Genomic DNA, 281,702 nt, shown 5'->3' on the forward strand with positions numbered 1-281,702 from the left:
CAAATGACACTTTTTGATTTTTTTGCTGTTTTTATGATAAAGAGCCTTCAAGGGGACGGTTTTCCGTCCCCTGCATATCACTTCTCTTTTTTCTTTGCTTCAAAACGGCAACGTTTATTTTAATGAAGGGCTGGATCAATCCTAGCCCTTCATCAAATTACAGTACTTGTGCTGTACTTTAAAAGTACAGTACAGAAGCTGGATCCAATAAAAATATTGACAAGTAAACACTGCAAATATGCTTAAGTGAAACAACTGTCTACCTATCAGAGTATATGGCGGAAAAAAATTGGACGACCCAAACTATGGAGTCATGGTTTTTTTTTTTTTTTTTTTTTTTACTTTGGCTAAGGTGCTGTTAAAAAAGCTATGGTATATGTATTTTAGTTTTTCCAACTGTGCGGATTTGATTCTAAGTTTTGTAGGAGAGAGAGTGAAATTAAAATATATAATAATAATAAAAAAAATTCAAAAGTATAGTTTCAAAAAATGATTACCATAGATTATTATTTTTTATCCAATTTATGGGGTGGAGGTGGAGGTGGAGGTGGAGGCGGAGGTGAATAATACATGTCATATTATATGACAATGTTCATCATCAAATGATGTCCAGGGATTGCATTATAAAAATTCAAATATATGCTAGCGGTGGGGATGATTTACTTTAAATTGCAAGTGAGCATTATAAAAGCTTGATAACGAGGAGTTTCAATTAATAGCCACATTAGCTATAATGATTTAGCTACCAGTATTTGGAGGATATCTCATACACCCCGCCTAAATTGTAGAAAGTGCGAAGGAAGCAATGGAACAATGGTAAGTAATCAAGATACTAGGGGCAGAAATGCGGATGGATAATAACTATTTGCATTCGCTATCCGGCATCCGCATCTAATCGCTATTCGCATATGGAAATGCGGTTAGCAAAACCATTATCTTTATACGAGGATACGGATATCGATTTTAGGATATGCGGATCCGGTTGCATTCCCTTTATATATAATATATAACATATATAATATAATTAATTAAATTCACTAAAATGATGTCGTTTTTAATTTGATAAGTTTAAGACTTTTAGGTTATCTTAGGTTTTTTCACTATCATCTTAAAGTCATACCTCACTACATTGACTATTTTTTTTTTTTCCTTATTTTTGTGGGTAATTAAAATCCTGATTACTCTATAAGACAATGACCCATTATGACTGATAACAATGAATTGTATAACAAATGAAATTTTAATTTATTTAAATTTGCATAAAGTAGTAATCGCATTATTTAATATTGCATATAAATTTAGATAATAATCAAAGACGCTCATTATCTCATATGCGAATAACAAATAATAACCACTAGGTTGCCACGCCAGACCCAATAAAAATGTGACATGTGTCACTATTAATAAAAAAATAAATTAACATTTAAAACTTAAAATACTATTTTTATTTTTTTATTTTTTATTTTTAAAAAAAAAAACAAGCAGGTGGCCTGCAAGCCACCCCTAGATGTGGCCGATGCCACCTTTGGGGGTGGCTCAAAGCCCATCCCAGCTCATGGAGGTGATTGCGCGAGCCACTCGGGATGGGGCTAGGGTGGCTGCCACCACCCAAACTTTTTTTTTTTTTTTTTTTTTAAATAATAATAATATTTTAAGTTTTTTAATGTTTAATATATTAATATTTTTTTTAATTAAAAGTGACATATGTCGCATTTTTATTGGGCATGACGTGGCAACCTAACGGTTTATGTCAAGTTACTGAACGAAAATTGATTTTAAAGAGCAATTTGTCAATTTTGCCTATTATAAGGATATATAATATATTAGTTAGTTTTTATACCATAAAGAGTGATTTGTAAATTAGGTTAAAAACGTGGATTAATTTTACAATTTTTGTTAAAAAAAAAAAAGAAAAAAAAAAAAGAGAAAGTAAAGTGAAACGTGCGTGTATGTGATTAAAAATATGTTTAGGTTTTGTTTTCTTCCGCCGACTTATTATAGCTAGCCCTTATGTTCCTGGAACCGACTTTTAAAACACTACAAATAAGACTCCCCACGTCTTTCTGTTTCTTTCTTCTCCATTGTCTCTCGGTATCTCTAAACTCTCCTCCACCCACACTGCAAGAAGGCTAACGCCAAGTAAGCTCTTGACTGCCCTCTCTGCTGCGTAACTCTACGCTATGGTTAAAGCTTTTCGTTTTTTTGATTCTTGAAATCGTTTCTTCCTGTGAATGCCTCCTATGTCTTTAATCTTTATTAACCGTGTGTTTTGCTATGTTTCTATGATTTTTCGCTTCGTGAATTACTTTTCGGATTTGTATTCGTGCTCCGTTTGCCTTTTGAAATTCGTTTTGTGCTGTGTGCGGTTGTTTGAATCGGCGTTCGTTACCACAGTTTCTTGAGTCGTTTGAAGTTGTAAAGATGAGTACACGAATTTCAGACGAAACAGAGAGACAGCGTAATCAAACAAATCAAAAGGTAGACGTAGAAAAGAGGAGGGGAACAACAGTTTCTGGAGGGGGACGTTTGAAGCTGAAAAGACGAGTTCGTGGCCAAGAGAGCATCAAACGGTTGCATAAATGTTGTTACCGAAAGAGACGATGCCTAAGCCCTAAAGTAAAGGCGGCAGTGTGGCCTCACAAGAGGCCTCTAGTAATAATCTGTAAGTTGGCATTACAAAAGGGTTAGAAATCTCTCTCTCCGAAAAAAGGGATGTCGATAAAAATTGCTGAGACCCACACCGGCAAAGCCATTGCATCGTTTTCCATCGAATCAGGTCCGTCATTTTGCTTAGTCATTCTCAAATATTCCTTTGATGATACCACTAATATATCAAAATTCAGAGACAAATAGATAACTTTCCTATTTCCTATTCCCTCAATATATGCGTTTGCTTCTTCTTCTTCTTCTTTTTGTTTTGTTTTTTTTTTTTTTTTTTTTTTTTCGTTTTTGCAATTGCATTTTTTTTTTTTTTAAAAAAAAAATGATTGATTTTCATGGTTGATGCCATAATTTCCCACTTTATGTATTGGTGAATTGGATTTAATTGTTTCATTGCGATTTTGAATTCTTCCTGTTGGTAAAAAGCAACAACACAGAAAAAGAAGTGAGATTTTTTTTTATTAATTTATTTATTATGGTTTGGGTTTCTGAAGAACTGAGAAAAATCCACAGCCTTCTAGACATTTTCTTAGCTACAAACAAAGCGTTGTCACTGTTATAGATGGTGAATTATGTTGTTACAGTACTTATCAAAAAAAAAAATTATGCTGTTATAGTCTGCGACACCAATGAATTTGCTAATAGAAGAAATTATGGGAGCTCTGTGCCTTGGGCTATGAAGGGATGCAATCTTGTCAGTTAAGGTCTTAGGTTGTGGATCCCTACCTAATTTATTTATTTTTTTAAAAAACACGTACAATAAAAGAAACAGATAACAATTTGCAAATTAATTCTTTAGTCTTAATGTTTTTATATCTGGAAAAACTTCAGTGGCCCTTCAGTTAGATGTATAAGTCTCTGCTTTTCAGTTTCAATTGAATGGATGGTTAGTGCTTATTTACAGTTGTTGTGGGAATAATCCGAGTCTTGCAACTAATCCTTCTCCTAAGGTCGGAGTTCAACTGAATTGCTTGGTATCACTTAGCTTATCAAGTTGCGTTGTATGCATCTCTGCTTTGAATAGTTCAAGATAATTTTTTCTGTGTTTTAGTTTGAATTGGATGGATGGTTAATGCTTATTTACAGTTGCTGTGAAAATTATCTGAGTTTTGCAATGAATCCTACTCCTAAGGTTAGAGTTCAACTGAATTATTTGGTATCACTTAGATTATCAATTTGGGTTGTAGGCATCCCTGATTTTCCTTGTATGGATGTTTATGGAAGTGTTATGACCCTTTTTTTTTATTATTTTTTTTTTAGCCTCTGTAATTTGAAGTAATTGACCCTATTAAGACTGAGTTGAGTGTTTTAATATGAATTATTCTCCATTACGGTTGAAAATGGGTAAATGTAGCATAGTGACTGTTGAGTTGCAAACATGAACAACAAAAATCATTGTAAACACTTGCCATTGGTGAACTCCTCTCCAATTCACATGAAAGTGCCATATCTTTGACGTTTTGATGTTGCTTGCATGTTTGAGCTCGGCGATACTTTAGATAATGACTATCCACATACAGGTGTCTTCTTTAGATATTGACTATTATAGGACCTTCCGCTAATTTTTAACCTTTTTACAATTGAGAAATTCCTATATGAGAATGTAAATCTCATTTACTTCTTGAAAGTCTCATTTGTTAATATTGAAGAATTGACTATATTTTTTCCATTTTGTTATAACTACGAAGGGGTGGTTTTTATAATATTATTTGATATCTGCATCCAATCTTCATCTAAAGTGCTTTTTGCTTTTTGTGAATTACCATATTATGTAAATAGCCTCTTGAATTCATGTTTGTAAATATTGAATACATGTAAATTGCCAAGGTCTTGACCTCCAACACTGTAACACCCCGATCCTATATTGGGAATAGATGAATAGCTCACATTGAGTGGTTTATAAAGATACTCATAGGTGTTAAGTCTCACATTGCCTAGTTACTAGGTGAAACTGGGCTTTATAAGAGATTTTAGGAAAGCTCTAAATTAACTAGTCCTTTTGGGGTGATAGCGCAGATGTGGCTAGCACTTTTCCCTGGGTCGTTATAAATGGTATCAGAGCCACCTAGTAACGCAAGGTCATGTGGTACTGGAGCAACGCATGACGTGACCCTGACGAGGACGTCAGGGGTTTAAGTTGGCCTTGCTGCATATTGTTCCATTGTCGACGATCCTTGCACCAGGTCTGTAAATTCTTGTGCCTTAGCCAGTTGAACTGACTGGGGAAAGAAGCGCTCCAGAAATGCATCTTTGAAGTTCTTCCAGGTGATTGGTATGCCTTTGCCTAACTGTTGTTGTAGGTGGTCCTTCTTTGATGTCCACCAACGTTCTGCTTCAGGGGTCAACTTGAAGGTAGCATAGCAGACCATTTGTTCGTCCATACAACACATAACTTCCATCAGCTTCTCGCAGAATTTATTTCGAAAAGAATAATTATGTTCGATACAATAAATGAAAATCCAAAGTAAAACTAAATTTATTGTGCCGGTGTACTTTTAAGGTAAATGAAATGCAATATCCTAACGCTAGCCTAGATCCCATTCTGGCCGCCTAGGCCACTCTGCTCATAACTTGAAAACAAAACAAAATAAGGGTGAACGAGAAATGTTTAGTAAGGTAACCCTCAACCATAAAACGGTTGAGTTAAATTCATTTTTTTCAAAACGATTATTAAAACACACTTGAGATCTAAAATTTCCATAATACAAAATATAAGTTCGGCATATTGCGTAAGTCATAGAATTACTAGTTGATAAATAAAACTTCTCATATTTAGGGCCCATGTACACTATTACGCCCTGTGTACTTAGGGTTGCGCGGTCTTTGCTGTGACCATGGCAGGTAACGGTGGTCGCAGGCCTGCCCCCGTCAGCTAATTAATCAAAGTGCACTTAGCATGACTTAGAAACGGATTACCGCCTTCTCAACGTTCTTCAGTGGGTGCGCTTCCATCTCAAGCAATGGTACCGAGCTTAAACCTCTGTGAATCTCTGTGAATATCTCTGGGGCCAAAATAACAGTCTCCTCCACACTCGTTCCTCATTTATAAAAATCTTTCCCCTTTCCATAACTATTCTTACTCTTTTCTCAATGCTTGGTAACTCTTGAGGCAAAGTGTGAGGGTTTTTAGTCTTCTCTTTTCATTGCTATCAAAAAGTAGTGACTTCCCATCTCGGGAACCAAATAAGCAATTTACTATAATTAAAAAATCGTTTATAACTAAAGCTTTTGATTTCAAGAATATCATTTCTACCAACAACTTTCATCTCAAAACTATTTTAAAACAATCCTTCATGCATCAATGTAAATTTGAAATACATAACGAGAACAATTATTTGTAAATGTGCTAGAATCAATGGATAAAATAATATGACATAAAATAATTTTAGAAGGGGTAGATGATCTCTTACATCTCTAAACGCAGTACGTCGTTGAAATATTTCGACAGCTAGCTAATCACCTAGTACAGGTTTAAATAAATTAATACCTCGTGCAAGTCAAGATTCGTCTTGTTAACCTATTGAGAATGGATTCCTTAAGCACATTTAACAATATTAAGTTGACTACTATAGTCTATCGACTAGACAAGAGAAGAAAGAAACAAAATAAAACAAAGGGCATGTGGTGCCAGTACATGGGGAAAGACAAGGGAGAGAGAAAAAAACAACATGCAACAAGGTAATACCCATCCACTCACGTTTGTATCCAACAAGAAGTAAAAGAAAAGAAAATAAAATGTGTCATGCTTATGTTGCTACAGAGGTTACAGGCAAAAAGGCAAAGAAGAGAAAAACTATTCTTCCATACCTTGTGCACGATTGAGAGAGAGAGAGACGGCTTGAAAATATTTTGAGGTGAAGAATGAGAACTACAGCTATGAGAGATACTTATAGGGGTAGGGTTAAGACAATTAGGGTTTTAAAATATTAATATAACATATTAACCGAAAAGGTGAAATTTAAATCGATATAAAATTTATTAAATAGTATCGGTTATTTAAATAGAACATAAGATATTATATATATAATATCGGTCTCTCTTTTTTCTCATCAGTAGTAAAAGACCATTTTACCCTTGAAAGGAAGTCGGGATTATTACAATCTCTCCTCCTTATAAGAATTTCGTCATCGAAATTTGGTAATCGACTACAACAGTAGCTATGAAGGTACCTGAGGTATAAGAGTCGTACTTGGGTCCGTCTACGACGTTCACTACATTCGATGGTTCGTAAGCAAACATATCTTCTTTTGGATCATAATAGATGAGGGGGTCCTCCTCTGGATAGGATTTTTCCTCCGATACCCATACCAGGCCTTCTTCAAAGCTAAAATTAGAATAACGTGTATTCCCCTCGTTTGTGTCATCATCGCCTAAGATTCTTATTTGTTCCTTCCAACGCGAAGTTTTTGTTTCGTCCTTGCCGATAGGCGAAGTATAAGGAATTACTTCAAAGGTTGGGCGCTTCCTACTTAGCATTTCCTTCAACTCCTTAATAAATCGGGCCCATGCCTGACGTGGTCGGGAACTACGATTGTGTGCTTTGGTTCGTCTGGTATATGCCATGAGGTCGTTATTGCACGTGTTAATCGAATAGTTAAATAATAGGCATACTCAATTCCAATAACTACAAGAAGAAGGGAAAAAAAATAAATTTATGAATCCCAATTCGCGAAATTTACGAATCCCAAAACGGTTCAGAGAAGATTATACTAATTCGGCAAAGACTGACCGAGGCTCAAAACCGGCAAAAGAGCTACGCGGATCACCGACGGAGAGATTTGGAGTTCGCGAATGGAGATAAATTATTTCTTAAAGTTGCACCGATGAAGGGAGTGACCCGTTTTGGGAGGAGAGGTAAGCTAAACCCTCGATACATAGGACTATACAAAATCTTGGATCAAGTTGGCCCTTTAGCATATCGCCTAGCATTGCCGCCACATCTGTCTGGAGTGCACAATGTATTCCATGTGTCGGCATTGCGGAAATATGTCGCAGACCCCTCACACGTGTTGGAAGCCGAAACGATTCCCTTACGGGAAAATTTGTCATACGAGGAGGTACCCATGAGGATCATTGAGAAGAAGGAGAACGAGTTACGCCGGAGACGGATCCCAATGGTCAAAGTGATGTGGAGTAACCACCAATTGCCAGGGGAAGCTTCATGGGAACAAGAAGAGACTATGCGTGACAAATATCCGTATTTATTTGCTTAGTAACCGAGCAAGGAAGTTGAGGTAGATAAAACTTATCTCGGATATAATAAATCCCGCCAATTGGGATTCATATATATATATATATATATATAATTCCCTTCTTCTTGTAGTTATTGGAATTGAGTATGCCTATTATTTACCTATTCGATTAACACGTGCAATAACGACCTCAGGGCATATACCAGACGAACCAAAGCACACGGTCCTAGTTTCCGACCATGTCAGGCATGGGCCCGATTTATTAAGGAGTTGAAGGACATGCTAAGTAGGAAGCACCCGACCTTTGAAGTAATTCCTTATACTCCGCCTATCGGCAAGGGCGAAACAAAAACTTCGCGTTGGGAGGAACAAATAAGAATCTTAGGCGATGATGACATGGACGAGGGGAATACACGTTACTCTAATTTTAGCTTTGAAGAAGGCCTGGTATGGGTATCGGAGGAAGAATCCTATCCAGAGGAGGACCCTCTCATCTATTATGATCCATAAGAAGATATGTTCGCTTACGAACCATCGGATGCAGTGAATGTCGTAGACGGACCCGAGTACGACTTTTATACCTCAGGTACCTTCTATAACTATTGTTGTAGTCGATTACCGAATTTCGAGGACGAAATTCTTATAAGGATGGGAGATTGTAATAACCCCGACTTCCTTTCAAGGGTAAAACGGTCTTTTACTACTGATGAGAATGGATGATTGAGCAATAAAAAAGAAAAAAGAAAAGAAAAAAGAGAGACCGATATTATATATATATATATATATATATATATATATATATATATATATATATATATATATATATATATATATATATATATATATATATATATATATATATATATATATATATACTATTTAATAAATTTTATATCGATTTAAATTTTACCTTTTCGGTTAATATGTTATATTAATATTTTAAAACCCTAATTGTCTTAACCCTACCCCTATAAGTATCTCTCATAGTTGTCGTTCTCATTCTTCACCTCAAAATATTTTCAAGTCGTCTCTCTCTCTCTCAATCGTGCACAAGGTATGGAATAATGGTTTTTCTCTTCTTTGCCTTTAACCTCTGTAGCAACATAAGCATGACATATTTTATTTTATTTTCTTTTACTTGTTGGATACAGATGTGAGTGGATGGGTATTACCTTGTTGCATGTTGTCTTTTTCTCTCTCCCTAGTCTTTCCCCATGTACTGGCGCCACATGCACTTTGTTTTGTTTTGTTTCTTTCTTCTCTTGTCTAGTCGATGGACTATAGTAGTCAACTTAATATATTTTTTTCTCTGCTTCTTTTCCTTTTGTTGACGGAGCGATAGCACCGTACGACTAACCTCTCATCCTTTTCATTTATTTTGACTCTTTTAGACAGCAGCCCCATGCCTGAATTATTCCTTGTTTATTTATTTTCTTTTCTTTATATTGGTCGTACAGTAGCCGGTTCTATCTGGTAGCAAGCATTAAATTTTTCCTCTTCACCTTTCTGAGCAGCGTACAGCAGTGCCATGCGTTAGAGTTATTGCTTTTTTTCTTCTTTCTTGGGTTGTACCAGCCATCTACCATTCCAAGAAAAATACCCTTTGTTTGTCTTGCTTTGTCCTCTCTTCTTTTATTCTCTTTGTGCAAGTTATGAACTGCTTTGTTATCTCTTCTCCTCTGTCCTAATGACCCCATGACAAATCTTTCCCTGGCATAACTGTATTAAATTATAGTTATTTTAATTCTGTCCCACAGAAAAATAAAGACAGTTTTAATTCAAATGTTTCAAAAGTTCTTGTAAACTGCTAAAAGAATCACGGAACCTTTTAATAAATTATTTTGAATAGACGTATATTTTTGTAATATCTGAATTTATCAAATTATATGAATTTGGTAGAAAATATTTCTTTTGACAATTACCATTATTGAGTCGTATTTCTAATATCAATAAAAGAAAATGTGTTATTTCTTATTTAATGATTTAAGTATTATTCGAGTAATTAATATTGTTAAATGTGCTTAAGGAATCCATTCTCAGTAGGCTAACAAGACGAATCTTAGTGATGTCAGTGTGTCGTCTAGTGACTAGCACGAGGTATTAATTTATTTAAACCTATACCAGGTGATTAGCTAGCTGTTGAAATATTTCAACGACGTACTGTGTTCACAGATGTAATGGATCCTCTACCCCTTCTAAAATTATTTTATGTCATATTATTTTATCCATTGATTCTAGCATATTTACGAATAATTGTTCTCGTTATGTATTTCAAATTTACATTGATGCATGAAGAATTGTTTTAAAATAGTTTTGAGATGAAAATTGTTGGTAAAAATTATATTCTTGAAATCAACAGTTTTAAGAAAAGCTTTAGTTATAAAGGATTTTCTAATTATAGTAAATTGCTTATTTGGTTCTCGAGATGGGAAGTCACTACTTTTGATAGCAATGAAAAGAGAAGTGTAAAAACCCTCTCACACGTTGCCTAAAGAGTTACCAAGCATTGAGAAAAGAGTAAGAATAGTTATGAAAATGAGAAAGATTTTTATAAATGAGGAACGAGTGTGGAAGAGACTATTATTTTGGCCTCAGAGATATTCACAAAGGTCTAAGCTCGGTACCGTTGTTTGAGATGGAAGCGCATCGGCTGAAGAATATTGAGAAGGCGATAATTTGTCTCTAGGTCATGCTAAGTGCACTTTGATTAATTAGCTGACGGGGGCAGATCTGCGGCCACAGTTACCTGCCATAGTCATAGCAAAGACCGCGCAACGCTAAGTACACAGGGCGTACTAGTGTACATGGGCCCTAAATATGAGAAATTTTATTTATGAACTAATAATTCTATGCTTTACGCAAAATGCCGAACATATGTTTTGCATTATGGAAATTTTAGATCTCAAGTGTGTTTTAATAACCGTTTTGAAAAAAATGAATTTAATTCAACCGTTTTATGGTTGAGGGTTACCTTACTGAGCATTTATCGCTCACCCTTATTTTGTTTTGTTTTCAGGTTATGAGCAGAGTGACCTAGGCGACAGAAATGGGATCTAGGCTAGCGTTAGGATATTGCATTTCATTTACCTTAACAAGTGCACCGGCACAATAAATCTAGTTTTACTTTGGATTTTCATTTATTGTATCGAACATAATTATTCTTTTCGAAATACTCGTTTCTACATTTATTAAAGCTCTGAGTTTAAAATTATTTTTCTGGTAATTTATTTAATTCAGCATATTAGCTAGGTTATCTGGCAAACCTTATGAATCTTTGTGTAAGAAAATGGACGAACCTAATCCTAGTAGTTTGGGGGCGTTACAATTTTGGTATCAGAGCAAAGGTTATAACGTTCTGTAGACTCGTAGGAGCCAGATCATCATGATAGACTTAGTGGGGTAGTGAGAAATCACATTCCGGCCTAGCAGAGTCCATCCTTTTTGTCTTATGTTTAGTGTTAGGGAAACATTTCCTAATTTTTACTCAACGCTTATAACATCATTTTTACTCCACGAGAAGGAGAATAGCGGAAATGTGGGAAACCCGGCGCTGAACGGAAACCCCGAGACTTTGACCGCATTGGCTGCCCAACTAGTGGACTTACTGAAGATGGGCGCAAACGCAAACTGAGAGGTGAGACAGAATGTAGAAGAGCAACAGGGTTGCACTTTTGAGCAATTCAATAAGCAACACCCCTTATATTTGAAGGACTACCAGATGCGGTGGCTGCAGAGAACTGGGTATTGCAGATGGAGAAGCTGATGGAAGTTAAGTGTTGTATGGACGAACAAATGGTCCGCTATGCTACCTTCAAGTTGACCGCTGAAGTAGAACGTTGGTGGACATCAAAGAATGACCACCTACAACAACAGTTAGGTGAAGGCGTACCAATCACCTGAAAGAACTTCAAAGATGCATTTTTGGAGCGCTTCTTTCCCCAGTCAGTTCGACTGGCTAAGGCACCAGAATTTACAGACTTGGTGCAAGGATCGTCGACAGTGGAACAATATGCAGCAAGGTTCATATAACTATCACGGTTTGCCCCGTACCTAGTGCCCACAGAAGACTTGAAGGCAAGAAAGTTGGAAAGGGGTTTGCAGCCAAGAATCATGAATCAGGTGGTCGGCTTCGAAATTGGAAATATGACGGACCTTGTTAACAAAGCGGCAGTGATTGAACGGACGTTGAAAATCAATGCGGGGCACTTCAACCAAAGGAAGAGAAGTGCTCCACAAGGGAGTCGATATGGGGGACCTTCCCATGACCACAACAAAAGAAGATTCAACCCAACCGCTGGAAGGAACACAACTCCTCAACAGCCCCATCATCAGGGAGGAGGTGGTCAACGCCCTACGTGTCAGACCTGTGGAAAAATGCATTATGGGAGATGCTGGGTCGGACAACCGGTTTGTTATTAGTGCGGTGGACCAGGACACCTCGTGAAGGATTGCAGAGCCCCTACCAACAACCCAACCAATCAGAATCGCCTAGGGGAACAACGGAATGCTGCTCCTGCACGTGTGTATGCCCTGACTCCAGGTGATACGGCAGCGTCAAACGAAGTGGTGACAGGTACACTTTTGATTTCATCCCGCAAGGCTACTGTGCTTTTTGACTGGTGCAACACATTCGTTTGTGTCATACTCTTTTTCCCGAGACTGTAACTTGATGTCTGAATGGTTGGATGTAGATCTAGCAGTAGCTACCCCTGTAACTTGATGTCTGATACCTTTTGTAACGACCCAGGGAAAAACGCTAGCCACATCTGCGCTATCATCCCAAAAGGACTAGTCAATTTGGAGCTTTCCTAGAATCCCTTATAAAGCCCAGTTTTACCTAGTAACGTTAGGCCATGTGGTACTGAAGTACTGCATGGCGTGGCCCTGACGAGGACGTCATGAGTTTAAGGGAGGGGTTTATAACACCCCGGTCTCATATTGGGAAGAGATGAATAGCTCACATATAGTGAGTGGTTTATAAAGATACTCATAGGTGCTAAGTCTCACATTGCTTAGTTAATAGGTGAAACTAGGCTTCATATGGGATTTTAGGAAAGTTCCAAATGACTAGTCATTTTGGGGTGATAACACAGATGTGGCTAGCGCTTTTTCCTGGGTCGTTACAAACACCATCTTGCAGAAGAGCTGCGCTGCCTTTTAGCACCTCTGCCACACCCGCATCGCGAAGTGCCTCATTGGGGATGACACTTCCACCATCATCTTCACCGCCCGCAACGACCAAGGTCCCAAATCCTGATCCTTTTTCTCTCTGTCTCTATTTATATTATGTATGCAATTGTGTGTATGGAAATGATTGGTTATTGTATGAATGTGTTTGGTAATTTGCTCTTAGGACTCAAATTTTTGCATTTTGTTTTTTGGGTATGGCATATATATATATATATATATATATATATTGGTTTTGGTCCTCGGTATTTTCTGATCCTTGGTCTTCAAGAGTGTCTTTCTTTGATTACGAAGTATGTAGGAAATAGAAATAAGAAGGTGGGAGTGATTGGTTGTCAAATTAATTTTTTATTTTTGATTCTGTATTTGGGTAATGAATTATTCAAAAAGGCAATTTTTTTTTGAAAACTTGAAATGCCTTGGTTTAGTTTCGTAGGTTGAAGCCTGAGTTATTCATACATTGCTATATTGTGTAGATTCATATTCTTAGTTCTTTGAAAAGTAAACCGCAATTCAATGAAGAACTTTGTATAGGTTAGATGGAGAAGATTTGGGAAACCAAAGACATAGCTGTAAAATTGGTCTTGGTAATTCGTTTTTATTTTGTTTTATTGTTACAAATTTATTTATTATTAGAAAATTCCAATAAGCAATTTCAAGTTTTTATGTCTTCTGGTCTAGTTTATTGATAGGCTTATTTATGATATTTATGAACTTGATTCCTTGAAATTTTGGATTTTCTTTTTTCTTTTTCTTTTTCTTTTTTTGAGTTTTGCTATTTGGGTTTTTCTGCAATTGTCAATTTTTGGTTCAAACTTTTGTAAAATTCAACGAACATGCTTTTGTTTGTTTCTTTGGACACGTGAGTTTTTGGAAACTTTTGTAAAATCTTTGCATTTTCAACCTATAGACTGTGTTTGGGGGTATGAATGATAATTTATGAGTTCTTTTATCTCTGTGCTTAAATTATGTCATGTAATGCTTGTTTTGCGATTGGACAACCAATGGGGGAGGACGGGAGGTGTTCTAGAATATTATGCTTTTACACAGACAAGAAGAGATTCTCCTTTGATATATGTTGATGTTTGTGTTCTTCTAGGAGGTAGGCTCGCATCAGAGAGAAGAACCCCGGTAGAATACCAGTATGATACTATGATTATTCTTTGTGTGTGTTTGTATAAGTTTTAGTTTTAATTTCTAATTGGGCTAAATGATTGTGTTGTGTAGGTGATTGTAGAAATGCCTGAAAAGAGTGATGTGCCTGACATCGATAAGAAAAGGTCAGTTGTTCTTAGCTATTGTTTTACGACTTTGCAATATGTATGATATCTTGATATGTTGCAGAATCAGAAAATGCTTTCCCCTAGAAAGATTGTGCTGTTCTTTATTGCTATATCTACTTTGTGATTGAAGTGCTTTTTGGACTGTGAGTAATACTTGTGAATCACTTGCCATGTGCTGTTTCTGGATGCTAGAAAACATAAAGTAATGTTTGATGGAACGTGTTGATGAATTATTTTATCAACAAGGTTAAGAAATTTTGACTGACTTGTAACAGCTACTAGGTTTCTGAAAACCAGGTACTATATCCTTTTCGTTGATGCTATTATCTGCTTGCTTCTTAAGTTACATTAGTGATTGGTTGTGTATTTATTCTCTATTCATATTGTGTACTCAGCTATATATTTCTCAGCATTCATCCTTTTAAGATGGTTTGTCAATGATGCATTCGCAAGAGTTATGGAGATTTTTAATGTGTTTTAAGAGTTTCCTAGTGAAGAAAAAGAAATTAAAAGAGTTTCCTAGTGGGGACACAAGTAACAATTGCCTAAATTGATTCTAGTTTTTGTTTAGATCTTGAGTGGATTTAGAACATTGTGTCTGTTGAAACATATTTTTGGACGTTTAGATCGGCGATGAGGCTCCTGCATAAATAAAGAAAAAGCTACTAGGGTGACGCCAGCCGGAGGGGGGCCGGCGGAAAGCCTCCGATGCTCAAGTCAGTAAGGGTCCTTAGAGAAAAAGAGATGAAAAGAATGGGGAAGAGAGAATGTGTGTACTTGGGAAGGTGTGCCCCTTTTTATGGGAGAGGCTCATTGTCCAACATTGTGACATTGGTGTCGACGGTGTGTGATTTTTCTTGTTGGTTGCAATTAATAGCATTTGGTGATTGATAAGGGTGTATGGTTTTCATGCAGAGAATATTTTGAGTGAGTTTTCTTATGAGGATGATTTTGTGATCTGACGGTGAGTTATGGCATGATTATTTTTCATGTAGAGGTTGATTAGGTGGGCCTATAGTGATTATTTAGTGTATCACCAATGTTGATCCATTGTTTGTTTACTTTCCATGCATTTACATTCTTTTTCGTTTATCTAAAATCTGAATCCCCCTTGTTGATGAATCTAGATATCTGGTTCCTGCTGATTTGACTGTAGGCCAGTTCGTATATGTGGTCCGATCAAGTTAAGCCCTGAGAAGGCTATGTTCATTTTCGTCAAGAACATTTACTTATCATGATCAGTTATATATATATATAATTGATATATATATATATATATATATATATATATCAATAACATTCTAGTATTCTACCACCAACCGGTAAGATAAAGTCACTATTTTTTGTCATCAATTTATTGCAAATTCATTATTGATTTTATGATTTTTACTGTGGTCTGCATGTTATTGCAGCGGCTATGATGTCTGCAATTTATGAGGAAAATAAGGACGAAAATGGTTTTCCCTTATATGACCTACTGTGGGGGAGAACACCTTTGGAATGTGTTGAAACGAGTTTGACCTACGTCAATGTGAATAGGACTGCAAAAGAATAAGAAAAAGGATGGAATTTTATATTGAGAAATGATCCTTACACACATTTCTCACAATAGTCCCACAACAAACTGACGTGGCTGGTAATATTTTATTACTTTTTTACAAAAAGAAAAGAAAAGAAAACAAAAAAATAAGAGAAATGATCCCTACACTCATTTCTCACAACAGCCCCACAACAAGCTGACGTGGCTGGTAATATTTTATTATTTTTTTTGTTTTGTTTTGTTTTGTTTTTGTAAAAAAATAATAAAATATTACCAGCCACGTCAGCTTGTTGTGGAACTGTTGTGAAAAATGAGTGTAGGGATCATTTCCCAAAAAATAATAAAATATTACCAGCCACGTCAGCTTGTTGTGGAGCTGTTGTGAGAAATGAGTGTAGGGATCATTTCTCTTTTAGATTAGATATAAATTCTCTACAGTTCATTATCTCAATTTTTTTTTTTTTTTTTTTTTGTAAATACAGTTTCATTAAATAAGAGCAGGGTTACAAGATTAATAAAATGGAGTGAGCTTCCTAACAATGAATCCAAAAATTGATATAGCTGAGCCAAAACAATAACCTAGTAGAGAATGGGAGAATTTTCAATCTCAAAAGAATCAATTTTTATTTGGCCCTATCTACCTTGGATAAAGTCAAGGATTTGTCTGCACGAAGCGGAATAAGAACCAAATTAGTGTTGATTAGGGGCATGGCCCTTTGTAGAGTCTTCAACCCTGTCAAGATTAACAATCACTTCGTAGGAGTTGAGATGTGGGCACCGATCTAGGAAGGGAAAGAACAACTGAACAACCCCCTTCCAAGGGTTGAAGTGGGACTAGCTCGGCTATGAACAGAACAAAATCTCTATAGAGAGAGTCTCCTACAAAGATCAAAACTCAACTGCAGGAAAAAATAAAAAAATAAAAAAATAAAATAAAATACACCATCGTTGGCGGTCGGACCACAACTGGAGATTGGCGAAGACGGAGGAAGCTGGTGCAGAGTAGCACAAGCAGCATTAAGTTGACCCCGCATCGGCACGTGAGGTGCATGCTCTGGCGCGTGTTGATCCAAGATTTAAGAACTTCAAAATATCGGAGGAACCGTGGCTTAGAACAGGAGGAGGAGGAGGAGACAGATCCAACTATAGAGAAGCCGTCGACAGTGGTGCAACATGTGGATAGAACCTCCAAGGGAGGTAAAGCTAGAGAAACCTCCAGCCAGATAATTTCCTCAAAGGAGGAGTGAGCAAAGTGAAGAGAGGCTGATAGAGGAGAAGATGAGAAGAAAAAGGGTGGGGAGTCCTTCCCGGCTGGTGAACCAAGAAAGACCAAGAAAGACCAAGAAAGATAGCAGAGGGTTCGAGAGAGTTCTCACGAGGATTTTTCCAGCAGGAGGATTTGTAGCTATTATCTCAATGTTCTTGGATCAATGACTTTCACTCTATATATATATATATTTTTTTTTAATATTTTAATCTACACAATATTTTCCTACATAATTTGGTGTTATGATTACTGGAAACTCCAAACAATCGAAACATGAACCATTCTCCAATTACAAGGCTTGAGGGGTTCAACTTCGAACCAAAAATTAAAAAAAAAAAAACTTAAATAATCAACCTTCACTTGACTCAGTCTGGTTGTAATTTCGTTACCGGCCCCTCGATGAATTAATGAAATTATTAAATTTCCTTCAAAAAAAAATAAAAAAAATCTTTTCAATGACTTTCTTCTTACTAGTTGAAGACAATCATATAATAATAACATGCCAGTATGCCACTCCAATTGCTTTACAAAAAACATTAAAGAATAAAAAGTTTCAAAAAAAATTTACGTTGATTGAGATGGTTCAAGGATTTTTTTCTTTTTAGGTTTAATTAGAATTTAAACTATTGTCAGTTTATCTTTTATAGGTTAAAAAACATCATACTTACAAACTTGGTAAATTATACGTAGCATTTTGAACAAATAACTCAACCTTTTCTTATGATTATCTATTAGTTTGTATGAAAAATAATTATTGTACAATTTTAACAATTTTTTTTTATGATGAATCATTAAATCTATTTTTCTATACGTGGACCATGATTGATTTTAAAAAAAATTAAACAAAATTTGTATAAAAAACATTACTCTATTTTGTATAAACACGTGATTTTGCATGGATATCCAAAATATAATAGCACGTTAGATGCTAATATGAGCCATTAACCTTTGCAAATATCATAAGGACTCGTAGCAGTATTATTCACAATTTGCACCAGATAAGAATTTAAATTCATGAACCTTAAAATAAAATAAACAATTTCCCACAAGCTTAATAACTATATTTCTCCTATTCATGAGAACGAGGTGCAACATGGTGATGAGCGTTTTGCCCAAGTAGTAAAATTGTGCTTTGAAAGTAGATAGTAGAAAGGAAACTGAAAAAACAAAACAATTGGGAAGAAGCCTCAATTATCATCCTCCCATTCTACAACTCATCATTTGGTTGATCTTCATCTTCAGATTCAGCTGAACTTCCACCACTCTTTTCATAAACTTGCTTTATGATGGGATTACACACTGCTTCCACCTCCTTCAACTTCTCCCCAAACTCTTCCTTCTCTGCGTTTTGGTTATCATCCAACCATTCCAGAGCTTCTTTCAGTGTACTCTCAATCTTCTCCTTGTCGTCCGAATCAATCTTATCCGCAAACTTGTCACCAATGCTGCTCCTCATGTTGTATATGTAAGTCTCCAAATTGTTCCTGGCATCTATTCTCTCCTTCTCCTTCCTATCCTCTTCCGCATACTCCTCAGCCTCCTTCACCATCTTTTCGATTTCTTCCTGGCTCAGCCGCCCCTTATTGTTAGTGATGGTGATGGATTCCGACTTCTTCACCGCTTTGTCCTCTGCTTTCACATGTAAGATACCATTGGCATCAACCTCAAAGGTTACCTCAATCTGGGGCACTCCCCTGCAATAATAATAATCAGATCATTGATAAGAAACCTATGATATAGAAAACCATTTCAGTGCAGTAAAGTTTGAAGGAAGCTGTTTGTGCGCTTTTATAAGTTCCTATGTTGAAATATCCCAAGTTTCCTCCACGTTGGTGATAATGAACTTCTGTTTAAGATTACCTTGGAGCAGGTGGAATGCCCGAAAGATCAAACCTTCCAAGTTCACGACAATCCTTTGTCAAGCTTCTTTCACCTTCAAAGACCTGGAAATTTTCAAGTACAACATGTATAAGCAGCAGTATATTTATCAAGAGTAAGGTTTCTCATGTCTATTTGTGTGTATTCATATGTTATACCTTGATGGACACTGTGGTTTGCTGGTCTTGGTAAGTGCTGAAGATCTGAGACTTCTTAGTTGGGATAACCGTGTTTCTAGGTATCAATTTCGTCATCACACCACCAACGGTTTCGATTCCCAGACTCAAAGGAGCAACATCAAGCAAAAGGATGTCTGCAGATGAGAAAAAGGGAAATCTTATTAAGAATTATCCAAACACCCTAGGTAAGTTGTTAGTCACCAACATGCCAAATCCATGAATATCATTACCTTTGGTTTCATCCCCGCCTTCGCCACTGAGAATTCCACCTTGAACTGCAGCCCCATAGGCAACAGCTTCATCAGGATTAACACCCTTGTTTGGCTCTTTGCCATCAAAGAAGTCTTTCAACAGCTGTTGCACCTTGGGAATACGAGTACTTCCTCCAACAAGTACAATCTCGTGAACATCTGTTTTCTTCAGGCCTGCATCTTCCAGAGCCTTCTTCACTGGCCCCATTGTCTTCTTAAACAAGTCCATGTTCAACTCCTCAAACCTTGCTCGTGTCAGTGGCTCTGAGAAATCAATACCATTGAAAAGAGACTCGATCTCGACGCGTACTTGGTGCTGGCTACTCAAGGCTCTCTTTGCTCTCTCACATTCCCTACGAAGCTTCCCAAGAGCTTTTTTGTCCTTGCTGATATCTTTGTTGTACTTCTTTTTGATCAACTTGATGAAGTAATCCATCACTCTGTGGTCAAAGTCCTCCCCACCCAAGTGGGTGTCTCCACTAGTGGCAAGAACTTCGAACACACCATTATCAATGGTCAAGATGCTAACATCAAATGTTCCACCACCAAGATCAAAAACCAAAATGTTCTTCTCTTCTCCTTTCTTGTCCAGACCATAGGCAATAGCCGCGGCCGTAGGCTCATTGATTATCCGAGCCACATTCAGCCCGGCAATAATGCCTGCATCCTTAGTGGCCTGCCTCTGCGCATCATTGAAATAAGCTACAAGAAGCAACAAATAGAAACCCGTTAGGCCATGAAACGAAAATAATTACAAATCCTTTAATTTAGATAAGCAAATTACTATTCATCAAAGATGATTTCTATCCTTATCAACATGGTTCATGTTCAGTTGTTCATTCGAAAATTCTCATGACATTCAAAACCGTGACCACCCACTTCTTCATGCAAATTCGATGCAATACTATTTCAATATATATATCGCAAACGATATAGAAACAAACTTCTTTAAATAAAAGAAGTTTTTATCATACCTGGAACAGTGATAACGGCATCTTTTATTTTCTTCCCCAAAAACCAGGAATAATATCGATTCATTTTTTCTGCAAAATCAGAGCACCCATATCTCCAAAACCGAAACTTACTCACAAACTTTCTCGTCCCCTGTTTGGTTGCCCAGAAAATGCTCTAAACGAGTAATCGAAAACTAAAATAAAAAAAAAAAAACCCATAAGCTTTCCGTTATGTTGTTTTTTATTCATCAAAAAAAAAAAAAAAACTAACTAAAAAACCTTTAACTTACTTATTCTTTCCCACACTTTCCCTCCATCCAAACAGAGCAAAAACAGAAGTTACACTTTACAAAGCTCCACATGTGAATCTAAATACAAAAAATAAAAGAAAAAGAAAAACAGAGAGTGAGAGCTTTGTCTTTTCCTTTCTTGCCTAAAGCAAAGAGAAGCAAAAATGCCACCGCTTTGTCCATCGACCTCATTGTTATTGTTTTGCGCTGCTCTCTTTTTGACGATGTCGTTTCGTTGGAGTCTGCGACACTGATGAACGTTTCGCTTTAGCTTTCTCAGTGATCCGAAGCTGATTGCTCTTCGTCGTCTTCGATATGTTGAAGTGGAGGGAAACGAGGACGAGGGGTATTTATAGTCTCTCGATTGTGTTGGGGTGCTAGAGTATTCTTGCAAATAGCAGATCGACACGTCAGCGTTTGAATCGCTTTATTGTTCGGGCACTTGCTGTACACGTGTGGTGTTCAATGGGACGCTAACACGTAAGGGGACCCGAAAGTTCTTTTTTTTTTTTTTTTTTGTAAGTCGGGGACCCGAAAGTTCTTGATGCGTGAAGAAACTGGAAAGGAGAAAAAGGCGGGATTATGAGTTCAGGGATAGTTTGGATATTTGCTAATTCTCGGTTTGGGCAGCAGAAGAACGACGTCGTTTATGTTTTATTGCTTAGGAGTTCCCTTCAAAAGTAAAATTTACATGTTTGGTCTCCATTTTTACAAAAAATGGAAATTTGGTGACATTAAAATGAAACGATTCATAAGCTTTGTTTTATTTATTTGTTTAGCCTAAAATGTTATTTGTAGTGTTTTTTTTTCTTTTTTTTTCTTTTTTTGAAGGAAGTAGTGTTTTTTTTTCTCAAACTCGTAGCATAAGTAATATTATTTATCACAATGCGGACTTTACAATCTTAGTCAACTCTTATATATGGTTGATTGAAAAAATGGTTTGAATTGACACCTCAGTATTGTGGGATAAAAATGTAGTTTCTAACATTGTTTCCCGTATCATATCAATCATTATTGGTGTTTTATTAAAGGAAAATGCTTTGAGTACTACAATTTTTTACAAACTTACGTGGCAGGCCATGTGAGCATTGTGTCACATGGATGAAAAAAAAAATTAAACAACAAAATTTGGTAGGTAAATTTAACTATATAGTGTCTGACGTGGTAATTGCCACGTGGATTGTGACGTTAATTTGTAAAATATTTATAGTATAAGTTGTAATGTTGTACATCTTTCTTCACTTTACAACAAAACAGGGTGGCATAACACAAACACCGCCATCATTTTAACATAGCTCAAGCCTTACTTTTTCAAGCAAACATGACAAACTTAACTATTTAGTGTTTGACGTGGTAAGGACCACGTGGATTGTGATGTTAGTTTGTAAAATATTTATAGTAAAAGTTGTAACGCCATACATCTTTATTCACTCTACAACAAAACAGAGTGACATAACACAAACATTGTCACCCTTTTAACATAGCTTGAGCCTTACTTTTTCAAGCAAACATGGCAAAACGTTTTCGGGGGATGCCCTCTTATCCGCCACCTATCTAATTATTAGGACAATAAAAAATAAAAAATAAAAAAATTATCAGGACTCCCACGCCACTTATATCAAGGAAACATCCTAATGAAAAACTATATAGTACCAATCCCTAATATACCCATTTGGGAGTTTATGGTTGCTAATGTTATGCTTCGACTAGCTCGCAAAACCTTTATAAATTTGAGTCATGGGCTACATGACGTATCTTTATCGACTATCCTTATGGTTAAAAGGCTATCGTCTTTATGACTTAATGGGTTGGGAGACAATTGTTTTTGATAGACGATATAATGCAAAATATAAATAGATAGATACAAAAAATTACGTGGTTCGGTCTATAATTTATGTACACAGGATAAAGTCAAAATATTTACAATATAACGTACTCTTATTTATTGGAGAATTAGGACTACGTGATAGACTTTAATTGTAGTTAAGTCACAATCTTCAATTATAGTTAGGTTACAATCTTCAAATTAAGATTGTGAAAATATGCCCTCAAATTAAGAAGCATAAAGGTAATGGTGTGCCAAACTATCTTTTACTCTTACTCATATTGTAGGATATAATCCTTGTCTAGAGAAAATGTTGTAATAAATAAGGTGCTAACTATAATCTTCATTTTTTTTTTTTTGTGCGGACATGTCAAAAAAAAAAAAAAAAATTAATCTAGTGCTGTGAAAATATGGTGGGGATGGGGATTATTAATTTATTACTCAAAGCGGCAGAAATAATCTAATGAAATAAGCATTGTGCAGTACCATACACAAATTGTTTGATTGAAATCTTCTTAAACTTTCTTTTGAAATTTTGAACAAACGTGCTTGAAAAATCACCGTCTTTAAAATGGGTATAAAATAAATGTCTTGCATAAGAATTTATTAATATTTAATGTGTATAAACTAGGATAATGATTGCTACTCATTAGTGGAACTAGAATTTTAGGAGAGACAAAACAATCTTAAAAAAAAAAAAAAAAACTGGGGTTCCATTTCATAAAAATACTTGAATTTAGAAGAAATCTTAAAAATTTTAGGATATTGTTTAAATTTTGGGTGGCCCGGACCCCTCAAGGCTAGGGTTGGTTCCACCTCTGCTGCTACTGTCTACTTTAGTCTTTTCTGTCAGTAAATTATACCAATTTCTAGTTTGGATTTGCTTTTAATATTAACCATTCATATTATAATAATGATTAAATGATTAAATTAAATTAAGTTTTTGGGATAAATGATAATTTAACTTGGTATCAAAACAAAATGTTGAGTTTAAATCTTGTCTTCGCCAATTTACCTTATTTCAATTAAATATTTTACTGGTTAGGCCTCACGTATTAAGAAGAGTTTGAGCTCACACACTAATAATTTCGTATCAACTTAACTTTTGGGATAAGTTGTGAATTTAACAATTTAGGCAAACAATCCAATCTACATGTTTCAAAGCTCTACATGAAACAAAAACAAAGTCAGTATTTGATAGGTGATGGATGGGTTGTATCTCATAAACACAGCAAGCAATTTAAACTACCGGAATGGTGCCAGAGGATTTGGATTGCGTGAGGCTTTCGAACTTCTAAGCTCTTTGCAAACATGGTCTAACATTCCGAGAAAATCTCTAACAATCACAAATATTCGAAGTGGGTTGGCTTCTTCTTTGCTCACGTCTCCATGAAAATACTCAGTAATTTCTTTGACATGTGTGAGGACCCCATCTTCATCTCCCTGCAATTCTTTTAGCTTTTTCTCTGCAGAATTTAGGAAGGATCTCATTGAGTTGACAAAGTTCCCATTGGTTTCATCCACCCACAAGTCCCTGAGTACAAGATGTTTCAGTTTAGCCATTCCATCTGATAGGTTTGAAACAGAGCTTCCAAGAACATCCAAGTCGATTGCTGCTGTCTTTTTCACATTGTAGAGTTCAGTACTTAGACCAGAAACAAGTTCAAGACCCATTCTTCTGTAATCTTCTTCCCTTTCTTCAACAGTATTAGTTTTATTTTTCTTGCTGATCCTTCCCATAATGCTATCTGAAACTCTAATTCCTTCTGAACGGATTATTTCTTGAACGACAAAGTGGAGTAAGGTAGTTTTCCCATCTGTTCCTTTCACATCAGCAAGCTTAAGGAGGGCATCAAGCTTAAATGCTCTAGCACCTCCTCTGATTGTTCCAACATTCATACGGTTGCCTGTTTTCAGCACGGCTTCAAGTAGCTTTAAGAAAAGTCTGCTTGATCTGAGTTCCTTGCAGGCTTCCTGGTAACAAACATAAATCAGAGTAAGAGTGATCATTATATCGGAAAGTATAATACTATTTAGTGGACTGTTATACGACCTCCATAAAACTGAAATAGCGTATCTGTGAATATTAACCTTTGGATCAGCAAGGAGCTTGCAAAAAGAAAAATCAATGCTGATTTTTACTGCAATATCATCCAATCGTATGGCGGTCGTGTAAATAACATATATCTATTAGAAGTGTTGGTTTTAACAAAAACTATTGTGGTTATGGTTTGGTAGTTACCTCTAGCATTGAAAAGGAGTTCCTCAGGTGAACCACCTCATCTTCAAACGTTTCTCTGTAAAGCATGACTTCAACTCGTACAAAGGCAAATGGTATCCTTAGAATTGCTTTGACAAACTTCTCTGCAGACCCCAGTTCGTTAATATCTCCTTTATAGCCAGAGAGCTTTCCCTCTTCTTCCTTGGTTGGAACCATCTTCACCAGTGCCTCCAGTTGTTGTAAATTCAACCCATTCCCTGTTTTACACCATTTGAAAATATTGAAGATAATGATCAAATAGAGATGAAAGAGCCACAGAAAGTTTAAACCTGCCGATAGTTTAGATAAGCTATACCTCTCTTCTACAGATAAATGTTTTCAAGTATTTAGAAATATACAACTCCTCTCACAGTAAGAGATGTGGAGCCATAAGAGACGTGGAGCCATATTATATTCAAAGAGTAATGCTATTTAGTAGGCTGTTATATAACTAGGATGACGTAGCAGTAAAAATTAGCTCTCAGATCAACACTTGTAAAAAAAACAAAATATTAATGACTAATTTTTACTGTCGCATCATCCTAATTGTATGGCAGTTATATAGCAGTCTAATAAATAACATTACTCATTTTCAAATATTTTGTTGTATCTTATGGATAAAAATTATAGGAAAAACTTCACTTGATTACGATTGCTTTTGAATTCAAGTTTAGGACTTATACCTTGTAGTAGTGCTTCACATACTTGCTCAGCAGTCACATTCAAGGCTTTTGAGAGTATAGTTATGTTCTGTAGTCTCTTTGGCTCAAGCACATGCTTGCTTGGAGGAGAGGGAGTTTTGCTCTTTGCTTCATCAGTACTCTTCATTGAAGTTTGTAGATTGTATCCAAAAAGTGATTCAATCATTTCCTCGTCCAACCTTTATCATGATTCATAACATGTTTAATTGTATACAGAAAGAAAGGAAGAAAAAAGTTTAAGTAACCAATAACATAAAGCAACTTACTCAAATGAACTTGATCGAAGCTTATCCCAAACCATAGAACGATCAGGGGCAGCTCTAACCTTGTCCCAGTGGAGTGGCTTCAATTTTGCTAATGGAGCTCCGTCTTTGCCCAGTGGAGTAAATCGAGGCAGTTGAGATGGTGGAGGAGGTGGGCCTTTGGTAGAGTTGTTGTTTCCTTGCAAAAATGGAGGTGGACATGGTGGTGGAGGAATATGAGATGGAGTTTGTGATTGTGATGGTTTAGGGGGGTTTCCAGATGAAGAAGGAGTCTCTCTTTGTGGAGTTCTATTTGATCCTGATGAAGAATATGAATTTCTTGGAGATGATAAATTTGGCAATGTGAAAGAACATGAAGCTTTAGATGTAATTCTAGTTGAAGAAGGAGGAGGAAAACATGTCACACGAGGTGGCGGAGGTGGAGGCTGTGGTGGTGGTGGTGATGGTGATGGGTGTTTCAAACTATTTTGACTGTCTGAAGAACATTCAACTGTTTGTTTTTCCGGTTTTGGATAGCATGAAGATTGTGGAGGCATTTCAATATCTAAAGAATTGAGCAGAGAACGTTTGATCTGTGACTCGTGTGGAGTACTGAAAACATCGGATTTCTCACTAAGACTACCAGCTGAAGCATTGGAAAGCCGGACGTTTTTCCATGAAAGTGATTCACCAAAAGAATGGAAAGATTCATCATCAGATGAATGGCATTCAACGGGAATAGTTTTGCCACCAGATGAAGAGTTACCACCATCTGATTCATATGTGATTGACTCTGCATCCTCATGAACAGAAGTAATTTCCCTTGTAGAAGAGCTACTAGCATTATCAGATTCTACCTTTACAAGTTCTTGATTTTGTTCTTCCATCTCATGCATTGTACATTTATGGGTGCTATCATATGATGATGTGTTTACAGGTTCAGTAATTTGCTTAAGACATGTCTGCTCCTCTAAATCCTTCCCTAATGCATTAAGATAAAAGAGATCAAGGCCAGGATTTCGGCTCACCTTGCTTGCTGAATTTTGGGCACTCACATTCTTTAGTTTACCTCTGGTTCCTCCCTTTTTGCTGTAGACTGATATTATTCTTGTGGGTTTCTCTCTCTGTTTCCTGCGTTTCTTGCAGACCCAGATGAGTCCAAGAGCACAAGCTAAGAAGACAGCTCCCGCAGACAAGATGACTGCAACAAGAATCGTTCTAACTCGGTCTTTATCTCTGTTCTGTTTTTGAGCCTTGTCGTGTAGTGGGATATTTGAACTGTGTGATGGATGATGGGGATTTCCATGGATATGCAGCACTGGAACAGGAACTGGAGCTGGAGATAGAGCTTCAGCTTCAATGGTGGGAGATGGAGAGGGTGATGGTGGCATATTCTCAGGACCTCTATGTGATGGGTTTCTTATGTGGAAGCTTTTCAGTCCGAGCAAAGCTCTGAACTTTTCCACTATCAAAGCTCCCTTTTCTTCGCTCTCATCCTCTCCTGAAACTTTCTGAATGTAGTATCCAATCCTATCTCCATGAACATTGAAGTCTTCTGCAGCATTCAACACCTTACCATCAATCAATGATATGAGAATGAAAATGATGATGATCATCATGTGGAGAATCTCAGAGCCAAAACCCATGTTCTTCCAACTCCAACCAAAATCATGAAAGCATCAATGCAACTTTCTGCTTATAAATCTGCCTCTCCTGTTTTGCTTCATTCTTTTATCTTGGAAGAATTTTATTTTGGGTGGTGTTGGTAATGTGCAATGAAGATCTAGCCAGAAAGTCTTTAATGCTACTCCAAGGAACCCCTGAGCCCTGGCAATTGTAGTTGTACTGGGCCTTCTTTACTTCCCTATTCATGCACTCTTATCTTCTCTTACCTCCATAAATTCTTCTGCAAACCACTGTTAGTATGCATCATCACACCTTTCTTCTGGAAACCTTTTTCTGTCTTAATTTGACTCCATCCCTGTCTTATTTTCCTTCCTTTCAGGAAATTTCCTGCTCTTCCTCAGTTGTCACTGGTGTAGCCTATCATTATCCTTCAGTTTGAATGATTACATTTTAGAGTTCAAAAGCAAACTACAATTGGGGTAATGGATTTTGCTGTTGAACTAACTTTTAGTAGCTAAAAGTCACCAAATCAAAACAATGCAAAAGTGTCTAGGTGGGTCCCATTTTGTTGGACTTGCGCCTAACTATTAATAAGGCGATCATAATCTAAAGTTTTCTCCAACCCACCTTATTAAGGGGAAGAGAGAGAGAGAGGGGGGGGGGGGGGACAAATGGTCCATCACTTTCTCATGTGATGTTGCATAGAGAAGCCGAAAAGCAGCATATCAAAGATAAAAGAACAAGATATTGATTGTTGGATTATGGTAGGCTAAGAGGGTGCTAGACTGCTAGTCTCTTTCCCACACTTTTAATGGAAGTGCTTAATTATTTGTTGTTGTTTTCTGGTTCACAACATGGTATCCATGGTTTGGTGGGCTTAAAGTTGATTTCCTTCCCTTTGTAAGGCTAATGTTGTCCCTCACCTAACCAGTAACCACAGAGAGAGAGAGAGATTCATACCGACAGCATATACTACCAGTATTCATGGGCAATTGGCTTGGCTTAGCAGTAACCTGGAATTGAAAATAACGCTATATAGGGGGTGAGGGACCGCATTGGATGCCGGTTTTCTGCACCAGAAACTGGACCCAATTGTTGGGCCATTGAGGATCACACTACCTCTACTCAGCTACGTGAGAGGCTCATTAGTGAAATATATATCTTCAAAGAGAGAGAGAGATGGTTCAGTCTTATTTTCAAGCTTGTTTGTTTTGGAGACTGATTTAGACAGGAAACTACTCGGCCTAGTAAAACCTGATGAAATAAACTAGAGAATTGAAGTTGAAGTGAACTAAACTAAATGCCTATGGGTAGTTCATAGTTGAATAAGGCAGAGAATTATTGAAAAATATTATGGAATAAAATCAACCTATAGAAGGAGACAAATCAGTCTGGCAAATATCAGAATACATTCTAACAAACACGTCACGTAAGATAAACCAAGGCTACTACATACAGAGTAGTGGATTATTAATTTTGAAAGTAGAAAAAAATGATGATGTGATATAAATTTTAAAAAATTTATATACAAAAGTCAAAAAGTGTAAACGTTTTGATATGGATTGTTATTAGAAAATGTGAAGAAAAAAAAAATAGGAATAGTGCATAGCACTATCGTGTTCTACTCCGAAGCTTGCCAGACAAACACGTCACGAAATAATACAAGCATCATGTAAAATTCGTCTTTGAAAACCGGCTTGTAATGAGAATGTGCTATACACATAGTTAAGACTGCAACACGCTCCACAGCCGACGTCTATGACAACTCATTCTATTGACACTAACTCGATAGTAGCCCTTTCTCTTTTAGCGGTTCTACTCACTTATTAGTAGTCAATGACTTAATACTATATCTATACATAATAGCAAAACATTTTAATCTAACTTATAAATCGTCCCCTCCGTAATTTATGAACTTATATTATATATATACACAGGGTACGTTATTTCTTATGCTTGAGACAAATAGTATGGGTCCTTCATCCTTGAGTGTTTTTTACTCTGTCTGTCCTTGGAAAATGACGTTGGATCAGCAATATCTGCAATTGAAATCACACATTCCATTACGAACATGACTGGGTTCACTCCATCTTACTTCACGTTCTTGAATGATTGCCCTAACAAATAACAAATAACAATGCCTCTCTCTCAAGCCAAACAAGACAGTAGTACTACGTGGTCATGTGTACTGTCTGTTTCACTATTCCACATGGCATATCAGAAAAAAAAAAAAAAATTAAAATTAAAAGGCTGTTAATTAAAGTTGGAAACCTCTACTGTAGTTATGGTGACATTTCGTAACAGAATTTTTTTATCATTTAATGTGTCGTTTATAGATGTATGGAGGCAAAAGAGAATCTTTTTGTATTCAATTGTCGTTATATCCCGTACTCACAATCACCAACAATTAGTGATGATTTGATAGCATCAATTTGCTTGGACGATAACGTTGGTTACCCATTCGGCTTATCAAATTTATCTTTTTTAATTTTATTTATTTATTTTTTAATTTTTTTTTTAAGTACTTAGAACACTCACATCATTTTCTCAATCATTTTTCTTATATTTAAAGAACAAAACTACTTTTTATTTCTCTATAAAAAAAAAACCCCACAATAAATTCTCTAAATTTTCTCTATATCAATTAAATACTATTTTTTACTCTTATTTTATTATCTTTTCTCTTTTCTACTTTTATTTTTTTATTATTTTTTTCTTCTCTCCTCTCGTCATCTCTATCCTCTCTCTCTCAAAACCCACCAGTCCACCGCCCCTTCTTCTCTTCCTCCTCTTCTTTTCTTCTCCCTTTCTTCATCTTTCGAATCCTTCCTTCCTCTCTTCTCTATGACCCAAAACAAGTAGAGTGAGAGAACCCGGGAGAGAGACCGAATTAGGGAGAGAGTGAGAGAGAGAGAGAGAGAGCTTGAGGAAGAGAGATCGAATCGGAGAGAGAACCGGAGATGTAGAGTAGGGGTGTTCAAACGGAGCGGTTATAACCGCTTTAAAACCGCTAACCGCTAACCGCTTTTAAAAGCGGTTATAGGGTTTTAAAAACGGTTATAAATAACCGCTAACCGCTATATATATATATATATATATATATATATTAAAATAAAAAACCAAAATTTTGTAATTTTTTGGTTTTGAATTTGGTTATTTTGGATTTGTAATGTCTTTAAGTATTTGGTTATTTGGATTTGTTTGGTTTTGAATTTGGTTATTTGGATTTGAAAAATTAGATTTGGATTTGGTTATGTTTGTGTTTTGGATTTGTAATTTTGTATTTAGATTTGTTAATTTTGTACCAAAGGACAAAAGGCCCAAAAAGTATTAAATTTTTTTTTTGAAAAAATTAAAATATGTACAAAAACCGACCCAAAACCGGTGTAAACCTGGCCCAAAACTGGTGTAAACATAGCCCAAAACCGGTCTAAACCAGGCCCAAAATCGAAATTCAAAAGCGGTTTTAAACCGCCGGTTATAACCGCTAACCGGCGGTTATAAAAATAACCGCCTCCGCCTAGGCGGTTAGCGGTTGCGGTTGGTAAAATAAAATAACCGCTAGGCGGTTAGCGGTTTTAGCCAATAACCGCCGGTTATAACCGCTTGTTTGTAGAGAGACCCGTGGGTTTGATTTCTGGTGGCCTAAGAAGAGACACAGTGAGAGGAATGTCCGATCTCTGGTGGGTGATGTTGGGTGACTGGGTCGATTCCGTAGAAGTTGAGGGCGCGATTCTGGTGGCTTGAAGTACGAACTTCCGGTGAAACAAGAGGAAATTTCCGGTGGAATTCCGGACATTTCAAACTGTGGAATTCCAGTAGAATTCTGAACTGTGAATTTTTCAGTGATCCTAGGGCTTGGGGCTTTGCTGTGGTTGAAGAAATTTTTGATTTTGATTGAGTTTGAGTTTTGACGGAGTGGAGACGATTGAGGATGAGGAAGGTGGAAGGAGAGAGAGAGAGAGAGAGAGAGAGAGAGATGGTTTTTTTTATTTATTAAAATATTATGTTGGGAATCTACAGTAACCACGTATATTTACATGGTTTTTACTATAGATTCCCAAGGAGATCATGTAAATTTAGGATGTTTGATGGAGGGTGTTTTTTGATGTTTTTGATGAATTTTTTTTTCTAAATATAAGGAAGGGAACCATTTTAGGGAGTCTGATGGAAGTGCTCTTAAAGCATTTACATTGTGTTATGTAAAACCCACTGCAAATCTACAATACATAAAAAATAATAAAATAATAAAAAAAAACTACAAAAATGCTCCTGCATCGACTTCTCTATTCTACTGCCAGTTTAGATTTGTTGAAGATTTGTGAACAGTATAACGCCACATGGGGCAATCGATTTTTTTTATGATTGTTTCTCTCACTTTCGTTCACTTTTTTCGTCTTTCCTATCACTTTCTTTCACTTTCTTCCGCTTGCCGACAGTCTCTCCAGGAAGTACAGGCAAGCTCATCGTCGCTGGCTCGGAGGTTGGAGATCTCGACGGTGATGACTGCCGGATATCCAGGCTGGTACACGTCCTTGTCCATCTGGAGCTTCAGAGTCGGCCGGAGCTGGAGCGATCTGGTGAGCTCATCGTCGCTAGCTTGGGGGTTGGAGATCTCAACAGTGATGACTATCGGATCGCCAAGCTGGTCTTTAGAGTCGGTTGGAGCTGGAGCGATATGGCAAGCTCATCGTCGCTAGCTTGGGGGTTGGAGATCTCAACAGTGATGACTACCGGATCGCCAAGCTGGTCTTTAGAGTCGGCTGGAGCTGGAGCGATATGGCAAGCTCATCGTCGCTTTCTTCGTCCTGATCACGGTTTTAACAAAAGGAATAAAAAAAAATATTAAAAAATGATTATTTTAATAAAATAGATAAAAATTTAGATAATCGGTTGGAGAGTAGTTTTAAGAGTGGTTAGTTAAACTAGTAAAAAGTGGGTTTTGATTATCGAGAATAGATAAAAATTTGCATCAATCAATGTGAATGCAGAACATTCAAATCTCTATTTTTACTTATTAATTTTTATTATTTTATTTAAATATTTATTTTAAAGGATTTTATTTTATATATATATATATATGGTAAGTGAATAGTATTTTTTGTGAACACGGTGGCAGCTTACCAAATGTTTTAGTATTTTGTTAAGCCAAATTAAATCATTTTGATTCCATTCTAATATATTGACTAACCAAAATAAGCTGGATGAGAATACTATGATGTATGAATAAATTATAAGATGTATTCACATTATCGCATTTCTGAGGTGAAAATTTCACAGAGACAGTGAGCTATTCAAATGGGCTTAGATTTATAATTTGATATTTGTCGAGAAAGTCCAGCATGAGAGCTAGGTGGGCCGTAGGTAAGCAGGGGTGCTTTCTTTAACGCCGAAGCCCACAGCAAGATAAAGGTCCATGGCACCGTATGTGAAAGGCCCATTCTCTCTCTCTCTCTCTCTTTTGATTTAGGCGTATAGGTCTTTGATTCAAATCTTATTGCAAAATGAGTAATGATTGATTGCCACTTTTTTATACAACTTTTCATCACTTTACTTGTGTGACAAGGTGGTCATCTACCTTATTTTATTTTTAAAATTAAAAAAATAGTAGGGGACCACCTTGCCACATAGGCAAGATGGTGAAAAATTGTATAAAAATGTGGCAATAAATCATTACCCTTGCAAAAAATGGCATTCAAAGAGTTTTATTATTTTCAGAGGCATTTTTTAAAACTAATAATAGAATTGGACATCATATTAGGTCGCTTTTTACCTTTACTTTTTTTTTTATATATATAATACTTTTAAAATTATTATTGAATTTTGATCAAGTGCCCGTTCTTAAGGCTATAAGTCATAAAGAGTATTGATACGTCGAGTGACCCCAAGTTGAGCACATCCATTGAGATGAGCAATTGGGCCCAAACCAGAATCTCAATGTCGGCCAAGTGAATCAGCTATCTAGTGGTTTAAACAACAAAGGAGGACATTTTGCAATGAATAATTCTTCTGCCACCTCATTCCAATTGTCCCAATATTGTCTTGTTGTCAAACACTTAGCCTTGTCACTACATGTTGAACGCTATTACCCTTATAGGACAATACCTCATCAACAAACGACACCAGGCAAAACGCGAATCTCATTGGAGGATGTTAAAAAAAAAAAAAAAACTCGAGCAGTAATACAATTTCGAGCCGAGTGTCTAATCGATTCGCATAAAGTTGGTCAATCGAACCCGGTCTCAGCTCGGTTACCGACCAGTCTGTTGTGGGGAATAGTAATTTCTCAATATAATATATCACTATAGAATTTTGATCAAATAATAATTTTAAAAGCCACGTCAATTTTAAAAGTACACAATTAATAAGAATTTGTAGCATTACCCTCTTGCCCAGTTCTTAAGGATATATATAGGTCATAAAGAGTATTGACACGTCGACTAACCCCAAGTTGAACACGTCCATTGAGACGAGCAATTGGGCCCAAATCATGAATCTCAATGTAGGCCAAGCGAATAAACTATCTAGTGATTAAAACAACAAATTAAAGGAGGACATTTTGCAATGAATAATTTTTCTGCCATCTCATTCCAATTATTCCGATATTGTCTTTTGCTATCAAACGCTTAACCTAGCTTGTCACTATACGATGTCTGATAATGGTTGAAAGAGACCGTACCTAATCAACAAACAATACAGATCTAGACAAAACACGTATCTCATTGAACGACGTGAAATAAAATGATGTCACGCTTAGCGAGGAGTGTACCTCATCAGTGGGGTGACACCTGGCTAGAGCCGGGGAAAAACAAAAATACTCCTTGGGAGTAACGAAAGGCAACCAGCCGACCACTCCATCTACACACTCAAAATATGCTAATTGGGCTTCAAACGAATCTTCTTTATACCTAATGGAACCGTACAAAATCGCACCATGTCATCATACTATTTGCAACGCGTTTTTGTTATCTGTCCACAACATCAACATAATTAACGATTTAACGTTATAATCATCGACAATCTAGAATTATCTTCGGGTTGGCCAAGAGCAAGTAAAAAAGCGAGACAAGCTATGACCTTAATTTGACAATCGTGTAACATAGGCCATGTTGTTTTTCCACGACAGCATGTCCTTTCCATCGTATTTACCCAACAACTATCAGATTATGCCAACACGCTTTCGCCTTCTTAATTTGACATCTTTAACGAAACACACCAAACATATTGCTAATTAAGGTTTAACAGCTTGAACGTATATCATCGGTCGTCGGGGGAAGATTTTTTTCTCGACTTCAGAGAGCGATCGATCGAGAGTGCCATCAAATTTTGACTGGTTTTTAGTGAAACCAGGACGCAGCTTGGCTAGCTGTCAACTACTTTTCCTTGCTTGCAATGGCCGGGTATCATTCTCGATCTCCATCTTTTCGATTCCTACTTAAGATAAAAGTCAAAAATTTAGGCTAGAAATCCTTCTGTATTAGTAAAAATGCTTCATATACAACAATTCCGTAATTTCACTCACATGGAGTGTGACTCATGTGAGTGAGATCTACCACACGAATCTCATTCCATGTGAGTAAAGTTGTGTAATTATTGTGCAATAATCATATCTCTTGGATTGATGCATAAGTCATCTAGCGATTGATGTTCTTATTTATTGGGGAGAACTTCACTTATAATCTCTTATCTTTTATCACTTTTGTAAAAAGGTATTGAGACTTTAAAAAGTGTTAATTTAGGGTATTCATCTTTTAATTTTTTTCAATTTTAATCCTCCGTTTGAATTTTTCCAAAAAATTCTGTAAACATTTTTAAAATACCCCTCCTTTTTTTAGGGAAAAAAATAAAGAGAAAAAAAATTGTTAGGATTTAAGTGTTGATAAGAATTTAACGGGATTTGTAAAAATACCAGTGCCTGAATCTTTAAAAAAAATTAATTTTTTTTAAAAAAAAATAAACACTGGTATTTTGCAAATTTTGATATGATTAAACTGAAAATTCTAACAGATGATTAAAATTGAAAAAAATTGAAAAATGGATAACCTAAATTAAAACTTTCTAAAGTTTGAATACCTTTTTACAAAAGTGATGAACTATCGGTAGTTATAAGTGAAGTTTTTCCTATTTATTAAAAAAAAGCATAAAAATATATATCAACGATGTAACCTTTCTAAGATGATATTCAAAACTAAATTAAATTTTTTTAAAGTTCTTCCTAAAGCAAGCATAAAAAAATACCCATGTCTGAATCTTTAAAAAAATTTATAATTTTTTATAAAAAAAATAAACACAATGGTATTTTGGGAATTTTAATATGATTAAACTAAAAATTTTAACATATGGTTGAAATTGAAAAAAATTGAAAAATGGATCATCGAAATTAAAATTTTTTAAAGTTTGGGTACCTTTTTGTAAAAATGATGAAAGATCGGTAATTATAAGTAAAGTTTTTCCTATTTTTTAAAAAGCAAGCATAAAAAAAAAAATATATCAATGATGTAACCTTTCTAAGATGATATTCAAAACTAACTTAAATATATAGTTTTTAGGGGAAACTTTACGTAACCTCATGAAATTCCATCGCATTTGTAATTACTCTTTAAACTTAAAAGACTCTTAATTGAATGTATCCATCTTTCAATATTTTTTTTTTCCAATTTCACCCCTAACGGAGGGCATCAAAATTACCAAAATACCCCATTTTTAAGGGGAAAAAAAAGAAAGAGAAAAAAATTGCAAAGATTCGGGCAATTTGTCGGGATTTAACGAAATTTATAAAAATACTCACATCTGAATTTTTAAATTTATATATATTTATATTTAAAAATAGGTATTTTAGAATTTTGACAAGATGTAACAAGAAAATATAACAGAAGGAAGACATTGCACAAAATTGGAAGTTGGATACACTAATATAAATTGAGAACTTTTTTAAGTTTGTGAGGTAATTTCAAAAGACGACTTAAGTGAAGCTTTTCCTAACTTTTACTCTAATTTCCTTATAAACGTTTTTATATGTGACAGCATTTCAATGGTGAAAAACTATTATGCAATAAAATTCGACAGGTTAATTTAATTGTTTAATAGCTAACGTGATCCATGCCACAAAAAATGTCATGGGAATTTGTAAAGCTTGTAATAAACGTTATAATACTGTCAACAACAATCAGTCTCAAGAAAAGAGTTTGTCACGGGCCTTCCTCCTTTATCTTTTTTGGTATGATAAAAGGTAAAAAAACATCTTTTTTTTTTCTTTTACTTTTATTAGAAAGATAAAAGAGGGAGTGCCAGCCACAAACTTTTTTTTTTTAATTAAAAAAAAAAAAAGAAGAAAAGAAAAGAGAGAGAGTTTGTCTCCGGCCCTTCCTCCTTTATCTTTTTTGTTATGGTAAAAGGTAAAAAATGTGGTAGTTCTTTTCCCCTAACCATCACTCGATCTTTTTTATGAGTACTGCTACATATTATCCCCTTATTCTCCTTTTATCCTCCCAAAATTGATATGACTCTTGAAAGAGTAATGCTATACATCATCCTCTTGTCCTCCCAAAATTGATGTGGCTCTTAAAATCACCATTGGATCAAAATCCAAGAGTGATATATCACCATTGAATTTATGATAGATCATTATTGCCACATTAATTTTGGGGGACAAAAGGGTGATATGTAACATTGCTCCTTTTTTATTCCTAATTAAGATAAAAGTCTAAAATTTGGGCCAGAAATCCTTCTGGATTAATGCATAAGTCACCATTGAATTTATGATAGATCATTATTGCCACATCAATTTTGGGGGACAAAAGGGTGATATGTAACATTGCTCCTTTTTTATTCCTAATTAAGATAAAAGTCTAAAATTTGGGCCAGAAATCCTTCTGGATTAATGCATAAGTCATCTAGTTATCGATGTTTTTATTTATTAGAGAGAATTTAATTTATAATTTCTTATCTTTTATCATTTCTATCAAAACGGTACTCAAACTTTGAGAAATGTCAATTTAGGGTATCCATATATATATTTTTTTTCAATTTCAACTCTCTATTTGAATTTTCCTATAAATTCTGTCAAAATTTTGAAAATACCCCTCATATTTTTAGAAAAAAAAAAAAAAATTGTTAGGATTTAGGTGTTGATAAGAATTTAACGGGATTTGCAAAAATACTCGTGCCTGAATTTTTTTTAAAAATTATTTATTTTTTAAAAAATAAACAAAATGGTATTTTGTGAATTTTGATATGATTAAACTAAAAATTTTAACAGAGAGTTGATGTAACGACCCTCTCCCAATAACACAATATTGTCCACTATTGGCTCCTCCAAACTAGACTTTCCAGTAAGTCACTCATCTTGATACTACTATCGCAGAGGCACGCTTAATTGCGGAGTTTTGATAAGTTTATAGTCATTACGGCTTTAAAACGCGTTGTGTCAAAAATGGTAGGTTTATACATATAAGCACATTCTCATTTTCAGGCGATGTGAGACATCACAATCACCCCTTCTTGGGACCCAACTTCCTTGCAGGCGACCATCATGGGCTTGTGCATGCTCTTCTCATCTCAAGTTGGGCAATGGCTCTGATATCATTTGTAACAACATACCTCCAATGACACAATATTGTCCACTTTTGACTTCCCCAAACCAGACTTCTCAAGAGGTCACCCATCCTGGTACTACTCTCACAGAAGCACGTTTAACTGCGGACTTCTGATAGGTTCATGGCCATTACGGATTTAAAATGCGTTGTGTCAAGAAGGGTACGTTTATACATATAAGCATATCCCTATTCCCAGGCGATGTGAGACGTCACAGTTGAAATTAAAAAAAAAATTGAAAGATTGATAACCTAAATTAAAACTTTTTAAAGTTTTTGTACCTTCTTGCAAAAGTGATGAAAGATTATTACTTATAAATTAAGTTTTTCCTATTTATTAAAAAGCAAGCATAAAAAAATATATATATCAATGATGTAACCTTTTTAAGATGATATTCAAAACTAACTTAAATATATAGTTTTTATGGGAAACTTTACGTAATCCCTTGAATTTTCATCACATCTGTAATTACTTTTTAAACTAAAAATCTCTTAATTTAGTGCATCAATTTTTCAATTTTTTTCCCAATTTCACCCCTAGTGGAGGGTATCAAAATTACCAAAATACCCCACTTTTAAGGGGAAAAAAAGGAGAAAAAAATTGCAAATACCCGGGCTTTTGTTAGGATTTAACAAAAATTAAAAAAATACCCACGCCTGAATTTTTAATTTATATTTAAAAATTAGTATTTTAGAATTTTGACAAGATTTAACGGAAAAATCTAACAAAATGATGACATTGCACAAAATTAGAAGTTGGATACACTAATATAAATTGAGAGCTTTTTTAAGTTTGTGAAGTAATTCCAAAAGCAATGACAATTCATGGGAGTTAAGTGAAGTTTTTCCTAACTTTTACTATAATTTCCTTATAAACATCTATATATGTGACAACATTTCAATGGTGAAAAATTATTATGCAACAAAATTCGACAGGTTAATTTAATTGTTTAGTTAATGTGATAAGTACCACATAAAATGTCACGTGAATTTGTAAAAAGCTTGAAATAAACGTTATAATATTGTTAACAACAATCGGTCTCAAGAAAACAATTTGTCACGGGCCTTTCCTCCTTTATCTTTTTTGGTATGATAAAAGGTAAAAATACCTTTTTTTCTTTCTTTTATTTTTATTAGAAAAATAAAGGAGGAAGGGGCCACAAACTATTTTTTTGTTTTTATTAGAAAAAAAAAAAGAAGAAGAAGAAGAAAAAAAAAAAGGAGAGAGAGAGAGAGAGAGAGAGAGAGAGTTTGTCGCCATCCCTTCCTCCTTTATCTTGTTTGGTATGGTAAAAGGTATAAAACGTGGTAGTTCTTTTCCCCTAACCATCACTCGGTCTTTAGATGTAGATGAGATTCGATCTGTCATATCTTTTGTACAATAATATGATATTTTATTCCCTAAAAAAAAAAAAAAAAGATATTTTATCAACTAAACTAAATTAACTAATTGACTTATACGTTTAAAAAAAAAAAAAAATTAAAAAAAGAAGAAGAAGAAGCAGATATTTTATCAACTAAACTAATTGACTACGTACCATTATTCCTTCATACAAGATATCCAGGAAGGCTCTTTAAAGATTCCCGAAACAAATTCATTTTCTAAAGGCAATAATTTAACGATTTGAATTTCCAAATAAATAAGAATTAAAATTGGGTTACTAACTTACTACGATAATTTATCGGTAAAACTCTAGTTGAGTTTCTTCTGGTATAAAAAAAGAAAAAAGAAAAAAATTACTTAACCTCCTTAAACTTTTATCACATTTGCAATTATCCTATAAATTTAAAAAACTTTCAATTTAGTGTATCCATTTTTCAATTTTTTTTAATTTCACCTCTCCTTTAAGATTTAAGAAAAATTCTAAAGAGGTGTGTGAAAATTTCCAAAATACCCCACATTTTCTAAGAAAAAAAATAGAAGAAAATGTAAAGATTCAAGTGTTCGTTAGATTTAACGGAATTTTTAAAAATACCCACATCTGCATCTTTGTTTATTTATTTATTTTTAAAAAATGGTATATTTTGAAAAAAAATCTAACGGATGAGTGACATTGTAAAAAATTGAAAGTTTGATACACTAAATTGAGAGTTTTTTAAGTTTGAAGGGGTAATTGCAAAAGTGACAATAATTCAAGGGAGTTAAATGAAGTATTAAAAAAAGAATAAATAGAAAAAAAAAAAAAGAAAAAAAAAGTAATATTATATTCTACATCTCATTTCCACACTACCACATCAAACCAATAGAATAGGCCGGTGTGAAATGAGGTGTAGTATATATATATATATATATATATATCATTTCTCGGAAAAAAAAACTACCGAAGATAATGGAGCCTTAGTACAAATAAGGTTCATATTTGACCAAACTTTGGTACTTGGTACACAAAAAAAAAAAAAAAATAAATAAATAAAATAAAAAAGGATATATTTTATTGAAGAATTGCCAGCACATGAAAATTAACAAAGGGATAAGTCCAGTGCCACTTGTTGGGTTAATAAATGAATGTTGAATTTTTACCTGAATTTGGCTGATCTCCAACTTTCTTTCTTGACTTTATCTTTGGTGGTTGATGATTAGGCACTAGGCAGTCAAATGTTTATCGATATGGTTGAATGAAGCACTTGCTTGCTTAACATATACTTCATTATAAGAAAGTCGCCTTCCATTGTGATGACAGTGAGGCTCACTAGAGAATATATATTGTTTTCTTTTGCTGTGATTATTCAACATCATGGAGTATGTTAATTATTATGATTACAAATTCTTCGATGAGGGCTGCAGAGGAATTGTCAACGTACCACTTGAGTTCTTTTTTTTCTTGAGGATAAATGCAAATATACAATGATCTTTTACTTTTTTCTTGGATAAAATTCACTTATTCTTTCCCACTTATCAAACTACTTACTATTTGTGACACTTGATTCTTTCTAATTACCATTTAGATGCAAAAATTCCGGTCGTAGTTGAAGGCGTTAAATAAGACAGAAAAAAAAAAATGCACCTAACATGTTCATTTTAATTTTTAATGTGAAATGACAAACATGCCATGAGTTCAGACAATAAATTTACTTAAACACCCTCAAAGTTTTTTTTTTAAATAATAATAATAATAATTTTTTTTAATAAAAAAGGATGGTTAGCCACCGATCCCAACGGTGGCATCCTCTGGCCAAATCAACCTTTAAGTGTAGTCTAACCACCCCTAAGTGATTCACAAGGATGGCTCAAAGAGAGCCACATGGTCATACAATTTAAGTATATAATTTTAATTTTACGTGTTTTCTATCATCAATATGACATAAAATAAAACAAAGGCTTTAAATTAAATTAGGAAAAAGTACACATAACCCTCTCAAACTACCATCTCATTGTCAATGTCCCCCCCAAATTACCAATTGTGTCAATATCCCCCCCTAAACTATCAAAAACTATCAATGTCCCCCTAATGACAAAAATATCCTTCATAAAATTATTAAAATAAAATAAAAACTAAAAAAATATTTTAAAAAATATAAAATAACAAAAATTTATACAAAAAAATTAAAAATTAAAAACTGTTTTTTTTTTTTTTCCTTTTTTTTTTTTTGTTAAAACAAATTATTTTTGTAAGTTTCGGTTATTTTTTCGTTTGGTTATTTTTTTTAAAAAAAAAAAATCATTCTTTTTCGTTTTTTTAATTTAATAAAAAACAGGTTTTTCCTTTTTCTTTTTCGTTTGTTTTTTTTTTTTTAAAAAAAATTGTTTTTATATTTTTCAGTTATTTTTTCGTTTGTTTTTTTTTAAAAAAAAAAAAAACTTTCTTTTTTCGTTTTTTTTTTTTCTTTTTTCGTTTTTATTTAAGTTATTTAATTTGTTTTTAAAAAAATAATTTTTGAGTTTTCGTTTTTTTTTTTTCGAATTTATAAGGACATTTTTGTCTTATTCAAAAAAAATTAGGGTTATTTTTGTCTTTTTATTGGTATTAGGGGGGACATTGACATTTTTTGGTAGTTTGAGGGGGGCAATTGACACAATTGGTAGTTTGGGAGGTACATTGACAATTGAGTGGTAGTTTGAAGGGGATATGTGTACTTTTCCCATTAAATTACAAAAATGGAATAACACAAGGTGGGGCAAAAAAAAAAAGAAAAAGAAAATAATGATGTGTGTATATATATATATATATATATATATATTAAAATCAATATCAATATATTTAAATTAATTTTTTTTATTAAGAATGACACGTGTCGTCTAATTATTAGTGCTGACGTAGCACCTAATGGAATCTGTCAAATATTTTAACGAAATTTAACTCCAGGAACTAAATTGTTTTTTTTTTTTTTGCATACCCCAAAGACGTCTTATGAATTCACTTTTATACTACAATGAGCTATTTGTAAATTATGCCAACCACATGGACTTATTTTCTATTTTTCCCTTATCAGTTTTGATTCAACATGATATCAATTTAGAGTTTATGAGCTTGAACTCTGTTTCAATAATTTATCTCTTATTTTAACTAAATATCCTACGTGTTATATCTTATTTATAAAAAGAAAATGTTAAAATATTGATATTAAATTATTAAACTCGTCATTTCTAACTGTATATATATAATTGATGATTTAACACATATATGGTCACCACAAGTGAAAGCTGCACGCATCAATGTGGCCATAATGTATACAAGCCCTAATTGGACGCTTCGACCATCATGATGGCATTAGATGGTTGGAGTGATATAGGGTAAACGTTTTTATTTATTTATTTGGCATGTCCATACAAGAGAGGAGGGGGGATTCGAATTAATGATCTTTACTTCTTGAGGTGTAGTCTTCAGCCGATTAAGCTATCCCTTGAAAATATATATTCTTTTAAGTAATACTACAAATCACAGTTTTATTTTACAATTATTGGATCTTATTGATGTGCTAGTGCCATTCGGTCAATGAATTTTTTTTTTTTAAGAGCCTGTCCAAAGCTAAATTGCACCACCACATTAGCAGGGCGAGATATTAGTGGACAAAAGTATAATTTCTAGTTTTATTTATACTCTTTCGAACAACACCTAGGGCTGAGCATGAGGCGGGGGGGTGGGGGGGGTGGGGAAGGGGGATGGCCTTTTTTTGACCCCACCCCGCACCTTGCCAAAAACGCCTTGCAACCATGCGGGGCGGTTGGAGGTGGGGAGGGGATGCACGGGGTGGGGTTCCGTGGGTATGCAAAGATCCCCGTGGGTATTTCTTCCTCTGATTTCTAAGAAAGTGAAGAAGACAAGCACAAAAGAGAGACAAGCTAGCAACTATTTCTTCTCCTAATTTCACGCCTCTTTCCCTTGTACATACAAATGCTTTAAAATTTAAATAATGCAAAATCATTAAATGTGAAAGTCATTAACTCATAGGCCTCTAAAGCTTCAAATCTTTTTCCACATTTTCTTTTTTAACTTTTCACAAATATTCCCAGGAACCAAACAATAAATAAGTATGAATAAAAATAAGAAAAAAAAAAAGTGGATAAGAAGAAGAGAAGAGGGAAAGAAGAAAAGAAGAGACAGAGAGAAAGTACCTTTCACGTGGGTGTGGGCGTGGCATGGAGCAGACGTAGCACGCAATATTCGGCAGGAAATCTTGAAGAAGAAGAAGAAGATGCAAAGGGGTGCGGGGTGCAGCGCTAGAGTTTAGGAAGAAAAGAAAGGAAAAAATGTGAAGAGGGGGGAGGGGGGGAGGCGGGCGACACTGCTAGTCTGCTAGGGTTTTTCTCTTTTTTTTTTTTTTTTATTCTTTTTAATTGTGCGTGGCGGGGCGGGTCCCTAGGGTTTTTAAAAACCTCAACTTGCCCCGCTCTGCACGGGTATATCATTTTTGGACCCGTACCCGCAAAAAATAATTAAAACCCGATATTTTAAGGGTGGGGCATGCGGGTTGGGGCGGGTCCACGGGTATTTGATCAGCCCTAGCAACACCTATAGGGACGTGGAGGCTCATGCAAAACTACTTAAATACACTCAAAAGTTTTTTTTTTTTTTTTTTAAAAAAAGGTGGTTAGCCACCAACCTAACGGCGGCATCCGGCCGAATCAACCTTTTAGATGTGGTCTAACCACGTTCAAGTGATTCGAAAGGGTGGCCCAGAGAGAGCCCCATGGTCATACAATTCAAGTATATAATTATAGTTTTATGTGTTTTCTATCATCAATGATTGAATATGACAAAAAATAAAACAAAGGCCTTAAATTAAATTACAAAAATGGAATAACACAAGGTGGGGCAAAAAAAGAAAAGAAAATAATGATGTATATATTAAATCAAAATAAATAAAAACACGTGGTTTTTTTTTAATATTTTCCCCAATTTAACACATTAGTTTTGATGTGGCATTTACGCGTTGTCATTGGAATAATTGACTCACCGATTGCATATATATATATATATATATATATATATATATATATCCTTTAATTGGCATTTAAAATGGGCCCATTGCATACTTAAAAATATGTACCCAAAATCTTTTTGAAAGATTTTTCAGACAAAAGTGTCCATTTTTATTTTTTTTATTTTTTTTTTATTTTTTTTATAGTTGTAATAGATACAAGGAAAGATGACATTTTGTTTTCACATGCATGCTACAGTACTACCATTGAATTTCATGCCATGCTAAACAAACACAAAAATATTTTGACCATGATCAAATCAATTAAGACCTATCCGACAAATGAGTTGGCCGCTTTAGACAATTATTCAAAATATCACGATCATGGCTATGATAAATTCTCTATTTATGCTCCGTTTGTTTCTGCGTAAAATGATTTCCAGAAAATGATTTCGGTATTTTACGGTGTTTGGTAGGGGCGAAAATAACGGTCAACGAAAATCATTTTCGGTTTGACCGTAAAACCTTCTTTAATTTTTGGAAAACGATTTACGGTTTTTAAAACCGTAAATCGTTTTCCAAAATTATATTATTCGGCCACTGATCCGGCCGGATCTGGCCAAAATGGCCGGGATCCGGCCGGATATGACCGGATCCGGACACTGATCCGGCCGGATCTGGCCAGATCCGGCCACTGATCCTGCCGAGATCCGGCCGGATCTGACTGGGCCCGGAGGTTTCCTGCCGGAATCCGGCAATTTTGGCCGGATCCGGCCAAACATGTTCGCCGGATTCCGGCGACGGCGACCGGTCGTTGCCTGATTCCGGCGACAGTTGCATTTTCACTTTTCGTAATTTTTTCGTGCGAACCAAACGCTGAAAAATATTTTCGAGAAAATAATTTCTTTTGAAATTGATTTCGTCGAAAATATTTTACGACGGAAACCATTTTACGTCGAAACAAACGGAGCATTAATTTAATTTAATTTTTTTTTCTATTCAAATAAGGGAAGAGGGGAGGGGGAAAATAATAAATTCTCTATAATTTGTTCTATTATTATCATTGTTATGCTTCCACAGTAGTTTTCGTGAGAAACGTGTGATAAGTTTCAACGTAGTCTTCTTCAATTCATTTCTTTCAGCCTTCCTTCTTCCCCATTCTATTCAAATTAAAAGCATATATATATATATATAAAAAAGAAAAAGAAAAAGAAAAAGAAAAGCATATATAATATTAGGCTAGTTTGTTTTGGCGGAAAATATTTTTTTGTAAAAGTTTTTCATGTTCTTGAATGCGTGTTTGTTGTGACGTAAAATATTGGTTAACTTGAAAATCTTTTTAGTTAGATTAAGAAAAATTAAATTTCTTTCGCTAGGCGTAAAATGGTTTACGCTTTTTATTTGGGTAATTTTTTTTCGCCATTCTCCTACATGACATCTCTACTTGAACAGGTCTCGAACTGTCCAAACATTTGTTTAAGTAGGTGAGCCTCACAAGGTCTCTGTCACAATTACAAGCAATATGGGCAAGCAGTTGTACTAATCTCAATTCCACGTCCAAAGTCCTGTTATAACACTCTCTCATCTTCCATTGTACGTACCTTCACAGTCTTTCGTCCTCCTAACTCTTCATATTATATGAAAATATAATAAATATTTGCTATTTTTTCTTAAGAGCTAGTCAAACAAAGTAAAAATAACAATAATAATAAAAAAAAAAGCCCCTTAATTCCATCCTTTCCACACACATGCAAATGGTTGACCCTCCCACCGATTTTTACTTTTCTATTATCTTCATAAGCTTTTCAAACGTCATATATCTTTGAATTTTGAAACTGGGTTTGTTTGTTATGGTTTGAAGATTGAAACAGTCTGAAACCTGAAACCCCCAACCACTCCACGTCAACCAACACTCACACAATCCAGATGCGCCCACTGGTTTCACTATTTTTGACTTGTCCTTCTCACCCTGTCTCATGAGCCACCCACACCAATATATACCTCTTTCCCATCCTCCTCTGTTTCTCACCCATCTTTCTCAATCTTTCTTTCAAACTTTCTGTCTTATTTTCTGACCAAACACTCATATCCCACACCGCTTCTAAACTTCCAGACATTAATTGATCACCCAGTAATTAAGGCTCAGCCCTTCTTTTGCAAATCCAGTTTTCTCGCTTTTTCTTACAAACCTGTACCAGTTTTCTTCCAAGAGAAAAATACAGAGCAGCAGCAATGGAGATTCAAGGAAACCAACGCGATTCATTTTCCGAGTCAGAAAGCATCGGAAGTAGTACACGAGTCGGCTACAGTGGCCCTTTAAGCGGCCCATTAATCTCCAACAAGAGAAATAGCAGCAAGAAAAGTGCAAGATTCAAAGACGAAGAATGCTTTGTAGAAATCACGCTGGACGTACGCGACGACACCGTTTCGGTTCAGAACATCAGGGGAGGGGACTCGGAGACTCAATATTTGGCAAGCCAGCTCGAGAAAAGGCCTTCTTCGCTTGGCTCCCAGCTCTCGTTTAAACTCCGGCAAGTGTCGCAGGAGCTGAAGCGGATGACTTCCTCGAAGACGTTTAACAAAGTGGATAGGTCAAAGTCCGGGGCCGCTCGTGCCCTACAAGGCCTCAAGTTTATGTCCAAGAATGTCGGAAGTGAAGGTTGGTCGGAGTTTGAAGCTCGCTTTAACGAAATGGCCGTCAACGGGATGCTTCCCAAATCGCGGTTTGCCCAATGTATAGGTACGCAACAATTTGCTTACAGTTTTGGTTCTTAGGGTTTTTTTTTTTTTTTTTTTTTTTTACGTCATAATATGTTTTCTTGACATCATTGTTCGTAGGAAAATCCATTACAGTAGACACATATGACAACTGTAGTAAAGTTTGAAAGTAGAGCATGTTTCAAAACTTTTCAATTCTCTAAATATCATTAATATTATTATTATTATTATTTTTAAGAGAATGAAGGAATGGATTGATGTGATTTTAACGTGAAAAGAGTTTTTAATTTTTTTTTATTTTTTTTTTGAGATAAAAGTAAAAAAATAAAGGAAAAAGGGTTGTTAAAACAAGCTAAAAGACTCTTATCCTTTTGTAGGAGAAAACTTACCGATTTGGATTAATTTACATCTTAGAGTCTTGTATAAGTTCTTTATAAACTGAGGTAGTAGTCAACGTGATATATACTAATTATGTCTGACATTAAACAATTAAATTTGATCATGATAGTATTACGTAAACTGTCACATTATAAATTCACATGACGGTTATCATGTCAGTCACTGAATAATTAAATTTTATTGTGACGGATTGTGGCTTACGTGTAGTTTTTCTATGAGGACTGTAATGCCAGTTTATAAAAAAGAAATTATAATAAAAGCTAAATTGAAACTTTCTAATTTTGGCATGATTTAGTGATATAGCTAGTAACACTTTTAGTTTACGGAGTTAATTTGGTGTGAATGTTATTAGGGATGAACGAGTCGAGTGAGTTCGCTGGAGAACTATTTGATGCATTGGCTCGTCGGAGAGGAATAACATCATCTTCCATAACCAAGGCCGAGTTGCGAGAATTCTGGGATCAGATTACCGATCAAAGCTTCGATGCGAGGCTACAAACCTTCTTTGACATGTAAGATTTTTTTATCATACTCTCTCCTCGTGCATTTTGTGAGCAACGCAACTTCGGTTAAGTGCCCAATTTTTTTAATGCCCAGACGATTTCTTAAACCAATATTAATATGTACATATTGACAATTATGATATATCAAAAAAGAAAAAGATTATGATATATTTTCTCAGCCTTGCAAAAAATCAATACCCCAATAGTACCGCCTCATGCACATGCATGTGCAAACCTAATATGATAATATTATTTTGACAATCAATCTGTCTAAATTAATAGGCTTGATGATTGTGCCAAACCTCCTATATATATATATATATCTATATATGAAGTTTCTCTTATTTTCAACGACATATTTCATTATTTTGGCAATAATTGACACGCTTGGTCACATGAGGATAAGGTCGCGCGAAATCGGACAAAAACATGTGAGAGTAATAGGGGCTTAGTGAATTCTACAGGATAAATTTCTAGTGTATATATATTATTATTATTATTATTATTAATTATACAATTTTAATTTGAGAAGAAATTAAATTGAATTTTTACCGCTACCTATTTCTAACACGCACTCAATGCAGGGTGGACAAAAACGCGGATGGTAGAATTACCGAAGTAGAGGTGGAAGAGGTGAAAATAAAATATATATTTAGAAATGAAATAATATTTAGACTTTCGGTGCAATTAATTATTTGATATAGAAAATTTAGACGATTTTATGTTGATTTACTTAATTTTTTTTTTTTTTTTTTTTTTTTTTTTTTTTTTTTTTCAGATTATTGCCTCAAGTGCTTCTGCAAATAAGTTGTCAAAACTCCAAGAACGTGCCCAAGAATATGCTGCAATGATCATGGAAGAACTGGATCCAAACGGCCTCGGATACATTGAGGTTTACACCTTTTCAGTTTTTTTTGGAAAACGGCTTAGCCTACTCGGATTTCAATCAAATGGGCCGAGTTCATTCTAAGTGGCCCAAGTTGCATTATGGTCCAGAGTTAATGGTCCGTTTAGTTTTGAAAACTAGGATTTAAAAGAGAATAATGCTATTTAGACGAATGTTATACAACTGAAATAATGTGGCAGTAAAAATTAGGCCTTGATTTTTTCTTTTTATCAATTATGATTCAATGGATAATTTTCACTGCCAAATCATCAAGTTATAGGACAGTCATATAACAGTCTACTAAATAATATTACTTTTTAAAAATTACCATTTTTAAAACGCATGTTTTGAAAACTCGATTTTTAAAAATTCAATGGAGCATTTCGTAAAATTGTGGTTTAACGTTGAAAATCATATGTTTTTTAAAACGCCCTTTTGCGATTTGAAAATTCATGCATTTTTTACGTACATTTTCAAAATGCTATTTTTTAAAGTTGCATTTTTTAACGAGACACTTTCTATAATTTTGTTTTAAAAAACGCACTTTTAAACTACGAAATCGCGTAACCAAACAAGCCCTAACAAAGTTTATGCATCTTGGCAGTTGTACAACTTGGAAATGCTACTCCTGCAAGCACCAAGCCAGTCAACCAACGTGGGGAGCGACAGCCGTGTTCTGAGCCAGTTACTAAGCCAAAAGCTAGTCCCAACAAAAGAGTACAACCCCGTAAAGCGCTGCTGCCGGGGGCTCGGCTACTTCGTGCAGGACAATTGGAAGCGGATTTGGGTGGTGGCCCTATGGCTTTCGATCTGCGCAGGGCTTTTCACTTGGAAATTCATTCAGTATAAGCACAGGGCCGTGTTTGATGTCATGGGCTATTGTGTCACTACTGCCAAGGGCGCAGCCGAGACCCTTAAGTTCAACATGGCAATAATTCTTCTGCCAGTCTGCAGAAACACCATAACTTGGCTCAGAAGCAAGACCAAGTTAGGCATCGCGGTACCCTTTGATGATAATATCAACTTCCATAAGGTATACTCTATTGGTCAACTCAATTTGAATCCAAACTCTACATACTTGGAGTCTTTTTTTTTAGATTGGGTTAATGAGTTTAAATAATGATTTTAGTACATAAAAAGTTGTGTTAGGCGTTTGGTAAAAACTTAACTGGTGGCCCAAGTTTTTGGCATCCGTGTCAAGGCTCAATAAACCTGTATCTTCGGAAGCATTGCTTCCGCGTATTTTCATTCTTAGTTATTCTTGTTTTTTTATTTCAGGGTTGCACAGCCCTAATTAATGTAATTTCTTTCCACGGGTCTAATAAAAAAAAAAAAAAAAAGTTTAAAAAGTTCTTTTAGTACATTAAATGATGTATCAAGCAAAAATAGTCGATTTAGTAAAAACTTTTATTAAAAAAAAAAAACACTTTTTTTTTTGACTCTTTTTTCTCTAAAAATGTACACTACGGTTTTCAAGAAGCTTGGAAATGAGAAATTTTTTTCCAAAAATTCTCAAACATTTTTCATAAACAAAAGCTTTATTTTCCAACACAATCTCTAATATGCTCTAAACCACAAATTGTGAGACATTTGAAGCTACAGAAAATTATTGATTTAATCATTTAATTGATCGAGCTAACACAACTTTTTTTTTTTATTATTATTTTTGGATCAAATTCTTTAGGTAATTGCTTGGGGAATTGCAATTGGTGTCGGGCTACATGCTGGTGCACATCTTACGTGCGACTTCCCTAGGCTGTTACATGCGACGGACGGTGAATATGAGCCAATGAAGCACTATTTTGGCGAGAAACGACCCGATGACTACTGGTGGTTCGTGAAAGGAAATGAAGGTTGGACTGGTGTGGTCATGGTGGTGCTCATGGCTATAGCATACACATTAGCCCAACCTTGGTTCCGTCGGAGCAGGCTAAACCTCCCAAAAACTCTAAAGAAGCTTACAGGGTTCAACGCCTTTTGGTACTCCCACCACTTATTCGTTGTTGTCTATGTCCTGTTTATAGTTCATGGATACTACCTCTACCTCTCCAAGAAATGGTACAAGAAGACGGTAAGCATTTTCAATTTTCACAACCCAATTGCACTCTAGTTATAAGTAGGGTTTAGCAACTTTTGAAACGACCCACAAACACTAAATTAGTAGGTTAAAGTCAAGGGGTTTAGCCTATTTAATTAAATGAGTCATGTTATGATTGATTTGAATAATCTTATACTCAAATTAGGACTAGCAGTTTGGGCAAGTGGGTCGATCAACTCGCTTGACCTGCTAACACGTTAAGGGTCAAGCCAAACACGACCCATTTAGTTAAATAAGTTAAACCATTCAACCTAACTTGACCCGCTTGACATGTTTAATAAACAGATTACAAACGGGTCAACCCGGTTGACTTGTTTAGACTAAAAAATGACATGTTTAACCCATTTGACCCATTTCGACCAGTATTTATTATATAAAAAATTTATATTTTCATAAATGAATCAAGCGGTGCGGGTTGACTCGTGATTGACATGCTTATAAAACGCGTCAAGCAGGTCGATCTGTTTATGACTTGAATCCGTTTATGCCAAAATCTAATCCTTTAATGTCGTTTCAGGTCTGCAAGTCGTATAAAAAAATTAACAGTCATAATACTCATGTGTCTCGATACGACTAGAATCAAACATGCAAACACGAATTATCAACTCTAATTGTTCGATCAGTTTCCTAACTTTCTTTGTGCTACAATATTGCCGCAGACATGGATGTATCTGGCCGTGCCTATTTTACTATACGCATCTGAACGGTTACTTCGTGCATTAAGGTCTGGCTATAAAACTGTGCGGATATTAAAGGTATGTTATCCTACTGATCTACAAATTCATCACTGTGCAATAACAGGGAAAAAAACAGACGTTGATTTTCTCTTGAATTTTCAGGTTGCAGTGTACCCCGGAAATGTGTTGGCCCTGCATATGTCTAAACCTCAAGGTTTTAGATACACCAGCGGGCAGTATATTTTTGTGAACTGCTCAGCCGTCTCTCCCTTTCAATGGTAATTTCAATGGCTACGTCTACTATTGCTACTATTGCTACTGTTGTTATTGCTGCAAATAATGTTAGGATAGCGTGTCATGCACGGTTAAATTACCACTTATTTTAAAAGTTTAAATAGATAGAAAGAGATAAATTTAAACACTTAATCAATATTTTAACTTGCACTTCAGGCATCCCTTTTCGATTACTTCAGCTCCAGGGGACGATTATCTGAGCGTCCATATACGCACCGTGGGTGACTGGACATCGCAGCTCAAAGCTATTTTCTCCAAGGTAAATTAATTTTCTTTAAATTTTCTCAATCATTCATAAGAGTTTTTCTTAATTTCTTCTCTTTTAATGAAATATATTGGATTAATTGGCATGTAATTGTAGGTATGCCAGCCTCCTTCTATTGACCAAAGTGGCCTTCTAAGAGCTGACATGGCACAAGGCAATAACATACCAAGGTGATTTTTGATATTTCGTTAATTTCAAGCATGAACACTTGGTCGTTTTAAATGTCACCAAACTTATAATATTGTTTATTAAAATTGTATTATCAGGATGCCAAGACTCTTAATCGACGGACCCTACGGAGCACCGGCACAAGACTACAAAAAGTACGATGTACTCCTCCTCGTTGGCCTTGGCATCGGCGCGACGCCTTTAATTAGTATCGTTAAAGATGTGCTTAATAATATTAAGCAACAACAGGAATTGGAAAAAGGGATAGTAGAGAGTGGTTCAAAGAGAAAACATTTTGCTACAAAACGAGCATACTTTTATTGGGTGACGAGGGAACAAGGCTCGTTTGAATGGTTTAGAGGTGTGATGGATGAGGTGGCGGAGAATGACGGAGACAGGGTGATCGAACTTCACAACTATTGCACAAGTGTTTATGAAGAAGGAGATGCTCGATCGGCTTTAATCACCATGCTTCAATCGCTACAACATGCTAAAAATGGTGTGGATATTGTCTCGGGCACCAGGGTTAAAACACATTTTGCTAGACCAAATTGGCGTAACGTTTACAAGCATGTGGCCCTAAAGCACGCTAATGAACGAGTTGGTAATTACCCTCACTTTAATTTGACTTGATCATGCATGATTGTTTCTATAACAATGGAGTGACGCTACTTTTCACACTTATTTCATGTTGGTTGACGTAGCGTGATTTAAGTGGCTCCTCATGCTAGTCACTTAATTTTTTTTTTTTTTTTTAAAAAAAAACCTACTTTAAACACGTCATGTTAACAGATGTGACGAAGCATTACTCTTCTATCATTATCTTTCTAGTCTTAAATTTTGATTTGAGCTGATTGTGTTTTGTTATTTGTGTATAGGGGTATTTTACTGTGGTGCACATGGACTGGTTGGGGAGCTAAGAAGGCTAGCTCAAGACTTTTCCCGGAAAACCACCACCAAGTTTGATTTCCACAAGGAAAACTTCTAATTTTGCTTTATGTTTTTTGATTTTTGATTTTTTTTTCTTCCCAAAGTGTATTATAGATAGAGAAATGTGACATATTTATAACCGTTTACTTTTAAGTGCTTACTTCCTTTTGTGACAGCGAAAATCACCATTAAATTTTGGACGAATTAATCGCCCTTACTTATCAACGGTGATTTTTACTGTCATATAAGAAAATAAATACTTGAGAATGAGCATTTAGAAGTACAGGTAGCATAGCATTTCTCTCATAGATTATGTACCCTTCTTTTCTATACATGTAATATAATGTTTGATTGTAAGTTGTAATTTACATATAAATCTATAATTAATTAATTCACTAAACAAAAGAGGGGATTAATCCCTTAAATCTCTCAGGCTTTTTCAGCTTTAAGATACTCCCAAGCACATGGTTTCAGCTCAAGTGCTCAACTGAGATTCCATCCAGCCTTTCAAAAACACCATTATCACCCTTAAATTCTCATGGATGTTCCATAAACATAAAATATGAACAGAGCCCAAACACTCAGATTGAACAAATTGGGAACAATTTCATAGTTTTCATCGAAATTACCCCTCTGGTCGAGTGTGGCTAAAATTTTGTGAGAGCAAAAGCTTTGGCCGGAATGCGAATCCAGCTGGGAAGACGGCGGCTGGAGGTGACCAGCCGACCAGGTGCTGGTTTGATGGTTGTGTGGTGAAGTTATGTGTGTATGTCCGTCCCAGCAGGTGGTGGCGGTCTTATTCAATTTTTTGGTGTTTTAATAAAAAAAATAATTGAACTACATTAATATTTTTTGCACAATATTCAATGAAAAAAATTCAGGAATTACACAATATTAAGAAGTGGTTATTTTTTAACAAAACAAAACTTACAAATAATAATCAATGCGGATATCAATATAAGCCTATAAAATAAATTATACAATATGAATGATTTAGATTATTGTGTTTGACTATAAAATACACAATATTTTCTGTATAATCAGTTATATATATATATATATAATAACACGAAGAATCATAAATTAGTTTTTTGTTCACTTTAAGAAATTATATTCACTTTTGAAAAGCAAATCAAAATCATAGGACAAATAAGTTGGACCAACAGTATTATATGATAAAGTTTCAATTTTATGCTTAACACCTTTTGAGGGGAAAGTTCCTCCTCCAGCCTATATATAGGAACCAGATCGATCGAATAAGCAACCAACGTGAAAAAGAAAATTCTATTAATTAATTTATTTATTTATATATACCCTTTCCCAGAGCCATGGTTTAATTATTATTCCATTCAGAATGCTCCTCCCAGATCTGACAATCTACCTGTGAAAATAAAAGTTGCTGAATACGTACGTTTCATCCTCTTTGCTTTCCAGTTTCCACCTTCATCCCAAGAACAAAACTCTGGGGGTGAATCATTTCTATAATTAAAAGTTATGAACACTGATTTTTGCTACATTTTTCAATTGCTTTTGGAGTCTAATTAGCACTCTCTCTCATTGTTATGCCAGCCTAAAAAGACATGCTTATATTATTTTTCAAAACCATTCGTAGTGGGAATTCATCCCCAAGGCTCTCGTTTCCTTAGTGCATAAGGAGTGGTCCAGAGATTGGACTAACTTGGATCCCATAATTATATATATTATTATTTCATTAGATTTGATATGGTTCCGAATGATGAACAGGATATGAACAGTTTCAATAAGATTTCCACTTGTGGATCTAGGCAACAAAAAAGACTCAAAAAAAACAAAAAAAAACAAAAATAATAAGAATATAGATGGGAGATAGAAGTTTATTTTCCAAACCCTCGACTTGAAAGGAGGTTCAGTTTTCATCTAATTAAGAACATACTAAAATTATTCCATTACGAATTTCGTATTAATTAGGTTCGAAACGTAATATCCTTTGGTTCCAGGGAAACACATATAATCTACTTGAACTTTTCAAATGAGGTATGGACTAAATCCATGCATGCATGCTCCCCTGTTTTTCCTACTTTCCTTGACGCCCAAACATAATAATAAAATTAAAAAGAAAAAAAAAAAAAAAAAAAAAAAAAAAGAGAGAGAAAAAAAGGAGTTCCTTCGTCCCTCAGTAAAGTTGCTTAACGTGTGTATTTATATAATTATATAAATGAAAATGCTTGTAATCTCAGCTTGCAAAAAAGCATCGATGCTCATTAAGTTGATAGCTTTCCCTTTATAAATATGATACGTTAACTTTAACAATTTTTTTTAAAAAATAATTATTAAATATTAGGATTCACATATTAGAAAAACAACTCTAATGATTAATTTAAAAAAATATATTAAAATTATATAATTATTATATCAAAAATTGTACAATAAATATTTATCGTCATATTATCATTTTATGTAACTGTTTTATAACAATTTAATTCTTTATTAGAAGTACTGTTGCCACCCCACCAAAGCACCAACCCCTGGCCTATGCCCTACTATATTTTTCCCCTCTCTCTCTCTCTCTCTCTCTCTCTCAAAGCTTTTTTTTTTTTTTTTAATGTCTCTCTCAAAGCTTCTTATTCCCTCTTTTTAAGTAATCCTTCCCACTCAAATCGCACACTCTCTCTCTCTCTCTCTCTCTCTCTGAAGATACCAACTTCCTCTTTCCTCTTCTTCCAATGGCAGCTACAGAAGCCAAGACAGAAGCCAAGACAGAAGCTAAAGAGGCACCTAAAGAAGTAGTTGAAGAAACTTTTGCACCTCTCAAAGGCAAGGTAAAACAACATGGTTTCTATGATTAATGAAGACGCTCTTATTTTTCAACTAATTTTTTAACTCTCGCATGTTCCTAACTCCTAAGCCCTTCTCCTCTTTTCTCAGACATGGGTCTTGAAAGTCTCCATCCACTGTGAAGGCTGCAAAAGAAAAGTAAAAAAGGTTCTAGTTGACATTGAAGGTAACTTCAAAACCTTAATGTTCTTTGAAATAACTCTTCATTTTCATTTCTGATTGAATTTAAAGTTTAATTTTCTTTTGAGTTATGGCTTGTTCCATTTGCTTGCCCAGAAAGCAAAAAGCTTGTTCATTTACTCTAGTTTCATTCTTTCTTTCTTGCAAGTTGTTACTTGCTCTCTCTTTTAATGGCCATTTGTACGTTTTTCAGTTGAAGTCTTATGGTTTACGAGCTTTTCTCATCTGGGTTCTTTCTAGTTTGCTTAACATCAGTATTTCAATGTTTTCTCTGTTTTCCTCTTCCATGTTTTCTTTCTTTTTTTTTTGGGTTGGGGGAGGGGGATAAGCTCGATGTTTGCGTTATTTCAGCTAAAATCTTGCAGCTTCCCAGAAGCTTCTGGGAATCTGGATCTTTTTCTTTCCCTCTTGTTGATTTCATTCTTTCCCCTAACAAATTTGGAAACCTCCTCTTCGATTCTCAGGTGTCTATAAGGTAGATATTGATTTGAGGCAACAAAAAGTCGTCGTAATAGGGAATGTAGAGTCAGCGACTTTGATAAAGAAATTGGTAAAGTCGGGGAAACATGCAGAGCTTTGGCCTGAAAAAGCTGACTCAAAAGAGAAAAAGCGCAGCAAAGGAAAAAACAAAGAGAAACAAAGCGAACAAGAAAGCTCTGAAGAAAGCAACCATGGTGGTAATGACAAGGAAAAAGAGACAGTGAGAGCTCAAGTTCAAATCCAAGACCCCTCTAAAAATGGTGAAGGTGGTAAACCCGGTGGACAAGCGAAGGAGCCAAAGCCTGAGGTGAAGCAAAATGTGACCGTAGCGGCCGGTAGCCAGTCACCGATGGCTGAGCAGAAGGGTGCTGGTGACGGTGAGAATGGGAGTGAGAAAGTTGGCGGCGGCGGCGGCGGCGGTGGCGGGAGTGGCAGTGGAGGTAAGAAGAAGAAAAAGAAGGGCAAAAAAGCGACCATCAATGTTGATGAGGCTGAACATTCTGGTGATGCACCGCTAAGCAGTGAATCACCAAATCATGGGCATGGGCATGGGCATGATCAAGATCAAGGTCCAAAGATGACTCCAATTCCAGCTGCAGAACATCAGAGCCATCCAACTCAGCATGTGTACCATCAATACTCGCCACATCACTATGCACATCCAGTGTACGCAACGAGCTACAGTAGGGCACACCCTGTCAGTAGCCACGTCACATCACACTACTTCTCGCCACCACCATATGCGCACACGTACGTGCAGCACCCGGTTCACGACAACGAGACCGAGCCTCCACCGTCCGATTACGACACGTACTCATCGCATCAATCAGATTCGTTCGAGTTATTCAGCGATGAGAATCCAAATGGGTGCTCAGTCATGTGAGTGAAAATGGCGGACGTTGGAGATTTTGGGTATAGGCAGCTTATACTGCTGGTATAAGTATGAGCCAATGGCCGATAATTTTTGTGATGTATGTAGATATATGAAATGACATAATGGGGCTTGTTCTAATGGGGTTTTGGGTGGGTATTTGTGGTTATTTAGCTAATATTTAGCACTGTTTACCGTTGAGTTTGGTTTTTGAAAAGTTGCTGTGTGCTTAGGTGGTGTTTGTAGCCGTAGGCCCCCCCACTCTCTGTTTCTCATCTGTCTGTCTGAAAGTAGATTTGCGTGGTGGCTAGCTAGTGACATAAATCAGGGCAATAAGTGCTTTAGGTAGGTCCACGAAAACCTTAGGTTTAGGTATGTAGCATTAATATCAGTGGATGAGAATTGGAAAATAAAATAATAATTGACCATTCAACCATTGAAAGTAATAAACTAACTGAATTAGGGATAACTATCCGACCCTAATTTTTTATTTGCTAAAACAATTTGGATAGGTTTCATATGAGATTTTTATGTTTAAATAAGCGAGAAATGATTCCTATACTCATTTTTCACAACAGTTTTATAACAATTTCAATTTTCCCTACAACTGGTTTTTAACCAAAACAAAAATAAAATAAAAAAAATAATAAAATATTATCAGTCACGTCAGCTTGTTGTGGGACTGTTGTGAGAAATGAGTGTAGGGATTATTTCTCTAAATAAGCATTGGTTGCTTGGCCACTTAATTGAGTAAGCAATTTTCTTTAAATGTTACGAATTAAACTATTTTTTGCTTTTCTATTCAAATAAATTTCATAATAAATTTTTATATGTTTTTTTTATATCATTTAGGTTTTTTTTTTTTTTTTTTTTTTTGAAAGGATTAGCATGAGCTAACCATTGATACTAAAAAGCCCGAAGGCATACAAGATGAGAAATGAGGGACATACTCCTCGTACTCTAAGCCAGAAGGATCTGGCTTAAAAATAACTGTCTAAGCAGAATCTCAAATCTCACTAGAATTACAATTAAGCTCCTTTACAATAAAATTTCAATAAAATTTGAGCCACACATAGGCAAACTGTATATAGAAACATGAGAATACACAACACAAATGCAGAAAACCCTAAAAAAGTCGCCGGCTATGGAGTAAGGAGGCGGCTTCACCGGAGTGACGGCGCGTGTAGGAAAATGAGTGTAGGTATTTATTTAAACTAAATGTTAAGAGAGAAAAAAAAAAAACTATTGAAATATTGTTGTAAATAAATGTAAGAAGAAAGAAAATAAAGATAAGCTTTTTATATTAAAATAATTTTAATAAAATCATATAGGGTAATTTCTTTCTTTTTTTGGTTTAGGGTATTTTTTTTTTGTTTTTTTGGGTTATTTTTAAATTTATGGAACAACAAAAAAATCTATTTGATATGGTTTTTTAAAAGCTTATCTTACATTTAGAGAAGATAATTAATTTGAGGAAAGCTAGAGCTCCTATTGTTTTTCTATGTTCATTTAAAATGACATAAATGTAATAAAAAAATTATAGACATTGATGTCATTTCAGATGTACATTAAAAAAAAAAATACTAAAAAAAATTATAACATTTTTTAATTAATTTTAAAAAAGTTATTGCTAGTTCTTTAATTGACCTGTTTCCAAGATCAGTGGCCGAGAAAACCAGGAGATGATTAAAAAAATCAGGAACCATTGTAGACGTGTCACGGCCAAGTAAGCTTGAGACGATTGTGACTTTTTGTTTCACTTCCAATTAAGCTTTGTTTTGTAGTTAATAATGCCTTGGTTGCAAAGGCTTTGTAGGACCCCTTAAAATCTCTAAAATCCCTCTAATTTTTCCAATGTGTAAAGTAAAGGGGGGTGTTTTGACTGTGAAGTGGGACATCAAATAACAAAGCTCTTTGTTTAAAGCAGACCTAGGAAAAGATTAAGGTCCTGGTTTTTTGTGTCCCTTTTGAAAGAAAAAACGTTTCTTGCTTTTAATGCGTCTTTTACAAAAATTGGCCCACAAAAAATGTTTTATTTCCCTCCCTTTCTACTTTCTCTTACTTTGAGAAATCAGTCTCTCATTAAAATTACCTTTGGAGTGTGTGATGGATTGTCTCTTCTCTTTAAGTAGAGTTACAGGCCTTGTTTGATAGAATAGTAGAATACATAACAGTATTGTTTTATTTGTTTATGCGTTTTTTTTTTTAATTGTTTTATATTTTTCACCATCAATCAACATTAAAACATTTCTATTTTTTTCACTTTTTATATCACATCAATAATTTTTTATTACTATTTAAATAAAAAAAATCACTACAATACAAAATTTTTTCACTTTTTTATACAAATTCTTTTTATTTTATATCACATCATCACTTTTTACTAATTTTAAAACTAACAACTCACTATTCTATTATGTTCTGTACGTGTATTTATCAACAAGGCCACAATTTTTGCTCACTTTTTTGCTGTCACTTCATTCTTTAATGTGAAATGCTTTGATGCTTTGTTGGTTAATGTGTTAATCTCACAAACTTATACAAATTCAACACAAAAAGAAATGTGATACACTTTTATTCCTATTTTTTCAAGTGATATTTACTGATGTAGTAGTTAAAAATGACTGTTGAGATTCACTGCGGTGATTTTTAGCGACACATAAAAAGTTTTTAGCATTTTTATTACAAAATTAATGAGTTAAAAGTGAAAAAGTTTGACTCCGATCCTTGTTTACCAACCACACATTATCTAACCAAATCCAATTCTCTCTCGATATGTTCCTCAAAAAATCCGATTCGTGCGGATTCTTCCCCCAACTAAAGAAGAGATCTTGGCGGAATTGCCACATATGAAATTGAGCACAATTTTGCAAAGAAATAGCCCACTTGTTTCTCGAGAAGAGATGGGAAACATGCTCACTATCATTTGATTGAATAGTTGACCTAGCTACTTGTTGTTTGAAGAAACCCTCCACTTCAATTGGTATTTTGTTTAATTTAATGGGTAAAGATAAGGCTAATGTATATAGTTTTATACTCATGTCTCTACACAATTCAAACCGAATGTATAACATTTAGGGCTGATTTTAGAAAAAAAAAAAAAAAAAAAAAAAAAAAGAAGAAAAAGAAAAAGAAAAAGAAGAGACTAAAACATTATGGAAGTAAAAAACAAGAAGAAATTCCTTTTCCAAAGTAGGAAGGAAAAGAACCGGGGAAAGAAAAATAATTGGGAAAGCAGCTAGAGTTGAATTTAGTTACAGCCCAATTTGCCACATGATGAGCATAGAAATTTGCACTTCGATTAACATGACTAGCAGACCAGTTAGCTGTTGATAGGATGGTGGAGATAATCTGCGAGATAATAGAGGAGATTCTCCAGTCTTGTGTAATTGTAAGGTTATTGATAGTCAAAGTTACAATAAGAGAATCTCCTTCCAAAATGAAAAATTGAAGCTTAACGGCATTCTTTGGATTCAATACAATGTTCCAAGTTGAATAATGTTCCTTTGCAATTCTGTTGATAGTAAAAAAAAAAATAAAAAAATCCATCGCATTAGGAACCAAATCCTCGTGATAAGCTTTATTTCTGGCAAACCAAATTTGATCACGAGCTATTGCTGAAAAGATATAAAATAAATGTGAATATGCTAGGGGAATCCCAATTTGCTTTGAAATAAGGGATGGAAATTTTGACACAACCCACGAATTTAACACGAAATTAGTAGGTTAGGGCTAAGGGTCTAACTCGCTTAATTAAATAGATCGGGTTATGATTAACGTATATAATTTTATACTTATGTCTCAATAGAATCCGAACTTGACACACAAACACAAATTGCCACCCAAAGTTTTGAGTGTGCTTTGTGTTTTTGTTTGAAAAGTGTTTTGACGTGAAACTTTAAGTATTTTTTATACAACTTAATACACGTTACGTCAACAAGTAATAAATGGAATTAAAAAATAACATTACTTCAAAACAAATAGTTTATCAAATAGAGCCTCTCTCATTTTCTATCTCAGTTGGATAGGAACAAACAAAGAAAGATACCATCCTCATGAAATAGAAGCAAAATGCTTCTTACTTGCTTCCACTTGAATTAGACTGTATGCGACCAACATTATCATTAGGATTTTTTGTATCTGATTTTAAAATAATTAAAAATAATTTTAATTTTTTGAAGAGACACTTCTTCTTCATAATCTTCATAAAACCAAAAGACAACTTTTAGCCCAAAATCTTTCTATAACATAAAGCGCAAGAGTCTAATAAAAATATACTTAATTTTTATTGATGATTTACAACATTTTTAATGGGTAACATTTTCCAAACCGTTTGATGCATGGATTCACGTAATTTTAAAATCTACAGTTTCTTTGAAATTATATGGAATCGTTATCCTCCTGAGCCACTACCGGTTAAACCACCGATGACGTGTCGAGAAATATAAATAGTTTTTTAAAAAAAAGGTGGGATGACATTTGGCCTAACTTCTTTTCTAATCACATTACCAAAGTGTCTCCTTACTTTTGTTATGTAAGGGTTATTTTTCGACTTCTAATTTCCAAAGTGAGTTTATTCAGGGTCACTTTGGTAATATGAAGAAGAAAAAAACAAGCATTTGATGGGTCCTACATATCAGCAGCCCTTCTCTTTTATAGGGTCTTAAATCTTTGAAGGGAATTAATGGAGTCATGATTTAAGTTTGGTGACAATTTGAACAAGAAACTCCAATACAACCAAGGCCTCCCTTTGGTATCTTTTTCAATCTGTGGAAAAGCTCTTTTTTGGGTTTTTATTCTCTTGCCCACTTGAGTGTCCTTTGACATTCCAAGCTTTGATATCATGGAGAACCTTTTATTTATTTTTTGTTCTTATTCTTCATTGAGGTGCCCATATATACGTACAACATACAGCTTTTTCAAAAGCAATTTTTACTACAAAAATGAATAAATAAAATTATATGATTATACCAAAGGTGAACTCATCCAATATGTTGGAAGAGGGATAAATATGCAGTGATGCTTGTTAGATTGTCTCAATATGGGTAAAAATTTAGGATGGCCACCTTTATTGCCCACAAACTTGAACCTAGTTGTACAGAAAGCAATTATTAAATTGGAACAAATGTAATTAGTCATCATGGGTTATTTGATTTACAATTAATATGCCAAAAAAATAATTCACTTTTTGCAGTCAAATTCCGTCCACTTAATTAACATATTCCGTTTAAGCAGTTCTAACATTATGTGTTTTAGAAGTATTATGTGTTTTATTATCTAAGTGTTTTGTGAATAAAAAAGTTTTATTTTTTTAAAAAAACCCATTTAAATAATTGATATTAGAGAAGACTTGTAAAATTTCTCACCTTCTTACGACATTTTTTTTTGGTAGGAAATAAGAAAGAAGGGAAGAAAATTTGGTAAAAGAAGCATAAAAAGGTAGAGACAGGATAAAAAGTGTTTGGATCATTGGTATGGATGAAAATAGTTCAGCAGAGAATCTTTAATCAAGAAACATAAATACATTTGATGCAGTCTTCAGTCAATCAATTGCAACTTCTCTGTCACCATTTGCGTATTCCTGTTGATCATTTTTCTGGGCAATATTCTTTTTTATCAGGAACTTGATTCCCCTGCCCTCCATTCATTCAATCCATCTTCCTTGTCAAGCCTCTCTGATTTCTGAAAGCTTTTCACTCGCTTTCTCGATACACCAATCCAATTGGTGAAAAAATGACAAGACCCTGATTTCCAAACCCACTGGGTAAATAAATTGGAAGGCCACAGGAATGGTGGGGTCTGACTTCTCAATAATTCGCAGAGCATCTCCTGCAGACATAGCAAAACGATAAATGATCTATTTATTTATTTTTATCTGTTCTTATTCTTTTAGTTTTGAAAATTATCATAGGATATATAAGATTCATGTGGGTCCATCACATAGACTTAAGGTTAATAATTTTTGACATGACTCTCGAATCTAATACGAAATTATACGGTTTGAGTTTAAACTAAGCGGGTTGACCTGTTTATGACATATTTATAAAATGGTCAAACGGGTCAACCCTCGATTTGACCTGCTAACCTGTTTATGACCTGTCAACCCATTTATGACTCAATTACCTAGATAGGTTGACCTGCCAATCCATTTAGCTAATCGTGTCGGGTTTGGGTTGGTCGTCCCGAACCCGACACGACAACTTGAATTGCCAACCTTACATGAACCCCACAAATTTAATAGTGATTTTCAACAATGAGAGGATGGGCGAAAGGCCATAAGAAGATATATAGCACATCTCTCCTTAATCAAGTCTATGCATGGTTTAACAGAGCTTTTATTCTTTTCTCTACATTATTTTTTTAATATTACTTTGCATTATTTATTTATTTATTTTCTTCTTTTCTCTTACTCTCACTCACCCACGATTTCTTTTTCCTGAAATTTTCCTCCTCTCAAACTCACTCTCCCACTTAGACTATTTCTCTCTCTAAACCCACTTTCTCACTCTAAAATTTTCATCCACAAAATCACCACCAAATTACCCAACCATACTAATCACAACCAACCTTCCTCATAATAATAATAATAAAAATTCCTCATATACAAAATCAAAACCCAAACAAAATTTGGAAGAAAACAAAGAGGTGGGTCTTTTACTGTATATATGGCTGTGTTTGGTTGTTTTGTAGTGACTGGTGAGAGAGGAAGAATAGGTGACAAGAGAGGGGGAGACACAAACTAGCATTTAAAAGCTATAAATGTCTTATAAGCTATTAAAAAAATAGGTAAGAAACACATTTTATTTTATAGGCTATTTTATAACAAATTTACTACAGATTAATTTATAGGAAATTTCTGTTTAGAGGGCCGTGCTGGGAGAGGAATGGTGAGAAACAATAAAATAATGATTTAATGTGCTATATATAGTCAACAGTAAGAAGTTGCTATAAACTTTATGCATTTTACTTAATCTCTAGCTACTCTAATTAATACGAGAGTTTTACTTAGTTTGTTTAGATGCACTCATGTGCTGTGCACCAAATATTTGTTCACACTTTACTTTTTTTATAAACGTGCCCAACTATATCTTGGGAATTAGCAGAGAGAGTATTTAAGTGGAGTTATTTCAGTTATTTCAAATGGGACAAAATTTTAGTTGTCTATTAAAAACAACCAAAGTTTAAGGAACTAGTAGTTAGAAATTTCATGAATGTCCTTAATGGCACATTAGTAATTATGATATGACTTATTTCATTAACCATCTGATTATGGGAGACCATGGAATCTATTTCCTGATAGTGTGTTGATTTTTCTTCTCCCATCACTCTTCAATTTTATCAAATTCGTTTGAGCAAAGCATGTCGGGAGGTATTTATATAATCAAATAATTCCACTGCTTATTTACATTATTAAATTCTGAAATAGCCTATAAATAAACATCATGTATACACTATCAGTAAGATATTCAGTAGGTATAGATCAAAAGAACCTCTCTAAAATTTTTTTTCAGAATCTTTGATTTTTGCTAACAAAGCTTCATCAAATTTGTTTGAACAAAGCATGACCGGAGATATTTATATAATCAAATCATTTCGCTACTTATTTACATTATTAAATTAGCATTTGATTTATGTTATGCTTTAACAATGGTCTCATTGAAATAGAGCTGGTTAAGGTAGTAATATGAGTTTTTTTTTTTTTTTTTTTGGGGTATTGGGTCTTCTCATTGTTCTCAACAAATTCTTTATTTAAACCTTGAGAACTAGGTTCCTTTGCAAGGGGGAATGTTAGACAACAAGATCTTCAGTAGCAGACATTAGCAGAAGCAGGTTTGGAGTAGGATTTGTGTAAAAGAATCTTCGTAGGAAGAGGTGGTGCTAATCATGATGATAATGACAGTACTCATGGCAATACGATGATAGCAACCACCTCTAACATGCTAAGTAATCAGGGATTTACCATTGGCTTAAGAGCTACCAAAACTTTTTATTATTATTATTCTAAAATATTAAGATTCCTACTTAATAAAAAGAAATATTTGGCTCAAGTCCAAGCATTCAAAATTGACCTCTTATTAATAGGAAACATGCCCCCACAAAAGTCGCATACAACTAGTTTTAAGAACAAAATTTTCCTTGTAATTTGGGTTGGTTACGTGTCTAAAATACATTTTAATTATATGTTAATTTAATAGGTCGAATTAAATAGAGTTATTATTACTTAATATTAAAAATACAAAAAACTTTGTATATTTAAGAAAATGGGTTGATGTGATGATATTGGTGCTGCTCACTGTCAGAAAAGGTGTTCTAACTCAAATCTTTAATCTCAACAATGTTGGAAACATCATTAAAAGTTTAACCCATTACAGCTTTTTAAAAGGATAAGGCGTGAAATGGGGTACTCGATTCAAAATTCATAAGAAATTAATTAAGATGAAAATCATTCAGACTGAAATAAAGTGGGACTTGGATTCTGCAGCATGTTGCAAAGAACCTCCGTACGACAAACTTCCTTTAGTTGACTGACGAGAAAACAGAGGAAAAGATTCTGAGTTGTCTGAAAATCTATTCTTCACAAAGATTCAAGAGGGTAAAGTCAATTGCCCATCAAAAAATTGATACTCTTCACTGCAGTTTTCATTGGCATGAGTATCAATGATGGCATTTGGAAAACAATGGCAAAAAAAATTATCTAAATGTTGTGATATAAATGTGTTTAGTTTTACAAGGAAAATTAATAACCGCAATGATTATAGAGACCGCGATTGTGCCTATCTCATTCTTTAATAACAGTATTACTTTGTGTTCGTGTGTTCAGTTTGGATCGTATTAATGTATGAATATAAGACTATAAAGATCAACTTTAATCTAACCCATCAATTTTAACCCGTTATTTTTGTGTTAGGCTCGGATCGTGTCAATTCATGAATATAAAACTACGTAAATCAATCTTATAACGATCTAATTAATTAAACGGTTCAAACCCATTAATCATAATTTGTTAATTTCATATGAAACGAACAAATCGGGCCGCTGGCCAGCTAAGGTAGTTGGGAAAGTTACCCAGTAGCCTTAACTTTTGCTACCTTTTTCAATGGTTTAATATATGGCTTTTGTTAAATAATGAGTCCTGATCCATTGATTAAAATAAAGCATGGGGTTCCACGAGTGGATTTGGATATGTTCAACTGTATGTTAGTGCTGTCAATTATCAGACCTAATCTGATGATTAAGAGCCATCATTTTTAGGCAACAAAGCATTATTTTGAAAAGAAAAAAAAGTATTAAATTGGTTTTTGTGGTTTAGGTCACCATCAAGTCAATCGTTATGGTCACAATTTTGTCCTATTGATCCTTTTGCAATGCACTATGTATTTTGTTCACACACAGATAAGTCTTGCCAGAATAATAAATTAAATGATTAAATTTATCTATTTTTATTAACTAAGCTTTTAAAGTAAATGATAACTTAACATGATATATGAGCTTGATCTCAGTCATTCACCTCTCATCATACTCCCAATCCACTGGGTTGATTGACCTCATCAGCCCCTGGACAAGGCTTTATTAAAAAAAGAAGAAAAAAAATCTAAAAGCTTTATGGATACTATTATATCAGTCCAGTATGATGAAAGTTGAGTATTTAGAATTACTCTTCAATTAAATATTTCATGTGTTGAGCCTCCATTATTAAGCTGGAGTTTAAGCCTACACATGTGGGAAATGTAAGAATATAAATTAAGAGACTTGTTATTTAGTATTCTTTCATCATTCTCCCATCTCTCCTTTTTGAAAATCAAACATTGGATCTATAGGAACCACACCTTCACCCATGTGAAACCTACATATTCAATGATCGATTTTCAAGAATGTATGATGGACAAGAATTAGAAAATACTAAATAGCATTTCTTATAAATTAATAAATTTTTGGGATAAGTGATGATTTAACACATCCTACACTATATTTTAGCTATCTACTTTGACGTTTTATTTAAATATTATTTTTAAGATTTTTATTTTTTGGACTTAAACTTTTGAGATACGCGATGATTCATCACAAGCTACTTTCTATTTTAATTATTCACTTTCACTATTCTATTTCAATAATTTTTTTCTTTATTAAGAAAAGAGATAATTATATAACAAAAATATTTTTTTAACATTAGAAGTAGGCCTACCACCTACACGCTCACAAAATTTGTTGAGCTAGTACCTCACCATAATTATTATTATTATTTTTAAAAATAATAATAATAATTAGCCCGACATGAGTGATTTTTCATTCAAATTTGCATTTTGGCTAACCAAAATAACCTTTTGACTATATGTCCGAGTAGGAAGAGATCTTCAATTGGCTTAAGATCTATACCTAAGGCATCACCTGTAGTAATAATAGTCAAACTAGTTATTAAAAAAAAAATACATATTTCTACTTTAGAGCACCTGCAGCAATAATAGCCAAAGTAGTTATTGAAAAAGTATAACTCTCTACGTTAGTACTATTTTTTCTATCATCTCTTCAATATATTCTCTATTCTACTATTTTTTTTTTTAAATATTATTTTGTGTGGAAGAGAGAAAGAGTGTGGCAGAAGAAAATGAAGAGGGAGAAAACAATAAAAAAAAATATTTGTAGTAGGAATAATGAATAAGCTCTTTTACCTATTTATTATTAATATTAGAAGAAAAAAATTCTATTATGCCTATTTTGTTTGGAAAATATTATGAGCTATTTAGATGCTCTAACGTTATTAATCTTAGGAAACATTCGTACCTATGAAAGAAATGTTTCGCTAAAGGCCAAGCATAAAAAAATGGACATGTCTGACTAAATGGGGAAACATGCCCCATAAAAAAATTGCATTGACATGGTTTTGAGCAACATTAAGGTAAAAGGGGCAGTTAAGAAAAGGTGTGCCACAATGAGCACCTTACCGTTAATTCTTTTGTCGATGTTCTAAACAAAGTGTTTAATCTTAACCATGTTGGAACCATCACTCAAAGCTTAACCCCCTTCTCAAAAAGGCCAAGCCATGAAAAGGAGTGCTTCATTCAAAACCTAACAAAGTAATTTAAAACGCATAAACAAACAGAACCAATCGATTCTGAGTTAGCTATAGGATCATATTTCCTAATTTGAGAGGATCGTAAGTGGAATAATATTTTCTTCACAAATGAAACGTTTCATTTTAAACTAAATCGTAAAAAATGAAACGTTTGAAAACTGTGTTTTTAAAAAATTTCGATTTGAAAACGCAAAAAATTGCTTATTTAAATCGCAGACAATGATGTGCTTTTTTAAAAACGCAGTATTTTAAAAGGTTAACATGCGTTTTTGCCAAACGCTTAGCTGCATTTTTAAAAATTGTTTTTTTAAATCACTATTTTTAATCGTACTTTTTGAAATCGTAAACCCAAACAAACCCTTAAATTAGCTAGTTGGCGGCGGTATTTCAAATTTCCAATAACAATGGCAAAATTATTTGGGATCAAGATTATGAAAAACCATTTTATGGTTTACATTACATTTTATAGATCTAATTGTGTATATGTTGTTATACCATTAAAAAAATTTAAATGACGTGACATTACATAAACCTTTATATGTAAAAAAAATAAACTTTGGACCATGAAATAGAAAGGATTTTCCATTCCAATTAGTGGGTTTTTTTTTTTTTTTAAGATTTTAGACAATTTGTTATGGGTCTAATAAAAGTTATTTTATGATTCAAACAACATACAGATAATAAGTTATCATTAGTGATAAGATTAGAATTAAGATTAGAATTTAAATATTAAAGACAATATATTATAATTAAAAGTGGTTTATTTTAATTAGTTTTTTTATTTCTACTATGCTTTGTAAGTGTCTATTTAAAGACACCATCAACTTAATGAAGAATGACATAAGTTTGTTGTCAAACTTTTCCATTTGTTATTTAGATATTTTCTCGAATTATCCTACCAAAATTTATTGTTACAATGGAATCAGAAATATATATATAATAAGGATTTGAAATCAATCAAACATGAGAGACCAATAAAGGGATGACCATTATGCCTAGGGGTGAAATGCGGGCGGATAATAACCGACTGCATTTGCTATCCGCATATGCAAATGCGGATAGCGATTTTAAGGTATACGGATGCGGTTAATAACCGAATCTGCATTCATTTTATATATAATATATATTTAATTAAATTCACTAAAACAAAGTTGTTTGAATTTTGTAAGTTTAAGACCTTCAGGTTATGTTATAATTTTTTTTTCACTATCATCTCAAAATAATACCTCATTATGTTTACCTTCCTTTTTTTTTCTTTCTTTTATTTGGGCAACCTCATTATATTTGAGACAATGATCCTATATGGTTGATAATCGTGAATTGTGTAACAAATGAAATCTTAATTTATTTAAGCTTACATATAATAATAACCTCATTATTTAATATTACATATAGATTTAGATAGTAATCCAAAATGCTCATTACCTTACATGCGGAGTTCGCCGACCAGAGATAGCTCTAATATTTAAATAAAAAAACAAATCAAAAATAATAATAGTAGTAATTCCCCCTTTACCTAATGTTTGTTGTATTTTATAGTGGAATTTCCTTATAACCATCTGCTACGTGCCCCATTTTCATTTCATTTGTGACCTTCTCTTCAACAAATAGTCAATGTCCCACGGCTTCCCTCATGTCTATTGCTTCATGCCAAAGATCATGGACACATGGGCGGAGTTACTTTGGGGCTGCACGGCTACTCCTACTAGATTGGGTGCACGCATAGACAACCCTTTTTTATTTTATTGAGCGTGGTCACACAACCACTCTAATTTTTATTTTTATTAAAAAAAAATAATAATAAGTTAGATCATACCCCACACTAATGCTCCGTTTGTTTCGGTGTAAAATGGTTTCCGTCGTAAAATAGTTTCAGGGAAGTCATTTTTCAGAAAAATATTTTCCGTCGAAATCATTTTTCAGTGTTTGGCGCGTACGGAAAATTACAAATATTTTTTATATTTTAATTTAAAAAAATTAAATTTATTCACAAAATAAAAAATATTAAGATAAAATAATATAAAAATATTTTTTAATATTTGGAAGATAAAAATTATGGCAAAGTTGCCGGAATCTGGCCATTTTTGCCGGATTCCGGCGATCTTTGCCGGAATCCGGCACAAAACAGAGTCGGAATCTTGCTTGTTGAAATCCGGCAATAGTCAACTGCTTGAACGTAAAGGTCAACTGCGTCGTTTAAAAAAGAGTCAACTGCATCTACCATCTACGGAAAATGATACGCTTTTAAAAGGCATCAATCATTTTCTGAAATTTATTAAGCATTTTTTATCAAACGGAAATCACTTTCCGGTTGACCATTATTTTCACCCCTACCAAACACCGAAAAATACCGAAATTATTTTCCAGAAATCATTTTACGCCGAAACAAACGGAGCATAAGATACCAATTTTTTTTAAAAAAAGGTGTTTTAAGATCAGTGTATAAGAACAACATATTATCATACAATTCTGTAAATTGATATGACAGTGTTCAATTGTTTTATCGCACCATCGGGCCGTCTAGTTAAATCTGGACCATCCATGACCTCCAGGACCCACCAACTGGTGGGCCGCCTTTTTACGTTCTCGGCCCTGATTCAACAGGACTGGGACTATTACAAAATCGCTTGCCCTTCCCGCCAACCCATTGGAAGTTAGTGCTCTCTTTCGCTTCACAGTTCACACACACTGACACACACAGACAGAGGCGAAAATGGAGTTGAGTCTGGGCGGGAACGCGCTCAAGACCTTCGCTAGGTGCATCACATGCCTCGCACGTGTCGGTAACGAGCTCGTCATTCAAGCTTCTCCTTCTCAGGTAAATTGCCTCCCTAGCTTTCCTCCATTTTCTCGCGTTTTTCCCTCAGATTCCACCATCGCAAACACTTCATATCTCACTCACGCTTCCACAATTTCATGCTAATTTGGGCTGCTGAATATCATGAATTTGTGTTTATCCAGACGAACCAATTGATTTATTATTATTTTTACATTATCGAAGGGTTTATATTTTTTAAATGATGCATAGAATCTAATCTTGGGCTCATTATAGTTTACCTTGTGATCACTGATCAGGTCGACTTGTTATGTCAGAAATTATATGGTACTTCTGGTATTTGCGCTTCGAAAGCTATCCAGTGGTAACTCATAATTAGGGCTCAGCGTAGTTTACTTAGGGTTTTAGAAGAGCATAAGGGGGCTTTCGTATAAAATTATTATTTTTTATTTTGGAATCTAGTATGAGGAATTAATACCGAATTATGCTTGGTTGGATTATATGAATCCCACTGGATAAGTGAGAAATCAGTGAGTGAAGCTTTGTTTGGTTGGCAAGAAAATGAAGGAAAACAAAACAAAACAAAAATAAATAAGCTCTGAAACCTCGAATTTTTGCTGCTTTGGTTTCTGAAAATTCAAAGGATTTCCTCAAACGGGCTATGTAGTTGTATTTTTCCATTACTGAAAGGAGGCTTGACGTTGTTGTTTTATCTAGTCTAAGTTAGGAAAACTGTTGAGGTTTAAATTTTAAATTTATTTTATTTTCCTTTTGAAATATTCTTAGGTTGTGTTAGGATTTTATTTTATTTTCAAAAAGAAAAACCCAAGAAAGGGAAAAAGAGGATGAAGAAAAAAGGGAACAAATGAGTTAGTCATTTATTAGTACCATAATAAATGTTGATGTACTAAGTTAAATTTGTTTAGTTACTATTTATTGCCTGCAGCTTGCTTTTCACACTCTCAATTCGTCGCGGTCTACCTATCAGTCTACTACATTTAAGCCCGGTTTCTTTGACAACTATACAGTTTCTGGTAACCAAGTTAAATGCAGTGTGCTTTTGAAGGTAAGATATTTTCTTTCAATATTTCATATATCTTAATGGAATTTTGCAACTTAGATTCTTGCTGATTAGCATCTTCAGGCCGTTTGTTCTGTTCTTAGGACACCCATTGCAAGTATTGATAATTTGAGCATAAAGTTACCTGATCCAGACGCATCAAAAGTGCAGTGGATGCTGGAATGCTATAGTGGTAAAGTACTTGCCTACATATCTTGTGTTGATTATCCTATTCACTTATTAGTACTGGATAGGGAGATCCAGGCCCAATATACGGGGTTAGAAAGATGGGATTGATGGGTGCTTATACATGTATGATAGTGGTCAATGTTGTAATTACTGGGTTATTTTTACAACTGATAAGGGAACATTGATTTCTACCGTGGTGGAATGCAATCATGGGAATTAAATTTTATTGGGAGATAAGTATTTGACACTTTCACCAGAACAACTGTTATACAACTGAAATAGTGTTGATCAAGGTACCATCTAAAATCTTACTCAAAGGTCTCGTAAGCATTGGGTCTCGTTTAGTTGATGCAAAAAGTATGCTAGCTCATACTAAATCTTTCTTGAAATTATGGGGGAAAAAAAAGTTGTTCTTCCATGGGGGAAAAGAAAAGGTAGAGAAATCCCCTTCTGTATTTCCTAATGTACTTCATAAAAAGAGTATATGTTAGTAGGCAAAATGGTAACTTGCAGAAAACCTGAAATTATTGCTATGGCCATGTTGATCATTTAGGCCGGACAAACTGATATATGGGTGTTGTCCCTATGTACAGAATATACCATAGTGGTGTTTGGCCTGAATTGCCAATGACTTCCTCCATTAAACCTTCATCCAGGACTGGTCACGCTCATGATTAGCTCGTGAATGAGTGATGGTCAAAATATAACATCATACTTAGATGAAAACCCCTTCTGTGTTTCTTAATGTACTGCACCAAAAAAAGAGAGAGTATATGTTAGTCGGCAAACTAGTAATTTGCAGACAACCTGAAATTTTTTTTTTTTGATAAGTAGACAACCTGAAATTATTGATATGGCCATCCTGATCATTTAGGCTAGACAAGATACATAGGTGTTGTAGTTATGTGCAGAATACTCCATAGTGGCGTTTGGCTTGAATCTCCAATGGCTTCCTCCATTAAGCCCTCATCCTGGACTAGTCACTTTAATGGGTAGCTCCTGAATGACGCCAGTTTTATCAAACAAAAGAAATAAGTTATCGCCGAAGTTGTGACTGCAAACTTTACCATTGTAAGTTATATAATACTTGCCAGTTGAGCCATCATTCAAAATCAGGATCAGGCTAAAATAAATCTGAATTTGGATTTTGGGCTCCCTTATTGAATGCTCTAGATTTATGATGTTATGCGCTATGCATATGTTACTAGATAACTGTACCTTGCAACTTTTCTCATCACAGTCTTCTTTTGTATGTTATTCGAGTCCAAAATTGGTTTTAAACAATTTAATCCTGTGCATTTTGCAGGCATGAGAAAAACCTATTGGATTACTTGCAATGTTGAACCCGACATACAACATTTATCCCTTGATAGGAGAAAATTCCCGAGCAGCTTTGTAGTGAGGCCTCGTGATTTCAATAGATTGCTTGCTAATTTTCAATCATCTCTTCAAGAGATTACTATCATTGCAACAGAGCGGACATCCGTACCTTCTGACACTGCAAGTGAGATTGAAGGAAAAGCAGTTGAACTTAGAAGTTATATAGATCCAACCAAAGGTAATAAGCATATTAGTCTTTCTTCCCTCACTTCATTGCAAACAAGATATCAATGCTTCAATTTTTGAATTGTAGAGAATGACTCCTCGCTGCATACTCAACTGTGGATAGATCCTACAGAAGAGTTTTTGCAGTATACTCTCATTGGAGACCCTGTAGATGTGACATTTGGTGTAAAAGAACTGAAGGTATATTAATCCAACCCTTGGAACCTAATTTTTTTGAGATTCAATTGCATTTGAATCGTAATTCACGTGAAAAAGCCTTACCCAACTGGTGAAACATCAACTAGAGATAACATTCACCTAATCTCTGTCATTATCATCATTATTAGTTTTATTATATGATGCTTTCTGGTATAAACCTCAAGTTTTTTGGTCAACTAGTTTACTTATATGACTGTTGAACTTTGTAATAACTCCTTTTGGGTATGTTGAGCATTTGACCACAATCTTCTTTGTTTATCATCAAATTGCAGGCCTTTCTTACTTTTTGCGAAGGCTGTGAAGTTGACATTCACTTGTACTTTGAAAAAGCTGGCGAGTAAGATATATCAAGTCCATTAGTTTCCCTTGCTCACATTGATTTTCCGTTCCTCCTCCACATGGAGTTTCTTGTCTAATGAACTTCATGAGAAACACTAGCTTCAGCCTGTATGCTTGCTGTTATATGCAATCATTGTTGATTCGAATTGGTTTTGATGACAAATCACAACATTAGTAGATCAAACATGAAATTTACGAGAAAGAATGAAAACCAAATTGTAACAATGAGTCGACTTCCCATTTGTCATCTCCAACTCACCAACAAATCTCACCCTTCTAGGCATAACCTAATCAACAACAAACAAATGAAAAGGCAAACTTCATAATTCTCTTGCTGTTTCACAATGAAGAAGAAGGTGATCAATAGATTTTCACTCTTCTTGCACATACAACATCAATCCACCACTATGACGTTCATTTTCTTCAAATTATCCAAAATCAAGATTTTTTCCTTGTGTCACTGTGCATACAAAAAACGCCACTCTCGAAGGAGCCTTGACTCTCCAAATATTCTTCTAAATATTCTTCTAAGGAAAATGGGAACTTACAGGAATAGGTAACACATGATGTAGGACTTCACTTCAAAGTTTCTCCTTTTGGAAGGGATCCAACCAATTCTATCCTCACTTCCTTGCCTTACTCTGTGAGAATACAACAACTTAAAGAAAGAAGAGACCATTTCCACCTCCCAATCATGCACTAGTCTGGTAATGAATAGATACCATTGTAGATTTTCATTTCGGAACTACATATGATCCACCACCCATGCATTATTACAACTTGCAATACTAAATAAGTCCGGATAAGAAATCTTCAAGGGATGTTCCCCCATTAGAAATCATGCCAAAACCTCACCTTGGACCCACCTCCCACCTCATATATAACAAATCTAGTGAAAACTTCCCACCCTATGCTAAGAATTCAAACCAAAGTTGTATCATTTGAGCATTACTGACTCTATGCATTTGTATCACATCATAAATCCATATTGGTGGCCATCAATGCATCACATTTTTGTCCATACTTATGATTATTGGTTGTGATCATCTGGCTGCCCATCTCTTGATATTGGATTAATTTCAACACATAACATCCATTGGTCATCCTCAATTTGAGGTTCATTGATATGCAAATGATTGGCCACTAGGAAGCTATACAAATAATCTTTGGATCAATTAATTAGTCGTCTATCTGATGGAGACAAGGTAGTGAGGATTGTATTTAGTGGATTCCTTCAAAGAGGAAGAAATTTGAGGTGAGGTCGTTTTTTCATGAGTTATCTACCTCGGGGGGTTCTTTTCATTTAAGGAGTGTTTGGAAAGTTAAAGTGCCTGTGAGAATGAGATTTTTTTTTATTTTTTATTTTTTTTGTGGACAGCAACTCATGAGAAGATTTTGACATTGAATAATCTGAGAAAGAGAGGAGTATTAGTGGTGGAATAGTGTTGCATGTGTAAGAGGGGCGAGAAATCTATTGGTCATCTTTTACTCCATTGTGGAGTGGCAAGAGAATTATGGAGTGTGATCTTTACCCTATTCGAATTCCATTGGGTGATGCTTGCCAGGGTGATATAGGTGTTAGATTGTTGGCAAGATCCGGTGGGTAGACATTTAGTTCTAGATGTGTGGAGGATAGCACTGCTATGCTTAATGTGGAGTATATGGAGAGAGTTAGATGTTTGAAGATTGTGAGAAGACAAGGGAAGAGTTCAAGAATAACTTGGTCAAATCACTTTTTATTTGGGCGTATAATATCTGTCAATTTTCTAACTTTTTTGAGTTTGTGGATTTTTGTTTTTCTTTTAGCATGTAAGGGAAACTTTCTTCGTATACATCCTGTGTACTAGAGTTGCGCCCCTTCTGCGTATACAACTATTTATCAACAAAAAAATAGTTGTCTTGATCATTTGCTGGACAATCCATAGAAAAACTTACTACTATCAAATGTTATAGACTTTGTCTGTCTTGGCATAGCATTTTGGATGCAAGTGTTTATTAACTAAAAATTGGCTTCATCTCAAAAAAACATGTATCTGGGAGATAGGCCTATTCTCATGGCACCAAAATTCGGCTTAGATGATGGGTCCAGCTCAAACTTTGATGCTACACTTGTACTTGCAACCATGCTTATATCGCAGCTCCATGAAGGAAATCCCTTGGAGCCTCCTCAGGTAGCTACATGCACAAGACATCTCCAGAATGAGCATGGAACAGGGTCTGAAGCTCAACGTGAAGGGTGTAGACCAAATATTTCTGAGTTTCCATCTGATCACACTAGAATTTGGTCTGAAATTTCAGGTAACTGATAATATAATGTTTCAAAGGTGACAAGAGAAATATGTTTTACAGTCAAAATCTTGATGACTCCGATGTGCAGGAAGCGCAGCAAAAAATGGCAGTGGAAGTGGTACTGAAGAAAGGCAGGTTCAAGGGGAAAGAAATTTGAACACCAGTGAACAGAGGGAAATTCAGAGGATTAGCACAATGCAAATCTCACAAGCTGCATCCGCTAGAGGAAATGAGTGCGCAGATCCCAATATGTATCCTAATTTTTACTGTTTCCTTCAGTATGCCATCAATTCATGTATCAAAGCTTCAGACTTACCATTGCTTTCAGTTGCTGCAATTCTCTCTCTCTCTCTCTCTCTAAGTGTGCGGAAGTTTGCTTTTGTGTGTGCTTCTTCCTACATTCTGTGAATTGTGCCTTGTCAAAGCTTTACGAATTATCTCCAACTGTATTTTTCCTGCTAAATAAGATAATTATTTTATAGATAATGAGAAAGGACTGCATTTGTGACCCTCTGATTGCCTTACGTATTGTCTATGGATAGGGTATCAAACATCATGGAGTTTCACTTTATATGCATTTAAGTTTCAGTCGTGATCTTCTTGGGGCAAGTGCCTATGAAGTTGAGCTTTGAGGGTCTTTCCCTAGAGTGATATGTAAAACATTGGAGAGAAGTCCATGTCCATTTATGCCTTGGTCGTTTGATCACAACAGGGATAGTATGTTTCTGAGGAAGCCACTTTAAGATCAAGATTTAGTTTCCACTAACAAAATATTTAGTCATCTTTGTGATAAGTTTATGGCTGGGTTTATGTGTGGAGAGCAAGCAGTTAAAGGATCTGTCAGTTGGCTTTGTCTCTCTAGGTATGAGGCTCTGTTTGGTGTTTGAGAAAAGTAGATTATAAAAATGGCATCAGAAAATTTTAGCAATATAGGATTATAGCTCTTTCCAACCAAAGCAAATGCTGATCAATCCTAGATTCTAAATTTTTGCTAAGGAATTAAAACCAATGTCTTGCATGCATGCTGATACATAAATTGATCATAATTGCATTGTCTTGACTGGTCATGTTAGCTGCCATCCTGCAGAAAAGGATCATGCAGAACAATCCAGAGGTTAGTAAGAGAGTGAATTGGATTATTCTTGCATATGTATTTGCTCCCCACATGGCTAATATTCTTACTATTTGTCGGTTTTTCAGATAGGCCAGATACTAATGCTCATGGATTTTCACAACGTCATCCTAGTAACTGGGTAGATGCAGATGAGGATGATGATGATAATGGGGATGATAACGAACTGTGCATTCAGTCAACACCACCATACTATGAGGAACAGTAGCCACGATAATTATTTATCTTAAAGGCAGGCTGCTTGTTTTATGTCTGTTGTAAGTACATATCTTATAATGACATGCTTTGTAGCGTTTTCAATACAGAATAATATAATCTTGTACCTCAATTGAAACCAGTTAAAAGGTGTTAGGATGTTGTACATAATATGCATTTAGTAAGTTTCCATGAAGTGTTAACAAGCCAGTAAACATATAGGTGTGATACTACTTCATTTTTGCAAGGGTTGCAGCACTCTAAATTGTCAGTCCTGGTGAAATAAAATCTGGAAATTTTCTGAGTACTGGATATACTCTGCCAAATTGCAACCTTCTTGAGTTAGGTCATGAGACTGGTTGGTGGCTCAATAACTCTCGGGAGGTGATCCGTCACAATCATGCTGCAGTTATAAGGCCTTGTTGTTGTTTGTTATAATTGTAAACCGAATCTTAAGTGTTGATACCTACTGCATGTTTTCTTGTCATTTGATTTAATTTTCCCATCGATGGACAGGGCACCTATGTTCAATGTAATAGGTGGCTTTTCAGTTGCTATTGATCAAAGATATAGGATGGTGATGATTTTAACATGCATAAAGATTAAAGAGGTTTGACAGGTGATTTTAAGTCTTTGAACAGATGGTCCCAAATATCATACATGACAATGACACACTCAGGAATTGGTTTATTTTGAGCTAGTATAAGCCTTAAGGTGGAGTATATTAAGGGTGGCCTTGGCAAGTAAAATGCTTAGGATATTACAATTTGAGTAAGGCTAGAAATCACATATTTTAACTCATAATATTGAAGTGACGGTTTCAACCAACCATTAAATCAAATCAGTATTTGTTAAAATAAAAAATAAATAAAATAAATAAAAAGAATTAATTAGAACTGTCATGTCAGCATTGTTGAACAAAAATTTAGTATATAACATTACTTTTACAGTTTTATTATGATCTTATAAACCAATGTAACTATCCATAATTGGTTAAAAAAGTAATACAAGAAACTACATTTTATTTCACAATACTGATGTGGCAGTTCTTACAAATTATTGAATTAGTTCTTGTTATATATATATATATATATATATATAAGGGTCAGTTGAGATTGTGTCGTTAGCATTGTGGGATAAAAATGTGATATATAGCATTACTCTTGTGTAAATTTTATATGCTCAAAAGACACATAACACTTTTAAAGGCTGGGCTATAAGAAATTTATATACGTAAATTAATAAGTCCATTTTTATTTAATTGTTTTACTAATTATGGATTATCATATTAATTTATAATACTCTATCCTCTTCCGACGATGATCTTAACGAGGTAGATCAACAAATTTTGTTGATTCTGAAGTGGAGAATCTCTCTCTCTCTCTCTTTCTCTCTCTCTCTCTCCTAGGAATTAGCATCGTGTTCTTTTACATACAACTTAGCAGGATCCCTCATCCCCTTTCCCTTCCCAGTACATAAAAATAAAAATGAAATAAAATAAAATTATTAGCAGGATCCCTCAACATTGGCTACGTTCCCTTTCCAAAAAAAAAAAATAATAAATAAATAAATTGGCTACGTGCCAGGATGTCCGGGACCCTGTATCATTCATACCCAAATACATATATCCAATCTGACGGATTCTTATAGTAGGTGTGTAATGGTTCAATGCTCCCACCCTACTCCCACCCTACACCCACCCCACTCTTCCCCCTTCTTTCTTTTTATTTATTTTTTATTTTTTTTAATTTTTGTTTTTGGGTGGGAAAAGTCACTCAGGCCAACAATGGAGCACCATTTTTGTATTCGTGACAACCAAAAATTTCGCAACTAAATGATGTAGAAGTTTCAATAAATCCAAAACATATTAAGAATAATGTGTTGCCCATACCTTCATTTGCTAATAGTAAAATTCTTGGAATACTATAATCGCTTAACAAATTGAAAGTTGATGTGACATTTCATAATTAATTAAATAATTAAAAATGTATTGTTTTTTTTTTTTAGAAAATAAAATGTATTGTTGTTGGTAAGTGAGTTATTAACTAATTAAATTGATAAATTAAATTTTTTTTAATTATTTCACCGATTATAAAATTGTAAGTTGTTGGTCAATCATTTGTTTTTATGCCATGATATTTGTTGCATCTACATGCTTTGAAATCACCGAGGTCAAAATATCAAGTTCAGGAGTTAGTTATAAAATGGAGGGTATTTATGTCAATTAGGCAAAGAATGTTTTTCCCTTTTAATTGCAATCTCGCGATTAAGAATTTAAGATGTGAAAATAATGAAAGAAGAGTCGATAGGAAAGAGAAATTCTTTTTGCCGGATTAAAAATCTTCAACTTTTTAAATTTAAAAAACTAAATATAGATTGAAATAAGAAAAAGATTTCAACAGACAGCTGGCTTGAGGAGGGTAGGTTTTGGGACGCGCAAACACCGCCTTAGCGATCTGTGATGGGACCCACACCTAAAATAAATAAATAAAAAAAGAAAAAAAAAATAGAATAGAAAGAAGGAAGGAAGGCGGCATCTAGGGTTTTGCACCTATTCCCAACTCCCACGTCCGTCCAAGAATCTCTTAACCGAAACGCGTTTTCTCTATCCCACCTGGCCTATGAGCCTATCCTCTAATCTCTACGTCCGCTCCCGTTACCGTTAATTAATGTGCCATTTGCTTTTGCTTTCACCTCACTCTAGTTTATGTTTTTTTAGATGAGAAAACAAATACAAATTGAAAGCCTAAAAAAAAAGGGGAGAGCCTTAAAAAAATATTTTTATATTAAATTTGTTCAAAAAAAGAGAGAAAAGGACTACACAAAAATAAAATGATAATTTGTTATTTGACATGTTACGAGGGCTTAAAAAAAAGTAGTAGCATGTTTAAAAGATTTTAAACTAAACCATGATCCACTTTTTTTTTTTGTATTTTTTTCTCTAATTTCTTTCATCACTTTTAATGTTTTGATATATTTTTTTTTTGTTTGATCATTTGATTTTTTTTTTTTATTATAAGACACCATTAATTTTAGTTGGTCGTTGTTATGAAATTCGATAGCTTATCAATATCTTGCTATTAATTTTAGTACACAATTAATTAAGTCCTAATTACAATCAACTATCTTACAATAAAGACAACATTGAATCAACATATTAGTCTGATAAGACATGAGCATCTCTAGTAGGAATAGTCAAAATATCTACTGAAAAAGTTTAAATTTTTATTTTAGCTACTTATTTTTCTATACGCACTCTCAACATATTCTTTATTCCACCCTCTATTTTTTAAAAATATTACTTTATGTGGGAAAGAATGAAAGAAAAAGTGAGAGTGAAAAAATGAAAGGCAAAAAAAAAAAAAAAACTATTTATAGTGTAAAAAGTAAATAGGCAGAAACTTTAACTTTGCAAATTTGATTAATAATTTTACATCTCAAAAAAAAAAAAAAAAAAAAAATTGAGTCTTAACTCTTAAGACAATTCTTTTATTTTTGAGATTTAAGATTTCTTTTTGCCTTCCACCCTCCACCCGCCGTGGGCATGGCAACAGCAATTCAAACGGCCAACGGCTAGACGACCTTTTTTTGGATTAACTCAAAAAATTCGGCGAAAACGGGATCGCTTTAAGCGGCGTCAACGTAACGTGCACAAGCTAAAAAAATAAAAAAATAAAAAAATCTCACTTGTTCTCTTCATATCATACCCATATAATCCGTGAGAAAGAGACAGCCAGTCAACTCTGGAATATGCATATCACTTTCGTTTTATCTACGAAGTTGCCATTGATCTCATGGATGGAATTAGGGGAGGTGTAAGATGAGTTCAGCTTCTAATGAACTCAATTCAACTTGGTTCGCTCTAATTTAATTTAGTCTCGGTTTAAAAAATAAATGTATTGCTTGTGAACATAATAATCTACTCGTATATTAAATGAGACATACTCGCATAAATTTGGTTTAGTTCGAACATAGCTCGTAAGCTTAGCTTGTATAATTCGACTTGAATCGTTAGCTCGCTCGTGTGTGTATATATATATAGTATTCATATTTATTAATATAAATGTATAAAAATAAGTTTTATAAATATAAGAATTTATAATTATATAGTGTATAAATATTAACATAGTAAACATAATATATATAATACTACAAACGTTTTATTTAGAATGTAAAATATAAATCAAAGTTAAAATTGTACTGACTTTAAATATATATATATATTTATTATTTTTGAAATAAAAATTATTATAAAACTTCAATCAAGCTCGAGCCGCTCGAGCTCGATTTGAGGCTCAGCTTGTTAAGCTAGCCGAGTTTGAGCTTAACAAGCTGGATTTAAACAACTCTTCAAAACTCAACTATTTTAGGGGTTCAAGCCGAATCCAACAGCCCCAAACTTTGCTCGGTTCGAATACATCCCTGGATGGAATGGAACAATTGGATTAAATTGTGAAGCCATTTTATCCCAAACCTTTGAAAACTATTCGTGACTCTCAACTACTTTAGACCTAAAAACAAATTGAATGAGTGATGATTGATGGTTTTTATATACTCTTTTTTTTATTATTTATTTTTTATTAAGCACCTTAGAAATAACAAGAAAAAACTTCACTCACCTATAATGTTTTTGCAATCATACCATTAAGTTTAAAAAATTGCAATATTGAGTTTCTATGTTTAAAATTTTTTGTAATATCACAATTCTGTTAATATTTTATTTTAAATCCAAGTAGAGGACGGAAAACCCAAAATACTCTTGTTTTTTAAACAAGGAAAAAATTGATGCGGCTGACCCATGGCTAGACCCTAGGTTGTGAAATTAACTTTTTAATTAAGAATAAATTTGTATTTTTATAAATTTTACAGAAGTATACGAGACATTTCATTTGTTTATCATTAATGGCACAGATGACATGCAAACTTCTAAAACACGAGAACTTGACGTTGCAACTTTTTAAATTTTGAGAGTATAATTACAAAAGTGTAAAAAATATCATAATAGCTTCTCTTCTGGATGATAACTTTTTTTTCCAAGTAATCCAAAACACAAGACATTCTTCAAAATACAAAAATTGTTTTCATCTTTAAATCGCATCAGAACACTTTTAAATCAAAAATCAAAAGTACACCCAAAATACATTATCAAACATACGCTAGAGTCGGAATGATCCTGAATCCAATCTTCCCTTTTATCTTCTTTTGTGCAACAATTCCTTAAAAAAAAAAAAAAATGGTTAATCTTTTTAATTTTTATCTTGAAGCCAGTTTGGGAAGCCTTTAACCTATTGGTAATTAAACTATAGTATTTATTTATTTTTTTTATTTGTGTTCACAACAAATGTTAGCTAATCTTTCAACATCTTTGTTGAAATTGGTATCCTTAGGAGTTCATATTTTCTACCTAAACAGAATAATTAGTTAAGACAATCATACTTCATACCCACTAATCCACATTTCACCAACTCCATAAAGTCAAATTCTAGAAAGGGAGGACCAAGAAGCCGGCCATCATATTTATGTATCGAAAAAATTATAATTTATTATAATTCTGTTTAACATCTATCTAATAAGACTGACGTGACATTTAAAACTAAGTATTTGATTAATTTTTATTAAATAAAAAAAAAAAAGAGAAATAATATTTAAAATCTTCTCAGCATACTCAGTAACTCAGTTGACGTGGCATGCTCAATCTACCTCTGATTTTTTTTAATTAAAATTAATTTAATTATAAATTGAACATGATACGTTAGCTGAGTATGCGAGAAAATGACGAGATAATACAAAATAACATTTATCATTAAAAAAATCAATAATTAATTTAAAGTCTTGTGTCAATATTGTTAAATAATTATAAAATAAAAATATAGCATAAAAAAATAGTCTTATTTAAAATATTCCACCACTTTGGGTTATTTCAACTCTAGCTGTAGTAGACCCTAAAATGGCATTACCGTAAATAAAAACTAGACCAAGCCCACTTATTCACTATGTGCCAGTTATAAAGTCCTCACAATCCCAGAATTCTATATCTCCTGCCTGGTTGTCCTTGAGCCCAGTTGAGAAGAAAAAACAAGGGAAATAGCACAAAAAATACACAGAGAAATAAGCACAAGAAAGAGAGAAAACAAAGAAGGAAAGAAAGCAAAGCAACCCAGAAAGCCAAGAAAGAGAGAGAGAGAGAGATTGTTACCAAAACAATGGCCAGCTTCTTCTACTCTTCAGCCGTGCTTGGGATCTGTGCATTGGTCTTGGTTCTTCTCGGCTCATCATCCATCGTCCATGCAAGTGGATCCCAACACCAGCTGGGATGGATACCCACCAGATCACCCTGCAAGGGCACCATAGCGGAGTGCCTGGCCGGGGGCGAGTTTGAGCTGGACACTGAGATCAGCCGGCGCATTCTAGCCACCAGCAACTACATCAGCTACGGTGCGCTGCGGAGGAACTCTGTGCCCTGCTCTCGGCGTGGGGCTTCTTACTACAACTGCCAGCCTGGCGCTCAGGCCAATCCCTATAGCCGTGGCTGCAGTGCCATTACAAGGTGCCGTTGATTTCTTTTTCTTTATTTTTAATGTTCTTTATTTTTTTTTCGAAATGGGTTTGATTGTTATACATGAAGAAAGCGAAAGAGACAGAGAGAGAGAGAGATTTGTTGGCGATGGGCCATTGTTGTTGTTATAATTATATTTGGATGTCTCTGTACAAGATTATGTTTATTTTTAGTATTCTTTCCAAGCTTGTGTTATGGTTAATGGGTTTTATTTATTTATTTTTACTAATTTGGTTATTTAGAACGAAAGATCTCTACTTGTTTTAGGATTTTGGGCTTTCTGAATCTCTGATTATTGTGTATCTTCTGTAATTTTTTTTGTTTCTTTTTTCTTCCATTAATTGTTTAAACTTTTGTTTAATTTGTTTGTTATTATTTTTATATTTTATTTGTTCTGCTGCGTGATTTATGTATAATGGTTGGAATTTAATGGGGGCTTGTGTAGTTGTGTTCGTTTCTTTCAAATTTGAAATGCTCTTCTTTTTGCCTGCCAGAAAGGAAAAAAATAAATGCTCTTCTTCCTTTTACTTTTTCCCTCCCTTTGTGAGGAAAAAGGCGAGCAGGGAGAAATCAAATAAAAGTAACAAGAAAAGGAGAAATCTTGAGCTGCAATGATTAATACAGAGCAATTATTTTTTTCTAAAGTACTTGTTACCAAACCAGTTCGTAAAAAATAAATATTACTCTCTGTTTGGTGCTCGAGAAAATCTGAAATCCATCCTTTTGTCATAATGGAAGCCTTCTTTGAATGAAAAATCATGGCATCAAGATTCTCTGAAGTCGGACGAATATACAGGTAAAACGTAGGGGGAAGGAGGGAAATCTGAGTGTCGGCAAAAATGATCTGACATAAATGGGTCCGCATATTTAGTGCTTATCATAAGCTTTTTCTTTTTTGAAATGTCTTGTCATATGCTTTTGGGAAAACTTAATACTATGTGTCACGCAGCTTATCGTTAATCAGAAATGAAAGAGAAAAAGAAATGCTTGAATACCATGCAAAGAGCATATATACCAAGTTGATCAAATATATGTTTTGCCTCTGATTTATTGGGAAATAGATCTGATCTTCTTGATGTTGTGTGTTGAATAATCTGATCCTCATAAGGTCTTGAAATGGGTATTTGAGTGGCTTGTTCAATGGTGGATTAAACCCCAAACGATTATATGATTATTACCAATGACCTATTTTTCGGGATTATAATTTTTTGAAATTTTTTGATGGGTTTTGAGGCATTCGGGCAAGTGAGCCTTGCACTCGGGATAAAGAATTTTAAAGAAATTTTAGTCTATTTTTTAGAGCGCAAAGCTCTTGATGGAAGCAAAGCACATGTTTAGAATTAGAAATGTGAAAATATAATGGTTACAGTGAATTGAACGTTATTGCAATTGTGCAATATGATGGGATTTGGGTGGGATATTTTGTCATGATTGGGTTAGATCTTTCCAACATGAATTGTGGAGTGGATAGAGATTAGAGACCACCTTTTGATTTTGATTGATGAACACATGATAAAAGGGGATTCACTCTGTCTATTGTATTGTCTGATGTGAAGCACAAAATCGGAAAATAAAAAATAAAAAAAAATCAAATACATGTAATTCTCACATATATTATAAAAAAATACTTGCCAATTTTATTTATTTTTTTTTTTAAAAATCCTAACTCGTTTTACAAACCCAAGGCCAAGAGCAAGGAGGCAATTCTCTCTCTCTCTCAAAAAAAAGAAAAAAGAAAAGCAAGAAAATAAAAGAAAGAGTTGGACTCCACTTTGTAGGCCAGCCAGGGTCTACAGGTACGACCCACCCACCTCAACATTCATATTATAATCCAACGGTCAGGACTGCGACTTTTGCGACACATTTGAAACTTGTGGCCTATTTAAGTATTCCACGCGAAGTGTATGATTGAATTTGATTCCAAGTTGCCAATGTCCCATGAGTTGTCAAAAACATGACGTTTCGAAGTTAATGGAATCACTTCATAAAGATAAATGTGGTTTAGACATTTTTCATAAAGGGTTCGTACGTTTTTTTTAAAAAAATTTTTATAGGGGTTCGTACGGTTTTATTATTAGCTTTTTTTAGTTTTTCCCATTTATTTTCCGTTGAAAAACTTTAATGGCCCGTCACACTAAGCTGATCAGCAGGGGTCATGTGTAACGTGTTATATATGTCACATCAATAATATTTAAATAAACAAAAAATAATAATAATAAAAAGTTTTTTTTAAAAAAATAAAAAATAAATAAAACTTCACTTATAACTTAGGATCTTTCACCACTTTAAAAAAAAAGTACAAAATTTTAAAAAGTATCAATTTAGAATATTTATCTTTCAATTTCAATTATCCGTTAAAATTTTATGTTAAATCGTATCAAAATTTTCAAAATATCCTTGTATTTTTTTTTAAAAAAAAATTATAAATTTTCAATAATTTAAGCACGAGTATTTTTACAAATTCTATTAAATTCTTACCTAACACTTTAAATCCTATCAATTTTTTTTCTCTTTTTTTTTTCTTAAAAAAAAAAGGGTATTTTGATAATTTTGACAGGATTTAACGGAAAATTCTAACAGATGGTTGAAATTGAAATGAATTAAAAAATAGATATCCTAAATTGACACTTTTTGAAATTTGAGTACATTTTTTCAAAAGTGAAAAAAGATCAGAGGTGATAAGTGAAGTTCTTCTTTTTCTTTTTTTGGATCCACCCCGCCCTTGGATGGGGGGAGTCTTCTCACCCACCCTGTCGGTGGGTGGCGAGGTGGATCTAACCGCAGTGTGTAATGCCATTAATAATTATACCTATTGCAAATTATATTTGAGCACACTACTCTTCCTCTTTGACCTTAAGAATATCTCTCTAACATAATGTAGCGGAAACATATAAACTATAAGTCCATAGCGGTGAGTAAATTTTAAACATTTTTTTTTATTGTAACCATACAAATTCACCGTAACTCTATTAACAATAAACTAATGTGAGCGTTACACAATTTGTTACATCAATATACCTTACATGACAATTATTGTGCCGGATGAATCTCCCTCCCACCATTTTTTTTAAAAAAAAAATTATCTTCAATAATCCTGATGTGATATATAGGACGTGTGACAGATGCAAATAGGCTTAACAGGCGACTGTTAAGTTTTTTGACGAAAAACGAATATAGAGGCTAAAATGGCTAATAAAGTAATTGATAGTTTTTGAAACCAAGATAAATATTTGATAAAAGTTATAGGAGATTTAACCCTAAAAATATTTTTAATGTGGATGTTGGGTTGTTAATGCATTCCTTCACAACCTATCTCCTATCACATACCAAATTAGAAACCCAATCGGGCATCAAGTATGAAGTTCATTGCTCCTTCTTCTTCTTTTTTCTCTCAAAAAGAAAAAGAAAAAGAAAAAAAATTCAGGGTCGATTTGAGAAAGACAGTTTATGCAAGCTAGGGTGATTCTGTAAGATCGTCCTTTTTGACTGTTGAGCTATCTCTTTCTTCTTTTGTGAAAGCTTTGAAAGATCCTGAGGTAATCTTTACACACTTTTTCAACCTGTAGCAGTTAACAATGACAAAATGGGTTTTTTTTTCTCAGTGAGAAAGTGAAGTTATAAATGGTAAGAATAAAGGTTTCTCAAATGTGAACCAAAAAGGAAATATATTTGTCATGTTAGGATGATGATAGTGCAGGAGATTTGCACCGACTTTTAAATTGGATAGAAATTTTCTGTAAATTTGTTGGCAGAAATTTGGGCTGCAACAGTCTGAGTGTGAGAGTAAGACCATACCATATATTCAGTGGCAGATGTAGAATTTTGTTTTCGGGGATCAAGAATTTTGTTGAAGTTGAATAAAAAATAATTAAAAATATTAAAACATTTAAATATAGTCTCCATCAATTGGATGGTAATAAAAAATAATTAATTTAAAAATTCAACCTAAATATAAAAACTTAATCAAGGTAAAAATTTGTTTACATACGGTAGCTGTCAGGCTTTTTAAAAAAATCGCTAAAGCTTAAAGTAAAAAGGAAATATTGTAAAAAGATATTTCAAATCGTTGAATGTTCAACGGCTAGATAGGACATAATGGCAAAAATTAGCCTAGAGAGAGAGAGAGAGAGCTCCCGTTTTCTAGTGAGAGAGAGAGAGCCGGCAGTTTGTCTTTGTTTTGAGGGAGGCACGCACGCCTCCTCCCTGGGTTTTTTGTCGTTGGTCATCTTAGTCTAGTTGCTAAGATGATTATTTTGTTGTAGTTGAGTCTTCCGACCATTAGGGTTATGGAAGTTTAGTCGCCCCGGTGTGAATCCGGTGGGTGTTTTAGTTTTCTGTTTTTAGTTTGTAAAGGCAGAAGAGTTCTATGGTGAAGGTGTCGGTGGGGACTAGTCACCCATGGCGTGTCGATGGCGGAGATTGTGGTTGTGTTGTTCACTGTCAGATTTTTTGAGGCCAGATCTACAAGTTTTCGTCGTCTTTTGGTGGACACGCGCCCGTTAGCTGTGTTCGTCGTCAATCTCTGGTGCTCCAGCCGCTCTCCACGGTTGTGCGGTCTCTCGGTGATCGGTGCGTGGCCTTCACGCGCCTGGGTGGATTTTGGTTTGGAACGCGCGTGAGGGCTGCAAACCGGGTTTTTTCGCCGTGAATGGTGGTTCTGGTGATGATCGGAGGTTGTTGGCGTTTCAGGGTTGATGGGCATGTTTCTGGTGCCGGCGTGTGTGGTGCACGCGCCGCCACAGGCGGTGGCTTTCCTGGCAGACAATTTCCTCCGTTGAGCTTTTCTTGTTTTGTTATAGTTTTATGTTTCTTTGGAAAGTTTGCTTTGTACGTATATTAATCTAGTCATTGGCAGTCGCCCAGAATGTGTGACCGACTCCCTGTTCATGTAAAGGTGTATGTCAACGCAGATGCATCATTCTGTTAACTGGGTTTATTTAGTAGCAATTTGTATTGTATTGAGATGTTTGTACACCTTTAGGGTGGCTGATTATGCTTCACCTTTGTGGTGTCTGTTGTTGTAATGCTATTTGATCTCAATGAAAGGTTTTCTTTCCCTAAAAAAAAAAGAAAAAAGAAAAAGAGAGATAGGACATAATGGCAATGGGCAAATCACAAATAGCAATCCCCAATGTGTTAAAAGTCGGCAGGTTGTTCATAATTAAAATAAATATATAAAAGCTAGTGATCCGTTGTTTAATTGTTTCAAGTTGAAACTGTTGCTCAGAATTGAAAAAAAAATAAAAAATAAAAATGTCGGCAACCCTTTAAACAAAGTAAACCCTCGTAAGTTGCAGCCTGGTCAATCGGCGTCTCACAAACGGTGTCTCATTGAGCATAAACAAGTGTGAAGTGTTCAGGAAAATAAGTGAAACGATGTGTTTTGAATTATTTAAACAATCGGTTTGTAAACTCTTCCACAAAGCCTAAAATGTGTGTTTTGCCAAAAAAATAAAAAATAAAAATAAAAATTAGTACACTTCGTCTCCAACCTTCGTATGAACTCGGACCTATTTTACCGTTACGTCTGAGACAGGGACAGAATGTTGGCTTGAGTCGTGAATTTTGGTCTTCTTAACAAAATTTGCTCCTGATGATCAGTTGATGGTGGGCAACCAAGGGATCTAAGAAGCTTCTATCATAGGTGAGGAGAATTTTTGGCATTTTGACTCCTCTCGTTCCCCTGCTTTGCCCCTGCATATATTAAATACTTAATTTAAAAATTTAAATGAATATAAAATAATAAATTTAATTTTTTAATTAATATTATAACATTACAAACGTGTGGGTTTAAACTTTTCATTAACAAATGAAACTAAACATGTAAAATATTTAAATAAAATAAATGTTAAATTATAGAATTAATATTCAAACTCAAAACATTTACTCTGATACCATATAATATCACTACTCATCATAAACCTAAGAAATTATAAGATTACAATAATTTTTTTTACACACATAATGTATATTGTCATAACACAACGATGAAGTGTCATGTCTCATTTTTAATAAATTCATTTTTGACTGAAATTGGACCAAGTTGTGAAATTTTAGGCAATAAACTCATGCACTACCTTCTCAACGGAGAAGTATCTTCACAATTTTATTTGAAATAAAAACTTATCAAAAAAAAATTTATTTAAAATAAGAATAAGTTATTTTATAATTAATATTTAATATTATTATATTTAACAATATAAATAATATCGTATTATTATTATTTTTTTTAAATAGCATGTCAACATATTTATCATATAACATGATTTACACAGCCAATCACAACAATCATATTCTTTAAAGGGCAAAAATACTGCAATATTAAAACCTAAGGTCTTAACTTAAGGCTTAAGCAAAGGCCCAAGTGGGTTTAGGCTCGAACCAAAGCCCAGTCATCCTCTTCGTTCCAGAACAATCCGCTCCTGAACTCTCCGTAACTTAATCTCGAAGTAGTCAGCGCCTCTGCATCGATGCTATTCCTGACCAAGCAATAAAGACAGAGAGATGCGTGGCGTCACCGCCCTCCCATCCAGCCGTTGGTTCGATCGTACGTTCCCACCGAGTTTGGTGGTGTCAGTTCCTGATTTTCTGTCACCTATAAAATCCTTATCCCACCCCTTATTCCCAAATAAATTCATTATTCAATTACTCAGAAAAAGAAAATTCATCCTTCAATTTCTCGAGTTGGTATTTGTGTTTCTTGTTGATTGCTCAGTGTGATTATGGCTGAAGGAGATTTGAGATCGCAGAATGAGATTGTATTTGTACGGACCTCTAATTCAAACTCTTGTTCTTGTCTTTCGTTGAGAATTGTGAAATCAGGGGCTTTTAATTTTAATTGTATTTTCATGGTTTGATAAAGGCTGACCTTGATGTCTTTTTGGGTGGTGGAAGGCTAACGAGGAGGAGCAAGCGCTGAAGTACCTGGAGTTCGTGCAGGTGGCGACGATTCACGCTCTGATGTGCCTGTCGAACGTCTACGATTACGCTAAGGACAAGTCCGGTCCTCTGAAGCCCGGCGTTGAGACCGTGGAGGGCACGGTTAGGAGCGTCGTCGGACCTGTCTACGACAAGTTCCACGACGTCCCTATCGAGGTCCTCAAGTTCGTGGACCGCAAGGTGACGATAGTGCTAGTCCTTTAATTTCATTGAATCGTTTTTGTTCATCTTCTTGTCGTCATGGATTAGAATTTTCTCATTTGATATTTGATATATCTCGTAGTTTTGAGTACTGCGGTAACTCTTTGGGATGAATTAGGTCTGTTTGGGTTTGCTATTTAAAAAAAATGTGATTTAAAATAATAATTTTTAAAAACAAAGGTAAGGGTTTGGAAAAAACTTTAAAATCTTGTATTTTCAAACAGCTTAATATTGCCTTTTATTTGAAAAAAGTAATTTTCTACCTTTTGCCCTCGCGAAGAGGCGGTGGGAGTGGCTCCAAGCCTCCAACCCACCCACTTCACATTGAGATTCACCCCCACAAAAGGGTTCAACCCTCGCACCCCTGTGTTGGATTGGAGAACCACCCTCGTGAGGGGTTGATGGGGGATGGCTCCCCTGCCCACCTCTGCTGGGTGAAGAACCACCCCTCACATGGGGCGGTGGGTTGGCTTCATCCCCGGCCACCTTTGTAGTCCTCCGAAGGGGGGCAACAGAGGTGGCTTCACTCTCGCACGCCTATGCGGGGATGTAGATCCACCCCCACCCCTTTGTGCAGTTTAAGTCTCAGCAGGCATGGATAGTGACGGCCCATTCTCAAATTAAATAAAGAAGCCTGTCATTTGTCAATTTTGAGCTTTTATCTTTCCTCCTAACAATTAAGAGCTTGTTGGTATGTCAAGAAATATTTATCATAATTGATCTTATTGGATGGACACTACAGGGGACTTTCATTGGCAACTCCCTCCATGAGGATTCCTAATTTCTTATATACATTTGGTTGCTTGTACATAGGCATTTGGCATCTTCTTAGATAAGAATTTATGAACTTTGTTTATTGCTCACTTCATTGCAGGTGGATGAGTCTGTGACCGGGTTGGATCGCCGTGTGCCCCCAACCATCAAGCAAGCTTCTTCCCAGGCCTTCTCAGCTGCTCAAAGAGCCCCGGTGGTAGCTCGGGCCGTTGCGTCCGAAGTTAAGCGTGCTGGGGTGGTGGACACCGCTTCAGGAATTGCCAAATCTGTGTACACCAAGTGTGAGCCTACTGCTAAGGATCTCTACTCCAAATATGAACCGAAGGCCGAGCAGTGCGCTGTGTCAGCTTGGCGCAAGCTCAATAAGCTCCCTCTCTTCCCTCAGGTGGCTCAAGTAGTTCTACCAACGGCGGCTTATTGCACCGAGAAGTACAACGAAACAGTGCTGAGCACTGTAGAGAAGGGGTACAAGGTTTCGTCATACCTGCCCTTGGTCCCTACAGAAAGGATTGCCAAGGTTTTCAGCGGTGATGGAGCTGAATCAGAGCCGTTGGTTCCAAGTGGTAGTGAAGCTGCTGTGGCAGCCCATTGATGGTTGGCCAATAATGTTGGTTTGTTTTAGGTTGTGATGATGTGTGTATAGAAAGAAATGTTGGACTTCGATCGTCCAATAGCCATCGTTGTCGGATGGTGTTTATGTGGTTTTTAGTACTTTTTTGTTCTCTGTTTTTATTTCACTTAATGTCAAAAATATTATTTAAACCTACTTCTGAATCATTATCTCAGTCCATTTCGAATTGGGATTTGATTCCTGCACTACACCATCATAACAAGTGCACAACACCCCTTCACATGAGAGTGGATCTTACACACTTGACTTCACCCTCACGTGAGGGGGTATTGTGCACTTATTATGTTGGTGTTGTAAATCTAATATTTTCTTCGTATTTACTACAATCTCATCGATGCTTTTTTTTTTTTTTTTTTATTTTATTATATCTTATATTTATTTTATGAGCAATAAAGGTGTGCCGTGAAAGGGAAGGAGATCAGGCGGGTCTTTTTCACTTTTGATTATTACATGGGAAAGAAAAGGAAGAGAGGTGGTAATGTTTCCAAAATAATGATAAGCGGTCCATTTGGCAACTAAATGTGCTGAAAGATTAACACTCCTCGAAACTTTGGTTGCAGACCAAAAAGTAAAAACAAAAAACAGAGAAATAGTAGCTTGTGACACCATAAAAACTGCAATTGACATTATACATAGCCCCGAATAATTAAAGCAGTTAGTTTCTATGCAGAAAAAATGAAAATAAGTTAAAGTGGTCATCATCTAAAAGTTAACGGTCATGATCTGATCGTTCCGATGCATTGTGCCAAGTGTGCAGCTAGAACCCTACGATCCACTGTCATATGCATCATATTAGAGTAATGTTAGGTAGGGCTGAGCATGGGGCGGGGGGGGCGGGGATGGGGTTTTTCTTCCCCCGCACCCCGCAGATTACCCTATGCACCCGCATGGGGCGGGGGGGGGATGGGGCGGGGATCCCTGCGGGTATGCGGGGATCCCCACGGGTTATGATTCATAAAAAAAAATTGGGAAAAAAAAACATAGAACCAAATTTTCAGAACTTAATCACCAATTCTCATAACCGGCTAAAACCCAGTAACAATTCCACAATTAGTATAATAAGGCTAAAATCAATTTACAGGAAATTACACCACAACACTCAACACACACACATACACCGGCGGGCTGAAACAGGGGAGGCACCAAATACGGTTCAGCCGTGAATCAACAACAACAAAATACCCATCACCGAAACTTCACCCAAATCAGCCAATAATCATCAACAACCCAACCATAATCACTACATCAAATAAATCAACAATAATCCAAATTAATTAAGCCAAATCACAAGAAATTACCTAGGGATTTTCTGTTGAAACACAGAGAAATCCACCATGTAAGACCTACTGAAATCGCCAAAAAAACATACTCGGGTCGCCGGAAAATCGCCACTGGAAGTCGCCGGATTTCCCGCCAAAAATCGCTAGAAGTCGACGGATTTCCGGCCTTCCCCTTCCTCTTCTGCGGCCTGCCGGTGTGTGAGTCTGTGATGTGTGTTCGTGTGACCATGCGTCCGGCGAGGTGACGACTAGCGAGTTACAGAGGGCATGACTTGTGAGCCGTGAGGGCCGGTGACTGGTGAGGGGCCGAGGGCCGTGAGGCGAGTGACCGGTGACTGCTGTCGTGCGTGGGGCGCGCGCCGCGCTTAGGGACTCAGGGAGACAGGGAGGGCATTCTTTTGAATCTTTTTGTAGAGAAGAGAAATGTTAGGGTTAGGTTAGAGAAGAAATTGGCCTTTTGCCCTTTTCTGCCTTCTTCTTTTTTTTTCTTTTTTTTCTTTTTTTTTTTTTTTTCAAAATATGCGGTGCGGGGCGGGGCGGGGACCCGCGAAATTTAAGGGTCCCCCCGCAACCCGTCCCGCCCCGCTTCGGGGGCCCAAAAATCGCCCCTAAACCCGCACCATGAGTGCGGGTTTTAGGCTTCACGGGGGGGGCGGGGCGGTGCGGGTTCTGCGGGTATTTGCTCACTCCTAATGTTAGGAACCATATTTTATTCTTTCAAGGTTAATGTGACTTTTAAAATCGTCATTCAATTAAAATTTAATAATAATCCATTTCAAATCTAATAGTAAATTTTAAAACCATTCAAACAAGTTGCTCTTTTAATATAAATGGTTGTGACGTTCATGAAAATGTGAAATCTAGTAAAACAAGTGAGAAGCTGAATGTTGGAGTTGGAACATGAGAGTAGAGGATTTTGTGTTCTTCTTTCCAACATATGGGCTTGTTTGGCAAGGGAATTAAAATTTACACTTTCCCTCTTCACTTATCCCAAAACACAATCAATTTCAAAATATTATAACTTTATATTATATCAATAATTTTTTATTATTATTTAAATAAAAAAATTCACTACAAAACAAAACTTTTTTACTTTTCTATATAAATTTTTTTTACTTTATATCACATTTATCACTTCCAACTTCCAACTCCAACTCCAACTCCCACTACCAATTCCTCTTCCCTTACCAAACAAGGCAATATAAATGCTTGGGCCGGTGAATGGCAAGAAGTAAGACTGGCTAGAGAGCTGATGAGACAAAAAAGGATTGTAAAAACTCTTGGCATATTGCAGTTGAACAGAAATGCTGAGCTCATAATTATATCATAATTCATTTTGTAATATGTCAAATTTATGTTGGATAATTTTTGTTGAAATGCTTATAGAATTGTATCATTAATTGTACACTGTATATTTTCTTAAGAAAGGATCAAATTTTATCAATAATCCGTAATCTAATTAATGGCTTCATATAGTTACTAATTTGGATTCACATAGTATTGAAATTAGTTTTTTTTTTTTTTTTTTTTTTTTTTTGGTGTTTAGGACGAGTAATACTACATGTTCTCATTGTGTCACTTAAAACTGATTCAATTTTAAAATCACAATTGAAACAAAATTCAATAATTATCAGAATCACGGATGCAATGCAATGCAAGATATATACTTAACTTTTCTTCCTTTCCAATGCAACGTTTCACACTCTAAAGTCTGCAATAAACTCTTACTCTTCCTCCTTTCCCATGATTATATATTATATAAATATCACATTAGTGATCCTCACAAACTTGCCCCCCTCACGCCTCAACTCCTTATTATTTCCCTTCAAATAATAATAATGTTTGTGGTCGTGAATGTGATGGCTTCACCTACCATTGTGAGCAATGCGAGTTTAATGCAGATGTTCAATGTAGTTTGATCCCAGACATCGTTTCCCGTGAAGGTCACGAGCACCAGCTTATTCTGTTAAGAGCACCCTATAATGAGAAGTGCAGTTGTTGTGATCATGAACGGAGAGTATTCAAGTGTGCTGATTGTGAATTCACTTTGGATGTTAGATGTGCTACACTTCTAGTTACCCTGAGTTATCGCGCTTTCCGTGAACATCCCTTCAAATTATGTTATAAGGACGAAGATAATTCTAACAGCAAATATTATTGGTTTTTTTGTCACACAGATCGAAATCTAAAGCACTGATTTTATTACTGTGAAACTCTTGATTTTTCTATTCATCCCGATTGCTCGCATTTGATTATTTGTGATGAAATTTTCTGAGAAATGTTTAGACCGAGAAGAATTGAAGCTAGCACGCATGGCAATATGCCATGTAGCAAGTAGATGGGAAATATGGGAATATCATGATGTAGTTATCATGATTTTTGTTGCTATATAATTCAAGTCAATTTTATATATGAAAAATTCCATTTTCTTCTTCCTTGGTATTTTCTTTTACTACGTATGTATAGCCTTAACTATAAATATATGTATATGTTTCACATCCTATACCATAAAACGTGTGCATAGAAGCACATCTAAAGCAAAAAAATAATCATTAGACATCAATGAATCATAGAAACCACTTCATTATTCCTATGTCATGGGTGTCACATCTTTAAAATGCAAAGCAAAGATCAGTATTTTTTTTTTTTTATAACGAGTTCATGACTTAGCTTGAGTTCGTGATAAATAAGTTTGAACTTGACTTGAGCTCGTGATAAATTTAAATGAGCCAAATTTGGACACGTATTATTCTCCGAGCTCGGCTCGTTTACATCCCTCCATAAACCACAAGATGGAATTTGCAAATTTTTTTCTTTTTTCTAATGATTAGTCTGAAAAAAAAAAGTTAGAAAAAGTTAAATGCAGGAAAACTCAACTACTTTGAAAATATATATCACTTTATAATATTGGTTTGTACATTCGTGAACCATTTTCTGTTTTATTGTTTTTTACTTTGCTTTATACTGGTTGGATTTTGTTGTTTTACTGTTTTTTATAAAGCAATACAAGAAAAACAGAGGAATACATAAAAAGAAGCATAAATAAAATGGGTGGGCCAAAAACCTAAAGACTAATGAAAATGGGCCAAAAACTTGTTTTGCCATCGATACCCTTGGACCCATGTGTACTTTCGTTTTTATGTAATGAATACCTTTCTGCCATTCTAGTTATGACCCATATATCCAACCCAAAATGCTAGATTGGCCCAATTAAATTGGACATCTATGACCCGACCCACCACCCCCAATCTTCACCAGAATCCAGAATCACCACCACTCCATTTCTGGGATTTTCAGAGATTTTCACGACAGAAAACACATTAACAGAAACACGAACCCAAACCCCAGAATCCATGGCCTCCGCTCTCCGCTTTCCCATGGCCTCTTCACTCCCATCAGCTTCAACCTCCTCACAGTCCCCTAGAAGAAGATATTTGAGGACCTTTTGTGCAATAAATGCCCACAACAAAGGCAAACTTCCCATTCCCCCGATAAACCCTAAAGACCCGTTTCTTTCGAAACTCGCTTCGGTGGCTGCCACCTCCCCCGAAACGTTTCTTAACCGGCCTGTCAATTCTGACACTCCTCCTTACTTGGACTTGTTTGATTCTCCCCAGCTCATGGCTACACCTGCCCAAGTCAGCTCTCTCTCTCTCTCTCTCTCTCTACTATATGTAGTGTATGTACATATTTATGTCTTTGTGTATCTATGTGGGTGTGTGTGTTTTGGTTTAGATTGGTTATGTTTGCTTTGAAATTATTGATATGTTGAGTGAATTTTATTGGGTTTGCTGGATTGAATATTGGTGACTATTCGTTTTGGTGGAAAATAGTTCCTAGATGGATTTTTCTAGTTTGCTTGAATTGGAAGTTTTTAATTAAAAAAGTTGTACTAGGAGAAATAAATCCTCGAGTGTTGTATCAGTGTGTGTGTGTATAGATGGAATTAAATTGAGAAAGAAAATTTCACTCAAACCTAAATTTTGAGTGTGTGTGAGGTTCTTATGATTTTCTTTTGGGAAAACTTTGCCTAGAAAGTTGTTGGCAAAACAAAGAAAGCATTTTAAGGAAAATTGCTCTAAACATTGTCTGCCAATATGTTACTTTGCTCTCATTTAATTTTCATGTTAAGTGTTTATCAAGTCAAGTTTTAATTTTTGTGTGTTCTAATTTGCTTTTGAATGATTCTTCTGGTTTCTTTTATATTCTTGCTTATTTTCCGAAAATGATAACATCTTATGGTCAAATTAGGTGGAAAGATCAGTTTCGTACAATGAGCATAGGCCAAGAAGGCCTCCACCGGACTTGCCTTCGCTGCTTCTCCATGGCAGGATTGTTTACATTGGCATGCCTGTAAGTGCTTGAATCCAACATTTATTGAATTGTTTCTCCTCACCATCTTCAAATAGCAGTTCAGTTCATTTATTGGAGAAACAAATCGTTGGGGTTGAACAAGTTTAGAAATTCTTCTATCAAATATGTTATTGGGTGTAAAAATAACACGTCCCTCGGGATTCCAAAAGGAACTACAGATCCCTACTTTTCACAGATGAAAATTTATGCGAGTAAATATACTAAGAACACAAACAAATGCATTAGATTTCTCGGTACCTACATGAAAGGATTCATAATTTTAAGGGGAGGCAGTAAGCTTGTGACTCTTGTAAGCTGTAACTTTACAAGGGTGAGAGAAACTACCGATGCTTGCATTTTATGAAACGGAAAAAACAGTCTTAACCTTTTATTGATCAAGCCATTCAAACACTTTCAGCAAGCAAAAATGTTGGGCATAAGTATTTCAGGTGTATTGGTTTCATGCTTATAGGTTGAATATCATGACAGTCAATTTCTTCAGTGTCAGCTGAGGATTCTTCGGAGTTAGCTTTCGAGAATTATTATGTGAATCGCATTCCTTTAGAGGCTCTCGGTTGTCATTGTTATTCATCAACACTGGGTGTCCTGTACTTAGACATGTATGACTGCAGGATGGAGATGGAAAAGATTGCAAATGTTTCTTCCCCCAACACCTGTTAGATTCAATATGGAAATAGTTCTTGACAACTATCATCTATATTCTTTTGTTTGCTTCACAAACATGTTGTTTGTGCAGTGAATTCTGTTCCCTTTCAATTCCATTTGATCATTGCAGCATCGTTTCGTGTAATATGTATGTGCAATTAAAAGCAATGTATATACTCTTTTGAAGTGATAATTGTTTCTGAAAATGTTTCAGCAATCACAGCATCAATATACCTGCATTCCTAGCCTTCATATGCTCTTAGTATTTCACATTTTTATTCTTCCAATTTGTGCAACAATTTAACTATTTGCATCTCTCAGTTGGTGCCAGCTGTGACAGAGCTCATTGTTGCTGAATTGATGTACCTGCAATGGATGGATCCCAAAGAACCAATATATCTTTATATAAATTCTACAGGAACAACTCGTGATGATGGTGAAACAGTAAGCTTCATGTTGATTTACATTATATGACACATATGAAATGTTGTGTTTAATTTCCTTTTGCAATGGATTAGGCATTGTGTCTATCATACTGGGTAGCTTTCGGGTGGGGAATAGTTTGATTAATATTGTCTAATATGTATTAAATTTGGTCATTTTGAGGCAATCTTGCTTGCAATATGGGTTTCTTCACTTTTAGATGGGTACCAATCCATATTTTTTTATTATTAATAAAAAGTAATAATTGTGGATTACCAAATAAAAAATTATAATTGATATATAAAGCTACAGTTTATGTTGTAGATGATACAATATTTTCCCCTTTTTTTTGTACTGATTTGGAATCCACTTGAAATCGGAATTCTGGTTATATGTTCACATTGCTTAAATAACTTTATGCTGTTTTTGTATATTATTGTTGTAAACTATTTTCTAATGCATCCTCTTTCTCTCTCTATTTATTATGTTTTTCCATCCCTTAATTTCATGGAATTAAATTCCTTATCATTCAGGTTGGGATGGAGACAGAGGGTTTTGCAATCTATGATGCAATGATGCAGTTAAAAAATGAGGTGAGCTTCTTTTCAAAATTCTCCTGTATCTCCAGTTTATGCATGGCGTTGTTGATAGTGATTGTGGTAGTGTAAGCATTGGTGTGAGGTTACTTGGCAATGTGTAAATGGAAATTGCAGTAAAGGGGTGGATTGGGTGAAGAATCTAAAATTCACTTGGTGAGGTGGTCGAATGTCTGTTCCCCAATTTCAGATGGAGGGTTGGGTATTCGGAATTTGTTGATGTTCAACCTTGCTTTGTTAGGTAAATGGTTGTGGCGGTATGGGATAGAGAGAGAAGCTTGGTGGAGAGTTGCGGTGGATGCCTAGTTTGTGGGGTGGGTGGTGTTCTCGCGAGCTGGTAGGTGCTCATGGGGTGGGGCTGTGGAAGAATATCAGGAAAAGGTGGGGGATTTTCTCTGGTCTCTCTAGATTGGAGGTGGGGGGATGGGGCTAGGACAAAATTTTGGCATGATCTGTGGTGCGGGGATAGGGTGTTGAAGGAAGCTTTTCCTATTCTTTTTGGTATTGCTCGGATGAAGGATGCTTCCGTTGCGGATAATATGGAGGTTTTGGGCGGCTCTATCCAGTGGAATGTGAGCTTTGTTAGAGAGGCGCATGACTGGGAAGTGGGTGTCTTTGCATCTTTCTTTCATGTGTTGCATTTAGCCATGGTGAGTAGAGATCGTGCTGACAGGCTTAGGTGGGTCCCTTCCAAGAAAGGGGTGTTCAAGGTTAAGTCCTATTTCAGCTCCTTAGCCGGCTGTGAGGGTAGTCATTTCCCTTGGAAGAGTGTGTGGAGGACTCAGGCTCCTTCGATGGCGGTGTTCTTATCGTGGTCGGCAGCCCTTGGAAAGATTCTTACAGCGGATAATCTCAGGAAGCGAAAGATCATCATTGTGGATAGATGCTACTTGTGCAAAAGAGACGGGGAAGCTGTAGACCATCTTCTTCTTCATTGTGATGTGGTTCTACTTTGTGGAATCATGTCTTTTCTCGGTTTGGTATGTCTTGGGTTATGCCTAGGAGAGTTGTTGATTTATTTGCATGTTGGTGGAAGGCGGGTAGGTCAAGGAGTGTTGCAGTTTGGAAGATGGTGCCTATTTGCATTCTTTGGTGTGTTTGGAAGGAGAGAAATATTAGGTGTTTTGAAGACTTGGAGAATTCCATGGAGAATATTGTTGCTTCGTTTTTTCATACGTTGTATCTTTGGACGGAGGCTTTTTTGTCTCCCGTGTCTATTAGCTTTTCTGATTTTCTAGTTCATTTTTCTTTGCCTTCTTAGGTGTTTCCTTGTATATACTTCCAGTGTACTTAGAGGGGCGCCTTACGCTTTTATAAAATTTCATTTACTTATAAAAAAAATTGTAGTAAAGGCGGGGCGTGGCTGTGGGGATGGTGGCATTCTGCCAGGAATGCAAGTGTTGGTCCTGTGTTGATTTCTGGTAATGGTGGCAATTCAATTTTTGTGGAGGCTGTAGTGATTTAGCAGGAATGGAATGGTGACAATAGTCTTGGGCTGGGGTGGTTCTTTACATTGGGTGTCATTAATATGATAAAGTAGCCTAAATGCGTTAATATCCATATATGTCACCCTCCTAGAGTCCCCCCTTTCCCTTGCAGCATGCCAAGGAGCTTTGTTTTAGCACAAAGCAGATGGATATGAATTACTTGATGGATCTCCCAAATGGTTATATAATCTACTTAGTTAATTGAAGCAAAAATAGTTTCTTCAGTTTTGGAATATGAAATGTGATTTTTAATACTTCCTTTGTTCTTAACTTTTTTCTTGTTGTATCACCATTGTTGCTTACACAGATACATACAGTTGCTGTTGGGGCTGCTATTGGTCAGGCTTGTCTACTACTTTCTGCAGGAAGTAAGGGTAAACGGTTTATGATGCCGCATGCCAAGGGTATGATGTAGTTGGCTTTTTTAATTTGTGATCTGGTCCTTTAATACTTCCATCCTTTCTTGTGTTCAATGTTGTATAAAGTGTTTGCTTGAATTCTTTTTCAGCCATGATCCAACAACCTCGTGTCCCTTCATCTGGGTTGATGCCTGCTAGTGATGTGCTAATCCGTGCAAAAGAGGTAGTTACAAACTACTTTCTGTGCTTTCTAGCATTTCAATGTAATTGGGAAACAAAGTTTTGAAGATGAATGAGCCAGTTAGTTCCTCTTTCCTTGTTATAATCCAAATACAGTCCAAAGTAGTACCTGGATATGCATCTTATAATTTGATGGGTCCTCTACACTTGGGTCGGAGGAGTCAAAAGAGGAAGGCTGCTTCATTAAAACTGTGATCATTTGATTGCAGTTCGGAGTTGAGCCTGTCCTATTTTCTTTCTTTTAGCTATTTCTTTACAGCTACAATTGTTTTAGCCATGAGAAAAATTAACTGTTAACACAGAATCCTAGTTCGTGAGCTTCCCCCCACCCCAATTCACAACCTTTTGAAATGATTGTATTGTTTACATATTCAGAGGTTCTCATAGAGTCTTAATTGCTTTTGCAGGTAATAACAAACAGGGACGTACTTGTCAAACTCCTGGCCAAGCACACTGGAAATGTGAGTATGACGCATTTGTATCTTTCTTCAAACGTTAACCACAAAATGAGCCAAGCACAAAGAACTCATCAAATAAATTCTATCTTTTTTTAGTCAGTAGAGACCGTAGCTAATGTGATGAAAAGACCATTTTATATGGATTCGACGAGAGCCAAGGAATTTGGGGTTATAGACAAGGTAATTTTATACATATAATGTTTCTGTAAGTTGTCTTTTGTGTATTGTTCTGTTTGGGCCTACTGAGCTAATGTTGGTACTGGGTCCAGATTCTTTGGCGTGGTCAGGAAAAGATAATGTCTGATGTTACCCCTCCGGAGGAATGGGACAAGGGTGCTGGCATCAAAGTCGTAGATGAATTTTAGCTTCTCTTTAGCAGATACCTAACATACGACTGTGAGTAAAGTTACCCTTGATTCTTATTGCATCTCAAAATCATCTGTGGCGTATTCATCTTAAAAAAAAAAAATCATCTGTGGCGTAATAGTCATAATGGTGCAGGAAACATATTGCTACTTGCTTTGGATGATGATTGAAAATCATTTTGGCACCACAAGGACATTTCATTTGAGGTTTTATTTATGAGAGGATTTTCATATTCTTAGAAGAAAGTTTCCAGCTTCTTTTGGCAAAAAAATTTGCTTCATATTCAAAAGGATCAAATCTAGGTAGTACAATATTTATTGTCCCTGATGGATCTGTCTCAATAAGATTTGAAACCTGACTATCATCCAAATGAGGCCATTCAATCAACTATATGGGATCATTTTGTGATTTCATGAAAGGTGGGGCTATTCCACAGCCTATTTGGCTGCTTCTACATACTTCATAAATGAGGATGATGTTTGATAGTATAAAAACATAAAGAAAAAGAATGGAGCAGTAATAATTGGAACTGATCGATCTCCAACATCACTGATTTTGCAGGAAATATGCAGCTACTTGCTATAAGCAAGTTACATTGGACCGTTTAGCTGGAATTGATTTCCCACTCATCTGCTGTCTGGCAGCTTGATCATCCTTGGGAACAATATTCTGGTGCACAAGGACTACGAATGTTGCATTCAAGCTGTACATTGATTATAGTCGGGTGGCTTTAGGTTCTACATTGATCATCTGTACAAGCTTTTACATTAAGTTACAGTCCAGTTTTATGAGTTTCATTTTACATGTTTCATGGTCTCATTATAACATAAAAGCAATTGCATTTTCCCTTTTAGAAGAACCACCTAGTATGGGGGGCATATTTTCTTAAATTCTTGGTCGAGGCAGGATTGCACCCATGAGCATCCACGCTGCCGTTGTATTATTTGAAGTTGGAAGAGATGTTCTGTATTTGAATGTGATTATGTGAACTTATTCCTCTTCTTAAAACTCACGATTCAAGCGTCTTGACTATTGAGAGGACGATTCTAATATCAAAATCTCATGGGCTGCTTCATTAACCTGCATCAAAATCTCACAATTTCTGTGCTTCTTAAACTGATGCTACCACAATCTTTTTCAACCATCCGATTGAAAAAGAGAAGAAGAAGATCACCTTTGTATTGACCTGGTAGTAATTCCTGATCAACATCAAGAAATTGGCCCCTGCCCCGCCCAAGAAAACTTTGTTCTCCTTTTTCATCTAAATGATCTTAATTAGTTTGACCATTGTATTGGTTTTGATCTCTAGTGATGCTTATTCAACATTTGATTCGTAAGCCTTTCGTACAAGTAGGATCCTTCAATTTCCCACTATAATCTCTATCAAGACGATGATCTTGAGAAATTTTATATTAAGTACTTATTACTTTTCATTTATAAGCAAAATCAATAATCCATTTAGCACCCTTAAAATGTCTTTTACAATTTTCATTGATTTTTTCTTATAATTATAAAACAAAAGCCAAGTTAAGCTTTTCAAATTAACACCAAGCTGTTTCTAGCTAGCATAAAATAATAATAATAATAATAATAATAATAATAATAATAATAAAAAACAACCAGTCCTGCAATTCTTTTGTCAATATAGTCATCTTCCAGACCCAGAAGATGAAGAAAGCGAGAGAGAGAGATGGGTAAACCCTCTCTCCCACTGAGGCTGACCTTCCTTCTCTCCCTCTCGCTCACAGCGTCATATTCCTCCTCACTACCATTCTTTCACAAACCATCCTCACTTTCACCTTCCACGCCCAAAGCCACCCCTTCAGACTTGCTCTCTCTCCTCGGGCCCAAGCCTCAGTCCTCCACCATCAACCCCCTCGTTGCCCAGGACCTCAAATCCTGCCTCAAGTTCCTCGTTCCCTTTACTCCCACAAAACCCAAAATGGAGTCCAGAAAGTGTTTGGGGACGAGAAGAGAACTGGGTCTGGGCCAAATTGGTGCAAGGAGTCGGAGAGAGGAGGATGAGCTCATTTGGTGGCCCCCCGAGCCGGTTCTGGAGCTGGCTCGCCTTGCCGTTGATTCCGGTGGTGACCCGGCGGCTATTCATCGCGCCCTAGATCCCACCATCATCGCTGTGAGTTTTGTTTTGTATTTTTTTTTTCCTGTTCTGTTTATTGACGTGAATGCCCTTGTATTTACTTCTGAATGCGATCTGCTTGGTAATATGGTTACTGTTTTATTAAGGTTTTGGCTCTGTCGCAATTGGGTCAGTTTCAAATATGTCCAAACTTGTAGGAATATATATATATATATATATATATATATATATATATATATATATATATATATATATATATATATATATATATATATATATATATGCGTTTTTGGTTATGCACCTAAAGTGTCTATGCGGTATTGGAAAATGATATGTGTTGCAACTATTTGCATTTGAAAAATATTTTAACAAATATGCGAGGTAAATGCCCTGATGCTGCAGAGATTTACGGTTCATTCTGTGTCTTCTGAACTTGTTTTCAAGAGGTGTGCAATTTGGAGGATGCGGCATGGATTTTTGTAGACTTTGTTAATGCTTAGGAAGGAATTCCTGCCTGGTGAATTGTGATGCTATCTATGATTTGGGGAGATTGATCTTGATTGTTATTGACCGTTAAAATTAGACTTTAATTGGGTTTAAAGTCTAAATTTAATAAATCTAAATTTACTTATAAAAAAAAATTAGACTTTAATTAGGGAATGGAGATCTCCCATGTTCATTTTCATGGGTTACAGAGTGAGTATGAGATGGATTATATATGATACAACATTTCTTTTTTTGGGTGAAAATGTGCTGTGAGGAGATGGCACATCTTCCGATTATTATGGTACAATTTTATGTTATGGGATGTTGCCATAATTTTCATGTTGCACACTCATATTAGTGCGCTGATGAAAGGAGTGATTGATAATGTAATGCAGGGGTTGCAACTGAAATTTTTAAGTAGTAGTCTTTTTGTTCATCTTGGAAATTGCTAAACCTGAAATTATCTTTAGAAGATTGATTAATAAAACATCTTTCTTTAGAGGTAATAGGTTCCTGATGTTGAAGGATCAAAAGAAAACCGATGTGAGCTGACTAGAACACCATATGGGAGACACTTTATAAGTGAGGTTGGTATTGAATAATGTTTTGGCTGCCTTAATACATCCCATTCAATCTTTTGTCATAACCTTTTCTAAAACTACTGTAACATTTCATTATCAAATGGCAGGAGTTGAATTCTTATCTTGAATTTTTATTTGAACTTATTGTTGCCCGGGGTCCCACTATTGGGTTGAACATATCCCTGAATCGCTATGATTTCTTTCACGGCCACCTTTTTCTTGCTGTAAATACTGGAAGACTCGGTATATTGTAAGTTGTTATTATTCTTGTTTTGCCACTCTTCCAGCGCTGAGTGCTAATAAAGATTGAGCATGTCTGAGAACAAAGATTGCTATCCTTGATGCTCTTAATGACAATAGAGCTTATGTTTGGTAGGTTCCATGCCAAAGAATATCCAGCATATGATAAAGAAGTGTTTCCATGCAATATGGGTTATTGTCAAATAGGTAAAATTTAACTAAAACACCTTAATCTATGTTATCTTATAGAATCTAATTACATTTCTCTCTTTCAGATACCATATATTATTATACTGGCTTGGTTTAATATGTTCAAATCATTAATCTTTTCTCTTTCACTGAGAGTAATTTGAACTACAATTATTCTTCAAAACAAACAAAAGAAGCTAAGTAGAGAGTCCTTCAGTTGGTATTTTTTCTAAACATTTCTTCAAATAATCAAATCTTATGATAGACCATGTCACTAGCGAAAAGTGAATAATGACTAATCTTTTGATTTTAAACTTTAAAAGACACTGAATTCAGATATTTCAGCCATTGCAGTGTGACGTTGTGCTAATATTAACATTATCTTTCAGGGTCTAATGTGACATATGATGATTCAATGAATTTGCGAAATATTCTCTGGCTGGCTCCATTGCCTAGCAATTCATCTAAAGCTTGGGTGGCACCAGGTACCTTTCCCAACTTACCAAAGCATAAAACGTTTGGCGTGTCTGTATTGAACCAATAAAAAAAATTTCCGTTTTTGACAGATACAATTTATGTAGCTTACAGTGAAATTTTATGATCTCTTTCATCGTTGTGCATTCCTCCATTTGATTGTTGTGACACCAATAGGTGTGCCAAGCCCCAGCAAGCCAAACTTTTGCTTGCAAAACATTAGCCAGATGATTGTAGGAACATAAAATATTTGACAGCTTTTTGCTAGTCCTGGTAGTTATGTTCATAGCATAAATTTGCTTGTCTGAAATCATTGAATATCTGACTTAATTTATTATGTTGCAGAGGCGTATGCAATATTTTGAGTGTTTAAGTAACGAGAAATTAGAGTTTCGTTCTATGCATTTAGCATCAACAACCAATTATAATGCATCATTTTTTCTATACCTCTGTATCTTAAGTCTCTCTTGAAATGAACTCAAAGATCATAACTTTTGTCTTTAATTTGGCTTTGATAATACTTCCACAGGAGTCTTGGTGGTGCTGGACGCCCACCCAGAACGAATAATATATCGAGATCTCATTCCTGAATATGTAAGAATAGCAAGGACCATATATGAAGGTTCGGGCTCTCGCTTATCTTTTCCACACTGCTAGGGTTTCGGAAATTTAGATATTTTATCACTGTTGTTGCTTATATGTCATTTGGAAGGATGAAATTAACACAACACTGATGTTGCTGGCCAGATGATCTCGGGGATGTTGCAGTTGATGTCAACTACTTGGATGTCGGAGATGCAGTGCCAGACTATCAAATTTTTATTTGCTGATGCTTTTCTCAAGGTATATATACATCACTTGTTTTTTGTATAATGCAAAATTTCCAATGTACTCAAATGGCTTCACGATCTAGTTTCTGTTCTATAAACTACGTGGTTGCTCGTTCTCTTCTGAAAATATGTTATCAATGTTCTTTCTGACAGTGGTAGATTATCACATCATTGGATGAGCCCCATGCAGCAGATGAGCCATAAATAAGTCCCAATTATGTTGGCTGAAATGATTTCAAGCCATAAGATCTATAGTCTCTCTCAACATGGAGATGGCTTGGCATGCAAACAGAGCATACCTTGGTTCAAAATATGGTTGTATTAAATCTTTTCCACCGCGTTGTATTTAACGGCAATCAAAATCATTCCGCTTGAGCTTGATTCTTAACAGTGGAACCACAAAGTTTTCCTCTAAGATAGATCGGAAGAAATTAACTCAGTTTATCAAATTGATATTTGTCTTTAGAGTATGTAATTTTCACATTTATTTTTAAAAATTAAGTGTGATTTTTCAAACCCAATTCAGAAGAAAAAAAATATGTATATATATATATTGTTCTAGCTGGAATCAGCCCTTTCCGAAGCTTTACCTACTAAGGTGATTATTAAACACTGGGGTAATGTATATATAATATTTTTATTTTAAAATTATTATATAATGAGGACGTGACAATTATAATTAATTTTTAAATTGAAAAAAATTAAAAATTTAAGAGAGTTGTCACTTGTCAGCATCATGACATGTGCAGCCCGTTGACGGCCCAAAGTGAAGGCCAGGCTGAAGCCCAAAAATCGTCCTAACTTTCGGTGCAAGATGGTCCAACTTGTGCCACGTGTCATTTCGATTGTGGACCCTACATATCCACCCCTCTGCTAGGCATACCCTAATTGCTTGGACCCCACATTTTATAATATCCCGAGCTTCAGATTGTTTCCTCCCTTATCCAAAAATCGACGACGGCAGTGACGCAACAGAAGCGCACACCGTAGACCCTCCCGCACCGCAAAGTTAAAACCCTTCGTCCTCTTCTTTCTCTTCTTCTCTCTTTTCTCTACGCTCGCGCGTCGCCTAACTCTCTCTGAGACTAGCATCTCTGATTTACTCTTCCGTTTCTCCTTAAACTTTCTATTTCTCTAGAACTTTCTGTGTTCCCTCTGAATACGCTCTCTCTCGCTCTGCGCGGGACTTTGTAGTTGAGCATTTGGAATGGCGGTGCAGAGGATAGAGCGAGGGGATCTGTGGAAGAGCAAGGCCAAAGCGCTATCGCTCCGCCTCAGGGACCGGTTCCGAGTGGTGGTGGACCGGCGCCGCAGGAAGCAACCGATGCTTTTCGCCGACGACGGTTACTTCTCCACCGTCGATCGCTTGCTCCGCCGCTTTCGCGATTTCCGCAGGGATTCCTTGCCTTCTACTTCCGCTTTCTATCGCAAAGGAGGTTTGGTTTCTATTTTTGTTTCTTGTTTTTGAAAGTTACAAGTTGGCTTCTTTCATTTTGCTGTGACTTATTGGCAGCTGTATATTTGTATCTATGGATTTATGTGTTTATGTTCAAAGACAGAGAGATATGATCTGAGTGTTATATGGATGCTGCTTTTTCCGTTTGTGGTTTGATCATTGGTGGGCATTGTGAAAGTACTTGATCTTGTTTTTGGAGGCGCTGAATTCGCTTTCTTCTTGGCTATTTTTGGTTTTTGGGTTGAATTGAATTAGTTTAGATGATGGGTGAAAGTGATTTGATCCTTTTGTTGGTAATTTGTTGTAAACTGATAAAATGGTACTTTGGTAATGTGTCTAGTGTGAAACTTGGTAGCCAGGGGCTTTAGACAAGCTTTAAACACAACCATTTTCAGTTTTGCTGTTCTGGGTTTTTGCTAGATACCTAAGTTTTATATCAAAGTTTTCAGCTTGAGGGATCTGAATTTTTCCAATTGGTTTGCATTTGGTTAAGTTCTTATAACTTTTTAGGATCCTTTTCGTTTCTTTTCTGGTTCGCAAGTCCCTATTTGGCAATGTGGCTTTTTGGGTTGATAACCGTTGTAACATTATCCTAAAGGAGCAGGGTTTTTTTTTTGGGTTTCAGTGCCATGATGAGCAGATGAGGGCACCCTACTTTCACTTCTTGTGAGCTCTACCTAAATTAGGGGCAGTTGGGCAAGAAAAACAACCATGTGCCATGTCACTATAATTTTCATACAAAGCACATTTCACTTATGTGATTCAGAGAAAACTGTTTGAACTAAAGTTACATGTGCTGATGAAAGTTCGTGAGGTTTGCAATCAAGCACTCTATAGAGAAGAAAATATTATAGATTTTATCCACATGAGGGTACCAGAATTGGTATTCTTTATACAAGGGCCTATTCTTTGTATATATCATGTGTACTAGGGTTGCTCCCCTCTACGCTTTTCAATGAAATGAATTATTTTTTATTAAAAAAAAATTCAAAATAAGCATGTCTAGATTCTTACTTGTGAAATTCTTTTGGCCACAGTGAGTAAAGACTTCAATGCTGAAGAAGAGTCTGCCATTGTTCGCATGCTTCAAGCCGTGGCTGTTCCTGTTCTTGGAAATGTTTGTCATGTGTTTATGAACGGCTTAAATCGTGTTCAGGTGTGTGAATTTGTGGCATTCTATGTTTCATGTTGCCCCTTTACCCACTTTTGCGAGCATTGATTTGAGTTGTTATCTATTGTTGCAGGTTTATGGTTTAGAAAAATTGCATGACGCATTGCTGCGTAGACCCAAGGAGAAGCCTCTTATTACGGTATAAACCATTCATCTAATTTTATGGTTTAAGTTAGAATTTTGTTTGTGAAGTTTAACTTGGCCACTTTTTGCAATTTTTTTTGAAGTGTCAACTTCCAATTTTCATCTCAATTTTTATCCTTGTTTATAGTGTATGATGGTAAGGGAATTTTATATTTTTCAGGTCAGCAATCATGTTGCTTCTGTGGATGATCCATTTGTTATTGCTGCACTGCTTCCACCACATGTTCTTTTGGATGCTCAGAACTTGAGATGGACGCTTTGTGCATCTGATCGTTGTTTTACCAATCCTGTGTTTTCTGCATTCTTTCGATCTGTCAAAGTATTGCCAGTTGCTCGTGGTGATGGTATTTATCAGAAGGTATACCCTTAAGCATGTAGTTATTTTGTCAAGATATTGCTCACTTGTTGAGTGTTGTTAGAAAAACTTTGTGGATGACTTGTACGATTGTATTTGAAGCAAGGGATATTGTCAAGGCTGTTCTGTTTAGAATGTTTTGTTTTTTATTTCTTTCCTCCCCTTGCATTGATCTGATGGACTGTGAGGTTATAGGTTAATAGCCATAAGGACTTAAACTATTTCCCGCTACATGTGTTCGTATGTGTACATGTAACTGTGTAAATTACACGTTCTCATTATTTATTTTTCTGTTTTTGAATATGGTGTCTGAGCTTAGCTACTTCTTGACACTCTTGGAACCATTAACTTGTATGCCACAGATGTTTTACTTGTTTCTGAATTGAAATGTGGAATTATATTTGAAACCATTTCTACTTGAATGACTCCAATGCAGGATGGAATTTGTAGGCAGCTACATAGCAGTCTGTATGTATATATATGTGCGCATGTGTGTGCGTGTATATTTATATAGTCTGTAAGATTCTAGATCACTATATGTTTTATGCCAATTTAATGTTTTTATACTTATTATTTTGGTTTTTCCTTGTGATGTTAAACTACTTGCCAACTATCCACATGTTCTCTCATCTTGCTTCTTAACTGCTCCAGGGCATGGATATGGCTATTGCTAAATTGAATCGTGGTGGGTGGGTTCATATCTTCCCTGAAGGTAGTCGCTCTCGGGATGGTGGAAAAACCATTGGGTCTTCCAAGAGAGGTGTTGGAAGGTAGGGGTCTGACAGATTTTTATTTTTATTTTTTTCAGAGAGTGAGATAGAGAAGGGAGGTTTTTCTTGCAGCTCTTGCCAGTTAGAAAGTTTTTTTCTCTTTGAAGGAGTATTTACTGTTGTACACACTTGCATTAACAGGTTGGTCATGGATGCAGACAATATTCCGATGGTTATTCCATTTGCACATACTGGGATGCAGGAGATCATGCCTGTTGGAGCCAAAATCCCAAGGATTGGAAAGACGGTAAGTTATCTAACCAGTCATGTTGTTATTGATGGAATTTTCTAGCACCTGAACTTAACAAAACGGACCACTTAGAGTAGTAAGTAGTTTGAGACCATCTTATTCCCCCTCAATCTCCAGTTATTCTGTTCGTTATACTGATGACTCCAGTGTTATTAAATTTTTTTTTGCTGAATTCCTATCTAGCCTTATCATTTCATATACTCGAAATATGTAGGTAACTATACTTATTGGGGACCCTATCCATTTTGATGATTTGCTCAACGTGGAACAAGCGCAGCACGAATCAAGAGGAAAATTATACGATGGTGTAGCTTCAAGAATTGGTCATCGATTACAGCAATTGAAGATTCAAGTTGACCGGTTAGCAATTGAACAAGCAATGCAATTACAAAATCATCCTGTACGAAGCTTAGACCAAACAGCTGGGATCTTGCACCAGCTTGACTGGGAATCCTTTGGGATGGGAAGCTATTTATCTACTGAAGATGATTCTTCACTGAGGCAAGAATCAGAGATCCCACCAAGGCTAGATGGTACGTATTCTGAGGAGCCTGCTTCTTCACTGGGGCAAGAAACACAGATACAACCAAAGCTAAATTATACCTATCTCAAAGTGGGTTTGTCCTATGGAGATGGGATTATGTCAAGGATTCGTGGTTATATGGATCCGACTGAGCTAATGGGTTTTGCTGCCAGAGGCTTCTTTATGAATCTAAGACCAAAGGAATTCTCCGCAAGTTGCAGAGAGGTTGGCCCTTTGAAGGCATGGAAACAATTTTTGGAAGATAATGTATTCCGGCAGTGGAACTACTGCTAACAAATAATGCCGTCAAGGCTGTTGAATTTCCGAATTCAGTGTAAATACTAGTTGATTCAAGCTTTTGGTTTGGCAAGAAAAATTTGATGCATTGCCAATTGCCTTGTATACTGTTTCTTTGTATTTTAAAATTTTCATGATAAAGAGAATAAATTTAAATTTGAACCGTTGAAAAAATTAAATGGGTTTTCTTGTCTTTTCAATTTGTTTATTGATGTGGCAGCAAAATTCTGCCCATTTTATTCAAGATAGATAACGGTGTGATTTAAAGGATTTTGCTACCTAGTTGTTTGGAATTTCGGACAATCTTGGATCGCAATAGTTTAAATCATGATGAATGTGTCATCTCATCAAAGCAAATAAGCAATTTCGGCTCACGCAAATCAAAAACACCTTTACAGATCTACCACCACGTGGGAGCGTGGCATGGTAACCCACTGCTACACACTTGAGGGCCTCCACCGATCTCATCCGTCAGTGTATGTAGACCCAACAAAACTGGACGGTCCAGATCAACTCATGGTCCTCTTCCCCCACAACACACTTACTCGAAACTGTGATTTCCTTTGAAAAAATCTCCCCCATCTGCAATTTCCTCCCAAAAAATCAAATCCCATAGAGAGGGAGAGAGAAATGGCGGACGTTGAAGAAACAGAGCTGAGTGGGAAGCAGAAGAAAGAGATAGCGAAATGGTTCCTTCTCAACTCTCCTGCCGGTGAAATCCAATACGTTGCCAAAGGTAATGCTCCTCTCTCTCTCTCTCTCTCTCTCTAAATTCTGTTCTCTCTTTTTTTTTTTTTTCAAAAAAAAAAATTGAATTCGCATTAGCCTTCTTCTTCTGAATTATACACTGGCTCTTCTACAATTTCAGATTCGAATTTGCTCTTTTTCGCTTTCTCTGCTTTTTTTTTCTTTTCTTTTGTGATCGATTAATTTGATCACATTCTGAATGGTTTTTTTCCTTTGGCAGATGTGAAAGCGATACTGAACGGCGACGAATTGTACAATGAAGCGGCTTCGGAGTCATTTCCATTGTACAACAAATCCCACATGATTTGCCTCGACATGCCCGGCAGAATCGGCGATGTAAGTCTCTGAATCCTTATGAAAACTTGCCTTTTTCTTCAGTCTTAGGGTTTCTTTTTGATCATTTATACTCAATGAATTTATTAAAGATTGAATAAGATAGTGTCAAGATTTGTCTGTGGGCTTTGATGGGTATCAGTTACTTCTTTTCAGTTGATATAGAAATGCTTGTGATCATATAGATTTTACCAGGTACAACTTGATGTTATTACCCCAATTGGAAAATTAGGATTTAGGTTTTGGCATCGCATTTTTTTTTTAAAAAAAAATGTGTTTATAATAAATAACGAATGAGATTAACTACTTGAAGATTCATATGCCACTTGATTGTATCAAATCATGCTCTAAAGTTTGCTGTTTCTGAGTTTTTCGATTTTCAAACCTGATTTTATTATATTTAACTCACTGCTTTGGATGCAGGTGCTGGTTACATCATTTGGCGAGCTCAAAGAGAATGAGTTTCTTGATCCAAGGACTGCCCAAGTTGCTATAGTTGACCACATTAAACAAGTAATTTATGTCTTTTTTCTTGTATTATTTTGCTTTTGAGAGATGGTAGGATTTCTAAGAAGAAATGTTCAAGTTTCTTTTTTCTTTTTTTTTTTCAAATATGAGAATTAGATGTATGAAACATCCATGGATTTCTTAGTTCTTACAATTAATGTTTCACCTAAGATTACGAGGGTAGCAAATAATTTAATGTAAATCTTTTTCTAGGGATTGCATTATGAAATAGCTACAGATTATGGACAAATCTTCAATTATCTGTGTCTCCAAATGAAGTACTTTAAAAAAAAAACTATGTTTATTATGTCATATTCTCGTGTTTGTGATTAGTTGGTGTGTACTTTGTTCAATCATGTCATATAAATGTGTGTTTTTTTCTCCCCTTCCCCCCCCCCCCCTCTCTCGCCCTATCTTCCTTCCCTTCTGTCAAGTTTTCTTGTGCCATTTATAATCTTAAATAACATGGTGAACTGGTTCAGGTTTGTACAAAGGTGAGACCTGCTCTGGATGAGGAGCTTCCATCCTTATATATAGAGGAATTTCGGTATGCTTCGTAATTCTCATGGGTAGAATTTGGTTTTCTATTTGAATCTATGATCTGTCAGATTGCCCTTTAAACTGAAATAAGTATCTGGCTTTTGAATTTCAAAAGATTTGACAAAATCAGGGGCTTTGCTGCTCTAACCCATGTTAGACATCTATTATATACTTATATTGCCAATAGTGTTTTTACCTGTCTTGTGCTCCAAATTAGCTCCTTTCACCGCAACCCCCCCGACTTACATCTTCAGATTTACAATGATATATGCTCTTTCATATGATTATTCAAGAAAAACAAAAACTGTAGCTTATGGCAGCACAGAGCACGGAACACACACAGAGACATGAAAGAGACTCTGTTGCTAATGATGCCATTTTCTTTATCTTTACAGATCTGCTCTGGATGCCGAAATACTGAAGTATGTTGGTGAAGCTTATCCAAAAGGTGTCTGCTCAGTTTACTGTACAAATGGAAAAGATGTGGAGGGACCAGGTTTTGATTTTGAGCTTGTTGTGGTGATCTCCGCTGCTAGACTTAGTCCACAGAATTTCTGGTGCGTGAAATTAGTCAAATGACAATTTATACTACTCTTTATTTGGCATCATGGTTCAGATAGGACATAATCAGATTGTACCAACTCATGGTTGTCTGTCTGTTTGTACCCTGCTATGTACCTAGTCTTTTAGAAATAAGAAACTTCTACATGATAAGATTTTTCAGTTTTTCATATTTTATGGCACATTGTGTAGCAATGGAAGTTGGCGTTCAGTTTGGAACATTGAGTTCAAGGATGATGAACAATTAATGGAACTAAGAGGCAAATTGCAGGTAGTCCTTATCAGCCGTGTATGACTAATTTTTACTCTCATTTGTGTTTCTAGGCAATCCAGACTGCATTAATTTTTTTTGAGATATAACCTACAATAAGTTAAAGTGTCCTTGTATTTTTTTCTGCTTTCAGGTTGGTGCCCATTATTTTGAAGAGGGAAACGTGCAGTTGGATGCAAAACATGAATGCAGAGATTCGACAGTATTTCAGGTTATTTCAAAATTACATGTTTATCAACAATTGATTTTTTCTATCATTATTGTTATTTATTGTTACCGTTTGCAAAAGCTTGCTTAGGCATGATTCATAAGTTCCATTCCTCCATAATCTGAAGACACATAGTATACTTTGGGATGTTGATGTTTAGAACATGGTAATTTTGCTGTATAATTTGTTTATAACTTGGCTGTGTGAGTTACTTATCAAAAAAAAAAAAATTAACTTGGCCGTGTGAGTTATGTAGTCTGGTTCTATGCCCTGGGTAATCTTTAAAACCATGATGGCCAAAAGACTACAAATCTTGTTTGACAAGTTTCCTGTGACTTCTTTTTAAGTTATTTTCCACTTCCCATTGGCTTGCCCGCATAATTTTGTTGGAAAAGTAATTATTTCCCTTTCTTTTTTTTTTCTTCTTCTTCTTTTTTTCTTTTCTTTTTATTTATTATTATTTTTTTTTCTCTCAAGCATTCCAGTACTGTTCATTTTTTTTAGCCATGCCTTTTCTGGTCATTTAATTTTTTCCCCTTTTTACTATCCAATTCATATATTCATATTTGTTTCAGTCTCCTGATGACTGTGCAATTACCATAGCTAGCATTATTCGCCACCATGAGACAGAATACTTGGCATCTCTTGAGGTACTCAATATGCCTCTTCTTGTAGTTAAATGATTTTCATTTTTCAAAAGTCTTTACTGACAGTTAAACATTGACAGGCATCCTATTCGAACTTGCCAGATACCACTTTCAAGGTACTCCTTTCTCCCCTCAAATCTAGAGTAGGATAGTTTATTCTTTCTTAGCACCGCTTATATATTAGCACATAGGCCTGCGTTATTTGTCCACCATATAGGTATCAAATCATTTCATGTGAGATGGCATTGCTTAAATGTTAATCAACTCCATAATAACTAACCACTTTAATCATCCAACCAGTGACAGCTCTCCTTTAGACCCACTACCTTTTTGTTGTGCATTTTATCCTCTATTTGGTTCTTGGAAATTTGATCAGAAAAGGAAAATGCTTGATAATAAAAGATGCCTTAAAGATTTTCCTTGTGTTAATTAGTAACAGATCTCTAAATTTGTTTTAGTTTTACCAACAAATTGGATGAATACAAGTGCCTGGCTGGACAGATATTTGTCAACACTTACCAATAACCTGATTGTATATAAAACTGAATGGGTCTTTTCTCGTTCAATAATCATATAAGGCTTCAGTTTCTTAATTTTGGGAAGTTGTAAAAAACGAGGCATCAAAGCAGCCAAAGACGTAAGATATAATGCTTGTGAGATATCATACTAATTCACATTTTGCCAATAACCTTCCCCTTGTCCAGTTATCCCCCGCCCACCAACAAAAGATAGATGGTATTATTATTGACTTCCAGACTCAAGTTATAGTACTTATTCAATTTCTGTAGAATATTATATCTTTAGCAGGTTTTGTGGCAGGTAAATGGATCCTCTCTAATACATATGATTGCAATGCAGGATCTTCGGAGGAAGCTCCCAGTAACCCGAACCCTATTTCCATGGCATAATACTATGCAATTTAGCCTGACAAGAGACATTACCAAAGAACTTGGCATTGAAAAGTGAATAGAAGAAAACAAATTTATGACCGTTGTTTGTTGTACGTGAACAAGCGACATAATGATGAGTTCTTACCCGTATATACCCCTTTGTATTTGTATTTTGAGTATGTGAATCCTTTTTAGAGTTCGCTTCTTACTTTTTTTTTCCTTTCAGTCTTTTTTTTCTCTCCTCTTTTTTATTTTGCCTCGGGAATTGTCCTCTGCCATTAGAGTTTCTCTCCTCAGTTTTGTGGCATTGTAATGTATTGTACTGTTTATTCCAAGATGTGTATAGCAGGAAAGAATTGTGGTTGATTTTCATTTTTTAATGTTCGTGGGGAAGGTTGACAAGTTTGTGATTATGTAGTCTGAAAAGTACCTCAAGTTTTTGCAATTTATTTTTCCGTAAATCTTGAATGAAAGTTTAAAGTAGTCATTCGATACCCTCTTGTCACAAGGAGTTTAGTGGCACCATGAAACGCTGGAAATGATTCTAGTTTCAGTGTCGTTTTAAATATGTTCTAGTCTAGTTTAATCATCTACAGGGAAGCTAAGAAATAAAATATTACCATCGTGAAGCGACCAATTCTAAATGTTATTTTTGCATCCCTCTAAAAATAACGTGGTTTTTGAAATTATAATTAGATTAAAATTTAATAATGTTTTATCATAAAATTTAGTAGTAATTTTAAGTAGCATTACTTTTGAAAGAACACAAGAATGACACTTAGCATTACTAAGCATGATTGATTCCAAAATTCAGGAAACAAATTGCATATAAATTACTAAGCATGATTGATTCCAAAATTCAGGAAACAAATTGCATATAAACTTTTGGCTAATTTAGAAAACAAAACAATAAACTAAAAAAATAAAAAGTTCCGTTGCCGGGAATCGAACCCGGGTCTCCTGGGTGAAAGCCAGATATCCTAACCGCTGGACGACAACGGATGCTTTTGTTAGAGTGCGTTTAAAATAATATAAGTAATGAAACTACCTCTTGAGGAGTCATGGAGAGAGATCAAAGCTAAGGTGTGTTGTATTTGTTAGAGAATAAGCCCATCGGGCAAGAGTAAACAAGTTCCATTTAGGATCCTCAATTCATTTTTCTGACAAATAAATAAGATAGAGCGGCATCTCATTCATCCTTGAGAATATTACAAAAAAAAAAAAAAAAAAAAATCATAAGTGAAAAAAAAGATATGAGTATGAACTCTCCGTAAAGGTGGAATAGGAATTGTTCTAAGCAACAAAAGACATATACTTATTTTGGTAATTAGGGAAAATGTTGGGATCCTCTATAATTATTTGTTCTAATTTGAGAGAATTCAAGCAGATGATTGTGAAATACCATTTATAGAACCCACTTGACCAAATAAAAATTGGGTTGTTCAACCACATATCCGGCCAGGCGAATCTCATAAGTAGTCTCTTACAATCACTTATCCAAATTTGAGAATTTGTTCGAATACTTTCAAATTCAGACAAATAATTGTTGAGAATCCTTATCCAATAATATGAAGGTAACTTTTGTTGTTTCTATGAGTATAACTATGACTTTACGAACAATTTATGATAGACACAACCGCCAAAAAATTGCAACATTCACATATAAGAATATATGAAAATTGGTTATTGATAACGTTTGCCTTATAAATATAATTAGTATGTCTTGACAGAGAGCCAATGTAATCTTTAATTGCCAAAATGATTTGTTTGATCCTGTTAACCAAAATGGCCAAAAGTTATATTTGCCTCCCTCATTTCAGGACATAATTTGTCAACAAATTTGTTTGTATAAAACTTCATATAAATCGGCTTCTAAATGTGACATGTATCCCTAAGCATATAAGAAGTATATATTTTTTTGGTAGCATGTGTTTATCACATGGTTTTTTGTTTTGATATATCCACACAAGAGGGAAGAGGGAGAATTCGAACTAATGACGTCCGCTTTATGAGATGTGGTCCCCAGCCGATTGAGCTACCCCTTGAGGACATCACGTGTTTTTTTAATGCGTAAATGACACATGTTGCTTTTAAAGGTCAATTTGTATAATTTGTAAAAAGTTTATGTCCCTTATTTTATGAGGCTCTTCCTTTTCACATGTGGAATTGCGACTCTTTTTGACAGTATCATTAATTCATAGAAAGGTCTGTTTTTTCTTCAACTGTTGCTTCACTCCCAGTCTCCCAGTATATGAATTCTACAAGTTATACAAGTTACGCACTAAATCTGTTTGTTAACTAAGAAAAAAATACCGCAGGGAAGAAAATTTCAACCTTACATGTTCTCTTACTTTATAAATTCTGCAATAAAAGACTCAAAACTTCGGTGTCTTTTCTTTTCCTACATTTTCTTAAGAACCAAACGGGTTAATTCTATTCGTTTATTTATTCATGTTTCTCTTTACGTTGCTTATTATGATGATATATTTGCAGGTCTATTATCATTGCTGGGTTTGCTTTGATCGGAAAAATGGTATGTAGCTCAGTGTACTGATTGTTAGGGTTAGAGTTTCGTTCTTTTGGCTGTTTCTTCTATATTGCTTTGGGAATGAAGACCCTACTGATTTCATTTGGTTTTGGTGAGAGCAGTCTCTCCGTGGATTTGATTTATGTTTCACTTTCACATTCTAGCCTAAAAAACGTAGGAAGAGGAAAAAAAGTTAATTTTTTAAATTCTGTGATTTGGGATAGTTGAGGTTAAAAAACAAAGGGTTTAATTCCTGCTGTATTTTGGGTCGAGTCCGAATCATCAGCCACTGGTTTAGAAAGTTGCACTTTTTCCTCTTGTGGGTGAAGTTCAACTTCTTAAATCATGGCTTGGCAATTCAAACTTGACCCATTCCACATGTAGGTAAAGTATAATTTCTGCAAAATTAAAAAAGACAATAAATAAAGAGAATAACCAATAATTAACTCAATTGAGAAGTACTTAATACATGAAATTTGAAACTCAGCTGTCTTTTGGTTAAACTTTTGAAGAATTTTTCTTGCATGAAAACAAACATTACATTGCATAGATTGTTGTTTTAAACAGCTTAAAATTGTCCTTCCACAATGCTAACTTGGTATCTTGGCTTCTATTTACTGTTGTAAGAACCCAGTTAAATAATTAAATTGTAAATGCCATCCTAATTCATATACAGATGATACTTATTCTAATTATTATTTTTATGGTTGGTAGTTAATGGAGCTGAAAAACGGGGAGACTTACAATGGGCATTTGGTGAACTGTGATACATGGATGAATATCCATCTTTGAGAAGTCATATGTACCTCAAAAGTGATTATGTTCCAAACATTTCTGCATCAGTTTCTTTGAATTTTTTTTTTGTAAGTTTTATCTTATCCCATAAATTAAAGTTCACTATATTTGTGATTCATCATCGCACTATGATGATGTAGGATGGAGATATGTTTTGGAGAATGCCAGAATGTTACATTCGTGGGAATACAATTAAGTATCTTCGAGTCCCAGATGAGTTTTATTTTTTTATAAATTCGTTTTTAACCTCAATATATACCCCCCTTCCTTTCTCTGGAATGATGTAGCTTAGCCAAATCAGACATTGATGTGCTCCATAAGGCATTTTCTTCAAAGCTTGTACTTGTTGTTATAGAGGCATAATGTGTCTCTTACATACACTTGATAAAGCTTTAGAGGATATATGCCTTCTGTAGAAGTGCATCGTTGTGACGACAACATAGAGTTTGGTTGTTCCTGACCAGAGTTCTTACCTACTTGACATTTTGGTTTCTTTTTCTTTTCTTTTTTTTTTGGTCACTGGTGGGGGGTGTCAATAATACTAGGCTACAAGTCGAAGATAGCCTTCCCCCTCCCAAACCCCTCCTCTACCATTTTGCTACAGCTGTATGCACAAGATGAAGAATCTTTATATGTTGCTTATGTTATTTACACTGTGTCACATATTTTCTTGGATTTCCAGTTGTCATACGTTTTGTACTAAATTGCTGGTATCTGTCCATCATGTAGTTAGGCTCAGAGTTACTTCTAGCCATCTTTCTGGGCTTTTAGAATTCCATTTAACTCTTCTTGTAGTCTATACTTATTTAATGGAGAAGGTTTGTTGCATTGAGGGGGGAATTTTTTATGACATTCTGGGTATCTCTTGGGTTTGGTTGTGTTGTGTAATATGGAATACTCCAAGTTTGTACTGATACTTTAAATCTTACTTTAGAGAGAAAAAAAGAAGTAAAAACAGACTTCTCTGATCAACTATATTGTTTTATTGTTGCAACTTTTTCAAGACCTAACGAACTCCTATGGTAATGTTTGCTTTTTTCTTTAGGTGGTTGACAAAGTTCAGAGGAGGAGACAAAGAGCCGCTCAGGTATATTTTGTGGCTACATGGTGTTCATTACAGTTGAAAGGGACTTGTCTCTGTCTTGGTTTTTGTTCATTTTAATTTATTAGTTTTTGGCCTTGCATTGTTTTATTTTTTATTTTTTTAAAAAAGAAGAGTAAATTAGAATAGAACTTTGCGAAAAGATTCACTTCTTTGAGAGTTTTAAATTATTGGACAATTTTGATCTGCATAATATAGCTCAGTCAAATATCCAGAAGCTATATGCTCAATTCTGTTCTCACAGCTTCAGTGCTAACTCTAATATTTCTATTTCCTTAATAGAGTTTGTTTTGATGTTCTAAGTTTCTGATACAACTAGCTTATTATACAGGGATTGACCAGAACTGGCTATCATAAGTATTCTGGTTTTGCTAGAACTACTTGAGTTTTTACTTACACTGAAGCTGGAAAAGATTGAAAAAATGAGCATCCTTGCTTTTTAAATGTGAGAACATCAGAAAGTTGTATGCATTTATATATCACTAGCCTTTTAACTAATCTATCAACTTGTTCAGATGGAAGGCCACCTGGTGTGGGGCGCGGAAGGGGAAGAGGTAGAGAGGAAGGTGCTTGTGGGAGGCAAGTGAAAGGCATTGGGCGCAGTGTAGATGATGCAGGTGCCAGAGGCACGGGAGGAGGCCGGGGCAGAGGAGGGTCTCTAGGCAGAAGTGGTGGCAACAAAGGTACTATCTATGTGATTTACGTCCTTTCTAGAATATGGAGTATCAAAAAACAAAAAGCTACAGTCCTAGCTATCGGTAATAAATGTGATGGCAAACATTTGACCATGCTGCCCCATAGTTGATGTAAATTTAATGGAAGTGTTGCAATCCTTTTAGAATGACTAGGATTTCTTCTGTGGAACAGGTGGAGGACGAGGACATGGCTGACACTATTTTAACTTTTTAAGGTGCTGGAATTGGAAAGATGCTGCTTGTTAAGCAACAGGAGGGAAGAAAAGATATTTCCGAGTGGTTGAGATATGTGAAGACTGCGTCCAAGGAACAGATTTAGTGTATAGCTTTTAGCTTAATTGAGCAGTGATCCTTGTACAACAGTTGTGCACAACTATAGACACATGGGGTGGGACTTACTCCATGAATCTCACCCAATGTGTCTACACTTCTGCACAACACCTGCATAACTGTTGTACGGAGTCATTTCTCATATTCATATCCTTTCTCCAACAATTTGTATTACATCACTGATCTGGTGGATATTTTATCAATGTGTAGCTATTGCTTCAATTTACGATCATGTCGACTGAAAATGGGTATGACATGTTGTAGACATTTAGTCTAATAGTCTCTATTCAGTAGGCATTAAGGTTAAAAACATGTAATATTGCTCTTTTTGAGGTCATATGTTTATGTAACACAGATGTATGTAACGTTCCTCTCATGCGCAACGTCAGTAGACCTAACTGTTTTTTACTTTTGACAATTCTAAACAAGTAATTTTCTAACAATAATATTATTACTCCAAGAATTAAGAAATTTGACTTGTTAATGTAACTTGGAAGCATCTACTCATTATTTATGAATTGTCCAAAAAAAAAAAAAATTAAGGAAATTATACTAAAATCTGTAGAAGGCACCATCTTCCATTTTTATACGTTAATTTAGTATAATTATTGTACTTTTAAGAAGACAAAAACCTCAGAGACTTATCTATAATCACTGGCTTGTTTGACCACACTCGGATAGTGTACTTAGACCATCTTCTTTCAGCAAAAATACCGTTGAACTCGCAGAAAACTCAAATCAAATGGCGGAAATCAAAGCTGATACGACGACGGACCACCACCTGCTGACTGTGCCGGAGCCCGATATCGCGGACCAAAAGCCCCCGAAACCAAAGCGCGTTGCTTCCCTGGACATCTTCCGAGGCCTCACTGTTGCGGTACATTGATATAAGCCATATTTTTTTTTAAACCTTTTCAAAATATATATTTTTGATATTTTTGCGAATTGAATGAGTGAGTGAAGCAGCAGAAATCCCATAATTTCTGGCTCCAATTTCTTGTCCACCTTTTCTCATGGGTTGCTATTTTTTTTTTTCTTTTTCTTTTTCCTTCTATAATTTTCACTGCATGTACTTGTTTTGGATATATCCAGCATTTATGTATTCTCATTTTTGTTATTTTTATTCTTGAAAATCACCAAAACAGAAAAGAGTAATAACCCATAAATATTTTACAATGCGACGTGTTAAGGTTTAGTAACGTTCAAACGGCTCTTGGGAGTTGGGAATATGCAGTGCGTGTAATTTTTTATTTTTTTTTCCATTTTTTTTTTTTAAAAAAATACAAATATCTAGTGTTGATTGTGCCACGTAGAATATGATGCTGGCAGGACGTTAAGTTGATGTCAAGAGTAATGCTTGTTGTACACAAAGTGTGTGTGCACTGTGATTTTTTTTTTGAATTCTGTCTTAACTTTCATATATCAGCAGGAGAAAACTCCTTTTCATCAAGTACAAGACTGGAAATAAAATCAGGGTAAGTTAATAGAAAGTTGATTTTAAGGGGTTAAACTGTAGTAAAAATTTTTTAAGGGGCCAAAGTTGAAAAAAAGACTTAAAATGTGTGTGTGTGTGTGTGTGTGTTTTAACAAATTTAAAAGTTAAAAAAAAAAAAAAAAAAAAAAGCATTTTTGACAAATTTTTTGCTGGAGGGGCCCTGGACCTATTTATTTTGCTAAACTGGACCTATTTGGACGAGTTTTACTGTTAAACGTGAATTATTATATTTAATGTTGTATGTTTTTATCAATTACATTTTTGTTTATCTTGGACCATTCATAAAGTCTAGTAAAAATTAGATTAAACTATATGTTAGAGTTGTGATATCTATTTTGCAGTTGATGATTTTGGTGGATGATGCCGGAGGAGAGTGGCCTATGATTGGGCACGCACCATGGAATGGTTGCAATCTTGCTGACTTTGTGATGCCATTCTTTTTGTTCATTGTGGGGATGGCCATTGCGCTTGCTCTCAAGGTTGGTTTCTGTTCTGTTCCCGTCCAACTTCAGAACAAGTATTGCACAATGCATTCATTTCTTGATGTTTTCTCGTGTAGAGAATACCAAACCGTTTTCTGGCCATCAGAAAGGTGATTCTTAGGACTTTGAAGCTTCTGTTTTGGGGTCTCCTATTGCAAGGTCAGTTTTTGTTTCATTTGCATTTATACTCAGCTTACATTTTTTTTTTTCCCACATTGCAATAACTTTGTTTTACAAGGATATTTGATCAACAAAAATGATGGCTGGTTTGAGGGCAACGTTTTATCAGCAACTTTTTGCTTTTGCTTTTCCTATTTAGAATTTAGTTGAAGCATAGCCATTAAAGTAAACATCTTTATATACAAGTGATCACCAAATTTTATGAGAGAACTTTCAAAAAGGCAAAAGAAATGGCATATAATAAGTTTTCTTCTCAAATGTCCATACGTCTGTTACAGACCCATGTGTGGGAAGCAACAAACTTGAGGAATGTAAAGATAAGAAGGGAGAAATTGCATGGACATAAGACTATTATCTCATTGTTATATGAAGTCTTATTAGGATTAAGATTATATATTATTAAGAGTCTTATTAGGATTAAAGTTATATATTATTAGGAATCTCAAGGATAAACACGTTTTCTTTTAGAATTGTATTTTCATTCTAATTTTTCTTGTAAGCCTATATAAGGCACCCTACATTCATTAATAAAAGGGAGATTAGGATTCCTCGAAATATCCTATTATGGAGTGCTACCAGCAGTCCACCAACAAGTAAACAAATCAACTACTCGTTTAGAAATAAACAAAGATAGCCCTAAGGGATTGAAAAAAAAAAAACATTCTATAAGGTACAAGCAACCTTACAATGGAGAAGGAGATGGTATATGAACTCCTCATTCCTCTTGCACATACAACACCTATCGACTACAATGACATGTTGCTTCCTAAGATTGTCCATGGTAAGAATCTTTTCTAGGGCCCTCGACCGAGCAAAAAAAGTCACCCTTAAAGAAACCTTAGTCTGCCAAATACTATTCCAAGGGAAAAGAATGACATCATTACAAGCCAGGACATTGTCGAAGGATCTAACATCGAACAACCTTCTGGAGGAGACCCACCAAAACTTGTCTTCATCTTCCCGTCTCACTCTAACTAAATGCAACAAATTGAAAAACAAGGCAAAGGCATCCACCTCCTAGTCATGAGCCACTCTAGCACAGCTTACATTCCACTGACTGGAGCCACTAGATAGCTCCAAGTAAGCCGCTATTGAAGCATCCTTCGCGCAAGCAACACCGTATAAATCTGGAAAGGCTTCCTTTAAGGTCTTGTCTTCACACCACAGATTATGCCAGAAACTAACTTTGGAGCCATCTTTCACCTCAAAATTGGTATGACTTGAAAACTAGGCTTTTTAAAGGAGGAAGGATTGTTACGGACCCACGTGAGCTGCATTGGAAGCTGCAAACCTGAGGAATGTAAAGATAACAACGAAGAAGTTGGATGCACATAAATGATAAACTATTATGTCATTGTTATATGGAGTCTTATTAGGATTAACATTATTTATTATTAAGAATTATTAGGATTAGAGTTATATATTGTTAGGAATCTCAAGGATAAACATGTTTTCTTTTAGAATTGTATTTTCATTCCGGTTCTTATTGAAAGCCTATATAAGGCACCACACTTCCATTAATAAAAGGGATATCAAAAGTATAATTTTCTCAAACATTTGTTGTTTGATTGGGAGGCTTAAGATTCCTCGAAATATTCTGCTATGGAGGCTTGGGGTCCTCGCAATACTCTACTACCCTAAAAATCCCTTAATTAATTCTCTTTTTTTTAACTAGTTTCCTCTTTCATTACCCATATCACGCTCATCAATCGTTCAGTTATGTGAGCAGGTAACACCATATCTTACCGTATAATGATTGCATGATTTGTTGGATGCAAGAATACATAAAGCATTTGCAAGACCGATGCCATCCCTTAGTGTTCATGTGTCGTAAGCAATCATTCATTAAGCAGACAACTATACGTTTTATATATAGGCAGAAGAAGGTGGTATTCAGATAAAATGAACAACTTTTTTTTTTCTTTCAAAAAAAGTGACAAATAATTAGTGGTACATTATTGGAGAGAAGAAATTAAGAAAGGACTATAAGCATTAGATGTCGCTTAGATGTTAACTTAGCTTCATCATTTTTGAAGGAGGTTTTTCACATGCTCCCGACAAACTAACATATGGTGTCGACATGAAAAAAATAAGGTGGTGCGGCATTCTCCAGGTAATGTTGATATTAGTCAAGTATCTTAGCCTTATAGGAATGAATTTAAGCAGTAATTCTTTTCACCCTTTCTAGAGAATTGCTTTAGCATATTTGGTAGTATCGCTGGTGGAAATCTTTTCAAGAGATGTTCAAGCCAAGGATTTTCCATTGAGCTGGTTCTCTGTATTCAAGTTGTACTCTTGGCATTGGTAAGTTTGTAAAGTGTGTGCTATCGTGTATTCCCGATGAAAATTTATCAGTAAAACTATTATCAAAGACTTTCTCTGTTCTAAAATTTCAGGCTGGTGGGAGCATGCGTTCTTATTGTTTACTTGGCTGTGCTTTATGGGACATATGTCCCAGACTGGCAATTCACTGTCCAAAATGGAAATAATACTGTTGAACTTACAGTAAGCTTCTGGTTCCTTTTATCTCATTCTTTTAAATCAGAAACTTCTCCTCAAATGATATTGCTATTATCTTTGTATATAGTTGGAGATGTCAGTAACAGGCCTAAATATTTTGTTTAGTAACTGACTAATTTTAGTCTTTGGTATCAATCATTTATTTGGGAGCAATTTGGACATGGAGGGGTTGAACTTGTGAAATCCTGATATTCTGGTTTGCATAGCACGCAACGACTACACTTAGAAAAGGGTTAAGGTCTTTTCGTAATTAGAACTAGTTTTGGTGAGGGGTGCATTGACTTTTTTAGTGACTAAGCTTAACCCATGATGGTTCCACTCTATGTAATGGAACTATCTACCATGGTCGAAAACTTTGTAGAAAACAAATGGTTGGATAATCTATTAACGTGTATATTCTGTTAATTTTAGGTAGTCTGTGGCATGAGAGGAAAACTGGATCCTCCTTGTAATGCAGTCGGGCATATAGACAGAGTTGTGCTAGGAATCGAGCACATGTATCAACATCCAGCTTGGAAGAGATCTAAGGTTTGTAGCGTTTTTCTATTTTACTCCTTATCATATTATGAATTTGAGATCGCTAGTTTAAAGACAGTGGCATTTTTGAATATTTAATCTTCTCTAATATTAAGTTCTGCAGGCTTGCACTGAGAATTCCCCATATGAGGGGCCTTTCCGAAGTGGTGCTCCTTCATGGTGCCATGCCCCTTTTGAACCGGAAGGAATTTTAAGGTCTGTTAACATCATAATTAACTAGTGTCATTTTGATGAATAATGGAAACAGTGCGTCTTGTCTAGATTCTTATCTGCAGGTAACTAGTTGTACCTTTTGCTGAATAATCTAATGCTCCCTGCTGAGGAAACCACATGATGGAAATCATTAGGCTTGGCCTTAGGATATAGTGAACAAATGGACTTCACAAAAATTCCTTGGGCACATTCACTCCATTGCACCACCAAACTGTGACTTTGGTCTATCAAATTGATTTTTTTTCAGCTATTCTTTCCCAAAGTATATAGTATGTGAATGAAAATAGTAAGCATGAAAGAAAAATTCAAAATAATTGCACACTATTTCTTAACAACTAAATAAAAATATGAACTTAGCTGTATGTAAAAGTAAATTGGAGAAGACATGCTGTCCCTGTCTTCTCCCTGTCTTATCGTTAATCCTTTAAAAATACTTAAGGCTGCCTTGACTCTAAGAGGCATGATCTCTCTTTCAACCACTCAATTGGAGCAATTTATTGATTTCTTACACCTGTAGATTCATATTTTTAAGCATGAACCTTACTGATGCTCCAATTGGCTATGATGGAAAGTTTATGATGAGTGTGCTCCCCTGATGTAATTTATTTGACTATTGTAAACCTTGACAATTTCATTTTGAACCGTTTCTATTTGTGAATATTTATCTTATTGCAGCTCAATATCAGCTATTCTCTCCACCATCATTGGGGTGCATTTTGGACACGTGCTTGTACATTTTAAGGTTAGGTCTATGGTTTCATGTATTTATGCCTACCTTACATGAAGATCTGCTCGCTTCACTGATCTCTTTCAATTATTACAGGGTCATCAAGCTAGACTGAAGCACTGGATTCTGATGGGTTTTGCCCTCCTCATTTCTGGAATTATCCTTCATTTCACTCATGGTGTGAACTGAACGTTAAGTATTTGCAACTTTGTATATTATCTGTTATCTCACTGTTTTCTAATTTTTCCCCAATGCAGCAATTCCTCTGAATAAGCAGTTGTACACATTTAGCTATGTTTGTGTGACATCTGGAGCAGCAGCTTTGGTCTTTTCAGCTTTCTACATTTTGGTATTCTTTTGTCTTGAAATTTTGATTGTTCCTTTTCATTAGGATCATTTATATATCTTTTGAATATGGACCCGTGTTGTTGGGATTGCGGCTTGGTTAAAAGTTGATTATCAATTCTTTTGGGTATGCGAGTTCAATGAGATTACATCAAGTTTAATCTAATTTTCTCCTCTGATACCAGGTTGATATTTGGGGGTTTAGGTATCTGTTTTTGCTATTGGAATGGATCGGCATGAATGCTATGCTCATCTATGTTATGGCAGCTGAAGGCATCTTTGCAGGATTCATTAATGGGTGGTATTATGATGACCCCCATAATACACTGGTATATATTCATCGTATTGTGTTTTTACTTTTTACCTCAACCTGTCTTGTCACCACCCCTTAGTATGTTCAGATAATGGGCTCTAAGATGATATTAGATCCCTTCTCAGACTACCACTGGAAGGAGAAGAATATAGGTGGTTCCACCTATTGTTTGTATAAAGACTTTACATAATTTTTCCTAGGCTGGACTAAGAGTGCGGATTTGCAGCATGTTTCTTGACTTCATGGAGGTTTTACTGTGTTTAAGAATGTCTTTTCCTAGTTTTTTTCCAAAACTGCATTAGATTTTCCTGTCAGATAGGCACAAACTTGTCAAGGTTAGAAACCTGTTATAGCAATTTCCAAAACTTGTCAAAACTCTGTTGGAGATAGGCTTTATCATTTCCAATTTTTGCAGCTGTCTATTTGTTTATTTCTCCTCTTCTAATCCAAGCTGCCATGTACTTATAGATCTTCTCCCCCCATAACCATTCCCTTTTCATGTTGCTGGATTCAACCTAATATGTATCATTGGTCCTGCTTATTGCATATAGCTAAGCTACCTTGATTATCCGATGAACGTGCATTGTCTAGGAGAACGGAGGTCTTCCCGTGCCTTGGCAACGCTAGCCTCCTGTCCAGTCATCTGAACAATCAGCCTAGACATTTTTTCCTAAACCTCAACTAAACTTTGATCATTGTCTTGCTCCTCCTTGTTTTTTTTTTTTTCAAAAATATTCTTTTCTAATTTTTATTGATGTTGTTGATCTTTCCTGACAGATATATTGGATTCAAAAACACATTTTCATTGGAGTTTGGCATTCCCGGAGAGCAGGCATTCTACTCTATGTCATCTTTGCAGAGATACTGTTTTGGGGTGTTGTTGCAGGCATTTTGCATGGACTGGGCATATACTGGAAACTTTGAAGTCTAATGTCCACTATACTAAACTTAGATTTCTTATTCTTGCCTTGATTTCCACTGACTGAAACTGTTGTGGCAGTTAGTTGGTGGCTTAATAATAGTCAGCCCCTGTACCCTGTATATATTCTCAGGAGTGACAAGCAAGCTAGATCAATGGTCAATAATTGGGAACTTTATGTTATTTTCTTTTTAGTTTAGTTGTTGGCCCAAACTTTTGGAAATTGTCGTCACTAAATCACAAAAAGAATATTTTTATTCCAATTAGTTAGATGCAAAGTGGGATTGTTTCTTTAATGTTGAGTTTTGAGAGAGTAATAAGAAAACAATGATAACCAATATATAGAATACACCAAATTTCTCAACCCCTTTAACGTTATCGAATACGATTATTGAAATGGAAATAAACCATTTCACGGTCCAAGTTTTATTTTGTTGTATTTAATGATATGCATGAAGTCGCATTATTTGAAAATTTTAAATAATATGACAATATATTCATCATTATATATGTGAAATTTAATCTGAACTATAAAATTATTCTGATTTATTTCTCTTAAAATAGTTTCCATATCACATTTCGTGTTGTAGCCTTTGTATTAGTTTGAACTATTCACAAATCTGGATCTTTATCTTTACGTAGTCCAATGGGTTACCTTTCACTTCATAGCTGAATTCGTGCCTACAATGATTATTCTCCTAAATATTATTCAAATTGCTTTCACATTTTAACTCACCCTAATAAATTTTGTGCTTTGTCTCTTTTATTTGGATCGGAATTCTCTCTATTTTAAGTAAAGTAGAGATGATTTATTTCATGATTCATATTAGATTTCACAATGATGAATATGTTACCATGCCATTTAAAATTTTAAATAATGTGATACCATCTAATTTTTTTAAAAATAAATATCACTATTTACACTATTAAATGCAATAAAACAAAATTTATACCATAAAATAGATCATCTCAATTTTACGGTTTTCACCTGTTCAGTTCCACTTGTAATGCCATATTAATGAGAGAGAGAGAGAGATTGGGGGCAAAAACGGTAATTGATGTTCTTCCGTTTAACTGGGCCCAAAACCCAAATGCGACACAGCCCACAAGGCCCGCTCCTATCCAGACGGCTCGGACCCAAAAGAAATGAAGAAAATAAAGAATAGAAAAAGAAAAAGAAGAAGAAAACAAGCTTTCTTTCTTTCTTCAAGTAGTAGAGCAAAAGCGGGAAATCGCTTATTTGGTCTCTCTCTCTCTCTCTGTGTGCAAATTTGTGTTCCTCCGTCAATTAAAATTCCGATGGCAACACCTATGGTAGAAGATTCGACCTTGGAGGACGACCAGCTCGCTTCGATGACCATCGAAGAAATTGTCCTAGAATCTCATCGTCTCGACAATGCCATCAAGAGCCTCGTCCTCAAGGTCCTCTCTCTCTCTCTCTCTCTCTCTCTCTCTCTCTCTCTCTCTCTCTCTCTATTACATAAATATATGTTTGAAAGAGAGAGTTAGGGTATTGTAAGGGTTTGTGTGGATTTTTTCCCGTTATTTTTTTCTGTGCATTAAGATGGTTTATTTTAGATGGCCCTTTTTTTGAGAATAAGCTCCATTAATTTTTATATGTATTTTAATGTAATGTGTTTTTCCTCAATATATGTTTTTGAATGACTTTCGATTTATTTGGTTTTACTTTGGTAATGTGTTTGAGTGTGTGTTCATTGCTATTTCTATCTTTATATAACTGTTTTTGGAAAAGAAGTTACACTTTTTCTTTATACTTTTATTGGTCCTTTCTGTTAGTCTATGAATTTGTGTGGATTCTCAGGTTTGTAATTTGAGTAATGCTATATACTATAGCCTCATCCCACCTGTTATGGGCCTAAATGGGAAGCATTACTTGAACGTGTCATTGCTTACATGTTAGCTTTTGCTTTTTAAGTAGGGTTAAATTGGGTATTGCCTCACGTGGTTTGACTCGTTTATTTTTTGCCCCTTATGTTTCAATTCGTATCACAGATAGTATCTGGATTATGGCTAAAAACGGAGATGGTATCTCCGTCCAAAAATTAACGATAGTCCACGTGTCTCCTTTCAGGTATTGACAATTTGACATATGTCATATACATTAAAATTAAAAAACTTAAAAATTAAATTAAATTAAAAGCTTTAAAAAAATGAAAAAAAAAACAAAAAAAAAAACAAAAAAAAAAAAAACAAACAAACAAAGCAAAAGGAGGGGTGGCTCAGGTCAGTGGGGGTGGTTCGGCCACCCCCAAGGGCCAAAGAGTTAAAAAAAAATAAAAATTAAGGGGGTTTGGCCATTGGAGGTGGCCGAACCACCCCCAAGGGCCATGGGTGTGGTTTAGTCACCCCTAAGAGCCAAAGTGCCAAAAAAAATAAAATAAAGGGATTTGGCCAGTGAGGGTGGCCAAACCACCCCGTGGCCCAACAGGTTGGTTCGGCCACCCCCAAGAGTCAAAAAAATAAAATAAAAAATAAAAAATAAAAAATAAGGGGCTTTGGCCTTTGAGGGTGGCCAAACCAGCCATGAACCACCCCATCCTCTCTTTTTTTTCTTCTTCTTTTTTTTTTTTTTTTTTTTTTTAAGTTTTTAATATTTTCAATTTTTTATTATTTATTAATTTTTAAAGCTTTTTATTTTCAGTTTTTTTAATGCATAGGCCACGTGCAACACTTGAGAGTAAGCACGTGGACTACCGTTAGTTTTTTGACGGAGGTATCGTCTCTGTCTTTAGCCATAGTTCAAGTACCATCTATGATACGAATTGAAATACAGGAAACAAAAAATTAAAGAGTCAAACCAACCAGGGGAGAAAAAGAGTTTAACCCCTTTAAGTATTTGTTGGTTTACCAATTTCTAGGACCATCATATGTAATGTTATTACAGGTAGTGGGACGTGTGTATGTAGTGGAGCAGTTGTGGGGTAGCAGTGAGGCCACCACAATAACGGTTATTTAGTAGGACAGTTACCTTTTATGTCAGTTGTAATGTGTTAGTGGGTCATTAGAATCGGTTGTCAGCGTAAATACAATATTATTCTAAATACGCAATGGAAAAATGAAAATGTATCTTTTGACCTATGCCTATCGAATGCCATATTGATGAAATATACCGGCTTCATATTTATAGAATAGGTCAGGGACCCTCTATTAGAATTCACCATAATTATTCCTTCCATTAAGAAATTAAAATGAATTAATACAAAATCAAATCGATTGCAAATTAATGCTGATTCCATTAAGTAATTTATTGTGGAATAAATTATCATACCGTACATCGTATATACACATTGGCATATAGGGCATACCATCTCGAAGATTTTCTTACATTGGTGGCAGTAATTTGGGATATTTAGATCTGATCAGTTCCATAATGAAAGATTATCAAAGTATTTGCATCTAAAACCGTGAGCTTATAATCGTGTGCTAGAGAAGGGATTGGCCCTTGAAGTGCTGAAGTTGTTCTTTCTTTTCAATTTACAGTTACCAAATATTTAGGCTCATATCACCACCCCATCCCCATATTAGATCAGCCAATGTTTAACAATAAAAAAGAGATAAGTTTCAAGGGCGGGCAGTTCCACAAAAGTCCATTGGATTGGAAATAGGATACAGTGTATTATATATTATTTCTCTTTTATTTTTTTTCGTACTTTTGTTGTTGATTGGAAGCTATATTTTTTCTTTCTTTCTTTAGTTCTACGAATTTGTAATGAGAACCAGTTGTGTGGATTTCTTGCGTAAAGGAGTTGCACCAAACTATTTTGAAGTTTGATTCGTACAATAAGAGGATAGAAGAGAATCAAGAGAAGATTATGCTTAATAAGCAGGTGCCCTACTTGGTCGGCAACATTGTTGAGGTAAATTATCAGGCTCTCTCACTCTTAATTTTCTGCTAAGCGATTTTTTTCTTATCTCCGTTTATATTTTGATTGTAAATAATTTGTTTGATTCCTTATGAAAACCCTAATATTTGGTGCCATAAATATGTAGTTTAGGTTTATATGTAACCATGAATGACAGTATGGGATATCTGATTGACCCCTCAGTACTGGGAATATAGCGTTTTTTTTTTTTTTTTTTTTTTTTTCATTTCTTATAAATGTTTATTCTCATTGGGTGTTCTTTTGCTATAAAAAGAAAGACTATGGTGGAGAAGAAGGGCGATTCTAAACTTGAATGCGAGGCAAAATAAATTAAACGAGAAGAAGTGTAGAATCTCGTTCAAGTCATGAGAAGGCCATACCAATTCAAGGAAATCCATGTGAGAAAATTGATATGTACAAATGAAAGAATTTATTTAGATCTTGAATCCATCTAGAATGTATTAAAATTATTTCCATGTTTGTTTACTTCCAAAAAATGTTCCAAAAACCATGTCATGAGGCGTGGAGAAGTTCTGAGCCAGTAACAACCACCAACTTCCTGTTACTAAACACTACAAATGTTTATTAATCTCATTCTGAATTTTGCTGTTACATGGGTTTGTGTGCACTAACATCTCCTCAAATCAATGTTAGAAATAAAGATGTGGAACTAAAGAAATTAATGAAAGAAAAATAAAAACTGTATGGAAAAATCACTGAACTCTTGGACAATAAGGCGAATATTAATCTGTCTCGTAGACAAATATTACCTCCCACTTATACAATAAGTTTTGCAAAAGAGAATACAACAATTCTGTCATCACCCGAATGTAATGTGCAGATTGCAAATTCTGAACACTATGATTAAGAAATTTTGTAATAGCAGATAACAAGAAGAGAAGGAAAAAATATGATAAAAAATATGTAGGAAAAAGATATTTTATAAATTACAGAAGCAGTTTATTACAGTTTCTACCTGTTGGAAAAACAGTTTTTGACAATTGAAAAAGCAGTTAGAAAATGTAGTAGTTTCTGATGGTTGGAAAAATAGTTAAATATTCAAAAATACGACTGTTAGAATAGCAGTTGTACACATTAGAAAAATACATATAAATAATAAGCTTGTGTGCAACAATGCGCACTTGTGAAGTGCTAAGTACGTCTAAAGCGTCAAATTGAATAAGCGACACGCGTGCATGCGACGACCAAGTGCTTCGCACTTGGTGACACAACCAATCTAGTATAAGAGCAAGATAAATGCTTATATAGCACACAAAAAACTCATATCTTTACAATGTGGGATAAAGAGTAATTAAAAAAATAAAGGGAAAATTGAAATAATTTAAATTGGAGGAAACTTAAACTTTCATGAAATAATTTTCAACAATCAGAACTCTTTTATGATAATCTAGAAGGGATAGTGCGATGAGTATTGTGAGTTTATGCTCTAACTATGATATTTGAGTTGATTTGGTTACCCCACGCCTAATTTGTGAGGCTGCCGCTGAACTAGGCTCCATGTGGGGAACTGGTGTTTGTACTTAAGTTATTATAGTTATTTGCTTGTTGTACTGGACTCTAATTGCAATCTTGTGTGTTTTTAGATTTTGGAAATGAATCCAGAGGACGAGGCTGAGGAAGATGGTGCGAATATTGATCTTGACTCACAAAGGAAGGGAAAATGTGTTGTGCTGAAAACATCTACTCGCCAGGTGAGCTTGCATATTACTCTAAATGCTAGTTCTTATATTTTACTAGTGGAGTCACCAGAAGTGGTTTAATCTTATTCGAACTTTTCAATTCTTTTTGTTCTGCTAAATGTTATTTAAGCAGTTTTCTTGTGTTTTCTTATGTTAAGCTTTCCACTTATGGAACTTAAGTGGAAAGAAGCTTTCCAGTTATGGAACTTATTTTGCTAAGAATCTTGAACAACAATAAGCAGTCTATCTAAGTGTTGATAATTGCTCTTTTCTTTTCGGATCAGGAATAATTTGTCATGGGCATCACTGGGAATCCTTTAACTTTGATGGCATTTACTTTTCGTGCAATATGTTTGTGGGGGTTGAGTATTTAGCTCCGCTCAAGAGTTGTCTTAACAAGCTTAGGACTCTTGTGTACTATTTTAAATCTTGGCGCTCTTATACTTGCTGATACTGGTAGTAATGGTACCTTTTGCACCAATACTGTATGTGTTCACAAAGTTTTATCTTGGATCTTCCTCTAGTTGACTTGTATGTCCAAATATTGCCAATGTTTCTACTGTTTTTTTTTTCTTCCTTTTATTCAATTGATTAGGTTGTCAGTTCGGTTAAAAAATATGATGATGTGTTTGGGACCAAGCAATATGCAATAGTTATGTCTACCTTGGATTTGAAATGTGGTTCTATAATCGGCTAAGTCTGGCTTCTTGATGGATGCAATTTGTATTCTTAACCATCAGGGGACCATCATCTTTGTTGTGGTGGTTTACATTATTCAAGATGCACTAGGTGTAATCAACCCCCCGCCCCCCCCCCCCCCCCCCCCCCCCTCCCAATCCAAAAAATAATTGAATTTGCTGCAGTTTATCTAGTTTATTGTGTTGTTGACTTACTCTACAAGTGTCAGACTGCTTTCTCTTGATCTTCTCTTTGGTCTTTTTGAGTTGCCTGGAGCCAAGAGGGGTGAGAAAGAATTTGGTTAAATATGCAAATTAGTTTTTGTTTCCTGTTAAATTTGAAGAAAAATGTACAATTTTTTGTTGTCTTGGTTTCATGTATCAAAGAAACAATAATCTGTATTCCACTTGACTGCAGACTATCTTTCTTCCTGTTGTTGGACTTGTCGACCCTGATAAATTAAAGCCTGGTGATTTGGTCGGGGTGAACAAAGATAGTTACTTGATCTTGGATACACTGCCATCCGAGTATGATTCTCAAGTAAAGGCTATGGAGGTTGATGAAAAACCAACTGAAGATTACAATGACATTGGAGGACTGGAGAAACAGGCAAGTTTCTGATTCTCGGCATGATCCTAGAATAACTCCTTTTTGTTTATTGTTATGTTCCATAGATAGATTCCTGGTGATTCAAGTTGATTATTGTTGCAACAGATCCAAGAATTGGTTGAGGCCATTGTTTTGCCCATGACACACAAAGAGCGATTTCAGAAATTAGGAATTCGTCCACCAAAGGGAGTGCTCTTGTATGGACCTCCTGGAACTGGGAAGACTTTAATGGCTCGTGCTTGTGCAGCACAAACAAATGCCACTTTTCTTAAGTTGGCAGGCCCAGAACTTGTCCAGGTAGGAGACACGTTGTTGTGCTGTTTATTTCTGCATTCTTATGGCTGATTACTTATAATTACTTGTTTTGAAAAGGTCTTTGATTTGCTCGTCAGATTTCTATTTTCTTGCACTTGTTGGCTTATCATTTTTCTATGATGCATATATGCTGACACCTGATAATTAGATTATATGGAGATCTTATCTTTATCATCTTGTAGTGCATCTGAGGTCCTGTTCTTATCAGAAACTGAAAGCACTTGAGCTGTAATTTTCCCAGATGAAAAATTCAACTATTGTGTGCCATATCAATAGTTAAGCTGCAACAAGTGTGGAATCTTTATCTTCTAAACTGGTCTCACATGATTTTTCTGCAGATGTTCATTGGAGAAGGAGCAAAACTTGTTCGTGATGCCTTTCAGCTAGCAAAAGAGAAGTCTCCCTGCATCATTTTTATAGATGAAATTGATGCCATTGGCACAAAACGGTTTGATAGGTATGCTGTACCTAATTTCCGCAATGCAGTAATTTTTGTGTTTTTGGATTTACGTCTGTTTGATATTTTTTCAGAACCTGAGTGTTCTTGGGTTTTTTTTGGGTTGGAATAGGTTAGTTTATTAAATAAGAGCTTATCTGATTAAAATGTGTTTGTCTTTACTGCAGTGAAGTGAGTGGTGATAGGGAGGTGCAGCGGACAATGTTAGAATTGCTCGATCAGCTCGATGGCTTTAATAGCGATGACCGGATTAAGGTTTCTCTATGCTTCTTTTTCTTTTTCTTCTTTCCATTTAGTTATTTTTATTTCATGGGTGCCATCTTGAGCACTTTAAAAGTGTTGAATTTGGGTGGAGCGTAGTGTTTTGGTTCATGAAATTTGTGTTATAAAAATGCTTCGTAAAAAACTTTATTCTCTCGGACTCGGTTACAGGCTAAAATGTATTCAGTTTAGTGCCTCAGATAATAATTAACAGGCAGTGGCACTTAATGCAATTGTACTTGTCTATTTCGGACCATCAATTGACAAATTTTAAATGCAACCCTTAGGTGATTGCAGCAACAAATCGTGCTGACATCTTGGATCCGGCCCTTATGCGATCTGGTCGATTAGATCGTAAAATTGAGTTTCCACATCCCAGTGAAGAAGCAAGAGCTCATATCTTGCAGGTGAGTTCTTCAGGAGTGCTTTCTTTGATGATTCTGTGCATTTAGACAATGATATGTGCAGGACTCTAATTAAATCCTTTTCCTTGATTTAGATCCACTCGAGGAAGATGAGCATTCATCGAGATGTAAATTTTGAAGAACTGGCTCGGTCTACTGATGATTTCAATGGGGCACAGCTAAAAGCTGTTTCTGTGGAGGCAGGCATGCTAGCCCTTCGCCGCGATGCAACTGAGGTGTGCACTTCCATAATTTTGCAATCTCTTGCCCATTTGACAAATTTATATTAGTTTCATTAATCAAGGGAAAGGTTGGTGAGATGACTTGGCCTTTTGAGGTATGAACTTGGCCAATAACTAGAGCAATTGAGGGATTGCTTCAATTGGGGATGTGGGACTTCTCTTTGTTCTTTAGCTATCCATTTGTCATCATGGTTCACATTCTTTTGGTTGTTGTATTAGAGGCCATCAAGCTTTTTTTTTAGTGTTGATTTGTACAATTTCAGGTGAACCATGAAGACTTCAATGAAGGTATCATTCAGGTTCAGGCAAAAAAGAAAGCAAGCTTGAATTACTATGCATAGACTGGAAAGTGGGAGGATTTTGTTCAAGTTCATCTTTCATTACCCATATATCACGCTCATCACATGTTCAGTTACGTGAGCACGTAACAATTGGAACTAGGGTTAGCTATTTTTGAGTTCACCCTGGAGGACAAGGGCTTTTAATGGAAGAAGGATTGTTACGGACCCACGTGGATGTGAGAAGCTACAAACCTAAGGAATGTAAAGATAAGAAGGAAACAAGGTTGTAAATGCGGATGCGGTTTTTGGTAATAAATGTATTTGTATCTGCATTATGCGGTTATCACTTTTAATTAACCGCATTCGCGTGTGATTATAAACCGCTATCTGCATGTTTCTTGGGTTCATTCAAAAAAATACAGACACCCCATGATATGTTCATTCAAAAATTACGTACGTACATACAAGTTACAAAGGGTGGTTGTGCAACTGTCAATCTAACAATATTACATATTTAACAAACATAAAAAAATATAAATTAGAAATCCAACAAAACATAAAAGAACAATATTAAAAAAAAAAAAAAAAAAAACATAAATTAAGTCTAAATGTAACACATTCAAAAGTGGATGTTGATGGCAATGATATCGTTTTGGTGAATTTGTTTTTATATATATTGTATATAAGGATGTGCAGATGTGATTATTAACTGCATTCGTTTATCTTAAAATCGCTATCCACATTTGTATCTACATATGTAATTATTCATTTTTGTTAATTGCATCCACATATGCGGTTAGTATTTTTGATAACCGCATTTGCATATGTGGATAGCGGTTAATTGCGGTTAATAGTCGCTCGCTTTTATAGCCCTAAAAAGAAAAAGTTGTAGGCACATAGGACTATTATCTCATTGTTACATGGAGTCTTAATCGGATTAGGGTTATTTATTATTAAGAGTTTTATTATGATTAGAGTTATATATTATTAGGAATCTCAAGGGTAAACATGTCTTCTTTTATAATTGTATATTCATTCCGATTCTTATTGAAAGCCTATATACAAGGCACCACACTTTCATTTAATATTTGCGTGAGGAGCAGGCATGCAAACATTCTCAATACTCTCTCCTAATTCAAGGTTTAGATCATGCAAAAAGTGAACAAGAGTGCCAATACAATGGCACACAATTTAGTCCAATGTTTACCTTCCACTTCATAGCTGGATTGGTACTTACAGGGCTTGTTTGGTAAGGGAGAAAAAATTATCCCTCCGTCTTTACTTTTCTCAAAAACAATCAACTTTAAAACATTCTAACTTTATATCACATCAATAATTTTTTATTACTATTTAAATAAAAAAATTCACTACAATACAAAACTTTTTTACTTTTCCATACAAATATTTTTTTACTTATATCACATCTATCACTTCTTATTACTACTACCCCGACTCACACTCCCTCATCAAACAATGCCACAATGATTTCTCTTCGAAATATTATTCAACTTGCTATCGCATCTAACTTGCCCTAATAGATTTTGTGATTTGTCTCTTTCACTTGGATCAGAATTCTCTCGATTTCAAATGAAATAAAGATAATTCATTTCATGATTCAAATCAGATTTTACAAATTTAATCGTGTATATGTTATCACATGATGAATATGTTACTATATTATTTAAAATTTTAAATGACATGATACTATCTAATTTTTTTTAAAATACATAACACTATATACACCATTAAATACCATAAACAAAATGTATACCGTAAAATAGATTCTCGCCATCTAACACTTATTCCGTTCCATTTGTAATGTCCTATTAATTCTAGGGCGATGTTCAGGGGCAAAAACGATAATTGATGTTCTCTTCCGTTTAACTGGGCCCAAAACCCAAACACAACACAGCCCTCAAGGCCCGAGCCTATCCAAACGGCCCAGACTCCAAAGAAATTAAGAAAATAAAGAATAGAAAAGAAAAATAGAAGAAGAAGAAGACGAGCTTTACTTCGGGAACAAGCAGTAGAGCAAAAGTGGGAAATCGCCTATTTGGTCTTCCTGAATCCTTACTCGTTCTCTCTCTCGCTCTCTCTGCAAATTTGTGTTCCTCCCTGAAATAAAATTCCGATGGCAACAGCTATGGTGGAAGATTCGAGCTTCGAGGACGACCAGCTCGCTTCCATGAACACCGAGGAAATCGTCCGAGCCTCTCGTCTTCTCGACAACGAGATCCGCATCCTCAAGGTCCTCTCTCTCTCTCTCTATCTATCTATTACATGTATATGTTTCAAAGAGCGAGTTAGGGTTTTGTAAGTGTTTGTGTGGATTTTCTTTTTCCTTTATGTCTGTGCATTAAGATCGTTTATTTTATATGACCGTTTTATTTATAAAAAGTTGCAATTTTTATGTCTATTTTAATGTAATGTGTTTTTCCCCAATATATGATTTTGAATGACTTTCGGTTTCTTTTGTTTTACTTTGGTAATGTGTGTGTATGTTTCATTGCCTTTTTTTATATTTATATACATGTTTTTTGGGGGAAAAAAAAAGTTACAGTTTTTCTTTTTACTTTTATGGATCCTTTCTGTTAGTCTATGAATTTGTGTGAATTCTCAGGTTTTTAATTTGAATAATGCTATATACTATACCCTCATCCCACCCCATCCCCATCCCATTGATGGACAGTGCGGCCAGTGCCTATCAGCCCTCAGATCAGCCATTGTAAGTTTCAAGGGCGGACACTGCCACAAAAGTCTAATGGAATGGGAGTGGAATACCGGTGTTGTATATAGAATTTCTCTTTTATTTTTATTTTTGCGTATTTTTGCTGTTGATTGGAAGCTATATTTTCTTTCTTTCTTTATTTCTGTGAATTTATACTAAAAACCAGTTGTGTGGATTTCTTGTGTTATTGAAGGAGGAGTTGCAAAGAACAAATTTGGAGTTGGATTCGTTCAAGGAGAAGATAAAGGAGAATCAAGAGAAGATTAAGCTTAATAAGCAGTTGCCCTACTTGGTCGGCAACATTGTTGAGGTAAATTATCAGGCTCTCTTGCTCTTAATTCTATGCTAAGCGCTTTTTTTCTTATCTATTTTTGTGTTTTGATTGCGAAGAATTTATTTGATTCCTTATGAAAACCCTAATATTCAGTGCCATAAAAGCTTAGGTTTATATCTAACCGTGACTGACAGTATGGGATATCCGATTGACCCTTGAATAATGGGGATAAGGGTTTTTTTTTTTTTTTCTTCATTTCTTTTAAATGTTTATCCTCATTGGGTGTTCTTCTGCTATCAAAAGTAAGACTATGGGGGAGAAGAAGGGCGAATTCTGAACTTGAATGCAAGGTGAAATGAAATTAACGAGAAGAAGCTTAGATTCTCATTCAAGTCATAACAAGACCATACCAATTCTAGGAAATCCATGTGAGAGACACTTTCGGGGAAAAACAAAATGCAGAAGATAATCCTATTGACTTAAAAGAGTTCTAAAGATAATTGATATGTACAAATGAAAGGATTTATTTTGATCTTGAATCCAGCTAGTATGTATTAACATTATTTACATGTTTGTTTACTTCCAAAAAATGGCTTTGGCGCTATGGGCTTGGGAGAGAGGTTTGGTGGAAAGTAGTGGTGGACTCTAAATATGGAAGTTTATGGGGAGGTTGGTGTTCTAGTGAGCTTGTTGGGGCGTATGGGGTGGGTTTATGGAAGATTATTAGGAGGGGCTGGGAGAAGTTTTCTAGTCATACTAGATTTGATGTGGGAGATGACTCCAATGTTAGATTTTGGAATGATCTATGGAGTGGGGATATGGCCCTTAAGGAAGCCTTTCCAATTTTGAGGTAAATGGATGACGTAAGTTTTGAGGACTTTAGAGGAGATTTAAGTTTTTATTTTTAAACACCCTGTATCTTTGGGCGGGTGCTTTTGTTTCTCTTTTGGTGATTAGTTAGCATGATTTTCTTGTTCTTTTAGTTATTATGTATTAAAATTAATTCCATGTTTGTTTACTTCCAAAAAAATGGCTTTGGTGCTATAGGCTTGAGAGAGAGGCTTGGTGGAAATTGGTGGCGGACTCTTAAATATGGAAGTTCATGAGGAGGGTGGTGTTCTAGTGAACTTGTTGGGGCGTATGGGGTGGGGTTATGGAAGAATATTAGGAGGGCTTGAGAGAAGTTTTCTAATCATACTAGATTTGAGGTGGGAGATGACTCCACAGTTAGATTTTAGCATGATCTATGGAGTGGGGATATGGCCCTTAAGGAAGCGTTTCCAGTTTTGATGGAAATGAATGACATATGGCCATTAAGTCTTTATTTTTCAACACCCAATATCTTTGGACAAGTGCTTTTGTTTCTCCTTTAGTGATTAGTTATCATGATTTTCTTGCTCTTTTGGCTTCTCTTTTATACTCCATATACCTGATGGCGCCTTATGCGTTTAATAATATCTCGATTACTTATCAATAAAAATAATAATAAAAAAAAAAAAAGCACCAAAAACCATGTGACGAGGAGTGGAGCGGTTTTGAGCCAGTAACAGCCATTTGGACACCCACTTCTTGTTACTCAATACTGCAAATATTTATTGATCTCATTCTGAATTTTGCTGTTACATGGGATAGTGTGCACTAACATCTCAAATCAGAACTATTTTAAGGATAATCTAGAAGGTATAGTGCAACGTGTTTATCCTATAACCATCATATTTGAGTTGATTTGGTTATCCCATGCCTAATTTATTAGGCTGCCGCCGAACGAGGCTCCATGTGGGGAACTGGGGGTTTGTACTTAAGTTGTTATAATTATTTGCTTGTTGTACTGGACTCTAATTGCAATCTTGTGTGTTTTTAGATTTTGGAAATGAATCCAGAGGACGAGGCTGAGGAAGATGGTGCGAATATTGATCTTGACTCACAAAGGAAGGGAAAATGTGTTGTGCTGAAAACATCTACTCGCCAGGTGAGCTTGCATATTACTCTAAATGCTAGTTCTTATATTTTACTAGTGGAGCCACCAGACGTGGATTAATCTTATTCAAACTTTTCACTTCTTTTTGTTCTGCTAAATGCTATTTAAGCAGTTTTCTTCTGTTTTCTTATGTTAAGATTTCCAGTTATGGAACTTATTTTTTTAAGAATCTTGAATGACAATAAGCAGTCTATCTAAGTGTTGATAATTGCTCTTTTCTTTCGTTTCGGATCAGGAATAATTTGTCATGGGCATCACTGGGAATCCTTTCACTTTGATGGCATTTACTTTTCGGGTAATATATATGTGGGGGTTTAGTATTTAGCTCCGCCCAACAGTTGTCTTAACAAGTCTTAAGACTCTGTGCACTATTTTGAATCTTGGCGCTGTTATACTCGCTGATACTGGTAGTAATGGTGCCTTTTGCACCAATACTGCATGTGTCCACAAAGTATTATCTTGGATTTTCCTCTAGCTGACTTGAATGCCCAAATATTGCCAATGTTTCTACTTTTTTTTTTTTTTTCTTTTATTCAATTGATTAGGTTTTTAGTTTGGTTAAAAAATATGATGATGTGTTTGGGACCAAGCAATATGCAATAGTTATGTCTATCTTGGATTTGAAATGTGGTTCTATAATTGGCAAAGTCCTGCCCCTTGATGGATGCATTTTGTATTCTTAACCATCAGGGGACCATCATCTGTGTTCTGGTGGTTTACATTAGTCAAGATGCACTTGTTGTAATCAACCCCCCCCCCCCCCCCACCGAAAAAAAAATTGTATTTGCTGCAGTCTAGTTTATTGTGTTGTTGACTTACTATACAAGTGTAAGACTGCTTTCTCTTGATCTTTTTTCTTTGGTCTTTTTGAGTTGCATGGAGCCAAGAGAGGTGAGGAAGAATTTGGTTTAATGTGCAAATTAGTCTTTGTTGCCTGTTATACTTGGAGAAGAAAAATGTAAAAACAATTGTCATCTTGGTTTTTCTATCAAAGAAACAATAATCTGTACTCCACTTGACTGCAGACTATCTTTCTTCCTGTTGTTGGGCTTGTTGACCCTGATAAGTTAAAGCCTGGTGATTTGGTCGGGGTGAACAAGGATAGTTACTTGATCTTGGATACACTGCCATCCGAGTATGATTCTCGTGTAAAGGCTATGGAGGTTGATGAAAAACCAACTGAAGACTACAATGACATTGGAGGGCTGGAGAAACAGGCAAGTTTCTGATTCTCGGAATGATCCTAGAATAACTCCTTTTTGTTTATTGTTATGTTCCATAGGTAGATTCCTGGTGATTCAAGTTGGTTATTGTTGTAACAGATCCAAGAATTGGTTGAGGCAATTGTTTTGCCCATGACACACAAAGAGCGATTTCAGAAATTAGGAATTCGTCCACCTAAGGGAGTGCTCTTGTATGGACCTCCTGGAACTGGGAAGACTTTAATGGCCCGTGCGTGTGCAGCACAAACAAATGCCACTTTTCTTAAGTTGGCAGGCCCACAACTAGTACAGGTAGGAGACGTGTTGTTATGCTGTTTATTTCTGCATTCTCATGGCTGATTACTTAGAATTACGTTTGTTGAACAGGGCTTTGATTAGCTTCTATATCAGAGTTCTATTTTCTTGCACTTTTTGGCTTATCCTTTTACTATGATGCATATATGCTGACACCTGATACTTAGGTTGCATGGAGATCTTATCTTTATCATCTTATAGTGCATCCGATGTTCTGTTCTTATCAGAAAGTGCTTAAGCTCTAATTTTCTCAGATGAAAAATCCAACTATTGTGTACCATATCCATTGTTATACTGCAATAAGTGTGGAGTCTTTATCTTCTAAACTAGTCTCACATGAAGTAACCGAACTTGATTTCTCTGAAGATGTTCATTGGGGATGGAGCAAAACTTGTTCGTGATGCCTTTCAGCTAGCAAAAGAGAAGTCTCCCTGCATCATTTTTATAGATGAAATTGATGCCATTGGCACAAAACGGTTTGATAGGTATGCTGTAGCTTATTTCCGCAAAGCAGTAATTTTGTGTTTTTGGATTTACATCTGCTTGTTAGTTTATTAATTAAGACCTTCGCTGATTAAAATGTGTTTTGTTTTTGACTGCAGTGAAGTGAGTGGTGATAGGGAGGTGCAGCGGACTATGTTAGAATTGCTCAATCAGCTTGATGGCTTTAGTAGCGATGAACGGATTAAGGTTTCTATGTGCTTTCTTTCTTTTTCTTTTTCTTTGTCTTTTTTCCATTTAGTTAGTTTCATTTCACGGGTGCCATCCTGAGCACTTTAAAAGTGGTTAATTTTGTTGGAACGTAGTGTTTGGGTTCATAAAATTTGTGATACGATGATGCTTTGTTAAAAAGTTCACTCTGTGGGACGCAGTTACAGACTAAAATGTACTTAGTTTAGTAGTGCCTCAGATGATAATTTACAGGCAGTGGCACTTAATGTAATTGCACTTGCCTATTTTGGACCATCAATTGACAAATTTTAAATGCAACTCTTAGGTGATAGCAGCAACAAATCGTGCTGACATCTTGGATCCTGCCCTTATGCGATCTGGTCGATTAGATCGTAAAATCGAGTTTCCACATCCCAGTGAAGAAGCAAGAGCTCGGATCTTGCAGGTGAGTTTTTCAGTTCTTTCTTTCTTTGATGATTCTGTGTATTTAGACAATGCTGTGTGCAGGATTCTGATTAAATCCTTTTCCTTGATATTAGATCCACTCAAGGAAGATGAATGTTCATCCAGATGTAAATTTTGAAGAACTAGCTCGGTCTACTGATGATTTCAATGGGGCACAACTAAAAGCTGTTTGTGTCGAGGCAGGCATGCTAGCCCTTCGCCGCGATGCAACTGAGGTGCGCACTTCCATAATTTTGCAATCTGTTGCCCATTTCTCAAATTTAGATTAGTTTCATTAATCAAGAGAGAGGTTATTCTGTCATCATGGTTCCCATTCTTTTGGTTGTATTAGAGGCCATCAAGCATTTTTTTTAATATTATTATTTTTTATCATCTTCATTTTGAGCTGCCGTGGTAAGAAGTAGTACTAATCAGAGAGTTGATTTGTACAATTTCAGGTGAACCATGAAGACTTCAATGAAGGTATCATTCAGGTTCAGGCAAAGAAGAAAGCAAGCTTGAATTACTATGCATAGACTGGAAAGTGGGAGGACTTCTGGAACAGTATATTTATTCAAGCTCCGGCCAAGAAGAAAAGCAAGGCTATGAGTTAGGAACTTGTTCGGAGGAGTGAAACCTTTCTTTGTATTATGTGACTTTTTATCTTTTTATTAGACCGCTGCGTCATGTGTTCAGCAGTAAACCATAAATTATCAATGTAGTCACATCTTCTTGTTGAAGTTTTTTTCTTCATCTTTTTCACTATTTTTACGTTCACTTTTAGTCACACTATTGCTCATCACGTTTGCTGTGTGGGAAGAGTCAGAAGATTGATTATCTTAATTATCAGAGACGAACAAAGTTTTTTCATACTGAAAATGTGCTGTGAGATTTTCATTTTCGAGATATCGTGTTCTTATCGTTTTAATGATTTTTTTTTTCTTTCTGGAACAGAAAAGTTGAGGATTTATTACTTTCTGTAAAGATGTCTCTAGTAGTCCAAGATTTCTTTTACATTTGGAGAATGATACATGCACTTTTGGTGCATAACAAGTGCACTATCACAAGGCACAATGGAGTGGCTAACCCCATTCACTCCAAGATTTCTTTTATATTTGGAGAATGATACATGCACTTCTGGTGCACAACAAGTGCACTATCACAAGGCACAATGAAGCTGTTGTGCATTATGAGTATTTTGAGCATTTCCCTATGCATTTTCATATTTAGTATAGTATAGTCAACTATTTTTTGAAGGACCATTATATCTTCTTTACAATCAGTTATGAGATGAGTTGAATAAGCAAGCTTAAATTGGAATTTATTTTGATTTTACGATTGTTATTTTGAGGATCAGATAAAAGTAATAGATGATTGGGCTCAATTTTTGTATATTATAGTTAATAATTATAAGGGAAAATGCAATATCAGCTATGCGATAACACTGATTTGCAGCTTCTTGTGGTATTAAAATGTTCTGAGTCAGAACTCGACTTTTGTCTAATTTTTTGACGGAAATTGTCAAATGTCATGTCAGCACCAATTAGATTTTAACATCACCCATAATTTTTTTATTTTTTTTTTTTTTTAAGAAAAAAAAAAAAAAAAAAAAAAAAAAAAAAAAAAAGGAAAAGAAAAAGAGAGATGCTACATACTGCCCAATGTACTCCCTAACATGGCACAAAAAATGACCATTAAATCTAAAATTCAATAGTGATCATCCAAATTTTAGTGGTGATTTTTTTTTTTTTTTTTGAAAGAATTCTAGTGGTGCTTTTTAGTGCCACGTCAAGGAGTGTGCATTTGAGAGTATGAAAGTGGGAGTGTGTAGCATTTTTCATTAAAAAAAAAAAAAAAAAAAAAAAAAAAAGTAATGGTAGAAACTACATTTTTATCCTACAAATATCTCACAATACTGACGTGATAGTCCTAACCGACCCTTGGATCAATTATTGTTAAAAAAATAAAAATAAAAATTCAAGATTGATTGAAATGTGGGATAAAATGTGGTATATAGCATTACTCTAAAAAATTTATAAGTATACAAAAAATAAAATTTAAAGAAAAAAAAATATTGGAATGGGGTGGTCAAGCTACCCTTGGCCATTTGGGGGTAGCCGAAACCACCGCATATAATTAGGGTTTTATAGGTGTTATAATCGAATGCATATTGTGTGATGAGCACCATGGTGAACCAAGTCTTAAATATCCCTTAGAAGTTTCAGATGGGCCAATCACAAGGTCAAGAGTTAAGAAGATCAAAGAAGCAATACAAGGATTAATGCAAACCACTTGGGCCGAGTTTGCAAATTTATCAAGTAAGACCCCAACATTCAAGATGAGCTTGAAAGAAGAAAAACCAGCTTTAATCTATGTGATACAAGTTACAGAGGGAGTGGCATAGCTTAGTGGTTTAGTGTAGACTCTTTATTTCATTAAGTATAGGCGTGTGGGCCTATTTTATGTTTCTATGGTTGTAGGCGTTTGAGCCTATTTAATTCATTAAGTAGACTTCTTTTATTAACTATAGGCATGTAATTTAGGATGTTTTGGGTTTGAAGATGTTCAGCCCATGTCTTTTAATTGATGTAGGCCCTAGGGTTTCATGGAGGGGTTTAAAAAAACTTGTAGCCGCATTTTCTACAAAAGTTGAATGTGAATGAAGTTTTTTTTTTTAATAGAAAACTTTTCAGTTTTCTCTATTTGTTCTTGATTGAACTAATAACTTATCAAAGGCAAACCCTTTTGTGGCGTTCTCACCGAATCTAGGTTCTTAAAACAAGATTTCAACGGGTCTAGATATTCTTAACTTGATTTTTGGCTTTCTTTGGGTAGGTTTCAATTTGATTTGTGGGTTCAAGGGAGTTTGATCCCACGGGTTCACATCACTGTGATTGTTCAAACGATTGTCCTAAATGTTTGGATTTGGGACGACTTTCCTAAAATTTTGTTACCTTACTATTCAGCATCATTTGAACGTTCTGACGTGACACCGTTGGGACGATATACAAACCATTCAGACGATGCACATAAATTTTAAAATCAAGTATTTTAAAAACCCTAAAAAATTCCATGCTCTCAATTGAGCATTTCATCACCTTAAAACCCCTTTGGGTAAAATAACAACATTATCACATGGTTTTATAAAAGTGATTGCCACGTGCTTTGGGCGAGACACGATAATATATACAAATATAGACATTTGGTTTTATAAAAGAGATTTGCCACGTGCTTTGGACGGGGCGTTACACAAATTCCACATACCAATTTAGTAATTTTTTCTATAGCTAGGGAAGTTACACTTACCCCCCTCAAATCTACCACCCTTGTTGCAATGTCTATCAATCTTTCAATTTGGTTAATGTGGTCCACTTATCAACGATGGAGTTACAATGTCTCCCTTTTGCCTCTAAATGACAAAAATATCCATAAAAATCCGAAAAATAGACAAAATTCATAAGGAAAAAAAAAAAAAAAAATTATCCACGGCATGGTCATGGGCCTTCTCTCTCTCTCTCTCTCTCTCTCTCTCTCTCTCTCTTTTTCAGGGTATTTTTGTTATTTTAATGGCGAAAAGGGGACGTTGCAATCCAAATGGCAACTCAATTTGATTTACATTAACCAAAATAATTAAAAAAAAAAATCAAAAATCAAAAATCAAAAGGACATTGCAAATAGTGTGAAAGATTATGGGAAGTAAGTGTAGTTTTTCCAAATTTGAGATATGGAGGGTGGTAAATTGCATTTTGGAACATATTCTGACTAAATTGCTTTAACAAGCACCTGAAGTAAAATTATACTTCTTTTTTCTAATTGAATAAAGAAAATGGTTACAAGGGAGGATCATTCGCACTCTTGATTCGAAAAGAAGAGTAGACGATCCTAAAACTGAAAAGAGATTAGCTCCTCAACAATAGACCCAACACGAATTAAAACAATGCAAAAATACATACAAATGGTAGAAAAATCAAAAAAGTGAATTGGTCATCTCAAGGGGGCGCACAAACCAATTATAGAAGAAAGAGAGACACAGATTAAGGCGAACCTATATGAATTTCACTTGAAAATAACATCAACCACCGAAAGAAAGCTGAAGCCGAATATGCAATATCAGAGTCCGAGCCAGAGACTAAAGAAGAGAGGTACCAACATAAATCCGATTACAAAAGTCTCCACTAAATAATCAAACCATGAATAAGCAAGGAGACAGTAACCCAAAAAAATAAAAAATAAAAACATAGAAAGTGGCGAAAAAAAAAATACAATAAAAAAATAACAAAACACCATAAAACAGCTTCAGCGGCAAAGGATGTCAGTGGAGACAAGAGCCAGCAAAACCACGCGCCAGAGAGGAGCCACGCGCTAATGCGTGGAAGACACTGGCTCGCACAGACAACAGTGCTGAAGAGAGCGGCGTGAAGTAGGGGGACCGAAGAGCATCGTGGAGAGGCAAGTGTGAGGGCAGAACTGACGGAAGATAACAAATCTGACCTTGAAAAAACCAAATCCATGAACTTTTACGAAACCCAAAATCAGATGGTGAGGAGCGGAGAAGAAACAGAGAGTAGAATGGCAGCGTGCAAGGGGCCAGAGGCGGAGGCTGAGTTGCTGAGGTGATGTTAGGAGGAAAAGAAAAAACCAAAAAAAAAAAAACACACACACACAGAAAAAGAAAAACAAAAGAAAACAGGGGGGGGGGAAGGGAGGGAGGGAAAGAAATCCATCCCTCCTCCCTTGAGGATCACTGGAAGTGGAGAAAAAAACCCTCTAAGGTGGAAAGCCTTGCTCTTTATCTAACTAAACTCGTACTTCTATTCCATCGCCGGATCTTGTATCCATTACATATATCCTACTTCGGAACACTGTTTCTGAATCGTCGATTCTCCCAACATGGCTTACCCACATCGGCTTTCCCCACACAAAATCGATGTCATAGAGACCTAAGTTACACCAACTAGTAAACCCAATGTAATCCATTCCACAAGAAAACGCCATACTTGCCTGCTCCAGTCCTTGCTTTCACGAGCTCATAGATTTCGAAAAACCCTCCATCACGTTTTGGTGCTTGAATCTGCCCAAGAACCTAACCATGCGATGGATGCAAAGAAGTAGCGTTTAGGCTGAAAAATAAATAATTGGCCAGAAAAAGCACCATAATCGATGTGAAAACCAAATGCACACATCGGTCATCTAACAAATTTGCACAACACACGATTTATATTTTATTCCTCAAAAGAGTTATGCGCACAAATCCTCATAATGTCACCAGCAGAAAAACACGTAATAATAATAACACTGAAAAAGCCAAAACTCAGATTATACTCCACTGAAAAGGAGAAAAATAGACAAGATCAAAGCTTGTTTTGGTAGGCCAATGTTTAACACTTGACTTCCTTCAACCCATGGGCAATGTAGATAAAGGTCGGATCAGTGGCACCTTCCTTGTAATATGCAAAAACCAAGCTGCCATCATCATGCATGCTTTCCCCGACAAAACTGCCACAAAGATGAACTCCACTAATTAACAGTCTTCCCACAAAAGAGAACAGAAAAAGAAAAGAAAAAAGAGTAACTCTGCACAATTATGAATACTTTCGGAGCAGGAAGCACATACAATTGGAGGTCACTGATCTTTGAAAGGAGGTACTTGGTCGCTCCCTCAATGTGCTTCTTAAACAACACTTGGTTCTCTGGATCCAATTTGGCTGCCAGATTCTTGATGTATCTCTTCATGAATGTGACAAACTGCTTCTTGTCAAAAGGAGGTTGTTCCTGCAAACAATACAAAACCTTTTGTTTAACATACATCATGTGCAGGAAGCACAAAGATAATAGCTACTAAAAGGAGTGAGCTTTCTCACCTGAAGCCTAAAGGTATCCACGATGTCAACAACCTTGGCAACTTGATCATCGACACCTTCATCCTCATCTCCACCTTCTGCAGAAGGGTTTGCCCCAATGTCTACATCGACTGCTCCTTGAACAACCCACTGCCACATAACAAAACATATACCAAAGTTAGATTATCTAATTGCTGCCTGTGCATACATTTTTTTTTTGGTATGCCATATTGCCATAGCCACAAAACACAACATAACAATGGCAGAGGTTCAAGCTCTCGATCCCCTCAGAAGCAAAAACACTAATATCACACCAACAATTATGGACAACAAAACTCATAGAAGTAACAAATAAAAAGAGTTCCACCTTTCCTTCCACTTCCCACAGTATCCCATTCTCAATTTCCTTGTATGGGAACGAATCGGAGAGAAGCTCATCACCTGGAATTTCATCAATGAAGATCAGTTGGCAGCTCACGCATTATGATATCTCAAAAAGAATTTCCCACCTACGATCTAAAGGTCCAGATGTGGTTCAAGAATATAATAAAAGCATAATGTCATTCTCACAAAGGTATCTTAAGAAACCACAACCACATAAATATTAACAACATTGGAAAGTTAGCAACCCTAGCAAATAAACTAATACCATATACTCCATAACCCAAAATATATACACAGAATATGTCAGGTGTGAAGCTTACATTGACACGAGAAATGAATAACCACTAAAGATACTATAAAGACTCTACTACTGCTGCCTACCATAAGAGTGAGCGGCCGCTCTTAAAGTGCCACATACTCTGAAGAACCTTCTCCGGGCAAAGGCAAACTCCTAGAACAAACAACACAAGCTTAAAAAAAACACACAAACTTCACAGTAGTTATGTGCAAGCCACCAATTCATTTATTAGTGACATAAAACCGAAACGACTTGATAAGCCAAAGGTCGTTGCTGAGGAAATTGTAAAGGTGGGAAAGAAAAAAGCCAGAAACTTTGAACCCAGTATTTGGTTTACTCAATTTTCTGAAATTTAGAAGCTCAAACCGACTCATTCAACAGATCACCCCATGTTAATTGCGCAGAAATTCTTCCTTCCATAATAACAAAAAGGCCCAGTTATTAAAAAAATCAAAATTTTAATCTGTTCCTTTCCCATCGGTTTCTCAACAGCCAATAGACGATAAAACTTTAACTTTAGCCCCACAACTGAACACCGTAAAAATCAGATTGAGAGAAACCAGAATCTACTAGATCTGATTGGCAGAATTTCCCAAATCCTCAAACTTAATAAAAATAAAAAATAAAAATAAAAATAAAAAAAGATGTAGTGAATCTAATTAATATTTGAGCTTCAATTAGCTCACATCACCCTTTCACGCTTAAATAGAATCAAGCCCAGAAAACAAAAATCGAAACGTGCAACTGTGCAAGCAAGCAACCGACAAAATTCTATCAGAAGAATTGTATATAGACAGCAAAAACCCTATAAACCAATCCTTAAGAAAGAGATTATAATTGAAAAATAGAGATAAAATTTTACCTGTGAGAAGATCCTGGTAAACTAGCATGGTTGCAGAGATTTTGTTCTTTTTTCTCTGTAGAGGAATTGAAAAGAAGTTTGAAAAGAATAAAAACCCGAAGAGGGGGGCTAAGAGGCGGCGAGTATATATAGACGGAGGGCTAAGAAAGAGCAGGGGAGGTGAATTTAACAGGTTGGGTCTAGGGTTTGTTTGGAATTACAGTAGTAATTCTCGTCTAGTTTGAGCAGGAGACGAAGTAAGAGGAAAATACCAAAATAGGTTTTAGCTGTGTTGAAATTCCTTTTTTAAATAAATAAAAATAAAAAAATACATTAGCCCACAAAACTACCGGCCGTTTTATAAGTAGCTCCAAACTACCAACTATTAGACTCTAGCCTCCTAAACTAACAAAAAGTTTTAAAAATACCCATTTCGTCAAAATATGCTTATAATACTCATTCTACGTGTCATTTTTCAATTAAAAAATAATAAATTTTAATTTTAAAATTTTAAAAATATTTATTAAAAAAATAAAAAAAATAGGTGTGGCCGGCCACCACCTTTTTGGTCAAGGGGGTGGCTCAAGGCCGGTATGGGGGTGGCCGAACCACCCCCATATTTTTAGTTTTTTTATTTTTAATTTAATTTTTTTTTATTCTTTTTAAATTGAAAAATGACACGAGACAATGGTATTATAAGCATATTTTGACAATATGTGTCTTTTTGAAACTTTTATGTAGTTTGGGGGGCCAAAGTTCAGAAGTTGGTAGTTTGAATAGCTACTTTCAAAACAACTGGTAGTTTTGAGGGCTTAAATGAAATTTTCTTTTTTTTTTTTGGTTAAATAATTTAAATTTTTTCAAAAATAGACTATGAAAGGAGTGGACAAAGCTCATTAAGCTCATTGTTTTAGCGTAAAATATTAGTTTTTTATAGACAATGTTTTGAAGTAAATTGACCATTATTCATTGTTTGCGATCCTGAAAATTGTCTATAACATATTTTCAGTGTTGTGATGCCGGAGAGAATCAGGTATAAGATTTGAATGTTATTTTTTTATAAGATCTAGACAATAATTGAAAGAATTATACTTTCTTTCTTTTTTTAGAATAATACCTCTCTTTTTTGTGTCTACAATAATTTTGTGTTTTTATTTTTTAATTTTATCCGAGTAATTTTCTTAGAGAGCACTCCGAACCTAGCTATAAAGGCATTTAGTCTATGTTCTTTTTCAATTCAATTTTTTAGTATCAACAAAATTTCAATCTTTCAGAGTTATTCTCTGTTTGCTTTTTTAGGATGACTGGTCTTTCTCTGTCCTAGTAGTTTATTTTCTCTCTTCCTTAGTTATATTTTCAGTCTTAAATTCTTAAATTCTATTGCTCTCATATGTTGTCAAGATAATCATAACTCTACCCGCCATTAGTTGGTATTAAAGCTTAGTGTCTTCTTTAAGTGATTTTTTTTTTCATAAGTTTTCATGACTGGTGGTTGTTGTCGTAGTTGACGTGGATAGGTTCTGAATTAGGAAGTCTTATACCATGAACGCAATGTACGAGACGTGATGATTGGAGACTTGCTGATGGAGGTTGCGAAGTTAACTCATCGTCTAGCTATGCAAAACATGGAGATGCATTACGATGTTAACCATTGCGATTCAAATCTAATTTCGAAAACCCGTATCACAATCATGTTTTAGTTCAGGAACAACGTATCTGAGATGAGTGGTACGGAGACATAGGCTACATAATTGAGCTTTCATAATTTTTTGGCACTCTCACTCCCTTGATTGTTGTTAGCAAGTCACAAGCTTATCCACCAAATCCATCTAATCACGTGGAGGAGGGATATGAAATTATTGAGAAAGATTTTTCTATAGATTGGGTCTCTTCACTGATCTACGATATCTATAATGATGAAGAATATTTATTGGTGAAGGTAAATTTATTTCTTGATGCCATAAAAATTGTTGGAGAGAATGTTGTCCACCATATGTTTGACGAATGTCTAAAGAGTGAAATACTCTGGTTTCGCCGACTGGCTGGCCTAAAGAATTGTTTGCACTAAAGAGGATTTGAACTTTTTAATTCACTATTGTCCCATATGTGTTTTATATAGATAGTGTGACAGTCCATGGGCCCATTGACACTCTCAAAAGGCATCTTATGAGATGAGGGGACACCATGACTTATAAAGTACCAAAGTAAATAAAATTTTAGCGAAGTGGGACACTTTAACAAGCCCCCTCACGTGTGGCAACTAATGCCAAACAAATGGACACCAACGGAGGGAAATGTTCATCATCACAAGAAACTCGTGGTTCTAATATCATGAAAAAGTCCATGGGCCTATTGATACTCTCAAAAGACGCATTGAGAGAGGAATGAACACCATACTTATAAAGTACCCAGGTGAAAGAAATCTTAGTGATGTGGGACACTTTAACACGCCCCCTCACGTATGACAACTAATGGTCAAATACGTGGACAACAATGGGAGGGAAATGTCCATCATTGCAAAAAACTTGTGGCTCTGATACCATGTAACAGTCCATGAGCACATTAACGCTCTCAAAATACGTATTGAGAGATGAGGGAGCATCATGAATTATAAAGTGCCCAAATGAATAAAATCTTAGCGATATGAGACGCTTTAACAAAATAATAATAATAATAATAATAATAACTAAGTCATAATACATGAAGTGTAGAACAACAATATTGTAGTGTAATAAAATCTTATGGCCACGCTTATGATTGAATGGAAATATTAATGTCATTATTAGGTTTCATTAACAACAATAGAGAAAAACACTTGGAGTTGATTAAACTACATATTGTTGAATAATACCGAAGTCAAGATTTTATTTGTTCCCTACATCGTGAAAAATGAAAAATCACATGGAAGGATTTTCGAAAGATGTTTTGTAACCATTTTTAAAATCCTTAAAAACACATCAAATCATGTCAAAACCTAACTGAATTAATAGTATGTGGTAGATAGATTAATTCTTAATCAAAAAGGTTCAAATGAAATTGCTTAAAAATCTAGTAAATTTGAGTAAACAATAAATTATGGAATTTTTGTCATGAACATGCTAATAACACTTAAAAATGTATATTTTGATCCACTCATTAGACACAAGGACTTAATTAGTGTTTAACACAATGAGCTCTTAATTAAGTAAAAATTATTTCAATAGCCCATTTACGATCAATTTTGGGGTAAAGTTATAAGAGTTGGACATTTATGGACAAACCCAAAAATAAAAAATAAATTGATAATCGAAAATAAATTTTAATGCATTTTTCGGAAGAAAAACTAAAAAAAACTAAAAAAAAAATAAAAAAAAAAGTTTCTTTGGGCTTGTTTGGATCTTATTACTGTTTGGATGTAAGATTATTTTTGACTATTTACTTTTATTTTTTTGAATCTATATTTGACAACGCTTTACACAACTCAATTTTTCAACCCAACTCAAAAAAAAAAAAAAAAAAAAAAACGAAAAATAAAGAAAATAAAAAGGGTAATAAAAAAAAGTTCACACCTAGGGGTGGTGAACAACCTCTAGCAGTGTGGGGGTGGATCGGCCACCCTTGAGCATTTTTCAAGGGTGCCCGAGCGTTTTTCAAGGATGACTTGAAAATTGTTTTTTTTTAAAAAAAAAAAAACAAAAAAAATAGTATTAATTTTTTTAATTTCATTCAATTTAATTCACATTCTCATACATATATATTCTCAAATTTTTTATTTTATTTTATATTCTTTAAACCAACTAAACATAACTTTAAATATTTCTTTTTTTCTTTATTATTCACAATTTTTTTTTTTTTTAAAAAAAAATCGCACTCAAACGAGCCCAAGCATTCTATTAACAAGATTCTGAATGTGAAGCCCAACAATAACTCAAGCCTTTCTTTAGACAAAACTAACCCCAACGGAATTACAACTGTCTAACCCCACTTGATTGTCCAGCCCAACGATTCGCAAGTGCAACAGTGCCAGCTCGCCCTTTAGTCAATGCCAGCCTGTTTTTCGACGTGACCTCACACTGCCCCATACACGTGCTTCAACTTTCCCAAGTTGCCTGAATCAAACCCTGCAATGTCTCCCTCCCGGACACGCCTCTACTCCTCAACGGAACCCTTTTTGAATTACTTTTGATTTTCTCTTCCTCAGACCCGTGACAACATTCTTAGCCCTCCCTCTATATATACTTCGCTTCTTCGGTTTGTTGTTCTTTTCAAACTTCGTTTCAATTCCTCTGCAGAGAAAAAAGAACAAAATCTCTGCAACCATGCTAGTTTACCAGGATCTTCTCACAGGTAAAATTTTATCTCTATTTTTCAATTATAGTCTCTTTCTTTCGGATTGGTTTATAGGGTTTTTTCTGTCTCTATATAAAATTCTTCTGACAGAATTTTGTCTGCTGCTTGCTTGCACAGTTGCACGTAAAATTTTCGATTTTTGTTTTCTGGGCTTGATTCTATTTAAGCGTGAAAGGGCGATGTGAGCTAATTGACGCTCAAATATTGATTAGATTCTCTACATTTTTTTTTCTTTTTTTCTTTTTCCAGTTTTTTATGAGTTTGAGGATTTGGGAAATTCTGCCAATCAGATCTAATAGATTCTGGTTTCTCTCAATCTGATTTTTACAGTGTTCAGTTGTGGGGGCTAAACTTGAAGTTTTATCGTCAATTAACTAATGGTCTGTTTGGCTGTTGAGAAACCGATGGGAAAGGAACAGATTACAATTTTGATTTTTTTAATAACTGGGCCTTTTTGTTATTATGGAAGGAAGAATTTCTGCGCAATTGACATGGTGTGATCTGTTGAATGAGTCGGGTTGAGCTTCTAAATTTCAGAAAATTGAGACAAACCAAAAACTGGGTTCAAAGTTTTTGGCTTTTTTCTTTCCCCACTTTACAATTTCCTCAGCAACGGCTTTTGGCTTATCAAGTCGTTTCGGTTTTATGTCACTAATAAATGAATTGGTGGCTTGCACATTACTACTGTGAAGTTTGTGTGTTTTTTAAGCTTGTGTTGTTTGTTCCTAGGAGTTTGCCTTTGCCCGGAGAAGGTTCTTCAGAGTATGTGGCACTTTAAGAGCGGCCGCTCACTCTTATGGTAGGCAGCAGTAGTAGAGTCTTTATAGTATCTTTAATGGTTATTCATTTCTCGTGTCAATGTAAGCTTCGCGCATGCCATATACTGTGTATATATTGTGGGTTATGGAGTATATGGTTGTCGTTTCTTTGCTATGGTTGCTAACTTTCTTATGTTGTTAATATTTATGTGGTTGTGGTTTCTTAAGATACCTTTGTGAGAATGACATTATGCTTTTGTTATATTCTTGAACCACATCTGGACCTTTAGATCGTAGGTGGGAAATTCTTTTTGAGATATCATAATGCGTGAGCTGCAAACTGATCTTCATTGATGAAATTCCAGGTGATGAGCTTCTCTCAGATTCGTTCCCATACAAGGAAATTGAGAATGGGATACTGTGGGAAGTGGAAGGAAAGGTGGAACTCTTTTTATTTGTTAGTTCTATGAGTTTTGTTGTCCATAATAGTTGGTGTCATATTAGTGTTTGTGCTTCTGAGGGGATCGAGAGCTTGAACCTCTGATATTATATATATATATATATAAATGCACTGGCAGTAATTAGATAATCTAACTTTGGCATATGTTTTGTTATCTGGCAGTGGGTTGTTCAAGGAGCAGTCGATGTAGACATTGGGGCAAACCCTTCTGCAGAAGGTGGAGATGAGGATGAAGGTGTTGATGATCAAGTTGCCAAGGTTGTTGACATCGTGGATACCTTTAGGCTTCAGGTGAGAAATCTCACTCCTTTTAGTAGCTATTATCTTTGCGCTTCCTGCAAGGATGTATGTTAAACAAAAGGTTTTGTATTGTTTGCAGGAACAACCTCCTTTTGACAAGAAGCAGTTTGTCACATTCATGAAGAGATACATCAAGAACCTGGCAGCCAAATTGGATCCAGAGAACCAAGTGTTGTTTAAGAAGCACATTGAGGGAGCGACCAAGTACCTCCTTTCAAAGATCAGTGACCTCCAATTGTATGTGCTTCCTGCTCCGAAAGTATTCATAATTGTGCAGAGTTACTCTTTTTTCTTTTCTTTTTCTGTTCTCTTTTGTGGGAAGACTGTTAATTAGTGGAGTTCATCTTTGTTGCAGTTTTGTCGGGGAAAGCATGCATGATGATGGCAGCTTGGTTTTTGCATATTACAAGGAAGGTGCCACTGATCCGACCTTTATCTACATTGCCCATGGGTTGAAGGAAGTCAAGTGTTAAACATTGGCCTACCAAAACAAGCTATGATCTTGTCTATTTTTCTCCTTTTCAGTGGAGTATAATCTGAGTTTTGGCTTTTTCAGTGTTATTATTATTACGTGTTTTTCTGCTTGTGACATTACGAGGATTTATAAATACCTTTTGAGGAACAATGCGTGCATTTGGTGTTCACATCGATTATGGTGCTTTGTCTGGCCAATGACTTAATTTTCATCTTATACTCTTATTAGTTGGGTAAGAAGACTGTTTACAACATATGTCGGATTTAAAACCTGATTTCAGAGAAAGTGCAGCCACGGGTATGTTTGCCAGTACACAAACTATTCCCATCATTTTCTGTCCCCTGCCATTCCTTTCCATCAATATTCCTTTCCATTAAAGAAAAAGTAATAAATAGATTCAATGATTCTAGCATGGTTGAATATTAATTTTCCATCATTGATTAAAAATAGCCATGATTTCCTCTGATGGCCGTGACCATCATGATAAAATACAATAATATACACATTAACAGATTAGGGAAAAAAGCACACCGCATGCAGCAGATTTTCTTCATGCAATCCATTAAACACCAATCACGCCACCTACCACAAATGATTCAATGCACATAATCTCATTTATGTAAATTCCTAAAGTGAAGGTCGTAGTTTGTGCATAATTTAAACATCGGATTGTGCAGAGAAAATCGTCGAGTAAAAGAATAATTTTCCTTTCTTACCTCCTTTGTTTTAGTCTTTTCCGTTAGAGGAATACAATTGTTTGCCAGAATTACTATTAATTATTGGAAAGAGTGAGTCTTGAATGTAACCCATTTTGAACTTTCTGGCCTTCAATTCTTCAATGGTTTGACGAACTTGGCGGCACAATGTTCCCCTGTCATCGACCCTTGAGTAAGATCCATAAATTCTTGAGCCTTGGCATGTCGGACTGTCTGAGGGAAGAATCGCCCCAGGAAGGCGTCCTTGAAATCTTCCCAGGAAATGCACATGCCCTTTGCCTAACTGTTGTTGCATGTGCTCCTTCTTAGCCATCCATCAATGTTCTGCTTCAGCTGTTAGTTTGAAAGTAGCGTAACAAACCATCTTTTCATTCGTACAGTTCATCACTCCTATTAGTCTCTCAATTTGCAAGATGCAATTCTTTGCGGCCACTGCGTCCGGTTGTCCCTTAAAGATCGGGGGGTGTTGTCGCTTGAACTGTTCAAAATTGCAACCACCCTGCTCCTCTTCGTTCTATCTTGCGCCTAGATTGGCATTACTACTCATCGCCAAAAGATTCACTACTTGTGCTGCTAACGTCGTCAATGTCTCTGGGTTATGAGTTGGGTTTGGAGCTTGGTTACTTGCAACCAGTGACGAAACTACCTACCCCCACCTCTAAAAAAAAATAAAAAAATTAGGTTTTCTATTTTCTTTCTAATTTATTTATTTTTTATTTTTGGCCCTTTATATATATATAAGATTAAAAAAATGCATTCATAACTATGCTAATGAACCTTGAAAACAAAAGTAAAACTGAATGAGTAAAAACCTTATGAAGTAAATCGTCAACCATTAAATAGTTTGGTCATATTTATTTTCTTTAAAACATTTTTATTTAAAAACACTTTATTTATTGAAATCACTTCAAAGCACATTTATTGCATATCACTATTTAAATGAAGACACTTTTATTTTCTTTTTAAATCAATTTTCAATAGAGCTACGATAAAACACATTTCTTTTATTTATAACATATAAATATATTTATTTATAACTAGTATTCTCATATTAAGGCCCATGTATACTATTACACCCCGTGTATGAAGGTTGTGTGTAATTTCAAAGGACCCCTGCTCACGCTCGTGGTCACGAGGTAAGTGAATTTGAGCCACCTAATTAACTAAGATGCACTCAGCGTGGCTACATAACATAACGATAGAATACCACTTTCTGGCAGAGTCTCCTTTAGTGGGTTGTGCTTCCGTCTCCAGCGTCGATACCGAGTCGTGTTTTTTCGTAATTCTCTTTTTTTGGCCAAAATTATCTCCTCCACACACGTGCCCTAATCTTATAAAACTTTTATAATTCTTTGTTTTTCTCTTGAATCATCTTAGGGCAACATATATGGGTTTTATATCTATACACTCCTCATAATCATCACCCTCTAAAAATAATGCTTTCAAAATTTGGAAACTCTTCATTACTAGTTAGTTAACATATTTAGAAATCTTTTCATATATATATGAGATTTCTAAAACAACATTTGTTTGACACATTTCATGTAGGATATATCTATATATACATGACATCAGATAACCTTAGAAGAAGGGATGGTGAATCTACTTACCTCCCGACTGCAGTTAAAAAAGGCTCTCAACTACTAGCTACTTGAAAAAATGTTTAAGACATATTAATATACAAATACTAGCCTAGCTAGGATAGATTAATCGACCTCTTCTGGACTAATCCCTTATTAAAATAAGTATTTTAGATGCTGCTTCTTCTTCTTTTTCTTTTTTCTTTTTCTTTTTTTTTTCTTTACAAATCCGAAATTTAAAATAATGTTCCAAAAACTCGTCTTTATCCTGATCCTACTTATTTTATATATATATTCATTAGTATTTCTCTTTTTTAGTAGGTGATTTGAGTTTTTTTTTTTTTTTTTTTTTTTTTTTTTTTTTAAAGAGAGACTATGAAAGGAGTGGACAAAGTTCATTGGCCCGTTGTTTCAGCATTTTTTTTTTTTTTTAATCGAAAACGTTTTCAATTGAAAACAATTTTCGGGAAAATTGACTAATTCTCATTACTTGTTTGCAACCCAAAAATGGTCTAGAAAAATATGTTTCTGCGTTGGGTCGTGCAAAAAAAAAAAATCACTAAGAATATTTTTTTGGAGTTTTATTCTTTTGTCTTAGCAATTTTTTTTTTTGTTTTTCTGTTTTTTTTTTTTTAAAAAAAAAAAAAAGAAAGAAAGAAAGAGAGAGAAACTCCAATATGTGTTCAACATGCATTTTTAAAAGTAAAAAGAAAATGTTAGATTTACAACACCAATACAACAATTGTACAATAATCCCTTACATGAGGAGTTGTTGTACAGTTGTTGTATTGGTATTGTAAGAATCACATGCATTTTTAACACGTGTCAGTTAATAGATTGGGTTGAAAGAATTTTCATCAACCTAATTTAAAAGAAAACTCAATTAAAATTTTGTTTTGTCTTTTATTTTATCTTCCAGAAACAGAAAGATTAACAAACATCTCAAACACAAAATACTTCTGAAAATACAAAAACAGTTTTCTCTTTTATATCACGTCAAACACTTTTTCATACTAAAAAAAAAAAAAAAAACACTTTCAAAACACATTAACAAGCGAAAATTATTCAATTTTAAAGAGTTTTGCCTTTTTAATTTCTTGAATAATCACATTCTTTGTAAATCATTGCTGATATTGGAAGTGTTAGATGGCTTGAACCACATGCTCGTCTTGAGTGTTATTTACAAATCTTCTTCCAATATAAAAATATATGACTTGGATGAATATTGGGATGGTTTTTAACACTAAGGTAGCATTCTTTCGAAAGAACCACACCTGTGAGGCTGTGAGGCTGAAGGGTTCTCGCGTAACAAGGGAGAAATTCAATACTTGTAAAAAACAAATAATAACAATAAAGAAAAACAAATGGTTGAAATATCCAAAGTTTGCATTTCTGAACTTATTTTGTATCATTAGGAGAATGAGATGACTGGCTTTTCAAAATTAATATTTACCGCTATCAATCTCCTAAAAAGGAACAACTGAGTGCTTGTTATAATTACGTTTATCTACAATATTTATGTGACCGTTTTATTAAATTATTGAATTAATCATCGTTAAAAAGAAAATTAAGTGTTGGGCTGATCCTTGAATTGACTTGCGGCCAATGATGCTATCATGTAGCATGTGTGAAGCACATAATTCTAGAGAATTTGATGAGGGGTTATTGTGATGGACAAATCAATGTGGTTACTAAAATGTGTAGAAACAATCCCGTGTTACTTATGGTGATTCATTACAAATAAGCCACAATGTGGTTGGAAAGGAATGGCAAGGGACAGAAAAAAAAATTATGAGAATATCGGGAATGGTTTGGGTGTTCTGGCAAATAAGGATTAGAATTCTCTCAAATTATGTCCAAATTTGAAAAAATTCAAAAAGTGATTGTAAGATACCACTTATGAGACTCATCTGACCAAATAAAAATTAAGTGTCCAACCAATTATCCAGTTAGATGGGTCCCATAAGTGATCGCTTACAATCACCTGCTCGAATTCTCTCAAATTTAAACAAATAATTTAAGAAGATACTATCCGGCAAACATACCCGTGGCCAAGGTTGTGCATTTTCTCTGAAATCAGGTTTTAAATCTGACACATGTAGTAAACGGTCTTCTTACCCAACTAAGGGTTTAAGATGAAAAATAAATCATTGGCCAGAAAAAGCACCATAATCGATGTGAACACCAAATGCACACATTGGTCATCTAACAAATTTGCACCACACATGATTTATATTTTATTCCTCAATAGAGGTATGCATATAAATCCACATAATGTCACCAGCAGAAAAACACGTAATAATAACACTTTAAAAACAAAAATTCTTAGATTTATAATCCATTGGAAAAGGAGGAAAAAAGACTAGATCATAGCTTGTTTTGGTAGGCCAATGTTTAGCACTTGACTTCCTTCAACCCATGGGCAATGTAGATAAAGGTCGGATCAGTGGCCCCTTCCTTGTAATATGCAAAAACCAAGCTGCCATCATCATGCATGCTTTCCCCGACAAAACTGCCACAAAGATGAACTCAACTAATTAACAGTCTTCCCACAAAAGAAAACAAAAAAGAGTAATTCTGCATAATTATGAATACTTTCGGAGCAGGAAGCACATACAATTGGAGGTCACTGATCTTTGAAAGGAGGTACTTGGTTGCTCCCTCAATGTGCTTCTTAAACAACGCTTGGTTCTCTGGATCCAATTTGGCTGCCAGATTCTTGATGTATCTCTTCATGAATGTGACAAACTGCTTCTTGTCAAAAGGAGGTTGTTCCTGCAAACAATACAAAACCTTTTGTTTAACGTACATCCTGTGCAGGAAGCACAAAGATAATAGCTACTAAAAGGAGTGAGCTTTCTCACCTGAAGCCTAAAGGTATCCACGATGTCAACAACCTTGGCAACTTGATCATCAACACCTTCATCCTCATCTCCACCTTCTGCAGAAGGGTTTGCCCCAATGTCTACATCGACTGCTCCTTGAACAACCCACTGCCCAATAACAAAACATATACCAAAGTTAGATTATCTAATTCCTGCCAGTGCGGACATTTTTTTTGTACCATAGCCACAAAACACAACATAACAATAGCAGAGGTTCAAGCTCTCCATCCCCTCAGAAGCGCAAACACTAATATGACACCAACAATTATGGACAACAAAACTCATAGAAGTAACAAATAAAAAGAGTTCCACCTTTCCTTCCACTTCCCACAGTATCCCATTCTCAATTTCCTTGTACGGGAACGAATCGGAGAGAAGCTCATCACCTGGAATTTCATCAATGAAGATCAGTTTGCAGCTCACGCATTATGATATTTCAAAAAGAATTTCCCACCTATGATCTAAAGGTCCACATGTGGTTCAAGAATATAACTAAAGCATAATGTCATTCTCACAAAGGTATCTTAAGAAACCACAACCACATAAATATTAACAACATAGGAAAGTTAGCAACCATAGCAAAGAAACTACAACCATATACTCCATAACCCCACAATATACACAGTATATGGCATGCGTGAAGCTTACATTGACACGAGCAATGAATAACCATTAAAGATACTATATAGACTCTACTGCTACTGCCTACCATAAGAGTAAGCAACGCTCTTAAAGTGTGCCACATACTCTGAAGAACCTTCTCCGGGCAAAGGCAAACTCCCGGAACAAACAACACAAGCTTAAAAGCGCACACACACACACAAAGTACACAGTAGTTTATGTGCAAGCCACCAATTCATTTATTAGTGACATAAAACCGAAACGACTTGATAAGCCAAAAGCCGTTGCTGAGGAAATTGTAAAGGGGGGAAAGAAAAAAGCCAAAAACTTTGAAACCAGTATTTGGTTTGTCTCAATTTTCTGAAATTTAGAAGCTCAACCCGACTCATTCAACAGATCACGCCATGTCAATTGCGGAGAAATTCTTCCTTCCATAATAACAAAAAGCCCCAGTTATTAAAAAAATAAAAATTGTAATCTGTTCCTTTCCCATCGGTTTCTCAACAGCCAAACAGACCATAAGTTAATAGAAAAAGATAAAACTTCAACTTTAGCCCCCACAACTGACACTGTACAAATCAGATTGAGAGAAACCAGAATCTATTAGATCTGATTGACAGAATTTCCCAAATCCTCAAACTTAGAATCTAATTAATATTTGAGCTTCAATTAGCTCACGTCATCCTTTCACGCTTAAATAGAACCAAGCCCAGAAAACAAAAATCGAAAATTTTACGTGCAACTGTGCAAGCGAGCAGCAGACAAAATTCTATCAGAAGAATTTTATATAGAGACAGAGAAAAAAACCCTATAAACCAATCCGAAAGAAAGAGATTATAATTGAAAAATAGAGAGAAAATTTTACCTGTGAGAAGATCCTGGTAAACTAGCATGGTTGCAGAGATTTTGTTCTTTTTTTCTCTGTAGAGAAATTGAAACGAAGTTTGAAAAGAACAAAAATCCGAAGGGGGGGGCTCAGAGACGGCGAGTATATATAGAGGGAGGGATAAGAAAGACCAGGGGTGATGAATTTAACAGGTTGGGTCTAGGGTTTGTTTGGAATTACAGTGTAGTAACTGTCTTCTAGTTTGAGTAGGAGACGAAGTAAGAGGCAGTGAAAAGACCAAAATAGGTCCTAGTTGTGTTGAAATTCTACTGCTGTCCTCCTGCTCTTTATAATATAACCGTTATTACTCTTTACAGTAGTAATTCTCTTCTTTTTTATAGTAGGTGATTTGAATTCTTTTTTGTTAAATAATTTAAATTTAAAAAAAAAAGAGAGACTAGGAAAGGAGGGGACAAAGCTCAATTGAACCGTTGTTTCAGCGTAAAATATATAAACATTCTTAATTGAAAATTTTGAAAAAAATCTTTAAAATGGTATAAAAAAAATAGATAATTGCACCGTTGGTCCCTGTGGTGTACCATAATTATTTTTCACTTCCTATAGTTTAAAAAGTTCATGGGAGGTCATCGTGATATGCAATAATTACAAATTGATTCCTGGCGTCAAATTCTGTTAAAATTTTTAACAGATTCCGTCAAACGCCACGTCAACGCCACGTGTCGCCAATAAGATGGAGACATGTGTCTACCGTAATAAAAAAAATATAAATTTATTAAAAAATAAATAAAAATACTTATTTTTTTATAAAAAAAATTCAAAAAAAAAACAAAAAAAAAAAAAAAAGCTGAAGGGGTGGCCGCGCACCACCCCCAGTGGCTGCAGGGGGTGGCGCGCGGCCACCCCCAATGGCCTGGGGTTGGCGGCGCGCCACCCCCTTTCCCCATTTTTGTTTTTTTTTTTTTTTTTTAAAAAAAAAATAAGTATTTTTTAATTATTTTTTAATAAATTTATATTATTTTATTAAAATTAGACATGTCAGCGCCACGTGTCACCAATAAGATGACAACACGTGGCGTTGACGTAGCATTTGACGGAATCTGTTAAAAATTTTAACAGAATTTGACGCCAGGGATCGATTTGTAATTATTGCATATCAGAAGGACCTCCCATAAACTTTTTAAACCATAGGGAGTGAAAAATAATTATGGTATACCACAGGGACCAACGGTGCAATTATCCCTAAAAAAAATACTCTTTAGCATCGGCTCGTTAAAAAAAATCTCCAAAAATTCTTCTATTTTAATATAATCATTTTTTTATATAATAAATAAAATCATATTAACCTATAAATAACAAATTTTATTTATAATAAAAAATAACTAAAAAGTCAACCTAAAAATTATTTTCAGGCCCTATTTGTTTATGAGTAAAATATTTATTCGAAAAATGTTTTTGGCTAAAAGCAATTTTCGAAAGAATCGATTATTTTTTATTGTTTGTTTGCAAAAATGGTGGAGAGGCTCGAAGCCGCTATGGAATCCATGGAAGGGTATGGTTGCCCAATTGGAGCAAGCCGGCGGTGGTAAAACAAAGTGGGAAATTTATCTATTTCAAGTGCCTGCGAATATCCGTTTCATGTGGACATATTCCTTGTCAAAGCTCAGTGGGATAAGAACTAAGAATAAAGGTAACACATCTTTGACCGGTTTCTTTCTTTCGGTGGGGTGGCCCGGCAGCATTGGTGGGGCCAATTGATTGAAAAAAATAAAAAATAAAAAATTGGAGGGGGGTGAAAATGACCAATAAATATTGAAAATTAGTTCAAAATAATGCTATTAAATAAACGGATATACGAATATCGTATAATTAAAATAATGTGACATTGAAAATTAGGCTATGATCTTCTTTTTTTTCTTCTTAAAATGTTAATCTAAAGATATAATAATTTAATGCAATATGTGTAATTGCGTATGAGTATTACATCTCAATTTTATTCAATGAATAATATTCTGTATATTACAAACTTTATTGCCATTTTATCACAAATTATCATGTGATAGCCATCAATGATGCCTTCTTATGCATGAAATTTATGAATGATAAAGCTGTGTTATAGGCTTGATATATCAAATTAAGATCTTAATCCGTTGTGTATAGTTAATCTAGTTCAAATAAACAAGATTTCATATTGAGTCAAAATATAATTTTTGTTTTCGAATTGTATATTGAATTTCAATTTTATTCACAAACTATCAATTGTCTTAATTTGGTTCATTAAATTTAAAAATACCACAATATTATCTATATTCGATTTTGTTATTATTATTGGAAGAACAATTGATGATGTGACAGCGTTTTTTTATACACGTACTTATGATCGATATTGGGATGACATGTTAGGTTACATACCAATCTAAAAATAAAACAAAAAATAAATGAAAATACTTTGAAATCCAATATATATATATATATATATATATATATATATTGTGTACAAAATGATTGTCACATGAGTAAAAATTATTCGCATTGTAATTGTAAGATATTATAAATAAAAACGGTGTGCATTATTAAAGAAAATTGAAACAAATAATAATTTTCAATTTTCAAATTATTTAAATAAAAATAGTGTACAAAAGGTCGCGATCACAGTAAATAGTACAAAACAATTACACACAATAATACAATACATGGTTCTTTAAATGTTAGATATGTCTAGAGTGGAGGCAACTACGCAATAATTCACTAATTAGATATGGAGTACAAAATTAAAATAAAGACAAAATAAAATAAAACCCAAAAGCTTAAAACACCTAATCTCAAATGGTTGGCTTAAATTAACTTTCTTTAAAACAATTTCTTCTTGGAAATCATATGAAAAGCAAGTTTGTTACTATAGATATAAATTAGTCATTTTCTTATTAGGGCATATGCACAAAATTACGCCCAATATGTTAGTGTTGCACGGTCTTTATGACCATGCCAGCACATGTGGCCTCCGACGTGCCTTTTGGCCTAGCTAATTAATTTCATGGTACACTGGCAATGGCGATGGATCCCACTTTCACATAAATGTCCTTCATGGGTTGCTCTCCCATCTCATACCAGTACTTTGTTGTCTCTTCTCTAAATCTCTTGGTTAAAATAGCTCATCCTTACAAATGCCCTTATCTTATAAATTGTTTCTCTTTTATCTCTCTCTTTTTTTTCCTATTGGATTTAGAGAAGAAATTATTGATAATCTCTTAAGGGCATTGTATAATAAGAGAGTTTTCTGTTGTAACTTGTCTTAGCTTGAAACTTTCCTTAATATGAAACTTACCTTAAATATAACTTGTCTTATCTTGAAACTTTCCTTAATATGAAACTTCCTTAAATAGAAGCTTCTCATTTTGGAAACTTGCTAAAAATGGAACATTGTAATTTGTATCCATAGAGGTTGAGTGACGTAAATAATCTTTTGACTTAAATTTTTTTAAGGAAAACATTTCATGCAAGTGTGATAAATTCAAATCACGATTCACATCCATGAAATAAATATTGGCATATACATAAGGCAGTAAATCAGTTAATTGAAGAACGTGCAAAGGTATAAATTTTAGGGAAAAATCATATTTAGTTATGCTCCGTTTGTTTCGGTGTAAAATGATTTCGGTATTTTACAGTGTTTGTTATGGACGAAAATAATGGTTAACGAAAATCATTTTCAGTTTGACCGTAAAACTTTCTTTAATTTTTGGAAAACGATTTACGGTTTTAAAAACCATAAATCGTTTTCCGAAATTAAACTCTTTATCTTTACACGCATGTTTGATACCCGATTGTCGAAACCCGGCAATGGTCGGTCATCGAAATCTGGGTGGCACTGGAATCCGGCCACCGGAATACTGCCGAAGCGGGAATCTGGCGACATCCGACCACCGTCGCCGAAATGGTCAGAAGCCAGCCGGATCTGGCCAAAATGGCCGGAATCTGGTCGGATATGACCGGATCCGGCCGGATCTTGCCAAAATGGCCGGGATCCAGCCGGAATTGGATGGATCTGACGACTGATCCGGCTAGATCTGGCCAAAATGGATTGGATCCGGCCGGATTTGTATGGATCAGGCCACGGATCCTGGCCATTTCGGCCGGATCTGACGGGATCCGGAGGAGTCTGGCCGGAATCAGGCAATTTTGACCGAATTCGGCCAAACATGCTCACCGAAATCCGGCAACGGCGACCAGACGTTGCCAGATTTCCGGCGACTGTTGCATTTTTCATATTTTGTAATTTTTTCGTGCGAACCAAACACCGAAAAATATTTTCGAGAATTTTTTTCTTTTTTTTTTTAAATGATTTCGTCGAAAATATTTTACGATAGAAACCATTTTATGTCGAAACAAACGGAGCATTAATATGTTTTCATTTGATTTTGATTTAGCATTTAGGTTTCTAAATTTTTTCATAAAAGAGAAAAAAAAAATACAGGAAACTTTGTTTTCAAACATTGAAATAGAGGAATGACAAAGCCCTCGTGGATCACTTCTACACTATGATACTATGTAAAAATTTGTAATAAAATGTAAAATAAAAGTGAATATTGCAAAGAATAATAAAAGGAAAGAGTGACAAACAAGATTTGGGGTGGTTCAGTCTCAAAGGCTTACATCTACTACTAAAATTGTCATAATGATTACTATTGAAAAAATATCCTGACCTGCCAAATATGAGCGGAGTCTAAAATCTACCCGCCTAGCAATGATTAATGAATGGATTAGATCGGTTGGGCCAAACAACATCTAGGCCCAACAGCTCGTAACAGTAAGCTACTGAGTTGGACTCATCCAAAATCGGTAAAATACCGAACTACCGAAAATAGTGGAACCTGTTCCAACAGATCATGCCATGAAGGCCGAATCATAAGGGAAGAAGCTTCCCTCGGCAAGACTCTAGTCCAAAGCAAACTCTATCACATATAGAGTTTGCTTGAGTTCAAATATTAGCCCGACAAGTCATCTAAGCCCAACATGTGGCCCAATGAAAAGAATGATTACTCTTGCTACTTTGCCTATAAATACCTCATTAATATAAATGTATGATTGATTGCTCTCTGTTATTCTAAAACTCTTGCAATCAGGTTAAACACTAATTTAAGTATCGGAGTGGGATTGTCGGGTTCCCCAACTTCCCCTCGATGCAGTTTTATTTCTCGTAGGCAAAGGCTTTCGAATATCAACACGTCAGCAGACAGGAATCTGTTCTAGCATATTAGCGTCGTCTGTGGGAAACGACTAACAATTCGTTTACTACTCATAAAATTCAAAATGGTGCGAACAATAGCCACAACCTTAGGAATAAACAATCCCCGACCCGAGATTGGAGGACCATCCAACTAAAATGCAACAGATATGAAAGCTCGGATGGCTCAAATGTCTAGGGACATGGAGGCTCTAACTCAACAGAACATTCAATTTCTAGAATGAGCAAATTTTGGAAAAGCCCGAAGGGCACGAGGAAGGAGAGAGCAATACCCATGAGGAAGAAGATGGGGAGAGTCGAAGAGATCCTGAAAGAAGCCAGTCTGAAAATCAGTCTCGGCATGAGGGAAGGTAACAGAAACCCTCATCCTGGTGGAGACGTAAACCCTTTTTTAGGGGGAGTCATAAATCCTCTGGTCAGAGAAATAAGGCTCACTGAAGTTATAACCTTTCTTGACGAAAAATACAAAGAGAAATACAACCGGCTTCAACCGGAGATCTAGCAGAGGAGTATGGGAAAAACTTCTCGAGTGGATGATATTCTAAACAGATCTTCCCCATTCACCGAGCAAATCACCGCAATTTAGCTCCCCGACAAATTTCAAATTTGAATCCCAAAATTTAAGATAGTTTTCGAAAGAACAGCTTGCAACACATACTCAAAAGTAAATCTCATATTGACTAATACAACCTGAGCCACTCTCGGGAAGTATTTGCCTCGGCAGAATCACACATAAAATTCATTTCACCGAAGCCATCTCAGATTAAAGGATTTGGGGGGTAACTGTTGGGAAAATATCCCGACCTGGCAGATATGGGCCGAGTTTAAAATCTCCCGAGCCCAGCAACAGTTAAGGAATGGATCAGATCGATTGGGCCAGTCAACATTTAGGCCCAACAGCTCGTAATAATAAGTTACCAAGTTGGACTCATCCAGAATCGATAAAATACCGTACCACTGAAAATAGCGGAACATGTTCCAACATATCATGGCATGAAGGCCAAATCATAAGGGAAGAAGCTTCCCTCAGCAAGACTCCTAATACAAAGCGGACTTTATCACATATAGAGTTTGCTTTAGTTCAAATATTAGCCCGACAAGTCCTCTAAGCCCAACATGTGGCCCAATGAAAATAAGGATTACTCTTGCTACTCCACCTATAAATACCTCATTAATACACATGTATGACTGATTGCTCTCTGTTATTCTAAAACTCTTGCAATCAGGCTAAACACTAATTTAAGCATCGGAGTGGGATCGTCGGGTTTTTCCCGACGCAGTTTTCTTTAGTGCAAGCAAAGGCTTTTGAAGATCAACACGTCACCAAACAGGAATCTGTTATAACAATTACGTTTTACTTTTATTCAACTTGATGTGTTTACAATACAAAAGTTTATATTTATAAAAACAATGTGGTAGGTGGAGAGAATACAATAAAGTTAATTAAATCCTAGAGATTTTATTACAATACACAACTAATCAACTTTGGTAGATTGCTCGATAAGGAAATTAAATTAAACCCAAGAAAAGTATTGGCTATGTTTGGTAAGATAAATGATACAAATATATTCCCTACACATTCTTCATACAACCAAGTTTCAAATTCACCATTGAATTTGTGAGACCCAATTTGGGTCTCATAAATCCAATCATGAATTTGAAAATGAGATGTGTAGGAGATGTATTTATATAATTTATCGTTTGATAATTTTTTTGTTCAAAGAAAATACTAATAAAAAGTTATTGATGTGATATAAAATAAAATGAAGTTTTGAATTTTTTGTAAGAAAAAGTGAAAAATGTTGTTAAAAAATAATTGCTGTGATATAAAAAGTAAAAAAAAAAAAAATTGTTTGATAATAGAAATGTTTTGAAGTTGATATTTATAGAGAGAGAGAAAAAAAAAGGAGTTTGCCAAACAAAGCCCTTATATTCTAACATCTACAATAACATCCCCAACACAAATTAAAAGTAGATGTGAAAATACAATCAATAATCTCAAATTAAAAAGAACAAAGGAAAAAAAAAAAAAAAAAATTGGCTAGCACTTAATGGATGAGACACTGCCTAAGAGCATTCTTAGTAGCCTCATCAAATTTTACTCATCAAAGTAGCTAAAAATCATTTTTCTCTATTCTAGTGAGCCATTTTTAAAATTTTTCCTATCAGCCTCACCATTTTAACTATTTATTATTATTATTTTATTTAAATAATATTTTTTCATATTTGTTTATTATTTATCTATTTAATCTTTTTATAAAGAATCCTTCATATCCATGAAATAAGGACATTATCGTGTGAGAGATATGAGAGATGTGAGAAGAAAATGAGAGAAAAAAGGAAAAAAGTGTGCTGATCATGTAAAAGAGAAATGTGAAACAAAATTTGATGAGTGAGTTGGTGAGTGAATATTACTCATTAGAATTGGTGAGTAATTTCACTCATCAAAACTTTTTGGTTAAAATGGTGAAGCTGTTGTGAGTGATTTGTTAGTGTTTTCATCAAATTGGCTTACCAAAATAACTAAAAAGCTATTTTGACGAGGCTACTAGGAATGCTCTAATAGAGGGGCAGTTCGTGGTGTCCACCTTCCACCGGCTCTTTTATATTAGTAATGTATAATTGTATTTTTACATTTAATTTTGTTATCTATTTCACTTAAAAGCTTATAGAGATTTCATACTCAAAATACATTAAACTCAAATCTCAAATCTATCAAATCCAAAAATAAAAATAAAAATGCTGAGTATCAGATCTTTAAAGTAAAAAAACCGGAAACAAAAGGGGTCCCAACTTGATGTTTCTTCAAAAACAAAAACTTGTTTAAAACGTGCTTCAATAATGTAATAGTATTCATACCCTGCTACCCTATTAATGAATTCCAAACATTGATCCACTAGAGCACAACCACTACACCAAGCTTAACTTACAAAATTTGACGCTAAATGCAATATCCTATCTTTAAAAATTCGAATTCTTTGAGCAAAAAGCTTGAAAGAATGTTTGCAAGGAAAGAAAAGAAAAGAAAAGAAAAGAAAGAGAAAGAAAAAGAAAAAGAAAAAGAAAAAGAAAAAGAAAAAGACGTAAAATAAATTAATTATCCTTGAAGATTTCGATGAGGCCTAATTGACTTCTTTCTAAATGGGCTACCCGTTTTCAAAGGCCTGGTACACCCGGACCAAGTCTAATCGAAATACCAACTCCTACAAACCAACGAAAAAAAGCCGAAAACATTGGCGCAGAGCCGCAGACCAACAATATTAAAAGGAAGAAAATAAAAATAAAAAATTCTAGGCAACCACAACATCAACTAAAATCCAACCGCACAAACTCCCCAACTCGATCCTGGCCGTCATTTCCACCACTAGGACAGCGGTTATTACAACCTCTCTAACAACAATCCAACCCCCAAATCTAACGGTCCGAATCCGGAGAGAGAAACCAATCGAAAGAGAGAAAAACAACGGGAGATAGAGACATACACAGATTTTCTATTCGGACATATTTTCACATCCCAAGCCATCCTCGCTCTCTCTCTCTCTCTCTCTCTCTCTCTCTGCGCTAAAACATTGATTCAAGGTAGAGATTCGTGCGACGTCGTTTCGTGACCCCAAATCCTTTTCATGATCGGAACCCGGGCTTCAGAGTCGGAGATTTAGATTTCAAAACGGTGCTGTTTCGGTAGTTAGGGTTTTCTAAAGGGGTTGTTTTCATGGGGCTCGGGAACGACGACCTTTCGGTGGTCGACGAGAGCGCTGATGACGCTGGCGTTGGCGGTGGTGGTGGAACCGGAGGCAAAGGCTTCGGCTTGGTGTCGTGCTCGATTTGCCTTGAGGTGGTTGCTGATAATGGAGATAGATCTTGGGCCAAGCTTCAATGCGGCCACCAATTCCATCTCGGTGAGTGAGAATACCAATTTTTTTTGTATAATTCAGATTGGGACGGGATTTGGAAATTTTTGTTTGATTTGATATTGTTGAGATCTGGGTGTGATTTTGGAGCTTTTGTTTTGTTGGGTTTTGCATAATGAGAAGCTTGAGATTATTAGATTTCGCATTGATTTACTTTTATGGCATTGTCTGAGCAAGCAATGGAGTATTGCTAAATAAATGTGAAGCTATGGTTTTGATAATATACAATAATCAGTATCACAATTTGATCTATTATTGTCATCTGACCTGGCGGAGCTGACATTGTGATGTGGATTTTGCAAAATTACGTTTCTTATTTTAAGTTTTTTTGGCGGTGATTTTTGTGTTTTGATTAAGTTATATATAGTTGGATTGGGTTTTTGAAGATCTGGAGAAGGAGATACATGAAAGTTAAAAAATTGGATGTTTCAAATGAGCTGGGTATGGTTAGATTTATCTTAACTCGTCACGTTGTCATTGTCAATTGACAAGGCAAGTAATTTGGAATAGGAGGTTAGAAGTTTGAGTTTTCCACGTGTTAGAAATTTTAGAAAGCAGTGTTCTTTATTCTAACAACAATATCAATGACGAAAATCACAAAAAACAAGTGCTATACAACAATATACAGGCTACTTTTGAAGAATTTGTGAACTCCATGGAAAGGAATGTCACTCCATTTGCACAAATAGAAAAAATAATAAATCATAAAATTAGTTGTATGATCTGCTACATGTTTTCTAACTAAAGATCTGATATCAATTTTTAGGAACCCTACAACTCTCTAATTATTATTTCCCTTTTGGAGCAGGGGATGCTATCCTTTTGTTTTCTTTCAAGAAGATTAGTCCCAATTAATCTATATTGGGGGGTGGGGGGCATGGACTCCCTGCATAGTTATTGCAATTTAGTAACTGCATCTATTTGCATTTATGGGCAAAATTATTAAACAAAACACCAGCACAATAAGGCATATTTCATCATCTTTTAAATGTACATTAATGTGCTAGTGAAGTGCCTTATTGTGCAGTGTGCCCTTCAATAAGCAAGTAGCTTGGTTTAAGCTCATGGTTGCTTGGCTTAAATCATGCAAATGTGTCATTTAGTCTGCATATTCTTCCTCGATGAAATTCTCTGTCTAGCACTTGCTTTGAACTTTCAATTATCACCTTTATATTATGTATTAATTGATGCAAGCTTCTTTGATGGACATCGGTATTTTATGCTTTCATGACATATTGGTGTCTTTTTACTTGTATTTTGTGCTTGTTCATAATTGGCCTTTTAGTTTACAGCATATTGTTAATAAGCTGTTAGCATTGCTTGTATGTTCTCGTTTGCTTATGTTCATGATTATTTTGTTGTGATTCTTTTTTCAGATTGCATTGGTTCAGCATTTAATATAAAGGGTGCAATGCAGTGCCCTAATTGTAGGAAGATTGAAAAGGGCCAATGGCTTTATGCTAATGGCTGTCGCTCTTTTCCAGAATTTAGTATGGAAGACTTGACCCATGATGAAGATCTTTATGATCTAGGCTACTCTGAAATGGTAAGGAGAAAAGACTTTCACTAAATGCCATCTTTATGCAGCAAATCATTACCAATGATTTTTCTTTTTTGTCACCATATTGTCTTTTGTGGTAGAAGCTCACTTAAATAATCACATGTTCATTGTTTGACTTATTTACTTTCCAGTTTCTTGTTGATTATCACATACTATCCTCATTATAAATTGGGCTGTAAACGAGCCGAGCTCGGGCGAGTAGTGGCTGTGCGAGCTCGGCTCGTTCACTATATACTCGAGCTCGTGACGAGAATCAAAATCAAGGCTTGGCTTGGCTCGCCAAGGAGAAAACCTTGTGCAAGCGCTTGAACTCGCCCATCAGCCGAGCTGAGTGCATTATTGAGCACTCGGCTTGGCTTGACTTGATAGAGCATAGGAAGTGCAGCAAATAAGCTAAAATAGCAAAGAATTTATAGAAAGAGAAAGCGAGATCTGAGATAGGCCTTCGCGCTTGATGGATTGGCGCTGGAGGGGTGTGCTTGGCAACGGTGCGAGAGATGATGAAGTCCTTCATGCTGAGACTATTGTACTTTTTTGTGATTGTCTCAGAGAAGTTGAGAGTTCGGGACTCTGTAACAGGTCAAAGCAAAGGGAAAAGAAGAAAAATATGAAGAACATAGAGGGGAAACATTAGAGAAGATGAAGAGGCGCATGCTCTGGAACTTTCAACAAAATGAGAAGTGTATGGAAAAAATGGAAAAGCATTAAAAGTGAGAAGATGGGAAAATAAAGATAAGAGGCACACGTTGAACAAAGTGTCTTGGGCAGGTGAAGATGGGAAAGTGTATGGAAAAAAGAAAACTATCGAGTGTAGGAAGCTAGAATCAGTAGATGCAATTGAGGAGAATCAGGAGATCAAAGGAGTTTAATGAGATTGACGTGTGAAGCTGGAAGGCAAGTATAAAGCTTAAACCAATCCATCATTGAAGACTATTAGAAAGCCTAAAAGCAAACTCACACAACTGAAGCTTCAATAATCATTGAGTGAAGGATAACTGCATTTGCTAGCTCTACTCATTGCTCAAAATAGTTTTTAATGAAGCCAAAGATTTTGCTTCATTATTTGCCAAAAAGAAAAGCCACTCAATCGTCCAGCCTGAAGTCTTGAATCCCTACCCTTTGCCTCCTTGAGTGTGCTGCAATTACCTTCAATTTGTTAGTAGTTTATACTCCATAAGACATGGAATGGTGAAAATTTAAATATGGTTAGTATGATCCACGTGATATTCCAACCACCAAGTTGATCAGGGTTGTTAAGAGCGCATTTATGTGAACTGAGCTCATAGGAACCATCTGGGCGAAAGTTCCAAGTAAGGTTAGAATTTTGTCTTGGAGAGAAGTACAAAGAGACAATTAGTTTGAGATTGTATATTTATGTCCCTGAAGATTCTTCAGTTCTTCCTTTTTCAGATGTACCAAATAGTTTCCGCAATTGTATAATTTCAATGGCCTCTATTTCAAATTCTGGGTAGGAAGAGTTGAGTCCTCTCATTTTTAACAGGTCTTTTTGTTTTTCGTTCTTCTTTTTAAATTTACTATTTTTAGCTCCCTTTGTATCTGGGAAGTTTTTATATTTTATGAAATACATTGTTTTGGAAAGGAAAAGAAGAAAAGGAACTGATGTCCTCAGGGCAAGCCTAAACTGGAGCGTGAAATGAGTGAGCCTTTTCACAGTGAAGCTGCAGATTGTCAACCTTTTCGTTTTCTTCAAAGCACAATGTCAGAACTTGAAATGAACTTGTCTTCTTAGCTATCAAATTAGATTATTATGGGGCCACATTGGAAACCAATAGTTTAATTCTATTTGGGACATTCAGCAATTAGATCAAATTATTAGGAGGGAGAAAAAGTGGTATGTGCCTAACAAATAGCTTTTAAGAAAAATTGAAAATTTGCATAATAAACTTGTCACGGTAGATGTAGAGACAAAATCCTTTGTTTAGTCACAGAGGAATACACAAAACATTATCAAAAAGGTCAAGAGATGAAGCCAAAATCAGAATTTTTTTAATCTTTAAGGTGCATCTTAAGGAATACAAAATTGTTGAGAAATGATATTTGTACATCACTTGTACATTTCCATACAATTAAGTTTTAAATTTACCTTTGAATTTGTGGGACCCAATGTGGGTCCCATAAATCCAATGATAAATTTGAAAATGAGATGTACAAATATCATATTTCAAAACTATTAGCTGGAAGTTCTAGTCTGTAAATTTGGAAATCAGTTGTGCTTAAAACTAATTTAGATTGTGTTCAAGTAAGGTCGTGTTCGTTTTTTTCTTTCTAGATAGGCGATTCCTTTTGAATACTTCCAGTGTACTAAGGGGCGCTTTTCGCTTTTAATGAGATTGGTTTATTACTTATAATTTTTTTTTTTTGATAAGTAAATTTAGTCCTATTGAAAGCGTAGGGCGCCTCTAAGTACACTGTAAGTATACAAAAGGAAACACTTAACTAGGAATAGAAAACGGACAAGGAAACCGGCAAAACTAATCGACAGTGGGGACAAAAAAGCCACCGTCCAAAGATACAAAGTATGAAAAACGAAGCTAAAATATCATCTATGGAACTTTCCAAATCCTCGAAACGCCTAAGATTTCTTTCCTTCCATACACCAAAAAATGCAGATTGGCACCATCTTCCAAAAACTAATTCAGATCGTGAACTTTATATCTTGCGGAAAGGGATGCAATAAAGATTTTATTAAAACATTTAATGGAGAACTATGATACAACAATTTTTTTGGCATCCCAATTGTTAAAATGAGCTTCATGAAAGCTAATGATCACTGCATGCTGGGGCTTTTTAGCTCCCGGGAAATTTTTGCATCCTTGATCTCTTCAATTTCTAAGATAATGATTGGTAGTCATTTATAAGACTTCGGGGAGGAGGCAGCCAACCAGCCAACAAGTAAATGATCCTTTTTCTCATCCTTCAAACTGGAACCAAGAAGGTCACTTTGAATCAGATGATTTTCCTAGTGAATTTTTTCAGCTTGATAATAACAGTTTTGTAGAATTTTTTGAGAAGCTATTGATGGTAAAACTGAGGTTCTTCTGTGCAGTTAGGCACTTGGGAAACTTTTCCGGTGCCAGGTTAAAACTGTTTAGATTCCTCTGATATCCTTCCAGGAGGTATTCAAGTGGCTGCTAATAGTGTTACCAAGGCCAGAGAGGGAAAATTAACATTTATCTTAGAGAATGGGGTTTGGTGATTATATTTTGAAGCACACTTAGCTGTTGATGCAGCTTCTAGATTACTTTAGATGTATGTCTACATGTGACTTTCTCTTGATTACATTTTGTCGGAAATGCTTCATTTTTTGACTGTTCATCGATGAAGAAAAAGTGTGGATGATAGATAAAGAGATTGATGTTCCCACAAATATCATTTGACCATATTATGCTCTTCAATTTAATTTCATTTTATTTTCAAATGCTTTTTGCAGTCATTCGGGGTTCACTGGTGTCCATTTGGTAGCTTAACGCGACTTCCTTCATCGTTTGAGTAAGCATGATCTCACAAATTAGAGCTCTAATCTGAGTTATTTTGTGCTTTAATATCTATGCTGAGAATCTTTGGTTAAGTCCCTACCCCCTTCTATTAGAATGTCTGCTATTGAAACGCCTTTGGTAAAGAGAAAGTTGGAATGATAGAAGACTAGAAAGAGGTGGAATCACTATTAATGCCAAGTGATGGTAAAAGGGTTTCTGGCTATCAAATATTTGTTGAACTACCTATCAAAAACAAATATTTGTTGAACTGCCCCTTTTGCCGATATATCCTGTTTGGAGCTTGCCATTCTTTGGGATACGGACTGCAGGTGCAATCACTACAAATTCAACATGATGGTAAAAGGAAGCATGTTTAATGACTAAGACTTTACATCTTGACACAAACCACCAATGCCAGGAGATTTTGGGTTTCCTGGGGAGCAACCATTGATATACAAAGTTTTTGATGTAGGACAATTTGCATTCTAATTCTGATGCTAGGATTTCTTTTCTTTTTGCTTTATTTTATTATTTTCCAGGTTTTCCTAGTAATATTGGGATATGTTGTTTTTTGAGTTTTTCTAGTAACTTTAAGACATTTTTGAGTTTTCCTATAAACTCTGGGATTTGTTTAATTTCCATTTTGTTTCAGGACTTCTAGTAACATTAGGATTAGGATTTGTAACCTATATAAAAGTTTGTATTGAACTTTATTTTAATCGGAATAATTTAGTTTAGTATTGAGTGGTTTTAAGGAAAGAAAAGGTTTCTTCTTTGTTCTTCTTCCTTCTGTGTTCAAGGATTCAAAAACGTGACGTGTTGTTTTTTATATCACTTCCGTTACGTCATTTTCAGAGCCCATAGTGCCTTAAACTTCCCTAGGGAAAATGTTGCTCTGATTAGAAAAGGCCTTTGTCATCTGATTTGGGTGGTCAATAACTATCAATTCTGTTATGTTAAGATTACTTATCAAAAAAAATTCTGTTATGTTAAGATTAATATGTATATAAATATTGTGTATATTTGAAAGTGCAAGGAAAAGGAGTTAAGGTGATAAAAAGTTGAATGTTAGTTGGTGATAGTTTTGGTATGTCAATTAAGCATCAAACCCCATTATCCAGTCGTGGTCATTTAGTATGCTGGCTTTACGTAATTTGATGCAAAAGCGGCACAAACAATTGCTTGTCAATGTCCAAATTAGTTTTTGTATGAGATATGATGTCAGATTACTTTCATGGATCACAAATTTATGGTGATCATACTTGGTAAGGATAATTACGTACAAACTCTAGGGTTTGACGTTAATTTCAAATTCCTGAAGTTTCAATTGCAATAATATGAACCTTATAGTTTCAAAATTATTGCAATTCAGACCCTTAATGAGTCGCTGTAAACAAAAATTAATGGAAACACACTTAGGTTTCGTTTGAGACTTCTCTGGGCACTAAAGTACCATTCATGTGAACACCAAAAAACAACTCTCAAAACAATGACATCGTGTCATTAGACTATCTTTGTCTTATAGGATCTTTTACGGATACTTTTGCTGTTTTGCAAGACTCTTGAGTGCCAAAATACCACCTGTGATTTAAATTGATGGATTTTTGGTGCCAAAATAACGAAGGTCAAACTCTGAGATCTATCATGTAATTGCCTTAATAACATAGTATAAAATAGTTCCCATCCCATACACTATTGGAAGCATTAGACAATGTCAAAGTGCAATAAAGCATTATATTGCAATTTGTGAAAACTATTCCTTATTAGTCACCCAATATGAGGATATGGAGACTTCACAATTTTTTATTGATTGTAATCGCTAAGAAACTCTTTTATTTGACTTTTCAAAAACTATAAATTATAAATCCCCAAATGTTTCTACTTTAGAGTGAGACCCTGTAGGCCGGTGCTTATTAAGTGCTTTCTAATTGACTAAGGTAAGGCTTTGTTGTGTTTAGAGATTTTTGAGCTGAAGAATTGTTGTTTTTCTGAAGGCAAGAATTGCCTTTCTTGTCTGCTTTCTTATAGATCCTGTTGAATTTTCTTTTTCTTTTTTCCCCTTCACTTGGGTTCTCATGTTGTAATACAATGGCATTTTCTGTCTCCAAAGTGCTAATGTTATTTTCCAAACCATTTGTTTCAGGGAAGGGGAATTTTCGTCAAGCTCGTGTAAGATTTTGCCCCTTTTTTTGCTGCAATTCTGTTTAAAGCTTTTGTCTAAGAGTGCATTTTGACTGAATGGTGATATCACAATGTAGATCATGATCTACTGGGACAACATGCTATCTTTGCTGATCATACAGCTGTATCATCGGCTACTCATCCTTGCCCATATATTGCTTACTTTGGACCAATGCCTCCATCATCCTCAAATTCCAATGGAAGTGTTTCAGAGACTTCTAACCTAAACAATCAGTGGGGCCCATCCGTTCCTAGTGAGATGCCAACTTCCTATGCTTTTCCTGGCATGGATCTTCATTATCACAGTTGGGAGCACCATTCTTCTCCCTTCCCTGCAACCAATAGTCGTATTGCTGCAGCTGATCAACCTTCCATCCTACCTGTTGCTCATAGGTCGGCAAGGACCAGCTCTGATATACCAAGATCAGGATCTTTTATGCATCCATTTGTCGGTCACAGGTATGGCTGTATCAATATGTAGACATTGTTGGTAGCTCCCCTTTTTCTGTAGTTAGTTGTTTTTTTCTTTTTTTTTTTGGCTCAAAATATCAGTTACTGTTAAATGTGGCATATTTGTAGAGCATAGTCTCTGTGGATAGTGAATCAAAAGAAAAAACGGATTTTATTTCATTCCTTATGGTTAAAAGTTTAGAAACTTAGAGAATGGTTTTGATGATGGTTGCATGAGACTCTTATCTGCAGTTTTGTACCCGTCAGTCTATTTTATTAGATTTTACAGTATTCAGACCAGAAACAAAAAAAAGTTTTGTAGTATTCAGTCAAATAACGCATTTGGTTGAAAACACAGTATCTTAAAGGAATGAATTTAATGAACTTTTCTTTTTTCATTTCTTTTTAATATAAATAATTGTATCATTGACAGTGGAGGCACTTAATTTCTGCAGTTCTGGTGGTAGACCAGGGAGCTCAGTGGCTTCTTCAATGATTCCACCTTATCCAGGCAGTAATGCTCGAGCCCGTGATAGAGTCCAAGCTCTCCAGGCATACTATCAGCAACAACAACCAAGCAATTCAACTTCCATGCGTACACCCAGCACCCGAAGAACCAGCAGCCATAGAGGCTTGGCTCAAGTAGGGCCAGTGGCTTCGTCATCTGATCAGACGAGTGGCTTCTATCTTGTTCCACCAGGTCGCAACTTTCAAGAAGCAGAAAATCCTTTGTCAAATCGATTCCATTCATGGGAAAGAGATCATTTGCCTTCATTCTCGATGCCCCAGGTTGACAGAGACTCAGGTTGGGGGACATATCACCAGGCTGCTGGTGGGTCAGATACTAGTATCAGGTCCAGCGCATACGCATTCCGGCAAAGGCATGGATCCGAAAGGACACCTGCACAAAATCGGTCATAAACTTTATTGCTTATCCTTTCCCGCTGAAGCAAACTACCACTATGCTGAAACCAAAAATTATGTATGCTTGAGAAATGATATATCATGCTTGGAGTCTGTCAGGTCATGGCAGACTCAAAATACTGTGGAGTGGCTCCAAAAACCATATTTTTGGCAGGCCACATGGTGGTGTGATCATGGACTTTCGCTTCCTCTTGTTTCTCTGCCTTTGCGGATATAAAAATAAGATCATATGTTGGGTGGCAAAAATAGGATTTGAGCAGTTATCTTGCCATTTTCAAATCAGGTTGAATCACCCACAATCGGACTCTTGCTCTTGAGAAGCCCGGAGCTGTGCCTCAGAATTACTGCTGAGTGGGTGCACTATTTATGTCCAAAAACATAGCCTGGTTTCCTTTGCGAACACTTGTGAAGTTATTGAGTAAAGGAAACTTGTATAAAAGATCAGTTTGTGCTCAATTTGCCCAACTTTTCTGTTGGTGTTGGTTTTTTTTATAAATAAGCTTTTTACGTCAGAATATTTCGCTTGCCATTGCTGCCTCCTGAATGTTAAATTGTGACAGGAAGATGTGGAAACTGGAAACGATAAAAAAAGTTTTTGAAATAAATATATATTTTATGACACATAATATTATTCTTTGAGCTTTTTCAGAATAGAAAAAAAAAAAAAAAAAAATAAAAAAATCTTAGCAGATGTTTACAAGTGACATTTGCGCTTGTGAGAACAAGTCAAATTAATTTCAGCTTTCTCTCTAGCCATATAGAAGAGTTCTCGAACTTTATCTTTGAGCATCCCTCTCCAGAGTGGGAATTTCGCATGGTCTAATAACTGGGATTTTCCTTTCATGGTGTAGTACTCATCTCTTAGTAAAAAATTTAGTACCTCTAGCATTTCACTACATTTTTTTATGGCATTCTGCCAGTATTGTGCGGATGCTATTAAAGCAAATGCTATGAAAGTCTTTCTTGAGTTCCATGGGCGTGGCAAGTTTAAAAAAAGAATTATGACCACGTTAGCTCGATTTTTTTTGTTTAACATGTTAAAGAGATGTGGCTTTGAGAAGAAATGACAGAGTTAGATTGCATATCCACAATTCGACTCTCTATATGTTTTGGGAAAATAGTTATGGAGTTATGCTGTAGAGAGAGGCTTTTTGGCGCCGCGTAGTGGATAAAAACTACCCATAGGCTTTTTTGCAACATGTAGTAGATAAAAGTAAGTTAGTTTTGGGGGGGGGGGGGGGGGGGGGGGGAGTTGATGCTTTAATGTTGTCCTGGGATGAGTCTATGGAAACATATTACGAGGAGTTGGGATGCCTTCTCTAATTTTGTTAGTATTGAGGTGGATGATGGTTCTCGGACTAAGTTTTAGCATGACGTTTATTGTGGGATCATTCTCTAAAGGAAACCTTTATGGAGTAATTTTGCATTGCTAGGGATAGGGATGCTCTGGTGCTTAACAATTTGTTTGTTAACAATGAAGAAGCGCATTGGGTCATGACTTTTTTATCAGATTGGTGTATGATTGAGAAGTGGATTATGTATCTTCCTTTTTCAATGTTTTGTATTCCATTAGGATGGGTCGATGAGGTAAAGATAAAGTTATGTTGGATTCCTTCGAAAAGATGTTCTTTTTCCCAACATTGACTCCTTCCATTGGAAGAGTATTTGGAAGTATGTGCTCATTTGGGAGTGGCTTTCTTCACTTGGATAACATCTTTAAGAAAAATTATCATTAGGGTTAATTTTCCCAGGTGTCACATCCTGATGATGGATTTGTGTTGTATGAATAAAAAGAGTAGGAAACTACTTATTACCTCATTTTTCACTATAATATTGCAAGAGATTTATGGAATTTGGTTTTTCAGATATTCGCAGTAGAGCGGGTTATGCCCAAACGAGGGGTGGAGCTCTTGGCGTGTTGGAAATAAAGGTTTAATTGGAACGATTTAAAATCTTTTGAAATATAATCCATTCATTTAATGTGGTGCAATTGAAGAGAAAGAAATGCTCAAATTTTTTATTATTGCAAAAAAAGGAGTTTGGATTTATTGTTTGTTTAAGTTCTTCTTTGCGCAGATCTTTGCTAACGTCATTCTCAGTATCTCTAATTTTGTAGATTTTTATGCTCTCTTTTTCTCGTTTTTTTATTTTGCTGAGTATTTTCCATTACGCTTTTAATGAAAAGTATTCATCAGCTCTCACCCCCTTTGCCGTCTAAAACTGGTTATTTTCTATTTATTTCTCCAATCACCTTAGTAACCATATCTTTAGTGTTCCACTAGATCAGTACTTTGAATAAACAAAGAAGCTATGCCTCTCACTTGAGTAACCCAAACCAATTACAGATTACTAATCGGCCCTGTAGGCTATAAAGATCGATGTAGTTCAGCAGTGAATTAAGGGGTGATTGCTTCAGAGGAAAATATAGAGTTATCTATAAACAGATCCTACTAGTAGCAACAAAACACTAACCTAAAGGGATTGGTGCTTAACTCTACTATCCACAATCTCTATTGGTTAAAAAACCTTTATATTACATAAAATTGTATATTATAGTAGAAAAAAAATGCTGCTCTTTACATCTATTTATCACATCCATAATCACATTAGTTAACATAACGTGTTTTAAGTAATTTTACTTTAAAAAAATAAAAAATAAATACGTACTTAAAATACGTCACGTCAGCCAATGTAACACGAGTGTAATAGGTGTGATGAAAATTATTACTACCACACACAAAAAAAAGAAAAAAAGAAAAAGAAAAAAGAAGAGATGTAGGTTGGCTTTAACCATGCCACCGAAAAAGGGTGTCATAATATTACAAATCAGCCTCCACTGGCTTTATGGGTCAACTTTGCTGACAGTTCCACCAAGAAGGGCTCATTCAAGAACACAACCCTTCCCTGCCAACAGAGGTTAAGGGTGAAAATACATATGCGAAAGCGGTTAACACTTTAAATACCCACATCCACATTATATGATTACTATTCGTATCCGCGCAGTTATTATCCATTATTCGCATATGAGGTAATAAGCGTTTTAAATTACTATCTAAATCTATGTGTAAGATTAGATGATACAATTATTATTACTATATGTAAGCTTATATAAATTAAAGTTTAACTTATTACACAATTCGTAATTATTAGTCATAAATGGTCATTGTCTCGTAGTGTAATTCTGTAATTGTGATATAAATTACCAAAGAAAAGAAAAGAAATAAATGCAATAAAATATGACTTTAAAATGTAGTAGAAACCTAATATAACCTAAAAGTCTTAAAGTTACCAAATCCAAAACGACGTCGTTTTAATGAGTTTATATATATAAAGAATGCATAACCGCATTTACATATGTGGATATTGATTTTTATTAACCGTATCTGAATGTACGAACAGCAAACGCGGACAGTTATTAACCGCTCGCGTTTTCACCCCTAACAGAGGCACCTTATAAAAAGTGAAGGGCAAGTCCAGCCAGCCAAGGCAGGATGAATGGTTAACAAACTAGCACCAAAACCACAACAAAATACAAACAAATCCCGCGCCAGCACATTTTGGTGAAATCGTTCATTCAGTTTATCTGTATTACTTACTTATTCACTCCGGAGAGATCACTACAAGACCGTTCAACAAATATCCAAATCAAGAATGTATGCGTAGCCATCTCTAAGTAAAATATAGTTAGGCGTCCACCAAGAACATCTTACAAAGTAGTACTCAAAAAAGTAGTGCTCAATAGCGATCCCTGGAGCCAACAGACCGGCTTCACTCAGATCTTACCTGTGAACCACAGCCATAGAACCAATAAAACCACCATGAGAATAGAACAGAAAGAAAAACAAAGAAAGAAGCAATCAATACAAAATAATCATTTGCCAAAAACAGGAGAATAATCATACTGAAGGCGGACGGGAGGGTGATAGGCTTCTAATGCTCCTGCTGGGACTTCGACTTTTATGGCGAGGAGGCTGCATCATACGAAATCATACGAAATCAGTAAAAAGTACACACACAAACAGAACTATTGAGTAGCAAACCATGGCATGAGTCCATGTATGCAAGATATAGCACCCAGCTCCTCATTTTCTAACTCCTTTTTTCTTTCTATCTTTTTCCAAAAATTAAAAGCCTTGACTTACCGAAGTAACTGGAGATCTGGATCTTGATCGAGATCTGCAAGAAGTCCACAAACAACCCAATTCAATATCCAGAATAATCCTTCAAAACTTTGATCCAATAGCCTCAATGCCAGTTCCATTTAGAGTTACCACAACCAAAGGAAGAAAAAGAAGAAATGAAATGAACCCCAAGCCTTTGGTAGCAACCAACATTAAAAGCACTAACCCAATTTTCTCATGATCACAACCTCTTACTAAATCATCTTTCTCCCGCAGCACATGACAACTCAAATGGAGTGATAAAGAAAAAACAAATACAGCACCATAATGTAAAATCCTAGTTGGAAGGAGAATGACATCCACCCCAGATTCCCAACCGCAAGTTATAATGTTGAGAAGAAGTTTTGAATCATCTACACCGTGGAATTGTTGTGAGTGGTAAAATAGCACTCAGTTCACAGGAAATCCAGCTTTTAAATCGCAACTCATCCGTCTACAATGATCCAGTCTAGCACGCATTGGCAGACCATGCATATAATTTATTAGAACCGTTATTGTAGCATTAAGGTTTTTCCAGAGGTGCTCATCAACAAAACATCATTACCTCAAACAACCAAAAGAGTTGCAGGCGTCAGAGTACCACATGCCATCAAGTTCCTAACATGCAGTCCCCAGGTCGCCGCAAAGTCCAGATCTAGCAAACACACAAGTCAACCCTCATAAACAAAGTATGATGACTAACCAATCTGGTAAGCCCTTTCTTTTAATTCTTTAAGTGCCCACTTCCATCTTTGATAATAAAAAGAATAGTGTAGTGCAACTTTATAGAATCTTCAAAGGTTACAGTGTCTCAAAACAAAGATTTTGCATAACTGTTGAAAAACACTACAAAAAATATATTTTTAAAATGTTTATGGTTTAAGGTTAAGATAAAAGAACAAGATTAACCCATGAAAGATAGTTCTGGCTTTTATTTCACAATAACGAAAAACATAGCCAGTATGATGTTCATATTCTTGTTCCATTTTCATTAAACGAAATATTAAAAAATAATAAGAAAAGTGGGGAGGAACCCTTGTTGCATAAAGAAATAGCAGCAAGGAAAACTAAAACAAGGATAGAGGGAGAAGAGTGCTTGCCAGCCAACCACAGCACTGTAAAGAGCAAAAAACGCTCCCCAAAGATTGAGCAAGTCCCCAGTGCTTATTGCTATCCATTACATTATAAGCCTTAGCTAAAAAATTCAGTGGGTAAGCAAAATTTTAGCTAAAACATCAGCTAAATGGATACTCGGTGGGCAAAGTAAATTTTATAGGTGTTAATGAAATCTTCCTACTCTTGACTCAGCAAAACAGAAGAAAGGTAGGAAGTTTGCAAAGGAATAACCACTGAAATTTCAAGCGAAAAGGATGTGCCTGCCTAAGAAATACGTCCAGCCAACCCCAATTAGTTGTAATAAAGTCCATGCATAAACCTTAGGCATGCAAATCAAGAAGCATTTGACCAAACAAAATTGAAATTGGAGTGCAAACCACAAGAAAGACCCTGAGGAGAAGACAAACAAAACAAACCTTGAACGAGATACTGAGGGAGATCGAAATGAATATTTTCTCTTTGGAGATATGCTGCAAGCAATACATTCCGAATCAATTTGTATTATTACTAAAAACTCATTTCAAATCTTAATTTGTGAAAATTATCGAAGTTAACTACTTAAGAAAGACAAAAATCAAACAAAAAATTCTTTTTAGTTAACCTTCTGCTCCTGCCACTATAGCTATGGCTGTGACTTGGGCTTCTTGACATATAAGGACTACGAACAGGGCTTCTTGAATAGCTCTGTCTTGAATCACGGCTGCGACTTCTAGAGTAGCTCCGTCTCGAATCATAATCCCTCACCTAGACAAAGCAAATAGAGAAGTAAAGGCAAAATGAGTCAAGAAAACCAGAATTCAGCACATCAAGCATATTGTGACATACCCGTATGTAAGCCCGCGAAAAAGAATTCCGAAATTCAGTGTCATCAAGTTTTCTGATCTGCAGGGCAAGACAAGAAAAGACCTTACAAAGAGAACAATGACATCTTTTTTAAAATAAGATTATCAAACACAAACCGAGTTCCACTCCAACAGTGAAATGCTGAACATTTTAAACAAAAAGGTCTGTAGGAATACTAACAGCATCATAGTGTGCATAAATACTAAAAGCATCATAGTGTGAATAATGAAAGTCATCATTTTAAGTATAGGAACTTACAGCATACTTCATGTCATCATAGTGTGCATAATCCACAATTCCTGACATGCCTACAAAAAAGTAGAAAAAACAAATAATTCAAACCAATAAATAAAAGGATTTTCCATTCCAATGAAAGAAATACACATCCAAACTGAAAATAGAAGTAGATACTCTTTTTTTCACCAACATACCATGCTGCACAATCATTATAGCTACAGACCAAACTCATTACGGACACGGGTATGTTCTGATAGACGTCCATAACTCTAAAAGAGAACAGGAACTTTTACATTTGAGTTTAAAAATTAATAGTTATAGTAATCCATTTGCAGTGGAGAATAAAACTTAGCAATGATTATAAAGCAATCAATCAGAGATTATTATTGTACGACCCTGTTTGCTGAAAACTTTCAAAGCTGTGCATGTGTTCATGTCTAATTAGCATTGACAATTAGTCACCATGATACGCTACAGAAAGAATATTGACCTCTTTTTTTAAGCTTGAACTTCTAAACTTTCACTTCATAGAGAACATAACTGATCACAAATAGCTAAAACATAAAATCATACTTCAACAGCCCAGTTATTGGATCTGTTGTTCATACCCTTATATGAGGAAGAAAATAAAAAGACAAACTGTCAATCTAACTTACCACCACGATCACGGAATACTTGAGAGAAGAGGACATCACCAGCTTGACGCATATGATCCTAATTATTCAATATACAAAATCATTACACATTCCGTAAACCAACAAGTTGAGTAAATTTAGAAACTCAGAATTACAATGATCTTGGATAAATTGAATCGTACATGACTAAATAGGTTCATGCTTACCTTCAGGTCTTGCCATGAAGCAGAAGGAGGTAATCCAGTGACCAAAACTACATGATGGAGCCATATTAATTCAACACTGCACTGCATACAAATTTTATGACTAAAATAATATGGAAGGCAACACATACCACGATAGTCAGAATGCCTCGGAATACCACGGCTACTGCGACTACCACTATAACTGCTATAGCGATCCACTGATGATGAATGTCCTCGCCGGCCATTTGCAAGTTCAACCTTAAGGGCATATACAAAAACAAAACAAAAAATCAGCAACAAAGATTAAAAATAAATAAATAAATAAAAGCAAATACACAGAGGTGCTAGTAAAAGTAAATAGGCGAAGAGTCACCAACCCGTAAACGACAACCATCAAAGTTATACCCATCCCGGTAATATATTGCATCTTCAGCATCACGTGGGTCTTCAAACTGCAAGAGTGACAATTTTCAAAGAACTCTATGAGCCAAAAGTAAATGGCCAAAAGGAAGAGCAAATTCATATTGATAATTGAACATATATGCATATTTATAATATCAGAAGTTTGTACAATTAGAACTCACCTCAACAAAAGCATAACCTGGCGGTCTTGGTGGGAGCTTCAGATCAATGTCAACAATAGGCCCATACTGCATTTAGACAGCAAAGATGTAAAAAAAGGAATCAGCAGAAAATGTCTTAATAGAGCTACAAGATCAGTTTCAATTATCATAAACCCTTCCTTCACTATTCCTTACAGATTGTATCCCAATTCTAAACTCCAAATAAATCACATCTTATAGTTTGAGGTACATCTGGCACGTGTTCTAGAAATATCGGACTCTTTTTTCAAATTTCAGTTACATTTTTCTATAAAGTCACACATATCCATTGGCTTATCCAGAGAAATATTGATATCTGATACAGAGACTCCCTCCTAGAAGTATCCATCCTACCAATCCAATAACAGAATATAGTTGCCTCAATACTAATTTAAAATATTCGTGCCTGTAGCTATTCTATGTAAATGCCAATCTCAGTGCCAATCTTTTTCCCCCTTTAATCCAACAATGGTAACAATGGTCTTTTTTTAAGATTTTTTTTAACTAAGAAACTAAAAGGGTACGACCAAAAATTCAACTTTTTTTTATTAAAACTATCCAATCTGTCAAAACTAAACAGTTTTCTCATCCTACCAAGAGCCCAAAAATAGACCCAAAAACACTGTTTCCTAAAAGCACACCAAGTATAATTTCAATGGAGGAGTGTTAAATATAAAATAATACCTTACGAAACAGATCTTCTACTTCTCTCATACGAGTATCACCAGGGAGATTTCCAACATAGATGGTACAGCTTGAGCGGCTACTCATTTTTCCCCCTAAAAGGCACAATTTCAATAACTTAATTAAGCACACAGACCAAAAAATAAATAAAAAGCAATCAAATGATTTCAATAAGTACACAAATATTTTGCAGCAAACAATATCATTGACAATATCAGCCATCAATGTACTAACTGAAATTAAATCAACTCCAAACAAAAATTCTAATTAGAAAACAGAAATTACCCTAACAAAAAAAAAGAGCTGCAATCTCTAATTTGTTTTCATAATTACCATAACAAAGCTTAATTGATGGAAATGATCCAAAGCCAAACGCAAATACAAGTAGGGCGATAGAAATAAATAAATAAAACCAACTCACGTGTACATAAGTGCATATAAAACACAAAATTGACTCGCAAATAAATCTAAACGTGTAATTCTCTGACCCAACGATTGATATCGACGGTATGAAGTGAACCTGAAAAACTAGAAAAATTAATAGGTAATTATTATATATATATATATATACTTTTTTAAAAATTACCTTTCACAGAGAGACACAGGAAGTTGAGAAGTGGGGGGGGGGTCTCAAGTCTGGTCTGGAAGATTTGGGAGCTTTCTGGAAGACAGGTTTGGGCTTCGGGAAGAAAAGATTGCGTGCTTCATTAGGGATACGCTTTTATAGTGCGGGTTAGAGATATGTGTACCGCGTGATCTAAGTTCAACGTGCGATGTGAAGTGAGAGAATACTTCAGCAGTGTAAGACCGTACGTCACTGATGAATGTACCAAATTGCCCTTATGTGAGCGACGATTGTTTGGCAACCACCTTTCCCTTTCCCCTTCCCCATCCCCTCCTCTTATTTTCACTTTTTTTTTTAAAAAAAAAAAACTTCAAAATATTCTTATTTTTTTCTTTTTTATATTACATTAAATTACTATTTAAATAAAAGAAATTCATTACAATATGAATTCTTTTCACTTTTACGTACAAATTACATTAATTACTTTTTATTATTATATATATATATAGTATATGCAAATCATCCAATGATAAATTTGAAAAAAAATATATATATAGATGAAAGATGGAAAAATTACCATTTCTGTTTAGGTAAAAAGATTGAAAATATCCGCGACCTAAGAATGGTCGCGATTTAGAAGTGTGAGAAACGTGGCTCCCTTTTTTATTATGTTTTTTTTTTTTTTTGTTAGAGTAAAAACTATATACCATATTAATATTTTACAATTATCTCATTATGTTGTTTTTGTTAAATTATTATTGATTTGTTTTTCTTTTCATTTCAAAAAAATAAAAAATCATTAATTTAAGGATATATTGATAGTGTCATATTAACATAGTGAGACAGTAACGTGGTATATAACATTACTCCTTTTCTTTTCTTTTCTTTTTTAAAAAATGTTTTTATATGACATAAAGATAAAAATAAGGGAAAAAAATATACATATCACAATTAAACAATCACCTCATTGTTAATGTCCTTTCAAACTATTAATTGTGTCAATATCCTTCTTAAACTATCAAAAAAATATCATTGTCCCTCATGACAAAAATATATTTCATAAAATTATAAAAATTCTTAAAATTATATAATAAAAACTAAAAGCAAAAAAAAAAAAAAACACAAAACAAAAAAGAAAACTGGTTTTCATTTTTTTTCGTGTCTTTTTTTTTTAAAAAAAAAAAAATTAATTTTTTTTCAGTTTTAGTTTTTTTTTTTTTTTTTCGAATTTATAAGAATGTTGTTGTCTTATTGAAAAAAATTATAAGGTCACTTTTGTCTTTTTAGTCTTGGGAGACATTAATATTTATTGGTAGTCCGATGAATATTGACAAATTTTTTTTTTTTTTTACAGGAGATTCGAACTAGTGACCTCCGCTTCATGAAGCATGGTCCCCAGGATACAATAAATATTGAAAATTAAATAGTTGTTTGGGTGTGAAATATGTATATACTATTTCTACTTATTTCAATTTTTTTTTTTTTTACATTTGTTAAAACATTTAAGCATTATTTTTTTGGTTATTTTTTATTTTTTCAAAAATAAGCAATATGGAATTTCCAGCTTTAGTCTTCAGAGTCTCCTCTTTGTGCAACTATTATGTACCCTTTTAGAAATATGAGGTAAAATTTACGTGGTGAGTCTTACTACATAGCTTCCACATGAAACGTTTTTAAAAGGTAGATTAATCGGCTGGAGATCACGCCTCATGAAGTAGAAGTTACTAGTTCAAATTTTTCTTTATCTTCTTATGTGGACATGTAAAAAAAAAAAAAAAAAAAAAAACAAAAAAAAAAAACTTCCACGTGAAACCTACGCCAGGAGCCTTTTTCCCTTCTTTGGACGCAACGCTCGCAGACAGGCAAGAATTGTCTGTTGAACAAAATTGCATTTACTCCACGCCAACCAACGTTTTTTTTTTTTTTTTTTTTTTTTGTGAGTCACGCCAACCAACGTTGAATGGGAATCCCCGCATCAAACATGCGACTATGATTAAGCCAAAGGCTAGATATATAGGGTTTGTTTGTTAAGTTACAAAACATTACAGAATATTGCAAGTTACTATTCATATTTTTTTTATTTTATTTTTACATTTTTTAATAATAATCAACATCAAAACAATCTCACTTTTTATATCACACCAATAATTTTTTATTATTATTCAAATAAAAAAATTCACTACAATACAAAACTTTTTCACTTTTTTTATACAAATTATTTTTATTTTATATCACATCATCATCTTTTACTAATTTCAAAACTAACAGCTAATTACTCTGTGTTATGTTATTTGCCAAACAAGTCCATAGTATGTGGGTCTTATGATTCCACGTGGCTTGATGCGATTAGTTAGCAGAAAATAGGTTATAGATTCTAGTACACAGTTTACAATTTACCCAACGTTCGCTTACGTATTCTTGCCCACCGTTTCGCAGGCTTTCAATTTCGCTTTTTCCTCTCTCTCTCTCTCTCTCTCATTTATATACAATTTCATAGGAAACCAGTCTAACCAGACCATTGCTGTTTTTCCCTCTCTGAAAATTTTCTTTCTCTCGGATATGGCGGAATCTAAGAGCAAAGCGGAATCTATAAGGGAATGGGTTGTCGAGCACAAGCTTCGTGCTGTTGGTATTTTTCCCCCCCCATTTTCCACGCTTTAGTCTTGTGTTATCTTGATCTTTGATGTGCTTTTTAAAATTTATGGAATTTTTTAACGTGGGTTTTTGTTTAAGATTTATATTTCTTCGATTCTGAAACACAAAAATCTAATTGGGTTTTTTTTTCCGGCTTTTATTTTTGGGATTTGTTTGATATTGGAGAAGGTTGTCTTGGCTTTGATTGATACACTAAATATTTTTTGATTTGGATTTGTCATTTGTTTATATTGGAAAAGGGAGTCTGTGGCTTAGCGGACTAGCGGGTTCGATTGCGTACAACTGGTCTCAACCAAATATGAAAACCAGTGTCAGGATCATTCACGCTAGGTAAGTTTTGGTTTGTTCATTTCTTGTTCAGATTCTTTGGTTTTTTTAGATACGCTGTTTTGTAATTTATGGTTTGATTGCATGCTAAGATATGCTTGTTTTTGTGTGTACCTGGGATATTAGCTATCTATGTGTAGCTAGGTTTAAGTTTATGTTTTAACTGGATAGTGATAGAAGAATTTCCCTTTGCGTGGTCAATGAGGAAGTACGAGGAATACAAATTGAAGCTTTACATTTTTCTATTGTGTACTATGTAAGGAAAGAACAAACCAACTCAGGAAAATAATTGTAGAATACTTCTTGGGTTGATCATTTTAACGGAAACAATTGAAAAATTGGCGTTTTAAATCTATTTTTATTTCACTTTCTCCTGGCTTCGCAGCAATAATAATGAGAAACTAGTGAAATTGGGTCTTACAGTATTGCCTGTTTGGCATTTTATGGAGACAAACTTTGCTTTTGTTTCTGGAATCTGGATGGTGTGATGATGCTATAAGGAAAAGAAAGACCAGGTTAATTGTAGTTCAGAAATGTGTTTCCTGTTTTTGGTTCAATTTAAAAAAGCCTACTCTAACCATGTGATGCAAATCCTGTTATAGCATTCAGCCCAATTGAGGCCATTTCTTAGAGTCGCTTTCATGCTGTAAACAATTCCTTTGTTGGTCTTCCTCACTGCTTTAGCCCCTATTAATATTTTTGCTTCTGCGGGGTTGCCATAGCTTGGAACTCATGGATGGGTTTTGATGTTATTCTAACATGTATTTGGTAGGAGTGGTTGAATCAAATTAGTGGACTTTTCTTTTCCATAAGTAAATTAGGCCAAATTATGATAATTAGGGCAGAAACAATATGGTAAATTTCATAGGATCACCTCCCACCCCAAAGTTTTCCAAGATGTTTGAATGCAAAAATTTTGTAGGAGAATGAAAGTTTTGGACTCTTTGAGATTTATAGCTGAAAAATGAAATAGTTTTAGGGTACAGTGAAAAGTGTAATCCTCTTAAACCTTAGATTGTAATTTTGAAGGGAACCTTATAGCATTCAGCTCAATTGAGGCCATTTCTTAAGAGTTGTTTGGCATTGTGCCTTCTTTCATGCTGTAAACAATTCCTTTGTTGGTCTTCCTCATTGTTTTAGCCCCTATTAATATTTTTGCTTCTGCGGGGTTGCCATATCTTGGAACTCATGGATTAGTTTTGATGTTATTCTAATGTGTATTTGGTAGGAGTGGCTGAATCAATTAGTGGGCTCTCTTTTCTATATGTAAATCTGACCAAATTACGATAATTAGGGCAGAGACAATATGGTAGATTTCATAGAATCATCTCCCACCCCAAGGTTTTCCAAGATGTTTGAGTGCAAAAAATTTGTAAAAGAATGAAAGCTTTAGACTCTTCGAGATTCTATAATCTGAAAAATGAAACACTTTTAGGATACAGTGAAAAGTGAAAGTCTTTTAAACCTTAGATTGTAATTATGAAGGGAACATTCTCTCTACTCCCTGTGTACTAAGCGTATGTTTGGTACAAGGATTAAACCCATGAAGTAGAATAGCTATTCCTATTCCATAGTTTGGTAAGATTTTTAGCCTTGGAATAGCCTTTCCTCTAAAAACTGAGAGGAATAGACTATATTTTCCAAAAAAAAACTCACAATATTGTTTTTTTGGAATCTGCTGCCGGTCGCCAGAGTCCAGAATCACGCTGCCAGTCACCCGAATCTGCCACCGGCGGCCGAAGTTCCACCTTAAATAAACGGAGTCTCAATTTGTTTTTGTTTTTTTTTTTTTTTTTTAAATGTGGGTATTTTAGTAATTTTGGTTTAATTCCGGTGAGAGCATATGTATTGTCATCAAATTGAATAATAGGAATGGCTATTCTATTTCACTTTCATCTATTTTTAGGAATAGTTATTCATTTTTCTAATGGAATAGTTATTCTGTGTACCAAACGCATCCCAAGTGTTCTGTTTCTTTTTCTTTAAGTAGTTATTAAAAAAAGTCAAGTCTTTTGGCTCACCACTGTGTTAATGGTTATGGAACTTATTGAACATGGTATGCTGTGAAGCAAGCGTCAAATTCACCAACAGGGATTTGAATTTTATGGAAAGCACTATTTACCACTTATGTTTAATTCTTTCCCTTTTGGCTTAATTCTAGACATTCCTCATTTCTCAATTACTCATCTGTCCTTATGCTTTCCAGTTTTCTATATATTAATGTTAGTCGACATGTTAATGAATTCTTTCCCTTTGGGCCTAATTCTAGACATTCCTCATCTCTCAATTACTCATCTGTCCTTATGCTTTGCAGTCTTTCTATAGATTAATGTTAGTTGGCATGTTAATGAATTGATCCTTTAGATATTGAAATTGCATCGCAAACTTTATAGTTGTTAAGTTTGCACTACATGGGAAGGTAGAATGAATCTATCCTCCCATTCCAGAAAACCTTTTTTTGGTTGTCATGAAGATAGTGGCACAAGATTCTCACTATTTCTTTTTTCTTTTTTGGCAAGAGTTTGATTTATGAAGTTGGATTTATCATCCCCCCTCCTTGAGCATTAATTTTTAAGCAAAATCTACTCCCTTTTGTTTTTGAGATTCTTTATGTCAGTGATTTCCTAGGTAGTGAAGCATTAAATGCCCATTGCCAGACTTTCTTCTTGGAACCTGCTTTTAAAATCTGTATTCCTTTCATGTCTTGTATCCTAGCTTTGCTAAAATCTGATTTGTTTTTTCCCCCTTTCTTTTATTGCCTCTTAATACATTCCATCCGGGGCCTTTTGGCTAACTTTTTTCTCCCCATAATTTAATTTCACAGGTTACATGCACAGGCTCTTACGCTGGCTGCATTAGCTGGTGCTGCAGCTGTTGAGTGGTATGACCACAAATCAGGAGCAAAGGCTGATAGATATTCAAAGTTCTTTCCGGCTGATTACTCACATAAGGATTAAGTTTACTTTCCATATAACCTGCATTGAGTAAAATCTGATAGGATATGACTAAGGGAGGATAATAAAGTTGCTTCTTCCTTCCCAAAAGTATGTTTTTGTCCATTTTCCATCACATTTTTAGCAGCTGTATTGAGGTGTTTGATATCACATTATGTTGACGCAATTCTTGTAGCTCGCAAGTAATCAGTTTCGAGGTAAATTTGGCATCAAATTTTGAGAAAACTGTGATTTCTTTGTATAGAGCAATACAAGTTACATTTTCTTTGGTTACGCTTTGTGGGGCGTGTATAAAGCTGAATGTGAGGTTGTGGTTGTATGTTGGCCGTCCATTCTTGTATATGGTTAAGACTATGATGTACACCACATTTTTATTTCTCTTTTTTAATCCCGGATACCATATTTGGGGTCAATTTTTAGTTGAGCATGTGACATAGAATTTGTTTGGTCCTTCGATTTTGTAGGCTAAAGGTACATCTTTAAGTGAAATTGTGGAAAGTATCTCGCATAAGAGTGTAGTTTTAAAAATTTATGATTTGAAAATGTAAAAAAATTTTATATTTTCAAATTATAAGGAGGTGCGTTCTTTATAAACACCGAGTTTTAAAAATTATTTTAAAGGCTGAAATGTAATATTATTAAATGTATAACTGTGATTTTTTAATTATGATTCCAATTGCACACTTTGAAATTTTTATTTTTATTTTAAAATCATACATTTTGAAACTATAAAATCAAATGGATCCATATTCTAGATGGCCATGGACGAATCAATGCATGACTAGTTTCGGTTCAGTGCAATTCAACTCTCATAGCTGGTTAATAGAGTTTTTATATGCAACAATCACAAATGTCATATTAAGGGAGTATGGGCCGGAAGAAATTTTCTTCACTACAGAGTCATTGGTAGGAGAAGCAAAACAGTCTTTTGAGTTTTGGCTATCACAACAGCTCGCTCTTTCGGACCGCAAGTTGCGGATTTTTGCAAATGCTTCGAGCCAATTAAGCTTTGATTGTTAGGTCCACTGCTTATGCTAATTTGTATTAACGAGGGAATTCATAGCATAAATGGATTTGGAAACCCATGTTGTTGTTGCCAACTCTCTTATGTTAGTTCGACTTCGTACATTAGACCGACATGTGTTAAACCGACTCAAATTCGTTACTAATTAAACTACTCATATCACAAACACCATTCTATACCGTTAATTCCTTGCTTGCCCATGTCGTGGTTCAAAGTCCAAGTTATTGGGAGAGGATCGTACAAAACCATGCACTTGGCGGTTTCCACAAACACTACTAGTTCTTCTTCTTGTCGGTTTTTTGCAGTGAATTTAGTCGTTGTTGAGCACTCTGATTTACTTATGAAGGGGGCAGAGATTCTCTATGAATTTATTAATTATCCTGAAATTGTTTGTGGTTTGGGATTTGAGGTCACATCTGAACATAACTTATTGCTCTATAATTTATTTGTGGAGTATGCATCGGGAGGGACTCTTGATGATTTAATAAAGAAAAGCGGAGGAAAGTTGGCTGAACGTGATGTCCAAAAACATACAAAAATGATCGTCGAAGGCTTTCGTTGCATCCAAGAAAAGGGTTTGTTTTGGTTCAGTGCAATTCAACTCTCATAGCTGGTTAATTAGGCATTTATTTGCAGCAATCACGAATGTCAGACTAAGGAAGCATGGGCTGGAAGAAATTTTCTCCACAACAAAGTCGTTGGTAGGATAAGCAAAAAAACAGCCTTTTGAGTTTTGGCTATCACAACAGCTCGTCCTTTGGGACTACAATTTATGGTGAAAATTCGTGTTCACGTGACTAATTTGAATCGTGTCGAGATATAAATATAAAACTATATAGGTTAAACATTGTTAGAATATATTCAGAAGATATATTCTGAGACATATGGTCCCACAGTCAACCACCCCACATGCCTACAATCCCTGTAATCACTCCTGTAATTATGCCTGTAATCACTCCTGTAATTATGCTATCACACTGTCATCACATAGATGATTACCTCTATATATACTCATTGTATCTCTATTAATAAAAGTGAATAAACTGCAATATTCCATTATTCATCAAGTGATTTCAACATGGATCTATCACATTTAATTAATAAGATTAGACCTCTTAAACCTAAACCTTGATACAGCGTGTGGAGTTTAGGACATATTGAAGCATGATGTTCCATAAGGATTTACCTTTTACATAATTGATAAAAGAAAAAGAAAAAGGAATGTGTATATGACTATATTAGGGGGACATTGAAATTTTTTGGTAATTTAAAAGGAGACATTGGTACAATTAATAATTTAAAAATATTGACCATGAGGTGATAGATTTAAGGACCCTATTCTTATATGTATTTTTCTCTTATTATCTGTAAACTAACACAATCAAATAAGCCTATACAAGTTCTCAAGGAGTAGCTCAATCGGCTGGGGACCACGTCTCGTGAAGCGGATGTCACTAGTTTGAATCTGTCATCCCCTCTTGTGTGGACATGTCAAAAAAAAAAAAAAAAAAAAAAAAAAAAGCCTAGACAAAAGTGGAATAAGATCCTCCTAAATTCTAGTAAAATAAAAGAGAAACTATTTCACAATTTTAATTTTCTTTTGTTGTATATATATTTGTATATAATACCACATCATTTAAGAGTCATCTCATCAGCCACGTTGCACCCAACCAATGACCACTAAAACCTTTCACTGAGCCTCAACCGTTCGATCTCACAGTGGCCCCACTTGCAAACCCGAATCACCCAAACCAACGTGGCCGATTCCAGAGTAAGAGCTTATAGACCAAACTTACGGTACCCCAAAAAAACCCATTTAGCAAAGCAGTCCTTAATAGTCAAAACCCTAGCCTCCACCACTCTCTCGCGTTCTATTCCCTTCTCTCTCGCTGCGCAGCTCCAGCCTTGTCACACGGTACCTCTTTCTCTCTCTCTCTCTGTTTGTTTTCTGAGAAAACGATGGAAAGTTAGGAAAGATATGTTTGGTTTATGGGAAACTTCTGTTTTTTTCTTTGTTTGTTCAAATTGCTTGTGTTGTTTTTGGTACTTTGATATGCCAAATGGTTGTAGCAGTTGATGTATAGTTTGAGATCTTCATTGTCTCGCAATGGAACTGACTGAAATACTAAGATTCAGTACTTGGGTCTCTCTTCTTTTCCCGGATTTTCTCAGCAATCAAACAGGGACAAGATTTGACTATGTCTGTGTGCCTGTAATACGAGTTTGCCCACTAGTTGGTTATGTGTATTTGCTTTTCTGTTTAGACTCCCGAGTGTTACACTCCCACGTATGTATGTACGTGCATATTCTGTGCTCTGTGCGCGAGTTCGCGCGGTTTGATTTTAATTGACTCCTTTGCTTGGATATAATAGGCAAAATGTATATTCATTTGTGTGTATGTATATATGGACGTATGTGGTTTGCATTTATGTGATGTGTTTCAAAAGCATGTTATTTATTTGTGGATAACTGAGAACTAATCAGAGGTGTATGTATGTACGGGTTGATGGATATATGTTTTTTGCGTGTTTTAGAATGTGGGAGGATTGCTTGTCGGCTTAATACCCATAATGTTAATGACAATTCTATATTCTTTTGCATTAGTTTTGAGGGGTAATCAAGAATTTATGGAATGTCTACGCTGATTTGTTTTTCAGTGACTCATACCCAGTAATTTGATGAGCATTTTTATTCTTTTGCGTGGATTGCAGAGAATAATCAGAAATGAGTCGAGGGAGTGCACCAGGTCCCAAGGGGAAGAAGAAGGGAGTGACATTTACCATTGACTGTGCGAAGCCAGTGGAGGATAAGATCATGGACATTGCATCTCTGGAGAAGTTCCTCCAGGACAGGATCAAGGTTGGAGGCAAGGCTGGTGCTCTTGGTGACATTGTTGCTGTCACCCGTGAGAAGAACAAGATCACTGTTACTTCTGATAGTAACTTCTCAAAGCGGTAATTTTGTTTGGTTTGAATATCTAATCTGTGTTCATGTATAATTCACTAATTGATTTTCTTAATTGTTGTGTTTGGGGCTAATGGTATGGTATCATTTGGTATCTAAAATTTGTACACTTATATGGTTTGTTTGTTATAAAATTTACGAATTTAATGATACCAGGTTAATAGTTTGGCGATTTGTAATTGGCATTGCCATTTGTGTAAATTTTTGTTTGCAAGATTGACATAAATAAGACCTTTTATCTTGGTGATTGTTTCTTGCATCTCTTAGGTAAATTGTAGGCTTTTTACATTTTGTTCAATATTATTTGGATTTAGAAATGTGAAGAGTTGCCATTAAGGTGGTAATTTTTGTGTATTGCTCTGTAATAGTGCAAGGAAATGAATCAATGTAGCCCACCCCCAAGTATTTGGGGTTAAGGCTTTATTCAGTTGACTTTAATTATATCTCAGAGCTTAGGTGAAGTGCATAAAGCGATGGACTGTCCCTGCTGGGTACCAATAACAGAAAGCAGACTTTGCCTTTACTTTGATTAGATAAGGTAATCTTTTTTCATGTGTTGCAAAATAGTCAATCGTTTAGAGGGTCTGGACACACTAGTGACGTGTTTTTTTTATTCCCCTCTCCCTTGGATTATTCACCTCAGACAAAGGTTTGCATGAGGTGCTCCTGGATAGCGAATTGCAATCCCCCCTGGATTGTTCAATTTAATCATTTTGGTTTGCTTAGCACTGAATGGGATGTAATCCTTTTGAGTAGCTGATACGAGCTAATATACATCAAACTTAATTTTTATTTAATTCGTCTGGAAGCTTGCTTGTGTATTATTGTGCCTTTGGCCTGTATTCGAATAGTCATGTGTACTGTCATCTTGGAGTTTTCATTAGGCTGCGGTCTTTGTATGAGCAGTTAGACAATTTGCTCGATATTTGTTGTTATCAAAGATATTCTTCTATATTGTCTTATATATTATTGTGTCCATTGCTGTCAGTTGTTTAACATCTGTTCTCCGGATTGCAATTTAATTATATGTTTCTTTATAGTTTAACATTCTGTTCTATCTGCTTTTGTCTTTTCAGGTATCTGAAGTACCTGACCAAAAAGTACCTGAAGAAACACAACGTCCGGGATTGGCTACGTGTGATAGCTTCCAACAAAGATAGAAATGTCTATGAACTTAGGTACTTCAACATTGCCGAGAATGAAGGAGAGGAGGAAGACTGATAAGTTTAAATCAGATTAGTTGTTAAGAACTTCATTTACCTTGTTCTAATTTGGAGCTTTCCTTTTTTGTTTGCTGTCTTTGCTTTGTGATGCTGCTTCTTGTTTATACTGATGCGGTTTTAACAATTTTGTTTCTGAAATTAGAGATCATGAATTATTCCAACTGTTGGATTGGTAATATAGAAAGTCTTATTCGTGGGTGAATCCAGATTTGTTGTTTTAGTTTTCTGTCTGAGGTTCCAAGTTGTGCCTGGTTCTTTATTTTTGAGCTTTCTTTACTTGCTTTAATGCACTTAATCCATAACTCGTGGAATTGAACATGTTAGTGGATTATTTATGAAATATTGATTGATCAGTTGACAGATGATCCGGTTGTTATCTCATTTTACATAATCCAGGTGATCTGTAATCAATATTGCAGCCTTCCAGACTCTTAAACTTTGTGAACAATCCAGGCTGCATCCCATTACAAACCCTCTTCAAACATGAATGTGGAGTTTCTTTTTTAAAATGACATTTACTTCTGTTCGTAATTTGAAATTATTCAAACTAATCTAATAAATTCGAAAAAAGTTCTGAATCTATTTTAAGTCTACTAGATAAATAATTCTTAAGAAAGAACATAGAAATAAGAATAGTTAACGGGTTTAAGAATCCTTTTCTAGATGAGGGACTTTTTTGGCGCGTGTGGGGTTTTCGTTGTGGTGGGGGTTTAAGATTGGGTTAGCCCGGGTGTAAACGGCACCATATAGGTGGATATTACTGGATAATACCTTTATTTGCTTTTGTATCTGTATTTTGGGTGGGTAGAATCTACCAATAACCCTTAGAGGTAGCGTCGGCCTCCTTTGGGGTGGCCGCATGCCACCCTTGGCCTCATCTGGGGTGGCTTGCGGGCCACCCCATATCACGCTAGGGGTGGGCCGTGAGCCAACCCCAGTCGATTGGGGTGGCCTTGGGGTTACCCCATGGGCCGAGGGTGGTGCTCGACCACCCTCATGAGCTTGGGGTGGCGGCGAGCCACCCAAAGGTTGTTGGCGCCGCCTTTGGGGTGTCTTTGCTTCTTTCTTTTTTAAAAAACTAATAATAAAAAATAAAATTAATTTTTAGGTTTTATATATTATATTTTTAATATGTTAATTTTTTTATTATTATTATTAAGAGTGACAAATGTCATCATTCTATTGGTGATGACACGTGGTACACTAATGTAATATATCAAGTGTTTTGACAGAATTTGATTATAGAGACTACATTATTACTTTGTCATATCGTGAGGACTTCTGAATTATTTTTTATTTTAGTACGAACGATTTGTAATTTCAGCCACTCACAAAGAATGATTTTGCATATATATCTTTTTTTTTTAAAATATCTTTTTTTTTTAAAAAAATATCTTTATCTACTAATTAATAAATACAAAGGGTAATTTTGGTTTTTTAATAGTCAAATAAATGTATTTTCAGAACATTTTGGTCAAATCTAATTTTCTTTCAAAGATAACGGTCAAGACTGACGGAGATGGTTAACTCATAATAGATTAACAGTTTGTAATGCCATATTATGACACTTGTCAAGTAATGGTATGTGTTTTTTTGATTTAGTAGTGGTATGTGTTGATTGTTGTATTAAGAGCGTTGTTTGATTCCTTTTGTTGATACAGTTTTTTGTATGGTGATATGTCAACGAATGGTTGGTGTGACTACTCTTGGGATCTGCAAAATAACAAACATTGCGTAAGAGGGACAAAAATTTCCTAAAAATCGGTTTGCAAGAAATATCTTACAACTCACATATAAGAGTGACATATGTCCTTTAAGCATGTGAGAATCACATTTTTTTTATTAATGCTATTTAAAAACAATGTGAAAAACACGTGCTATTAAAACATGTGCTTTTCACATATCAAGAGACACATGTCACTTTTACATGTGGGTTGTAAGACATTTCCTATAAACCGGTTTGCAAGAAATTTTTGTCCACGTCCGCCCGGGGGGGGGGGGGGGGGTCCGACAATTCCGTTCCGATGCTTAAGTCAAAGGGTAGTTAGAATATGGGCAGAGTAATTTCTGGCAACATAGAATATACCTTGGTATCTGAGAATACCCCTTTAGGGTTGGAGAATAGCTAGGATATTCAGAGTTCCCGGTTTATGTGGGGAGTTGGCAATTGAAGACGACGTGGTTCTAGGTGTACGGACACTTCGGGTTCCATGACCGCTTATCTTGGGCACACGATCCATTTATGAAAGACGCGTGATTGAAGTAGCTTATGACGCACGATCTAGGTATGCATTGTTCGTGTTTCTTATATCTCGAGTAATCTCTAGATATCTGCGGACTCTGATAACCGGACTCGACTACCCGGGTTAGGTGAATCGGGTTGGGCCCAAATAAACTCTGATGGGCTTTAATGTTTGAGGATATGACAAATATTTTCCCTAACACTTTTCTTGAAAATGTTGGGACAATTAAGATGAGAGCAGGGCGGTTATCCCTTGCAACTCTCCTTTCCTCATTCTCTGAACCATAGGCTGGCCGATCCACTTGCATGGGGGCTTGTGGTTTTGGGCCCAATTGCCTGGCCCCAATGGGTCTCTATAGCTCGGGTCCTTTTGGGTGGATACGAGTATATCATATACGTTTTTGAAAGTCTCACATATCGGTTAATTTTCACAAGTTAGGGTGATTGTTATAACATAATTGGACCCAAATTCATATATGGACTTAAGTTTTTAAATTGAATGATTTCTAAGCATATTATATGAAATTCTACCCGAAAGGCCAACGCAACACCAATGACGGCCGGGCCTCCAAGGTATTTGGGTCTTACCCCGTATCTAGCCCTTGGTTGAATTGGCTCTGATTACAATAGGAAAACGAGACCACAGCACACCCCACGAAGACTTGTTGAAACGAGAAATCTTTATAACCTTTTTTTTGTACTTGGTCATCGTAGAATACAAACGGTGTCCCTTTTGACAAATAATAATGCACAAGTAAGGATAGTGTCCTGTGAACACCTAGATTTAGGCTGAAGCCTCCCTTTCTCTTACGATCATGGGATCTCTCGATTTTCTTGATCGCCAGGCACTATATCAGTAAAGGGATGGCACCCGATTTAGCTCCCAGCGACCGCTAACTTTGATAACCTTTGTCTACTTCGAATAGTTTGTCAACAGCGAGTGGATCCTAGCATGGTCTAGTCACTTCAACAGTAAGTGCCAATTACCAGGGAAGAATCACCTCATGCATACAAATACAGCTAGACCTTGATTCTCTCCAAGGTCTCATACACATAATACAAGAACTCCCCCTAATAACGAGTGGCAGCTAATCGCTCCAAACACCACGTTGTATCTCGAGATTGGCGAAATAGGGGAGTCACTTGCATGAGAAAGATTGAGCAGTATAAAAAGGCAAGGAAACCCCCAAGGTAAACATGCTCAACTGGTACTTAAAAAAAAGAAAATGCTGACTTGAGCATCAGAATCAGAATGGCTTTGGCTCTAATTGAAGACCCTCTTACGCTCTTCTTGTCTCAGAGGAACAAGGTTCGACAAAAATGAAGAAAGCCCATCCTTTAATGTGTGGCCTAGAAAATACGGGCCGTGGCTTCGATACATAAAACGATGCACCAAAAATTGCACTGACAAGAACATAATTATACATAACAGCATTTATTTCATTGATTTATATACTGTAGCTTACAAGTGTTAGCTGAATTCAGATTTGAACAAGTCAAATTTTGTATAGAGAGTATAAGATAATTCAATGTGCTTAGTGAACGAACCCTTCAATTATATTCATTTGCTCAGTGTAAGAACATTTTCACAAAAGTATACATCGAACGATATTACTTACAGGACTGCCAAATAGGATGGGGCCACCTGCTTGATCAGCATGACATGTGGCGAATCAGACTCAAGGCATGAAGACCCCACCATGTGACATAATCATTTGTTCAAAGCAATTTTCCTTTCTTCAAAGTTGAAACCATGAGATTCGTGCATTGCGTGTCCAAAGCCTCCCATAATATTATTCTTGGCTTTTACACCATTGCTTGCATTTTAAGGTTCTCCATGTTTGTCTCCCCTTCCCCACTTCAAATTCCAACACCCTACTAAAGTCTACAGGCTACTACTGCCTTATCAAAAACAAACGTATATACTACAGACACCAAAAAGAGAAAAGAGAAAAAAGAAAAAACACCCAGCAGCGTCCCCCACTTTCTAAGGCATAGTGATCAGAGTACTGCGTACCGCTTGCTTAGAAGACCTTCTTTTTGACTGCCAAAACTGGCTTCGTCAACCTTACGCCATCTTTACCTCGGCTCTGCCAACATGAGACAGGTGTAAACGTGTGTGTTTGCTTCAGCTTATATATGCTCTGTAGTCTGTAGTCTGTACTAGTACTCCATTTAACTGGAGCAGGCAGGCAGGCAGAGAGAGAGAGAAAGTGAAAGAGAAATATGCAAAAGTTCAGATACTGGTTGTTTACATCATTCAAATTGGTAAAGCTAAAGCACTTCAATGGGTTGGGTAAAAAAATAGTTTCTTCTTTTTACGTACAATCACTTTTTCTCTTCTCTCTCTCTCTTTTTTTTTTTTTTTTATTCACTGTACTACTTAAAAGCATCTATGTAATTATTTTAGTTATTCAAAATATACTTTTTTTTATTATTATTATTATTAATCTTTCACGACGGATTTCAACAAATTATTTATTACACACTCTACCTCTTTTAAATTGAGAAAGGGAGAACGTGGTAGAAAAAAAATATAATAATAATAATAAAAAAAAAATAGACTAAAAGGTCTTGCCGTAAACTTTCGTATATAAAAGTCCACCATAACTTAAAGTATAAAGTTTATTGTAACAAAATGGATAAAGATACTCTATCATACAATATATGATGGATGGATAAAGTGAGTCACATGCAAAATCTGCTGGAGATGCTCGATCTAAGCAATAGAGTATTCACATTAGCTCAACAAATATTTAACTAAAAAGTATATACTTTTTATTTTAGCTACTATTTTTTTCTTTTTTTTTAAAAAAAAAAATACTTACATTCAACTCAACATTTTAACTTTTCACTTTGATTATTTCATTTAAAATATTCTCTTTTTAATATTCTTAAAAAGAGAAAGAACAAGATTTTATTATTATTATTAACATAAATTAAAATTATGTATTGTTGAGTTACATTGCTAAACAGTAGCAGTTCAACAAATTCTTAGCTATTTTGACTAGCTGGTGTGAAGCTTTTTTTAGAATTTTTTCCAGCACCCCCTGTGTGAGTGAAACTAGGTGAAGCTTAGTATTCAGGTTAAGAAGAACTGGAGAGTTAAGCCAGTAGGAATAGGTTAAAACTATAGACTCCTGAGAGAGCTTATTAATTATTACCACAGTTAAGGCCCAGTTTGACTGAAGACGGATGCCTCAACTGGCTAGCTTTACAGAGTAAAACTCTGAGCAAGAAATTATTTTGATATCGTTCATCAGAACACTCATGATCATAATTACATGCTCATATGAGCTTCAGCAATCAGATCAGATCAGAGCTCGTTAATTCTCGCTATCTATTTCTTCTTTAACAGTGTTCTGCAATTGTTCGATTGACAAAAAAAAAAACGAAAGTAAAACATTGAAATGTACAGTGACGGCAAAAAACAGTGCATGTGTATGCTGATTTAGCCTCTCGCCTTTCAGGTACAGTTATTCTGAGAAAGATGGTCCTTTGCTACAGCAAATTGGGAGGTGTGGGTCATCATCATCTAATATATGGGACCATGCATGATGCATCCATATTGTCAACTCTCTATCAATATTCTCTGTTTCTCTTCCCTTCCTAGATCTAAACGCCATAATTTGTATCACAACATATATATTTAACAAAAACATAGCACGTAAATTGACACATTTTACAGTATATATATGCAACCAGAAAGAGAAATTAAGTCATGGAGTAGTAGAGAAACAGAGAGAAATTAAGGTAGTGAATGATATATATAATCATCTTACAAATTCACGTCTGTGTGTGTGTACTTCTGCAAGGAGAACGAACGAGCTAGACAGAGAGAAAGGGTGAGAAACCCATGTTGGAGAAGGGGAGCACGTGCAAAGTTCACTTTCAGCAAAAGCTTGCACGTGCCCTGCTTCTCCAGCAAGAGCTACCCGCCCGTAGTAGTACTGTAACCATGCCAATCTTCTTCACTACAATTGAGCTGGAATGCATGAAAATGTGGAAAGAGCTCATGCATTATATAGAAGAAGTTCTTGCTAGAGAGAGAGAGAAAGAGAGAGACAGAGAGAATTAAAGAGATTGAGTCTTGGAGTGGGCATTCTTTAAAGACCCCATATGAGATGAGTAAGAAAGCAAGCAAGCAAAGGAAATAATTAATTTCCCTAGCTAGTGTAGTGTTGTTACTATGAAAAATAGCAGAGCGAGCTTAATGGGATTTTCTCATTTTCAACTGAAGAAAAAGAATTCAAAACCCTTTGAGAACATCTTGAAACTATGAATCCTTTGTCTTCTCTACTCTCTCTTTGAATGCGTGAACTGCACTGGCCTTTACCACTACTTCAATGCTGAAGTAGTGGTGCTATACACGGGCTGTGAGGTCAGTAGGTTTCGGCATTTGTGAGAATTGATAGCATGCAATAATAGATTTGACCCTGAGTTTGACACGGCCCCAGTGAATCTTATTCTTACCGGTTTGATCAACTGATTGATTAGTGGTGGCCAATCTATTACGTATGTATGGGTCAGTCGTTGCACACTTTCTGCCGCCAAATAGAGCCTTCCAACTTCTCTTGTCCGAAATCTTTCTTACTCACCATCTTCTTCTTCTTCTTTTTTGTAATATATATATATATTTTGTTTTTTTGTTTCTTTTCTGATATTTTTTAGTTTTTTATTTTATTTTCTATATATATACATCGGTCTTGATAGATCTTACATTTCACTTCATGTATATGTATATAGTCCTTTTTTGGGTCTACCTTGTTATGCATTTTTTTCTACTTTATATCAAATTAATCACTTTTTATTTTTACTTAACAAAAAGATTCTCCTACAAGGGAAGGGGAGGTGAGAGGAGGGATATTACTAAACGGGGCCATAAATTATACCTAAAATGATTTCATGTCCTTTTTTTGTATGCAGGGCATCCACTAGCTAGGTACAATATTACAGTTTTATCCAGGTGTGACGCCGAATTACAACTTACTAGTAAGTTATGGTCATGACCTGATGTTGTGCTATATTACACACTCATTGATGACTATGACAGGATTGGGGTATCTATTCTCTATTCTTCTTTGGCAGTGATAATAAAATGTATGGAGAACAACAATGAGAAGTATAACACGAAAGAGCAACATCAATAATAAGGAGATAATGTGTTTTTTGAGAGATTGAGAGAAGATTCGAGAGACCGAGAGAAAGTATCTGCATAGCCTAGGTCGAATTCGGGGAGAAAATGTATATATCTTCAAAACGATGTTGTTTTTTACTTGGGAAAATCTTATCAAATTAACCAAAACAACGTCGTTTCTATAATTATTATTATTTTTTAAAAAAAATACGAGTTGGTTTGAAAAAAGTCAGAAATTTAAAAGACTTTTCAACTCTAGCTTCGTTTTTTTTTTTTTGAAAGTCTGAATTCAAATCTAAGACCACATCCACCTACCTTCAAAAGCCAACGACCCACACAGATAGACAATCAAAATATCAGAAAAGTTGCACAACCCTGGTTTATACCACTTATTGGGGAAAAAATAATTAGAAAGTGTAACATCTCGGTCCCATGATGGAAATATAAGCAGCCCACATAAAGAGTACGTGGTTTATAAAAATACTCATGGGAGCTAATTACTTACTATGTGAAATTGGCCGGATTTTATAAGTAATTTTAGAGAAACTCCAAATTGATTAATAATTTCGGGATGAGAGCACATATGTGGCTAGTGTTTTTTTATTGAGTCATACAAATGGTATCAGAGCCACCTAATAATGCTATGTGTCACTGTTATCATTGCATGGTATGGCCCTGACGAAGATGTCAGGGGTTTAAGAGGGAATTTGTAACATTCCAGTCCCAGAATGAGAATATTAACGCTAAGTCTTACATTGTTTACTTACTATGTGAAACTGAGATTTATAAGTTGTTGGAGATAAAATTAACCCTAGAGACACGTGGATTCAGAAACATCTCGGAGTTACGTCTCGGACATTTGTTACTACCCGTCTAGAAGTTACTTCTTGGACGTTCGTTACAACCCATCTCGGAGTTAAGTCTCGGACACTCGTTCCGACCCAGCAAAGAAAAGATCGTCTAGGTATAAAGACGTCTCGGTCTTAACAATCCAGGTTATGGTATATAAAATATCCCGAGATCTCCTAGTCTGATCGGAGCGAACATATCTCGGATATTTGTGTCTCGGAGTAATAATGCCTCGGGGTGATATCGAGTCGGTGTGATATCAAGTCGGTGTGACAACGTCTCGGAGTAACAACATCTCGGCTTTACACAACCTTGTTATGGTGCGGCGATATCCCAAGATCTCCAAGTCGGAGAGAACATATCTCGGATATCATCACCTCGGAGGTTGGCTGAAGTGTGCCGCAGTCATCTTAGAATGCGATAAGGATAGAATCCCAGAAGATCAGGGATAAACCACAATTCCATAATTAATGGGATAAGGTAGTTATTGATACGGAATCAAGTTTAAAGAGGTACAAACGCAATCAACTTCGGACTCTATAATCTCATTCGAATTCCCTAAAGATAAGGTTAAAGTTCAACCAAGGTAGGACTCAAACTCCTAATCCAACTAGGCGTCAAGAATTCTGGTAAGACCGCAAGTCCGACCTATAAATAAGACAATCGCACCAGGTATGAGAGGACGAATTCTCTGAGCTCTTGAGATTGAAAACACTCTTCAGAAAATTGATTTGAACTGACTTAGGCATCGGAGTGGGCGTAGTCGGCACCCCCGACAAGTCTTTGTTCTTTTTGCAGGATCGAAGTTGTAGATCAGGATTGGAGCGAACATATCTCGGATATTTGTGTCTCGGAGTAATAACGCCTCGGGGTGATATCGAGTCGGTGTGATATCGCCTCGGGGTGATATCAAGTCGGTGTGACAACGTCTCGGAGTAACAACATCTCGGCCTTACACAACCCTGTTATGGTGGGGCGATATCCCGAGATCTCCAAGTCGGAGCGAATATATCTCGGGTATCATCACCCGGAGGTTGGCTGAAGTGTGCCGCAATCGTCTTAGAATGCGATAATGATAGAATCCCATAAGATCAGGGATAAACCACAATTCCATAATTAGTGGGATAAGGTAGTTATTGATACAGAATCAAGTTTAAAGAGGTACAAACGCAATCAACTTCGGACTCTACAATCTCATTCGAATTCCCTGAAGATAAGGTTAAAGTTCAACCAAGCTATGACTCAAACTCCTAATCCAACTAGGCGTCAAGAATTATGGTAAAACCGCAAGTCCGGCCTATAAATAAGACCATCGCACCAGGTAGAACGAATTCTCTGAGCTCTTGAGATTGAGAACACTCTTCAGAAAATTGATTTGAACTGACTTAGACATCGGAGTGGGCGTAGTTGGCACCCCCGACGAGTCTTTGTTCTTTTTGTAGGATCGAAGTTGTAGATCAGGATCAGCAGCGAATCACCAGGCGACACATCACCATACCGGAAACTGTACCAACATAAGTGATTAATCTATGAAAACTCTAAATTGACTAGTCATATTGAGATAATAGCACAGATGCATGTAGCTAACGTTTTTCCCTGTTTCGTTACAGAATGTCTCCAAATGAGACCTTAATATAATATGTTGATCTAGTTTTTTTTTTTTTTTTTTTTCCTTTTGAAAATATATGTTGACCTAGTTAGTTACTACTTTAACCCCAAAAAAAATTAAATTACTTACGGGTTCAAACTAATTACAATGGTGTTATATAAACTACTTTCTCTTGTAAATTGTAATTATGATCTGACATGGGATTTTAATCGCTCACATTCACACCTATATATATACTCAAATATAAATTAGAATTAAACAACTTGTTTGCTCAACTCAATATTTCATTCATGGGAAATCAATTAATCCACTTTAGCTAATTAACTTAAGATTGGCTCAACTAGAGATGTTCATTCCAGATTGTTTGTAAATATCCTACTTGCCTACAAATTATGCCATGGGTTTGAGTTCTTTTGCCAAGCACCAACAAAATAACTCCTAAGAACCTAATCAAGACGAAGAGAAATGTTTGATTTTATTTTGTATTACACATTTTTTTGTCTATCTTCACACAAGAAATAAATGTACAAATTCACCATTAAATTAATAAAACTAGAAATGAGTTTTACATATTCATATACAAAGAGAGAACGACACGAAACGCATTTCGACGAAGAAACAAGGCACTGTGTAAACGAATGTATGTAATTAAAACCAGGTTTGATTGGTACCATCAAACGTTTATGACTCTTTGACCAAGGAATGAATGCAGAGTGGCGTAGATCGAGAGGACGCTTTAGGGTTTGTCAAATGAAGATTGGATAGTGGTGCAGTGGGAGACACAGGCCGGCCAGGTGGGCATCGTAGCAGAAGCTTAGTGTAAGATATTGCACGTTGGGGTTGCGTGTTGGACGTAAGTTGTTGATTGAAGAGTGTGAGAGAAATCTGGGGGAGTGGAGGTGTTTTGTTGGTTCTTGGGAGGGCAGGGGGAGTTCCAAGGTGGATATGATTTCGTATCTTCTATTTTCTTTTTCTTTTTTTTCATCATCTATATATATATATATGGTGGATTCTTAAATATTACTTCTGATCGAGACCTTTCGGATGATCTCCACTACACCAAAGATTTGATGGGGGGATCGATACCCTTCTTCTTGAATTTCTCCATGCATTTGTGCAATGGAATTCGACTATTTCCGATATATATAAGATATGACACTAGTCTAGTATCTTTCTTCATTAATAACCAATGACCACTTTCATCTTCTTCTTCTTTTTTTTTTTCTTTTTTTTTTTTATTTTTTTTCTCAAATCTATATAATTGGTGAACCACAATAATGCATCTAAATTTTATTTTAGAAATATGATAATTAATGAGCCTCTTTTTACATAAACTTTAACTGCGTATGTTTCGATTTTTGGGTGTGTTAAGAATATTTTATATTACTTTTTTGGTTTATTTTTTACATTGTTTAGTATAGGGTTTCTTGCTAATTACTATTTCTTTCTTTATAAATAAATAGAGAGTTATGTATTACAATTATATATACTTCAATAGACATGATGCAATCCGTACGTTTCTCTCTGTTTTCGCTCTCTTTTTTCTCTCTTTAATATTTTACTCTTCAATATATTTACTGGGATGGAAAATATCTATATATTCACATAAAACGTTTTCATGAAAAGATTGTTAAGATTTTAGTATTTTGTTGTCTTCTTATCTTTAGGATTCACACAAAATATTTTTTTTCCTGCCGGTGAGGGTGTAGCTCTTGGAAGGTAATAATGTTATATAATGCCGGCCGGCGGGAGATGTGTGGTGTTTGGAGTGTATTGTGGTGTAGGTGTTTACCGGCCGGGAGGCGGGCTATATATATGAATGGAAAATATGCTTTAAAATAATGTAAATCATTTTATAGAAAACAATAAGGTGTGTTATGGTTAACTAAAAATGCTTTGCGGTTGTGTGCTCTTTGGTAACTATATACATACTTCTACTTTAGGTCTTTGGTTCTTTTATTCTATGGATGCACGTACCATTAGGGATGAAACTAGAATTTTAAGTGTGAGAGGCAAACTAAAAGAAGTTTTTTAGGGGGTAAAGAATTAATTTTAGAGAGTTTATTTCATAAAAAGCATGAAATTTAGAGGAATTTTTGAAATTTAGGGATGAGGAGGCAATAGGCGATTCTGCGGCACTTTTGCCCTTACGTACGACTCTAATTGCAAATACAATAAATTTTGATTAAATGATAATTGTAAAGCTTTATTACCTTTGAAGAGGATAAAAATACTTCAACCGTATTACTTGTCATGAAAAGAGATCATATGAAATTTGTTGATAATTTTACAAACCAACACTAGGATTTAAATCATGAATTGAAGATATATATTCAATAAAAGAATATACATATATAATCTAATGAATCTACTGTTCACATTAAGGGTAGGCATAATATTTGATTGTCGTCTACCATTTGTTACCGAATTACTATTGACTGCCTACCGACTTCCGATGGTCGGTACAAGGAAAAAACAAAATATTTTGACGTCGTTTCTGTTCTGTAGGCGATAGAGTTTTTATTTCATCAGTTAACCGAATCGAGGATTCATCACTTGTTTGGCTAAAAAAGAAAAACTATTTTGGCCCAAACAGAACCTATTTTGGCCCATAAAAATAGGCTTGGTCCAATATTCAAAGCCCATGATTAATCGACATTGAACCGGCTTCACCAATTCAACTAAAATAGCCAAAATTTATTCTTGTCAATATAAAGTTGATAAATTAATTGACTTTCTTTTGGTTTGGTAGGCGAAAATATTCTAACCATCATTGATTTAAGTAATACCCAACTATAGTTCACATTGCAAGGAAAAAAAGAAACAACATTCAAAATGGCTCATATATTTTGGATTTCTATATAAAATAGTTAATCTAATCCCTAAAAAAACATCTTCACCCTATTTTAAACTAAATTCATTTTACATTTCATCTATGGTGTTCAGCCCAATGTGGGGAAGCAATGAATGCACAAGTTTTTTTTTTTTTTTTTTTTTATGATTTCCTCTCCCAATCTCTCTTTCTATCTTTATTCATTTTTATCAAAAGAGTAAATATATCTGAAAAATGAAATAAAAGAAATGATATTTAAATGATATAGAGAAAGAATATTTTGCGCCTTTAACCATCCGCTTGAACAGTCCTAACTACGAAGAAGGTTACAAACGTTTTTTTTTTTGCCCTTATTCTGAATAGGATAAACTCAGAATAAAGTAAACGGGAATGAGGGCTACCTTAAACCTGCTACCAAACAACTATAAGTTCTACACCAAAATCGGAATAAGAGATACCTGTAAGGGAATAAACGTATCCGTGCACCGGAAAAGGAACTCCCACTAGTGGTACAACCAAGCAGCACCCTTCTTCCCCAATTAAACACAATCGAAGCATCCCGGTATCGAAGTACAGCACAAGTATCGCAGCCTCCACACCCAAGGCTGCCTCCCGCTGCCGCACACTACCGCTACCAGAACGGCGCTACTGGAGAACACGCCGTCAGCCCACCACCAACTTCCGTCCCCGCGCTCAGCCCAGGGACACTGAGGCTCCGACGTTGCAGCACCGCGCAACCCACCGTAACAGCAATCAGAAACACCCACACTCGGCGGAGATCAACCCAGCTTTCGCATAACTTCTGCACAGGTAAACCACTCCAGAACGATGGCTTACTGCACCGTACCGAAAAATACCCCAAAAAAGAACTGCTCTTATTACTGAAAAACAAAGTTGTTCGATTACTTATTGTATTTTCCATGACGTTAGTAAAATGGTTTATGGGGTTTTAGGAATTAGGGAGCATGAAAGGCGAAACTCCAAATGTGAATTTAGTTTTAGTTTCTTTTCCGTGGTTTTCTTGGTGGGGGTGAGGGGGGCGCAAACAGAGAGTTAAGGTTAGAAAAAGAAAGAAAGAAAGGTTTTTGCTCTACTATGATTGGATTACGAAGAACCCATGTCTAATCTCTTAGATTTGCTCGTTTCATTTGATTTTCGAAGTTTACGAGTTGCAGACTCATTGTTTGGTTGAATTTCTGAATGAATTGCCAAATATAATAGAAAAGGCTACAGCTTCGTTGTTATTCCCCTTGTGCTTATTGGCCTACTCTGACCCATTGATCTTGTTCGGGTATGAAGAAACCGTGGTTTTTTAACTGATTGAACGGTTATTTTCTGAAATTCTTTTATTCAGTGATTGCATACATATAGGAGTAAAATGTTCTCTCATTCATTGGCAATGTGCATCACTGAATTTGCGTTATAGAATGCGGCATATATCTAATTTATTATTTCTTGTCCTACTCTTTATGTGTTATTCACCATAGAAAGTACATTCATCAAAAAAATTCACCATAGAAAGTAGAAGGAGAATTGATGAATTTAAGTTGAGACCGAAGACTTTTTTAATTGTTTGTATTTGTTAATGGCGGTTTAAATGGATTAGAGATCACCGAAGTATAGCACAAGATTGCCTTTTCTTGCCGCCATGGGGTCGACATGTAAACAAGGTCCAATCTTAATCGATTGTGGGTTTCTTTGTATTTGACATTGTATTTAGCTGTTTGTTCATATTAGCTTGGTCAGCATGCATTATCACCCGTTGGGTTTGAGTAATTATTGGTTGAAGGAGTTTGTAGGACTAGATCAAGACTTATTTGCTTGGCCAATTGGCCTGACGTGTAGCACTAGTCCAAGCCCCGATGTCTTATGTTGTGAACCATCAAGGGTCTGCTCCAGTATTTAGATAGTCCGTTCATAGTTTTAGAATGACGATGTTGATTGATAGTTCCCAAGTATTCATATAGAATTATCTTTTTAAGCTTCTGCAGAGAATTGGGAATGCAAGACAGAGAGTGTAGGGATAAGGTCCCGTTGCCTTAGTCCTATGTTTTCTTCGTTGTTTATGTTTTTTCTTATGTCTTTTTAATTATGCTGTTTTGTTTGATTCTGTTTCAGATGTATCATTTTCTCTTTTTCTGTATCTATTAGGATTTATTGTGTAATAGTCTGTGACCCTTATCACTGCATATGTTCAAGAAGAGTTGTGAGAAAACAACAAGGTCTTTTATTATTATTATAATACTGAGGCCATTGCCTTCTTCTGAATATATTGGATACTATAAGTAAATATTAGCAAACATTGTCGATCAAGCTTATGTTTTTGGGACTGGTTGAACTATTTGAGGGCTTCTCTTGGTCATAATGTGGTTTCTTACTTACAAATACTTTCCATTATTCATAATAGTAAGGTTCCTTTAATCTGAGTATGGTAGATGTAGAAACTTCCATGCTTGATCTTCTGTTCTACAGAAAGAGAAAGATAGTCTGTCAGCATTTTAGTCCAAAATTGAAGAAACGATTTGTAAAACTTAAACATGAAGGAGAATTGAAGCTATCTGAATGCAGAAACATTTCTTCATGGTATGACCTTTTCAAACACAGTATTTGTATTTATATTTTACATTCAGAGGCACTTGAGGATTGTGCCAAGGCCCTGTTAAGCCAGTGTTTTTAGGCTCAGTGGCCTGAAGTTCAGTGTCTAGAGGGCACCACTTCCCATATAAAATTCAGATGTTTTCTGTTTCATTTAGGAAGCTATTCCTTAAATCTATAAAGCAGTTGATCATTCTCTGTATTTGAGTTGGGCTGGTCGTATAAATGGATGATAACTTTCTGTCATTATGTTGACTTGATTTGAGTTATTCCTCTTTGGCTTTCCTATCATTTTCAATCAAAAGTCACAGGTTGTAATATATTCCAGGCAAGAGAAAATCATTTGAGATATTTTGTCCTTATAATGTTCTCGTGTATGTTATCTCAGATTATTAAAAAATCCCAGTTATATGCTATGATTCAACTCATAATTTATGTGTGAAACAGAATGGTTATTCCTCCACCTGTTAGGCCTCTAAGAATTACAAAATATCTTAAGCCTTATGTCCTGAAGATGCACTTCACAAACAAGTTTGTGAGTGCCCAGGTGATACACACACCAACCGCCACTGTTGCCTCTGCTGCAAGCTCACAGGAGAAGGCCTTAAGGCCAAGCATGGAATCTACTCGGGATGTGGCTGCTGCTGCAAAGATTGGAAAATTATTGGGGGAGCGCCTGCTGCTCAAAGATATCCCAGGTGTTTCTGTTCACTTGAAGAGAGAACAGAAATATCATGGTAAGGTCAAAGCTGTCGTTGATTCTTTGAGGGAAGCTGGTGTCAAACTGCTTTAACTTTTCTTTTGCTTTATAAAGTGAAATCTATTGTTGAATTTGCTTGTAAGTTTATGGTTTCTAGCAATTCTAACTCTGTTCTAAGAGGAGTACTTGGGGGAGATGAAAGGGAAGTGGATGGTGGCGTTTCTGTTTGATGCTGCTCAATGTCATCGTGATAAACACGTTTCTGGAAATTGGGATTGTTACTGAACTGTGTCATTTGTCATTGCCCATTTGTTGAATGTTAATTTGTAGAACAAGCAAGCAGAAGGTATTGTCAGAGAATTTGTATGTACATGCTCACCTGATTTACTAGTGTAGGTTTGTAAAGTTGCGTAGGAGCTAGAAATTTACTCATCCTTTATGGTGGTTTTGTCATGGCGGTGACAATGGCAGTGAGGCAGTGGTTGTGATTGATGCTAGCACTAGTACTATGGCTTGTAGTGGATCATGGTTCTGGTGCTATGACTGCCTTTGTTTAATGGATGCTATCAGGTGGTGTTGCTTAGGATTGGTAACTCGTGTTCAAGTGGTAGGTTCGGGTGGTATCGAAGTATGGATATGAAACTTCATAAATCAATCATAATCCTACCTGTGAAGAGTATGGTGAACTTTTTTGCAGATTGCTGACTAGTTACAATTTTCAGTGAAGAAGAAAACGACAAGAACTATCGTGTCCCCAACCAATTAAGTAGTGGACAAGTACAGGACAATTACACTTCTCTGATGCTAGATTTCAAATAAAGTTAGCTCCTAGTGTTAATCAAGGCGTGCATGTGGTTTTCTCTCTCTCTCTGTCTCTCCTATTCAGTTTCGTTTATATGGATTGTGTTTTATTCTCCTAGTTTATCTGAAAAAATATATAAAAAATTGGTAAGGCAAAGCAGATTAGGTAGACTGGTACATCAAAGAAAGGAATCTTAACCCTAATCTTAAGGAAGGAGACAAAGGAGGACCACCATGATATACAAGAGTTGGTAGTTTCACATCAAGTGGTTTTTTGGGTGGATAAGTGCCAATCGGAGTGAAAATTACTTCAATTCTAGGATTTGGAGAGCAACCTTTACGTGGTACATAAGAATGTCTGAGTAGTAGTGGACTAATATCCTTTGAGATGAATTTAGATTTCGTGTGCAGTCTACAATATAGTAGTATCATGTAAGAGGTTGTTTAAGCCTTATCTATTTGGGTGGCTTAAGTTTCACGTGCTTGAACTATCCGAACATTGCAGTGCAATAGAGCATTCTCATTGTATGAGATCTCGGTCTTTCAATATTATCCTAAAGATGAATTCTACTATTTCTAGTAACAATTTTGTTGGTATTCTCGTCTTCATATACGTATCTTGCATTTAGGTATACATTTTGCAAATAATAGATGTCAAGAGATAGACTTGTATTCATAAAATATTACAAATTTATATGTTCTGATTGAATTTGGATGACCATGAAATTTTTCAAGGGTCTTTTTTTTTTTTTTTCTAGGCAGAAAAAAATAAAAAATAAAAAAATACTAAGACTTGTTCTTCTGTGTCCATATCATGGGAGAAGATAGCTTTTTGATGGCCTTCAATGGACTAAAAACAAAGAAGGTGATTTTGTCTTTTTCTTTTTCTTTTTCTTTTTCTTTTTGGTTCAAATGATGGTTACCCCGTTAGACGATAACGGCAACTCGCTTTAATCATGAAATCCTCAATCCCAATAAAGTTGAAATTTTATCTCCTGTCGACATTGAGATATTTCATAAACTTAACTAATTAGCATCATTGGGAAAAGAAAAAAAGAAAAAAGAAATGTGTAAATTAACTATTAAATTACACAGATTCAATAATATATTTGTAAAAAAACATGTGTAAAAAAAAATTAACACTAACCACATCTCAATTTTGCGACATTGCATTAACTTAAAAAAGTAAACCTATAAGTTTATATCCAATAATATTATATTAACTGTTTAGTTTTGTCATTTTATCATGAGGTGTTGTTAGAAAAAAATACCTTGAAAGTCTTTAAATGAAATTTGATACCGGGATAAATGACCAAGGTCCACTCAGTTAAGTCCCCAAAGGATAGTTCAATCAGCTAAGGACCACGTCTCATGAAGCGGAGGTTATTAGTTTGAATCTCTCATCTTCCCTCTTGTGTGGACATATCAAAAATAATGATAAAAAAAAAGTTTCACTCAGTTAAACAGCTATAAATCTCAAGATTCTCGCCAATTAGACAATTGTAAACAGCCACGTGCCTATTACGAGGCTGAAAAATCAGGAAACATTGGCACCTTTTGGCAAATTATTCAAGTTTTTTTTTAAAAAAAAAGTCAAACTAAAAATATTCTTAATTTGTATATGACATTATTAACTTTTCATTACTATTTAAACAAAACAAAAAAAAATCCATTGAAAAACATAATTTTTTTTTTTCACTTTTTCTTACAAGAAAAATTCTTACTTACTTGCTCTCCCTTTTTTTTTTTTTTTTTTTTTTTTTTCTTTTAAAAAATTTTATATCACATCAATCACTTTTTATTACTATTTTTTTTTTTTTGGGTTAAATACGTTACAAACTTACAGCCCCCTGTGGTTTCAAATTTTTATTTTTTGCCAATGTGCTTCATTTTTTTTTTAAATCACAAATGGCACATGTGTTATGGAAAAAGATGGAGACGGTACTTTCGTCCAAAACTAACGGAATGCCACGTCATCCAATACATGTCGATGTAATATTGTGACACCTATCCCCATGCAATATATTGTTTTTAAAAAAATTTAAGGCTTTATATATATATATATAAAATCATAGGGGTGGATAGCCACTCCAATACATGTCGATGTAATATTGCGACACCTATCCCCACGCAATATATTGTTTTTAAAAAAATTTAAGGCTTTATATATATATATATATATATATATAATCATAGGGGTGGCTGGCCACCCCCATTTTGGCCAAGGGAGTGGCTATCCACCCCCCAATGCCAGTTTTGAGGGTAGCCAAACCATCTTCATGGCCCTTGGGAGTGGTTCGGCCACCCCCAAAACTAACATTGGAGGTGGCCGGCCACCCCACATTTTATTCTTTTTTTTTTAAAAGCCTTAAAAAATATGTGGCAGCCACATCAACATTGAAGAGGCTACTTACGTTGCATCTAAGGACATGTGTCACGTTTTAAAGTGTGTCACGTGTTGCTAACATGAAAAATTGTTAGTTTTGAATAAAGAATGGACGGAGATACCATTTCCATTTTTTCCTATAACTCAAGTATCATCTGTGATATGAGGCAAAAAATAAAAATTTGAAACCACGTACCAAAAAGATACTTAACCCTTTTTTTTTCTTTTATAATATATATATACTAAAAAACCTTTACCAAACACTCCCGGTACAATCTCTCCAAAATCCCAAAAAATTAGGGAATATCGATCAGCCATAGATACACCCCCAAAATCATGTATAATAAGGGTCCAAAAAACGCCAACGAAGATATGGAAAAGAAAAAAGAAAAAAGAAAAAAGAAAAAGGCCCTAAAACTCTATATATTGAGGTAATTTCATAATAAATTGTCTGCTTTAACCATTGGAGGCCCCCTTGTCGGGCCCCATGTTAAAGATATTTATACTGGGATTTGTTTTAAATGGCTTCCCATAAACGTTATGGTTGCAGTATTTTAGTATTTCTTTTTTAAAACATTTATAGTGGTTTACAGTTGAACCACTTCAGCTTCAGTAAGATTTGTCTTTATTTTGGTTATGAACTTCAAGCATCTCATCTTCAGCTTTAATTAGTTATCTTGCTGCGGCACGTTATTTGGGTGTTTAAAGTTGTCTCAATACGCCACCCCCTCCCCCCAACATCAATGGAAGGTCGACTCACAGAGACGTGGAAGTTGTCTCTTAGAGATGTGAACGTACTTGGCTGTTGGCAGTGGCTTGATAAAAATATCGACTACTTGGCCGGCCCTTGGAGTAAATAAAACAAACAATCAATGCCAATAGAAATCTGTTTAGTTCGTGCGTGGAAAATATGGTTAGTGTAACAATTTACCTTTAACGATATAATATTGTCCGCTTGTGGTTGTTCCGAACCAGATTTCTTTAGAGGTTATCTATCATGTTACTACTCTCGCATAACCACGTTTAACTTCGGAGTTCTAATAGGTTTATGGTCATCACGACTTTAAAATGTATTGTGTCAAGAAAGCTGCAAATATACATATAAGTACATCCTTATTCCCATACCTAAGCGATATGAGACAGACGTCACACATGCCCCACTTGTATTAGTACTACCTCATCTACAGTGGTGGTCAAGTTCGTCCCTACTGTTGTGAATCCCGCCCTTCGCAACAACATACACCATTGGTTATTTGTTTGTTTGGTAGATTTTCGGGTGAACACGCGGGCGGATATTAAATGCCCGCATTCGCTACCCACAATTATCCGCAACTGCGGATGCAAATGCGATTAGCAAAAATCACTATCAATATACACAAATGCATATACAGATAGCGGTTTTAAAGTATACTAACCCCATCCGCATGTCTTTTATATACAACATATATTTCATATATATATTTGATAAATTCACCAAAACGACATTGCTTTGTTGTTAAATACCAAAATGATGTTGTTTTAGATTAGGCATATGTTATGTTTATATTGGTTTGGTTGGCAGTGTTGCTTTCTCGGGTAACAATTAGGTAAAGAGACAAAAGTTATGTGAAATTAATATATTTTCAAAAGATTAGCACTTTAAAAGAAATTAATACAATCCTAAAACATAAAAAAATGGCATAAATTATTTTCAAAATCGTTTAAAAAAATGCCTTAATAAAGACCAAAAGAAGGCCAAAAAGACTAAAATATGCTTAAAGAGCCCATTATCTAATACACGGATAGCGGATAATAATCACAATAATTGAACGGATGCGATTAGTAAAAACATGATGCGGATGCAATGCGAATATTGTAAATAATTGCATCTGCATCTGCATGTACACCCCTAAGTAAATTGAGCCTAAATCCATTGACAAAACTATGATTTCATACTAAGAGGGGCCAGAACATTAATAAAGGCCTAAGTCTAATTTTTAGGCCGAAAGCTGTATAAATATTTAATGACTTAGATGGTCTAAAAATATTTAACGGCCGAGATGTAACCAAAGTAAACTTATCAATTTAATTTTTTATTTTTTATTTATTATTATTATTTTTTTTAACGAAAATGTTAAGTTTATTGTTGATGCGATTTTTAGCCTGGTAACGTGGCAGCGTCCGATTCGTCTCTTCGCCTGTAACTTGCAACAAAGCAAAGGTCCGCCGGAGGTTGGTCGGCGGAGCCTCCTCCGATACCCAAGTCAGTTGGAAGTGTGAGAGATAAAATGATTATCATGTTAGATAGGATCTATACCTATTAGACGAAGTGTATATATAGGCTTCATTTTACTGTTGATGCATAGTAAAAGTCTTATTATTGTACAATGGGAATAGTGACTGGTAAAGTGTGTAGATATTATGCATGGTGCTCCATACTAATTTCTCACTTGATTTGACAAGTGTTAAAGATCATAATAAATGTTAAGGATCTTGGTCATTCCTGACCAAGCATATTATCCCGACCGTACATAATTTGAGCGTTGTACGGCCCATGTATAATTTGAGTGGGGGATAAAAATTCCACAACAGGTATCATGGATCCACCTCCTCAATCAATCTCTTCAAGAAAGAAATCATATAACTTACACAATTTGGAGGATGATCTAAATTTTGAGAGAGAGAGACCCCCTCACTCATCTCAGTCATATACTCATCTATCTACGTGGTCCATGATTGTAGTGAGCCGTTTAATATTTTTACACCATTTGAGCTATTAAATATTTCTACAGCATGCGTGTTGTGTGTTTCTCAAGCCGTTATAACTTATAACTAGGAGGAGGAGAAGGGGTCACGCCTTTACCAGTCCCCTTTAATTCCGTCCCTGCTTAGATGAATATCCATCTCATCCTGCCCTACTGCCAAACTGCTAGTTTTGTTGATCCTAGATCTAGCTTGGCCCATATGCTAAGATCCTTATCTACAAATCAGCCTATGTTAAAAACTTAGAATTAGACCCATTTTCTTAGACATAAATTTTTTACAAATCAGGTTGTAAAAAATTTCATATAACCCACGTATAAGATTGACATGTGTCCCTTGATACGTGAGAAGCACATGTTGTTTTAATAAAATATGTTGCTCATATGCTATTATAATAACATTAACAGAAAAATGTGTTTCTCACATGTTTAAAGGATACATGTCACTTTTATATGTGAATTGTACGGAATTTCATACAAATCGGTTTGTATAAAATTTATGTTCCATTTCTAATTATTGTAAAGATTCGGTTAGGGTTAAGCAAAGAAAAAGAAAAGAAAAGAAAAGTACACATAACCTCTCTCAAACTTTTAACTCATTGTGAATGTCCCTCCAAAAATATCATTCATAAAATTATTACAAAAAGCTAAAATAACAAAAAGTTATAAAAAACAAAAAAAAAAAAAAAACTGTTTTTTTTAAAAAATGTTTTTATAATTTTCAGTTTTTTTTTTTTTTTTTTTTTAATTTATAAGGACATTTTTGTCTTATTGAAAAAAATTTCGGTCATGTTTATCTTTTTGTTGGTCTTAAAGAGGACATTAACATTTTTTGATAATTTATAGATAACATTGACATAATTGATAGTTTTGATAGACATTAACAACTGAATGGTAATTTTAGAGAAAACGCGTTTTTTATGCAGAAAAGAAAAAAAAATAAAATGGTGATAATGCTATTATAACAAAGAAAAAGGTCCCACCATATTCTGATCTGATTATCGTGACAACAAATTGAACGTATAATACGGCTGCTATGTATCTAGACTTGGTCACTCTTCGCAATTCCACGCAACTTCAGGACCATTCTCTTCACATTTCCCCAAAGTCAGTGGCATTCTCGACTATGAATTTAAACTTACCCATCACGTGACATGCCCTTTCACATGGCTCCGAAAGCCACGTGCCACCTATCTTCCTAATTTCCCGAAAAGTCTACGGGCCCTCGGGGCCCACTTCTGTCAAATCGATCTTATCTCCAATACGTGCTCGTCGATCCACTTGCCAAGTCATCATTTTCCACTTCGTCTACATCCACGGCCCAGATCCTCCCCTCCTCCTCAGACTTGCTCGACCTTTAACGCCCCTACTTCGTCGTTAAATATGGCCCCCTGGCTACACTCTCATCCTCTATTCCGACTATCGGGATCTCAAAGAAATAATCCTGCTAGTTCAGCTAACGTGCGCCATGAGCCTACTGGACCAGCTGTGGGACGACACACTAGCCGGGCCGCGGCCGGAGAACGGCCTCGGAAAGCTCCGGAAGCACTCGACCTTTTCCTTCCGATCGAACTCTGCCAAGGGTACGCAGCGTTTTGCTATCTTAAGCCGGCAGCGTACTTTTAGCGGAGGCTATTGTAACATTATGTTCATATTAACGAACTAAAACAAAGTTGTCGAAACGAAATTATTCTAATCGGACGGCTCCGATATTTCGGGCTTCAATTTATCATAATCTGACTGCTATAAATTGATTTTTTTTTTTTTTATAAATTAATTGTTATCTTGTAACGGATTTTTGAAGTTCTCTCTGATTTTCTATGAGCGTATCTTTGGGGATCATGAGCCCCTAGCGCACTTTAGCGCATATTACAACGTAGTTCGTGTGCTTATAATACTACCGAGGTGAAAGGAGGAGGTAGCATATAAAATGGATCTTGCTTTGATCCGACGGCGGAGATTTGTTGGGCTTTTTTAAATATCTGACGGGGGATTTCTTTTGATTGGTCTTGATCAGAATCTGATGGCGGGAACGCGAGATCGTACGGTGGGGATTCATCTTCGGAGGCGAAGAGAATCACGCGCAGCATCATGATAGTAAAGCCACCCGGGAACCAAAACGGGTCTCCTCCGGTCTCGCCAGCGGGATCTACTCCTCCGGTATCCCCTTTCTCTGGTAAGCGATGGTTGTTGATACTTTGTTTCTTTTCCATGCGAAATTACAGATATGCCCCTGGACTTTTGGAGTAATTTACTGTAGTAATGATTTTCTTTCCGGAGAAGGTGGAGCGTAGGGGTGCGGTGCGATCGTCTAGAAGTATCCATGAGGGTGTTTTTGTCATTTCACGGGCGGGGCCTACTTTTCCCGTGGGATAGTTCATAGTAGTGATAAATGATAATGCAATATTAGGTGGGGGGCGGTTATGCAGGGTTATTTTGTTTGCTGGTGGGGGAAATGGTCCTTATCAACGTACAATAATGCATGGGTATTATCAACTAGGGTAGATAATGCGGGTGACATAATTAATATCGCCATGTTTGGGTATTTAAATCTAAGATAAATAAATCATGTTTCCCTTCTTGGAATTCAAGGGGTATTTATTATGCAAATATTAAGCTGTTTTAATTAGCTTTGGATTAATTACCTCTTTACCCAAAAAAAAAGAAGAAATTTTGTACGTTTGATTTGATGAGAACTTAAATGTTTTTAGGGGGTAGATCAGACTCGTTCCGATTCCGAAGGAGGTCAACCTCGGACGCGTACGAGAAGGCGAGCCCGGTTGGACCAAGGAGCCCTCCTTCTTCTTACGACGTGTGACCTGTGACCTGTGACTGTGAGCCCTCTTTTCTCGGACGTCCATCCAACGTTGTCGTTGAAAAAAGAAAAAAAAAAAAAAAAATAGTGTTGGCCTCATGGCCTGGACTTTTGTATCCATGGATGTTATGTTTTTAGATAGGTATATGAGGCTGCGCTGTGTGGTTTGTTTATGTAGCTTTTGTTGATGTATAATGCTGCTACTGCTATGTAGCGATCCTTGTGAGAGACGGGTTCTAAGACACGTACGTACGCGATCGACCGATCGATCTTGTAGAGGTGGTAGTAATGTACGTAGTACGTATGCTCTCTGTATATATAGCTTTAATTTTCTCACTTTCTGTTCTGTCGTCCGAGTGTTTGTTTCTTCGAATAAAGAAAGATCTCTCGTAGTCGTAGCTGTTTGTGGGTGGAGCAGCAGGTTGATAGCTTTGTTGCTAAAGTTGGAACAATGAAAGCTCTTTTGGTTATTATGTGACATTTTAATTTTGTTTTAATCGTCTCCAACATGATTATCTAAATCTTCTACGGACCCATGGTGAATTTGAAACTTTGTTGTATGGAGATGTATAGAAAATATGTGCGGGACGAATGTGTATACATGTTTTGATTGTGTTAGATTAATATATTGTTAACTGACGTAACATAAGCGAATGAAAAGAACAGAAGCTTGTTCTGTCTTCAATTCTTAGAACTTAACAAGCTAATTAAGAGATTAACTTTGAAAGGCAAGAAGCTCTTAACTTTTTCGTTGCTGCTGTTTCGCTGGTTGTATGTATGACGTAGCGGAAGCAAATGAAAAGAACAGAAGATCCGCATGCATCTTCAATTCTTAGAACTTAACAGCCTAAGAAATTAGCTTTGAAAATCAAGAAACTCTAAATTTTACTAACAATGAAAAACTCATTATTCAACTAGGTCTCTCTTCCATACAATCAGCATTCTTTTTAATTATAATAGTAAGTGAAAGGCTTCAAAAGGTAATTAAGAAATTAACTAATTGCTAGAATCAATTTAAACATGGAAAATTTCTGAAGTAGTATGAAAAGTCTACCTAATGCTAGCATGGATTGTGTTTGCTAAAGTTAGAACAATGAAGCTCTGTTGGAATGTGCCCGGCCATGCATGATCAAAATTAAGAGGAGGGCAGGTGGGCGGGCGGGGGGAAATCAATAATGAAATTATATGTTGGCCAATCTCCAATAATGGTCAAGACTCTGTAAAGTTGTACTTTTATTCGTCGGTTAAAATGTGCCTATCAAAATGTGAGGGGTATCATTCAGTAATGTGATGGAATGTTGGTTGATGTCTTATGGCCAAGATTCTGTAACAAAAGTAACATGATTGTTTTATTCTCAGAACATGGTTTTTTTTTTTTTTTTTTTTTAATTAATTAATTTATTATTATTAATTTTGTTTTAATTATCTCTAACAACACTTTATAATTGTAAACACAAGGCTTCCAAACAAATTGATAACTAATTGCCCGAATCAATATAAATATGGGCAATTTTTCAACTAGGGAAGGTCCAATTCCAATTAATGCTAGTATAGAATCTAAAGATGGGAAATACCCTAAGGCCTCGTTTGGTTTGCGGAATGTCTATTCCATTAGAAAAAGGAATAATTATTCCTGGGAATAAATGAAGGTGGAATGGAATAACTATTCCTATTCTTTTGTTTGGTTGTAACGGTGGAATAGAACATTGCATATGTATTCTTTTGTTTGGTACAGTGCAATACATTGGTGAATGGAATCATATTATAATCAAATTTCCTAAAACACCCTTATAATAAAAATATAATTTATATTCTTAAGGACATTTTTTTTCTTTATTTTAGAAATATAAACAATCATACTATGACCTTTTTTTTGTTTTTTTTTTTTTAATTTCATAGAGTTCATGGCTTTTTCTTTCTTTTTTTTCATATACAATTACGCTACAAAATGATTTGTAAGGAAAAAAAAACACACACACACACACACACATATAATCATCATATCACCATCATAAAAAAATAAAAAGAAAAAAAATAGATCATCTGCAAAGCCCTTTTTATTTTATTCTTTTTTATTTGTTTTCCAGCAACAAACATTCATTCTTTGCTTACAAAGTAAAATGATTTATAAGAAAAAAAAAAAAAAAACATAATCATCATAAAAAAATAAATCATCTGCAAAGCCCTTTTTATTTTATTATTTTTTATTTGTTTTTCAGCAACAAACATTCGTTCTTTGCTTACAAAGTTTTTCTCAAACCTCTGCCAGGCAATTGGAGTCCTCCCGATATTAAGAGGTACTCGTTTTGCTACGTCTAAGTGCATTCTTTAGGCTAAATCATAGGAAAAAAAAAAAAAAAAAAAAGATTAACCCACAACAAATTAAGTTGGGTTGAGAAACAGAGAGAGGGGGATGAGAATATAATTGCAGAGATGGAGAGAGATACTGATGGTGCATTTGAGTAATGAATTTTTGAAATCAGAATTAAATTTTTATTCTGTTTGCGAATTTTGAGATTTGACTTTTTAGAAAAAAAAAAAAAATTGAATAAAATATGATTTGTTTATAAAAAGTTGAATAAAATATGATTTGTTTTTGAAAAAGTTGAATAAAATATGATTTATTTTTTAAAAAAGTAGAATCAGAATTATATTTTATTTTCAAAATTTCGTATCCAAATACACCATGAGTTGAGAAACAGAGAGAGAGAGGGATAAGAGACTTGGATGTTGAGAGGGTTAGGGTTTTTAGGCAAAAGACGAATTTTATTTATTCCCACAGGAAAGGAATAGGTATTCCACTCCTTTTTGAGTGGAATACCTATTCCTCTTCGTAAGGGAATAGCTATTCCGTGGGAATAACTATTCCCTTAAATAATATATAACCAAACAAAGAAATAGCTATTCAGTAGGAATAGTTATTCCTTTCTATGGGTCTAATCCGCAAACCAAACGAGGCCTAAGAGTAATGCTACACATCATTCCCTTGTCATCCTTTTGTCACCCCAAAATTGATGTGGCTCTTAAAATCGCCATTGGATCAAAATCCAATGGTAATCTATCATAAATCCAATGGTAATTTTAAGAGCCACATCAATTTTGGGGTGACAAAAAAAGGACAAGGGGATGATGTGTAGCATTACTCATACCCTAAAGTTAGAAAACTGAAACTTAAAAGACAAGTCAGGAGGATGTCCTATATATATATATACATCATTGAAAATTTGAAAGGAACCGCTCGAGAGGTGGTCAGAGGATGTCCTACATCATTAACTTTTGTTGTATCAGGATTGTATGAAAAGGGTTTGTTGAAATTATTTCATGAAAATTAAAGTGTTTCTCCAATTTGAAAATTTTAACTCTTTCTATTTGTATCTTACACTTTGTTCCATATTGAAAAGTTATGAGAATTATTTGTGCTTTATAAGGGATTGTCTTTCTCTTATTATTATATATGACTTTTGTATAGACACACATGTTAGTGGTATCATCCAATGCAAAGCTCGTTGCATGATACTTCGATTAAAACTATCCATTTTACCCCAACCTCCACATCCATGGAGGAACTAGTTATATAAGTGTGAGAAACCCAAGGTTAGGCCATGAGCCACCATGGCTATTGGCTAGGGGAGGCCATGGATCTTTTCAACTTTTCTTTCATTGTGTCTTGTACTTTGTCCCACATTAAAAAGTTATATGAGAATTATTTGTACTTTATAAGAGATTGTCTTGCTCTTATTATTCTATAATGACTTTTGGGCGGACACATGTTAGTGGTATCATCCAATGCAAAACACGGTGCATGGTACTTTGATTAAAACTATCCATTTTACCCCCTCATCATATAAAATAAATACAAATTGGGCTTTAGTAATGCATGAGAGGGGATTTTTTGCCACTATAGGACCATTATAAAAAATATGATCGTTAAGATTCTTAGGAAAAGATAAATATTAAAAAATACGGTCGTTTAGGAAAAGACAATTTTCAAATATATTGTTGGAGAAAGATTAAAGAAATCACTGAAAAAGAATATTTAAATTGAATATTGAAAGTGAATAGGTAAAATGCTTAGCCGAATGTAATTGCTTTGAAAATGTAGATAGCTAAAATAGAGAAAGATAGATTTTTTTTTTTAGTTAAAATAATGGGTAATTACCTTTTCCCCCCATCAACTACCAGCCATTGTCAATATGCCCCCATGAACTGACACCTCGACCAAAAGAGAGCTTCCAGCTATCAACTTTACATACTTTGCCCTTCTCCGTCAGGGAATCCAGTTAATTTGGACGGAATATTTTATTTTTGGGCGTTAATTTTGGTTTAAAGACCAAAATGCCCTCCAACAGTAATTAATAAAAAAAAATATATTAAAATTAATATGTTTAAAAAAGTTGAGGGCATTTATGTCATTTTTGAATTTGAGTTAGGATATTTCAGTCTTTTTACGAATTAAACTGACGGAAGGGGGTAAAGTATGTAAAGCTGGTAGTTGGGTGCTCTCTTTTGGTCGAAGTGTCAGTTCATGGGGCCATGTTGACAATGACTGGTAGTTGATGGGGGAAAAAAGGTAATTACCTTTTAAAATAAACAGTAAATTTGCTAAGTCAAAATGTGAATGTTGACCATATTACCATAACTTAATTGGCCTCTTCTATTTTTCCTATTTGTTACAAGACCCTTCTTTTTTATTTTTTATTTTTTTAAGTTTGTACTTTCTATAAGGACCTCAAGGTCCTTTGTGCCCTCCAATAAAAAAATTAACACATCATTTTATCGCACCAAATCAAATTAACACAAAAGCACAAGATTTTCACCTCTCTTGATCAACATATCAATTGAAAAAAAAAAAAAAAATAAACTTTCCTAGTTATAAAAAAAAAAAAAGGACAGCACTGAGCCACGACCCACACCACCACAGACAAAACTACTTAGTCTGGCCTAAATAAAACAAGGATTTTCTACAGTTCAAATGAATTGAAGGGAGATCCAACTTGTATTATTTGAGGGGTAAAATTGTCCTCTAATTGGATCCCCTCCGATTCATTTGAATCGGAGAGGATCCAAATGCAAATAAATATGGACCAACTTGCTTGAACAATCTTAATAAGTGGGACATCTTGTACACATGGTGACATGGATCCCATCTCCCATTGCCATTATTTTGCTCAATTGATTTAGTGGGATCCTCAAAAGATACACACATGCACCCAATCAGTAGTCACTATATACCTGGATGGCAGGCACCCTTGGAGCTATGCAACTACTAACAACAGTTGCACCATAAATATCTTATAAAACATTTCGACCAATAACTAAAACGAAAGGGTCCCATTTGATTGTATTTCAACCACACAAATTGTTTGTAAAGTGCAACCAATTGGAGCCAGCATCACACCAACATAAGGTTGCAAAGCTCTCATCTATTACTCCATCTTGTGGCACTTTCTTTAATCACATAGGCTATTAAAATAAATAATTAACACTTTTTTTAATCTCACGTGACACATATCAAAAGTTGAAAAGGTGTTGTGAGTTTAACATTTTTCTCATAAATTTAGGCAGTTAAGAGCATCTTCAACAGATTAGATAAAGTGAAATATTAGCTATATTTAACTAATACGACCACTTTTTCTCCTTTAGCGAAGCTAGAGACTAGGTAAAATGCATGAAGTGTAGATAAATATTTTATTGTTTTTTCATGTTATTTCTTTTAATTTTTTGTTGTTTATATTTTTTCATGAAAATAAAATATATTAGAGTTGCACTTTTTCACTAGATATTTTACCTATTATTGCTGGAGATAGTCTTACCATGCAAATGGTTTGGATAAAAGAATTTTTGTGTATGATATATTTATTTAGTTCATTTTTTATTTTGACATAAATTAATTTTAATCTGAATTCTATTAAATTTTATTATCGCATAAATAATCTTCGTTCCAAAAATTTGGTTCATAACATATTAAACATTAATCCTCTTGTTTTGCTTAAGAAAAAAAAAAAAAACTAATAAAATTTGAGGAAGCTCATGGGCCAAGTGGCCCATCCAACGCACTCAAAACCGGAACCGGGAACCTAACTGTGTGTTGGGCAATTCCTTTGCTCCATAGTCAGCGAGGTTTGTCTACCACTGCCCTGGAATAACAAGTCCCGCAGGACTCAGTGGTGAGGTCAGCCCGAGAGGGACAGAACGAAGAAAATGGATTCTGGGTTTCTGATTTCTCTGATCTTTTTCAATCTTTTCCTCCTCTTTTCCTTTGGTAAGCTTCTCTTTCTTTGTCAAGGTTCAATCTTTTTCCAGATTTGCGGTTTTGTGCCTCCCAAGGACACATTTTTCTCTTATAACCATTTGGGTATCAAAACTTGCTGTTATACCAATCTCGTAGGCAACAAATATGTGTTTTTTATATGACTTAGTTTTTGTTTTTTTTTTTTGGGTGGATAACTCTTTAATGGGTGTTGAAAATTAGTTATGGTTAGTTTAGAATTTTAGTGCATAGTTTGGAATTTTTTCTCATCTTGCTCTGAGAGAACTTAGGAGGAAGAGAAGAAAAGAATTTGCCGAAGTACTATGCTTTATCTTGTATTGGTCTGTGAACAATGAAAACTTTACCTCAGCTAAGGTCAGTAATTGTGTTATTGGGTTCAGTTCGGATGAAGTTTGCTTCTCTTGGGTACTAATTTGGCAAGAATTTAAGAGTCATAGTTGCGGTGCAAAAAAAGTGTTTGTTGGGAAATAAACAGGAATGAAATTGAATATCTTTTTATGGCATTGGATTTTCACAGGAAGCATCTTTGCCCATATGTTAGATGACAATCCTGCAGAAACTGCTCTAGTTGGGAGAAAAACCTGTAGCAAATCCATCATAGGAGATCTTATTACTTATTTTGAACCTTGAACACTTGCAATTTCTAAAATCATCAAGTTATTTGCATGTTTAGATTGTTTTCTGCAGTCCCTTTGAAGTTTGTTGATGTCGTATTTTTTTTCAAGTTATGCATGCATTTTGCAAAAGAATGATGCTTTAGGTTATGTTTAGTATGCGGAATGATTATTCTATTAGAGAAAATGAGTAGCTTTTATTAGGAATGGAAGAAGGTGTAATAAAATAGCCTTGGTGTTAGAGTATATGATAAACATCTAACACTTAGGATAGCCATTCCCATTGCCCATGAGGAAATGATTATTCCTTAAATTGAGGAATAGGTATTCCTCTCAATTCTCTCATGGGCAATGAGAATGGCTATTCCAAGGCTATGTCATTCCATATTCTTCCATTTTGAATAAAAACTATTTCTTTTCTTAATGGAATAGCCAATGTACCAAATGTAACCTTAATGTTGGTTGCAGCACCACGGTTAATGTTGTAAAGGTTGCATTTTTTTTTCTTTCTGGATTTAATTCATTAAGCTGCCATAAGCTTAAGGAAATATATCCATGCAGTTGATTAGGTAAAGAAATTTAGACAAGTTCAGCTGCTGTAAGCTTGTTTTCTGTAGTAGCTTCTAAAAAAAGAGTGTGTTTGTGACTGTTCACGTACAGTTTTCCTTTCTGGATTGCTATATCTTGTTTTATGAAACTTCAATCTTCTTCTTTGTTTATGCTACGCAAATGTTTGTTGGGCTGCCCTTATAGTTTTAGCCCCCCCCAAAAAAAATCCTTGGGGGGGCTGGATTATGTCACAATAAACACAATTAAAATAGGAGATTATTGACGATTATTCTCTCTGTTCATTTAACAAAAGTAAAATTTGTTGGACTTGATAAAGCAATTATATTTATCAAAATATATTAGAATTTAAAATTCATTAAGCTGCCATAAGCTTAAGGAAATATATCCATGCAGTTGATTAGGTAAAGAAATTTAGACAAGTTCAGCTGCTGTAAGCTTGTTTTCTGTAGTAGCTTCTAAAAAAAGAGTGTTTGTGACTGTTCACGTACAGTTTTCCTTTCTGGATTGCTATATCTTGTTTTATGAAATTTCAATCTTCTTCTTTGTTTATGCTACACAAATGTTTGTTGGGCTGCCGTTATAGTTTTAGCCCCCCCAAAAAAAAATCCTTGGGGGGTCTGGATTATGTCACAATAAACACAATTAAAATAGGAGATTATTGACGATTATTCTCTCTGTTCATTTAACAAAAGTAAAATTTGTTGGACTTGATAAAGCAATTATATTTATCAAAATATATTAGAATTTAAAAAATTCGAATGTTTTAACGTCTCATTAATGCGGAGTGAAAGCATTCTTAATTGAAACATAAGTTCCAGTTTGGTCCGCAGCAAAAGGCAAGAAAAAAATATTTTGAATGACAAAATTATGGTCAATTACTATCGAAGATAACTTTGTCATAGGCTTAGCCATATTAAACCTTCTAGTTTGAATTTAAAAAAAAAAAAAAGAAAGAAAAAAAAAAGAAGAAAAAAAAAACCTTGTGTTTTAGAAAAAATCAGATATTATTGTTTTTCATATTTTTTGGGGATCTGAGGTTTTTTCAGATTTTTGATGGGATTATGGTTTTTTTTTTTTTTTCCTTTCTGAATTTGGGGGGGCGGGCGGGCGGGCGCTTGGCCCACTAGCCCCCTTCCTCCACCCGTTTATAGGTATCTTCTAAATGAACAGAAACTAAAGTAGCCTTGACCTTTCATCTCTGTAAAGGCTCTAATTTATGTTGTATTCTGTAGGTTGGGTTGTAAATTTTATATATAAGCATGGGATCTGAGTGCTGCTGGGGCAAAACTTTGGATTTAATTTTAGAGAAATCAGGGTCAGGACCCTCCTGTGTTTTTTTCAGTCATTTTGATTTAAGATCCCTGTTTTCAATATGATATATTCGAAGTTTGAGTTTGGACCCCTTCTAATTTTATTTTCAGTCATTTTTGTTATTTAGTCGACGGAAAAGGTTGATGGAGATCTCAAATTTAGAATAGGCCAAACTCTGGTCTTGAATATATCAAATTAAAAACTGAAGCCTTAAAATTCGAAATAGTAAAAAAAAAGAAAAAGAAAAAGAAAAAAAGACAAGGGGGTGGGGGGTCCTGACCTAATCTCCCTGAATTTTATTTGTTACTGCTCAATGGAAGTCGTCTTTATGAGTTATCTATTTTCATTCCCCTGAAGTTTTGAACTACTCACCCTGGTGAAATGAGGTCCTAACTGAATACTTTTGATGAATACATCTTAAATGATGTTGAGTCAGTGCTTCTGTAAGACGTACTCACTTTTGTCATTCTGAAGTTAAAGTTTTCTCATAGTATTTGTACAAAAAAAAAAGAGAGGAAGAAATTGAAGTTTTTGATACTGAAAGTTCCAACACATAATTTTAAGTGTTGAAATTTCATTAAATCTATTTTAGTGCAGGTGAACCTGATGGAGTGTGTGTCTCCCAAGGTGGTCGCTTTCCACCTTTCTCATCTGAAGGAAAACCTCCAAAAAAGGTAAGCAAAGGAACCAAAGATTTGACCCTTTGTAGGGTGTTCCGCAGAAAGACTTGCTGCGATGTAGCCCAGACGCATCCTGCATTGCTATCTGTTAGGCGGCTGGCTTCAACAGGAGAAGCCAGCCAAGAGTGCTTGCACTTATGGGAACTATTGGAATGTTCAATCTGTGATCCACGTGTAGGTGTTCAGCCTGGACCTCCTCTGATATGCAGCTCCTTTTGTCACAGAGTTTATAAGGCTTGCGCTAATGCTTACTTCTCTATGGATGCAAAGACACAGGTATGTGGATAACTTTTTCACTTCTACCCTGAAAATTTTACCAAAAGATCAGAATGATAGGCAATTGGTGTATATGCATGCAGAAAAAGGTTTCTGGGGGGTATGAAATTCCACTTGATTTAGTCCGCCGAGAACTAGGAGATCCTCTATATAGTGATCTGATAAATATGTGTTCCACATTTTTTTGGACATCTTTTTGAAATGAGCCTTGTTGATGGTGTCAAGAACGCTTCCTGTGGTATTGTTACCCATGTCCATACGGTGGGAGTTGAGAGCTTTTGGGTTGGATATATAATTTATTGTGCTTTGCCATCCCCTTTTAGTGTTTTTCCAGGGATATGGGTAATCTTTTAGTGGAAATTTGTAGCATAAAAACTGGCATATAACTATTCTCCTTGTGAATGCTAGAAGAAAAAAAAAATGTTCTGATTAAATTTTCCTTCCAGGTTCTAGCACCATGTGGAGTAAACGACTTTGTCTGTGGTAGGGCTTCTGAATGGGTATCCAATGGCACAGAGCTCTGCAATGCTGCTGGTTTTGCTGTTAACCCATCTCATGAAATGTACATTGGCACGGAAGACACATCTTGCTATGGTGGTAAAGCCAGTCTAGATTCCATTGCTGATTCATGGAGGGCTTCACATTCCAAGGTGCCCCAGAGAGCGGAAATTTTGGGGCGGTTTGAAGATTTCCAGCGATGGGCGAGAGGGATGCCATTTAGCGAAAGAGTTTCTTGGGCAGTGGGAGGGATGGTTCTTACAGCAGGTTTATTGTTTTTAAGGTCAGACCAATCGATCCATCTGAGATAAAATTTTCATTGTAATACTCTTTAGAACATGCTGAAGTTTATGAGCTTGCTGGTTTCTTCCCCTAGCTTATTTTTCTTCACCTTTTATTCATCATATTAAGTTATTAACTCCTTTTCATGTCCTATTTCTTATTCTTTTACCTATTCCCTTCTTGATTATAAAGTTGCAGAGAAGATGAGATGAGATTAACAGTCGGTTCTTTTTCTTCAAATTTGTATGCTATGAGATGTCACTGAATTGTAATATATGTGTAGCATCTTAAATAATTATTTGTGTCTTGGAAGTAAATCTCTACATGTAATTTGATAAGGGCTTATCATTAGTAGTTCACTGTTGTTAGTGGAGCATTGATCTTCTACTTATAATTGTTATTTATCATGCAGCAAAAGGAAGAGTCATAACCATCGCCAGAAGCTTGCAGCTATTCAGCGCACTGCAAGGAAACTGGAAGCCAAGATGAATGACAAGAAGTTTGCTAGTAATCAAGGAAGTAGGAAAGGAAGTAGAAGATGACTCTCATTTGTAACATAAATAGTCGTTTGTCAGTCCTGAACTTATTGTTATATTATTATAGATGAATGTTTTTGGCCACTTTTATTTCGTTATTCAGAAAAGGTAGGTTTTGGTTTTTGAAGATTGTTAACTCTTGATGTTAAACATTCTCAGCTCATGTTTTGAAAATGAGTTTCTTTTATGCTCCGTTTGTTTCGACGTAAAATTGTTTCAAGAAAGTCATTTTTCTGGAAAATATTTTTCACCGAAAGCATTTTTTTGGTGTTTGGCGCGTACAGAAAATCACAAATATTTTTTATATTTTAATTCAATCATATTAACTTTTAAAAATTAATTTTTATTCAAAACATATAAATATTAATATAAAATAATATAAAAATCATCAATGACCCGACAAGATTCTGACCATTTTTATCTGATTCCGGCTAATATAGCCAGAATTCGAGATAAACGCCAGAATCCGAACGGTTTTGTCGGAATCTGGGATAGCCGGATTCCTGCGAAGGTGGCCGGATTCCGTCGATAGATTCCGGCGACATTAACCGGATGTTGTCGGATTCCGATACCGGCAATATTTCGATGGTGGTCGACTGCTTGAATGTGAAGGTCAACTGTGTCGTTTAAAATAGATCGACCGCGTCTTGCGTATTCGAAAAACGATTTACGCTTTTAAAAAGCGTAAATTATTTTCTGAAATTTACTAAGCATTTTTGGTCAAACAGAAATCATTTTCCGGTTGACTATTATTTTCGCCCCTACCAAACACCGGAAAATGCCGAAATCATTTTACGCCGAAACAAACGGAGCATTAGTCTCTGCCTTCATTCTATTAAGAGCACTAGCAGCAGACACTCAACCACTTTTCCTATATTTAGGGAACAAAACTACTTTTTGGTTCTCTATAAAAAAAAATACTCCACAATAAATTTCTTTAATTTTTCCTATATCAATTAAATATTCTTTTTTATTCTTTTTTTTCTTTCCTTTTTTTATTTTTTTATTCATTATTTTCTTCTCGTCTTCTCCAGTTCTCCGTCACACTCACACTGAAGCAACAATGACAAAAACCAAGAAAACTGCTGCTTTCCATCCCCAGTAAATACTTCTGTTACATTCTAAATCCATTTCTGAATCGTCGTTGCATCCATCCATTCCCGAATTTTTTTTTCTCTTTTGGAAGGCTGTGGAATAGGTCTCTGTCTTCTCTTTTGGAGCACTGAGTCGTCTTCGTCTCTCTCTCCCCCTCATCTTTTGGAGCACTGTGTCGTCTTCGTCATCTATTCAGTGGATTTGGGTTAAGTTTTTTCATTTGTACCTCTATTTTTGATGAAAATGAGAGAGAGAGAGAGAGAGAGAGAGGCATGAGAGATTTTTTGGGGTTTTGAGTTGTGGAGTTTGAGTGTGAATTTTTATCGGTGGGTGGAAGAGGAGAGAATGTGAGAGTGAGAAAGAGAGAGGCGTGAATGGGAGGGGGAGATAGGGGGCTGGCTCTGCAAAAGAAAGAAGAAGAGAGATAGAGAGAATGCGTGTTGGAGGAGAAATGAAAGTTTGTTTGAATAAAATATTTGATTGGGAAGCTACAGTGCTACCCAACCAAAAAATGTATATTTAGAATATCTATTGTGAGGTGAATTTTTGTGAAATTTTCCTAATATTTAGAGAAAAGAATCAATATAAGAAGATTGCTGCTAGTGCTCTAATATCCTTGAAAAATCCTGTCAAGTGCCGAAGCCACCTATAGTGTAAATCCCGTTGGGCTTTGCCAAAAGTCCTGAACCTAAGATTTAAAGTTGCTTGAGCAAGTATACTTCTGCCAACTATTAAACTCATCCATGGCTTAAGGATCCTCTTCTGCCTTTTCTCTCCCAACCTTGACAGGGAATTCATGGACCTGGAACAATTAAAATCTTTTTTGCTCTTCACTTATTGAGGCAATTCCAAGTATGTTGTTATATTACCTGTTTGTTATTTTCTGAATCATTCATCTTATTGCTTTCAGTCAGCAAAAGGAGCATAATGTCCAATGGCAAAATCCAAAATAAAAGTTCAATTAGAAGCCATTCATGTAATCCACTATTTGAACAGGTGTTTGACCAATAAGGAGCCCTCTTGAACAGACCACATATGGGACCAATATACAAATATGCTCAAAAATCAAGAAGGCTATTCTCAAATCAGTACTCACAAACTGCACACTAATATGCAAATACAGTAAGGGGCCAAAAGGTGTTTAAAGCAACCATCTCCGCTTCTGCACAGAGGATAGCATGTGACGTCAATTTACAGTTCTTATAACAATTTCCAGTGCAAGCACATTATCAGCAAGCTCCAATATGATGAAGGTTATGCTTCTTGTTCACCAAGTCTGTCAGCTAGTAGATATTTCAAACCCTAACATGAATGAGCTTGCTGTATCACTTGTATCTCCTATCTGAACAGAAGGAATCTCCAAATAATCACATGGATCCAGCTTTAGGGGGCTATCCAAACAAAGACAAAAAAAAAAAAAAAAGAGCAGAAACTTCAGGTAAGTATCTATGTTCAGTAGTAGGAGAAAAAGAAATGAAAAAATTCACATGCAATAATATCACATGTTAAGAACCATATGTTTCAATACTTCAACAAAGAAGAAAAAAAAAGGAAGAAATGTAAATGAAGACATACCTTTTTAAGTTTCATCTTAGACCCGCTTGTTGATGCTTTACTATCAAGTGGTTTCACTATTTCGAACGAACACACTAAAGATTCATCAACACTCAATAGAGCACCTGCATTGTCAAACTCTCCCCCATAATTTGGAGCTGAAAATATTGTGACTAATCTTCGTTTCGCAAAAAACTCATATCCATCCTCCACCACCTGCAATATGTTTAAAAAAAGTCTTAAATTGGATGAATTGAATCGAGATCAGGCTAGCAGCAATTTCACTGAAGATGGCATGTATGCATGTTGCAGAAGGATGCTTAGAACCATAAAGTGCAATGTAATTCATTCACATTTGCTTGGTAACCTAGGAGCATTTGAGTGCTTACTAAATTTGTACTTTTCGCAAAATCCTTACTACAAATTGATCTCATATTTGATAGAAAGATATAAAAATTACTGAAATAAAAGACTTCAACAGTAGAAAGATAATCAAATCACTAGGTATTAAATAAAATTGACAATTTTCCAGGATACAAATGCCCTAAGGATTTCTGTAGGATGGCTGTTTCAAAACCATAATTGTAATATTCTATTTAAAAGGTACATGGCTTCATCCTAGAGGGTTGGATCGTACCGTCAAACTTAGGGCCTGCTATCAGAAAAATCATGAAAAAGAGGCTTTTATTGCCTTACCTGATGACCTCGGCAAATGAGGTCGAGTTCATTCTTATCCAAAAACTCAGCAACCCTATCAGCTCCAAAAGTACATGAGACACCTCGATCACTCTCTGCCCAGCCCTCAATATTAGGATCAGGATCAGACCAAAGCAGATCACAGAGAAGACCACCATCTGGGATGTCAGTAGGCCTTGGAAGTTCCTTTATTTGACCCAAATTTTGCAACTCCGGCGAGAGTCCCCCGTGCATACAGAGTATCTTGGCATCAATGAGTGCAGCCACAGGCAAACAATTAAAGCAGTCCGTAAATATTTTCCATAACCTAACATTAAATCTCCTTTTACACTCGTCATAAAACCCGTAAATCCGGTTGATCTTTGCATCTTCATGGTTTCCTCTCAACAGGTAGACTTTTTTAGGATATTTAATTTTGTAGGCCAGAAGCAAACATATTGTCTCCAAACTTTGCTTGCCTCGATCTACATAATCCCCAAGAAAGAGGTAGTTTGTGGCAGGCGGATAGCCGCCATATTCAAAAAGCCTCAGTAGATCTTGGTATTGTCCATGTATGTCACCTGTAAGAGGCCTGCAATATTAGGATCAGGGAGAGCAAGACAGACAAACCATATTTAATACAAACTGCACGCCATTTTGTAGCATTTCATGCATGAATTCAGCCCTCTGATTTGTAAAAACAAGTAAGGTCATAATCCACAGCAAGTGGCAATTGGTATATACAATTTGAATGGCATAATAAACAACGTCCAAAATAGTATTTGAACAAAAATAGTGAATCAATAAGCTAATCCCTATAACAGAAATAAACACAATGCAATGTCTCTACCCTCAGAAAGCTTAACATTCATTTTAAACAACCCTTTCAACCTGCCTATATATCCAAAATCCCTTCACAATTAGAATTTATATAGCCACACAATATAAGATTCATCTAAAAATTTATAAGTTAGACCAAATTATATAAAACTAAGATTTTCAACCCATCATCCATTATTTCATCTCCACTATAGTAAATCCAAGACAATATGCAAGCATCCACGACAAGCACAGTATAGGAAAAAACTTCCTGTAATTGCATAATTCAATTTCATCATCACCATCATCAGATAAAACGAGAGAGAGGATGAGAGAGCTGACCGCATATGCGAACGGGGGCACGAATCTCAAGGAGATTTGGCTGAGAAAGGAAAATTTGCCTGGCGTTGACGCAGAGTTGACGGATCTCCCCCTCAGAGAGCTGCACCTGCTTCCCACCTCTCCCTTCCAACAGCCTCCTTATTATATCATCCAATACCCCCTTATCCATCATCCCCTCCATTGTCATCATCATCATCTTCTTCACCAAATCACACCCAAAAGAGGCTAGAAGGAAAACGGTCGCTATCAAATTGAGGAAAAATGGATCAAAAAAGCTCAGCTTTTTGGAGTAAGGTAGAAGAAAGACAAACTTTTAGAGGGTGGGAAGAAGAAAGAGAAAAAGGCCTTCTACAAGAGAGAACCCAAAAACTTTCCGAAATAGATTGAGAGGATGTAATCAAATGCCAAACTTTGCAAAATCGAAAGAAAAATAGAGAAAGAGGTTAGAGAGAGGAGAAGACTTTAAATTTTTACAGAATTTAGAGAAAAAGCTCCAATTTTTACAGAATTTAGAGAAAAAAAAAGGGGCTTAAATCTGAAAGAGATGAAGAAGAAAGAGAAAGTGGGTCAACAAAGGAAACCCCAAGAGTTTATAGGCTACTTTACCCCTCCAAAAAAAAAACCCAAAGACACCTCCTAGAAAGATCAAACAGAGAGAGAGAGAATGACGTGTGGGTTTGAGGCACGATGGACATGGGTTGTCATTTTCCTCTGAATCTCTCTCTCCTCTCGAAAAGCTTACGTCAACTGTTAAGATGATAATTCATTACGGTTGAAACCTTCAAAGGCGGAGTAACAGTAGTGTCCCGCGCATGTTAGCAAAGGTGTTCACGTGGAGGATCTTGGAGTGATGCGCTCTCTTTCTCTGTTTGAATTTTTGGAAGTTTTTTGGTACGAGGAATGATGGTCGATCAAGAGAAGACAAACCGAGTCCAGTTGAAATTTGTACAGTTTACAATAGATCATCCCGAACGCAACATTAATTAAATATTTTACGAATTCAAAGAATTCAGCTTATTAATATAGTTTTATTTATTTATTTAATTAGCTTATTAATATAGTTATTGCACCTACAGAATGCTATCCAGTTTCAAATTCAAAACCTGTTTTCAAAAATTCTAGTCCTCGGGAATGGACAGACAAAGATATCTTCTAAATTTGGTCGAAAGAATTTAATTTAATCTAATTTATAAAAATATTATGTGTTTATTTTAAATGTAAAAATTACATAATATCAAAAAATGCTTATATATATATATATATAATTTTTTGCACTCACAATAGAGGGCGAAATCATTTTCCCTCTCACTGAGCTCTTTAGATTTGGTTTTTATTTTGTTTTTTTTTTCTAAATTTCTAACAAAATTCAAAAAACTACCATTTAATAAGCTCTTTAAATTTGGTTTTTTCGTATTGAATGCTTCAAAATATTTGACTTGAATTGAATTTAATGCATTGAATGCTTTTGTACTTAACTTTATCAATAAAAAATAGTATTATTTAAAGTATATAAATATTTAAAGAGATTGTTGTTTAATAATTTTAAAAAATGACTAACTAAATCAATAAAAATAAATATTTAAAATTATATTTTATATCGCTTGTTGTGAATGCTCTTTATCTTATCTTATGGGTTTCAATTGGGGAAAACCGTGTATTTTTTAAAGGTTCATTTTCATACGTGTACACCCGCGTGTCTCCACCAATGAAAAATTGAAAATGACGCTTAGGTAGTACGTGGCGTTATTTGGTATTTTTCTTTTTATTTTGCAGCTGGCCAATCATAGAAGACCGCGTCATTCATGCTAGGTCAATCTCTTCATGCCACGCCAGCACAAAGAAGCCAATAGCTAGCTTAGTGGGGTTTCTTTCTTTTTTTGGAGGATTAATAAACGACAAAACCCCATCGTTGCATTTTGGTGAAGGCATCGCTTGAGAAATTTCGTGTAAATTCTTTGAGTTGATGATTATTTAATCCAATTTCAATAGAAGACATAATTGCATTCTTGTTTGTTTATTAATGGGGTAATGACTAAGGCTAGGAATTATATTTTTATTTTATAATTATTTTATAAAATTAATGTGGTAGTCTTAATTAATTTTTAGATTTGTCTTTTTTTAAAAGAAAATAAAAAATTCAACGGTTCATAATTCAACATTTTGAGATAAAAATGCGATATATAATATTTATCTTATTAATGTATTTTGCGGGGAATTTTTTGTTTTTGGTTTAAAAATGCGTTACGAGGTGACATAAAAAGTTGACTTAGTTTTTATATTTTAAGGATTATTTTACATTTTGAGCTATTTATTAATATATTTGTCTTGAGATCGGAAAATAATAGACATGAAACAAAGACACAAACAAACATGACCAGAATTATTTTTTTGAAAATTTCCAATTGATCGTAACTCCGATCTAAACCATGGATAAGGAAATGATATTGTGCCCCTTCTGGTATGTGGTTGAATGCTATTTTCTCCCTTTCGAAAAATATAATAATTTTTTTTTTTTTTTTTCTTTGTAGACAAAAAGGATAAAGGAGGTGCAAGACTTTGAAACTTTTACCGGGATGTCAGTGTAGCAATATCTTACCTACTAAGATACTAGTCAAAAGGAGCTCAAATGAGCTTGCGATGGATGGAATCGGTAAGCGCTCTCTCAAGATAGGTCTAACCATAACTTGACTCTAATCCCACCAAGGGCATGAAGATAAAAATTCAGTGGACATAGTTTAATGGGTACATGACGTAGGCCAGTTTATGAGTAGACCAATTGTAGTAAAATGACCATATTTTGTGATTACAACATCATATGAACACAAGTTTGGTGGTGTTAAAAAGCTTATTCAAAGACCAAAAAAATTTGTATTTCACGAATTTTTTTAATTCTAACATTTACTAGGTCAAAACTGGCCGTCAATAGAAATACAAAAAATTATTTTAGGAAATTCATTTGATGTTCAAGCAATCAAATTTGCAATAAGGGCAATTTGTAACTTTTCTATTTAAAGCTACAATCTTACTTCTATTCAAGTTCAATAAGAACGGTTTGGCTTCCTCAGTAAAAACACCAAGAGATTGATTTTTCTTCGGTTTTTTTTTACAATTTCTTGATTTTTCTTAAATTTGCGTAAGGGTTATTGTGCTTGTAAATTCAGCTTTCCCCTATACCGCGCTGCATCATTACGAGTCTCGTTCGGTTAGCAGCCCGCCGTGGAGACCGGGTTTGGAGACTCAAACCCAGTCCTCTCCTCACCAAACCTCAGGAGAATAAGGTTTGCCACAAAACCAACAGGTCCAGTGGTATTAAAAAAATACCAAGGCAACTTTGATCTGCTAATAGTTTTCAATCTCTACTTCATGGTCGATTTTGTCTAGCACAAATTCTAGAAGTAGGAATTTACTACAAGTTCAACGTTATCAATTTTCCACAAAAGCAATTATGCAATGTAAAATCCTCACATATTCAAAAAGAGTGGATGAATTCATATTCCAATATTGAAAAATAACTATACAATATGACAATAGCCTACCTTAGAACCACTGTTGAGAAAGTAGTAGGAGTTTCTAATATTTCTATATAGTCAACTTAAAAAAAACAAAAGAAGTCAGCATAATTTTCTTTCCAACATTTCCCTAAGAAGGAAGACTAAAATTCAATTATAGGGTCCCTACAAAAGATTGGAGCTTCATCCTTACACTGTACAAAACAGCAGTAGGCTATAGCAGTCAAAGTTGAAGTTTATTCTAGTCAACTTGGTAGTTGGTGCAGGATGTTTGAACGGCTGGAAGTGTGACAGAGCCACAGACTACAAACATTTGGACCCTCCTCTCTCTTTCTACAAGTATTTTAAATAAGCATTTTGAGTACTGCAATAACCTAATTCACACCTTCAATCCAAAAAAGCTTGAGTGGAAGATACAGTGTTCAGCTAATATGTAAAAACAAATCAACATCATCATCATTATAAAACTAAGGTGGAAGCCTAATTATACTGGTTTCTAGAGCAGTGAATGGTGCAATAATGTGGCCATGCTCCACAAAAATTGGTTTGATCTATGAGCGAGCTTTATTGCCATTACCAGTAGGGGTGGGCACGGGCAGGGTCGGGCCGGATTTGCATGTTTTTCAAAACCTGGCCCCCCAGTGAACAGGTTTGAAACTCGGGATCCACAAACTCTCTAAATATTTCTCTATTTTAACTAAATATTATTTTTTATTAGTTTTGGAGCAACTACTTTAACTATTTAAATATAAAAAATTGAAGGGGATCAATTCCCCTTGCAAGGATTTAGTAAGAAACTGAAAGAAAATAATTACAAATTGTCACAGCTCTTCGAAGAGAGAGAAAGAATCAAGCTTGAAGAAGGATAGTTGAGGAGTTGTGTGGTCGAACAGGAGGGTTACGTGGCTTCATCAGAACGTTTGTAGTGGGCGGTCCAGCTAGGCATTCTAGAAGTCTCATGCGGTGCGTTTTGGGTCCTAGGATGGCTGATGCGGTGCGTATCAATAAATAAGGACCAGCCGTTTATCCATAAAGCTAGTCGTTTATGTAGTCCTTAAGTACTGTCGTTTTAGTAGGGTTGGAAGTGCCATTGTAAGAGACTATATAAGTCTCGCTTAGCATAGTATGAGGGATATCTGGAAAATTGGACTTGTTCCTTGGAGGGTGGCTCCTCGAATCTGCCGCTTATGTTTCTTAGCAATTTTCAGTATAATTACAACACCTTTCTCTCCATTTTCTCCCTAATTTCCATCTAAATTCCATAAAAAACACTAAACAATAATCTACGTGTAACAATTGGTATCAGAGCCAGGTTCTTGGCCTATGAAAACCAGGTCTGGAACTATGGCAGAAGACACGCAACAATTGAGGAATCATGTAACCCAGCTTCAGGCCGAAATGGCTACTAGAACTGACTTAGCTAATCTCTAGACAAATCTGAAGGAGGCACTGCAGCAAGCTCAGGTGGAAATGAAACAGATGGTCCAATCTCAGCTGTCCAGTCAGGCGGGATCCAGCGGGTCTCATGGGCTGGGTGGTGGGCACCAGGAACAGGGAAGGAATGTAGAGCGGGGGGAGTCCTCGAACCCAGAGGGATTTAACTCCAGTGACTGGCTCAAGCCTAAAACAATCCAATGGGAATTCCCACGGTTTGACGGTGAAGACCCGGAATCGTGGTGTTGCCGTTTATGTAGTCCTTAAGTACTGTCGTTTTAGTAGGGTTGGAAGTGCCATTGTAAGAGACACTATATAAGTCTCGCTTAGCATAGTATGAGGGATATCTGGAAAATTGGACTTGTTCCTTGGAGGGTGGCTCCTCGAATCTGCCGCTTATGTTTCTTAGCAATTTTCAGTATAATTATAGCACCTTTCTCTCCATTTTCTCCCTAATTTCTATCTAAATTCCATAAAAAAACCCTAAACAATAATCTACGTGTAACAAAAAATGAATAGAGAAATATTTTGGGGGTTAAATATACGGAGGATTTTTGTCATTCACCATTTTAGAGAAACTTTAAAGAGTTGATAAAATTTTTTAAGTAGAAAGTCCATGAGGATGCTCTTAGATCTGATTTTTGGTTTTCAATTTTGGGGCCAATTTGATGGATGGTATGCATCTTAGGCTAAATGAGTAAATCGTAGTCGTAGATTTGTAATGCACTAATGTTGAATAGCTAATGCGAGTAGTGCGAAACAACTAAGAGAAGAGCCTAACGCTTGGCGTAAAGGTTAAACGCCTAAATTAGTAAATCTGATATATTTGTCCTCGGGGTGGGGCGGGTTTGCGGATTGGGAAATACCCATTTCCGCAATCCGCCGCATAAGTCACGGCCTCACAGGTCTGCATATGAAGTGCCTGCAACATGCAAAATTCACCTGATATCTTTAAATTTCGGGGCGGGGCGGGGTGGATTTGTGGGTACGGGTGGGTTCTGCCCACTCCTAATCACCAGCAAGACTGACTTGCTGCTATGCAAATAATTTGGAGAACAGCATTATAAAGAAAAACCATAAATGTTTTGAATTAAGAACTTCGTCAGGACAATCAAACCTTGTGAACAATATGGATGATGAAGATAATGACTAATGCCTAAATATTAAATGTTTTCAATGGATATTAACACAATTTTGTATAACCAAACCTACGAATATTTATAAGATCTTAATGTGAACTTTTTTAAGAAAAAAAAAATAAAAAGAAGAAAAAGAGAAGAGTCTAAGCTGTTTTTGTCTTAAATTGTTAAACACATGCATACAAGCCAAAAACAGATTCTTATTGCTCTTAGCAAAGTTAGATGTATATAAGAATATGTTGAAACATGTATAGTAATATACAAAATCGTTGTAACTTATATTAGGCCCCGTTTGGTTTACGGAATAAACCCCTGGAATGGAATGGCTATTCCTATGAAATAGTCATTCTTTTGTTTAGTAGGGGTCTATTCCTTGAAATAGTTATTTCCATTGGAATACCTATTCATTTACGAAGAAGAATGCCTATTCCTCTAAAAAATGAGAGGAATAGCTATTATTTGGAGAAAATGCAAAATTTACCAGAAAAAAAACCCTTTATTTTATAATTTATTTTTAAAATTAAAAAAAAAAGAAGTCAAACACTTCACTGGCTAGCCTGCCACCCTAATGGGTGGCCGATTAGCCCATATATGGAGCCGAGGGTGGCCGCACCACCCCCGAAACACCTCGTGGTGGACCCCCGAGGCATTCTGAGGGTGGTGCGACCACCCCCAGCGCTTTTGTGCCACCCCCGATTCGTAGCCACCCCAGATTGGCTTTAGGGGTGGCAGGCCACCCCCAACGGGTGTTTTGGGGGTGGCCCCGGAGACCACTTTGAGGGTGGTTGCGGCCACACCCGGCTCTTGGTGGGTGGCCGACCACCCATTACGCATGGGTTTTTTTTTTTTCTTCTTTTTTTTAATAATTTATTATTATTTTTTTTTAATTTTAAATGTGGGATTTTTTTAGTAATTTTGATTGGATAAATTAAAATATATGAGTTCTTACCAAACTAAAAAGTAGGAATAGCCATTCCATTCCGCTACCTTCTATTCCTAGAAATAGTCATTCATTTTCTTAATGGAATAGTTATTTTTCAAACCAAACGAGGTTATTATGTAAAACCATGGTAGCCCACAATTGTTTAAGAAAATATGGTCCATATATCAAAGAATATTCTCACAATATTCCAACTTCAAGAAGAATCTACCACAATAAAATTTTATTGGTGTCAAGCAAGGCCGCAGAAATTATGAGACACGCAAACAGATTTAAGAGAGGAATTTTTCTAGTAATGAAGTGACTTTACAACTTGCGAACATGGTTGACTACCTCAAGCAAACAAAAAAGAAAACAACAGTAGTTAGACCATAAAGAAGCTTTTCTCAGTAGCATAAGCTCCAATTCTTCACGGAAATCAGGAAGAGCCACGATTAGATTTAGCACGGGATGTTGTATATCACTCTAGATGAAGATAAGTTTAAAGTAATTCTCCTCATTCATACTAAGGAATTATAGTTTGACCGCACAAGCTGGAGTTTGCATCACACACACACACACATAGAGATTTAAAAGAGGAAAATTTTGAAGCAATAAGGTGACTTTACAACTTGCAAACATGGATGATTCCACACACAAAAGCACTACCTCAAGCAAGTAAGAACCAGTCGTTTCTGGCACCTAACTAACTAATATTTAGAGCGCGTAGATGCTTTCCTCAGCAACATAGGCTCCAATTCTTTAATAAAATGAGGAACATCCACAATTAGAATAAGCATTGGCCGTTATCTAGTTCCTATAAGTCTAGATTATGACAAGTTCAAAGGAATTCCCCTGATTCATGGACAATTGTACAAAGAAATTATAGTTTGACTGCACAAGCAGCATTTCGTCAGTCAAGTCAATGGAATGCCAGCCAGCTATAGTTTATTAAACAGTAAAAAATGACTCAAAAATCAACTCTCATGACTCATATATGCTTTATGACTAGTTAGATCAATGCAATTTACACCTGCAAACTTATAATTTCAAGCAACTCTGTTTATGTAGTCTCATGATGCTGCTGAACTAATTCCAAGAAAAGTTAGAAAGGGGCATTATCTGGGATTGAGATTTTTTATTTTTTTTTCCTCTCCTTGGGGAGATAAGCCAGTCTCAGATTTCCCCCACATCATCATTCTAGCCTCCAGTGAAGCTATAGCTCAACTAGCACCAACCTTTGTTTAAATGAGGGAGACCTTTCAAGACTAGGTTCAAACCTGGGAATGAAGGGTGGTAAGCAATTCCTCCCCATGAGGAAGGCTGATAACTTTTACCAAACAAAAAAAAAAATCATCCTGCCAAAATATTGCTTCCAGAATTTAGCTCTAAACAAATTCAACTTTTGGCAAAGACATTGCTCCACAGAAATTCTGTTGACTTTTCCATTGATGTTCTAGCTAATCATCCTTTAATATTTGATTAAAACAATGGCTTTCCAAAAACTGAAAGAAACATCCTATATCTAACAGCTCAAGCTACAAACATTCATGTGCAGCAGCAAAACTCAGGTGAAAATCTTATTACTGAGTTTTAGTTCATTTAATTTTCAGGTTAAAAGAGACGTTAATATGGTTCACGTGATAGAGAAGTCAAACTAAACAAATCCTTGGGCTAACACCAACTTAGATTTTAAGGAAAAATAAAACAAAAAAAAAAAAAAAAAAAAAAATTAAGCTCCATTAGTTGAAACAGGCACATATAAGGGGTTATGATTCCATATTGATGCATAAATTAAAAGCCCAAATGGATAGTCAACTTGGGTTGGCAACTCAAATTTCAGCTCAGTTGCATACTTGCGCAGATAACGGCCTATGCCTTGGTATAACATGAGAGGTTCAAGTCTCTATAGTCACGATACTAATCAAAGCCATAAGAAGTAGTAAGAGTACTATTATGTACCATCATATTACAGTTGTTCTATATGCACTGCACTTACTCTTCTATAGTACTATATCATATTTGATCACCGTATTTCCTACACGAAATCCCCAGTGGGTACGGTTGTAAATATATACTTGAGAGGTGAATAAGAAAGATTCGCCTTGGCTTTGTACGTTGTGGACATAGACAGATATGGCCGAACCGTGTTAATTTCCTGTGTTCTTCTCTCTCCAATCTTTCCTTTCTTTTCTCATCTCAATTTCTCCAACAATAATTCTTTACTGTAGAAATTCAATTACAATTTTTTTTTTAAAAAAAAAATTCAATTACAAGGTTTTTTTTTTTTTTTTTTTTTTTTAAAAAAAAAAAATTGATAAGCAAACGAAACGAGGGAGGTAATTTGGCATCGCCTGTTCCTCTCATTCAATTACAAGTAACGAGAGGAACAGACATTGTTTATCATTTAATATTCTATATTCCTTCTCATATAACTTATGCACACGAACTACTGCCATGACACCATTCCTAATTCTTACAGCTAACTACAATGTATACAGGAAGTACCACTAACTATGCAATTGATGTTAAATTTTATAACTCTGAAAAACGATCATAAGAAGTTTCCCTGTCTAAACCTGGAAACCACTTCTAAACAAATAAGCTAGTTTTCTGTGCATTTCTCATATCAGATTGAGTACTTCAAATGTAGCATATCAGTGAACCGATTTTCTACAAATTAAATCCTAGAGCTAACCAGCACCCTAACAATGTTCACAGACGATAGAAACAAAGCATATGTCAGGTTCAGTGGAAAGGAATCATAGTCAACATAAGTGAACCAAACAATTATAACAGTCAACATCGCATTTTCGTTTAAATTCAGATAAAAAGAGTTGAGTAGCAAATTTAAACAAATTGCAACTGTAACTTATATTTAGTGTATGTAATCTGTTTGTGATCAGCAGAAAAATCATTCCAATGGCTATAGTATGCAGTAAAAAGCTACTGCAAACAGCCAACTGGCTGTCAACATTAATCCGAATACTAAACTGATAATATTTAGAAGAAGCACAACTACATCCAACATACAAGAGCCCAGAATTCAAATTCAAGCACATACTGCTTTGATTCAGTTTTCCTCTTAAAAGAAATAAGTGCATTTGCTCTAAAGTTCTTTACTTGCCCATTACCGCAATTCAAATCTCACCTCCTTAGCTAAGCTACATAGTTGGATTGGGCACAACTGAGTGGAGGTTTTTGTTTTGATGCGTCTTAACCATAAAGCTAAGGTTTAAAAGTTTGATTGCACTATTATAAACAATATGCAAAGAAAGATCAAGTTTAATCATTCTATGTTAAACCTTCTGAATTGGGTAAGTTAAAGATGGAGTACTTTGTAAAGAAAGGTATCTTCTTAGCACTAATAGGAAAACTGAATCAACAATTAGAAGTAACCCCCGTAGATTTTCTCTCCCATCTCTATGAGATAGAAAAGAGCAAAATTGCACAATTATGCAGTTACAGATTCAATCGAACTGCAGTCAAATCCATTATTGTCACGGTTCTTTTCCTCTCTCTGTGACCATTATTGTCACGGTTCTTTTCCTCTCTCTGTGACCATCAACAACTTCGTTTCATTTGGCAACATCGGGCAGAAAGCAAAACCAAATCAATTGATAGACTGCTAAACTAATCAAAAAAGAAAAGCAATGAACCATACAAATTAATGGAAAAACAACAAGAATTTACCAAAGTAAGCAGAACCCACTTGGCCACTTCAATTATCTCAAATCAAACAGATACCCACAATTCAAATTTATCAATACAACATTCTATTCCTCAATTCCCTCAATAAGAAGAAACAGATGGGTTTGTTCTAACCTCCTTGAGCTGCCCATCACCGCAATTCAATCCACACCCACACTGAGGACACTCCTCAAAGTTATCAATAGGAAAATCTGCACCTGCAATCCCAACCGAGAATCCGAGACTATCACCGTTCCTTTGGACCTCAACAATGTCAACCCAAATGAAGAGGAGCTTCACACTAACTCCCTCCAAGGTTGCGAGCTTGCCTTTTGATATATACCCTTTGATGGTGGGCTTGTACTTCAGCTGGTACGACCCTTCAAGGGAGAAGCTACAGCTACCGCCGAAGTAGGCAGAGAAAGTTCCTGTCGAGGGGTCAAGATCATAGTCTAGCACACCTTTGGGGAGGATACCAACAGGGAAGTTGTACTCCTTGATAACTTCATAGGCTGAAGGCTTGGTGGTTGTTAGGTTTGATTGTGATGCTAAGGATAATGAAGCGAACAGAATGATTGAAATTATGAATCTTTGAGCGAAGAAGAAACCCATCTCTTTCCCTCTCTGTCTTTTTCTTTCTTCCTCTTCTTGCTCACTTTCTCCGCCTATGTACGCTTTGTCTGTCTAGTTCTTGTTGAGAATTGAACGGTCGTTGAGCCATAAATGCAATGGGCCTCTGTACAGTTAGAGAATTTAGACACTCTTTTGATGGGTATAAGTTGGGCTGGGCTAGAATAGGCTGGGCTTTCAAAATCCGAACCGTTTTTAGCAACCCAAAAGGTATCGGGTCATAGGTTGATAACAGCATGATATTTTTAAGTTTTTTAAATGGCCAAAAATTAGGAATGCTAGACATTCAAACACTTTTATCTAGAATTTGGTTCTAACCTGATGTATCACAATCTTATGAAATCTATCATTTTAGAAAATATACGACAATCTTATAGGATTGTGATACATCAGGTTTGAACCAAATTCTAGAAAAAAGTGTTAAAATGTTAAGCATTTCTCTCCAAAAAGTAGAATAGAGGATTAAAATGGGGTTGGGTCGAGTGAATTGTTAATTTGCTGTTAACTTGATGATCAGATTGATTGGTAAAGCAAGTTAAAATGGTGCTTTTATTTTCGTAGATGGTTTAAGCGGTTAATTCAATCAATAGAATGAACTGACCGTTTGATTTAATGATTTCAAAACAAGTAGTTTGGGAAAAAAAAAAATTATGCTTTTTAAAAATACAATTAAGCGTTTAGTAAAATCGTAATTAGGGTCCGTTTGGATTTGTGATTTTAAAAAGTGCGATTTGAAAAAAGTGATTTTTAAAAACTTAGTTAAACGTTTGGCAAAATCGCAATTCAGCATTTAAAATCGCAAATTAACCTTTAAAATTCTGCGTTTTCAAAAAAACACCATCTTACCTGCGATTTGAAAAAGTAAATTTTTTGCGTTTTCAAATTGCAATTTTTAAAAACGCAGTTCCCAAACGATTTATATTCTACGATTTGGTTTTAAATTACACTTATTGTCTATGAAATCGCAATCCCAAACGCACTCTTAGACCTTTAAAATCGTACATTTTTAGGTAATTGTACCTTATTGACTTATTCCTACTTCCATTTCTTGCTTTAACTAAAGTTGGAAAAATATTAAAAAAGTGGAATATCAGTATATCACTTATATATATATAAAAAGTGGAATATCAGGAAGTACATAAATATTATTATTATTTTTATCTTCCCAAATAATATTCTTAATTACCTAGACAACAACCATTCCTCTGTCAAGACATGATAAATAAATAAATAAATAAAAAGTAAAAATTATCACCACCATTGTTATGTTATCATGAATAAAGCTTCAAATTGGGCCAGTACATTTATGACTTCCTGTTGATAGTGTTAGTAGATAAGGATGTATCAAGATCGAAGAAGTCACGAAGATGCTCAAAAACAAGCCAATTTTACCACCTACTTGAAAATCAAAAACCTTTTCATTATGGAAACGGGAAACCCCATCTCATCAATCCACATCATGCATGCCTACCTATAGGATGATTTGGGATTGTCTTAAGCAAATATTGTGATCAAAATTAGAGACATCTAAAAATTCTTTAGCAAGTTTTGTTGCACACAAATCTTGTTGAATACTTTCATTAATTATGCCGTTATATTTGTCTGCCAGCCCCGGCCATGATAGCCATTTCTTGCTTTAACTAAAGTTGGAAAATTTTTAAAAAAGTGTAATCACTGGTGGAATAATTAAGTTATATGCTGTAAATCATTGTTGTGGCCGAAAGATTGATTCGATCCAATGTGAAATTAATAATAATTCACTGGGTACATTAATACTGCAGTTGGAAAGCAAGACAAAGAACATTTGAACTACATTAAGAAAATGTAATTAATAAAAGGTTGTTTTCATAGGCAATCAACAGAAATGTTTCCATGATGATGTAACACCAAAAAGATTCCCAGAAAGGCTAAGTTGAAATTCAGGTTGGAGTCTTCTTTACCTATTTATTACAACTTAGTATTTACCGAACAAAAAACAAAAACAAAAACAAATACGACATGAATACCGTATATGGGATCATAATTAAAGATGAAACTACAAAAAGTAAAGCCATAATTCAAACATATTGCGATTTGTTATTCTTATTCGATCAATTCCCTTTATAATTCTTGTTCCATTGTCTCCAACCTCTATTTAGTCCCATTAGTGGCCGATCAAACTCATTTATCTTCAACTCATCTATCTCCAATTCCAAAACAATTAAAGGATACAGAACCAATTTCGAAAGTGAAGGAGAACAAAGTAAACCCTAAACAATAAGTCCGTTTTAAGACTAAAGGGGTTCTCAACAAAAAAATCTATATACAAAAAATAGTGGAACAAAAACCCTCAAATGGTAGTAACCGGCAAAGAATAATGAAAAAGAATGAGGAACAACAATAATACCGTTGACGACCGGCGTGACTCGTGATCGGCAAAGTAGACAGTGAACAGCGTGACAGGCGAAGAAGACAATGAACTGGCGAAGAAGACGGCTTTCAGGGACCCAACTGTGCAATAATGGAGAGAGGTGGAGTAAATGAAGAGAATTTACAGTTGGAGAAAAAAAGTAAGCTCTAATTTCCTGAACTCTAGCCAGTCTATGTGGCCAACCCCAGAAGACGTGGAAAAGCCAAAAAACGACTAAAAAATAATTTGAAAAAAATATACGTGTGTCAATTTTTTACTGGGTCTGATGTGGATGACTAACAGATTCCGTCAAACTAATGGATGTAAAATCGATCCAGGGAGTGAAACATAATTATTGCTTACCATGAGGACCTTCCATTAATTTGAACCATATAGAGTGAAAAATAATTATAGCATACCATAGAGACCAATGATTCAATTATTCCTATATTTTTTACGACGGAGAGGTCTATGTTGTAGCATATTGTTGACACGACCAATTTCTAACCCAACACAAGCCAATTGTTCTTTTATTTTTTTGAACAAAAGGTAAACCATTAGCGATTGAGAATGCCAAATTTCTCTGCAACTGGGGTTTGAGGAAAAATGTTACCCGTACGGAGCATATATGTATTCTTCCTTCGTGCTAACATAACAATCCGATGTGATACTATCACGTCAGCTATTTTTTTTTTTTTTTTTTTTTTTTTCACAAACCTTTGCCTGATTGGCTGATTAGTGTTATCCTCAACCACCATGCAAGACGTGATCGTAATTTGTGTCCATCAAATCTCGCTCGTTGAGAATGGTTGTACCACCCCCAAAAGTTCAGCGAGGGTAACCGATCGCCCGCCTTGCCCTCAAAGACGTGTCAATCCAATCTCATTATTTGCATAACCCAAAAGCTATAATTCAATTTGTCATGGGCCAAAGTTTTGGGTTAGTTCAGAGCAATATGCTGACTTGGTAAGCTTGTGGAAATTTATTTATGCAATGCTGGAGGCCCATTTTTTCATAAATGGATTCGTTAGTTTTTAGAATTGACTGATTGTATTCATGATGTCACTGATCAGTCTGATCTGCTTGTAGGTTTTTTAACTTCAAAATCAATTTTCTTTTGGTCATTCCTGCATATCAGCCTGACACTTGTTGTCCTCTTTGCAAGACTGGCCAGATTCAGTCAGACATCTTTTCTTTACCTGTCATTTTGCAAGAGTTACTTGGCGTCTATCGCCTTGGCCACTTGATTCTACGTCTCTGGATTCTCTAGGTTTATGTGATTGGATATGGATCATTCTTTCGCTAGGCTCTCGGCTTCATATTCCCAGTTCTGAGCATCATCATTTCAGGTTTTTGCTGTTGTTACTTGCAATCTCCTTTGGTTCCATCGTGATAGAGCATTCCATGATGGCTCTTCCTTTGATGCTCGTATCCTAGCACGACTCATCCTCAAAAACTATCATCAACATTGTGATGCTTGGTCTCATAAATTGGACCCTGTTCTGGAAAGGTGGACCCAATCTCCCCCTAATTGGTTCAAGATAAATTTTGATACTGCTATTCGTGACTTCTTGTCATGCCAGGCAGCAATCTGTAGGAACCATTCGGGTTAGTTAATCCAAATTAGCACCCAAATCCAGTCCAAATGTACTCCTAATAAAGGCGAGGCATTAGCTGCCCAGCTTGTCGTCTCTCTAGCTTCCTCCCTTGGCCTAGCCCGGTTTATCCTTGAGGGAGATTCTCAAGTAGTTATCCTTGCTCTCCAGCAGCCAACTATTGTTCATGATTAGCGTATCATTGACATCATTAGCAACGCATTATACGATATTCCTCCTGATTCCTTATGGTCAGCGTAGAAAGTCAATAAAAGTGCAAGCTTCGGTGTTCATTATGTGACACACTGGGCCGCAATTAGATTTATTTCTGACAGCATTCCCACATCCTCCCTGCTTCATTCTCCTCCTAGTTCTCTTGTAAGTGATTTTGCTCCAATTAGGAATGTTGTACTTGCTTCGGATGCTACTAGTTCTTTTCCTCTGCCAATGCCTTAAGCATTGTTATCTGTTGTTTTTTAACTCGTATCTAAAAAAAAAAAAAAAAAAAAAAAAAAATGCCTTTTGGTCGTAAGAACAAATAGGAAATGAAGACTTAGTCAAAGAGCTTTTGGGCTAGGCTTGAGCTTCTAGGGTCCATCACCTCATTTTTAAAAAAATAATTAATTTCTATTTAAAAATAATACAAATTTTGTATTTAAAAAAAAAATTATGTGATAAGAAATCTAACATGTAAAATATTTAATTGATATGGAAGATAAATAAAGGAGGTATAGTTCAAACTTAAGACCTCTGCTCTGATACGATGTTAAATCATCACTTATCTCAAAAGTTTAAACTAATAAGAAGAGATAAATTTAATCATTTATCAATACTCAAACAAAAATGTAAAAAAAAAAAATTATTTTAATTTTTTAAGAAAACGAAATTTAGTAAGGAAAAAAAAAAGAATTTTTATTTTATTTTTTAAAAAAGAACGAAATTTTGTTAGAAAACAAAAATTTTAATTTAAAAAAGGAAAATTTTTTAATTTTTCTTTTAATTTTTAAATTTGGCCACCCTTGATTTTGATGTATTTCTTTTTTCTTTTTTATTTATTTTTTTAAGTTATAGTTTTTTTTTTGAATTATTATTATTGTTTATTTTATGAAAGGTATTTTCGTCATTGGGTGGAACATTGACAATTTTGGTTAGTTTAAGGGCATTGTCCAAATTGAAAGTTTAAAAAAACATTAGTAATTAAGTAGTAATTTGAGAGAGGTACGTGAAGTCGTGTATAAAACTAAACTGTATTTTTGTGTCGATTGAATTCTACACAAGTGAAACCTATTTATTGCACAATAAGCTGGTCAAAATATGAAATTCAATAAGAATAAAATCAGAAAATTAATTAGAAAACCTATTTGGGGAAATAGATTGCATGGCAAACGATCTCAACAAAATAAAATTCTGATATCAGTCAGGCTGATGACGTAAATATCCAAAAATATAGTGCGGATATATTGTAACAGCTATTTTTGTATAGGAATCCACAACAATTAACTACTTAAACTGCTACACATGTTTAAATAAATGTGTTTGGTTTCATTCTCTTTTACCTTCTTTTTTTTTTTTTTTTTTTTTGTGTAAACTCATTATTGAATCTGTAGAACTCACGAGTGGTCCCATAGATTCAAAGATGGTTTCATTTTGAAATGACTGGCCATCTATGACGTCTCATATGCTCTCTCACAATAGCAATTTGAACAGCTAATTACCGTGAATTCCAATCTGATCCGCTACTTCTAGCTTTTACAAAGCAGCTAAAATTAATTTACAATCTTACACATGACCTCTATTCTGAAGGAGTGGAAGAGGGCAGAAGGTGCTTGTGTTGGGATTGATCCTCCAAGTCTTGGGATATTTTCTGGGATGACTTGGGGTTCCTGTAAATTGCATATAGCACCAGTTGTGCTGCTCCCAGAAGAAACCCAGCCCCATTTGGCACCTGCATGCAACGATTCCCCCGTCAAATTTGTTTTCAACACTTCATTGGAATTACAGGCCAGAAAAAAGGAACACAGAACAAAATCTACAAACATGGAGAAGGCTGCACTACTTCTGTACTTCATATCAGCCAAAGTTGTCTATTAAACCCACGTACATCCTTAAAAGAACTACATGTATTTTTAATAAGATTAACATATGTCGGTTAATAGGATTAATACTATGCAATTCCCGAAATAGGATCCTCTCCATTTCAAATGAAATGGATGTTATTCATGTTATGATAAAGATTTTAAAGTTAATACATCTAATGGTGTACATGATTTTATATTATTTAAAAAATTTAAAAACGTGCCAATACTGATTTTATATACACCGTTAGATACACCAACTTCATACATTTCATTTAATAAAATGGAGCAATTCTCACATAAGTAAGCTATTTAATAGGTTCAATTAAAAGAATATTCTTTAATCTAATTTAAAAGAAAACTTTGTCCATATCTATTCATTGTGAAAATGCAGTTATTTTATTGGGAAAAGTACACATAACCCCCTCAAACTACCATTTAATTGTCAATGTACCCCCCAAACTACCAATTGTGTCAATGTCCCCCCTTAAACTACCAAAAAATGTCAATGTCCCCCTTAAGACCAACAAAAAGACAAAAATGACCTTAATTTTTTTTGAATAAGACAAAAATGTCATAAATTCAAAAAATTAAAACTAGAACTAAAAAATTAAAAAATTTAAAATTTAAAACTAAAATTTAAAATTTAAAAAAAAAAACAACGAAAAAGGAACAGTTTTTTTTTATTATTTTTTTAAGAAAAACAAACAAAAAATAACTGAAATTTTTTTTAAAAAAAAATAAAAAATAAAACAAATGAAAAAAAAGAAAAAGAAAAACCAATTTTTATTAAATTAAAAAACGAAAAAGAACAATTTTTTTTAAAAGAAAAAAAACGAAAAACAAAAAATAACAGAAATTTATTTATTTTTGTAAAAAATAAAACAAATTAAAAAAAAAACCAGTTTTTATTAAAATAAAAAAACGAAAAAGAACAATTTTTTTTTAAAAAAAGAAAAAAAAAACTGAAAATTATTATTTTTTTTAAAATAAAAAACAAAAAACAGTTTTAAATTTTTTATTATTTTTTGGAAGAAATTTTTGTTATTTTATATTTTTTTAGTTTTATTTTATTTTAATAATTTTATAAAGGGCATTTTTGTCATTAGGGGGACATTGACAATTTTTGGTAGTTTAGTGGGGGACATTGACACAATTGGTAGTTTGGGAGGTACATTGACAATGAAGTAGTAGTTTGAGGGAGTTATGTGTACTTTTCCCTATTTTATTTTAATAACCGCAACCGCCTTGCCTTAAGCCGTTAGTAATTATTTAAAGTTAGAACCGCTTTTAAATTTGGACATTTTGTGCTTATTTTCTTTTTTAGCCTTTCATTGGACCTCTATTTTGGACCTATTTTAGATGTTTTTAGGTTGCTTATTCTTCTTCTTATTTTTTTTGCCGAATATATGGTACTGTTATTTAAAACCCCATTTGAATACACCAAAACAAAGTCGTTTTGTATATTGTGTATAAGCGGTGAGCGGTTACTGACTGCCTTCGCTTATTCTTACAATTGCTAATCGCCCTATTCTAGATTATTAACGATTTTTTTTTTAAATGCCTATAAAAATAATTAGATAGTTAGCAACTAGCATACAATTATTAACCGCTTTCCTTTTCATCCTAGCGGACCCAGCCTGTATCCACATGTTAAAGAGTTATTTGGTTCCAAAAGAGTTGAATCTACTCAATAGTATTATTTATAAGGAGTTTTGGGTTTGACCAATAACAGAGATTAAGGCTAATTAAGAATAACGGGCAGAGCTCCATATGAGAAGCAAACGCATGCTTAATTTGAAAGAAATTCCAACTTATAACCATCAGAAAATTCAATATAAAGATGCGAATGCCGAGGAATAAGATTGATAAATCATCATTTTTTTTTAAAGTTTAAGGGTGTGTTTGGAATTGCAATTTTAATAGATAAAAAAAAGTGATTTTAAATCAAATGGTAGAAAATAAGTCATTTGAAAATGCAAATTTTATGTTTTTTCAAATCGCTTAAATCGCCCGGGCAATGATGTACTTTTTTGAAAGCATGAAATTTTAAAGCCTAACATGGAATTTTAAATGTCAAATTGAGATTTTGCTAAACGCTTAACTGCGTTTTTAAAAATCATTTTTTTAAATTGCACATTTTGAAATTGCAAACTCAAACGGACCTTAAGATGATAAGAAGAGGTAAATTTTATCACTTAATCAATACTTTAATATTTTTCTTCACGGGTAGGCTCATATTACCTTTTAGTAGTAGGCTCATATTACCTTTTAGTAAGTGAAACTCAACATGTAAAATATTTAATTAAAATGACAATAAATAAAAGAGATAAAGATTTGAACTCAAAATCTTTGACTAAGCCATTTTTTTAAAAAGTTTAAAATAATAGAGAAATATAAATTTAATCGACTAATAATATTCTAAAAAGATTATCGAGTACTTACTCCAAGGAAGAAATCCTTGACAAGGACGGCATAGAAAGTCCAAATCCCTCCATTCAAGGAAAGGAAGAGGGAGAGAAGGAAAGGCATGTACTCTACGCTTTTAGCTGTCACCACCGTTTTCTGTACATTGCAATATATAAAAATACATCAATTATTTTAGTAAACCAACTACAACAATATATAAAAATATATCAATTATTTAGTAAACCAATTACAACTTGGGCTTATCTCAAAAAAAAAAAAAATATTACAACTTGGGCTCCACTCACCCTTCAATCATTTTGGGATTGCCTGACTTATTTTGTAATTAGCTTTATTAAAATGAATTCAAAGATTATTTTAGGTACGTTAAAAAAATAATTTACTTTATATAATCAAATTACGTCATTGAATTAACAAGTTTTGATAGAATAACACGTCAGAGTCGATAAAATTATGTCATGTATCCTATTTAAAATAGTAAATATCATACTAATGAAATCTGTTAAGTCATTGAAAGAAATTTGACTGTGAAGAGTGAATTATTTTTTGGAAAAACTTCACTTACAACCCTTGATCTTTCATTACTTTTGCAATTATCATGTCAAACTTTAAAAAAAATGTCAATTTAGTGTATCCATCTTTCAATTTTTTTTTTATTTTTTTATTTTTTAATTTCAACCATCTATTAGAATTTCGTTAAATGTTGTTAAAATTTTCAACATACACGTGTTTTCTTTTTTTTTTTAAAAAAAAAAAAAATTTATAAAAATTTCAAAGATTTAGGCATGGATATTTTTGTAAATTCTGTTAAATTTTGACCAACACTTAAATCTTTGTATTTTTTTTTTTTCCTAAAAAATGATGAGTATTTTAGGAATTTTGATAGGATTTAACATAAAATTTGAACAGATTGTTGAAATTGAAAAAAATTGAAAGGTTGATACCCTAAAATTGAGACTTTTTAAAGTTTGAGATTATGATTGCAAAAGTGACAAAAAAAAAAAAATCATGGGTTGAAACTTGTAAGTGAAGTTTTTTCCTTTGTTATTTTTTAATATCTCAAGAACCTCTAAGTTTATTTTGATACTAGAAGGAGTTAATTGCAAATTAAATAAACCACGTTGACTAATTTTACATTTTTCCAAAAAAAAAAAAAAATTATACAAAAAACCATGACAAAGAAGATGACGAAGAAGAAAAAGAACGGAGTTCCTTACCATGGCTGCCAGAGGTGAACTGTACATGACTATATTTAGGCCGGCGCACAAGAATCCGATGACATCGATCCGTACTGTATCTCCGTGCAACACAAAACGAGTAATCAAAATCGCTGCTCCGAGAAACCCCACATCCAAAATCGCAACAAATATGGCAGTCTTCGCCTGAAGAGTAAATTATGGCCGGCCAGATAAATGAACTAAATACCATAGAATTCATGATTATCAGACATTATAATTCCAATGATGATGATGAGTAACTTAATTAATTACCCTTATCCTTGGAGGTGCAAATACGAGGAATAATGTAACGTAAACAATCTCCACCACAACACCAAAACCATTAACAGTCGCCACAAGCAGGCTTCCAGGCTTTGTAACTCCATAGTAAGTCCACAGTGCTGAGTTCAGTAGGGTGCAAATGTAAGGAAGGCTCTCAAATTCTTCTGTTGATCGACGCTTAACAATCCGCCAGAATGTTCCTCTGCAAAAAACGACATTAATTCTGATCATCAGTTTCTCATTTGATATACCAATTATTTAGATGATCATCATGAGCTCAATTACTTACAAGGGAGAAAGAAAGAGCAAAACTGATATGATGTTGCCTGAAACAAAAGTGAAAAGAGATAATTAACATGATCGAATTCATCAGAACCCACCAAAAAATATGTGGAGGATGAGATTGGTTATTACCTATAACTCCAACAAAGAAACTTAGGCTAGTCATAGAGCTAGAACAAAAGTTCAAGGAATAAAATGGGAAGAAATGGGAGCTAGCTTAGCTAGCTAGCTAGCTAGAAGGTTTTCCAACTTTGGCTTTGAATTTAAAGTAGCTTGGTTTGAGTCAGTCATGCATATATATATATATATAGGTTTAATTTACGTATTGAATAATACAACAATGGGTCACTTGATCAGCTCCTAACCCACGTAGTTTGGTTTTGTAGAAAGTATTGGCGCACAAAGTGGGCAGCCCAACATCGTTTCCCACTTTCACTACAGACGTGTTGTAATTAACACCAAATTAAAGGAAGTGATGCTTGGCATTACTCCACATGTGGAATAACGGTTACATACAAAAAGTGGTGTATAAATCAACGTACTTAATTTAGATAGAGAGAAGAGACAGAAAAATGTCTCTCTGGTAGCATATGTGTTTGTACATCTATTTGGTTTTCTGAATCTGCATGCGGAAGGCATTTAGGCCGTAGATTATATGGGTATTACTCCAGTACAAATATATATTCTCTACCACAGAGAGAAAAATTTAAGAACAAAGCTAGCATGTGGAATAACTACGTAAGATCAAATTTATTTAGATATATTAAAGGTATCGAATAATTCATTCCACTATGTATTATTGTATTTCTAACATGTTTAAAGTGATCAACCACACACAAGGAATTATGGTCATTAATCCTATCCCGGTTCTACACACTAATTGATGTAAGAACATTTGAGGGCGGTTATGTAAATTAAGTTTTGAGAAGTGTTTTAGGTTTTGGGTTTAAAAAATAGTTTTGAAAAATGTAAAGTTTGAGAATTGATTTGGTGGGGGCTTACAAATAAAAATTTGTTTGCTAAATTTTTGAGAAATTTCTGACAACCACCGTGAGGTTGTTTGAAGTTCACAGCATCACTGTGGTGATGCCAGAAGTTCATGGCAACCATCATGAGCTGCCGAACGTTCACCACGGGGCCACCATAAGTCCATGGGGCCACAATGAGGCCATCGAAAGTTCATGGTTGCCATTGCATGTAGAGCCGTCAAAATTTCACGACGGCCAATGTAGGGACACCGAACACTCTTGGCGGTCACTATGAGGCCGTTGGAATATCTGAAAATTTTGTGGTTTGTTTTGAAAAATATATTAGTACTACGAGGCTACATCTGAAAATCTGTTTGGTTAACTGATATTTGAGTTTCTTAAGTGTCAAAATTGAAATGAAAAGACTCTCACACATGGGTTGGCACCAATTGTTAACCCAAAAATGTGGATCCCATTGCCAATTATTAGGCAAATATTCCATGACTTTTGCCAAAAGCAATCTTTCAATTGAGTTATTATAACCAGTGTGATGCTATATATCATCATTTTGTCTTCATTTTATCTTTTTAAAATTGATTTGGCTCTTAAAATCACCATTGAATTTATGATAGATCATTATTGGATTTTGATCAAATGGTGATTTTAAGAGCCACATCAATTTTAGGGAAATAAAAAGAGGACAAATGGATGATATGTAGCATTACTCTTATAACTAACCATCGTGCTTCACGTTTAGCAAAGTAACAACTTCATATCATTATTTGATTTCAAATTCTCATTAATTGTCAAATATATAGCAAGTCTAAGTACTTTATATAATATATCATGGACGTGTCTTGTGCAGCCTGCTGTCACCCTCGGAAAGATTTTTCATATATATGGACATAGTATAAAAAGAATTCATACGTTTTTATTTTATTTTATTTTAATAATTAGTAGTTAATTTCCCTTGAGATCATTGTCACCAACGTACACAAAGAGAATGTGACCCACAATTTTGAATCTTGCACCAAACTTTTGGGATATACGATTTTTCCGAGCAAGCATATTTGCTTAGCTAGATGCCTCTTAATTATGATTAGCATTTTTCTTTATCCGTTTATATATAATAAGGGCTTGAGATTTGAGACCACATAAATTATTAAAAATGTGACTAAATCTAATTAAAATGGTTGAAGTGTCATGTCAAAATGGTTGAATAAACTATTAAAACCGTGTCTATGAGTGGTTGAACCAATCCAAAATTTTTGAGGGTTTTTTTTTTTTTTTTTTTTTTTCGATTCTTAATTAATGATTAGCCTCTTTTTTTTTTATGTCATTTTTTATATTTTACACTAAAAAATAATTGATAAAACATCATTAGGTTGATATAGTGGGCAAAAGGGGTGGATGACAGCACTTTCATTTAAAATACTACCTGTCGTATATGTAGTTGCCATTTTCAAAGCTCTGGTATCAAGATTGAGAGATCATGTATCATAGTAGTCCAAAACCGTTCCTAGCTATGCTATTCTATTTGACATTTTATGTGAAATAATTGACTAAGCCAGGACTTCGAAATTATGATTGTTGGGACAGTTTTCTGATTGGTGATGTGTTCACGGTTGCAAGAAAAAGAACAGTTAGACAAAGAGCTTTTTAAAATGGACTGATGAGAGATAACTTTGATGTTTAAGTCAGTATCACATTTTTGAATGAAAAAAATTACGTGTACGTCCTAGAGTAGGAATGGTCAAAATGGCCTTAATTACCTTCATCCTCTTGCCTTAAGTACTCCCTAGACTTTTGTTTTGTTTTGTTTTTTTTTTTAGGCCGGCACCCATACCTTGTAAATCTCAAAATTGGGGGTGCGATGCGGTCTAAGACTTGATTAGGCTCCACTTGCCGGTAGGGGAAAGATCCCCATATTCTATACATAAGGCTTTGGATGGGACCCGGCTGGACTAACTCGAATTGATGTGACGTATACTTTCCCTAAAGTTTGGGGGCTTGAGGAATGACGAGTTGACTACATCGAATCCTACTAATTAACACTTAGCTAGCAAGAATGGACATCTTGGCAACCGAAATGAGGGGTTGGACAAAGACCTGTCTCCTGCTTTGTCATGCTTAGCGACCGCTAGAGGGAGCGATTGTTGCTCGAATGGTGAAGATTCAATTCGAACCCCTTTACTAATCGGGCCTTTGGGTCGGGAGTTTGGTAGGTGAAATTGGGCCTTTCGGTCGTAAGCCCACATCCCAACAATGGCTATTATAAATTATATGGGTTTCCATTTTTTTTTTTTATCTCTTTTTAATCAAATCCAAAGTTTGACCACTTCCCCCAAAATAATTTATATAAAGAAAGAATAAGAAAAGTTTGGCACCCTTTAAAAAGACATAGCATGTTTGCAATTGGTTTTTTTTTTATTTTTTAAATTAAAAAAAAATTTCTAGAATATGATTCTCTTCATGCTTTCAAGTGATGTACTAACTACTAAGACTTCACACGTCTCTAACTATTTACGTCAATCCAATGAGGAGAAATAATAGTTTATTAAGGACTTATTTGACACGTGAAATGACTATTCTATTAGAAAAAATAATTATTGTTATTAAAAATGTAGGATGGTGGAGTGGATCGCAATAGTTATTCTCATTCCTTAATTTGGTAACAAACACATTTTTTTTTTTTTAAGAGGAACAACACATAGTTTTACTATGTGATAGAACCAAAATTGGTAAAAAAATTTCACATTTTTTATATTATATTATGAGTTAAATACATTTTAACCTCCCAAATTACCACTCTTTCTCCGGATGGTCCCTCAAACTATCAGTGCTTAGATTTGGCCCCCCAAACTACCACTTTCTAATTTTTTTGCCCCATCCGTCCATTTATGCCGTCAATTCTAAATAGAAATTCGAAACTACCTCTCCTACATTTTGAAATTCTAACGGTTAAGGAAATTGTTATTTTCGAGTTTTTGGCTAATTTCAGTTAGAATTGACGGCATAAATGGAAGGATGATGCCAAAATATCAGAAAGTAGTAGTTTAGGGGGGCCAGAATCTAAGCATTGGTAGTTTGGGAGGCCATCCGAAGAAATTGTGATAGTTTAGGGGGCAAAAATGTATTTAACCTTTATATTATTATTATTTTTAAAAGCCTAAGCACTAGGAATTCAATGAGCAATAGCGTTTTATCAGTTCAGTTACCGCCAGATATTGGACAGGCCCATAAAGCCTAGAATCCGTAAACAAGTTTGCTCAGCCCAAATGTTGAGCTTATTGCCTAAACCCTAGTTAGTAGAACCTAGTTAGTAAAACGTGTAGAGATTGGAAGGTCACAACCCTTTTTTCCTTCAACTTATTAATTGTTCTAATAAAAATCTCACAACCTAGTTTGCTTCATTTAAACCAGTTGGCTAATTAACTTAATTAAGAAAATTTAGAATTAGAAATTGTTTTGCTTAATGAATGAAAATCTCATTAGTTTAGAGGTGTACATGCGGATGTGGTTATTTGTAACATTTGCAGTCACATCTGCAAAATGCGGATATTATTTTTAGATATTTGAATTTGTATCACTAACTGCGTCTGCGTGGTTATTACAGTTTTTATCCGCTAACTGCATATTTGATATTGAGCCTTTTCGGCCTTCTTTATGTCTCTTTTAGGGCCTATTTTAAATGATATTAAAAATAATTTAAGTCAATTTTTAGTGTTTTGAGCTTGTTTTAATTTTTTTAAGCTATAATCACTTGAAAATATATTAGTTTTACATTACTTTTGCCTTTTTGACCACGTGTTACACGAAAAAAAAAAAAAAAAAAAAAAAACCAACCAAACAAATGTAAATATAACATTTACCTAATAAAAAACGATACGTCATTTGGTATTAAACATCAAAATGACGTTGTTTTGATGAATTTAATAGAATCGCATTTGCATACCTTAAAACCGTTATTTGCATTCTTATATATATATATATATATCCGGATATCGATTTTTGCTAAGCGCATTCCCATCTGCATGTGCGGATCATGAATGTAGGCGGTTAATATTTGCCCGCATATACACTCCTAATCCCAACATTATAGGATAATAATTAATAAGAGAAAAATATATTATCTAGCATTACTCTTAATTATTTGAATGGTCTAATGGTGGAAGTTTTGGTAATGTGCAAGTAGGAGAAAAATCTCCAAAACATGTTAGTTGGGCGAGCTTCCATTCAAAGAACAATCCAACCTGCAAGTCTATGTGCCGTTAATTCTTATTCACCATAATCTCTCTCTCTCTCTCTCTCTCTCTCTCTCTCTCTCTCTCTCTCTCTCTCTCTCTCTCTCTCTCTCTCTCTATCTTATCTATCTATATATATATATATATATGACCCACAGCATCTGGTTGCTATGTTACATGATCAGAATGTTTTTGGAATTAATGCAACTACCCAATCATGTTAAACAAAATTGGGATTTGACATTGGACAATGGACACCATACATATCTTTTAACCTATAGTTTTTATATTTGAAAGGAGGAGATATAATATATAGTCATGTTCATGATATGCCACATCATTGTGAAGTCAGTATAGAATCACGACCCCATTACAAATTTTAACCACATATGACTTGTCCTCGATCATCTACTTTGAATTTAATATATGTCTTGTAAGTTGTGAGAGGGATGAAGTTAGGATTGGATTGGATTAGTAGTTGAGTTAAAATAGGAGTTTCATTAATTAGAATTAGATTAATTAAGATTATGATTAGAATTTATTTGAATACTTCAATTCTTATTAAAGGGGGTATATATTATCTTATAGTATCCTCTAATTGCAAGCCAATTTTTAAGTACGAGTTTTATTCAAAATTTGTATCGATTTGCAATAATAACAATGGTATGCAAACTAAATCCATCGACAGGGAAATGCCCATCGGAGACTCCAAATTTGGAGAAGCAAAAACAGCAATAACAATTGTTTTTATTAAGAATATCACATTAAAAACCTTAAAAATTATTTTTAATATTTAAAAAGTTGTGTAAAACAAAAATAAATCGGTTTGGTAAAATTTGGATATTCTAAGAAGTTCGTTTGGCAATCTTGATTTTAAAAACAAATATGTTTCTGTTTTTGCTTTTTTCAAAAATAAATTATATTTTATTCAATTTTTTTAAAAAAAATCATATTTAATTTAATTTTTTCTAAATAAATTATATTTTATTCAATTTTTTTAATTTTATCTCACAAAATTAAACTTCAAAATTTGCACACTAAAAAAAATTAAATTCTAATTTCAAAAATAGAATACCCAAATGAACATCGACAATTTGTTCCAAAAAAAAAATTGAATTATCCTTTGTAATTTGCTAAGAAAAAAAAATAGAAATCGTTAACCAAGGGGGCAACTGTCAGGTACAGTTCATTTATGATTTATGGATGGCTGCTTTCCCATGTCGTTCCCTTAATTAAAAGTACAACTAAATATGGAGGAACAGCGGTGGTCCCTGGTCTTTGATGTTGTCGGGTCAACTGAATGCCGTCAATTTCTTACCTACTACGTTGTTATCTACGGTTCTATGGCAATTTAATGCAATAGAAATGCTCAAATTATTATAAATACATTATAAGTACACAACATTAAGGTACATCGAAAGACTTATATGTATGACCTCATCTCAATAGGTCTTGGTGTTGTGTATTTATAGTGCATGTATCATTCCCCTTTAATAATCTATTAAAAAGAACTAAACAAAATCTGAATTATGAAATAAATCTTATTCCTCTGATTGAATAGCAATGGACTTTAGTTAACCATGTAAGTGACCTAGAAGATTAGGGTATGTTTGTGGCTGATATTTACAAAGTCTTCCGGTTTTTTCAAACTTGGAAGATTTGTCATACGCCAAAGGTAGCGAACTCAGCGGCACATTTGCTTGCAAAAGCAAGGTTCCATATTGCCACAGATCGAGTTTGGCTTGATTGTTATCCGAATAGTATTAGAGAGATTGTAATATTAGAGTTACCTACTCTGGTTCTTTAAGAGATTTATGCTCTTGTTGTTTACTTGATTATGAATGAAATCCATACGAATGTTTATAAAAATAAATAAATAAATTAATTAATTAAAAAAAGAAAAGAAAAGAAGCTTGGGGTATGTTTGGGTAAGAAAAAAATTTCAAATACTATTTTTCAAATATCAAATTCTATTAAGAGATTATCCAATTTTTTCTAAATTTGTCTTAAGTTTTTTAAACCATCCAAATATAATTTCAAAAAACAAATTCTCTCAATATTTATAATTTTAAAAAAAATTGCACACCCAAACAAATTCTTAATGATGTAAGAAAGAAAAAAAAAAATCACAAATTTTCTATAAGCAGTTAATTTCTTTGTAAAAGTTATTCTTTCATTGAACTTCATTTTATCCCCCTTTTTTGTTTGTTTGTTTGTTAAAAGGCATATATTGATGTAGATATATAGCTAAGCTTTGATGTAGATATTGAGTGACCCACAAATTGAATAGAAGGTTGTCTACCAGTCTAGGTCAACGTACAATTATTCAAATTTAATGCTTCTTGGGAACTGAAATTAAAATGGTTTTCGACAAGATAAAGACAAATAATTAAAAAACAACACTTTAATCTGATACCCTTTTCTCTCATTTACCGTTAGCGGCTTCTTCTAGAGAATTACTTCCTACCTGTGCAATCGATCGGATTCCGGCCGGGATGAGCGGCTCATGTTGCCGTTGATCCTCTAAGTTGTCCAACGCCTGTTTGGATGGCTTAGGTTTCCAGTACATTGCATAAAGAATCAGCTGAGCTGTTCCAAGAAAAAATCCAGCCCCATTTGGTATCTGCAAGAAAATCGATGTCAATCAATGCATTTATTCAATATCAAAAACAAAAAATCCATTCTCCCAACTTACTCCAACAAACAAGTCTTTGGCGATGAAGGCATAGGCAGTCCAAACTCCCCCATTCAAGAAAAAGATGAATGAGAGAAGGAAAGGCATGTATTCCACACTCTTTGTGCTCACCACCGTTTTCTACAAAGCATTTTTACATGAAATAACACTCAATGAGCAGAAGAAGTGTAAGAATCTTTAGTTTAGGGTTTCTTATTTAACACTCCTAGCTTCAATATATTCATGAAGAACTCTCTTTCTTCCCTCTGTTTCCGCTCTCTCTTTCATATTATATCTCTCTCGATCCATGTTCAACATTGTATGCAAGTGCTTATATTATTAATGGTCGTAGATTGTGATTTTGTACACAAAAAAGTATGATTTTAAACTTAAATGGACCCTACAATGCATGCAGTTTTTATATAATAATATATAATTGCCTCAATGCCTTTCTTCTTCATAGATCTAACTAACTATATATCTATATATTATTATTACCATAGCTGAGAGAGGTGAAGCGTATGCAATCATACTGAAGGCTACACACAGTAACCCTGCAACAACAATCCTCATTTCTCCATGTAGCACGAATTGAGTCAGCAAAATTGCTGCTGCTGGAAATCCCACATCCAAAATTGCAACAAGAATGGCAGTTCTAGCCTACCACATATAAAATATCATTATTTATGACATTTAATCCAAACTTTAACTCATTTTGTAGGGAGAAAAAAAAAAACAGAGCATATATATATATATATATATACCTTCATTCTTGAAGGTGCAAGAGTTAGAAAGATAATAAGAAAAATGATCTCGACAACAGCACCGAACATGTTGACAGTGGCGACGAGCAAGCTATTGGGCTCAATAAGTCCATAGTAAACCCAAAAGTATGCATTCAACAACTTGCAAATGTAAGGAAGGCTCTCAAATTCCTCAGTCGATCTACGCTTCACAATTCGCCAAAACGTTGGTCTGCAAATTTATAATCCAAAAAATATATATATATATTTTTTTCACTATTAGCTAGTTACTGTTAGAGATCAAGAAGTACAAAACAAGTAAATTAAAGGAGATTACGTACGTGGGAGAAAGGTAGAGTAGCCCTGACATAATGTTGCCTGAAAAGTATACGAGCAAGAAAATCAAAGAAAAGAAGAAGAAGAACACATCAAACGTTTCTATGTAGAAAACCAGAGATGGGCTATTACCTAGCACCCCAAAAAGGTGAGCTAAGCTTATCATACTGAGAAAAGATGAATTTCACTCGAAAAAACGAACGTGATGATTGGATTCCGGTGAGGATCTCTTGCAGAGTGGAGCTTTTGATCGGACTTCAATTATCTTTGAATCTATGACAGAGGAATCACTTCAGTTTGAGCCGTCAAAAGCAGAGGTCTTTGCTACTCTGTTCTCTCTTCGAGCCTGATCATTTCTCATTTTGTGTACGTGGCTACAAAGTAATTTATGCACTATTTTATAAACTGGTCATTGCGATTATCCCTGATCACAAACAAGCCTATCTCAGACAGTAATTATTCCGAGCTGAAGGTCAGTGCAACGACTTGGCACATCCTAGTTGGAGAAGAACGAACGAATGGCCAAGAATTGCAGCTGTCTATTGTGTCCGGCGGACTTAAATTATTTGTCTGAATTTGAGAAGGTAATCGTAAGAGATCACTTATGAAATCTACTTGACCGGATAAATAGTTGGGCAGCCCAATGTGAGTCTTATAAGTGGTGTCTCACAATTATCTACCCAAATTCTTTCAAATTCGAACAAATAATTTGAAAAAAATTCTAACAGCGCCGTCCTTGATGCCCGATGAGACAATAATAAATGAGAATGGACCCTACAATTTCAGCAAAATATGACATAATTAATTCGACAAGTCTCTCAGCATATTCCTTCTATTATGACATCTATTGCTTGTGTATATGTTGTCAGGAATCAGGATATAGTGAATAATTTGTTATATCTGTCATTTATCATGTATATAATAAATGTAATAGCCGCTATAATTTCTAAGTACAACATGAGTGTCTTAAAGCTTCCTCATGGTCTTTGCAAAGAGCTACAAGGTTTAATTCAGACATTTTGGTGGGGCACCAATCAAATATTAAAAAGATCTATTAGATGAGCTAGAAGCGTATGGGTTTTTCAAAGACCCAAGGCAGGTTGGGATTTAGAGACATGATTATTTTTAACCAAACTCTTTTGGCTAAGCAGGGCTAGAGACTCTTAAAGGAACCAAATTCAATGGCTGCCCGTATTCTCAAAACCAAATACTATCCTAAAACATCTTTTTTGGAAGCCTCGATGGGGAGACATCCTTCCTATGCGTGGCGGAGCATAATGTCTGCTCTAACCATTTTGCAAAGGGGATTAGTGTGGAGAGTGGGGAATGGATGCGATATTCGGATTTGGGGTGATTCTTGGTTATCGACTCTAACCTCTTTTTCTGTTCAACCTCCTAGGAGTCTTTTTCCTGCGAACTCGAAGGTAGCTGCACTCATTGACCCAGATTTGAAGAGTTGAAACCGAGGGTTGATTAATGATATTTTCCTGGAGTCAGAAGCACATGTTATACTAAATATTCATTTGAGTCATCTACAGCCTCCAGACGTCTAGATCTTCAAATGGTTTGTTTTATGTTCGAAGTGCTTACTATATGGAGAAAGAGTTCCAAGCTCTTAATAGAAGTGGGGAATCCCGACTTAGCATGTGCGAGACTATATGAAAGACAAATTGAAACCTCAAAATTCTGACTGTTGTGAAGATGTTGATGTGGAAGGCTTGCCACAATATTTTGCCAACGAAGGTAAATCTAATAAGAGGAGTGGTGAGTGATAGTTTATGCCCTATATGCGAATGTGAAGAAGAAACTCTACTCCATGTTCTTTGGAGTTGTCCTGCAGCTAGGGATGTGTGGGGAAGTGGACCAAATTCAATGCAGAAATGTGAGATCATGGAAGTTGATTTTCTTGGACTCTTGCGTTTAATGGTGGAGCGGTGTGACAAGGATGAGCTACAAAATATGGCAGCGAAGAAATGCTGTTATTTTTGGGGGGGTCTTTTAGCCATCTCAATTATGTTATAAGGGAGGCAACAGAGGTCTTAAGCTCTTTTAAACAACTCACTTCTACACCGGAAGATGGAATCGAGCAAATTAGTGTGCATCTACCTATGGTGTGGCAAGTCCCACCCCTATAAGGTCAATTGCGATGCTGTCTGTGGACTTAAAGCACGGTTGAATGTGTTTTGGGGCAATTATTAGAGATTTCATGGGAAGAGTGGTGGCGGCAAGTAGCTGCACACAAGGTAGCATTACTGATCCAATAGTGGCTGAAGCAGTGAAGCTTGGGCTGGAATGTTTGCTGCAATCTTGTGTAAGGACAAGTGTGTTTTTGATATAATTCTTGAAGGCGATTCCCAGCAAATTGTGACAAAGATTAAGGAGGGGACTCCAAATACTAGTAGGTATGGCCACTTTGTGGAAGGTATTAAAAGTATTTTGCAATCTTTCCGTTCAGGTATGGTGGTTCATGTAAAACGAGATGCTAACTTAGCTGCACATCAGCTCGCTAAAGATGTGGTCATTCATGTCATAAATACTACTAAAGTAAAAGAAATTCCTCCAATTATTTATGATATTGTAAGTAGGGAACTGTTAAGTTCCTAGTTTTTTCAGATCTCAGAGTCTTTGATTGTAATGCTTTTGAGATTTATAAAGAAGAATTATTTGTTAAAAAAAAACAAAATGCTCTTGGTGGAGAGCACATGACCTAAATGGAACTAATTATAATCCATTTATAGAAAGTCTATTATAAATAAATAATTTGAATAAAGTCATCTAGAAAAACAATTTAATAACCACTCTACACATTTGAATCAGAATATTCCTTTAAACCGGTTTGGATGAAAATCTTATCTATAAGTTAATAAAAGATTCCAACACATAATGATCGGACAAAGATTAGGCCGAAAACAGGATATTTTCATATACTATTAGAGCGATGGGCATGATCCAATAGCTATATTTTATTATTATTATTCAAATCCGGGAAAAGGTTGCAAGGAACAATGGCTAGATTCATCCGTTTCACTCATTTAATATGGTTGATCGAACACACGAGGATTGTCGGCGAAACGCTTGACGGTGGCAGTGCACATGGTTATAGTATTGGACCGGCCAAATTAAAGAATTATGGGCCTTTAGGCTAATACCGACATAATGAGAATTGTGGGTTCCAAGTCAAAACAACAAGACTCCTGAATGGGCCTATCCTGGAGATGGACACTCAAACGAATCTTCCACGGAAAAGGCTATTTTCGGGAATACATGATTGGCGGCACATCTAGATTGAATCTCAAGAGTGGATACATCCCAAGCCCAAGATTTAACTTCTCTAGCCAAGGCGCGAGACAAGCATGTCCTGAGAACTTAGGTCTTATCCCATGAAATATGGATCAGAACTCTACTCCAAGCCGAATTGAGTTAGGAGTCTCATCCCGGGTTCAATTAGGACACATTGAAGAATCCAGTCAACAGTCCAACTCCCAGTTGAATTGGGATAGGACTTTAAGACTGAATCAAACTCCTAGCACTCTTAGTTTAAGTTGGAGTAGGAGACCTAATCCAAGCTTGGCTCAACCTCTTCCCCTATAAATATAGGCTCTTATACCAAGTATAAGCCTTACACTGAATTATTGTGTATTAAACATACTTTTCTTTCAAAGATTGACTTTGTCATCGGAGTGAGACCCGCTGACACCCCGATTAGTTCTCTTAATTTCTCTTGATTTTAGTGATTGTGAGAACCTGAACAACATTGAAAAAATGGCCATTCATACCGTACAAAAAACTGTTCTAACAATTACAAATAACATAAGATAATTGCCATCCAAAAGGTTGTCTTCATCCAATGTTCAACCCATTACAAAAAATTTGCTCATTAGCGGCCAACAAATTTGGCCGCTAATAATGTTATTTTGGCCGCTATTGATCAACAGCAGCCAAATTTGGCTGCTAAAGAGTGGCCGCTAATAGTCCGACGCTAAAGACTATTAGCGGCCACATTTTTGACTCGCCACTAATAATTGTCTTATAGCGGCGAATTTGGTGGCTACTAAAAATAATTTTACCCGCCGCTAATACTAGACTATTAGCGGCCACACATATGTGGCCACTAATAGTTAAAATAGTCTAGTATTATTAGCAGTCACACATATGTGGCCGCTAATACTAGACTATTAGCGGCTACATAGTTAAAATAGTCTAGTATTATTAGCGGCCACACATATGTGGCCACTAATACTAGACTATTAGTGGCTACATATGTGTGGCCGCTAATAGTTAAAATAGTCTAGTATTAGTGGCCACATTTGTTGCCGCTATTACTATCAAAAAATGAAAAAAAAAAAATAATAATAAATTATTTTTTTTATAAAAAAATTCAGATCCACCCATCCTCACTTAATTAAATCTCTACATGCATATTGCAATGCAGAAATTCTAAAAGAAGTGCATCTCATAAGCAAAATTGTATTGCATAAGTTAATTAATAAGTTCAAGGCTCGTTGGTGGGACGTATTCAACTTGCCAAGGTAAAAATTACTTGTTGAGAACACTAGGTCAATCAGTTAAGCTCTGAACATGGGAGCATTAATTTAATATCTACTAGCATAATGCATATTAAACAACAAAATTGCTAAGAATATCTGTACAGGCTAGCATTGACTTTGTCAGTAAAAAATTTTCGAGTTAGGCTGAATGATAATATGCATGCACCCAACCAATCTGCTGACAGGAGGAT

General features: G+C 35.1%; 28 protein-coding genes, 2 non-coding genes and 2 pseudogenes across 37 annotated transcripts; 22 read left to right on the forward strand and 10 right to left on the reverse strand.

Annotated features, from left to right (window-relative positions):
- The first annotated feature begins 11,963 nt into the window (after positions 1–11,963).
- Positions 11,964–15,832, forward strand: LOC133852651 (autophagy-related protein 8d-like; annotated as a pseudogene).
- A 2,253-nt stretch (positions 15,833–18,085) lies between these two features.
- LOC133852652 (heat shock 70 kDa protein BIP1-like) lies at positions 18,086–20,476 on the reverse strand. Its single transcript, XM_062289417.1, has 5 exons — positions 20,413–20,476; positions 19,418–20,140; positions 19,167–19,321; positions 18,991–19,073; positions 18,086–18,824 (listed from the first exon to the last, which is right to left on the reverse strand). The coding sequence occupies exons 1-5, from the start codon at positions 20,474–20,476 to the stop codon at positions 18,338–18,340; spliced, it is 1,512 nt and encodes a 503-aa protein (XP_062145401.1). The 3' UTR covers positions 18,086–18,337.
- Positions 20,477–23,603: 3,127 nt separating this feature from the next.
- On the reverse strand, positions 23,604–27,822 carry LOC133851057 (formin-like protein 11). Its single transcript, XM_062287360.1, has 4 exons — positions 25,734–27,822; positions 25,450–25,646; positions 24,749–24,984; positions 23,604–24,480 (listed from the first exon to the last, which is right to left on the reverse strand). The coding sequence occupies exons 1-4, from the start codon at positions 27,353–27,355 to the stop codon at positions 23,752–23,754; spliced, it is 2,784 nt and encodes a 927-aa protein (XP_062143344.1). The 5' UTR covers positions 27,356–27,822; the 3' UTR covers positions 23,604–23,751.
- Positions 27,823–46,127: 18,305 nt separating this feature from the next.
- LOC133851579 (respiratory burst oxidase homolog protein B) lies at positions 46,128–53,650 on the forward strand. The gene is made up of 12 exons (XM_062288050.1): positions 46,128–47,027; positions 47,757–47,916; positions 48,492–48,540; positions 48,686–48,799; positions 49,398–49,826; positions 50,478–50,864; positions 51,551–51,646; positions 51,731–51,846; positions 52,019–52,121; positions 52,224–52,297; positions 52,394–52,899; positions 53,174–53,650. Exons 1-12 carry the CDS (start codon positions 46,520–46,522, stop codon positions 53,281–53,283), a joined length of 2,652 nt encoding a protein of 883 aa, XP_062144034.1. The 5' UTR covers positions 46,128–46,519; the 3' UTR covers positions 53,284–53,650.
- A 2,179-nt stretch (positions 53,651–55,829) lies between these two features.
- Positions 55,830–57,771, forward strand: LOC133851557 (heavy metal-associated isoprenylated plant protein 35). Its single transcript, XM_062288007.1, has 3 exons — positions 55,830–56,023; positions 56,130–56,205; positions 56,684–57,771. Exons 1-3 carry the CDS (start codon positions 55,928–55,930, stop codon positions 57,580–57,582), a joined length of 1,071 nt encoding a protein of 356 aa, XP_062143991.1. The 5' UTR covers positions 55,830–55,927; the 3' UTR covers positions 57,583–57,771.
- A 13,536-nt stretch (positions 57,772–71,307) lies between these two features.
- On the forward strand, positions 71,308–78,977 carry LOC133851074 (uncharacterized). Of its 3 annotated transcripts, none has more exons than XM_062287380.1 (11): positions 71,308–71,459; positions 72,364–72,483; positions 72,562–72,670; positions 73,973–74,224; positions 74,300–74,412; positions 74,703–74,767; positions 76,814–77,067; positions 77,147–77,309; positions 78,132–78,172; positions 78,259–78,447; positions 78,634–78,977. In XM_062287380.1, exons 1-10 carry the CDS (start codon positions 71,355–71,357, stop codon positions 78,396–78,398), a joined length of 1,362 nt encoding a protein of 453 aa, XP_062143364.1. In that variant the 5' UTR covers positions 71,308–71,354; the 3' UTR covers positions 78,399–78,447; positions 78,634–78,977. The 3 variants fall into 3 exon arrangements, with proteins under 3 accessions (XP_062143364.1, XP_062143363.1, XP_062143362.1); XM_062287379.1 differs by having other exon boundaries at positions 78,642–78,977; XM_062287378.1 differs by lacking the exon at positions 78,634–78,977 and having other exon boundaries at positions 78,259–78,534.
- Positions 78,978–84,403: 5,426 nt separating this feature from the next.
- LOC133852380 (protein RALF-like 33) lies at positions 84,404–85,143 on the forward strand. The gene has a single exon (XM_062289120.1). The coding sequence runs from the start codon at positions 84,589–84,591 to the stop codon at positions 84,940–84,942; it is 354 nt and encodes a 117-aa protein (XP_062145104.1). The 5' UTR covers positions 84,404–84,588; the 3' UTR covers positions 84,943–85,143.
- A 6,238-nt stretch (positions 85,144–91,381) lies between these two features.
- On the forward strand, positions 91,382–93,621 carry LOC133851745 (REF/SRPP-like protein At3g05500). The gene is made up of 3 exons (XM_062288302.1): positions 91,382–91,705; positions 91,836–92,060; positions 92,956–93,621. The coding sequence occupies exons 1-3, from the start codon at positions 91,664–91,666 to the stop codon at positions 93,445–93,447; spliced, it is 759 nt and encodes a 252-aa protein (XP_062144286.1). The 5' UTR covers positions 91,382–91,663; the 3' UTR covers positions 93,448–93,621.
- A 4,396-nt stretch (positions 93,622–98,017) lies between these two features.
- On the forward strand, positions 98,018–104,726 carry LOC133852158 (ATP-dependent Clp protease proteolytic subunit-related protein 3, chloroplastic). The gene is made up of 10 exons (XM_062288845.1): positions 98,018–98,404; positions 99,018–99,119; positions 100,107–100,229; positions 100,742–100,801; positions 102,599–102,695; positions 102,800–102,873; positions 103,298–103,351; positions 103,445–103,528; positions 103,618–103,744; positions 104,276–104,726. Exons 1-9 carry the CDS (start codon positions 98,120–98,122, stop codon positions 103,711–103,713), a joined length of 975 nt encoding a protein of 324 aa, XP_062144829.1. The 5' UTR covers positions 98,018–98,119; the 3' UTR covers positions 103,714–103,744; positions 104,276–104,726.
- Positions 104,727–105,346: 620 nt separating this feature from the next.
- LOC133851589 (uncharacterized) lies at positions 105,347–109,077 on the forward strand. Its single transcript, XM_062288068.1, has 8 exons — positions 105,347–105,848; positions 106,808–106,885; positions 106,987–107,129; positions 107,256–107,326; positions 107,698–107,793; positions 108,312–108,404; positions 108,530–108,625; positions 108,766–109,077. The coding sequence occupies exons 1-7, from the start codon at positions 105,405–105,407 to the stop codon at positions 108,610–108,612; spliced, it is 1,008 nt and encodes a 335-aa protein (XP_062144052.1). The 5' UTR covers positions 105,347–105,404; the 3' UTR covers positions 108,613–108,625; positions 108,766–109,077.
- A 322-nt stretch (positions 109,078–109,399) lies between these two features.
- LOC133852316 (uncharacterized) lies at positions 109,400–113,757 on the forward strand. The gene is made up of 7 exons (XM_062289054.1): positions 109,400–110,048; positions 111,106–111,224; positions 111,313–111,378; positions 111,544–111,741; positions 112,390–112,508; positions 112,650–112,755; positions 112,973–113,757. Exons 1-7 carry the CDS (start codon positions 109,820–109,822, stop codon positions 113,573–113,575), a joined length of 1,440 nt encoding a protein of 479 aa, XP_062145038.1. The 5' UTR covers positions 109,400–109,819; the 3' UTR covers positions 113,576–113,757.
- A 206-nt stretch (positions 113,758–113,963) lies between these two features.
- LOC133851645 (F-actin-capping protein subunit alpha) lies at positions 113,964–118,654 on the forward strand. The gene is made up of 10 exons (XM_062288159.1): positions 113,964–114,314; positions 114,546–114,661; positions 115,082–115,171; positions 115,648–115,712; positions 116,101–116,262; positions 116,459–116,537; positions 116,671–116,748; positions 117,321–117,395; positions 117,473–117,508; positions 118,251–118,654. The coding sequence occupies exons 1-10, from the start codon at positions 114,209–114,211 to the stop codon at positions 118,356–118,358; spliced, it is 915 nt and encodes a 304-aa protein (XP_062144143.1). The 5' UTR covers positions 113,964–114,208; the 3' UTR covers positions 118,359–118,654.
- Positions 118,655–119,212: 558 nt separating this feature from the next.
- On the reverse strand, positions 119,213–119,284 carry TRNAE-UUC (transfer RNA glutamic acid (anticodon UUC)). The gene has a single exon. It is a non-coding gene; the product is annotated as a tRNA-Glu (tRNA).
- A 2,242-nt stretch (positions 119,285–121,526) lies between these two features.
- On the forward strand, positions 121,527–124,100 carry LOC133852186 (probable U6 snRNA-associated Sm-like protein LSm4; annotated as a pseudogene).
- LOC133853110 (small nucleolar RNA snoR127) lies at positions 121,878–122,069 on the forward strand. Its single transcript, XR_009896226.1, has one exon. It is a non-coding gene; the product is annotated as a small nucleolar RNA snoR127 (small nucleolar RNA).
- A 273-nt stretch (positions 124,101–124,373) lies between the features above and the next one.
- On the forward strand, positions 124,374–131,725 carry LOC133852185 (uncharacterized). The gene is made up of 13 exons (XM_062288883.1): positions 124,374–124,608; positions 125,568–125,705; positions 125,786–125,867; positions 127,925–128,001; positions 128,077–128,192; positions 128,285–128,393; positions 128,820–128,936; positions 129,049–129,140; positions 129,834–129,900; positions 129,982–130,063; positions 130,143–130,234; positions 130,416–130,559; positions 131,321–131,725. The coding sequence occupies exons 1-13, from the start codon at positions 124,474–124,476 to the stop codon at positions 131,465–131,467; spliced, it is 1,398 nt and encodes a 465-aa protein (XP_062144867.1). The 5' UTR covers positions 124,374–124,473; the 3' UTR covers positions 131,468–131,725.
- A 970-nt stretch (positions 131,726–132,695) lies between these two features.
- On the forward strand, positions 132,696–140,685 carry LOC133852287 (26S proteasome regulatory subunit 6A homolog). Of its 3 annotated transcripts, none has more exons than XM_062289017.1 (10): positions 132,696–132,884; positions 135,227–135,340; positions 136,951–137,058; positions 138,142–138,333; positions 138,439–138,630; positions 138,987–139,105; positions 139,273–139,360; positions 139,654–139,773; positions 139,866–140,006; positions 140,276–140,685. In XM_062289017.1, exons 1-10 carry the CDS (start codon positions 132,762–132,764, stop codon positions 140,351–140,353), a joined length of 1,275 nt encoding a protein of 424 aa, XP_062145001.1. In that variant the 5' UTR covers positions 132,696–132,761; the 3' UTR covers positions 140,354–140,685. The 3 variants fall into 3 exon arrangements, with proteins under 3 accessions (XP_062145001.1, XP_062145003.1, XP_062145002.1); XM_062289019.1 differs by lacking the exon at positions 132,696–132,884 and adding an exon at positions 135,621–135,744 and having other exon boundaries at positions 134,806–135,340; XM_062289018.1 differs by lacking the exon at positions 132,696–132,884 and adding an exon at positions 134,807–135,096.
- Positions 140,686–142,278: 1,593 nt separating this feature from the next.
- Positions 142,279–148,646, forward strand: LOC133851699 (26S proteasome regulatory subunit 6A homolog). The gene is made up of 10 exons (XM_062288243.1): positions 142,279–142,541; positions 143,215–143,331; positions 145,157–145,264; positions 146,299–146,490; positions 146,596–146,787; positions 147,157–147,275; positions 147,393–147,480; positions 147,788–147,907; positions 148,002–148,142; positions 148,365–148,646. Exons 1-10 carry the CDS (start codon positions 142,425–142,427, stop codon positions 148,440–148,442), a joined length of 1,272 nt encoding a protein of 423 aa, XP_062144227.1. The 5' UTR covers positions 142,279–142,424; the 3' UTR covers positions 148,443–148,646.
- Positions 148,647–153,104: 4,458 nt separating this feature from the next.
- Positions 153,105–155,507, reverse strand: LOC133852143 (translationally-controlled tumor protein homolog). The gene is made up of 5 exons (XM_062288825.1): positions 155,291–155,507; positions 154,114–154,187; positions 153,768–153,896; positions 153,521–153,678; positions 153,105–153,402 (listed from the first exon to the last, which is right to left on the reverse strand). Exons 1-5 carry the CDS (start codon positions 155,316–155,318, stop codon positions 153,285–153,287), a joined length of 507 nt encoding a protein of 168 aa, XP_062144809.1. The 5' UTR covers positions 155,319–155,507; the 3' UTR covers positions 153,105–153,284.
- Positions 155,508–159,344: 3,837 nt separating this feature from the next.
- On the forward strand, positions 159,345–161,741 carry LOC133852325 (translationally-controlled tumor protein homolog). Its single transcript, XM_062289070.1, has 5 exons — positions 159,345–159,595; positions 160,722–160,795; positions 160,979–161,107; positions 161,196–161,353; positions 161,472–161,741. The coding sequence occupies exons 1-5, from the start codon at positions 159,568–159,570 to the stop codon at positions 161,587–161,589; spliced, it is 507 nt and encodes a 168-aa protein (XP_062145054.1). The 5' UTR covers positions 159,345–159,567; the 3' UTR covers positions 161,590–161,741.
- A 4,352-nt stretch (positions 161,742–166,093) lies between these two features.
- On the reverse strand, positions 166,094–168,444 carry LOC133852193 (translationally-controlled tumor protein homolog). Its single transcript, XM_062288892.1, has 5 exons — positions 168,259–168,444; positions 167,085–167,158; positions 166,752–166,880; positions 166,505–166,662; positions 166,094–166,399 (listed from the first exon to the last, which is right to left on the reverse strand). The coding sequence occupies exons 1-5, from the start codon at positions 168,284–168,286 to the stop codon at positions 166,282–166,284; spliced, it is 507 nt and encodes a 168-aa protein (XP_062144876.1). The 5' UTR covers positions 168,287–168,444; the 3' UTR covers positions 166,094–166,281.
- Positions 168,445–176,956: 8,512 nt separating this feature from the next.
- LOC133851276 (E3 ubiquitin-protein ligase RFI2) lies at positions 176,957–186,521 on the forward strand. The gene is made up of 6 exons (XM_062287614.1): positions 176,957–177,381; positions 178,770–178,939; positions 182,406–182,464; positions 184,595–184,620; positions 184,710–185,091; positions 185,538–186,521. Exons 1-6 carry the CDS (start codon positions 177,195–177,197, stop codon positions 186,001–186,003), a joined length of 1,290 nt encoding a protein of 429 aa, XP_062143598.1. The 5' UTR covers positions 176,957–177,194; the 3' UTR covers positions 186,004–186,521.
- A 3,040-nt stretch (positions 186,522–189,561) lies between these two features.
- LOC133851993 (serine/arginine-rich splicing factor SR30-like) lies at positions 189,562–195,214 on the reverse strand. 3 transcript variants are annotated; one of them, XR_009895868.1, is made up of 15 exons: positions 195,055–195,214; positions 194,469–194,563; positions 193,767–193,832; positions 193,560–193,634; positions 193,332–193,440; positions 193,204–193,250; positions 193,019–193,076; positions 192,384–192,433; positions 192,108–192,164; positions 191,884–192,026; positions 191,699–191,752; positions 190,732–190,821; positions 190,354–190,635; positions 190,149–190,182; positions 189,913–189,977 (listed from the first exon to the last, which is right to left on the reverse strand). XR_009895868.1 is itself a non-coding variant. In XM_062288642.1 (14 exons), exons 2-14 carry the CDS (start codon positions 194,553–194,555, stop codon positions 189,775–189,777), a joined length of 864 nt encoding a protein of 287 aa, XP_062144626.1. In that variant the 5' UTR covers positions 194,556–194,563; positions 195,055–195,214; the 3' UTR covers positions 189,562–189,774. The 3 variants fall into 3 exon arrangements, 1 of the variants encoding a protein (XP_062144626.1); XM_062288642.1 differs by lacking the exons at positions 190,354–190,635; positions 190,732–190,821 and adding an exon at positions 189,562–189,789 and having other exon boundaries at positions 189,909–189,977; XR_009895867.1 differs by lacking the exon at positions 190,354–190,635.
- Positions 195,215–197,469: 2,255 nt separating this feature from the next.
- LOC133851030 (uncharacterized) lies at positions 197,470–201,288 on the forward strand. Its single transcript, XM_062287320.1, has 3 exons — positions 197,470–197,662; positions 197,928–198,018; positions 200,840–201,288. The coding sequence occupies exons 1-3, from the start codon at positions 197,593–197,595 to the stop codon at positions 200,970–200,972; spliced, it is 294 nt and encodes a 97-aa protein (XP_062143304.1). The 5' UTR covers positions 197,470–197,592; the 3' UTR covers positions 200,973–201,288.
- Positions 201,289–203,766: 2,478 nt separating this feature from the next.
- Positions 203,767–206,382, forward strand: LOC133852632 (large ribosomal subunit protein eL22y). Its single transcript, XM_062289400.1, has 3 exons — positions 203,767–203,908; positions 204,705–204,947; positions 206,034–206,382. The coding sequence occupies exons 2-3, from the start codon at positions 204,718–204,720 to the stop codon at positions 206,176–206,178; spliced, it is 375 nt and encodes a 124-aa protein (XP_062145384.1). The 5' UTR covers positions 203,767–203,908; positions 204,705–204,717; the 3' UTR covers positions 206,179–206,382.
- Positions 206,383–219,359: 12,977 nt separating this feature from the next.
- On the forward strand, positions 219,360–222,446 carry LOC133851611 (uncharacterized). Its single transcript, XM_062288103.1, has 2 exons — positions 219,360–219,660; positions 221,893–222,446. The coding sequence occupies exon 2, from the start codon at positions 221,894–221,896 to the stop codon at positions 222,236–222,238; it is 345 nt and encodes a 114-aa protein (XP_062144087.1). The 5' UTR covers positions 219,360–219,660; position 221,893; the 3' UTR covers positions 222,239–222,446.
- Positions 222,447–229,474: 7,028 nt separating this feature from the next.
- On the forward strand, positions 229,475–231,280 carry LOC133851246 (dormancy-associated protein homolog 3). Its single transcript, XM_062287576.1, has 3 exons — positions 229,475–229,656; positions 230,091–230,249; positions 230,785–231,280. Exons 1-3 carry the CDS (start codon positions 229,542–229,544, stop codon positions 230,889–230,891), a joined length of 381 nt encoding a protein of 126 aa, XP_062143560.1. The 5' UTR covers positions 229,475–229,541; the 3' UTR covers positions 230,892–231,280.
- A 5,682-nt stretch (positions 231,281–236,962) lies between these two features.
- LOC133852428 (folate-binding protein 1) lies at positions 236,963–242,053 on the forward strand. The gene is made up of 4 exons (XM_062289185.1): positions 236,963–237,150; positions 240,252–240,610; positions 241,057–241,391; positions 241,803–242,053. The coding sequence occupies exons 1-4, from the start codon at positions 237,090–237,092 to the stop codon at positions 241,930–241,932; spliced, it is 885 nt and encodes a 294-aa protein (XP_062145169.1). The 5' UTR covers positions 236,963–237,089; the 3' UTR covers positions 241,933–242,053.
- A 1,908-nt stretch (positions 242,054–243,961) lies between these two features.
- On the reverse strand, positions 243,962–247,022 carry LOC133851357 (serine/threonine-protein phosphatase PP1). 2 transcript variants are annotated; one of them, XM_062287734.1, is made up of 4 exons: positions 246,412–247,022; positions 245,272–245,831; positions 244,597–244,791; positions 243,962–244,412 (listed from the first exon to the last, which is right to left on the reverse strand). In XM_062287734.1, the coding sequence occupies exons 1-4, from the start codon at positions 246,605–246,607 to the stop codon at positions 244,389–244,391; spliced, it is 975 nt and encodes a 324-aa protein (XP_062143718.1). In that variant the 5' UTR covers positions 246,608–247,022; the 3' UTR covers positions 243,962–244,388. The 2 variants fall into 2 exon arrangements, with proteins under 2 accessions (XP_062143718.1, XP_062143719.1); XM_062287735.1 differs by having other exon boundaries at positions 245,272–245,842; positions 246,412–246,550.
- A 10,061-nt stretch (positions 247,023–257,083) lies between these two features.
- LOC133851730 (uncharacterized protein At5g01610-like) lies at positions 257,084–257,799 on the reverse strand. The gene has a single exon (XM_062288286.1). It carries the CDS (start codon positions 257,712–257,714, stop codon positions 257,205–257,207), a length of 510 nt encoding a protein of 169 aa, XP_062144270.1. The 5' UTR covers positions 257,715–257,799; the 3' UTR covers positions 257,084–257,204.
- Positions 257,800–263,343: 5,544 nt separating this feature from the next.
- Positions 263,344–268,279, reverse strand: LOC133851829 (bidirectional sugar transporter SWEET17-like). Its single transcript, XM_062288424.1, has 6 exons — positions 268,132–268,279; positions 268,007–268,043; positions 267,709–267,919; positions 267,436–267,600; positions 266,237–266,356; positions 263,344–263,661 (listed from the first exon to the last, which is right to left on the reverse strand). The coding sequence occupies exons 1-6, from the start codon at positions 268,163–268,165 to the stop codon at positions 263,509–263,511; spliced, it is 720 nt and encodes a 239-aa protein (XP_062144408.1). The 5' UTR covers positions 268,166–268,279; the 3' UTR covers positions 263,344–263,508.
- Positions 268,280–275,518: 7,239 nt separating this feature from the next.
- LOC133851861 (bidirectional sugar transporter SWEET17-like) lies at positions 275,519–277,432 on the reverse strand. Its single transcript, XM_062288462.1, has 6 exons — positions 277,097–277,432; positions 276,970–277,006; positions 276,650–276,860; positions 276,384–276,545; positions 275,907–276,026; positions 275,519–275,834 (listed from the first exon to the last, which is right to left on the reverse strand). Exons 1-6 carry the CDS (start codon positions 277,128–277,130, stop codon positions 275,637–275,639), a joined length of 762 nt encoding a protein of 253 aa, XP_062144446.1. The 5' UTR covers positions 277,131–277,432; the 3' UTR covers positions 275,519–275,636.
- Positions 277,433–281,702: the final 4,270 nt, after the last annotated feature.

The sequence above is a fragment of the Alnus glutinosa genome, chromosome 12, assembly GCF_958979055.1.
Source record: "Alnus glutinosa chromosome 12, dhAlnGlut1.1, whole genome shotgun sequence".
Classification (NCBI taxonomy): domain Eukaryota; kingdom Viridiplantae; phylum Streptophyta; class Magnoliopsida; order Fagales; family Betulaceae; genus Alnus; species Alnus glutinosa.

Excerpts from the sequence above, each read along its gene's own strand:
- LOC133852652 (XM_062289417.1), bottom strand. The coding sequence starts at position 20,476 with ATGAATCGATATTATTCCTGGTTTTTGGGGAAGAAAATAAAAGATGCC. Across the intron at positions 20,141-20,412 it reads TGCCGTTATCACTGTTCCAG|CTTATTTCAATGATGCGCAG; the intron begins GTATGATAAAAA and ends TGCTTCTTGTAG. Across the intron at positions 19,074-19,166 it reads AAACCACAGTGTCCATCAAG|GTCTTTGAAGGTGAAAGAAG; the intron begins GTATAACATATG and ends GAAAATTTCCAG.
- LOC133851057 (XM_062287360.1), bottom strand. The coding sequence starts at position 27,355 with ATGGGTTTTGGCTCTGAGATTCTCCACATGATGATCATCATCATTTTC. Across the intron at positions 25,647-25,733 it reads CTTCGATCAAGTTCATTTGA|GTTGGACGAGGAAATGATTG; the intron begins GTAAGTTGCTTT and ends ATCATGATAAAG. Across the intron at positions 24,985-25,449 it reads ATGTGAAGCACTACTACAAG|GGAATGGGTTGAATTTACAA; the intron begins GTATAAGTCCTA and ends GGTGTAAAACAG.
- LOC133851579 (XM_062288050.1), top strand. The coding sequence starts at position 46,520 with ATGGAGATTCAAGGAAACCAACGCGATTCATTTTCCGAGTCAGAAAGC. Across the intron at positions 48,800-49,397 it reads ACGGCCTCGGATACATTGAG|TTGTACAACTTGGAAATGCT; the intron begins GTTTACACCTTT and ends GCATCTTGGCAG. Across the intron at positions 52,298-52,393 it reads CAAGGCAATAACATACCAAG|GATGCCAAGACTCTTAATCG; the intron begins GTGATTTTTGAT and ends TTGTATTATCAG.
- LOC133851557 (XM_062288007.1), top strand. The coding sequence starts at position 55,928 with ATGGCAGCTACAGAAGCCAAGACAGAAGCCAAGACAGAAGCTAAAGAG. Across the intron at positions 56,024-56,129 it reads TTGCACCTCTCAAAGGCAAG|ACATGGGTCTTGAAAGTCTC; the intron begins GTAAAACAACAT and ends CTCTTTTCTCAG. Across the intron at positions 56,206-56,683 it reads GGTTCTAGTTGACATTGAAG|GTGTCTATAAGGTAGATATT; the intron begins GTAACTTCAAAA and ends TTCGATTCTCAG.
- LOC133851074 (XM_062287380.1), top strand. The coding sequence starts at position 71,355 with ATGGAGTTGAGTCTGGGCGGGAACGCGCTCAAGACCTTCGCTAGGTGC. Across the intron at positions 74,413-74,702 it reads TTGGTGTAAAAGAACTGAAG|GCCTTTCTTACTTTTTGCGA; the intron begins GTATATTAATCC and ends ATCAAATTGCAG. Across the intron at positions 77,310-78,131 it reads GAGTGCGCAGATCCCAATAT|CTGCCATCCTGCAGAAAAGG; the intron begins GTATCCTAATTT and ends TGGTCATGTTAG.
- LOC133852380 (XM_062289120.1), top strand. The coding sequence starts at position 84,589 with ATGGCCAGCTTCTTCTACTCTTCAGCCGTGCTTGGGATCTGTGCATTG.
- LOC133851745 (XM_062288302.1), top strand. The coding sequence starts at position 91,664 with ATGGCTGAAGGAGATTTGAGATCGCAGAATGAGATTGTATTT. Across the intron at positions 91,706-91,835 it reads CGCAGAATGAGATTGTATTT|GCTAACGAGGAGGAGCAAGC; the intron begins GTACGGACCTCT and ends GGGTGGTGGAAG. Across the intron at positions 92,061-92,955 it reads TCAAGTTCGTGGACCGCAAG|GTGGATGAGTCTGTGACCGG; the intron begins GTGACGATAGTG and ends ACTTCATTGCAG.
- LOC133852158 (XM_062288845.1), top strand. The coding sequence starts at position 98,120 with ATGGCCTCCGCTCTCCGCTTTCCCATGGCCTCTTCACTCCCATCAGCT. Across the intron at positions 99,120-100,106 it reads TTGTTTACATTGGCATGCCT|TTGGTGCCAGCTGTGACAGA; the intron begins GTAAGTGCTTGA and ends TGCATCTCTCAG. Across the intron at positions 103,529-103,617 it reads AATTTGGGGTTATAGACAAG|ATTCTTTGGCGTGGTCAGGA; the intron begins GTAATTTTATAC and ends TACTGGGTCCAG.
- LOC133851589 (XM_062288068.1), top strand. The coding sequence starts at position 105,405 with ATGGGTAAACCCTCTCTCCCACTGAGGCTGACCTTCCTTCTCTCCCTC. Across the intron at positions 106,886-106,986 it reads GGAGACACTTTATAAGTGAG|GAGTTGAATTCTTATCTTGA; the intron begins GTTGGTATTGAA and ends ATCAAATGGCAG. Across the intron at positions 107,794-108,311 it reads TAAAGCTTGGGTGGCACCAG|GAGTCTTGGTGGTGCTGGAC; the intron begins GTACCTTTCCCA and ends ATACTTCCACAG.
- LOC133852316 (XM_062289054.1), top strand. The coding sequence starts at position 109,820 with ATGGCGGTGCAGAGGATAGAGCGAGGGGATCTGTGGAAGAGCAAGGCC. Across the intron at positions 111,379-111,543 it reads AGGAGAAGCCTCTTATTACG|GTCAGCAATCATGTTGCTTC; the intron begins GTATAAACCATT and ends TATATTTTTCAG. Across the intron at positions 112,756-112,972 it reads TCCCAAGGATTGGAAAGACG|GTAACTATACTTATTGGGGA; the intron begins GTAAGTTATCTA and ends CGAAATATGTAG.
- LOC133851645 (XM_062288159.1), top strand. The coding sequence starts at position 114,209 with ATGGCGGACGTTGAAGAAACAGAGCTGAGTGGGAAGCAGAAGAAAGAG. Across the intron at positions 114,315-114,545 it reads AATCCAATACGTTGCCAAAG|ATGTGAAAGCGATACTGAAC; the intron begins GTAATGCTCCTC and ends TTCCTTTGGCAG. Across the intron at positions 116,749-117,320 it reads GAGATTCGACAGTATTTCAG|TCTCCTGATGACTGTGCAAT; the intron begins GTTATTTCAAAA and ends TATTTGTTTCAG.
- LOC133852185 (XM_062288883.1), top strand. The coding sequence starts at position 124,474 with ATGGCGGAAATCAAAGCTGATACGACGACGGACCACCACCTGCTGACT. Across the intron at positions 128,193-128,284 it reads AAGTTGTACTCTTGGCATTG|GCTGGTGGGAGCATGCGTTC; the intron begins GTAAGTTTGTAA and ends CTAAAATTTCAG. Across the intron at positions 130,560-131,320 it reads ATGACCCCCATAATACACTG|ATATATTGGATTCAAAAACA; the intron begins GTATATATTCAT and ends CTTTCCTGACAG.
- LOC133852287 (XM_062289017.1), top strand. The coding sequence starts at position 132,762 with ATGGCAACACCTATGGTAGAAGATTCGACCTTGGAGGACGACCAGCTC. Across the intron at positions 135,341-136,950 it reads TGGTCGGCAACATTGTTGAG|ATTTTGGAAATGAATCCAGA; the intron begins GTAAATTATCAG and ends GTGTGTTTTTAG. Across the intron at positions 138,334-138,438 it reads TTGGAGGACTGGAGAAACAG|ATCCAAGAATTGGTTGAGGC; the intron begins GCAAGTTTCTGA and ends TTGTTGCAACAG.
- LOC133851699 (XM_062288243.1), top strand. The coding sequence starts at position 142,425 with ATGGCAACAGCTATGGTGGAAGATTCGAGCTTCGAGGACGACCAGCTC. Across the intron at positions 147,481-147,787 it reads GTAGCGATGAACGGATTAAG|GTGATAGCAGCAACAAATCG; the intron begins GTTTCTATGTGC and ends TGCAACTCTTAG. Across the intron at positions 148,143-148,364 it reads TTCGCCGCGATGCAACTGAG|GTGAACCATGAAGACTTCAA; the intron begins GTGCGCACTTCC and ends GTACAATTTCAG.
- LOC133852143 (XM_062288825.1), bottom strand. The coding sequence starts at position 155,318 with ATGCTAGTTTACCAGGATCTTCTCACAG. Across the intron at positions 154,188-155,290 it reads TTACCAGGATCTTCTCACAG|GTGATGAGCTTCTCTCCGAT; the intron begins GTAAAATTTTAT and ends ATGAAATTCCAG. Across the intron at positions 153,897-154,113 it reads TGTGGGAAGTGGAAGGAAAG|TGGGTTGTTCAAGGAGCAGT; the intron begins GTGGAACTCTTT and ends GTTATGTGGCAG.
- LOC133852325 (XM_062289070.1), top strand. The coding sequence starts at position 159,568 with ATGCTAGTTTACCAGGATCTTCTCACAG. Across the intron at positions 159,596-160,721 it reads TTACCAGGATCTTCTCACAG|GTGATGAGCTTCTCTCAGAT; the intron begins GTAAAATTTTAT and ends ATGAAATTCCAG. Across the intron at positions 161,108-161,195 it reads TGGATACCTTTAGGCTTCAG|GAACAACCTCCTTTTGACAA; the intron begins GTGAGAAATCTC and ends TATTGTTTGCAG.
- LOC133852193 (XM_062288892.1), bottom strand. The coding sequence starts at position 168,286 with ATGCTAGTTTACCAGGATCTTCTCACAG. Across the intron at positions 167,159-168,258 it reads TTACCAGGATCTTCTCACAG|GTGATGAGCTTCTCTCCGAT; the intron begins GTAAAATTTTCT and ends ATGAAATTCCAG. Across the intron at positions 166,881-167,084 it reads TGTGGGAAGTGGAAGGAAAG|TGGGTTGTTCAAGGAGCAGT; the intron begins GTGGAACTCTTT and ends GTTATTGGGCAG.
- LOC133851276 (XM_062287614.1), top strand. The coding sequence starts at position 177,195 with ATGGGGCTCGGGAACGACGACCTTTCGGTGGTCGACGAGAGCGCTGAT. Across the intron at positions 178,940-182,405 it reads ATCTAGGCTACTCTGAAATG|TCATTCGGGGTTCACTGGTG; the intron begins GTAAGGAGAAAA and ends TGCTTTTTGCAG. Across the intron at positions 185,092-185,537 it reads CATCCATTTGTCGGTCACAG|TTCTGGTGGTAGACCAGGGA; the intron begins GTATGGCTGTAT and ends TAATTTCTGCAG.
- LOC133851993 (XM_062288642.1), bottom strand. The coding sequence starts at position 194,555 with ATGAGTAGCCGCTCAAGCTGTACCATCTATGTTGGAAATCTCCCTGGT. Across the intron at positions 193,833-194,468 it reads TAGAAGATCTGTTTCGTAAG|TATGGGCCTATTGTTGACAT; the intron begins GTATTATTTTAT and ends GTCTAAATGCAG. Across the intron at positions 190,183-191,698 it reads CCCTCAGTATCTCGTTCAAG|ATCTCGATCAAGATCCAGAT; the intron begins GTTTGTTTTGTT and ends GACTTCTTGCAG.
- LOC133851030 (XM_062287320.1), top strand. The coding sequence starts at position 197,593 with ATGGCGGAATCTAAGAGCAAAGCGGAATCTATAAGGGAATGGGTTGTC. Across the intron at positions 197,663-197,927 it reads GCACAAGCTTCGTGCTGTTG|GGAGTCTGTGGCTTAGCGGA; the intron begins GTATTTTTCCCC and ends ATATTGGAAAAG. Across the intron at positions 198,019-200,839 it reads GTCAGGATCATTCACGCTAG|GTTACATGCACAGGCTCTTA; the intron begins GTAAGTTTTGGT and ends TTAATTTCACAG.
- LOC133852632 (XM_062289400.1), top strand. The coding sequence starts at position 204,718 with ATGAGTCGAGGGAGTGCACCAGGTCCCAAGGGGAAGAAGAAGGGAGTG. Across the intron at positions 204,948-206,033 it reads GATAGTAACTTCTCAAAGCG|GTATCTGAAGTACCTGACCA; the intron begins GTAATTTTGTTT and ends TTGTCTTTTCAG.
- LOC133851611 (XM_062288103.1), top strand. The coding sequence starts at position 221,894 with ATGGTTATTCCTCCACCTGTTAGGCCTCTAAGAATTACAAAATATCTT.
- LOC133851246 (XM_062287576.1), top strand. The coding sequence starts at position 229,542 with ATGAGCCTACTGGACCAGCTGTGGGACGACACACTAGCCGGGCCGCGG. Across the intron at positions 229,657-230,090 it reads CCGATCGAACTCTGCCAAGG|AATCTGATGGCGGGAACGCG; the intron begins GTACGCAGCGTT and ends GGTCTTGATCAG. Across the intron at positions 230,250-230,784 it reads TCCGGTATCCCCTTTCTCTG|GGGGTAGATCAGACTCGTTC; the intron begins GTAAGCGATGGT and ends AAATGTTTTTAG.
- LOC133852428 (XM_062289185.1), top strand. The coding sequence starts at position 237,090 with ATGGATTCTGGGTTTCTGATTTCTCTGATCTTTTTCAATCTTTTCCTC. Across the intron at positions 237,151-240,251 it reads TTTCCTCCTCTTTTCCTTTG|GTGAACCTGATGGAGTGTGT; the intron begins GTAAGCTTCTCT and ends ATTTTAGTGCAG. Across the intron at positions 241,392-241,802 it reads GCAGGTTTATTGTTTTTAAG|CAAAAGGAAGAGTCATAACC; the intron begins GTCAGACCAATC and ends TTTATCATGCAG.
- LOC133851357 (XM_062287734.1), bottom strand. The coding sequence starts at position 246,607 with ATGATGATGATGACAATGGAGGGGATGATGGATAAGGGGGTATTGGAT. Across the intron at positions 245,832-246,411 it reads TGCCCCCGTTCGCATATGCG|GTGACATACATGGACAATAC; the intron begins GTCAGCTCTCTC and ends GGCCTCTTACAG. Across the intron at positions 244,413-244,596 it reads CTAAGATGAAACTTAAAAAG|CCCCCTAAAGCTGGATCCAT; the intron begins GTATGTCTTCAT and ends TTGTTTGGATAG.
- LOC133851730 (XM_062288286.1), bottom strand. The coding sequence starts at position 257,714 with ATGGGTTTCTTCTTCGCTCAAAGATTCATAATTTCAATCATTCTGTTC.
- LOC133851829 (XM_062288424.1), bottom strand. The coding sequence starts at position 268,165 with ATGACTAGCCTAAGTTTCTTTGTTGGAGTTATAG. Across the intron at positions 267,920-268,006 it reads TTGCTCTTTCTTTCTCCCTT|AGGAACATTCTGGCGGATTG; the intron begins GTAAGTAATTGA and ends CGTTTTTTGCAG. Across the intron at positions 267,601-267,708 it reads TTGCACCTCCAAGGATAAGG|GCGAAGACTGCCATATTTGT; the intron begins GTAATTAATTAA and ends TTTACTCTTCAG.
- LOC133851861 (XM_062288462.1), bottom strand. The coding sequence starts at position 277,130 with ATGATAAGCTTAGCTCACCTTTTTGGGGTGCTAG. Across the intron at positions 276,546-276,649 it reads TTGCACCTTCAAGAATGAAG|GCTAGAACTGCCATTCTTGT; the intron begins GTATATATATAT and ends TATATGTGGTAG. Across the intron at positions 276,027-276,383 it reads CTTCACCTCTCTCAGCTATG|AAAACGGTGGTGAGCACAAA; the intron begins GTAATAATAATA and ends AATGCTTTGTAG.